Below are 284935 nucleotides of genomic sequence, written 5' to 3'. Positions count from 1 at the left end.
TAAGGGGGAAGAGGACTAGGAATCAGATAATAGGGGATGGGAAATAAAGTTTAAATGATGACAGCTGGGCAATTCAGAATCACTGGAATGAGGAGAGGGCAAAGTATGAGTGATAACACATCTCAGGAGATTTCAATATTTTGTAGCTTTGTGCAAGATCACCTGGAAAGCAGTTTCTAAAGGACCTCATCACTATAAGGAATCTTTTGGTATTATAGTTATCTGAGTCTTCTCTAGCTATGTCTAAGCAAAAAAAAAAAATAAAAATAAAAAACATCTTATTTTATTGTGAGAGGCATCTGGCTCTAACTGAAAAAGCATTGGACTTAGAATTAGGAGACCTACACTTAAAACCTATCTCTGGTGCTTACTGACCGTGTGATTATGGAGTCAAGTAACTAAAGTTCTCTAAGCCTTCATTTCCTCATTTGTAAAATGGGATTAATAAAAAGTTGTAAAAGCTCTTTCAAGGAAACTCTGGCATAGAGAAAGAATGCCAGTGTTGAGAAGTAATGACTTGGGAGTCAGGAAGACCTTGGTTCAGATCCCACCTCTGATGCCAAGTATATTGATCTCAGTCAGGCATTCTCCTAGGCTACCTTATAAAAGGTGTTAACTAAAAAAATGAAGCTGTGTTCTGCCCCTTTTATGCTTGAGTGATGCCAATCAACTCCTGATTGGTTTAAGCTAGTTTTATATTATAGGATCTCAATATCATGGGCCCAAGAAGACTGTTTGAATGTCTTTGGAGCCTAACTCTCCTTTCTCCATTAAATGATGCCATGATTTCCCTCCCCCAAACTCTAAAAGAATCTCTTCTCCTGAACTAAAACAAGGAAGTAAATTTCCACAGAGTGAAGTTTATCAGGATAAAATCTAATTCTGAGCACTTCCTAACTGTGTGATCTTGAGCAAGTCATAAACTTTCTGAGCTTTGGCTGCCTCAAATCTTCATTGTGTGTAATGACCAAGCATGAGGTCAGAAACATCCCTTTCATCTCTCAGAAGAGAGATTGGTGGTTAACAGGTGCAAAATGAGCCATTCATTTTTCAGATATATTTATGTTTTGATATGTTTTGCTTGACTATGGGGAGGGGGAAACGGTCTTTAAATAGCTCTCCTAGGAAACATTATTAATGTAAAAAGTAAAAATAAAGTGATGTAAAAAGAGAAAATCGTATCAATAAAACATTTTAAAAGAGCAGGGGATTGCGAACATAAAATATTATATTACCAAGAATCTTGCCAATTCTACCATACTGTCACATCTGACTGCTTCTCTCTGATGTAGTCATCTCCCAGTTGCAACCCTAATTTGCCCAGACTACTACAATAGTCTCCTAACTGATCTTCCTGTTTCCACTCACTTCCTTCTTTAAGTCATCTTGCACACAGATGCCAAATTAATATTTTCAAAATGTCTCTCAGACCAGGTCACTCCCCTACTCAAACCTTCAATGGTTCCTTGCTGCCTCTACAATTCAATACAAACTCCTTTATCTGGCATTTAAAAACCAGTCTGGCTCCCACCTACTTTTCCAGGCTTCTTTCTTATTATTTCCTTTCACACATATTGTATGTCCCAGTCAAACTGGTCTATTGCCCCCTTCCCAAACTCAGTATGCCTTCTTGTCTATACAGAGGTTGTCTCTCAAGCCAGGCACTTGCTCTCCTCACACTTCCTGCCTCTTGGAATCTCTAGTTTGCCACCTGCTCAGGTAACACCTGAGATCCCTAGTGGTTTGAATTAATTTAACTGTCTATATATCATATCCTACTCACCTCCCTAAAAGGAACTTAGTAAATGTTGAATAGTAGAAATCCCAGTGTGATAGAGGTGAACGTGTGATATAGCACAAAGACTAATGGGCATGATCAATAAACATTCATTAAGTGCCTCCTATAAATACTGAAGTTACAAACTAGAAAAAGTCATTCACCTTATGATCTAATGGGCCAAGGCAATGAACACAAGGAAGCAGAAAGCAGTGTTGTGGGGAGGAGGGGGAAGGTACCCAAAACAGGAAACATGGTACAGAAGGCAGAGTTTTCCCAAGGTAGTTCATCCTGGTGGGAAATGAGGAGATAGGAGGTTTTGCAATTCCTGGCTCAGTCCTTCAATTCACAAGTTCCTTCCCCTCTTGGAGCCTCAGCTTTCCTGTCCAGAAAAGGGATGAGTCAAACTAGAAGATTTTGGGAGGTTCCTCTAACTCAGGGCCGTCCAACCTTATTTAAAAAAGTTTTTATTGAAACATTAGACCATATATTTTGATTTGCCATTTTAGTGAGAGCTCTGTGGTAGCTTGGTTTTGTTTACTAAAGCATTTAGAAACCATAGGCAGTTGAATAAAATCACCTTGCCAGCTGAATTTTGGACAGCCCTGATCTAACTTTGAAAATCCTAGACCCAGGGCTGAAAGTGACCCTAATGGTCATCTAGTCCAACTCCCTTATTTTACAGATTAGAAAATTCTGTCTGGGAGAAGTTAAGATACTTATCTCAGGACACATAGGCAGCAAGTGATAGAAAATAAAACAAGGCTTGCCTCCAATTCCCGGGCTCATTCCACAAATGCTGGCTCATGCAATTCAAGGATAGGGACTGGTTTTGTAGGGTTTGGTGTTATTGGTATAGATTTCCAGGTAAGGAAACTCTCTTCATCAATTCAGGACAGCACTTTTGCTGAATACCAAGAGGTTAAGTGACTTGCCCAGTACCATTCAGGTCTTTTGTGCTGGAGGTTGGGCCTGGACTCAGGGCTTTCCAGGTTTGAGGTCAGCAGCCCCTTCTCTGATCCCAACATTCTCACTTATCTTCAGTCTTTTCTTGACTCCCCTGTTTCACTACTGCCTACAAATATACCATTCCTAACCTAGTCTCAAAAAAACCCCTCTCACTTGATCTATCTATTCCCTTAGCTACCATCCCAAATGTCTCCTGCATTCTGTGGCAAAAGTCCTTGAAGCTATATGAAATAGATATCTTCACTCTGCCACTTCCACTACCACAAGCATTTATATATCTATACCGCATTGTGATAAGCACTTACCAATAGCTCATTTGGTCCTCACCACAACTGTTTGAAAATAGGTGCTGTGGTTGTATAATTTACCAGATTGTTCCCTGTCATAGGGAGAGAGGGAGAGAAACTAAGTGGTACAGTGGAGAGATCACTGGTCTTGGGGTCAGGAGGGCTGGTCTTGGAATCTGGCCTCAGGCTCTTGAAACTTCCTAGCTCTTGAGTGACCCTGGGCAAGTCACTTAAGGATAGCCTCATATCCAGGGGCATCTCCAGTCCTGATTCATATTTGACCAGTGGACCCAGATGGCTCTGGAGGAGAAAGTGAGGTTGGTGAGTTAGCAAAGCCCGCCTCACTCGAATCCAATTCATGTGCTTGTCATGGCATTGCTTCCCTGACCTCATGGCCTTCTTCAAGGACAAACATCATCATGGAGAGGAGGAAAGGGAGGGTCGTAGAAAAATGTGAAACTCAATTACCTTTGCGTGTAATTGGAAAAGTAAAACTAAATTAACAAAAAGAAAGCAGGTACTTTCATTTTCCCCATTTTACATTTAAGGAAACTGAGGCAGAGACGAAATGACCCGTCCAGAGAAAAACGCTCTCTTCTTAACTCTGCAATCTTTTAACCACATCATTCCTTTCAAACCACTCTCTCTCCAAAGTTACCAATTATCTCTTAATTGCCAAATTCAACGTCCTTTTCTCAATTCTCATCCTCCCTTGCAGCCTTTGACATTATTGAGGTTTACAATTTTTGTTCTCTATATACTTTTTTCTCTCTAGATCTTTGGGACACGTTTTCCTTGGATCTATCTACCCAATCCTCACTCTCCTTTACTGCATCTTTCCCCCCCCTTCTAACTACCAGTATCTCCTAGGCCTCTGTCAAGGACCCTGTTCTCTTTATGCTCTGGATGATTGCGCCTGGTGGTCTCACAGATTTTCACGGTTTCCATGATCATCTCTCTCTCTGCGTTGATCTATTTGTCCTGCCCCAATCTCTCTACTGACTGACCTCCAGCTTCTGAATGTCGATTGTCTATCAGACATCCTGAATTGGAAGCCTTGTAGATAATTTAAACTCAATCTCTTCAAAATGAAAGTCATTTCCCTTCCTCCACACGGCCCAACTTCGCCCCATCATCTCCAGGAAAAAATACAGAATCCTTAGTTGTTCAAAGGCCAGCTCCCCTTGTCTTCAGACAGTCGGTAGTTAACGTGTTTTAAATTTTTGTGGTCTTTTTTGATTATTAAGCGTCTGAGGTCCTCCTGACTGCAGGGCCGGTGCTCCGGCCGCCCCTCAGTTAACATGTGTTTTGCCCACGGGGTGGAGACGCGCCCGGGGTCTGCGGCCGCACTTGAACTCCGGACTGCAGGGGCAGCGCCCCCCCATACTGAGGTCTCTCCAGGGCCTCCCGGGGGGCCCGGGGGGCGGGGCGGGGCGGGGCCGGGGTCCTCCCTAAAGGGCGGCTCTGGGAGGAGCCTCCAGTGGGCGCTCCAGCTCCGGGCTCGGAGCGGGAAGATGAGCCTGGAGGTCGCCAGGATGCCCAGGGAGGACGGCCAGGTGGGCCACCTGGGAGGCCGGGGTCGCCCTTGCCCGCTGCTGCCCCGGCGCGCGCTTCGCTGTCGTCCCTCGAGGGCGGGGGCTTGCCTCACTGGAGCGGAGGACTTCGCTTTTGCCGCCCCGTACGGCGGCCCCTTGCCCCGAGGAAAGATGGCGCCGCCGAGGTTGGCTGCCCTCCCCCGCCATGGCGGCCCTCTTCCGGGAGCGGAAGGAGCGGGCCCGGGGGGGCGTGGCCGGGGCTCGGGGAGGCGCGCGCGCCCGCGCCCGTGGCGGAGGCGCGCCGCCCGCGCGGGGGGCGGGGCGCGGGGCGCAGGGCGCAGGCGCGGGGGGGGAAGCGGCGAGTAAGATGGAAGATGAGGAGGTCGCTGAGAGCTGGGAGGAGGCGGCCGACAGCGGGGTAAGGAGGAGCCGCCGGGCCGGGGCCGGGCCGGGCGGGAGCCGGCGCGAGGGGCGGCCCGGGGCCCGGGGCCGGGGCAGCGCCCCCCGGGGAGGGGCCCCCGCACGCCGGGCCGGGGCCGCCCAGGCCGCGGGCCCCGGAGCGCCTCGAAGGCCTCTTAAAGGGGCCGCGCTCCCTTTGCCCCGCCGCCGCTCCGGGGGCGCCCCCGGGCTGCGGGGGGCCGCCCTGGGCGCGGGGCCGCTGCCCTCGCCGCCCCTGCAGGCCCGGCCGCCCGCCCCGCCCCTGGAGGCCCCGTCCTAAACTTGGAGGGCCCGGCCCTGCCCCGCCGCGGGGCAGCGTGGGCGGGCGGGCACGCTCCGTGACCCGGCGTGGGGGCGCGCGTGGAAGCCCGGGCTCGGGGCGCCGCGGACCGGGGTGGGGGGGGGCAGCGCCGCGTGCTCGCGACCCCCGGGGCCGGGGCCGGGCGTGGACGGGAAGTGCCCGCGCTGGGGCGCCGGGGCGCGGGGGGAGGGGCCCGGAAGCCCGGCGGGGGGGGCGGCCACGTGAGGCCCCACGCGGACCCCGGCGCCCCGGGCCCTCGTGGGCCTCCCGGCGGGGCTGCGAGCGTGGCCGGGGCCGCGCGGCTCCGCACCCTCGCCCCTCCGTGTGCGCGGCGGGCCGGGCCGGGCCGGGGCCTCCTCGGCCGCGAGCTTCACCTTGTCCCTCGCGATCCGGGCCGTGGACTCTGCCCCGCCGCCCGCGCGCTGACATCACTTCCTCGGAGTCGGTCCGGAGCCGAAGGAGACCTGACATGTGGCTCAGCCCCCCTTCCTGGTGGGAGGATGGGAGCCCGAGACCGGCCCTCCCGCTCCTCTTCCTTCCCTCCTTTTTTGTTTGGGCCTGAGAGTGACTAAAGGGAGAGAGCTTGGACCGAACCGAGCCCTCTGGTTCCCCGGCTCCTGGACTGCAGACTCAGCCCGGACCGAGCACGTGGAGGCCTAGGGACTCCTCGCTGTCAGTTTGAGAAAGATCATGCGGACTCGAGACGGGGCCCCCAGATCCCTTCTTTCCCCTCTTTCCCCTCTTTCCCTTGGTCTTCCAGGGAGCAAACGGGGATCCACAGAGAAGTGAACTTGCTGGGGACTTGTAACAGTCACTGAGGCAGTACCCACCGGCCAAGCGCCCCCCAAGCGGGGGCAGTCTGAGTTATCTCCTGCCTTCAGGGAGTTCATAATGGCATGCACCGCTCTGTTAGAAAGCCCTGTTTCTATAGACTTCAGACCTGAAAGAGATCTCACAGCCGATTGATGGCCTCAAGTTAGATGAAGAAACTGAGACTTGGAGAGATTACTGCTCCAAGACCACAGAGCCCATTCTCTGACCCTCAATCCAGTTCTCTGTTACACAATTAGGCCTTCTGCCTTTTTTTCCACCCCCCTCAGTTTGTGTCCAGTCCTTTGTGACCCCATTTGGGGAGTTTTCTCAGCCATTTCCTTTTCCAGCTCATTTTACAGATGAGGAAACTGACGGAAACAGGATTAAATAACTTGCTTAGAATCACCCACCTGATATAAGTATCTAACGGGATTTGAACTCCAAGGAGCAGTCCTCCTGACCTCAGGTCTGGCACACTACTCAATGTGCCACCTAGATAAATCCCACAGTGAGACTTCAGGTTAAGCCCATTATACATCTGAAGGTAACAAAACTCAATTTTGCCCTGGCATCTTTGTCACCCATCTATAGACTCCTATTCCAGTGATAGCATGGATGCTTCTTTAGCAGGGCATCCAATTGCACTTGGTTTCCTCCTTATTTGCATTAGTCTATCCACCTTCCCAAACACATTAACTCAAAGTTTCTCAAGCTTCCTTATAATGAAGGGTGATCTAAGTTTAAAGGGTCTTAGATTTCCATCTCAGAGGGGACCTTTGAAAAATGGTCTAGTCTTAATTGCCTCATTTTTCAGATGAAGAATATGGGGCCCAGGAGAATGGTGACTTACCCAAGGTCCCACAGACGGTGAGTGGCAGTAACTAATCCTAGCTTTCTGATTGGAGCCTGACTGACTTCCTCGACAATCTATACAATGTTGCCAGAAAGTCATTTCCTTTCCTTTAATCTTTCTTTTCTCTCTATGGTGATTTATGTGGTAGGAACTCTTGTTAATGGTTATTGCATTGGGTAGTAGCATACCTTTGTTTGGGAGCATATGGAGGTGGGGCCTGGCCTGGTGAGGGAGGTACAGCTTGCCCTGGGGACATTTTGGAATGCTCTATTGCTTTGGTCTTGTGAAACAATTTTGGAGGTTGGCTAATCAGTCTTCCTTCTGTTTTTAACTCTTGACTTTTTGTGCTATAGAATGGGAAGTAGGTAGAGATGACCAGGCTTGCTTTGAAGCTTACAAATTGATTTACATATTTCCATTTGAACCTCTGTGCCATCCTCTAAATTCTGTAGTGTCTTCAGATTATGAACTTCCTGAAAGCTTGTCTTTTGCCTCTTCTTGAAACCCCAGTTCTTGACAGGTGCTTAATAAATGATTATTGAGTGATTATTTTACAGATAAAGAAACTGAGATTCATTGTCTTGCTTGTGCCGTATTGTAGCTTAGGACTGGTAAGAAATGAGATTCCCATGCTCAGGTATTTCTGACTTAATTCAACCATCACTGTCTTCCTTATGATGACTCCTCCAATCATCTTAAATCCTATTTTAACTGTTTTATGTTTTCGAAATTAATGCTTCTACCATCTAGGTGGTAAGTACAGAGCACTGCACCCTGGTCAGAATACCTCTGCCACATCTCATCTGTAAATTGGGGATAATAGACCATCAAATGAGATGATATTTGTAAGAACATTGAAAGCCTTAAAATGTTATAAAAGTGCTGTCTGCTGTTATGTGATTTGAATTTTCCCTTAGAGGCAATCAAATCTGATGGAGTAGATATGGGTTCCTGGAATGAAGAAACCTCAGCTTCAAATCTCACCCACAAACTGACCTGGGGCAGGTCATTTAACTCTTGGAGTCTCAGTTTTTATTTTTGGCCTTGTCTTTTATTATGAAGAAGATAATATACTCTAGCAGCACCTACTCACAGGGTTTGGGGGTCTATCCAATGTCTATAAAACTCTTTGTAAAGAGTAGACATGTCCTTTAGTTAATATTTTTTTTTCCTGGGTCTCTTCAGTCTCAGCCAGCCTTGGTATAAACTTAGATAATGTTTAGAACTGCAAGGGCCTTCCACCCCTCCAAATGGGGTTAAGTGGCTTGCCCAAGGACACACAGCTAGGTAATTAATTATTAAATGTCTGAGGCTGGATTTGAATTTAGGTACTCCTGACTCCTGGGCCAGTGCTCTATCTACTGCACCACCTAGTGGCCCCCCTCCATAGACTTCCAGACCTTCAGAGGTGGCAACCTGCTGAGCACCCCAGGCCATGTGGGTTTGAATCTGTGATTTCATTGATATTGAAACCTTCATCTATGGGGATCAGGAACTTGTCAATAAGCTATTTTACTATTGCCTGGGACACTGTAAGTGACTTACCCAGGGTCCCTCAGCCAATATGATTGAACCTAGATCTTTTTGAACTCCCTCACCACATTGTTCATTCATCCTGTGAACAGGGAGAGCTTCAATCTGCTTCTCAGTTACTGCTTCCCTTTTTCCCTGGTTTGGGGGGGGAGCATCTGAAGGTTATCAAAATAAGTAGAGCCTTCTTTGATGTGCCAGACCTTCAAAGACAAGTTCTTGGGCTGCTTTTCTTCTGTTTAAACAGCCCCTTTTCTTTCATCTCCTTGTTTCTTCCTAAGAACCATGCTTACTAATGTGTCAAGTCTCTGGGTGGATGTGACTGATTTGATTTTTCTAGGATTGAAGGATTTTAGTCTCAGAAGCATAGATCTAGGTCTTGAATAAATGTGAGGTAAAACGGGAAGATCTGAGGCACCCACAGGGTTTAGTTGACTTGCTCAAGTTAGTGGGTCCCCAAGCCAAGCCCTCCTCTACCTGTAAATCAAATCCTTTGCTGTTGGCTCCAAGCAGGCCACTTTGTAAAGGCCCTAGGGAATCAGTCAGAGGATGTAGGGAGGATCTTAGTGGAGAGGAGTGATCAGAATTTCCACATTTGAAACACAGAGGTCCCCTTTAACCTCTTTACCAGTGACCTATCCAGAAAGCAAACTAGGGATGGGAGCCACTGCTAACTTCTACACAGGAGCAGCACCTGGAAATTATAACTTAAACCGGTAAAGTGTAGGGACATAACCTAATCGGAAGCTTGAATTTATGCCATTTCCCTTCGGAAAAGTTAAGGAATCAGTTTGTTTTAATTATTCCTCTTTCAGAGCAATAACCTGAAACGTCCAACTTAGAAATCTCAGTCTATCCATCTGTTTTCTGGGCCTTTGGAATTCTCCTTCACTAATAGTGGCTCACGTTTCTTCTATTGCCTTTGTGTTCACAAAACATTTTTCTACAATGGCCCGAGGTCAGTCCTAGTGCAAATAGTATTTCCATTACACTGATGAGAAACTAAAATTATATTTGGATACTGGAAGCCTGGCTTTGAGAGATTCTTTCTGTTGATGGAATGGTTTTCACGTGGGCCTTGGCTAATTTTATCCCTTATAAATTTTTCCTAAACCATCTTCCCCAAGCTGCCACATCCTTAATCAAAGGGATGTTTAAGGAATATGACCTCTCATTACCAAAGAAACGCTCTTAAAAAAAAGAAACTCTGGTGGGGGTAGGGCAGGGAATGTTGGCAAAGGGTTTGAAAACCTGAGCTGGAACTGTTGCTGTAGACTCTCCAAATGGCCTTTGTTGGCTTAAGCAAATCTCAGTGTTGTGCAAACAAACAGCATTTGAGAGTTGGAAGTAATCTTTGTGACTGGGAAAGCAAGTCTAATCCAGGTTGATTTCTCTTGCTTTAGAAGATAGTTTACAGTTGTAAAAGATCCAGGCTGCAATTCCCATTGGGTCACTTGGTCATGCCAAGCCTACCAGCTCTGGTGAAGGCCGTTCTCGAGAGATAACTGAAGAACTTTTCCTGAGAGGGGCAGTTCACCTTTAGATGGTACTGGAAAGTTCACTATATTGGGGCAGATTTTGTTATTTCCATTTCAGAGATGTAAAACCCAGGCTTATCCAGGGGAAAGGATTTAATCCTGAAGCAGATTCTAAGCAATAGCGAATGGTGGAAAGTAGATCTCCCACCTTCTCCAAGCACATTACTTGCCTATTTTCCAGTTCAGGTGATAACTATGTAGCTAATGGGAAAGAGCTTTTTTTTAAGTGGAAAGAAGTTCAAACAGGTTTTCTGGAATAAGAACCCCAAGTTCATGCCTTCCCAAGTCCTCTCCATGAATGAGTAAGAATGAGGACCTGACTTGGTTGAGTCATTGTTTCAGGGCAATAAACTTTTGTGGCTGTTTTGGGATCCTAAGCTTAAAAGATCCTAGCTATTAAAATTAGAAAAGGACCAAGTGGGCCCTCATTGTCCAGGAGAGTGGCTATATGCACAAGGGCTTCTTGGGCAGAGCAGCTCTCCTGCTGTGGCAGCCAATACCTACTATCTCTGGGCAGAGACTGCAACTGCCTGTCTGACTCCCAACACCAAGCACAGGCCTTCTCCCCCATGTGGGAAGGGGCTATCCAATAAATGGTTGTTGACTCCCAGAGGAGGAAGTCAGCCTTCCAGGGAACTGATCCCACCAGCCACATCCTGGGGAAATCCCAAGCTGGATTTGGAGCCTGAAGTCCACTTCCAGCTGTATCCCTGAGCAAACCAACCACACACACACACACACACACACAGTCCGGATAGCTCTGGCCTTGTCTGTAGAATGGGTAGAATACAACGTGTAGTATTGGCATTTAATGACCCAATGTCAGTTATTGAGAAATTAAAAACAGACTTTATTTGGAACCCATCAGTGGCATGATGCCTCATGATTGTCCAAAGGCTGTGCAGGATTACCTTGCCTTTCTGGGCATGCTGTGTCTACCTCTGTCTGTGCCACTTCAGAGCTGCTTCTGTGAACTGAGTCTCGAGTAGTCATGCCAGTAATGTGACATTACAACTGGGGCATTCTGTACATTGCCTAATTCCTACATCATTATTCTTGGTTGTCTGTTTCGGAGATTGCCTCAACTGTGGTTGTTTCACTGACAACACCCCGCCGCCGCCACAACGGAGGGACCTGTTTGCTTTGTAAGGAAGGCTCTAGGGACCCTGCTTCTTCTCAGCCAGAAAGACTTGGACTTCTTTTTTGCCAACCCCTGTGATATCAGGAAAGGGGAGTCTCCCTGTTGGACAGGACTTCAGCTGCAAACTTCGCCGGAGCTCCTGGGGAAAGGGGGATTTCTTCGATCTGGTATTTTTGGTTCTTAAGAAACTCTGGCCAGGGAGACTGAGCCTGAAGGTCAGCCCCTGCCCTCAGTAAGTCTCTGTTGAGAGTTGGGGGGGGGGTGGCTAAGGGATTTTTCTACTTTGCTCTGCTTCTCTGACCCACACTTGATTCTTGCTAGGACAACTCCTATCTTGTTTAATAGTAAGTAATGTGATTTCGTTCTCCTGTCTTCAGTGTCTACATCAGGTCTACTGCTGCATGTGTTGGGATCTTCCCAGGCTTTTTGGGAGGAAGGCCCTTTTGACATTTTTGAGTTGTCTTCTTCATTCTCTTGGAGCAGAGCTTTGCATAATTGTTCATTGTGAATCTCCCATTCTTGGCCAGGTTGAGGACCCTCCTCTCCATGCCCACTCCCCTAACCTGAGTTCACACAGCCTCCTGACCTGCTTGGTCTACCTCTCCCATCAATGTTGTACTTAGAAACCTGATATGACTTCCTATTGCCAAATTAAGGACAAAATGAAGGGGCATTCAGGGCTTTTTGGGTCTGGCTGAAACTTCACTGTCCCCTCTGCTGTAATGAACTGTGACTTCATCTCTGTTACCTCAACCTATCTCTGGTGTCACTTCCTGTAAACCTTGCTCCACTCAGGTGAAAGGCTCCCCCTCTTTGGGTGTTTTGTGGTTGTAGGGCTGGACTGCTTTTCTGTAAGCATCTTGGGAGGAGGGCCTGTACGGGCCAGGTCTCTCTCCGGTGCCAGACACAGGATGGGCCATAGCCTATGGGGGCACCTGGGACTTGTTAATGTGGGATAGCACCATGCTCTTTGCACTGGTCCTTCTTCCCCCCCCCCCCCCAATAAGCTGCTGTTCCCCAGAATGAGGGTGCCATTTCCTGCATCCTCAAGGCTCAGTAGCACAACACAGGAAATAGCAGGCATTCCCTTGGAGGAAGAATGGTAAATACACACAGCCTGATGCTGCGTTTCTCAGGGCCCTTGGATCGCAGCCTCTTTCTGGGTAAGGACTATACTCTTATGGGACAGCTGCTTTTCTTAGGCCTCCAAAGAACCCTTCTTGTAGCTTGACTTCCCGCTGATTCCAAGATTTGTGTTATCCATCTGCCTCCTGTTCTTTTTCTACAGCCTACTCTAAGAAGGTCTCACTGAGTGGCCACTCACTTCCCAGACCTCTACCACCAACCCTTTGGCGTCTTCACCTTCCTGTTAATAAAATTGAAAACTGACTCTGCTTATATTCCCCCCCCTTTTTTTTGCAAGGCAATGGGGTGAAGTGACTTGCTCAAGGCCACACAGCTATTAAATGTCTGAGGCCAGATTTGAACTCGAGTACTCCTGCTCTAGCCACTGAGCCACCTAGCCGCCTTTATATTTCCCTTTGACCAGAGAATCAACAAGTTAAAAGCATTAGAATCCAAATGTCAACTTTTTGTTCTTTGTTGGAATGACTGACTGTCTTGTTTCCTTAAACTAAAATTGTAACCTGGAGAATAATTTAGTAAGTTATCCTGTAGGCAGACTATCTTGGGCTCACAGCTAATGGATTACAGCAGGGCCATTTGCTAATGAAATGGTGGCTTTCTTTCCTTTTAATAGGAGCTTACCCAGTCTCCTTTCCTATTGTCAATCTGCAGGTGCAACACTGGGATTTACTTCTTTGGGCAGAAAAAGAACCTTTTACTTCTATCAGAGGAGAGCAAAAGCACCCACTTTATACTTCCCCACCTGGGATTCTTCTAAATGTGGAACTTTCTATTTAATCGATTTTAAGTGAGTTGAAAACCTATGAACTGCAGACATTGGGGCAGGTAGTGAATTTCTATTTTTTTCCCTAGTCATTTTTATTTTAAAATATCTTCCCCCAGCTACATGCAAAAGGAAGTATGAATTTCAATTTCACTTGAATAGATCCAACTTTCATTTTGTGTAGTTCTTCCAGGGTGTCTCCCTTAAGAGACACAGCTGCTAATTATATTTTCCCTAGCCAATAAGGCTCTGCCCACTTTTGCCACTCACTGGGGGGAAAGAATCAGAAATGACCCCCTATACCTCCCTTTTTTCCTCTGGGAGCCATATACTGTTCCTTTGCAATCTCTACTATCTTGTTTGGTTCTTCTGGTCTGGAGCCAACCCTAAGCAGTCTGGCCCCAAGTTTTTGCTTGTTTGGAGGACCTTTGGAAATGAGGTCTACCATATTGAAATGAATTGGGCCTATCCTAAAGTGCTTTTCAGTATGATGGTTGCCTAGGCTGCCAGCTATCTGTCCCAGCATCTGTAAGGGAAAGAGAGAAGAGGACTAGGAGAATCAATTTATTTGCTGGATTAAATTTCCCCATTTGTTAATGAGGGGAGAAGGAAAGTTGAATTAAGTATTTCCCAAGGTATTGTATGGTTTGGAATTCATAAAAAATGTCTGAGTCTTATACTTTTCCAGAAATGGAAGGTGAAAGATATAACTACCTGTTTGTGTCTACAAACCATCTACCTTAGAAACTGACTGTAGTATACAAAGTACAGCAAAAGACTCCTAAAAGTTTACAAGACAAAACCTAAGAAAGGAGTCAGCATAAAAATCCATGACCTCATATTTACATTTGAAGGGCACAAATATGGTTGACAAAACGGAACTATATCAAGGAGGCAAATTTGACTTAGGAGGCATCACTGAGACTTGATAAGGGGACCTATGACTGTAGAAATTATTGAGGAATTGGTTGTTAAGGTGACAATTGAGGGTGAGGTGGGGAGGAACCATTCCCATCTTAGTATTGGGATAGAGAGGGAAGCTGTGAAGTCTTTAAATAGGTCTTGTTAGGTGTGTGTGTGTGTATGTGTGTGTCTAGGGGGTGGGAAATCAAACTTTTTTAATACAGCCAGGATCCCATAGCCTGAAGTTTTACAGATAAATGTCAGATCAGGAGGGATGGGAAGCTCTCATGAGTGAAATTTGGAAGTCATAATAAAGAGGGCCTGGTTCAGAGAACAGGAAAAGGTAGTAGAATTGCCTAAAGAGAGGAGTGTGGATGCACAGGAAGCTGTTTGTTTTGATGTTTTTTGTTTTTGACTTTTGCTAGGCAATGGGTCCAAAGTCACACAACTAGGTAATTATTAAGTGTCTGAGGCCAGATTTTGAACTCAGGTCCTCCTGACACCAGGGCCACTGCTCTATCCACTGTACCACCTAGCTGCCCCCTCAGCTGGGACTTTTAAAAAACACATGCAAAAATGGAAGCCAAATTTAGATTGGAATAGTGTTGAAAAGTTCCTGTGTTCAGATGAAATGGATGCTGAGACTTTTGAGGCAAGCTAAGGGTCAGAGCTTCAGGGAGAGGATCACCACTGCAATTGGATTGAGTGCTAGTCATTCATCCATAGGAGCTCTGACTCTTGTTTTCTTCTCTGCTAAGGGAAGAAATAAAAATGGTCAAAAGGAATTGATACTCTGAATAGGAAGTAGGAAGAAAATACTCAAGCTGCCCTTGTTCAGAAAGATGTTGTTTTGTCCTTTTGTTCTTCAGGGAGGTAATGCCTCATGATTAGCCGTGAATTGGATGGGGGGGGGGCAGGGAGGAGCCACTGTGTTAAGTCACCAGCCTCACTTTCTCCTCCAAGGCCATCTGGGTCTAGTGACCAGATATGAATATGGAGGACTGGAAATGGTGCAGATATGCTGCACTCAAGAGTTGAGTGACTTCCCCAAGGTCACACCTAGAAGGTGTTTGAAGGCCAGATTTGAACTTGGATTCTCCTGACTCCAGGACTGATGTGAGATTCACTGTACTTTGAAAGAACTGACTGGTCTTGTGGAGAATCAGAGGCATTGCAGGCTTGGAAAAGGCCGAATGTTGCCTGGATTATCAAAAAAAGGGAAGAGAAAGGGTCAGTAAACTCTAGGCCAGTGACTTTGGCATCTATTTCTGTTTTGCCCTAAAGGACAGAACCAGGCACACAGAAGTGCATTCTGCTGAAGAGCAGGTCACCACTGGTCCACCAGCTCTTTGTTGGATTTGAGGATGGTCTCTGGAGACTCTTCCAGCTCTCACTTCTGATTTTTATCCCCTGTGAAAGACATTCTCTTCAATGGTATCAAGTGGCAGTCATCTAGGAGGGCAGTTCATAAATTTGAATATTGGTGGGCTCAATCATTGTTGTTTTCAAAGAGAGCAAGCAGTTCATTTCCAGACCTTAAACCAGATGTCAATTTTAGCCTTTCAGACACTACTTACCATTGGGCTGAGGGTTTAACTGGGGAACTTTGCTCTCATTCCCTGATTTGGCTCCCAGGGAAAGTTCTGCCTCTCTGGCCAACCAGGCAAAGACATCCCTCTTTGTTTATTTTTTAATTGTGGACTGTGTGTCCCAAATAGTCTTTCCTTTTTGAGCAGATCAGGGAACTCTGGCAGCTCTCTCTCATGAAGAATTGAAGGAAGAGGGGTTCTATTGGTTTTTCATCTTCACAAATTCCTTGTCTGTTTAGATTCTTTGTGGCTGTATGATTTACTCCTTTGCAGTGCTTGCCTCAGGCAGGTGGGCTGGCCCAGCCTAATACTGGAAGACAAACACTAGTTACTTTGTTTTCTCTTCAGCAACCAATGTGGGAGGCCTGATAATACCAAGGAATAAAAGTGACACTGCTTGCTACAGTGATTTCAGGTAGATTTTTAAGCACAGATTCTGAAAGGAATATATGACTGATAGGAGATGAACGAAAAGTGTTCTCAGACTCCCAGGACAGCTTTATAGTAACTATATTTTATGTTACATATTATAATAACTAGAACCCCATTTCTCTTTGTCCAAGCCCACACCTTACTTTAGTAGCATTGAGGAAAATAAATTTTTGGTTTTTTTTTTTAGGATTCTCTAGGTAGACTATCATGTCATCTTCAGAGAATGAGCGTTTTCTCTCTCTTCCTTCCCAACTCTGATGCCTTCAATTTTTTTTTTCTTCTGTAATTGCTGAAGCTAACATTTCTAATACAATATTGAATAGTAGTGGTGAGAGTGAACATCCTTGTTGCACCCCTGATCTTAACTGGGAATGCCTCTAGCTTATCCCTCTTGCATATAATGCTTGTTGATGGTTTCATATAGATATTGCTTATGATCCCAAGGAACAATCCATTTATTCCTAGGCTTTCTAGTGTTTTTAGTAGGAATGGATACTATATTTTGGCAAATACTTTTTCGGCTCCATTGAGATCATCATATAATTTCTGTTAGGTTTATTATTGATATGGTCATAAACCTAACAGTTTTCCTAATATTGAACCAGCCCTGCATTCTAGGGATAAATCCTGCTTGGTCATAGTGTATTACCTTAGTGATAACTTCTGTAATTCACTTTGCTAAGATTTTATTTAATATTTTTGCAACCATATTCATTAGGGAAATAGGTCTGTAATTCTCTTTCCCTGTTTTAACTCTCCCTGGTTTAGGTATCAGTACCATATTGGTGTCATAGAAACAGACGGAGTTCCATCTTCATCTGTTTTTCCCCAAGAGTTCATATAGAATTGGAACCAGTTGTTCCTTAAATTGATAGAATTCACTTGTGAATCCAACTGGCTCTGGAGATTTTTTTCTTAGGGAGTTCAATGATAGTTTATTGAATTTCTTTTTCTGAGTTAGGGTTATTTAGGTATTTAATTTCCTCTTCATTTAACCTGGGCAACTTATATTTTTGTAAATACTCATCCATTTCACTTAGATTATCAAATTTAACGGAAAAAGAAATCTTCAAAACTGGACATCTCAGGAACCTATACTGCCTTAAATTCATAACATAATGCAAAGACCTGAAATGATACCCTATAGATTGAAGTGGGGGATGTTTTCTAGACCCCAGTAAGTCTGAGGCAGTAATGGAAAGTATGGCCATGGCCCTCAGCAAGGGATTAGAGAGAGCAGAATGGTATTAGACCGCTGGGTGTTCCTGTAGGGACAGGAACAGTCTGTGGGATCAGGACTCCACCTGGCAGATGGGAAGGTGGGGATGGCAGTAAACTCAGGAGAAACTATGGATGTGTCACTTGGGGTCTTTGGCTCCCCCTTGATACCTGGTTGGGAATCCCTGCTGACTAGTGTGGTGTTTTGAGGCACCTGGAGAGTGACTCTAGAACCAGACAAAGTAGGGGACCCTGAGCCAATTCCCTTAATGGATCTGAATCTCAGGAGGAGGGCAGACTGACTAATCTTTAAAGTCTCTCTTTAAGCTTTGTCTAAATTCTTTCATTTTAATTTAATGCCTCTGAGAAATTGCTATAGAATGTATTAGGGATGACCAGGCTATGTTTGCATCTCCCACACTCATCTTTCACCAGCCACCCCCTGGGATTGCAGGGTGTGGGAGGATGTGAGTTGTGCCTGGCCTGGTAAGAAAGCTATAAGAAGGGAAATTTTTTTTCCCTAAGAACACTACCAGCCTCCCTAAACCCATGAAAGGCCCATTTATGGAGTCAAGCCTGCCGATAATATAATATTGAGTGAGAAAGGGTATAATATGAATGATAAGGGACCTTAAAGCAGGGCAGGGTGAGGCCTTCCAACTGCTTTACTGATTGGAGATCAAGTCTCTTCAGGTTGCATGCTTGGACATGAAGGCAGCTAATTGATTTACTTTAAAAGGGAAAGAAACACTTAAAAAAAATTTGATCATGAACTCACCTGGGCCTTGCTTTCTTGTTGTCACTGGCAAGGAAGCAGTCTGCTTTGTAACTTAGTAATGAATCTGAGGAGCATCTAAGCAAGCATAGGCCTGTTTTAGACCGAACCAGGTTCCCTTTGAGATTTGTGGAGCAAGAGATGGGAGGGATCTGGCATAAAGCTAATGTTTTTTCTAAGCATCTTTGGGGTTAGCATCTTGATATCCAGGCAAAAAATGCACCAGATCCACTAGAAGAGTGATTGCTTGGCAAACAATCCAAGAATGAAAACTCACTAGCAGAGATTTGGAATGTGGTCCAGGAGATTTCTCTTCCCCCAAGGCTTTCTTTCTAAAAGAATTGCTAATTGTACCTTTACTATTTCTAATAGTCAGATTTGGTATTGAGGGAGGGTGTTAAGGAGGGTGATGGGGAATCTAGTATCTAAAGAGACCATAGATCGAAATATTGGTAGACTCTCACAATTTGGAGAATATTCAGAAGGTATCAACTGCTGAAATACAAGCTGTGAATGAATGACATTAAGCATTTCAGGAAATCGTTCCCCAAAATGAGACCGCTTTTGTGTGTCTGATAAGATAGTTGAAGGTTCCAGAAATGATATTAGATGTTAGAAGCACCTTGAAGTTAACTGTGCAGCTGTTTGTCTCAGTGGGACAATAAGATTAAAAAGAGAGAGAGAGAGCTGTCTCCAGCCTGGTAAAGCTGTTTGGGGACGCAGAAGTCCTGATCTGGGGAAACATAAAGTCTGAAGGATAATTTGTCTAATTATGCTATAAACCATATTTTTCCTATTAGTATAATTTGGGCCTCTCAGTTCCTTAACAAGTGATTCTGCAAGTTTATAAAATGAGAATCAGTTTATTATTCAGCACTAGTACCACTGGTTCTGGATCATAGTGAGCTAACTGTAGCCATAAGTCATCTGGCACAGAACTGTTGCTTGAGACTTGGATTCATCATTTACCAAGCAACTTTCTGATTTCACACGGGGATCCCCTAACTGGAGAATGCCTGTGTGTTAGTCTCTGCAAAGGCACAAATCCTTTTTATGGTTAGGAAAGAGGTATTCTGGCTTTACAGTCAGTCTCTTATGAATCATTTTTCCTAAGTGTGCTAGCTAGATAAATAAAACACATGATTGGACATGCAAAGGCCAGGATCTGTGAGGGCTCACAGCAAAGTTGAGGTACTCTGTAAAGCTATCTCTTCTAAATGAACCCTCCTTGCCTTTCCTCATTCCCCCCCCACACACACACACATGTGCACTCCCCAACTGCACCTGTTCTCTTTGCCATCTAGCTCTCTCTCTCCCCTTTCCCTCCACCTTCCTTTCTCAAGATTCCTTTGTTCCTTCCCCCAAGTTATGATGTGCTAACAGATGCTCAGGGGGCAAATATTGGCCTCTCTGTGACCAGGTCTTGTAAGGTCCTGTTTCCCACTCTTCTAAAGTCCATCTTTTCTCCAACATTGAAATCCAGGGAAATTATAGCTGTAGAGATGTTTAAAGCTGGTGACATTCCGCATGTGGCATGTGCTGGTGATGTTTTTTGTAAAATGGATTAACATTCAGGAGGTTGGTCTCTTGCCCTCTTGAGTGCTCTTAAGAGATCTGACAGCTTCCTGTAACTACCCAGGTTAAGTTAAACTATCCCTGGCATCTCGGAACTGGCATTTGGTTCCTTAGATGGCTTTTCTTTCTTTCAATACTAGGAAGCCATTTAATCCTACATCTCATAGTAACTTGTCTCACCTGAGCAGGGCTTCTATTTTTAGACAAAGTGAAGCTTTGGGGCAAAGGAGGGGAAAGGATATTTGGAGCCCAAATGAAATCTCTTTTCAAAATACTTTTTGTGCAACTTGGCAAAAAAAGGGATTTTGCAGGGAAGGATACCATTGATGATTAAATGGTAAAGACACAGAAAGGTTGTTCCCTGGGGCCTGGACCTCTTCTGCTCATTTGTTGTTGTTTGTCCTTCATTCTCAAAGAGGACCAGGACCTTAGGGAGGTGATGCCTTGATAGACAAGTGAATTGGAGTTAATGGGGGGGGGGGTTCATTTGGATGACAACTTCCATGGCCCTCAGCTTTTATGTAAAGATGACTCAAGACTAAAGCTACAGAATGAATGAGTCAAGATCCCAAGGCATCCTTCCTGGCTCTGTGACTTTAGGCAAGTCACTTAACTTCTCCGAGACTCTGCTTCCTTTGAAAGGAAAGGGGTGAGGTTATATGGTCTCTTGAGTTCTCTTTGAGCCCTGTGATTGTAGGCTTCCCAATAGATATAGACTTGAAAGGTATGGCTGAGTCAAGCTTGTGAAAATGATCTGGGACCCACTTTAGTATACTGCAAGCTCAAGAGGTCAGTGTTACAGTGCCCTGGCAGCCCAGAGAGCTGGTGTGTACTTTTGCATTAGCTGAGATTGGAATGTGAGGTGAGGTGATTTATGTGCCATCTGCCTCAATGAGACTCTTGTCAGACACAGTCTATTCACTCACTCCTGCTTGAGCATCACATTTTTGGGAAAGTTCTTAACAGATGGAATTTGTTCAGAGGAAGAGAACTAGAGATACTGCACCAGGAAAGAAAGAAGAGGTTTAGTGGGGATGGACCATGCTACTGCCTTGGTGAACTTGGCTGCCAATCACACAGAAGCAGGGACTGGACCAAATGGCTCGAGGAACAGTGAGGGATTGGAGAGGAGTTAGAGAGATTTCAAGTTTCTCCAAGGAAAAACTTTAAATGTTCTTTTCCTTCAAAGGGGAACTCTGTGCTGTGCTCCCCCCCCCAAGAATGAAATACATTTCCATCAGTCTACTTTTTATTTCCAAATGGCAAAAAGTATTTTTATTTTGTCATCTGAATAAGTGTTGATTCCTCAGGACTTGGCCTTTGGCATCTTTTGCAACTTAATTCATCAGGTTGTTGCACTGTGCCTTTCTCAGAAACATAGTTACCGCCCAAAAACTTTCTGATGTCCTTGTTTTTGACTGTAATGGCCTGTTGGATCAGGGCAGCTGAGTTTGGTACAAGTTCAATATCATTTCCCTCCAGTTACATGCAAAGATAATTTTTCAACATTCATCTTTTGAAAGATTTTGAGTTCCACAGTTTTCTGCCTCCCTTTCCCTTGTCCCCTGACAGTGAGTAATCTGATACGGGTTATAGATGTACAATCATGTTTAACATATTCAAGGAAAAACTTTTTAACAATTAAGAGATATGGCCCCAGGGATACAATGAAAGTACTGTACACAAAGGGAGGGTCATAGGTACTGAGTGTCAAACTGCTTCGCCCCCCCCCCCCCACCTTTGTTTCAGGGCTGGGAAGAGAGGAGGGATGCCCTCAGAAATGAAAGAAATGTCAGAATCACATTCCTCCAAAATGGAATGGGCTCCCTTGTGGCATGAGCAGGGGGACCTGTTCATTCTATGTGATTCTAATGATTGTACCATTCAGTTCCCTTAAGTTCTGGGCCAGTAACACTCGAAATGACAGCAGGGAGGCAAAGAACTCTGCAAGGCTGGTATACTAGTGTTGGCTGACATGGCTGAGGACTGCCTATATTATACACACCTGAGCTCAGTGTCTCTGGGAAGAGAATTAATCACCTTAAGGAATGAGTAGACTCCCCCCCCCCAAAACCATCAGCTTTTAAATTTGTGGTACCCCTGTAATTTTTCTGGGCCACTTTGTCCAAGACCCTAAGCCGGTTATCAGGAGGGGAGAGAGTTTCTTTGAGAGTCTTGGAGCATCATTATTTGGAAAGTTTTAGCTTCAACCATTCCTTTGAGCAGAGTTGTCAGGAATATCCTGGTTGAAAGGAATTCTTGGGATTGGTCCACTATGAACTGCTGTCCAGATACGTTAAAAGTACTGGGGGGGGGGTCATGGTGTACACACATACATGTGTACATACCTACATACACAGGGGTAATCTAAGCATTCTTACCTTTCCACTTGGCCACTCAGCAATGACTAGAATCAGTTTTCTACTAAATCAACTCAGGTGGTAGATCTCACATTCAAATATGATGGAGCTCTCCTGCTTGCCAGTCAAGCAGGGTCCGACTTGGCGTGGGATTGAATTTAAGAACCCTTTATTTCTTCTGGACCATGTTGTTTAACAAAAACTTGTCAAGGACCACATTTAGAGTTTAATATTTATGACTATAATGTAATCCATATTATCAATGAGTTTAAATAATAAAATTGTAATAATACCACATGAATGGGCTTTGAGGGCTGCATTCTGTCAGCCTCTTTACTACCAAATAGAGAGACAGGACTTGGTTCTGAAAGGAAGCTCTTGAGGGATGGAGGTCACAACTGGGTAAGATTGCTGTAGACAACCTTTTAGGGGACCTAGGGAGAAAGAGCTTCATCATTAGAAGATTCCATAAGCATCTTGGGGGCTATCTTTTGGTTAATGTACTAATAGCCCCTAGTCATCAAGAATTATCTGAAATAGGAAGTTCTCCAGTGGTAGTCTCTTCACTGGCTGCAACCTCTAGCCTCCTAGAGTTTATTGACCACAGAGACTCCTGCCATGTTTAATTTTATGGCTGACACTCGGCCTATATTATGCCAGTTGCCCAATGCTAGAAATTTCACTTCATTGATAATCTCTTTTCTCTTCCTCCCATAACCAGGCATTTGTCAAGTTGTCAACCTTTTCCCTTTCTCTCACATTAGTTTTTTCCTTTTTGTCACTAGTCTCATTAGAGTATAGCTTAGGCTTTCAGGTAACCCAGTTTTAGTTTCTTCCTCTAGTTTGATCAGTCCTTGGACAAAATATAAGGTCTTTGATCTCTCTACCTCACAAACCTCCCAAGGCTCCCCATAACCTAAGGGATAAAGTGTGAGCATCTCAGGTTGGCTCTAATCTCTGTTTTCCTTCTTATGTGGTAGGGACTCTTTCCTTTCACCTCCTCACTCTCCTGCCTGAGTTTGCTTTTCCTGTCATCTTCTTTCCAGCTCCATTGTTCCAATTCTACCTGTTTTCAATCCTATCTTTCCTTTGAGGCTTACCTCAAAAATGTCTTCCCCTTCCATGGAGCTTTCTACCATTCCACACCTGGATATGATTTACCTCCTTGAAGCCACTTAAATCTTTGTGTTGAAAAGAGTTCTTAATGTATTCCTTGATCATTTCAAGAGGAAGAATAGAGTCAAGAGAGACCTGGACTTGCTGGCTTTGATAGCTCTGGACTCTGGTTCAATTATTGAACCTCTCTGAATCTTGCCTTTCCTATCTGTAAGAGGGAAATAGCACTTAGACTGCCCACCTCACTGCTAGTTAGAGAATGAAAAAGATGATCTGCTTCGTTGTCCCTGGCCCCTTTAGCTGTCTTCTTCCACTTAGATGGTTGATGTTATTGTACTGACCTCTCTGCATTGATGGTCTAGTTCCAGGGACAAGTAAATTAATCGTACCACATGGTTCTGAGAGGAGTTAAGTGTCTAGCTCCCTGGGGATTGTTGGGAGTGGCATGAGAGCCAGGATTGTAAAAGGATTGAAAGGCATTGGAAAGAAAGTTGGGAAAAGAGGAGGGAGAGTCTTGGTTCTGGAGGAACTGTAAAGGCCAGTGACGGAGTTTGGGCCTTGAAGGAGCAGGCCAGCAGGGAAGCATTCATTATTGGCTCTTGAGTGGACAGGTGACTGAGTGTGTGAACCTTGTCTTAGCAGATTGCCCTAGTGACTGCAAACTGGACTGGAATGGTGAGAGCTTTACTAAAAGTACCTGGGGGCTAGGTAGGTTCTCTGCTATTTTGACCCCTCCTTCCTCCCTGCTCCCTAGATACTCAATGACCTAAAGGTTCCCCCAGCTCCACCCCTCCTGCAAGAGATCTTCATCCAAATGTCCCCAAATGAGAAGGCTTTTTCTTGCATTTTATGAATTTCAACTTCAAGGATTTTGTGCTCTGGTTCAACCAGTAAACACTGGGGCTTCTCTCTGTGTGAATAATTGATGGTCCCTGGGAGTACTTGCATTTTAAAAGGCAGCTTTTGTTTAACTAAATGAATCTCTGCTGAGAATTTCTGCCAGCTCCTGGGGACTGGATTCAGTTTTGAGCCAGAGGGGCAAGATGGGTGTTTGTTTTTGTTTTGGGGAGGGGGAAGTGCTATTTTCTAAAATAGAATTTCATTCCCCAGTCATGGTTTCCATTTTTAAGCTTTTGTGAAAAATGAGATCATCTTTTTAATCAAGTCTTGCCTCCTGGAACATCCAGATTAGTGGTACTTAAGAATCTTTTTTTATACATCTTTTTTCCTACAAGAGTGGAAAAGAGGGTTAGATTTGGAGTCAGGAGACCCCAGTTCACATTTGATGACCACATGACTCTAGACAAGTAATAGAATCTTTGAGACTCAGTTTCCTCTAGTAAAATGCAAAGCCCACTATTTGCACTACCTGTCACTCAGGGTTGTGAAAAATGCATTTTGTCAACCTTTAAGCATTGTAGAAATATGTAGAAACTAGGTGAGATTCCCTGGGGGTCCAGAGAGAATGGTTTTGTGCAGTTTCTCTTTTCTGGTGGGAGCTCAGGGGTACCTATTGTTCTCCTGCTTGGCCTGCTATCCAGTCTGGGCACCTGGGCCAAGGCCCCTGCCAGGGCTTCAGTGATGTCTCCCTTGGGTGATCCTAATTTAGGTCACCTCAGCAACTAGTGGAGCTTCTAGCCAGATGATAGTGGACCTGACAGTACTTGACAATGTCCTAGATTCTTTTTAAAAATTAAATTTTATTTGAGAGATCTGTTTCTTCCACTTTTTATATACATTTTTTCCCTCTAGGAAATAGACAGACGGTTGGAAAAAAAACTGAAGATCACCCAAAAGGAGAGGTAAGACTACTCTCTGCTCCAGAGGATCCTTGCTCTCTTGTATTTGAGAGTTTGGGCAGTCATTGCTATTTTTTAGTTGACCTTAAGGTTTAGACTCTAAAGAATGAACCCTTCCCTTGAGCTAGAAAATAGGCACTGGGGACATCTAGGCAAGTTACTCCACAGGCTTCCTGGAGGATCTTTAGATGACTTCTAAGAATAAGTGTGTTCCCCATCAGGACAGAGTTCAAAGTTAGAGTGGGAGGACAGTCTTCCAGATAAGGGAAATAAGACGCCAGCCTGTGATTCTGGTTTGCTTCTGTGCCCTAGCTAAGTCAGGAGAATGCAGCCCAGGGCTGGTCTCCAGTTGGGGAGTGGGCCACAGTCATTCTCCAAAGAAGCTCTGTCTGGGATGGTCAGCGCTGCCTCTGCTCTAGCTCTCCTGGCTTCCCACTTCCTTGATCAGACTCCTGGCTCCAGGTCTGTCTGTTTGCTCGTCATGGTGACCGCGCACCACCTCTTCCATTACAGAATGGTTTTCCATGTCATCCCCATGCTTGTTCCAACTCAGCTATGGCAGCAGCTGCCCTCCAGTCCCCACCCCTTCCAGCAGCCAGTGTGCTCTGCTCTAGAAATAGATTACCCCGATGCCAATTTGGTTCTGGTAGAGCCAGCAAACTGTTGTTGGGGGAGTCTTGGTGGGCATTTGGGGTTATCTATGCCTCTGAAGAATTTCATCCTTTTGCCTTGAACCCCTTCCCACTCGCTTGTCTCTTCCCTGCCTGTGGTGTGGCTAGGCCCCTCTCTTTTGGAGAGGAGTGGGGGTGGAGTGGGGCATTTTGTTGATGGTTCCAGATGTGGGCCTTGTTGTAGAGGAGGCTACTTCCCCAGGCCCCGCCGCTGTCCAGCTGGAGTGGGCAGCCGAGAGGTCCTCTTAGCCTCTTTGGGGGTCTGCCAACCAAGGAGCATAAGCCCTGTTCCCCACAAGCCTTTGGGTCTTTTTTCAGTCCCACCAGGAATCTTTTGTAGGTCCCTTGTAGCCTGGGGGCAGTTTCAGCCTTTTCAGATCTCACAAGTGGGGGGGAGGTACTGCCATGCTGAGGTGTTGTGTTCTTGCAGGATGGCCATGGTCCTCTCTGAGCAAGGAAGCTGGGATTCTTGTTGGAACAGACTTGCTCAGAGAGCTGTGTTCAGGATGTGCATTTTGTAGCTTTGGGGAGGGGGGGTGAACTGAGCAATCATGAAATCACAGAATTTTAAAGTTGAGAGGGGTCTCTGTGGCCATCTAGTCCAACTCATACCTCAAAGAATCCCTGCCACCCCATGCTTGCCAAGTGGTCATCCAGCCTTTGCTTGAAGACCCACCCCAGGAGGGGGCACCTCCTGCCTCCCGAGACAGCCCATTGGATACCTTGAATCAGGAGGAAATTTTTTATTTAGATTAAGTCTAAATTTGTCTCTTTACCATTTCTATTTATTGCTCTTAGTACAACTTTGGGGCCAGATGTCCTAGAGGAGGCAGAGGCAATGTGGGGAAGCCTCTTGTTGTCCTATCCTGGGTTGAATTTCCTTGGAAGGGATCGGGGCTTTAGCCTCTAAAAGCAGCTTCATATGTCTTGGCTGAGTGTTGGCTTGCTATTTGGGGCAGGACCATTTGGTGGTTTGCTCCTTCTCTGAAGCCTGGGCATGGATGTTAGTACCTGGGGCACTTTGGGAATGTCGAGTTACACATGGTGCTGAACTCTTTTGTCCTATAAGAATTTTGAGGCCACCTTTGCTTTCTCCATCAGCAGGAAATCTACGTCTCCTCCCAAAGTGCCCATCGTTATTCAGGACGATAGCCTTCCCTCAGGACCCCCTCCTCAAATAAGGATCCTCAAGAGGCCTACGAGCAACGGGGTTGTCAGTAGCCCCAACTCTACCAGCAGGCCAGCCCTCCCTGTGAAGTCCTTGGCCCAGCGCGAGGCTGAATACGCCGAGGCCCGCAAGCGGATCCTCGGTAGTGCCAGCCCTGAGGAAGAACAAGAGAAGCCCATACTTGACAGGTGAGCTTGGTCAGCAGGTCCTAGTGGGGCTGTCTTGGTCCACTGCTCCCTCCAGCTCATCCTTTCTGGGGAGCCTGAGAGTCACCTCTGGATCTGGACAAAGTCCTGCCTGCCCACCCCACCCCTAGCTTCAGTTTCTTTTCTATAAAATGAAGATTGAAATCAGGAATTTCTTGGGCCCTTTCAGCACTAAAAACCTGACATGTTGAAGCTGAAAGAGGAAGGGGTTTGTCTGGAGTTATAGAGCAGCACCGTCAGGATCTCAAGTTTTCTGATGTGAGCCTAAACCTAGACAGCCTGCAAGGTTTAGGGTCATGAAATAAAAATTCCCTTTTACTGAGTGTATTATGGTTTGGTTGGTCACAGACTCATCTTGGGCCTTGCCAGCCCTGATGCGATGGGTACCTCTGGCTTTCAGCAGTGTCATCTCGGAAAGGTCAGGGGCTCCCACCCTTAATTCTCTTACCTCTGTGTCTGTCCCTGACCCATAAACCCTTGAAATCATTGCTGTTTCTTGACTGTTATCTGGAAAGATGCACCTGGGGAGTAAGTCTTCCCCTAAGCTTTGAAAGGGTCTGACTGGGGGGGGCCACTTGGCCCCAGCCAACCAGCTCCAGCACATCCTACTCAAGAATCTTGGGGAAGATGCTTTGTGTTATACTTGCTATGACCTCTTGGTGATTTTATGGGCTTTGCATATCTTCCCCTTGAGTTTCATTTCCTCAGAGGCTTCATCTATCTTTGTGCTGAAGTGGTTCAGGTTTCTACCTTGGGGTAGGCGTTCTGTTACCTCCTGGGGCAGAGCTTGACTGCCTTTGTCATTAAGACCTATCTGGATCTCATTTCAGTCCTTAGGAAAATGTTCTGGGCCCTTGTCAAGACCAGACTGTCTTGGTCAGTGCATGAGGGCAGACAGGATGCCTTTTAGGGGTGTCATGCCTAACCCTGTACACAGTGGTGACTAGAAGTGGAGGCACCAAGCCTGGAAAGCCATGAACTAGGCAGGGAGTAGGAAAGGCAGGGTCAAAGTCAAATGACCTAGAGGACCCCTCCATCTCTTGGCAGTAGTTGAGACCTCCAGATCTTGGGGGTCTCAAGCTGCCAAGGACCAGCATGGCCTAGTAATACTACAAATCTTAGTGGGAGAAAGGGTTTGGATTTGAGGGAAGGAGGGAGGGAGATACGAAGAGATAGAGGAGGAGGAGATAGGAAATGTCGGGGGAGGGGAAGGAGGCAGTTGAGAGAGCCAGGGGCCCTGGAGGACACGGGCACTAGAAATGACCTCTATTTTTATCTGTTGTTTTAGGCCGACCAGGATCTCCCAGCCCGAAGATAACAGACAGCCCAATAATGTGATCAGGCAGCCCCTGGGTCCTGATGGTTCACAAGGCTTCAAGCAGCGCAGATAAATGTGGGTGCGAGAGGATGCTGCCACCGCTGCCCCCGCCACCACCAGGGTCGTCCGCCACGGGTTGCACTGCCGTGGCGGACAGCTGGACTTGAGCAGAGGGAACGACCTGATTTACTTGCACTGTGATCCCCTTTGCTCTGCCCACTGTGACCTTGAACCCCATGCACTGTGACCCCCCCAACCCCCTCCTCCCACTGTGATTGGCACATCGACAAGGGCTGTCCCAAGTCGCTGTAAAAGGAGAAGGTGGGGGCATGAGGTGGGTAGGGGGGCCCACCGAGGACTCATAGCAGAGAGTCAGATGGTGCCACTTGGGGTGAAGCCAGTGCCAGCAATAACAGTTTATCATGCTCATTAATTTGGGATTTCAAAACACAAATGGGAACTCCCCCAAACGTGCATGTCTTCATCATTTAAATAGCAAGTTCCATTTGAAAGGATCGTTTTTCTTTTTTTTTCTCCCCTTTCTTTTCTTTTCCTTTTTTTTTTGTTTCAGAGTCTGATTTGCAAGGAAAAAGTGCATGGGAAGGGTTTTAGCTGTTAAATGAATTTTTGTTTTAATTGAGAAGGGTAGTTAATAGTCTTCTAAAATGTTTCAATGAATTTGCAGAAACATTAACAGATAGGATTTTGGCAAGCTTCGCTTCTTGTTCTCTATTCCTATTGCTGCCACCAGGAGGGATGGGGCCAGTCCCCAGCTGAGCCTTGTCTCGTGGGGGCCCTTTAGTGAGACCAGGCCAGAGCACTGGGGCTGGCAGGAGGCATCACTAGTGTTTATGGAGGTGGTGAAAGCAGACAAACTTTCCTCCCCAGTCTCCTCACCCCAACCTTCAGGTGGACTCTTTACAGCCAAGAGTTCAGGGGGTGGGGAGGGAGACCTGTCACAGTCAGGTTTACAAACAAGGAAAACTAGATTTATTCAGTATTTTGATTTCTTATCCAAGGAAAACATGGGAACGAGTCTGGTTCTAAGGCCTCTGCTGAGAAGCCATCTGTACAGTGTTGTCAGAGGGTAGCTCAATTTCCCAGCGACAAGGTTTGAACTCTGAGGAGCCTGAGGCCCACTATTGCCCAGCTTATGGTTCCAGTCCAGAGCTGAAGCTGGCATGTCTCCTTCTAGGAGTCATTGCCCCTGGGGACTTGCCATACCAAGTAGCATTTGGAAAGAAGCCTCCGATTGTGCATTGGTGGGTGATGACAGACTGGTTCCCCTAGTTCAAAGCTCCAGTGTTCACTCACCTTGACTTAGATGCCCAGCCTTCCAAAGCAGGGATCTGGAGGGGAGGGTATCTTATACCCATCTGGATTCTGGAAATTCAGCTCAGGCCTCTTAACCCCAGGGCCGAGGGAGCCAGTGTTGCCGAAAATGGCTTCCTCTGGGCTCTGCGGGTGTCCGTGCTGCCTGTCCACTGTGGAAATGTCTGCCTTTCTTCTCAGTCCTTGTCTCCTTTTCCTCTACTGCACTGATTCTTCCTATGACTTAGTTAATAGCCAATTCCCGCTTCTGATTTTAACCCACAATTTCCAGGGGATTGGGAGATGGTTGCATTTCACAGGTAGCACCCGTGCACTGCAAAGCCATATTTAAAACCCAGTGCGGCAGGTGGAGTTTGCCCCCAGGGCTGAGCCTTGCCTTGGTTCGGTGATGGCCTGTCTGCCAGCTCTCCTGTTCTGTCTTATCCTGCCCTGCCCTGCTCTGGGGTCAGGCCCAGCAGGGGGAAGGGGCTACAAGTGGGAGACAGCCTGCTGCTCTTGGCGGTTACTGCCCGGCCCAAAGCCCAGGGTCTTGGGGGTTGACTCTGAGGAGGAGTGGTGCCACAGTAAGTGAAAGGGACATGACTGCCATCAGCCCAGAAAATGGTGGCATCAGCTTCCCTCCCTTCCCAGGGAATTACCTTCAGGAGTGACAGGAGGGAAGGGAGGCCTGCTCTCCTTGGCTTTGACCCACTTGCCTGAGTGCACAGTCTACGCAACTCATTGACCCAGAAAGTCAGGGTCAGGGACACCCAAAGGAGGCCCAGGGTCCTGCCCAGGAGGGCAGGGTGGGAGCCCCCAGGCCTGGAGCTTAGCCCTTCCTTGCTGAGGTGAGACCCCATTCTGGGCCCCCAGCAGCTCCTGCTCCAAGGCTTTGCCTTGAATCCCAGAGTGGGAAGTACAAGAGAAGGAAATAGGAAACTCTATTATGTGTGTGAGTTGTGGGCTTGGGTCAGGGAATTGGGAGGAGGAGGAGGGGTTGGGCTCTCTAGTCCTCCACATCTTTCCTAAGTGCATTTCCTTTGGTTCAGTTTTGTTCTGTTTATTTTTTATTTTTAACGTGAACTGTGGGCTTTGGCTTAGGAAATCCGGGATGGGGGTGGGGCAGGGCAGTAACCTGAGGCTGCTGCCCCTTTTAGCTACCTGTCCACGGTAACATCCTCTCCTCCAGTTCCTCTGACCCCATGGGCCAGGCCCCTGACCTCCCGGCTTAACAGCTTCCAATGAGCCACTTCTCCCACATCAGCCTAGCTAACCAAAGGAGCTGGGGGTGCAGGGGCTGGCCATCAGCCCCTCTCAGCCCAGTCAATCAGGGTGCTCCCCACCTGCAGGCAGGAGGCAACACCCCATAAGCCCAGCCCACCCCTCTTTGGGGGAGCCTTCCTGTTGAGACTAGATGGGTGGGGCCACACCTGGCCACTCCTGGCCCAGAGGCTTGAGAGACCTCTTGGAACCTTGTTTCTAGTAGTTGTTTCCCCCAAGGTGAGCCAAGGTACCCTTGGGTGTGTTCAAGGAAGAAAAGTAGGGGAGGGAGGGAGAGATGCCATATATCCTGCAGCTCTGTCCTGCTGGAGTAGCCGGGCAGCTCCCTCAACTCCCACCCCTTTCCTCGGGTCCCCAAGTCAGCAGATTAAGCATTTTATAAATTGTATTTTAAATAAATGTTTTAAACTTGTCAGAACCTTGTCACTAATTTCTTGTATTCTTTATCTCTCTAGAATAAATGACAAAAGTGCTAAGAACCTTTTGGTTCTAATCTCGGAGATTTCACCACTCGATTTGTCACCCTGGATAATTAATTCACTTTCCTTCACGTCAAGACTCAATGTTTTATCCCTCTGAATTTATCCTTCCCACCCCCCGCCCCCCACATCTGTTTATAGGAATTCTTTCCCATTCTCCAGAAAGGTCCCCTTCACTCTCTTATGGCACAGTGATTTATAGCTTGTATGCACAACTTCTTTAGGTACTCCCCCTTCCCCCAGGACACTGCCCCAGTTTCCAATTTGAGGCCACCTTGAAAAGGAACACCAGAAGTCATTTTGTACAGATGATTTTAAGGATAGGATCTTCTTATATACTGTCATTGCATCAGAGGGGACAGCTGGCAATTTGACTACAGGTCTTTATTTTTCTCTTTAATGCTTTGTTATAAGCGAGACCTCCCTGGATCAGGAAGAAGTGAGGAATGTATTGGGGAATAGAGGTAAGATATGCCTAAAAATTCAACCAAAAAAGCTGGAGACTACAGGAGTATATGATAGAGCATCCCTAAAATGCTTGGGTGGTGTTGGAGCTGCTATTAAGACAGACCTAACTGGGGGAGTGGGTTGTTCAGTGGAAAGATCACTTGCCCTGAAGTTGGGAGAACCCAAGTTCAAATCCATATTCAGATGCAGCTATGTGACCCTGGCTAAATCACATAACTCCAACTGCCTTATCAAAGAAAGGGAGGGGGGCAGAGAAAGAAACAACTTTCAGAAATTAAAAAGCTAGCCTACCTCCATTTCTGGAGTGTTTTATGGGTCCTAATAACTTAGGTAAGATTGATAACCTGGAGAACATTCAGAGTACGACCAGCTCAGTCAGCTAGGAGACTTGTGGTCAAATGCCAGGCCTGGAGTTAGTAAAACCTAGATTCAAATTCAGTTTCACCTAGGGGGTGTGTGACCCTGGACAAGTCTTTAACCACCTCAGCTGCAAAAGACAATAATTGAGCACAAGTAATATTGGATTTGTTTGGTTTGGCCTAAGGGGGCAGTGATCAGTGGAAGTTGTAAGAGGCCAGTGAGTGATCAGAGGGACTGCTGGGATGGGCATCTAAGGCCACACGGAGGGCTCCCCAGTTGTATTCCCTGAGCCCCCAGCTCCCCTGCAGAACAAGGTGCTTCCTTTGGCCACCCTACTTAGGTCACATACACAGTCTCTTCTATGTCCTCTCTCGTCTTTCCCTTTCTTTTCTATGTCCTCTCCTGTCTCCCTCTCAACTTCTATGCCCTGTCTTTATTTTTCTTTCCCATTCTTTGGTTCTTTGTCTTTTGTTTCTCTCTATGTCTCTCTCAGTCTCTTTCTCTTATCTCTCTGTCTCTCTTGTAGAGATGGGTGGTGGAGGGTTCAGGAGGGCCAGAGGTGGTCCCCAGTGACAGGGGAAGCTCGTGGGAGAAGACCACCCAGCTAGCTGGTAGGGCTCCAGCTCCCAAGGGACCCTTTCTTCAGACCTTTTTCCCCGGAGTCACCGGGAGCCTAACTGGGGATTAGTGGTGGCTGTGGGTTCTGGGGGGAGGATGCCTTAGAAGCTCCTGGAGGCTGCTCTGGATGCCTCCAGGGCTGACCCAGCCTCCTCTTGGGTCAGTCTTTTGGTGGAACCTCCTCACCTGCAGGAATGTTTCCTTCTGAGGGGGTGAAGTCACTGTGCTTTGGGACTCCCCCGCCCCCTGGGAACGAGGAAATGAGGATCAGCACATTTCTGTTTATTGGCTGGGTGGACTGACCAGGCCCCAGAGGTGGCCTCCTACCCTAAGCCCAACAGCACCTGATATTCGAGTCCCCAGACCTGGTAAGAGCCTCAGTCAGAGGTGTGGAAGAGTGCCAGAGGCTCCCAGCAGTGTGTGCATATTGGGACGAGCCATTTACGAAGAGTGGGGTTGAGCTCCCTGCAAAGAAAAGCCAGTGGGTAGGGTGGGGGGGCCTGGATTCTCCTGGAGGGAGAGTGAACAAAGAACAGGAAGCAGCAGAGCTGGTCACTTGGAGAAGATCTAATTCAGTCTCAGTTGCAGGATTAGGAGGCAAGGGAAGGGACTTGTAGAGAGTGACCTACCCAGGGTGAATCAACCTCCCCCAGCTTTGGGGCCCCTTCCTGAGACTGGGCCCCAGCTCCTAATCTTCCAGGACCAGGGGAAGATGAGGAGTGCCTAACATTTAGGCCCACCTGCCTCCCTTGGATCCCATCTGGAAAAAGGTCCTGAAATCAGTGGTCATGTCAATGGGCTTATACTCTTCCAAAACGATGTGAGACCCCTGTCTCCGGCGGGCCGCCTTCTTGTCTAGGCGGGGGCACAATGAATAGCTGATTCCTTGGGCCGCATAGGGACTCTGTAGGAAAGCTGGTAGAGAAGAGGAAAAAGCTGATGTAGAGGCAGCTGGCAGCCACCCCAGGTCCCCCAGTTCTTGCTTCTCTGGCCCTGAACCCAAGTTGCCCCTGGTGTTCAACAGCCAGGATCACTCCAAGTAGAGTAGAAAATGCAGAGTCCCTGGAAACGCTTCTCAAGTCCAGGGCCACAGAGAACCAGCTGGCCTCAGACCTCTGCCCTTGGCTAAGAGGAAGTCCAAAGCCTCAAGTAAGCTAGATCATAATTTGCCCAAGTTGGAAGGGACCCGAGAAGGTGGAATGGCAAAGTTGAGGTGAGGACCTGAAAATATCGTGTATCCTAGCTGAAGGTGGTGGGGGTCTGAGAGCATGGACTGTGCCACCTGGGAGGGACCCTAGAACATAGCGCAACAGAACTGGAAGAACCCTTAGAACATGGACTGTCACAGCTGGAGGGAACCCTAGAACAAAGAAAGAGCTGGAATGTCCACTTGGCTCACTAGAACCCTCTTTTTTCATGAACAAATCCTTCCTACTACATATCTTCATCTCACCCTCTTTCTATCATCTGGCCCATTAAGAGGCAATAGATTCACTCTGGAGGGCAGGACACCACTAGTCATTTTTTTCCAGAATTTATCACTGTTTAAGAAATTGTTGATTGTGAGCTTAGTCAAAATACATAACTTCCCAGTTTCTTTATCTAGAAAATGAGGTCAAACTAAGTGATCTTTGATGTTCCTTGCAAGTCTGGACCTATGATCTCTCCCATAATCCATTCACACACACACACAGACATAGAATAGACACAGACCACCCCCTCCACATGCTACCTTCACATCTTCCCTACTCCTGACTCTTTTTCTCTGATCTCAGAGGAAGTTAGCTTTTCCTGCCAAGACTCATCCCTCCAATGGAGAGCAGTTTCTACTGAGAGTGAGTTCTGAAGATCACTTTCTTTTCAGTTTTAATCTCCCAATTTATCCTTTTGAGAAAAAAATGTTTTTAAGGTTTTTCTCCTTTTTTCTTTTAAAAATTAGTTGTTATAGGGGCAGCTAGGTGGCGCAGTGGATAGAGCACTGGCCCTGGAGTCAGGAGGACCTGAGTTCAAATTCAGCCTCAGACACTTAACCCCATTGCCTTGCAAAAAAAAAGAACTGAGTGAAAAATTAGTTCTTATAAAAGATGACTAGGAGGTGACAAGGGAGGCACAGAGAGAAATCTAGACATGAAAACAAAAGATGTGAATGCATTATAAAAAACCTTTATTTGATTCCCCATTCCTCTCAAGCCATCAGCTGGTATCTCTTTTGCCTCTTATTGACAAGATTTTAGCCTCGTCTCCATGCACTACTCTCTTTCTCATTGCTTTCTCAGTCCCATTCAATTCTCTGCCTCCTTGCTTCCCAGTTTCTCCTTACCACCTCTCCACTGAAAATGGTCTCTACAAGGTTACTTAAGTACAATCACCTGCCAACTCCAGAATCCTGTTCTCAGCTTCTGAAACTCAACCATCCTTTCCTCCTAGACTGATAGTTTGAGAGGAATGGGGAATCAAAGGAAGAGTTTGTTTGGTGTTTAATGTGTTTGTATCTTGTTTTCATATTGCCTAGATCTCTCTCCTAGTGACTTTTTCTTTGGTTCTATGCCTGCCTCCTAGATGGTCCCCCAAGTGTCTGGCCACTCGTGATCACAGGAACACAGGTTTACAGAATCTAGTCATTTTACAGAAGAGTAAAGAGAGTCTCAGAGATATCCTGTGAGCTTCCCAAGGTCACACGGGAGCAGCAGTCTTAGCGCTTCGATGAGCAGAGAGTTTCAGGTCCTTCAGTTCCTTTGCTGAAGGTGATCATCACCTCTTTCCTGGCTTCCTGGCCGTGGGTGTTCCCTGGGTTCTGTCCTGGTCCTCATCTTTTCTTTCCTGACATGCTGCCATAGGTTTAGGGAAGATCTGATACATATTACTCCTAGCCCCATCTCTTATGAACTTGCTGACTGTTGGACAGCTCCACCAGGATGTTCTAGCAGCCTCTCCAACTCAACAGGTCCAGTTTTTAACTAAATTCTCCCTTCCTCCCAACTGCCCAGTTTCTGCTGAGGGCACCAACATCCTCTCAGTCATCCAGAAGTATAACTTTGGAATCCATCTCGACTTCACTTTTTCCCTTGCTCCTTACCTGAAACCAATTGTATTACCTTGTCAATATTCTGTCCACACCATCTCTTATATTTAGTCATCAATCAGTCAACAAGCATTAGAGAGCACCTTCCTTGTTTTTCTACCTTCATTACCTTTTGTCTGGGTTGCTGCACAAACCCGCTATCTCCCTGTCTCCTGCATTTTTGCCTCTCCAGACTATCCTTCATGTGGCTGCCAATATAATCTTCCTAAGACACATAGCCAGCAATATCTAATGTCTAACTCTCCTCCCCAGAAACCTCCAGGGGTTCCCTATTGTCCCTAAAATACAAACTCTCCAGCCTAGCATTTCAGGTTCCCTATCATCTGACTCATGTCCCTTTCCAGTCTTACCTCTTACTACATCTGTCTCAACATTTTATTCCAGTCAAACTGAATAACTCAAAAGGCCACCTCTGGTGTCTGTCCAAATCTTCCCTGGTGCCTGGAATACACCACCTTCTCGCCCCTGTCTCCCACAATTCTTACCTTCCTTCAGCCTCAGCTCAGCTGCCACTTCCTCTTAGATATTCCAGTACAAGTAAACTTTCTGTCCCCCACTTCTCTTCCACATCTCTTTCTCTCTTCCTCTTTCCCTCTCTCCCCACCTCCCCCTCTCCCCTCCCTCCTTGTCCTTCCTTATACCTCTCCATTTTCTTCCTATTTACTTATCTGTGTACATGGTGTTATACCTCCCCTATTACCTGCCCCAGTATAAGCTCCTTAAGAATAGGAACAATGTCATTTTTATCTTTCCATGCCATTCAATAATTAAATTGAATTGAATTGAAATGGAAAGAAACTTAGATCATAAAAAGAAGAATTAATCTTAGTGGCAAAGATAGAATCAGGGAATGGCAGGTCTGGGAGGGCCATAGGACCCAGGATATCAGAGCTGGGAGGGTCCTTAGAACACAGGATGTCAGAGTTGAGGGTTATCTCATTGATCATCTGATACAAATCTCTCATTTTATAGATGAGGAAACTGAGGCCCATAGAGGGTGGGCCCCAGATAGGATGGACTGAATGAATCTCCTCAATTCATACAGCAGAACCTGGAATAGAACTCATATTTCCTGGCTCCTACTCAGGACAAGGAAGGTTCCCTGGTGAAGGCTTCCCCTGCTTCCCTTAAGCTCCATCCCCCCAGACAGGTAGAGGACTTGGCTCTCCTTAGGGGGAGAATGGAATAGCCTGGGCCCCTGGGCCCAGGTACTGGGTGAGTGCTGCCCCAAGGAAGGAAAGTGGGAGGGAGGGGTCTCACGTTGGTTTTGCCGCTTGATCCGGTCCATGACATTCAAGACCTTTTGCTCTTGTGGACTCATATCTGAGGTTCGGGAGAAGGCTCTCTTGTGGGGATGAGATGGTCGGGTACCATTTACAGCATGTTCTTTATACTTCGACATAAATTTCATCTTCTTTTGATAATAACTGGAGAATCAGAGATCCCTACTTAGCCCTGAGCCCCAAGGCAACTGGTACATTTCTATGTTGTGAATTTTGGCCATTCATGGGGCCTGCTGACTAGGGCAGGAGATGGACTTTAGGAATCAGTGAACCTGGCTCTATTGTCATTTCTACAGAGCTAAATAGAAAAAAAAAATAACAGCACTTTTCTCACAACAGCCCTAGAGGGTAAGTATTGCAAATATTATTATACGCATTCTACAGAAGAAGAAACTGTCTCTGGTCTCATGGACTAGAGTCAATTCCAGGATGAGTGATGAACAGAGTTGTCCAAGTCTTGGACTGAAGACTTAGGAGTCTTAGAAGAGGATTCATTTAGAGCTAGATCAATTTAGAGATGAAAGTGATCTTAGAGACCAAGACTAACTTCTTCATTTTACAAATGAAGGACCTGAGGCAGAGGTGAAGTGACTTGCCTAAAGTCACACAGTTAATATGTGTCACAAGCAAGATCTGAACTCAGATCTTTCTGATGCCAAGCCAGTGTTCTAGTCACACCACTACCTGGCTGCCCCTACACCATTGCTCTGTTCCAAGTTTCACCGATGTAGAGAATTCTTGGTACAAGAGCTCTCTCCTTGAGTAGGTCAGCAAGTTATTTGTAACCTAATATCTTAGATGTGTTGGTAACCTAAAGCCATTCAGAGAGAAAGAGAGAGAGAGAGAGAGAGAGAGAGAGAGAGAGAAAGAGAGAGAGAGAGAAAGAGATATAGAAGGTTAGAGACAGATAGGGATAAACATTTAAACATATATGATATATATTTATATAGTTATATAGATGTAGAGAGAGACAAAGAACTACTAGAGTCAAAAATGTGGAAATAGATATAGAATTAGATATATAAAGATCTACATAGATTTAGAGACAGAAAGAGATAGAGAAATCTAGCAAAAGAAAAAGATAAAGACAGAAATAGGAAAATAGAGATGGAGAGATCTATAAATATACAGATATATAGACAAAAAGATAGATATATAGAGATAGAGAAATATGTAGAGATAGTTTTAGAAATAGATTATATAGAGAAAGCAACATAACTATAGAGATAATAGACAAAGAGCTAGCTAGAGATAGAGAAATATAGATTATATAGAATTATATTAAGTATAAATATCTAAAGATAGAACTGAAGAGATAGAGAAATATAATAAGAGATAGCTATAGAAGGATAAAGATAGAAGTAAAGATAGAAAATTCATCTGACTTACTAGACTGATCCTGGGCAGATGCTTGAAGCACATAAAAGTAGAATGATTGGCTAAGGTCACATGAGTAGTAAATGTTAAGAGATGGATTTGAATTCAGGTTTTCCTAACATAGTAATATATTTTATTGCTAACGATACCTTATAATTGCATCATGCTTTCTATTTATAGAATGCTTTACAAAACCCTTTTACTTTCTTTATTTCATCTGAATCCTTACCACTATTCTGTGAAGGAAGGCAAGGCAAGGATTATTAAATGCCATTTTACAGGGGGGAAAACCTCTGACAGTCACAATTAGTGGATTTTCCAAGATTCAGGAGGTAATGAGAGATAGAACCTGCCCCGAGGCCAGATCTTTTCTCTCCCTGGACAGGGCTCTTTCATCACCCAAATCCCTCCCCTCCCCCACCTTCTCCCCAAACCCCCAAGGCTCACTTGGTGATTTCTTCCATGGAGGCTTCAGGTAAAGCGAGCATCTCTACCAACTGGGACAGGATTTCAAATAGGAGAGTATGGGGATTTCGAACATTTGATAAAGGACTATTGTTCTGTTCTGAGGGAAGAGTGGAAGGCATTATCAGCTTACTAGTGGTAATTTTCTTAGTTTTTATCATGTAATGTATGTTATCTTTAACTACAGGTATGGGATTTTATCCCATCCCCTATACTGAACTAGAGGTCAGGAACTCTATTTTATCTTCATAAGCCTAATGTAGTACTCTATACACAGTAGGAACTTAATAAATATTAGTTACATGAATGAATGAATGAATGAATGAAGTCTCTCCTAGTCCCAATATCATATGCTAGTGACAAGGCTGGTGGGATAGGAACAAGACCCTATCAACTCACCAACCCCCTCAGGTCTTGGCTCTTCTGCACAGTATCCTCCCTTCTGCTCACTCGACTTATCTCTAAGCACTACCTCACCCACAGGGTCCCCTTCTCACCTACGGATCTACAGAACCGGTGAGTATCTGTCAGGACATACAGGAAGTCCTTGAAATCCACATGTCCATCACCTGCAGAAACATCCAAAGCCTTACACAAAGTCTCTTTCCCAGCTCTCACCCCAGGGGACTCTTCCCATTGAACCACATGACTGTCTTCAAAATGGGCTATTTTCAAAGTGGGTTAAGTTCCATCCATTTCTCCTAGTTCCATAAATGAAAAGGTCATATCTTACCTAAACTTTTTTTTTTTGCCTTCTATACTAACATTTCTTTGGTGTCACATAATAAATGCTTGTTAAATGAGTGAACAAATGAGATTTATTGAATTTGTACTTTATAGCTTCCCCTCCTATTTAGAATTTCCTGAGGTTAAAGACTACGCCTCCCTGTCAGCTGTGTGTTTGTGTGTGTGTGTGTGTGTCCCTATCAGAAGACTGGGAGCTAGATTAAGTGAAGAGATTGTGTGTCAACTGTCAGAATGGGGACTCACTCAGGGAACATAGAATCATGGATTTTAAGCTTAGAGTTCATCTTTGACCAACTCTAACATTTAGAGATTTTACTGAGCATAAATGGGGTCCATATATATAAGTTGTTCATTCAAGGTCACTCAAATTGACCTTGTAAATAATTGGAAGGGCTGAAATTTGAATTCAAGCTCCCTTGACTTTAAACCCCAAATTTTTTTTTGTACACTGAACAGGGATTTTTAAAAAAAGCCTCTTGTCACTTGATGTAGTTTGTGCTTCCCAGTATTTTAAAATTGGGTCCTGATGAATGAAGTCTGGGTTTCTTTGCTCCACAAAATGGTGGTTTCCTACCAGCTAAACTGTAGGCCAGTCAATAGGGCACTGTCTGGGAATTTCAGTTTCCTTTTCTCTATAATGAAGAGGTTGGAAGACATCATCTTCCTTCCAGCTACACTTGATATGATTTTATGATACTCAGAGATAGGGTGAATGTCTAAACTGGATTGGGCAGGCATTATAATCCTTATTTGACAAGGGAGAAAACTGGGGTCAGGTGAGGTGAAATGAATTGGCTAAGGTTCCACACTAATTTATCCTAAGCAGGCTAGTACTAGGGTGCAGATCTAAAACTCAGGTCTCATGATCTCTAATGAAGGGCCCTTTTCAGTGTCAACCCCAAGAACATACAGTGGCTTGGACAGGGAGTTGTGGGAATGGAGAGGAAGCTGGGATCCTTGGGAAAGGGTGAGGGGGGGGTCTCTCCAGTGTTTACTTACCATTCACGTCAGCACTAGTCAGGGCATCAGCCATCTCATCTTGGGTCCTGGGTATCCCCACTAGTGATAGAGTGGTCTTCAGGCAGTGGATGTCAATTTCTCCAGGACCACAGAAAAACTTAAAGTATTCTCTAAAAGCTATGAGGAAGATGGAATAAAATGATGAAGGGAGCTGACTAAAGAAATAAGAGCCATTTCCCTTAATGGATATGAACAAAAACCAAAAGGATATGAGAGGGGCAACTAGATGGCACAGTGGATAGAACACCAGTCTTGGAGTCTGGAGGACCTGAGTTCAAATGCCACCTCAGATACTTAATATTTGCCTAGCTGTGTTACCTTGGGCAAGTCACTTAAATAAGTAAAATAAATAAATAATAATAAATTAAATAAATTAAAAAATTAAAGTATATGAGACAGAGAGATTTCAAAGGAAGTAATTCCAGAAATCAACATCAAAAATGAAAAAAATACCCTAAATCACTAATAATTATAGATATGCAAATAAAAGCAAATTGAAAATTCTGCTTCTTTATCATCCATCAATCAGACTGCAAAGATGACAATAGAGGAAAAAGTAAGGGGGGGGTTCAGGAAAACAATATACTTGTATACTATTGGTCCAGCCATTTGGGAAACATTTGAAACTATGCACAGAAAGTTACTAAACTCTGCATATCTTTTGACCCAACTCTCTCTCTCTCTCTCTCTCTCTCTCTCTCTCTCTCTCTCTCTCTCTCTCTCTGTTTTATATATATATATATATATACATATATATATATGTATATATATATATATATATTAGACCTATAGTCCAAAAAAGTCAAAGAAAGAGAAAAAAAGAGTCTATTGGCACAAAAATACTTATAGCAGAGCTTTTTAAAGTAGACCCAAATTGGAAACAAAGGGGATATCCTTCTGGATAATGTCTAAACAAAATATATTTGAGTGAACTGAAATATTGTGCCATAAGAAATGTTGAAATGACAGTTTAAAAATTTTATTTTTATTTTTTTCCAATTACCTGCAAAGATAGTTTTCAACATTCATTCTTTTGCAAGCTTTTGAGTAACCCGCCTCCATCCCATGGTAGTGAACAATCTGATATAATTTAGACTGTACAATCATGTGAAATGACAGTTTTAGAGGACACTAAGAAGACCTGACAAACATAAGAAAAATAGAACAACATATACAATGATAATAAAGACTTGAGAACTCTAATCAATGCAATGATAAACCATGAGTCCAAAAGAAATAAAGATGAAATATACTCCTTCCCTTCTTACAGAGTGGGGAAGGGAAAGAAGTATTTATATAGAACTTACAATGTGTTCCATGCTTTTTACAAATAGTAACTCATTCCATGGCACCAGCTGCCTCAGGGACTTGATGAATGTAAACTAAATTTTCAAATATGGCCAAGATGGGAAGTTGTTTTTCTGTACCATGCAGTTATGGATTAAGAACTTTAGTTTTTAGAGTGTGGTGGTGGTGGTTGTTTCAGTTTGCTCAGTTGGGCAGGATGTGTAGTGTGAGAAAAAGATTAATAATAAATAAAGACTAGTTGAGTGGTCCTCCCAAAGAGAGAACAGTGCCTCCCTCATTCTTTCTCTCCTTCTCCACATTCTCATTCACCCTTTTGGAGAAAAACTGTAAAACTCAACTCACCCTTGTTGCTTAGAATGAAAAAGTTGCACTAAAAGAGTGAAGCAACTGCTGAAGAAAAAGCAAGGCAAATGTATATAATCTCTTAAGAGTTTTCTTGACTCAGACCCTCAATGATATGCATGGACCACAATTGGCATTATGGGAGTCAAAAGAAATTTTCTCCTTCAAATCAAATAAAAGTTTAGACTTAAAACAACCTAAAAGCTGACAGCAGGAGAAGAGGAATTAAAAAGACCTTGCTTAAAAAGAATCACTACTTGTCTACAGCTAGCTGTCTGGTGTCTGCATCACAAAAGAACTAACATGTAAACCAGCAGGGCTGTCCACCAAAGGCTTGGATGCTTTACAGCAAAAGACCAACAGGTGGCATCAGAGACTAACAATAGCTCAAAAGAGATGACAACAGAGTGGAGGTAGCCTAGAGATTAGAACTGACACAGTTCTATCACTAGAGGATCGTTGGCAGCTCCATCACATTAATAGTGTGAATTCCTTTTGCTATTTGTTTCCTTTCACATAGGTTCCCTGGCTAAACATAATCCTTGTGTGTATACATACACACATATACATACATACATATATATACATATATATATGTATATACATATATATGTATATATATATATGTATGTGGTATAGTTCTTTGGCCAAACAAAATCCACATATCCACATGCACACACACATATATGTAAATGTATATATACTCCTCTCTGTCCTTATAAGTTCTCTGTCCTTCCCTTCACTGATGGTCAAGTAATCAAAGGAAGAGTGTTCCTACACGTGGATGATGTGAGGTAATTTTTCTTTATACTTATTTTACTAAACTATAAAATTATACATCTTTCATTTTGAATTAATATGTACTCAGGCTAGGCTACTAAACGAAAATATATCAGTGGGGGTTCCTGAGTTGTGCGTTTGAACGGATGCTGATCCACAAAGTGTCTTAAATAGGAGATTTTTTGGGAGAAAGTCAACACAAGGAGGAATCTGGGTACTGCATATTTATATCATAATATAGCATATTATGATATATGATATGATAGATGTGTCATAGATAAGTTCATGAGAGAAGATGCTGTAAGATATCCTTGATGTCTTTCAGTACCTAGATATATTTTTTTCCTTTTGACAATTTGAGACCATGAGGAAGAGGCAGATAAGGTAAAAGTGGAAACTAAGGATAGTGATAGTATAGAAAGAATTATGAGTTTATACAATTTAGGACTGAAATTACAACAACATATTTCTTTAATACTTCTTAAAGTACTTTCTTCATCACAGTTCTATGAGGTAGGTAATACAAGTTTTATTTTCTTGTAAATGGAAAAACAGAGACTCAGAGAATCAAAGTAACCTAGGATCATGGATCAGATTCAAAACTGGAGGGAATCTTAGAGATCATCTAGGCTAATTGTCTCTTTATAGATGAAGTCGAGGCTTAGAAGGGGAAAATGACTTGCCCATAGTTACAAAGATAGGACCCGGGCAGAGATTCAAAGCCAGGGACTCAAATTCCAAAGTCAGGAAAGTCAGTTGAAATCCTATGTGGTTTATTGTTTTGGGGGGGAGGGTGCAAAATTAGGTTTAGGGAGAAGCAAAGTTTATCAGAAAGCCCAGTTCAACTGAATGCTCTCCAACCCATTTGATGAAAATAAAGAACCTTAAGGAGCAAGTAACAATATTTCCATACTGACCTTGTACACGGTTGTTTGCATGTTACCTTTACCCATTAGATTATAAGCTCTTGCGGACAGGGACTAGAATTTTTTTTTGTTTTTTAGTGCCTGCACATAGTAGATATGCTTAATAAATGTTAATAAATTATAGATTGCAAGGGACAAATGAGAGGGAAAACAAAATGTTCTGCTCTTAAGTGAATGAAAACAAGTATTTAACTTTGTGAGTCTTTTCAGAGGGGTGAAGAAGCTATTTCATTGAACAGAATGGAATCACAGAATGGCCCAAGGATCAGCCACCCCTAGTGTGGCCTTAAAAGCAAGACATCCATAGTCTTTGAAGAGTCAGTCGGGGCAGGAACCAACCCTGAGAAGTGTGAGCTCCGCAGTCAAGGGAAGAGCTGACTATGGAAGAGGAGGTCGAGCTTTTGGGAGGGAATTGTTCCTCCCTGCTGTTGTCCATGACATCTCATAGCAGAGCTCCTCATTCTATTGAAAACCCTGCTCCCCAGTACACTCTATGAAAATACAGAACTTAAGGAACAAGTAACAAACTCTGGAGGGAGCAACTTTAGGATCCCAACTGTTTCCTGTTGTGGGAGAATGGACTCCAGTCATATGGGGGAGGGATAGTGAATTGAAATTACTATTCTTGTAGCTCATCCAGCCTAGAATCTGTGAGTTAGAAGAGACCTTAGCCATCACATCCTGTCCAGAGTGAAAAGATACCAAATTATCCAACTTGGACTTGAACACTACCACTGAGGGGGAGCTCATTCTCTCTCTCTCTCTCTCTCTCTCTCTCTTTTTAGGTTTTTGTGGGGTTAAGTGGCTTGCCCAAGGCCACACGGCTAGGTATTATTAAGTGTCTGAGACCGGATTTGAACCCAGGTACTCCTAACTCCAGGGCCAGTGCTTTATCCACTATGCCACCTAGCCGCCCTGAGTTCATTCTCTTTTGAGGCAACCCACTCTACTTTGGGACATAAAATTACAACAATTAGGAAGTTTTTCCTGATATTGAGCATAAATTTGCCCTTCTGCAACTTTCCACCGACTTATTCTGGGGCTAAGTAGAACAAATCTAATCCTTTATCACAGTGACAGCCTTTTAAGTCCTCTCTTGCCTATCATGTCCTCACTGAAGCTAAGCATTGTTCATTTCTGCAGCTCATCCTTATATAGCACGGCTTCAAAGCCCTTCACCATCCCAATTGCCCTTCACTGGACAAGGTCCAGATTATCAATGTCCTTTCTAAAACTTGGCACCCAGAAATGAATAGAGTATTTCAAGTGTTATCTGACCTGCCATAGGAAATCTGGAGCCAATTTAATCCTGCTGAATATTCCTGGGGCATTGAGACCTGAGCCAAACATTTATACATATGTCACCAGGAGAAGTGCCAGAGGCTTACTCCATATCTAATATTTTGACATAATGGATAAGATACTGGGCTTGTAATTAGAAAGCCCAGCTGTGTGAACCTGGGAAAGTCATGTAAGTTTTCTCATACTGTTTCTTCATTTTTAAAATGAAGGAGATGAAACTCATGGTCTCTAAGGGTCCTTCCAACTTAAAATGAATGATCCTATGATTTAGGGAGCAAGAGTCATTGATTAATTGGTTGTTGTTCTTTTTTTCTTTTTTTTAATTTTTTTAAATTCATTTAAATTTTTTTTTTTTAGGTTTTTGGGGGGTTTTTTTGCAAGGCAAATGGGGTTAAGTGGCTTGCCCAAGGTCACACAGCTAGGTAATTATTAAGTGTCTGAAATCAGATTTGAACTCAGGTACTCCTGACTCCAGGGCTGGTGCTTTATCTACTGCACCACCTAGCTGCTCCCAGTTGTTGTTCTTAAAGAAGATTATGACATCAAGTGAATGCTGACTTGGTTTCCTAAGAGTCTCAGAAGATGGGAAGGTGGTAGAGAAATCAACAATATATCATTTGGCTAAGAGACCTACCGCAGAAAAGCTATATTCTAGCTTTGACCTTGGTTCATCAGAGTTCAGAAAAACAAACAACAGTACATGGTTGAAAACTCCAACTAATTCTGTTAGCAAACCTTGCTGCCCCAGGAAAATGCAAGCCAGTAGACCACACAGCAATTAATAAAAAGTCTTAACAGTTTGCCAGCTCCAGAGGACGGAAAAGGTGATATAGCAAGCCCTCTTATAAGGCATTGGTTCCAAGATGTATGTCTATACAAAGCTCTGAGAGCAGAGGTTGCTTGGAGAAAAAAGGGTGAGAAAGATGGAAGTAGAAACTTCTGAATGGGGGTAATGTAAGACATGAGGAAGCAGCAATGACTGGAGGCAGCCCTGCTGGGAGAGAATTAAGGAATTCTAGGACCTGTGGAACCAGTTGAGAAGTAAGTGTGATTGTGGCCAAAAAGGCAGCAACAGTGATGGCCAAAAGCTAGCATAGAGGCAGCAGCCAACCTTGAATCAAGGGAAGAAATAAATCTTCAGAAAATAGATAATGAAGAGGAAGGCTCAAGGTCAATGACAACACTTATGGAGTTAGGATCTTTCTAGGATTCTGTGAGCTGATGGTACTTGGGATAAACCCTTGGAGGCAGGGAAGAATTGAAACTGTTTCCTTATTCAGGCTAAGGAATAAGTCTCCTTTCCTTCTCTTTTATTCCTCTTAATATATCTATTCTCTAATGCTGCTTTTTTTTAGGTTTTTGCAAGGCAAATGGGGTTAAGTGACTTGTCCAAGGCCATACAGCTAGGTAATTATTAAGTGTCTCACTGTATTTGAACCCAGGTACTCCTGACTCCAGGGCTGGTGTTTTATCCACTGCGCCACCTAGCTGCCCCTTTAATGCTATTTTTAAAGGGAGGCAATTAGATTATGTGACTTGCCCAGGGTCTGAGAGCAGATTTGAACTTCACTGGTTTTTTTTTTCATTTTTGCAATGGGGTTAAGTGGCTTGCCCAAGACCACCTAGGTAATTATTAAGTGTCTGAGGCCACATTTGAACTCAGGTCCTCCTGACTCCAAGGCCATATTCTATCCACTATACCACCTAGCTGCCCCTGAACTTCACTATTTTAATAATCACAGTGTAATAAATTATGTTAGAGAACAACTAGACATACCTAGAGAGATCTCTGGGTGTCCATGAGAGCAAAGATTATTGACTGAAATTTTTATAATATTGATTCTGATTGATAAGCCTTCAAGATTAGAGCTGGTCCATATGATTCCAGAAGTTACTTTTCTTAGGTAACACAGGCAACAGTTTACAAGAAGCAAAACCAGAGCTCAGGTCCAGTTTTAACTCTTTTTTTCTTTCTTCTTTTTTTTTTTTTGGCAAGGCAAATGGGGTTAAGTGGCTTGCCCAAGGCCACACGGCTAGGTAATTATTAAGTGTCTGAGACCGGATTTGAACCCAGGTACTCCTGACTCCAAGGCCAGTGCTTTATCCACTGCACCACCTAGCTGCCCCCAGGTTTAACTCTTTTTTTTTTTTAAATAATTTATGTCCTTGTAATCTTATTTATTTTTACTTATGCATTTAAAAACATTATTCTAAGGAGTCCAGAAGTTTCATCATTCTATTAAAGGGAACCAGGTTTAACTCAATCAAATCCTCTCTCTACTCAACCACACTGCTTCCTCACTACTGAACCCAAACTCTCTCTTGAATCCCTCACCTTCCTCTTGCTTCTGAGAGAGAATATCCCCCTTCCACTCCTTGAAACTGGAGGTAATGGGGGGCGATTTACTGTCCTTTCTGTAGGTGTTGGAGCTGAGGGGCTGGGCTGAAGAATCCAATCTTCTTCCTGATGAGGCAGTCATAGGTCTAGGGATAGTGAAAGGGTTGGGGGGAAGGAAAGGGAGGTCAGGTGGAAAGGAAAAAAGGAAGAAAGAAAAGTCCAGGTTCCTCTCCAGACAGAAACCTTACCCATCCAATCAGACTCACCCAATCATTGCCTTGCAGCAATTGGGAGGGGATCAAGATCCCAGGATTCAGGCTCCTGAGTGATCAGAGAGAGAGACTGGAAGAGATAGAGAAGGGAGACTGAAAAAAAAAGGGATCTAGAAAGAAAATGAAAGAGAAGAGAAGATGGAAAGATAGAGATAGAAGGGAGAGATAAAGAGGAGACATAGAAGAGAGGAAAGGAGAGAAAGCCAGAGACAAAGAAGGGAAGGGAATTATTTTTTTTTTGCAAGGCAATGGAGGGTTAACTGGCTTTCCCAAGGCCACACAGCTAGGCAATTATTAAGTGTCTGAGGTTGGATTTGAACTCAGGTACCCCTGATTCCAGGACCAGTGCTCTATCCACTGTTCCACCTCTCTGTCCCAAGTTATTTTTTTTAAGAAAGAAAGGAGGAGAGAAAAATAGAAGAGAGAAGATAGAAATGACAAATGTGGGGGGGGGAAGATTGAAGGGCAGGAAAGGAGAGAGAGAAAGGGGGGGGAGAAAGGAATAAAAAGAGAAGGAGAAAGAGAGGGAAAACACAAAGAAGGAAAAGATGGAGAGAGCCAAAGAAGAGAGATGGAAAGAAGGGAAAGGGAGAGAGGGGGGGAAAAAAGAAATTTGAGACAAAGCAAGATAGAAACAGATATAAGGAGAAAGAGACAAAAGAAGAGATATGGAGAAAAAAGAGAAAGGAGACTAAGATAGAGGAAGAAAGAGAGATAGATAATGACATGCAAAGACTGAAATACAAGCCTAGGAAATGAACAGAGGCAAGATGAGGGAAAGTAGAAAAGTGGAAAGATAAAAAAAAGGGGGGGGAAGAGGGATAGGGTTAAGGAAAAAGAGAGGAAACAATGTAAGGTCAAAAGGGAGGAAAAAGAGGAGAAACGGAAAATAGATATGCCTATTGTTTAGGGAAATGGAAGATAAAAGGATCTAGATAAGTGAGAGGGGAAAGAGCAAAGGAAAAAAAGGACCAGATAGCTAGAGACATAGAGAGTGAGGCAGGCTTATACCCATTATGCTAAGGATTCTCCAGATCTGTAACACTTTGGCCATCTTGTGCTCTGGCTATGGGCTGACTGAGCAAGAAGAAACCCAACTCCTATCATCATTCCAAAGGCAAAGCCTTCAAGAGAGGTAGGGGCTGAGGGCAGTTCTGTCTGGCAGAGTCAAGTCCGGAGGAGCAGGAAGTGGAGCAGATGTGAGATGCTCTAAGCTAGGGCTTCCTACCGAGGCTTGCTGTTTGGCCTGTCCAAGTTCTGAGGCAGCTCTGTCTTCTTACAGTTTTTTTCTGGGTCGCTTGGAACCAGAGACGAGGAGGAGGCCTGGGTAGAGTTGGACACAATTGCTTTCCAGGATGTGGTACCCCAGGCCTGAAGCTGCCAGGTTGGGAAGGATTCTTCTTCCTCTTCCTAAAAGAAGGTATTTCATGAAAGCTAGCTTTGGTGAGGCCCCTGGGCTTCTCTCTTGGGCTCCCTCTTCTTCAAGGACTCATTTACCTCTAAGATCACAAGAGCATTTTTTTTTTAAGTTTTGCAAGGCAATGGGGTTAAGTGGCTTGCCCAAGGCCACACAGCTGGGTCATTATTAAGTGTCTGAGGTCAAATTTGAACTCAGGTCCTCCTGACTCCAGGGCTGGTGCTCTAACCATTGTACTACCTAGCCCACCCAGAAGAGCATTTTTTGATAGTTGTGGCAATTTCCTTTTGCCTTGAACTCTTTAACCCCTTGCTTCTCCCCAAACCAGTTTCTACTCCTGCCCTTTCCTCTTCTCACCTATCCCCATTCCCCTTGATATTACTCTTCCAGTCTGGGAAGACCAAGGATTAAGCTGGTATATTCAGTAGGACAAATAGATTCTAAGTCAGAAGACCTGGGCTTGAAATTCTGTTCATTAATTGGACAAGTCACACTTCCCCTCTTTGGATCTTGGATAGGAACTAGATTCGTGATTTTGTAAATTTAGGAAACTCTTGGATGAGTATATCAAAGCTGGGAAGGCCTTAGGACAGAGAACATCAGAGCTGGGAGGGGCCTTAGAACAAATTATCAGAGCTGAGAGGACTCTTGGAACAGATTCTAGAAAGGTCCTTAAAACATAGATTGGGGCTAGAAGATACTTTGTTTTTGTTTTTGTTTTTTTGTTTTTTTTGCAAGGCCATGGGGTTAAGTGGCTTGTCCAAGGCCACACAGCTAGGTGTCTGAGACCGGATTTGAACCTAGGTACTCCTGACTCCAGGGCTGGTGCTTTATCCACTATGCCACCTAGCCACCCTTAGAAGATACTTTGGAACACAATGTTCAATACTGAAAAGCACCTTAGAAAAAAGAATGTTAGAGCTGAGAAAGGTCTTAGGATATACAATGTTGGAACCAGAAGGGCCAAGACACCCCCAAAGCAACTATCAGAGCTGGGATTCAAATCCATGCTTCCTAATTCCACATCCAGACCTTTTCCCAATACTAATCTGGGAGGAGAGTTTGAAGAGAAATAAAAGCTCTTTTAAAAAATCTGGAAATTAGTTCTGTCTCCACTAGAATTTCACTTCATTAAGCCTATAACCAAGTGAGATCACTGGCCATTCTTGTTAAGTAAACCCAAGATATCCAAGTGTCAAAAGACCTGCCTTTCCTCCCCATCTCAGCTCTCTTCTATTGCTCTTCCCTAATTGAGCCCTCCAAACATTCCCCCCCCTCCCATCTGCCATCCCCAATGACCCCTCTTTACCTTCCATTCTTCATCAGTCCCTTCTTTCATGTTGTCCTTCTCTGGAAGGTCTAGGTCCCCTGGAAGATGAAGAGGCAGCACTGGTGGACTTTGCATCAACTGGGCCTTAGGAGCGTCTTCCCTAAGCAAGGAAGGGACAATGTCAGCTTGGTGTCCTTCTAAGTTCAAGAGGAGGAGGAGGAAATTCCAAACTCAAATATGCCTTGGTAGTAGGCAAGAAGTTAACCACTTCTGGTAGTTACTATTGGAGGCTTGTCAGGGATATTTTAAGTGGGATTACTTCACAGGATTTAGAGCTGGAAGAACTTTAATGTTTATAATTAATTTTACTTATTTTAAAATTAAATTTTATTGTTATTTTCTTTTTTCTTTTTCTTTCCTCCTTTCTGTTTTGGTAAATAGTTCCCCCCACCCCCCATTACATGTAAAGGTAATTTTCAACATTTTTTTTTGCAAGGCAATGGGGTTAAGTGACTTGCCCAAGGTAACACAGCTAGGCCCTTATTAAGTGTCTGAGGCCAGATTTGAACCCAGGTACTCCTGACTCCAGGGCTGGTGCTTTATCCACTTCGCCACCTAGCCGCCCCTACAACAGTCATTTTTAATAAGAATGAGTTTCAATTTTTTTCTCATTCTCTTTCCAAGATGTCAGACAATCTGATATAGGTCATACATGTGCAATCATATCATTTGTTTTTATATCACACATATTTACTAATGTGTCCCTTCCTTATTTCCTCTTCCAGGGAGCCATCCCTTATAACAAAGACTTAAAAAAGAGTGGGGAAAAAAAATTTCATCACAATTAGTTTAGAAAGTAAAAAAAAAATCCTTATATTATATGCTATGTTCCCCTCCCACAGAGCCTTCTCCTGCAGAGAAGGGGAAGTCCCTTCTCATATTGCTTCATCCCTCTCAATTCATAGAAGGGATCAACAAGATTCTAAAAGAGACCTAGGGATTTAATTAAGGTTACACAGCTAGGAATGAGCAAAATTCGAGTTCAAACTAAGGCCCCTGTTTTCTACACTGCAATTCTAGAGTTCCTTCATCTACCTCCTGTTGAATTTGGATTTCAGACTGTGACTGAGCTAGATCTAATCCTACATCCCTCCAAGCTCTAAAATCCACAATTTTCCCTTTCCCTTATCTTCCCCTGTTTCTTCTTGAAGGCCTTTTATTAGATAGAATGGACTGAAAAATTGTATTTCAGAAATCTCAGGTGTGCATCCTGGTTTTGTCATTTACAAGTTGTGTTACTTGGGGATATTACTTCCTTGCTTTGTCTCGTTTTCCTCTCCTGTTTCAGTAAGGAAAATTGTCTATGAATTGAGAACTTTTAGAAATAGGAACGTATCTCTCCGTCATCTTTGAAGAAGTGGGAGACTTTTGGTGGAGAACAATGCATACATAGTTGTACTTGGTTAATATATTTGTTAGTTTTGCTGAACTGTCTTTTTCCTCTCTCTCTCTCTCTCTCTTTTTTTGCAAGGCAGATGGGGTTAAGTGGCTTGCCCAAGGCCATACAGCTAGGTATTTATTAAGTGTCTGAGTTGGGATTTGAACTCAGTTACTCCTGACTCCAGGGCTGGTGCTCTATCCACTGTGCTTCCTAGCTGCCCCTCTCTTTTGTTTTTATATTTATTTTAAGGGATGGTTTCCTGGGAAGGTGGGTTGGAGAAGGATACTTGGGGAAAGAAGCTGATATAAAAACAAAAAGAAGCAATAGAATGTTTTGAAAAAAATTAATGGGAATTACTATGGTTACTGTAGACCTAGGTCTTTCTGAGTCAGGTTGAGTGGTTTCTTTTCTGAGTAGCCCTAGTCCTCTGCAGACCCATGGCCCCTTGTTATTCTGGTGGCTGTGAACCAGGGCAGAGAACTGGCAGAGAGGATGCTGAAGATTTCCTCACCCCCCCTCAGGCTGCATGGGTGTTGGACTGGATTGTATGTAGGAGCTGTCAGATGAGAGTTTCTCCAAAGGCAGTGGTATCAGAAGCAGAGGTGTTCCCTCCTCATTTTTTGAACTGAGCTGGAAGTTTTGGTCTAGGATATTGTCCTCAAACTGCTCAGAATTCTCCTCTGCTCTCTGGGGGGACATCCAGATGATCTGAGGACCTTGGACTTCCTGGGAGCTTGGTGTTTCTGGCTGCTCCATATTGTCTGGGTCTGTAGATTCCTTCTCTATCAATTCACTTTTTTCTTCAGTTTGTTGATCTGGAAAGGGCTGGTCCTCTGCCTCCTGCTATTAATAAAAATTCAGGGATCCATACCTGAGATCCACTCATTCTCTACTTTCACTACTAAACTTCTGGGGTCTCTGACAGCTAATGTTGACCTTTCCTGGTTTTCTTCAATCTCCTGACATCCCATTAACGCATGGCCATCTCACCATCAGTCTGCTGTCACTGATTTACTACCCCCCATCCCCGCCCTCTAACCCCCCCATCCCAATAAATGGGACTCTCCATATCAGATCTGAAACCTGGATCACACTTAGTTTCCCAGTATACCTGGTCACTGAGGAAGTTTAGATACTCATTTGTGCCCTGGACTCAAATGAATTGTTTGGTGACTAGGTCTGTGTAAACTAGCTTACTAAGGCTACCATTAATTGGTCTTAGACACCAGACCACAACTCCCCCAAATCTCCCATTATGGAGACATCCATTCAGACCATCTCACCATCTACCTGCCATCATTCACCTGCTTCTCTCCACTAGGACTATCACTGATCATACCAGGCTTGACAGCTATACCTCCACCTCTAGTCTTGAACTTATGTCCTGGGATGTTGATCCACACATCTTTTAAGGTCCCATCTTCCGCTGATTAGAGATGGAATGTGAACAACCTAGCTTACTTAGCCCAAGGTAACCATCAGCTGACCCTGTACACCAGGCTTCTACTTCATCTCCCACCTTCCACTGCGCGCAGAGACCATCTTACCATTTCTCTGACATCATTCACCTGCTCCTCCTCATTGGGACCAGGATTCTCCACAGCAGACTTGACAGCAGGACCACCACCTCTGGTCTTCTTGTATCCCAGCCCCAGTCCCTAGGAAAGTTAATTCATACAGCTTTAGAGATTCCATCCTAGAGCCCACTCCATTTGATTGGAGAGTGAATGTGTACCCCTAATGTCCTGAGCCCAGCATGGTCATTGGTTAGCCCAGAACACCAAACCATGCTTTTGCTAAACATCCCACCTTTTTAGACATCCACTCAGATCTTCCTATTATCTACCTGTCACCAACTCACCTGCTCCTCCCCACTGGGACCAGCATTCTCCACGCCAGACTTGGCAGTTGGCCCTCCATTTCTGTTCTTTTTATATCCAGGTCCCAGGCCCTGAGGATGTTAATCCATATATTTTAGGAGGTTCTACCCTAGGGCAAAGCCCAGTTGCTTAGAGACTAAATGTGGACCCCCTAGCCCACTTAGCCCAATGTAACTAGTGACTGACCCTAAACATCAGACCATACTTCAGCTACACTGCTTCCACCAACCACTGAGACCTTCTCACTATCTACCAGTCATCAACTCACCTGCTCTTCCCCGGTAGGACTAGGTCTCTCCCCAGGAGACTTCACACCAGGATTGCCACCTCTGGTTTTCTTGAATTTATGCCCCAGGCCCTGGGGAAGTTAATCCATACATCTTTGGAATTCCCTCCATGTTTAACTTTCCACCAATCACCTAAAACCATCTGAACATCTACCTGTCACCATTCACCTGCTCTTCTCCTCTAGGACCAGTACTCTCCATACCAGACCTGAGACTTGTGCCCCAATACTTGGTCTTTTTATCTCCAGGCCCCAGTCCCTGGGAAAGTTAGTCCATCTTTGAAAACATCACCCTAGGACCCAACCCAGTTGATTGGAAATTAGTAGAGGCAACTTAGACCACTTAACCCATTATGAACATTGGCTGGCCTGGACACAAGACCATACTTCTACCAAACCTCTCACTTCTTACCACCCACCCAGATCATCCCACCATCTACCTGTCACCACTGACCTGCTCTTCCCCAGTACTCTCCACACTAGGCTTGACACCTAAACCTCCACTTCTGGTCTTCTTGTTTCCCAATACTGGGCTCTGGAGAAGTTAAATCAAAAATAAATTATGTTGTGCCCACTTAGCACAATATAATATTTGGCTGGCACTGGACATTGGACCATGCTTCTGCTTCATCTCCCATCTCCCACCATCAACCCAGACCATCTCACCCTCTGCCTGTTGCCACTAACCTGCTCTTCTCCAGCATTCTCCACAGCAGACTTGACACCTGAACCTCCTCCTCTGGTCTTCTTCAATCCATGACCTAGTCCCTGAAGAAATTAATCTGTACATCTTTGGAAGTTCCATTCTGGAGCCCAGCCCAGTGATTGGAAGCTGAGGGTATGCACCCTAGCCCACTTAGCTCAATATAATCATAAGCTAGTCTTGGACACCAGACAAGTTTCTTTTTTTTTAAGGTTTTTGCAAGGCAGTGGGGTTAAGTGACTTGCCCAAGGCCACACAGCTAGGTAATTATTAAGTGTCTGAGGCCAGATTTGAACTCAGGTACTTCTGACTCCAGGGCCAGTTCTCTATCAACTGTGCCACCTAGCCGCCACAGACCAATAAACCACCATCCTCCAGACTTCCAGTGAGATTATCCCATATGTAATCCACTCACCTGTTCCTCACCACTGGTACTAGTGCTCCCTCCACAAGACTTGAGACCTGGACATCCACCTTTGGTCTTCTTGAATCCATGTCCTCCTAGTCCCTGGGAAAATTGAAACACATTTTTGGAGCTTTTGTCGTAAGGTAGTTGATTGGAGACTAAGTGAATGCAAATTTAGGCCATTTAGTCCAATATAACCACTGGTTCTCCTTAGATACCTTATCATGCTTCCACCTAACATCACACCATCTGACCATCCAGGGCCCCTCCCCCCCCAAATCCCTAAGATCCAAGTATCCTCAATCAAAAACTGTCCTCCCCTCCTAGAAGCCCTCCTATTCCCTGCTCCTATCAGCTGAGGGTAGTGAGTATTGGAAGTTCAGGATACTTCATTTGGAAAGAAAAACAAAACAAAAATTTTGTGGATTTCTTTATCACCTGAGGCCTCTATGAACTATCATCACCATCACGCCCTCTCCCCACATAGTATTCAGCCCTGCCTATATAATATCATTTCTAGAAGTTTCTACTTCCCACTTCCAGATCCTGGAAAAACTGGTATTCTGACCTATCTCCTGTAAGGTTAAAAACCCTACTTCTCTGCTCACTCCTCCTACATTCTCATTTCTATCCAGTTTGGCCTTAGCCCTCCCTATTCTTAGTCACAAGATCATAGGATAACAGGCCTAAAATGCGAAGGGTACTGATTTTGACACCCTCATTTTACATCTGATGAAAATGAGGTCCAGGAAGATTAAATAATTACCTCCAGAGTCTCCCAGGTAAAAAAGGTAACTGAGGTGACGTTTGAACTTAGGTTGTCTGACTTTAAAGTCAATGATCTGTGAACTCATCCAACCTTTCTGGAGAGAAATTTGTAACTACACCCAAAGGGCAACAAAAATGTGCATGCCCTTTGACCCAGTAATACCACTACTGGGTCTATACCCTAAAGAGATGAGGAAAAAGAGTAAAAACATTACTTGTACAAGTACATTCATAGCAGCCCTGTTTGTGGTGGCAAAGAATTGGAAATCAAGTAAATGTCCTTCAATTGGGGAATGGCTTAGCAAATTGTGGTATATGTATGTCATGGAACACTATTGTTCTATTAGAAACCAGGAGGGATGGGATTTCAGGGAAGCCTGGAGCGATTTGCATGAACTGATGCTGAGTGAGATGAGCAGCACCAGAAAAACACTTTACACCCTAACAGCAACATGGGGTGATGATCAACCTTGATGGACTTGCTCATTCTATCAGTGCAACAATCAGGGACAATTTGGGGCTCTCTGCAATGGAAAATACCATCTGTATCCAAAGAAAGAACTGTGGAGTTTGAACAAAGACCAAGGACTATTACCTTTGATTTAGGAAAAAAAACTGATATCTTATTGTCTGATCTTGCTATCTCTTATACTTTATGTTTCTTCCTTAAGGATATGATTTCTCTAGGGGCAGCTAGGTGGCGTAGTGGATAGAGCACCAGGCCTGGAGTCAGGAGAACCTGAGTTCAAATTTGACCTCAGACACTTAATAATTACCTGTGTGGCCTTGGGCAAGCCACTTAACCCCATTGCCTTGCAATCCCCCCCCCCCCAAAGATATGATTTCTCTCTCATCACACTCAATTTGGATCAATATATACCATGGAAACAATGTAAAGACTGGCAAATTGCCTTCTGTGGTGGGGGAGGGGGAAGGAAGTAAGATTAGGGGAAAAATTGTAGAACTCAAAAGAAATAAAATCTTTAATTAAAAAAATAAAGTCAATGTTCTTTTCATTCTACTCACTCTTTCATTCTATGTTCTTTGTTCTTTCCTTTTCCCCTTCTTTCCTTCTCTATCCCCTATCTATTGATAGGGAACTCTCCTTCATCCTGAATCTCTTCTTATATTCCTTGTATCTTTGGACACATTTTCAGAAATTTGGCTTTCTTGTGACAATATTGCATCCCTGGCTACCCTCTCTTCTGTGCTAACTGGTTATACTCTCATGCCCTCCATCATCCTTGAGTTAGAAGGCGCAAGCATAGACTGGGTCACTTTCTGACCATCCCTTTATAACGGCCACCTTCTGAATTGCCCTCCATCTATTTATATCCTCTGGTCCAAATTCTAGTTGCTACTTTCTGCCTCCTGTACTTTTGCTTCAACTCTTGCCTCCTCCTTGTCAATTTTAAGGTTCATGTGGATGACCCTTCAAGGACAATGCCTTCCTGGTCATTGGGCTCTTTACCTCCTGTGTTCTTGCAGAATTATAGACACACTGAATTGGAGAGTCAGAAGGCACCTCAGTAGCCATCCTGGTTCAACCCATACCTGAAATAAATCCCCGGTGTCCCATACCCAACAAATGGTCATCTACCCTGTCCTCAAAGGCTGAATTCTACTTTTGGACAGCTCAGCTAAGAAGTTTTTGCTGGCATCAATCTCAAATTTGCTTCTTGGCAAGTGCTACCTACTGCTCCTGATTTTTTCCTTTGGACCAAACAGAACAAATCTAATTATTTCTCCTTGTAACAGCACTTCAAATTTTTGAATACAGCTCCTATGTCCCCGCAAGACTTCTCTTCTTTGGCTAAACATTCCCAGCTCCTTTAGCTAGTTGGCATAGTGGATAGAAAGTTGGATGTGGAGAGTTGGGAAAACATGGATTCAAATTCAAATTCTGGGTGATCCTAGGCAAGTCACTTTTTTTTAGCTTAATTTTTCTCATCTATAGAATGTGGATAATAATAGCACCTGAGTTGTTGGAAACTTTCCAGCTTATGAAAGTCCTCAAAGTATGATGCCCCTCTCCCATCACAGGGCAATTCTGTAAAACTGTATGTTACAGAGGAATTTATTGATTTGCATTGGTAGAGAGAATTTCCATGCACTCCACAAAAAGTAGAGAAGTGAGGAACTAGAGATGTTGGATATCCTTTGATGACTTTTTCAGGGAGGGGAGACATGGGATGAGAGCTAGAGTAAGATATCTTGAGTTTTCTAAGGATGGAGAAGACTTGAGAATGCCTATAGGTAGCAAGGAAGGAACCAGGAGAAACTGATGATTAGAGAGCAGAAGGAATACATGGAAGGAAGAAATCAATAGATTGATAAGGTTTTATTTGTAATTATGTGTTAATGAGTAGTTTAGAATATTCATAGATATATGTATATCTATGTAATGACTATTTATAAAAAATAATCATCATATCATGTTATTTAAAAAAGTTAAATTCCCTATTTTGGCAACTGGAGGATAAATGTATCTTTCCAGCAGCCCCTGAACCTTCAAGTTACTCTTTCCAATAAGCTGCATAGACCTAGAGTAGCAACCTCTTAAGAGACTACTAAGTGATGCTTTCAAAAAAAATTAAGATTGATAGACATGCTCTAAGCCAATAAAATATCATATCCAATACTTATCCCTCCCTAGACAGTCCGATTCAGCTTTCAATATGCTCAGCAGCCTAATATTGCAAATCAACCTACCTTCCTATTTTTGTTATACTTCCCTATTCCAGTAAATTCTTTGGTTAATCAATTATATCATGAATATGTATTAATTTTATGAATATAGTTTTTCTTTTTGACTATCAAATAAACTCTATAAAGCACTCATTTGTAGTTTTAACTAATCACTGAGGGATAAGATGACCTGGTTTACTGGCAAGCTGCCAGTTTTGCTATTAAATTATTGTGCTCAGAAACTTTGTTCCTTGGATTTTTCCTTTTTAGATAATAAAAATCAGTCAAAGGGAATTTGCTGGAGGGGATAGGATCAAGGGTACTTGCATTAGAGAGAAGAAAAGGGCATGGAAAAGGGCAGCATTGGAGTACAGGAGACAGTTGGGAATGATGTCAGAAGGATTATGAAATAGCAAAGAAGTGAAGTAGAAGACCTGAGGAAGGAAGATAAGGTGTAGAGCATCTGTTCCATTATATCAAATGGGAATAGAGATGAATCATCTTGCTGCAGCAAAAGTTTAGTTAAAATTAGGCAATGAATATTTGTAATCTGTCCATTCAGCATTGTTCTGTTACTTCACTCTGAAGCTTGATAGCAGAAATGAGGGAGGAAGGTGAGGGATATAATCTGGGTATAGGTCTGGGCAAAGAATGACTGGCAAGAAGAGAATTGAACAAGGGATTCAAGAATAGATAATAGTATTGAATTGAGCTGATTTCTCAAATGGTCTGGAAGGGAAAGAAAAGAGTATAACCTGAACAAGAATGATCGTCTCTCTTATGTATTATGTATTATTTTCTCTCTCATGTTTTTTCTTCAGTTTGGATTTCATTCTTCTTTCACAACATGATTATTATGGATCTATGTTTAGCATAATTACACATGTGGAACCTATAATAGATTGCTTTCTTTCAGAGGGAGGGGGAGGGAAAGGAGGGAGGGAGAAAATTGTAAAATGCAAAACTTTATAAAAAATTATTGGTGAAAATTACCATTACATGTTATTGGAAAAACAAATTAATAAAAATATTTTTTTAAAAAAGAATGATAGTCTGAGGAAATACTTACAGATAGTGGAAAGAATGGAGATCATGAAGAATATGTTTAGAAGAAATAAGGCAGAAAGAGAGAGAGAAGGGGGTAAGATAGAGAAAGAGAGAGATAGAGACAGAGAGACAGAGAAATGGAGAGACACAGAGACACAGAGAGAGAAATAAAAGGTAAAGGAATTTGGGAGTTCTTGATCATGGAAGTGGAAATCTTGTAAGTGATGTTAAGATAAAGGATATGACCTCTCCTATGTGTACCTAACATAGAGTGAAAGAGTAGACCATGAGAGTTGAGTTAATTGACCGTGTTCCCTATGCAGGTGACTCTGGAAGAATGTCCAGAAGTGCACTACTGGGAGAGTGAGGAATCAGAAAACCAGCTCACCCAAGGAAGGAAGAAAAGGAATAACCAACAATCAAATACCCTCTATGGGGGCAGCTAGGCAGTGCAGTGGATAGAGCACTGGCCTTGAGATCAGGAGGACCTGAGTTCAAATTTGACTTCAGACACTTAATAATTATCTAGCTGTGTGACCTTGGCAAGTAACTTAACTCCATTGCCTTGCAAACAAACAAAAAACCACCTCCTATGACCCAGGCATTGTGCTAAGAACTTTCCTAATATTACTTTACTAACATTATGTCATTTGAGTCTCATACCCTATGAGATAAATCCTTTTGTGATCCCCATTTTTCAGATGAGAAAATTGATGCAGGCAAAGTTAAGGAATTCTTCCCAGGGTCACACAACTACTCAACAGAATTAGTAAGCTTAGAGAAGAGAAGACTCAGAGAAGGGATTGCGTGATTAGCTGTCTTCAAGCACTGGAAGGATTGTCCCAGAGAAGAGGGAGATTTAACTCTAGGTAACCACAGGAGGCAGATCTAAAAGCAAGAGGTGCATGTTACAGTAAGATGATCAACTTTGGCTCAGAATAAAGAGAAACTTCCTAAAATGTGGGTCTCCTGATTCACCCTTGCCCCCACCCTATGCTCTCCACAAAGCTTGGAAGATCTGAGCTAGGCAAACTCACTTGGTTTTCATGAGCTCCTTTTGTTGCCTTCTCCGAGCGAAGCTGAGCTTTCACCTCACACCCCTGAATGCTCGTGGTGGCTGACGATGATGTTGAAATATATTCAGTCCTGTCCTTTTCTGAGCGGAAAGAATCTTTTCTGGAGGAGAGAGTCACCTGTGTGTTGCCATTTGCAATCTCTTCTCCACCCCACAGGCTGCCTCCCAGGGTCTGTCAGTTCTATGATTCCTCTAGCCCCTTCAGAAGATGGAAGCAGAGTGTGAGTGGTCTCCCACAACATGAATATCAAAAGTGGGAGAGACTCCAAAGGTAGTACCCTCCCCTTCCATTTCTTCCAGTTGACTTTCCATCCAACCCTGTTCACATCTTTCTCCTCTGGGAGTTTTCCTACTCTTCTCACCTGAGAAAATTAATCTATCTTCTTCCCTTAGAATATTCTGGTTTGTATTCTATTGTATTCTATCTCCTGTTAGATTCCATCAAATTCCATGAAGGCAGGAATCCTGTCTTATCTTTATGCTTCACTTAACCTCCTTCTAAGCACGGTGTTTTCTGCACATAGAATGTTTGCAACAGATGGGTTCTTTGTAAATGTGAACTGTTATTGGAACGTAGAATGTTAGAGATGGGAGGGACTTCAGAACAGAGATGTTCGAGTTGGGAGGGGCCTTAGAACATAAAATGACAGAGGGGAAAGGACCTAAGAGCATAGGATAACAGAGTTGGGGGGGGGCTTAGAACATGGAATGTCAGAACTGAGAAGGTCCTTAGAATATAGAATGTCAGAGCAGAGAGGTGATTGAGAGATGAGTCTGACCACCTCATTGGCAGATTAATCATTAAATGGGCAAATAGCTTGCCTAAGATCAATAGCCAGCTAGTCTCCATTCCTTAACCAGGAAGAACCTATCCAGAACCTGCTTTTCTTGAAGTACAGTCAGAAAAATCTGAGTAGGGCACATGAAACTACATGGTCCAAGGGCCTTAGTCTTTGGGTTTGTTCTACCTGGCCCACAAAGCAAGAGATTTTAAGGGTCCTTGAGCCTGGGACCAGTGGTCATATTAAAGGGAGTATAGATCACTTCCAATTCAGCCAATGCTGATTTAGTGACTGCCATGCGTTCTCAATGGACTATTTCTGGTAGTCTTCAGAGGCTGATCTGCATATCATTTAACTGGACAGTTTTTCCTTCCTGAGTCTTGAATGCAGTTTTTCCTAGCACTGAGGTCAGTCCTTTTCTATTACATTATTATGCCTTTCATGTCATACATTCATACAATTTCGCCCCAAGAAATTCCACACACAAGACTATACAAAGCACACACAAACAGCACATAGATATAACAGATGCCTACATCATCATACATACAACACACACTGATACATGTATACAGTTACTGCTTCCACATCATGAGGGTGCTGCTATGATCTGGAATAAAATGTTTTGACTCTCCCTTTGTGCCAGAGAAGTCTGAATTATTATGGTATTAAAAGACAAAACAAGTTGATAATATACAATGCCATACATATATTTTATGCATTTCTGAGTTTCTGAACTTTTTCTGTGTCTGCTGACTTTTGGGTGTCACCTGTGGCTTCCACAAAACTTTCCCCAAATTCCCATTTACTTTTTTTTTTTTTTTTAGATTTTTCAAGGCAATGGGGTTAAGTGGCTTGCCCAAGGCCACACAGCTAGGTAATTATTAAGTGTCTGAGGCCAGATTTGAACTCAGGTACTTCTGACTCCAAGGCCAGTGCTCTATTCACTGTGCCACCTAGCTGCCCCCTCCCATTTATTTTCTTTTGCCAACTCATGATATATCAAAACTTTGATACAGAAATTTGTGATGTGGCAGGGCTAAAATGGAAGATGTATCTTCACAAGCCCACTCACATGCTTCATACATACAGACACATAAATACTTTTCTGTCCCTCCTCCCCAGAGGGAGAGGACATTCCAGGCACCCTTGGGAAGAGAAGGTTGGACCCTGGAAGTGAAGTTTCTTTGGAGCCAGTCCTCTCCACTCACCTGGCCCCGGCCCCAGAGCGAGGCCTCCTTCCCTTAGCCCTGTCATTCAAAGGCCCCTTCTCTGCCACTTCTCCCCGTCCTAGGATCTGCTCTGACCACCCAGCAGCCAATGTAGTCAGCCTCCCTTTTGCTCCTCCTGCTCCTGCCTCCTGCTCCCTGGCTTGGCACAGATCCGAGTGTTTTCCAGTCTTAGACTTCACCCCAGCTTGCTCCCTGATGGTACAATTGCCTCCGATGGAACTCAGCCAAGGATATCGCCCCTGGAGGAGAGACCCCACCCCGACGCCCAAAACATATTGGCCTCCATTTTGGCTTTGTTGAGGGGAAACTGATCATCCACCACCCTTCTGGAGCCTCCCCAGGCCAGTGGGGATCCTTTCTGATATTGGGGTGGGGGGAAAGGGGGAAAACAGAGGCAAGGTTTGGGAGGGCAGGGCAGGACAAAGGCAGGATGGCCCAGAATGGAGTTGGGAGAGATAGTGAATAGGTAGAAGAAAATGTTTTTAGGCCTCTGGGCATGCAGAATACCTTCAGATTAGTTCTATCTTGTTCTGAGATGAGGCTGAGAATGTGTAGCACCATCTGAGGAGAAAAGGATCTGCAGTTTAGGAGAAGCCAGAGATAGGAAAAGGGAAGGGAGAAAGGGATGGGAGGTTTTTCCAGGGGCAGTCAGACAGACTAGGGTTGGCTTTGCCCTCACCTGTATACTTTTTTTTTGTTTTTGTTTTTGCAAGGCAATGGGGTTAAGTGACTTGCCCAAGGTTACACAGCTAGGTAGTTATTAAGTGCCTGAGGCCACATTTGAACTCAGGTACTCCTGACTCCAAGGCTGTGTTTTATCCACTGCTTCACCTAGCTGTGTACGGTCAACTTCTGTTACACATCACATAGAAACAGTATGGAGTGGTGAGGACACTGAATGGAGAGTCAGAGGACCTGAGTTCAAATCCCAGCTTTGATATTTACTACCTGTATGAGCCTGGGTAAATCTCTCAATTTTCTTATCTGTAAGGATTCTAGTTCTAAATCCCATGATGTGCAGGGGCATTGAAGACAATGTTTTTATCTTTTGATAATGACCCTGAAACCTCATCTCTCCGGGTCCCCCCGCCAGCAGTGGAAATTTTTACCCATTCAGGCTTGCTCACCCCAGGTGACTCTTGCCCAGCTCCATGGCCTCTCAAACATCCTAAGTCATGTCCTTGGCTGCCACATCTTTTCTTTCTTCTTATCAGATCTGCCCCTGATACCTGAAGTTTCACTACTAAAACCTAATGCACTGGGTCTAAAGCATTATTTCTTGTCCTATAGAGACTGAAAAACTCCTTGAGTCATTGAATGGTAAGATAACGTTAGTCATTAACATTTGAGTGTTAAATTAGACCCTTATCTTTAATGCCAGACTTGATAGGGAGAGTGAAGAGATGGATCGAAAATTGGAGGGGCACCTTGAGTCAATATCGGAATGGAGGATGAAGTGAGGGTAGACTAGGACAAAGGGGGGAAGCCAGACCATCTTCATGGTTTAACCTGATGTGGCCCTGTGTATGATCCTCAAATTCAGAGAAAGCTTAAGGTCACAGTGAGTGAACTTGAGAACTTATAGAGTTAGCAAGCATGGGCAGGGGTATGGACCAATCCCAGATGCTTCCCAACTTAGTTGCCCACTCTACCTTACCTGACCAACTCCTGGTGTGATTTTTGGGACTTTCTCTCTGCTGTAGTTGACATTCTTCCTGCCTGTTGCTACTGGGGGCTCCAGAGCACCATCCAGTTCTGACAGTTGCTGACCCTGAGCTGTGATAGGAGTCTGAGAAGGCACCAGCCTCTGCACCTGGGCTCCCTTGGAAACAGTCCCAAAAAGGTGTTGTTCATTTTATAAGTTCAGTAACCCAAGCCTAGAGCAATCCTTCTGAAAAATTGTCCTGCTTTATGAGAACAGGGATTTCTGGAACTCCAGGCTAGGGTTATTCCTAGAATCAAAGAAGGCGAGATAGAGCTGGAAATGGGTCTTAGAAAATGGAATAAAAGGGCAGCTAGGTGTCACACTGGAAAGATCACTGGTACCTGGAGTCAAGAGAGCCTGAGTTCAAATCTAGCTTCAGAACTTATCAGTTAGGTAAGTTACTTAACTCTGCCTCAAAAAGAAGAGAAAATAGAATAAAGTTATATGGTTACAGTGAGACCTAGATTTAGAGTCTGAAGGCTGTGAATCAAATCCTGGGTACCTATTCTTTTGGACAAGTCACTTCAGCTCTCTGGGCCTCTGTTTCCTCATCTGTAAAATGAGGGGGTTGGACTAGAAGACCTTCCAGATTTAAGTTGATGAGTATGTAGATGAAAGCAGATGTGTTATATGTGGAGATGTGTGCTTATAGGCTCATTCATTTACGAATGAACTTGTTCAGGGATGCACATACAGGTGGCTATTGAGTGTATGTGGATATGTTACAGGTATGTATGTATTTGTATATTTTGGTCTTATGTATCTTAGCACATAGAATATTGGAGCTAGAAGGGAGACAGTCTAATCCAACCCTCTTGTTTAAAAGGGGTGGAAACTGAAACCCAGGGAGGTTAGGTTTCTTGCTTAGATGACCCAGTGAATGAGAGATATTGCCCCACAATACCAGTACTCATATTTATCCCAAAGTGGCCTTAGAGTCCTTATAATTGGGGCAATGGACCTGGGGCCCTCATGTAGTCCTGTTTGTCCCATAACCCTCCAACTCCCCCTTGGATTCATTCATTATCCCCTACCTGCTTCCTTCCTATATCCCTGATAGGCATCCCAAGGCACTCCTGGGATCTTACTTCACACCAGGCCAACCGGGCCTTCAAGTTTTTCCCTCTTCCTCTGGTGGTCCGCCCTTCTCCCATTTGAGTTTGAGAAGGTTCTCCTATTTCCTTTCCACCCATAGGCGTCTCTTGCTTACTCCTTCAATTGTTTCTTCCTCAGAACTCTCAGGCACTCACATTCCAGGGACTGAACTTTAAAGGGACAGACTGTATTAGTTCTCTGGAAGAGATGATGAATAGATGATCTGAGGTAGCAGGATGACAAACTCAGAGTCCATAATTGGGCTGTAATATTGGTTTTTCTAGCCTGGTAGGTTCTGTCAGTCAATTACATATCACAGCAAGTGTTTTAAAGGAAGACTGTTGAGGAAAAAAATAAAGTATTCATTTAAAACCTCTTCTGGGGGTAACTAGGTGGTGTGGTGGATAGAGTACTGGTCCTGGAGTCAGGAGGACTTGAGTTCAAAGCTGACCTTAGACACTTAATAATTGCCTAGCTGTGTGACCTTGGGTAAGTCATTTAATCCCATTACCTCACAAAAACAAAAACATTTTAAAAAAAATTTTTTTTAAATTTTTTAAAATTTATTTTTTATTCTCATTTTGTACAAATGTTTTTTTTACATTAATAAAATATTCTTGTTTACAAGTAAACAAAATACCCCTCCTCCCTCATGAATATAGATAGACTTGCTTGGGCGAAAAAAGTAAAGGGGAGAGAAAAAAATTAAAATAAAAAAATAATAGTAATAATTGTAGGTATAGCCAGGTGGCGCAATGGACGAAGTACCAGCCCTGGAGCCACAAGCACCCGAGTCCAGCCTTGTAAACCCAACAATCACCCAGCCGTGTGACATGCAAGCCACCGAATCCCCACTGCCCTGCAAAAACCAAAAAAAAAGAAAAAGAAAAAAAGACCCAAAATAAAATAAAATAGTAATAATAGTAGGGGTGGCTGGGTGGCAGACAGAGCATTGGCCCTTGAGCCAGGAGCACCTGGGTCCGAATCCAGCCCCAGACACCCAAAGATCACCCCGCTATGTGGCCCCAGGCAGGCCATCCAGCCCCACTTGCCCTGCACCCTCCCCCAAATAATATTAACAAAAAATGTGCTTGAGTCTTTGTTCCAACACCAACAACTCTGTCATGGGTGGATCTCATTCTTTATGATAAGTCCATCACAAAAGTTACTTCCATATTTTTCCACCTTTGCCATTGCTGATTGCAACTCCCTCCTTTCTTATTTCTCCACTACCATGTACTCTATTTTCTCTCTCCTTTCACTCTGACTCTGCTGTAGGGTAGTTGACTGACTCAGCAGACAGATCCCTGGTCCTGGGGCCAAGAAGCCCTGAGCCCCCATACCACCCCTTAAGCCCAGCATCCACCTGGCCCCATGGTCCTGGGCAGGCCTTCCAATCCCAGCCCCTTGCAAGAAGTAAGAAAGAAAATGTGTTATATCTGACCAGTCTCCCCCCATGGTCCATCCTCTCCTCCTTTATTCACATCCCCACCCCTTCCCCCTGCTCCCCCCTCCTTCTTACTTCAGATGTCTATATCCCATTGAGTATATATGCTGTTTCCTCTCCTAGCCATCTCTGATGAGAGCAAAGGTTCCCTCATTCCCCCTTGCCTCCCCCCTTCCATATCATTGCAATAGCTCATTGTAATAAAAAAATCTTATGTGAAACATCTTGGACTATTCCCCCTCTCCTTTTTCTTTCTCCCATTCCATTTCCCTTTTTTTCTATTGACTCCATTTTTACACCATATTTTATCTTTGAATTCAGCTTTCTCCTGTGCTTCAACTATAAAAGCTCTCTCTACCTGCTCTATTAACTGAGAAGGTTCATATGAGTATTATCAGTGTCATTTTTCTATGCAGGAATACATGCAGTTCATCCTCATTAGGTCCCTCATATTTTCCCCCTCTCCTCCAATCTCCATGCTTCACCTGAGTCCTGTATCTGAAGACCAAACCTTCTATTCAGCTCTGGCCATTCCAAAAGGAACCTTTGAAATTCCCCTGGTTCATTGAAAGTCGATCTTTTTTCCCTGGAAGAGGACATTCAGCCTTGCTGGGTAGTTCATTCTTGGCTGCATTCTAAGTTCTTTTGCCTTCTGGTATATTGTATTCCAAGCCCTACGAGCTTCCAATGTAGTTGCTGCTAAGTCCTGTGTGATCCTGACTGCAGCTCCACGATATTTGAACTGTGTCCTTCTGGCTGCTTGTAATATTTTCTCTTTGACTTGGGAGTTCTGGAACTTGGCTATAATATTCCTAGGGGTTGGCTTTTTGGGATCTCTTTCTCTGGGGGATCGGTGGATTCTCTCCATTTCTATTTTTCCCTCTGCTTCTAGAATATCAGGGCAATTTTCCTGTAGTAATTCTTTGAAAATGATGTCAAGGCTCTTTTCCTGATCATGCCTTTCAGGTATTCCAATAATTTTTAAATTATCTTTCCTAAGTCTGTTTTGCATATCAGTTGTTTTTTCAATGAGATATTTCACATTTTCTTCTAATTTTTCATTTTTTTTTTGTTTTGAAGTATTGATTCCTGATTTCTGGTAAATTCATCAATCTCCCTGAATTCTATTCTTTGTCTGAAGGATTTGTTCTCCTCAGAGAGTTTTCTTATCTCTTTTTCCATCTGGCCAATTTTGCTTTTTAAAGCATTCTTCTCCTCAATAACTTTTTGAACTGTTTTATCCATTTGACCTAAGCTGGTTTTTAGCATGCTATTTTCTTCAGCATTTTTTTTGGATTTCCTTGACTAAGCTGCTGACTTCATTTTCATGTTTTTCCTGCATCTCTCTCCTTTCTTTTTCCAGTTTTTCTTCCAACTCCCTCATTTGATTTTCAGTCTTTTTTGAGCTTTGTCATAGCCTGAGCCCAATTTCTGTTTTTCTTGGAGTCTTTAGATGCAGGAGCTTGTGCTTCCTCATCTTCAGACTGAGTATTTTGATCCTTCTTGGGCTCATTTGCAAAACATTTCTCAATAGTCTTCCTTTTGTTTCTCTGCTTACTCATTTTCCCAGCCTGGGCCTGGTTTGGGGGTGCTTCCTGAGCTTTTGGGGCACTCCCACAAGGGTCTCAGTGTGTGAGGCTCTGTCCTCCCTCCTGGTCTGTGAATGACCATAAGCACCTCCCTCTGCCATGGGGCTGAGGTGGGGGGGCCCTGCTGTTCTATTGGGGGGCCTAGACTTTGATCAGGATCTGAATGTGGTCAGAGCCCCAGAGTCCTGTTCCAGGGGCAGAGGACCAAGCGTGCAGTTTCTCTTCAAAAACAATTTTTTTAAAAACCCTCCTGAAATGCCAATTAAAGCATCTCTGGGATACCACCTCACATCTCTCAGATGGTCAATATGACCAGAAAGGACAATGATCAATGTTGGAAGGGATGCAGGAAATCTGGGACACTAATACATTGTTGGTGGAGCTGTGAACTCATCCAACCTTTCTGGAGAGCAATTTGGGATTATGTCCAAAGGGCAACAAAAATGCGCATACCCTTTCACTCTGCAGTACCACTACTGGGTCTATACCCTGAAGAGATGATAAAAAAGGGTAAAAAATATTTATAGCAGCCCTGTTTGTGGTGGCAAAAAATTGGAAATTAAGTGAACGTCCTTCAATTGGGAAATGGCTTAACAAACTGTGGTATATGTATGTTATGGAACACTATTGTTCTATTAGAAACCAGGAGGGATGGGAATTCAGGGAAGCCTGGAAGGATTTGCATGAATTGATGCTGAGTGAGATGAGCAGAACCAGAAAAACATTGTACACCCTAACAGCAATGGGGTGGGGGGGTGATGATCAACCCTGATGGACTTGCTCATTCCATCAGTGCAATAATCAGGGACAATTCTGAGCTATCTGTGATGGAGAATACCATCTGTATCCAGAGAAAAGATTATGGACTTTGAACAAAGACCATTACTGTCAAATTAGAAAAAAAAGCATTATAATGCAATTTTACTGAGTCATACTTTATATTTTTTCCTTCAGATTATGATTTTCTCTGTCATCACATTCAACTGAGATCAATATATAACATGGAACCAATGTAAACACTAACAGAATGCCTTCTCTGGGGGGTGGGGGAGGGAATCAAGAATGGGGGAAAGATTGTAAAATTCAAAATAAATAAAATCTTTCTTTAAAAAAAATAAAAACCCTTCTGAAACTTTGCAATATAATGTATTTAATCAGGTGAGAGTTAAGTGCCAGGTAGAAACCAAAGACTGATGAACAGCCTTGAAAAGCTTTTGTCAAGTCCTCACATCAGAGATTCTAGTCCTCTTTTAAAACCCCATATACCCCAAGAAGCTTCAAGCTGTGTAGCATGTGCATTGTCATACCCCAATAAACTGTTTCAGCAAACAGGCTAAATGAGCTTGAGAGTAACCAACAGGTCTCAAACTTGTCAGTGACTTAGGGGGATACATACCCCAAGCATGTAAAGATATTATTGGTGGAATGGATGGATGAGATCAATTTGTCCAAGTGGCCATGAAGGTGGCTGAAGCAGGAACTTTGGAAGACATAGAGCTTGGTCAGACATTGAAAATGCCAGAGCTGCATTTTTGGTCATCACCAGTTGTCTGCCACTGGACTGCAATGACTGTGGAAAAGAGAGTGAAGCCAATGATTTGTGCAACTCTGCCTCACTTAAATCCAATTCATGTGTGAGTCAAGACCTCATCCTCCAGGATGTCATTGGTCCTCTTTGAAAACAAAAACATACAATAACAATTATACTTAATCAAAATGCTTACTATTAATCCAATATCTTCATTTTTATTTTTCTCAATTACAGTAAAATATTTTTAGTATTCATTTTTTAAAATATTTGATTTCCAATGTTTCCCTTCCCCCCTCCCCCTTCCTTGAGAAGGTAAGCAATTTGATATAAATTAAGTCAAGCAAAACATTTTTCTATATTAGCCATGTTGCAAAAGAAAACACAGACCAAAATCCCCACAAAACAAACCTAGAAAAAGATAATTACAAAAATGTGCTTCAATCTGCATTCAGATTCCATAATTTTTCCCCTTGAGATATATAGTATTATTATAATCATAAGTACTTCAAAACATTTTTTCATATGACTGTAGATAGCTTTGATTTCTTCCGAAAAGTGACTGTTCATATCCTTTAACTATTTATCAACTGGGAAATGATTAGTATGCTTGTAAATTTGACTCAGTTCTCCATATAATTAAGAAATCAGGTCTTTATCAGAGAAACTTGGTAAATTCTATAAATTCTCCATCCCAATTTCTGACTTTCCTTCTAATTTTGCCTGCATTGGTTTAGTTCCTGCAAAATCTTTTTAATTTTAGATGATTAAAATTATCCATTTTATATTTGTAGCAGCTTTGTTTGTGGTGGTAAAGAATAGGAAATTAAGTGAATGTCCATCGATTGGGGAATGACTGAACAAATTATAGTATATGCATTTTATGGAACACTATTGTTCCATTAGAAACCAGGAGGGATGGGAATTCAGGGAAGCCTGGAAAAATTTGCATGAACTCAGTCTGAGTAGGATGAACAGAACCAGAAGAACATTATATACCATAACAGCAACATGGGGTTGATGATCAACCTTGATGGACTTGCTCATTTCATCTGAGCAACAATCAGGGATGATTTTAGGATATCTGCAATGGAGAATCCCATCTGTATTCAGAGAAAGAATTGTGGAATTTGAACAAAGACTAAAGACTATTACCTTTATTTAAAAAAAAACCCATTATCTTATTATGTAATTTTGCGATCTCTTATGTTTTATTTTTTTCTTAAGAATGTGATTTCTCTCTCATCACATTCAATTCAGACCAATGTATAGTATAGAAACAATGTAAAGACTAACAGAATTCCTTTTGTGGGGTGGGGTGGGGGGAGGTAAGTGACATTAGGGGGAAAATTGTAAAATTCAAAAATAAGTTAATTAATTAAAAAATAATTTCCATTTCATATCTTGTAAAGCTTTCCATCTCTTGTTTTGTCTTAAATTTTTCCTTACCTATAGATCTGACAGGTAAAAGTTTCCATGCTCCTTTATTTTGTTTATGATATCAGTTTTTATGTCTAAATCATGTACGCACTTTGACCTTACCTTTGCATAAGTATATGAAGTATACAGTGTGGGATGTTTTCTAGCCAAATTCTGCCAAACTGCTTTCCAGTTTTCACAGCAATTATTGCCAAGTTGTTTTAAATATCCTGCAGGGATTTTTTAAAATTGATGTTTCATTAAATATATGTTAGCTTAGGAGGTTTTGCCATCTTAAGTTATATTTAACCCACTGACAAAGTGGATAGAACACCAGGTCTGGAGTCAGAAAGACCTGAGTTCAAATCCAGCCTCAGAGATTTACTATGTAACCCTGGACAAGTCATTTAACCTTGTTTACCTATTTCTTCATCTGTAAAATGAGATGAAAAAGGAAATGGCAAATCACTCCAGTATTTCTGCCAAGAAAACCCCAAAATGGAGTCTTAAAGAGTCAGACACAGTTGAAAATTTTTTCTTTCTTTTTCTTCTTTCCTTCCTTCCTTCCTTCCTTCTTTCTTTCTTTCTTTCTTTCTTTCTTTCTTTCTTTCTTTCTTTCTTTCTTTCTTTCTTTCTCTCTCTCTCTCTCTCTCTCTCTCTCTCTCTCTCTCTCTCTCTCTTTCTTTCTTTCTTTCTTTCTTTCTTCCTCTGAGAGATAAAGGTACTATAATCTGCATTGCTGGAGAGTACCCATGCTGATGAAATCAGTGGTGTTTAGGATTTTTGTCTCTGTATTTGTGATTTCATCAGCATGGGGAACTCCTGGTCTGAAAACTCCCTCCATTGTTGCAAATCAATAACTCCTCTACAACCTATAGAGCACTATAGCAATTGAGCAGCCCATATGAGTCAAAAGCAAAATTTGAACCCCAGTTTTGAGTACAAGACTTTTTGATTCCAAGACTGTCTCTCCATCCGCTATGCCAGTGGCCTCCAAACTTTGATCAATCAACTCTGCACATGCATACCCAGTATGTGATATTTACTTACTTATAAAAAATTAATAATGAAAATGTGTTACATAAAATACAAATTAGATTAAAACACAAATTAAGCATCAGCACTATGCCAATAATTGAGTATATTATTAATAAAATTAAAAATTTTTAAAGATTGAGATAAAGACGGAATTATATTTGTCCCTAGAATTGGTCGGGAGCCTGAAGAGTTTATTGAATGAACTGCATTTTAGGAAAATAACTTTGGTAATTATGTGGGAAGATGGTTTGGAGAAGGGAGAGGCTGGCAGGGAAAACAACTGGAGACTACTGCAATAGTCCAAAGAAGGAATGAGGGCCTGAACTAGAACAGACAAATGGAAAGGAGTAGACAGATGTGAGAAACACTGTGGAGCTAGAAATTATAAGATTTAGTACCTGATTAAATATGTGAGCTGAGAGTGCGGAAAAGTGGATAGCAAATAGGAAGCTTGAAGAGGGAAGAAAGAGGCAGAATGGGATAAAATCACACAAAGAGGCATGAAAGACCTATTACAGTGAAGAGAAAGAAGAGAGGAGAGTGAGAATTGCTTAAATCTTACCCTCACTGGATTTGTTTCAAAGAGGGAATAACTTACACACTTAATTGAGTAAAGACATCTATCTTACCCTACCGTAGGGAAGTAGGAATGGAAAGGGAAAAGAAAATGGAGGTCAGGGTGCTAGAAGGGAAGGCATACTGAAGGAGGTAATGGTCAGAAGCAGGCAACTAGTGAAAAAGGATAGGGTGAAAGGAGGGAGAGAAAAGTATAAATGGGGGAGGGGACAAATAGGATGGAGGGAAATACACAGTAATTATAACTATAAATGTGAATGGGATGAATTCACCCATAAAACAGAAGGGAATAGCACAGTGGATTAAAAACTAGAATCCTAGAATATTAGAAACACATTGGAAGGAGAGAGACATGGAATAAAAGTAAAAAGTAAAAAAAATAATAAATTATAAAAGTAAAAGGCTGGAACAGAACATATCATGCTTCAACCAGAGTAAAAAAAATAAAAAGGAGGGATGGAAATCATGATGTCAGACAAGGCAAAAGTGAAAATAGATCTAATTAAAACAGACAAGGAAGGAAACTATATCATGCTACTGAATGCAAAGAAGTGAGATGGAGACCAAGCTATGAATTTTGGGAGTACATTTTATTACCAATGACTATATGGGGATACCTCTTCAAAGCACACCACACCAAGTGTCCAGAGAACAAGTATAGTATTTTAATAGTATTTTTTTGGGGGGGTATTGTGAGCAAGCAGGATACAGAAGTAAAGATAGCAGTTAGATATATTTCCTTGTCAGACTATTACAAACATATGCAATCATATGGCCTAGTATAGATCTTGCTTTATGTCTTAACATGTTTCTTGAGATAGAGAGAGTCACAGATTCAGGGGCTTCCCACAGGTTCAAGGAAAGTGGAATTTACCATCTTATGGTTCCAGCTGCATCTGGGGGAAGGGGAGGCAGTCTTGGGAGAAAGCAGGAATTTTACAGATAAAGCAAAAATGATTAGGTTAACAAGAGCATTTTGTGTATCTCAGACAAATTTATGGTATATCTCATGATCCCAGAGTCAAGCATTTGGGTCCTGTCAGATTATTCTCAGACCCAAAGGCACCTAGCCCTTTGGGTGCACTATGCCAATAATTGTGTATATTATTAATATACACAAAATATCTCAGGGTCCAGAAAGGTGTCAAGGACACCTTTTATACAGGGATTACACAAATGTTAATTAACTTCATTCCCCACTTTTTTTTTCAAAATAACTCAAACCCTTGAGTTATCATCTTCATAACTTGGGAAAGCATGAACTACAAGCATCTTTACAAAGGATCCAGGTATCATCATTACACCTCAATCCACCTATCTCTTTAAGTTGAACAGGCCCGCTAAATCAGAGATAAGACTCTCCTTAGCTAGGGTATAAACCACCCAATAGTCTCCCTCCTTTTTTTCCAATGGTGAACATCTGCACCCTACCTCTCCTACTCCTTTTCATAAGGAGAAGGGCATAAGTAGGGGTGTCATACTTACAGAATCAAAGAGAGGTTACAAAAACAGATCCCCTGACTACACAATGTATACATAAGTGAGAAAGGGTAGAGAAGAATTGATCCAGTGTCTCTCCTCTCTTCTCTGCTCTCCTGAAGACATTCATTGTCCTTCTGAATCTTCTGAATCTGTTCCAAAAAGTCCCCTCCAGTTCAAGTGACTAGTTGAGACTTTGTCTTCTGATAAAGAAACTGGTTAACATTTTACTCAGATCAAAACACATATGTTTTCATCACAAGACAATGAGATTTTGGAGCTTATTACAATGTACATTTTGCCTTATTGCCATATTGATGCACATACTTCACTTTAACACAATAAACTTTCATTAGTGTTTTACTATATGAACACTCTCAATGAGAATTATCATACTGACTTAAGCTTGTAACATACATTCAACAATCATCTTAATTCAAAAGCATATGGTCTGAAAATAAAACAATCTTAGCCTTTGCTCTTATTGTAATAATGACTCAAATATCCTTAACCAAAATGAATTTTTTTCCAAAATATTACCAAATATACCATTGATTTTCCTTCTCCTGATATACTTATCTGGCTCACATTCATTTCCTTAAGCCAGGCCTTAAAACTGTAATTATCCTAAGAATTTCCCATTCTTCTTCTTACCTAAATATCCCTTCTAATAATAAAGAAACTTAATTCCTATCTTAACATGTAGCTGTTAGCAGGTGTCAGAGTTACACACCTAACACACCTAACCTGTCTCTAGCTACTAGTTCCAATTCACCTAAAACTTCTTTTTCTGGTTTTCTTAGTAGCCATAAAGATCTAGGACATCAAAGGAAAATTCTCTTATAGATATAAGTATTGAATATCAGTGTCCAGGCAGAGGTCATATGGGGTAGTCAAATGTCTTAGGCCAGATTTATTTTTCCAGGCGAGACATTCTCCAAATGTCATTTTGGGGAAATCAAGTCAAAAAGTTCCAACCTCAGGTCATACTGAGAAGTCACCCCTTTGGCTGCACATCCCTGTCCCCTGACATCTTGGTTTACCTTGGCTTCAGGAACATGACATTTACCCAGAAGTATTTCCTCTTGCTGAACATCCTGGTACCTGATATTAAAGGAAAATTGATTAAAAGTCTCATGATCTAAAACAGTTGTTTTACCTAATTAGATCTCCAAATGAATCCACTTCACAATCGGGATTGGGGGAGTCATAACCAATCAGCTTCCTTCCTTACACATATATCACGTATATCTACTTTGAGTGCCCCTGTCATCAGAATACATTAAGTAGGGTTACTTTCTAATTCAAAAAGCAGTCAAGTTCTCCCAGTATCTCAAGTATTCCTTGAGAGATTTTAGCTGTAAAGGCAGGGCTATTGTCTGACCCGATTCCTAGCAGGAGGCCAAATCAGGTAGGGGCTTATTCAGAATTTTTTAAACTACTTCCAAGGCTGTTTCCTTCACTTCTACCCATCCTAAAAACGTGTCCACAAAAACCAAGAGACATTAAAAACCTGTTGCTGGTGGTTTTGTGCAGGCATTTTTAGTGTCTCTCTTTCCATTGTTTTTGAGATAAGAATTTTTCTGCCAGTGTTCCACCATCCCTCTGCTGCCTTCTTCTCCCCTTTTTATTCAGTGAAGGAATCTTTGGGGGGGGATAGGCTGGTTCAGGGGAAAGGGGAGACAGAACAAGATTTTTCCATCTAGGAATGTTCATTACCCTCCCTGCTCCTCTGTTCCCCCTTTTTGATCTAGCAAAGGAATCTTCCTAGGGGGAACAGACAGGAACTGGTGACAGGAGTGGGGGGATGGGGTTTGGGAATTCAGGAGCTAAGATCTCTTCCATATTTTGTACCTATTCCCTCCCTAGTGCTTCTGGTATAAAATACTTCCATCCCCTAAATCCCACCATCCAGGCTTTGGTATCATGACAGTAAAATAGCTTATATTTCCAAAAGTAGATCACATGTTTGATAACACCCTTCGGGTTGACATAATTTTAATTGAAGGAAGAAATGTGCTATTTTACTTCTTTAAAATTTACACATTAAATTCTTAACCTACATGTAACACAAGGTTTTCATGCTGACAACTCATTCTTTTAAAACAACAGGTTATCTTAAAGTTAACTTTATAATTAAGTATCTTTTACACATAAGCCTCTTCTGAATTTTTGCTTTAGAAGCTTATTTATCTCTTCTTCCAAATACACTTCTATTTTTCAAAACAAAGAAAATAAGATTCTCCATGAATTCAGTCTGATACATATCATAATTTCAAAAGCCCAATGAACACTTTTTACCCATAACAGTGTTACAGTTGGATGTATAATTTCTTCTTTTTTTAACAGATAATGAATAAACTACATTGATCTTACATACCAATATTCCCTTTTATAAGCATGAGGTGAAAAAACAAAGCTTTTCACAAATTCTCTGGGCCAAAAAGACCTTGAGAGATATAACCTTGTTGGCAAGGTGTTCACTAGTTTTTTTATTTTATAACAAATCTTTACAAATGTGATAGATGAAACTTCAATTCATTCACGGTTTGTTATTACAAAATAATTTTAAAACCTCAAAAAATATAGCTTAAATTATTCTTATACAAAGTTTACTAATTGTACACAACTTATTTCATTTACATGCATGTTTTCTTTACTCCCTAAAACTTTAAAACACAAAGAATTCTTAAGACCAATTCTTGGTAAAAAAATAGCTTCTTATATAACTACGAGATTTTCTTTATACTTCTTTTAAATTTCAAAAGTCATATTCAAATTAGCCTTAAATCATTTTCTTTTCAAAGCCTTTATCTTTATCTTTATTACTGCAATTCTAACTTCTCAGTGCTCTAACTTATAAGAGCATTCTATCCTCACTGACCAACATTTCTTAATATTAGAACATTCTATGTTCTAGGGATTGGAGATTCCCCACAATTTGAGATATCAAAGTAATATGTACTAATTTTTTACCTTTACTGTTTATCATCACTCCAGATTTTTTCCCAAAGACATGAACTACGTCCCAATCAGTGTAAAATATTGCCTTCCCCTTGTGAGTCATGGGCTCTTAATCAAACTTTAGAATAACTAAACAAGTATGTCTTGATTCCCATGAATAAAACATCAGAATCAAAACTCAAACATTTTTTTACAAACCCCTTAATTCAATTTACATGTATCTTTAGCTTAGCACATTATAGAATCAATAATAACATAATAAAATTAACATTTACCTAGCAATTGCTTTCATGTCAAACTTTTCACCTTATAGAGTTTATTACTTTTCCAATAAATTCACTGCCAAACGTTGCAAAAAGTAGCAGTTTAATGTGATTTTTAAATCACCCCAACCTCATATAAACACATATCTCCCTATAGACTTATAGTTCTGTATTTTCTTCTTTTCTTACAATGATTTGTAAATCACAAATTTCCAAAGTTCCCAAAATCCATCTTTTGTATACAGAGTCAAACCTGCTCAAATCTTTTCTGTCTACATGCTTTTACCAATTTCCATATTTAACAAATGATTCAAAAAACCCCAATTGTCTCTATGTCTGGATTTTCTTTCCAGTTCTTTCCAAAACTCCGACCCAGACTATACAGCTCACAGTTTCCCTCAATATACTGTTCCACTATTCCTTTTCATTAGCGCTTCTTGACTTTATTTCATACTATTCTGAACTAGAGTCACATGGCTTATCCAGCTATATAAACCACGGATATGATTCCACTTTTCATAATACATTTTACATTCCAAGGTTTTAATATTTAACATTTCTTGATTATAACTGTTAAAACCTTAGAGAAGGCAGTCATTCAAAAATCCCTTAGCTAAATTAGAATATTCCCTGATCCCCTTCTTCAAATAGAGTAAGGTGAATAACTTTTATAGAGGGACAATCCTTTCTGGGGTGGGGTTGATCTTCTATTCTTAAATCCTTACATGTCCCATAATTTTCTGTAATAAATAACATTATCAGAATCTTTATTGATAAACTCCTGAAGCTCTAATTATACCATATCATTCTGGAAAAAGAATAACTATTTAGTTTCCCCTATACTGGCATATCTTGGTAACCACATTATATACTTTAGGAATAATCTGACTCCCTTGTCTTTCTGAAATTTATTTTCCCACAACTATTTCAAATTAAAATAGCATTTCTTTCTATGATTTCTTTGTTTAATATATTTGTAATATTCACTGGCTCTTTACTGTTTCTTTAACTTCAAAATAAGGTTCCCTTTTAACATTTATCTTACTAATTCTTCCTGAAGTAACTCTCTCTCTTAGTCCTTTTTTCTAAAAGGGGGAGGGGGGAACATTCTGACAGCACAGAATCACAGAGAAGAGAAGGGAACATAAACAAGGAATGGGGGGGGCTTCTCATAATGGTAGAATAACAGGGTGAGTAGTTTGGCGTCACTCAATTTAACACCAAAATTCATTCCTTTTTTAAATAAAAATAAAAAATCCCTCTTGGAAGTGCTCAAGAGACAACACAGGGGTGAGGAGGGAGGGATCATATTGCCCATTGTAACACAGTCAGAAAGCAGGCTCATGGGGCAGCTAGGTGGCTCAATGGATAGAGCACCAGCCTGGGAGTCAGGAGGACCTGAGTTTAAATCCAGTCTCAGACACTTAATAATTACCTAGCTGTGTGACCCTGGGCAAGTCACTTAACCACATTGCCTTGTCAAAAAAAAACCTAAAAAAAAAGAAAAAGAAAAAGAAAGTAGGCTCAAGGGGAGAGCCAGTGAGGTCATTAGATGAATACTGCCTAAAATAAAGAGCAGCAATTTAAATGAGGCAACCCAAGGAAAGTTTTAGGGGACCTTTCCCCTCATTTAAAAAAATCAATAGATGAACCGAACACACAAGTAAATAGACAATCTAAACATATAAAGACAGACAAGGCACAAACACAGATCACACAAACTGACGATTTCAACATATATCAACAGACACAAGCCAATGGCAAATTCCTGATATCTCAGGAATGCTGTGAGGGAAGATTTCAGCATAGTGTCCAACAATCTCTCCCTCCCAAAGGCCAACCAAATGTGTTCCTTGCTATTGCAAGGAGCACCCAAAAGAGGGGACCTGGACATCACGTCTGATTTGGCATTCCCCTTCAACTAAATGTCTAGACCCAGAATCAGAACAAGCTTACCCCCAGAGGTGTAACAAGATCTCCACTTAGGTCAAATGGGGGATTGCAGTCAAGGAGAGGTTCATACTAAGACTATGTCTACCTAGTTCTGAGGCCCTGAAACATCATCAGGGGCCGGCTCCCTTAGAAAGGGAGAGACAGTCCATTTGAACATAAACTTGAGGCTCCTATGGTCTCTTGTGGTGACACAAAACACCAAGATCTTGCTGGGGCCTCCAAATGCTGAACCCAAAAAAGAAAGATGGAGACCAAGCTATGAATTTTGAGGAGTACATTTTATTGCTAATGACTATGTGGGGATACCTCCTCAAAGCACACAACACCGAGTGTCCAGAGAACAAGGTTTTTATAGTATTTTTGAGGGAGGGGGGCAGTGTATTGTGAGCAAGCAGGATACAGAAGCAGAGATAGCAGTTAGATATATTTCCTTGTCAGACTATTACAAACATATGCAAACATATGGCCTAGTATAGATCTTGCTTTATGTCTCAATATGTTGCTAGAGACAGAGGGAGTCACGGATTCATGGGCTTCCCACAGGTTCAAGGTGAGTGGAATTTACTATCTTATGGTTCCAGCTGCATCTGGGGGAAGGGGAGGCAGTCTTGGGAGAAAGCAGGAATTTTACAGATACAGCAAAATGATTAAGTTAACAAGGGTGTTTTGTGTAACTCAGACAATTTTATGGTATATCTAATGATACCAGATTCAAGCATTTGGGTCCTGTCAGATTATTCTTAGACCCAAAGGCACCTAGCCAAGTTTATATTTCTGAGGAGTTTCTAAGGGCCCAGAAAGGTGTCAAAGATCCCTTTTACACAGGGATTACACAAATATTAATATTGTACTTCAGTTCCAAGACAATGAAGTAATATCAATGCTAAATCTATATGCACCAAATGTATAGCATCCAGTTGTCTAAAGACGTTAAATGAGTTGCAGGAAGAAATAAATACCAAAAGCAACTTAATGAAGACTCAACATTCCCCTCTCAGAACTATAAGTAAATCTAACCACAAAATGAATAAGAAAGAAGCTAAGTTGGTAAATAAAATTTTAGAAAATTAGATATGATAGACTTTTGGTTAAAACTGAATGGAAATAGAAAGGAATGCATTCTTTTTCTCAGTACATGGCATCTACACAAAAATTGACTATGTGTTAGAGCATTAAAAACCCTACAATCAAATGCAGAAAGATTAAATGCATCCCTTTCAGATTATGTTACAACAAAATTACATTTAATAAAGGGTCATTGAAAGATATATTAAAAATTAAATGGAAACTAAATAATCTAATCCTAAAGAATGAGAGGTTCAAATAACAAATTACAGAAACAATAGTTTGATCAAAGAGAATGAAAACAACATACCACATTTTATGGGATACCCCCAAAGCAGTATTTAGGAGAAAATTTATATCTCTAAACACATGAATAAAATAGAGAAAGTACAGATTAATGAATTGGGCATTCAACTAAAAAAAGTTAGAAAAAGAACAAGTTAAAAAAACTTCCAATTAAATACTAAATTGAAAATCCTGAAACTTAAAGAAGAGAGAAATAAAAGTGAGAGCAAGAAAGCCATTGAACTAGAAAATAAAACTAAGAATTTTTTTATGAAAAAAATCAATAGGAATTCCCTAATTCCTTAAGGTAAGGAAAAATTTACTATCAAATTTAAAACTATTGAAAAGTGAAAGAGAGTGTCACTGGTTAATTTGATTTAAAAAAAAAGAAAGAAGAAAACCAAATTACCAGCATGTGAATTCATTACCAATAAAGAGGAAATTTAACCAATAATTAAAAGCTATTTTGTCCAATTCTATGCCAATAAATCTGACAATTTAAGTGAAATAAGTATTTAAAAAAATAAAAATTGCCCAGATTTATAGAAAGGGAAATAGAATGTTTAAATAAGTCCATTTTAGGAAAGGAAATTGAACAAAAAGTCTGCATGTCATTGCATTAATGATTCAGCAAATGAGCTTAATACCTGAATTTCTCATAAAGTGAGACTTTTAATGAATTTTTGATGAAACTCCAACTCCCCTGCAAAAGTTGAGCTCCCAGCAGGTCTACTATCCCAGGATCAAAGTACTCTATGGGTCTACACACTTATAATTATGATTCATGGGTTTCTGCCACTGTGATTGTCCTTCAATAGACAGCAAAGGGAAAAATTAGCTTAATGCAAAGGCATTCATTGGAGTAGAATAAGCACTTTATTTTTTCTAACCTCAGAGCATCTTTCTCCATCCCTACTCTCTACCCCAATGGAGAAAGAAATAGCAAACCCATACCAATAACTTTGCTAAGAAAACCCCAAATAGGGTCGTAAAGAATTGGCCAGGAATGGAAAAACTACTGAACAACAACTGAATCCCCTCTCCTTCCAAAAAAACCCTTAAGGAATACTGGGAAGAGTATTTTCAAATATTTGGAGGAATATCATGCAGAAGACAAATTAGATTCCATCTGCTTGATTCCCAGAGTGTTAAAGTAGCATCAGGGTACAGAAATTGGTAAATTTGGGCTTAAGGTAAGGAAAAACTTACTATCAAATTTAAAACTATAGAAAAGTGGAAGAGACTGCCTTCAGAAGTAGTGACATTCTGAATGTCTTCAGGCAAAAGCTGGTTGACTACTTATTAACAGTTACAACTAACATAGGACAAACAAGTTGTCATCATCAGAAGAAACAGGGAGCAGGAAGAATTCATCTTTATTGTGGTTGTTGTCCTGTTATCTTGTCTTTAGGTATGTTGGAAGGGCAGGGAGCAACTCAGTACCTGACATGAAGTAAAAATTTGGGGGTAATAAGTCACTCCCATTCTCTACAGCTATAGAGGGCTGGAAGGAAAAATGACAATTCTATGTACTTATTTAGTGACTTAACAATCAAATTACTAAAAATTATTTTATAAAGTTAGAAAAACTAAATCAAAATTCATTTGGAAGATCAAAAAATTAAGAACATCAAGGAAATCAATGAAAACAAAAAGTGAAGGAAACTGGTCTAGCAGTATCAGATAATAAATTCTATTACAAAGTAATAATCAAGAAAAACTGGTATTGACCAAAAAATAATGGGTTGGATCTATAGATTAGCAGTAATAAATGACCATGGTAACCTTTTATTTGATAAACTCAAAAATCTAAGTTTTGGGAATAAGAATTCACTATTTGACAAAAATTGCTGACAAAACTAGAAAGCAGGTTGGCAGAAACTAGACAGACAAAATTTCACACTGTATTACCAATGGGTACATGATTTAGACATAAACGGTGATAGAAATTAGGGGAGCATGGAAAATTTTTTCTATCATATCTATGATAAGGGAATATTTAATGACCAAACAAGAGATGGAGAGCATTACAGGATATAAAACAAATAATTTTGATTACCTGAAATTAAAAAGGTTTTGCACAAACAAAAGCATGGCAGACAATTAGAAGGAAAGCAGGAAACTAGGGTGAGGGAATTTATAGCAAATTTCTTTGATAAAGGTCTCATTTTTCAAATATGAAAGAAACAATCAAATTTATAAAAATAAGTCAGACTCCAATCGACAAATGGTCAATGGTTATGAACAAGCAGTTTTCAGAAGAAATCAAAGCTATCAATAGTCACAAGAAAAAAAGCTCTAAATAAGTATTGATTAGAGAAAAGTAAATTAAAACAACTCTAAGGTATCATCACCTCATACTGATCAGATTGACTAACATGACAGAAAAGGAAAATGACAAATGCAGAATGGGATGTGGAAAAATAGGGACACTAATGCACTGTTGGTAAAGTTGTGAACTAATCCAACCATTCTGGATAGCAATTTGGAACTATTACCAAAGGGCTATAAAAGCGTATGTACCCTTTGACTATGCAATGCCACTACTAGGTCTGTAACCCAGAGATTAAAGATAAAGCAGAGACCTATATGTATACAGCTATTTATATAAAAGTTCTTTTTGCAGTGTCAAAGAATTGGAAATTGAAAGATGCCCATCAATGGGGAGTACCTAAACAAGTTGTGGTACATGTGATGGAATGCTATTGTGCTATAAGAAATGACAAGGGGAGTAGTTTTGGAAAAACCTATATGAAGTGATGCAAAATGAAGCTAGCAGAATCAGAGGGACATTGTACACAGTAACAGTGATACTGTAACAGTGTCCAATTGTGAAAGACTTCTTAGTTGTTCTGATCAACTGTAGTACAAAACAATTTCTAAAGAACCCATGATGAAAATGCTACCCACTACCAGAGAGAGAACTAATTAACTCTGAATGCAGACTGAAAAATATTTTTTTCTCTCTTTATATTCCCTGTTTTTCATATTTAAAAATTTTTTTTTAGCAACATGGCTAATAGGGAGATATGGTTTGACTGACTTCAAATTTATAACTGTTATCATAGTTCTTGCGTTCTCAGTGGGTGCAGGAGAGGAGAAGGAAAGGAGATAATTTAGAACTCAAATTTTTTTCCTCTTCTTAGTTTTTGTATTTTATTTTTTCTAATAATATGAAGAAAAAATTTTCACATTATGTTTAAATTTTGAGTTTCAAATTCTTTCCTTTGCTCTTCCCCCCAACCCCTTGAGAAGGCAAGCAACTTGATATGTTATATGCTTCTTCCATCATGCAAAACATATTTCCATAGTAGTCATGTTATGAAAGAAAACATAAACCAAAAAAATTAGAAAAATAAGGTTTTTAAAACTATGCTTTGATATGCATTCAGATTCTACTGTTTCTTCTTTGGAGATAACATTTTTCAACATAAATCATTTGGAATTATCTTGGATCATTGTATTACTGAGAATAGTTAAATCATTCACAGCTGATGATCCTTACAATATTGCTGTTACTGTACAATCTTTTTTCTGGTTCTGCTGACTTCACTTTGCATCAGTTTGTGTGGGATGAGTCTACTCACTTAAATAACATTCGGAGATTTCTCAAGGTATGAATAGAAAAGTTTTATTTAATTCTTGAGAATCGGACCCTTCACTCTGCCTTAAACAAGGAGAGATAAAAGATAAAGGAGCAAGAAATCCAAAATCTATTTATCCTAAAGTGACCCACTGACCCATCCTCATTAGTGAGGAATGGGGTCTTCACAATCTAGATGCATAAATTACTCTAAAGAAAAAGCATATAATTCAAAGACAAGTTTTTCTTTCTCTCCCTCCATGACAAGGAATGTAGAAACATCTGGACTTCAATCCAGATAAGACAGGGGTCAGTTTACTCTTTTTTTTTTTTGGTCGGATTTGAACCCAGGGACTCCTGACTCCAGGGTTGGTGTTTTATCCACTGCGGCCCCTAGCTGCCCCTACTCTTTACATTTTGATCAGGGTAACCTTAAGTTACTTGTCGGGGAGGAGGGGCAGAAGACACATTACACACAGCTCAACTATTTCTAGTCTATAATATTCTCCTGAAGAAATCTCAGACTTTATCCAAGTTCACATGTTTTCCCAGGTTTTCTGAAACCATCCTGTTTAGCATTGATTTTTTTAGACTTTTTTATTTTTTATTTACTTTGTTATTTTATTATTTTGTCCCTTCCCTCCCCCAATACTGTTTAGCATTTCTTAAAGTACAATAGTATTCTATAATAATCCATAATTCGCCATAGCTTGTTCAGCCATTCCTCAATTTCCAAGATTTTTATACCACAGAAAGAGCTGCTAAAAATATTTTTGCATGAATCCTTTTCCTTTTAAAAATCTCTTTGTGGGGGCTGGCTATGTAGCACAATGGATAGAGCACCAGCCCTGGAGTCAGGAGGAGACCTGAGTTCAAATATGACCTCAGACACCTAATGATTACCTAGCTGTGTGGCCTTGGAAAATCACTTAACCCATTTGCCTTGCAAAAAATCTAAAAAAAAATATCTCTTTGTGATACAGACACGGTAGTGGTATTTCTGGGTCAAAGAGTATACAGTTTTATACCTGTTGGGGCATAAGAACTCAAAATTTTAAAAAATGAATGTTAAAAAATGAAGCAAATGAGTGAGACAAGTAGAACCAGAAAAACACTGTATACCCTAATAGCAACATGGGGGCAATGATCAACCTCGATGGACTTACTCATTCCATCAGTGCAACAACCAGGGACAATTTGGGGGGCTGTCTGCAATGGAGAATACCATCTGTATCCAGAGAAAGAATTATGGAGTTTGAACAAAGACCAAGGACTATTACCTTAAATTTAGAAAAAACAAAACAAAACTGATATCTTATTGTCTGATCTTGTTATCTCTTATACTATATGTTTCTTCCTTAAGGATATGATTTCTCTCTTATCACACCCAATTTGGATCAATGTACAACATGGAAACAATGTAAAGACTGACAAATTGCTTTCTGTGTGGGGTGGGGGGAACTCAAATAAAACCTTTAATTAAAAAAAGAAGCAAAACAAAACCCACAACACCCTACAGAATCTAAACACTACATTCACTTGTTAAAAATTTCTCTAATGTATTTATTTCCTATCTCATGGATTCCTTTCTGTTCCATTAATCCTAATTCCTCATGCCAAAAATGACTAGCTTGTAGATTTGTTAAACACAAATGTGTATGTACAGTATTCACCTGACTGGGGGCTGCTAGGGGCCAAGATGTGTGACCTTGGGAAAAAAAAACTAAAAAAAAATATTCATCCGACTGTTTGATGCTGAGGGGAGGAGGGGGTAGGAAGGAAATCATCTCATTTAAAAATATGCATAACTCATGTGGATGAATGCTGAAAAACTTTTTTTCTTGTACTTAAAATTTTATTTACTTTGAGTTTTACAATTTTTCCCCAATCTTTCTTCCCTCCCCCCACCCCCCACAGAAGGCAATTTGCCAGTCTTTACATTGTTTCCATGATATACACTGATCCCAATTGAATGTTGAAAAACTTTACTAACAACAATTGGAAAAATATCCATCGAAAAAAATGAAAAAATAAAATGAATGTTAAAAATTGACACTCAAATCCGACCTCTGACACTTAAGAATTGCCTAGCTGTGTGACCTTGGGCGAGTCACTTAGCCCCATTGCCTTGCAAAAACCTTAAAAAACAAACATAAAAATTGACAAACTATCAAATCTGACCTCTGACACTCAAGAATTGCCCAGCTATGTGACCTTGGGTAAGTCACTTAACCCCATTGCCTTGAAGAAATTTAAAAAAAGCCAACAAAAAAAAATTGTGAAACAAAAGGGAAAAAAAGCACCCATTTGGAAGGTCCGAATGTCGGGGGGGCTTTGGAGCAGGAAGTGCCAGGGAGGGGCGAGGCTGCTACAGGTGCCCTCATGTTACAGAGGAGGCAACTGAGGCCCAGGGAGGGCGGAGGAGGTCTCGTCCTCCGTCACGTGGCCCAGGCAGGGCCCGCCGGCCGCGCGCACTCAGAGCCGCAGGGGCTTATGGGGCAGGGCGAGAACGAGGCGCCGCTCTGTCTAGCCTCTTCCGCTCCTAGAGCTCGACGTCCCGCCCCTTCCGGGGAGCCGGATGTCCGGGATCGGCTGCCAAGATGGAGGACGGCGAGTACGAGTCGGTTCTCTGCGTCAAGCCGGAGGTGCACGTCTACCGTATCCCGCCGCGGGCCACCAACCGCGGCTACAGGTGAGCGCCGCCTGCCCCGGCCCTCGGGGACCTTCTTCCGCTCTCCCGGGCTTACTTCGCGGCTTGGCTTTTCCGGGATGAGCGCGCTCGCCCGGACGGGGGTCGTTCCCCAGCGCCGGTTTTCCAGCATCCCACCCCATCCGAGCCCCGCGGCGCCGCCGGGGGTGTCACGGGCACTAGGGCCTCCTGGTTGGCGCCGGGAGCCAGCAAGACCCGAGCGCGGATTCGGCCTCAGACCCAGAAGCAACCCTGTAGCAGGACGAGGTGGGGCGGGCTGGACCCGCGCGTCCGCGGGCCGCAGGGCGAGCTGACCGGGGAATCGCCGGAGGCCCCGCCCCCAACGGAATCCCTCGTGGGGGCGGGGGCTCCCCGACCCCCCTCTGTCTCCTGAGGGGCGCCCTGAGAACGCGCGCTCCAGCCCCAGAGCAGGACCGGGCTGGGAAGCCTGGCTGGAGGCCCCCCATGGGCCTTGGAGTTGGCCGTCGCTGGAGAGCTTTGGACCCCGTGCCCCGAGGGGCCTCTTCCAGCGCCCTTGGACTCTGTCCATCCAGATTCCACTGCCCACCTGTTGATATGATCCTAGGGGCGGAATTTGGGGCCCTTCTCACAGTTTCTGCGCCCCTTCCATATGCTAAGACATCCTTTCATCAGGTCATCTCATGGCAAAATAGGCTTTGAAAGCCAGAATAGACTTCAGTGGAAAAGGAGCTTTAGAAATCCTGCTGTGGGTCAAATACTCAGGTCTGGTGGATGAGGATATGGGAAACGACAGAAACTTCTCCCAGTCTCTGGTGCAGACCCAAGCTGGTCCATATCCTAAGTCACCCGGTCTTTCCTCTATATTTTAAAGTGGGAATACTGAGGCCTGGAGAAGGTGAGTTGTGATAGATCTGGGTTCAGGCCCTCCCAGGATCTTCTCTCTCAGCCCAGCCCAGAACTTTTCCATTTCACAACTTAGCTGTCTAGTGTCTTCAATAAAACAATCTCACATGCAATGGGCAGGACTCATGGGCACTCTAAAATCAACCTATAGGAAGGGCAGAGCAGCACTGGGGGGAGAACACTGACTTTGGAGTTGGGGAACTTGCGGAGCAAGTCCAGCTCTGCCTCTTCCAGTGGAATGTAGGGAAATACCCTTCCCCTTTCTGGACCTCATTTTCTTCACTTGTAAAATGAGAAAGTTGGACTGGAGATCATACAAAGTCCCTTTCAGTGGCCCTTCTTATAGTGGAAGATGACTTTGAATGCTCCTCCTTATTTCCTGAGCTTTCCCCCAAAGTGTAACTTCAGCCCCAGCCAACCAGCTGTGTTTGGGAGAGTAAGGCAGTGTGATAAGTTGATTAGGAAGGAAACTCTGCCTCCCTCACACCTCCATCCAGAAAAATCTACACCTGTCACACTACCTGCTCTATTAGTTTTCCTGGGCACTGGTCCAGAGGTTTTGTACTGAGACTTCCACAGTTTGTTTGATTGCTTCATAGGACATGAGAAATAAAAACTCTGGAAATTTTATTTTGCTAGGGGGTTTTCCTGAGATGCCTCCCTGGTTTGCCTTGATGCACAAATAAGTGTGTATGTATTTCTCAGTTCTTGATTCTGTTTCAGATCTCTTGGCAGTTTATGAGCCTTTAGTTGGTTTGGGACATTTTCTTGACATTTCTTCCCACTCCTCCCCAAAGTGTCGTCAGCACATGTTGTTTTTTTTAAAATTCTAGCTCATGAAAGTGATGTTACCAAAAATGGTATGGAGATGCTCTTTAGAGATCGTCTAGTGAAACTGAGATGGGGAGATGTTAAGGGAGGCAGGTGGTTGTTTCAGTGAATAGAGCAATAGATCTGGAGTCAGGAAGTGAATTTCACAACTTCAGTTCAAAGCCAGCCTTAGATATATGCTGACTGATCCTGGACAAGTGATTTAGCAGATATCTGCCTCAGTTTCCTTATCTGTAAAATGAGATAATAGCAACACCCAATTCCCAGAGTTGTTGTGAGGATCAGATAAAATAATATTTGTAAAGTTCTTTGCAAACTTTGAAATGACATGTGAGTGTTAGTTGTTGTATAAGGGCATAAAGGCAGCCTTGGAAATGAGATTCAAACCCAGGTTCTCTGTCTCCAGAGACATTGGATTACACTTTTTACTGTGATAGGCTGTTGATGTCAGAGTTGTGACTAAACCAGGGAGTCTGACTTTGTCTTCTGGTTGTGTTGTCTTTGTATGACTCCAATAGTTCTACTTTTTCCAGAGAACTTTTCTTCCCTGAATTTTGTGAAGTTGGCAGTAACAAACATTATCCTTGTTTTACAAATGAGGACACTGAGGTGCAGAAAGAGGAAGTACTATCTCTGTAAGTTGACTCATTTAGCACTATTTATGTGCAAAGCTCTGCTGATCTTCATTGTAAGATGTGTAGGGTCCTCAGGAAAAGGAACCGAAAATTTACCCTACTAAATTGTAGCTTGAGAGTTCTGCATTTTTGTGGATCTTGAAATAGATTAGGCATCTTGAGACTTGCAAACCTTTGCCTTCCCAAGGCTGTCCTCAGAAGTCAGCACTGAAGTGGACCCAAGCACGTGCTAGAATTTTCCTGGAAAAGCAGGGCTCTTATGAGTTGGGGTATTTCCTGGGCTGCTTCCTCAAAGCAAACCTGAGATTAGTGTCTTAAGAATGGGCTAAAAGAATTCTCACTTTAGGGCTTTAGTTCCAAGTCTTCTTTCTGCCAGTAATATCCTTTGGTGCTAAATTTCTTCATCTTTTTTTTTTTTTTTTTTACTTTTACAGATTTTTGCTCTTGTTCTTCCTCTCCAGAATTCCTTCTTTCTGTTCTTTCCTCTTGGAATTCATAGGTCATAGCAGGGTGTCCAGAGGCCTTAAGAGCAGCCCTCCTGTTAAAGGGAAGGAAACAGACCGGAAAAGAGATGTGCCAATGGTCTCCTCCCATTGACAGCCCTTCCTCCTCTGTCTGCCCAGAAGCATCTCCCTGACTACTCCAATGGGGCATGTCCCATCTCTCCTCAAAGATTCACTTATTTGTTTGTGTCACTTCTGCTTTTCACACAGTGGGGGTCTAATAATATATATGATTGAAATTTTCAGGGAATCTTTGTTGGCTACCAAGTATATTTTATAAACTCTCTAATTTGAAATTTCACAGAATTGGGAAAGCACCTCAACGGCCATCCCTGTCCCATACTCTGACATGTGGTTCCTTGAGTGGACCTGAGACAGCTCTTTTCATTTGACCAAAGCTCCATCAAATCTTGGTTGGCTTCTTGGCTGCTTCCACCTATCATTTCATTTCCCTTGGGGACCAAGCAACATTATTTGATCTCTCCTTTGTAGTCCTTCAGGTACTTAGCAGGAAATTTCAAGTGCCCTTTCTTGAGCTTTTTCATCTCTACCTTCCCTTTTCCTTCAACTCAGAGATTCTTAAAGTATGACCCCCTGTGATCTTTAAAGGAGGGGTCAGTAAGATCAAAACTATTTTCATAATGATGCTAAGTCATTTTAATTTCCAATACAATAAATATCATCAGATAATAGCCAACATAAAAGCTCTTAGAAGGGGAAGATCTTGGTGATCTTTAAGCATATAAAGGGATCCTGAGACCCAAAAGTTTGAGAATCCCTATTTTAATTTCCCCTCATATGGCATGAACTGTAGTCCCTTTATTGTTCTATTCTCTCCATTCCTTCCAAGATGAGGTCTAAATGCAGAGTGCAGGGGAACTACATTTCTTTTTCTTGAAAGTTAGCACTCTGAATGAAGGCCAAAATTGCCCTCTCCTTTTTGGGTGCCACCTTCCAAACACATTTATGGACTGGGAGTTGTCTATTTTCTCCCTCCTACGCTCCCCATTACCATCTGTTAATGTTCTTTCTTTCATGACACAACTCAAGTCAACTCCTTCAATGAAATCCTCTCTGATCCGAGCACTCTTCCTATCCCATATTGTTAGATTCTAAGAGTGACCTCTCCCTCTTTGGTGTTACTAGTGCTTCTAGATGTCTCCTTTACATGTATTGAAGTGGCTTGTACATGTCTTTCTTCTATCCCCTTGATAGAGTGTAAGCTCTCTTGAGAGCAGGAGTTGTCTTAGCCATGCTCTTGTATTCCCAATGTGTGGCACAGACATTTAATAAATGATGATTGACTCCCAGAACAGGACTCTTTAAAGTCTTACTGAAATATTTTATGTTGTATAACAACCATTTTCTGACATGTCCCCCTCTTGTGTTGTATCCTTTTCAGGGTTAGGCAAAACTAACAAAATGATCACATCTGATAGTATATGTAATATTGTGCTCCCATAGTCAGCCACCTTTAAATTGAGAAGGAAATGAGTTTCATCATCTCTTTTCCATGACCACAATTGCTTATTGTCAGTATTCAGAGTTGAATGGCTTCTTAGCCTTCCCATCTTATTTTGCTCTCCCATGATCCTTTCTACTGTTTCATTGTGAAACCAGATCTTCAGTCTGTTAGCATTTTGCTGCATGAGGGATACATCCTAGCAATTTGCTCTTCTTTGGGAAGTGTAGTGAATGAAAAGGACATTCCTGAAAGAATTAGGAAAATAGCTCCATTCTCTGGGGCTTAGGGCACACACTGCCTTCAGCTGATGAATGGATGTGGCCGTGCTCTGGCATCTCAGTGGGTTTTTATCCCTCATAGGGCTGCAGACTGGCAGCTGGACCAGCCATCATGGAGTGGGCGGCTGCGGATAACAGCAAAGGGGCAGGTGGCTTACATCAAACTGGAGGACAAAACTTCAGGTAAAGAAGAGGGGAGGCCTAAGTGTTATTCTTGCTTCCTCCCATAGAAAACTCACTCTTGCTATCAGAGATTGTCCAGCCTTTTATAGCAGTGGTCAAAGAAGCCTCATTAGAAAACAGTATACTTTCATCTCAACATCTAACTTGTAGAAAATATTATATTCAAGAGAGTTCTAAGTATTAAAGGAAAACAATAAAGGAAGAGACCTACCAGTTAGTCTGGAGTGACTTTCTTGTAGCTATCTCCAATGCAAAAGCATCAGTTTAGATGGGAATCGTTTAGATGAGAATTGTGTGCTGGTCTCTACTCCTTGTAACTAGTGTGCTTAGGAATTTCACTTCCTCAGCTGAATGGTTCTTCAAAGTGAAAAATGCCCATTCACTGAAGGGGCATAAATCCTTTTCTATGCCACCTGATCAACTTGAATAATGACAATGATGAGGACTCAAATTTGTACAATGTCCAAAGGTTCTTTAAGAACTCTTTTAACCTTGTATGGTAAGCACTGTTATTGTTCTCATTTTACAAGTGAAAGCAGGACCTAGAAGGGGAAAGTGACTTGCCCAAGGTCACATAGTGAGTAATTCCTTGAACTAGAATTGAACCTTGGTCTTTCTGACTCTTATTTCAGTACTGTTTCCACACTGCATATATACTGTGCTGGCTTATGGTCCTAGAGCTGCATGGGACTGGATAAAGATCACTTAGAGGTGAGGAAACAGATCCAGAGAAGGGAATTGTTCCTAAGTCACCTCATGAGGGTCAGTACTAAGATTCAGACATGAATTTTATGATTTCCCTGCTAGATCCACCTATGAGAAGTAGTATCCTGTGGAGAATGGGTCTTCAAAACATAAATGGTTACAATAGCAAAGCAATCTCTTAAGTAGTAGAGAGGCCCCATTTCACATACAATACAGGCTAACCTTGGAGATTTTTTCCTGGTTCTGTTTCTAGATCACTGCAATAAAGTAAATCATGTGAAAATTTTCATTTCCCAGGGCATATCAAATTATGTTCATATTTTGCTATGGTCTATTAAGTGTACAATAATATTATGACTATAAAGTATATACATACCTAAATAAAAAATATTTTATTACTAAAAAATACTAACCATCATCTGAACCTTCCAAGAGCCATGATTTTTTTTGCTGGTGGAAGGTCTTGCCTCAGTGTTGATGACTGATAAAGGTAAGAGTTGCTGTGTCAATTTCTTAAAATAAATCATCAGTGAAGTTTGCTACATGATTGACTTTTCCTTTCACTTGAACACTTAGAGGCCACTGTATCAACTGTTTTGATATTGAGTCTCAGGGAACAGTGAAGCCTGAGGAGGGGAGAGAGAAGAGAGGAAGGGCCAATAGGTAGAGAAGTCAAAACTCATAGCATTTCTCTATTAGATTTGCCATCTTATATGGGCACAGTTCATGATCCTCCTAAACAATTACAATAGAAACATCAAAGATCACTGATTTCCCCTAACAGATACAATATTTCAAACTTTTTCATTATTATTCTAAGAATTACCAAAATGTGACAAGAGAGACGCAATGTGAGTCTACCCTGTTGGAAATCAATGTGGGGTTACCATGAACCTTCAGTTTGTGAAAATGCAATATCTAAAAGCAGTAAAAACAAAGTGCAATATAACGAGATATACCTGTACTCTTCCTTTCTGCAAAGTATATGCAGATGTTCATTTTAGTTTATGTTAAGTTCAGAATAAAAGAAAATGAAAACAAATTGAAAAGAAATAGCCTTCTAGGGAAATAGTTTACCAAGTCCCAATCCCTTATGTTTTCCTCAGTCTCATATAGCTTTATTTTTTTTTTGTGAATATCCACCCCCTCCAGCAGTCAGTGTAATGGGAGACCCTGGACTAGGAGTGAGCTGCCAGAGTTCAAATCTTGCCTCTTCATGTAGTAGCTGTGCTTTTTTTATGTGGCCCAGTGTATCAAAACTTATGAGCAACTGAAATCAGTAGAAATTGATCAAGCCTGTTAAAAAAACCCCAAAACAGCCCTTCAGCTCATTGAGGCTGGATTTGAATTCAGGTCTTCTTGACTCCAGACCTGTGGCCTAGATAGGTGACACTGCTTACCTCTTGGGTGGGTGCCATAAGGAAAGTGCTTTGTAACATCTTAAAGAATTATAGATGTGAGGGGTGTGAAGGTACAGAGCAAGGCTTAGATCACAGCACTTCCTTGAGGTAAATAGTTGTCATTTTTAAGGTACAGTCCTGGCTGAAAGTGGCCTTGGAGAGAGGTGGGACCAGAATGGATTGGGAACAGTTCCCAAGGGTTCTCACAGGTGGGCTCCATAAGCCCTTCTGCAAGTGTTGGATAATAATAAAGATTATAACAAGTAACTATTCTATCCTCCTTTAAAGTGGAGATTGTCTCGTTTGAATCTCTAGTACCCTAGAACGTCCTAAGACAGTGATGGTTATTGTCTCTGTCTTACGGACAAGGAGATCATAGTTCAGAAAAGATAAATTGCTTGTCACCCTGCTGGTGAGTGTCAGAGACTGAATCTGACTCCAGCGCTTTCTGACATATGAGTCCATATAAACTTCCCAGACAATAGCTGATATTTATTTCTGCTGCTTTGACAGACCTACTCAGTATAGGGAGGTGTTACAGGTAGTGGCCACAGATAGTGGCTGAAACACTGGATTCTGGATCAGAAGACCAGTGCCTAATCCAGATCTATCCCCCTGTTCACTGTGTGACCTTGAGCAAGTCATTTCTCTGGGCCTACGTTTCTTCATCTGTCAAATGAAAAACTTGAATTTGAATACTTTCATTCTATGACCTATACATTCTTTTGTCTTCTTTTTCTTCTGGGGGACTTTGCCTCTGGACCGACCTCCTGAAAGAGACTTTAGGACTCTTCATATTCTGCCATTGGGTTTCTCTACTTTCTGATAAATTTGAAATCATAAATTGTAAGGTCCACAAAATCAACAGTGGAGTCCCCTTCTCCCCACCTCCCCCTTCAAAACTAGAGCCAGAGAGAATGCTGACTTCTGGTGAATACTCTTGGTTTTACATTGTTTACTTTTTGTAACTTCATTATTTATCTGCTGGTGCTTTATGTCTTCCCAATGGTCTTCTGAGAAGGTGCATTGTACCACTCTTCTTGGCTCCATTTTCCTGATGAGTTGACTGGTCCAGGCCTGTACAACTAGTCAGCATTTGAGCTCAGAGCCCTGGATTTGGGGTGCCAATATTGCCTCTCATTGTGATGATGAAATTATCACAGCAAAAAGATTGGAAAACCATAGTATTCTTGAGTTGGGAAGAATCTTAGAGACCTGTTTATTAATTGTCTTCATTTACAGAGAGAAGTGCTGAGACTGAGAAAGGGGGAATGCTCAGGAAGGGAGGGTTCCAACTAAGTTCTTTTTTGAAAATATATAAAGTGGAAGGCCCACAGATTACTGCCCTCATGAGAAAGTCAACTTTATGACAGTTAATGATGACAGTGGTCTGACTGGAGCAAGCAATTCCATTGTGTCCAAAGATGGGCCCCCCTTGTGAAAGGGCCTCATCAGTCCTTTAGTCTCTCATAAGACTGAATGAAATCAGTTGTCTTTCTTCAAATGTACCAGCCCCGCTCTGCCTTCCCAGACTCATCTGCCATTCCTTTTCTTATCAGAAGTGGCTTAGTTCATTATTCCTTCACTTGGTATGGGAACTCCCAACATTGATGAACCTCAGGATTTATTTATTCTTTCTAGTATTCAACTCAATCTGAATTCATACTTACCAGTTATGTGCCCAGGGGCAAGTCACAACTCTCTCTCTGAGCCTCAGTTTCTTCATCTATGAAATGGGGACAGTAGCACTCATAGACTCCACCTCACAAGGTTCTTGAGATCCAAGTGCTTTGTAAATCTTGGAGCCTTTAGGAGACTTGAAGGGCAGGGTGGCGTGGAATCGGGAAGTCTTGGGCTCAGGTCCCCCCCCCCCCCCCAGTTTTTACCTCTAGCTCCTCAGTTCCTCCCACTGTTTCCTCATTGGTGTAAAATGGGAACAGTAATACCTTAGAGGAAGCTCCAGTGAGGGAATGCCTGTGAAGAGCTCTGTAAACCTAAGGAGACATGGGAGCTCTGGAGGGGGGGTTCTCCCTGCCCCCTTATATAGGTGCACACATGGAAGCTCAGAAAGGGGCGGTGCCTCACCTGAGGTCTCTCAGCTTCATTCTTTCTAGGCTTCATCTGTGTTCTTCCTCTACCAGACATTGATTGATCTGGCTTTGGGGGTGGCCCCTTGGGCGCGTGGCTCTTGGGAGGTTGCCTGGTAATCCCGGGGCAAGGATTGCTCATGTGGACTCCCACTTTCAGGAGAGCTCTTCGCCCAAGCACCCGTGGAGCAGTTTCCCAGCATTGCTGTAGAAAGTGTGACAGACTCCAGCAGATATTTTGTCGTCCGGATCGAGGATGGAAGTGGTAAGTGAGCTGCCTCTTTGGGGGAAAGCCTCTTGCCCCTATGACTGTGAAACTCAGGCTGCTGTGTTCTCCACAGGGAGGCGAGCATTTATTGGCGTTGGCTTCACTGACCGAGGGGATGCATTTGATTTCAATGTAGCGCTGCAGGACCATTTCAAGTGAGTGGACAGCCCCCTGGAGAGGTTACTTCTTGGGTGGAAAGATTCCCCTTTGCAGATCATGGAACCGAAGGCTACAGTTCCTGGCTGGCATGGCTGACATCAACCAGCAGAGCAGGCAGAGCTGAAGCCAACTGCCCAACCATGCCCTCCTGAGACCTGGAAAGGCATCCTTGCCTCTTCTTGGGTCAACCGTTTGGTGCCGGGGTAGAATCTGTTATGGGTTCTGGCTGTCCAACGGCTGCTCTGGTCTTTGCCCTTGGTGATGCCCTCTCTCATTTCTCCACTTATGCCAGACATCCCCATCTTCAGAACTCACCTTCTCTGACTGCCTTTAGACCTAAGCAACCAGTTTCTTTTCTGACTGTTCATTGTATTTAAACCCTCCATCATTCATGGAGGATCAGGGGAGAGGCATTTATAATCAGATGACCCAAATTCAAATCCTGATAGTGTATACTGTGTTATCTTAGGCAAGTCTCAGTTTCCTTGTCTGTTGTCTGAGGAGTTTTGATGACATGGTTACTGAGGACTCTTCTGAGTTTTCTGCTTGTGAATTGCTTCATTCCCAAAGGGTAGTCTGAAATTGTTCATTTGGACCTTGGAATCTAGTTTTCCATCAACTACTCTTCCTGAGGGTGGCTAATTGTATCTTTGCACAGCCTTGTACCCTGGAAGGTATAAGCTGCTCCATTCAGCTTTGTTGCCTCCCCTCCCCCCACCCCCTAGCTCTATTTTATCCAAAACTTTCCTTCTAGCTCCTTGAGTAGCTCACAGGCCAATACCTCACAAACTCTCAGGACAACCCTTAAAGGCAAGGCTCAGGGTTTCTACTTGTGTGTCCCTCTCCTCCAGCCTATTGAATGAATGAATGATGAGCAAATTCTCAACCTCAGAAGCTCCTGACTAAGGGTGCTGACCCTGGGTTGTTTGCCTCTTGTAAGATGAAGAATGTGTGCTCCTTGTCATGAGGGTCTTAACTGCCTGATTGTGTCACAAGCCCCACCAAGACAGTCCTCAGCAGCACCTGCCTCCTAGAAGTATGATTACACAGGAGGTACTTCCTCAATGACTTGGGCTGATGTGGCCAGTAGTGGGGCAGGATGCCTTCTTGGCCTTGTCCCCCTCTCTTCCCTCACCTTGTCTTGTTCCTCTCCCTAGGTGGGTGAAGCAGCAATGTGAGTTTGCCAAACAAGCACAGAACCCAACCCCAGGCCCTAAGCTAGACCTGAGCTTCAAGGAGGGCCAGACGATCAAGCTCAACATTGCGGTGAGACCATGTGTTTCCTCTTGAGGCTTAGGCAACTCGGAGTGAAGCCTGTGCTTTTTGGACTCCCTGTGACCTGGGGAGTCTTCTCATCTTTCCTGGAAGCTCAGGCTCAGGGGTAGAGCCTTGGAAAGCTAGACATGGAAATAGTCTAGCATCGTAAAATGACTTGGCTTCTTTGAGCTACTTAGTGACTCTTGAGAATGGGAAATCAATGAGGTCAAGTGAGCAGATGTATTTGAGCAGAGCCAGAGCCTCTCCTCCCTGGAGGCCAGCTTGTTAGGTTCTGATCTAAAGAGATTTGCTCCTGCTTGATGAATTTCTCAGGGAGACTGTGAAAAGGAATTTGTGATCAGGAGGAAAAGCCAACCGAGGTGTGAGATGGTGCTCTCTGATCGCTTTGCTGTGGGCAACAGACTAGCACCTGAGTGATGGTCCAGAGCAACCTCCATGTGGGAAAATATTCTTGTATGTCTGGTCCTTTTTCCATTTCACTTGAGGCTCCCCATGAAAAGTCAGAGTTGGATGAAACCTTAAGTCTGGAGTGTCACAGGCAGAAGTGACTTTAGCATACTAAATGGGACAGCCAAAAGGGTCCTGGGAGATTGGCTGGTTCTGGTTTTTCAAAGGAGAATGCCAGAGCTCCCAAAGAACCCAGTGGCACAGAACACTCTTTTTTTTAAAACTTAGATCTATTTGTTTGTTTTTATGATTTTTAAAAATATTTTGTTTTCCAATAATATACAATAGTAGTTTCTACCTATCATTTTTTGTAATATTTGTTCTTAAGTAATGTTTTATTCCCTCCAATTATATGTTAAAAACAAGTTTTTAACATTCATTGTTTTGATTGGTTATGCATGTGTAGTCATGTAAACTGTTTTCTTATTAGTCACATAATGCCTAAGATCACACAGCTGGGTAATTATGAAGTGTTTGAGATCGGATTTGAACTCAGATCCCCCTGACTCCAGGACCGGCCCTCTATCTACTGCACCATCTAGCTGTCCCTGTGTGATGCTCTTTAAATTGACTTGATCCCTAGTCATCCCACCACAACTCTAGGACTCTTTGTGGTGGACCAGGGTGCTTTCTTACACATTGAATTGGATATAACTCTTTGAAAGTCAGGAGGTGGACAGGCTTGGTGGGACATATGGTGATCTCTGCCACGGTGAGACTGAGGCTCCTGGATTTCTTTTTTTTTTAAGAAAGATTTTATTTATTTTGAGTTTTACAATTTCCCCCCATTCTTGCTTCTTCCCCCCCCCCCACACAGAAGGCAGTTTGTTAGTCTTTACATTGTCTCCATGGTATACATTGATCTATCCTGGATTTCTTAAATACTAGACTTCTGAGATGCCAGAGGGTGAAAGCTGATTGGATGTTACCATTAAACCTGGCACCATGGGGTGAGGGTGGGGGCCAGCAGTGGGGGGCCAGCCAGGCTACCCAGGGAGGGTCCTTAAAGAGATAGACCTAATCTGTTTAAAAAAGAAAAAAGCAGGAAGGAGAAAAGAAAGGAACAGGGAAGGGGTGGGGGGAAGGAGGGAGTAAATTAAGGAGATGGGACATTGCTAACCAGCATCTTGGAGCTAGAAGAGGCTTGAGGATGTTCTTCTCCAACCCATATCTGAATGAGTCTTTTCCACAACCCAGATGGTCTTCCATTCTCTGCTTGAATACCTCCAATGAGATGGACCCTACAACTTCCCCAGGCAGCTCTTTGTGGTTTTGAATTGTTTTTATTGTTTATCATTTTTTCTTGCATGAAGCCTAAATTTTCCTCTCAATTTCTCCTAGTTCTGCCCATTGGAGCTGAGAAGAACAAGGCTAATCCTCTTTCCACAAGCTAGCCCTTTTAGTTCTTAAAGGAAGCTCTCGTGTTTCCTGAGGTTTTTCCTCCTAGCCTTTCCATCCCTCATTCCTCCCTTTCCGGTGCTGGCATACCTTCTTTCCCTGATAGCCTGCCTACTACTGTCCTCCCTATACTTGCCACCCAAACTGAAGGACTCCAGGTTACAATATGGTGGTCCTCCCACCTCTGAATGCAACCAGGATTGCATTCCCTTTCTTGACTACCATGCTCAGTGAATGAACACCATAAGCCTGCTATCCTTTCATGCATATTAACTTGGAATGAATGTTATTGGATGTGTAATGGGTTGGGAGCATAGATTAGAAAAGCCATGATCCAAGGGATTGGTTCTTTGGGATGCTTTCTGGTAACTTCTGCCTTATGTTCCCAAAACCTTCTCTTCCTTCTTACTTGCTCTTTTTTTTCTGGTGATGACTTTGGATCAAAGGACTTGTAGATCAAATGTTTTTCCACATTAAAACAGAATTATAATGAAGTTATTTGTGCTGGAATTGTTTTGGATTAATAATGACTTGAAGTCATTGTGTTGTCTTCCGAAATCTTACCTTCATTTTTTTCTGACATGCAGAGATTTTAGTTGTACGTTTGGCCCAAAGGAAGGAACCCGGGTCGTGAGACCTTGTTCAGAGCCTGAAGTCTTCTTGTGGGACTTGGGGGTGGATCACTCCATCCCCTGGACCTCAGATTTCTTATCTGAAATCCTTCTGGTTCCAGATTTATGAGCATGTTGTCCTCATCAAGATGGAATCTGTTTTGTAACAGACGGTGCCTTGTAGAGCTTTAGGCTCCACAGGATTATATGACCCAAATAAAGTCACCAAGTGTCCTAAGCAAAGGCTATCTGAGCACGTGTTGGAGAGGGGAGTCTTGACTTGTTGGGCAGGCTGACCTCTTGCTCTGGGCCCCTCTCCTTTTGAGGTGCTGGTCAGCCAACCCCACCACCCTCTCAAACTTCTACTTTTCTCAGGGGCCATTTCCAGGCAGCAAAGCAACTGTGGCCTAGTGGAAAGTGCCCTGGTGGTGGAGTGAGTTACTCTTGAGGTCAGTGGCCATTTGAAAGCAACATAGAATGTTGGACCTGGGGGGTACCCTTAGGACCTAGACTATCCCTGCTGCAAAAATTTTTGTGCCTTGCAAAATAGGAGAGGTCAATTCTAGGTTCCTCTCTAATTATTTTCTATAACATCAGCATTCAGTTTTTTAATTTTTCTTCCGACTGTAGCATTTTAACTTGGTAATATAATTCTGTTCTTATTTTTAGAATATGAAGAAGAAGGAAGCATCAACTGGAAATGCCAAGTCCCGAACATCTGGGAATGCAGGAATGAACCTCCTTCCCCCTCCTCCTTCAGGGGGCAAAGTTTCTGCTCAGCCCCCTTCCCCCAGGGAGCACTCTGCCATAGGTGTGACCCAGGCCCAGTCTGCAGTGGCTCCAAGTCCAGGTGAATACCTGCCAGGGAGCTGGCTTTGTCCTTTGGAAACCTTCTAGAGGAGCAGCAGAGTCTTCTTTGTGCATTTGGATCCTAGCAGATCTTTGGGGCTGATCCCTTATGGGAAGGATGAGCAGGAGCCATGCTGGGGCTGGTGAGGGCGTCTACCCCTCCCTGTCCTATCCACCTTGCTTCTAGGTCTCCTACCTTAGGTCATGAGCACTGACTCTGTCCTGGACCCTCTCCTCTGTTCTCTCCATTTAGTGTTCTCCCCCATGTGCTATGGTTCCAGATCTGTACACCCCCATTTCTCTGCTAAACTGTTGTCTCACAAACTGGCTGTCCTGTGGACATCTTACACACCTCAGTCAAAGAGAACTCCATAGCTTTCCTTCCAAGGCCTTCCCACTTTTGTACATCTCTGTTACTGTTGGGGGCACCCAGATCTCCACAACATCTCTCCTGGAGATTCCTCTCCACTCAAACAGCCACAGACTTGTTCAGTTCTCAATAAGAGGCCTTCTGGTCGGCCTCCCCACCTCCAGTCTCTCCTCCATTTAGCTGCCAAGGCCATTACTGTAAAACCCAATTCCGTCCAGGTCACTCCTGTCATTCTTCGATCCTGGAGCCTGGCAAACTCTCCATCCCCAGGCCCCTTCCTGGCTTGGCAACATGCTTCCACGGACTGGCCCCTTGGGGCTCCTCAGACAGGACCCCCGTCTCCATGCTCCACGCTCTACTCTGTGAATGCCCTTGTCCCCTCAGCGCCTCCTCATTTCCCTGGCAGGAGACCCCCCTCCCCTCCTGGACTCATGCCATCCTTTCTGTGCCTCTCCAGACTTCCTTTGGTCCTTAGCACATGGAAGGCTTCTGATGCAAATGCTGGGGGCTGCTCCCCGCCTCCCAAAGCTGTGTTGGAGGTCCCCCCACCTTTGTTATTTCCCAGAGGAGCTCCTGCTGGCCCCCAGTCACAGGTGTGTCCTTCTGGGGCTTTCTCTGCTCCTGTTCTTCTCTGCATGTTGTCTTTGCCACGGTCCTGGTCCTAAAGGCAGAGGCTGTGGCATGGGATTGAGTCAAATCCCCAAATCATCAAGTCAGTAGAGAGGACCAGATAGCCCTCAGCTCTTAGCTGGACTGGCAGCTGGTGTGTCAGACTCCAGTGGTCATCATTAGAAGTGGGCAGAATGGCTGAGGGCTGGTGCACATGGGTGTTGACAATGGATAACCAGGCAGGCCAGTTTAGCTAGAAAAAATGGCTTACTCCCAAAATCTTCCTTTCTTGAGAAAGGAATTTGGGGCCTGTCTCTTTGCTGCTGAAAGTTGGGGGTAAGGAGGGGAAGCATCCAGAGATTAGGTCCTGAACAGAGGGGATCTTGGTCTCTTCTGCTTCCATCTACTTGGCACAGTGTGTGCAAGCAAAAAGTTAATTCAGTTCAGCAAACATCAGCACCTCCTTTGTAAGGTTGCATTCTGGGGGTGATTAGTGTCTGACTGGAGAAATCAGCTACTCCTACCTTGCTATTTTCTTTACCCAGCAGATGCCACTTTACCCTGGCCCCAGCTCAAGTCCACCACTGCTGTAGCAGCTGATGTCTGGGGTGACTTTGCCACAGCCTCAGGGTAAGGATTACATTGGTTTACATTCTGTCCAATGACATTGGGCTGGGTGGCGTCTTGGTTAACCTAGAGCTGGTAATACACTTTGCTTCTGCCAGGAGAAGAACAGAATTACCCAGGTCTTGGGAGGCAGAGAGCTGCAAATGGGCACATGTGCTCTTTATTTCTCCTCTCTTTTTGAGATCCCCTTTCTAGGAAGGAAAGGGCACATGTTGGAAATATTGGCACAACAGTATTTGTGAAGACTCTTAATATCTGTTTCAGAGGGTATTAGAGTTGGCACTGTTCATAAAGATAATGTCAGAGCTAGGAAGGTCTTAGAACACAGTGTCAGAGCCGGGAGGGAACCTTAGAACACAGGATATCAGAGCTGGGAGGGCCCTTAGAACACAGGATGTCAGAGCTGGGGGGCCCTCAGAACATGACATGTCATGGGTGGGAAGTACCTTGTTGTGACTCTGTTGTCATCTGCCTGCTCTGAGTCCCATAAAATTCCTATTATCTCCCTTAAGTTCCTCCTAGAAAACAAGCTGCCAATTTGTTATTGTTGCCTATTGGATGTTGCTCTTTGCAGAGCTAAGAAGCCTTTCATTTTTTGGTGCCTCTTGAGTTTATTTTAAAAGCACTCATAACAGTTTCCCCTTCCCAGGTCAACTTCAGGCCAGACTCAGCAGAGCTCCAACTGGGTCCAGTTCTGACCTGGACCTTCCTTTTGCTTTCCCAACATGTCTCCTGGGAAAGAAGCTTCTTCATTGTGGACCAAAGGGTGGAGGATCCAGATTTCCTCCACCTCTCCATTTGGAATCTGCCTCTTTTTCGTCTTCCTCCTCTGCCTCCCCCAGGTCCTGCTCCTCTGTCTCTGTGGCATTGCTTGGCTGCCTGGGCATTGTAGAAGACTCTGGAATTCAGCACTGAAAATAGGGACCAAGGTGCAGAGAGCCCATGAGCTACGAGGGGGACTCAAGTAACCGAGGCCAAGTCCGGCTCTCTTCCTTCAGGGCTCCAGTGGGGGCTAGGACCCTGGCTTCAGGCCTTTCAGGTGACTATCCATTATCTCCTACACATCCAAGAGCTGGGAGTCAATTTGCTTCCCTGGCTGAAGCCTCCTCACCAGTGTTTACATGTTAGTGAGAGCTCAGTTGGCATGGAGGGGGGTCCCTCCTCCATTCACCCTTTTACTAAAGTCTGGTCCCAGTACATTCCATGGGAACAGAGGTACCCAACTAAGTTTCCCAGTAGCCTAAGAAGTGAGAAGGCCCCCTGGGAGGAAATCAAGAAATACCCATTTGTATTAAGCCATCCTTTTTAATATTTGCTTTGCTGATCTGCTTAATTCACACTAACATGGGGGAACTGCCCGTTCCAGGACCTCAGGAGGGATCCATCTCTGGCAAGCCCAGTGCTCACCTACTCTTTGCCTCCCCTAGTCCTCTTCCCCCAATCTCAGGGGCTCCGGGGGCAGTTGTCATCTCTCTCCATGTTGCAAGGAGCCCGGTGCCCCAAGTGGCACTAGTCACCATGCCAAGCAGAGCCAGAAGTCGTGCCCTGCCAAGGAGAGTGTGCGTGGGCTGGGCCAGCTCTGGGAGTCTCCTAAGGCCTTGTCCAAGGACAGCCACTTTCTTTTCCTTTCTCCTACTGCACTGTGAATGAAGGTTGGGAGCCACTCCAAGGGAAGTGAGGCAGGGGTGCCTACCTGCAGTACTGTTTTTAAAAATTCTATCTCTGCAAGCCTCTGAAATCCCTTTTCACATCTTGTACTCCTCATATGTTATCTTTTGTTGGAAAAGCTTCATTCTTTTGGGGATTGAATATTTTGCTTGGAAGTCCTGGGAGAGGATAGAGATGCTGAAAACCTCTCCTTTTATAGGATCAGAGTGAAAATTTTTTAAGTAAGAAAAATGTTTGCCTTTCCTAGTTTATGTCAAGGATCAAAATGTTTTTGACCATGTCTGTCCTTATGATGTGGCTGATAAGTGCCTTTGCTTATTCTCTGGGCCTGTTCAGTAGAAGTTTGGTTGGTTTCTGAAGCAAAGTGTGAAAGCATGTGTTCACTTGAAACCAGCATTTTTTAAAAGTGCCTAGAATAAGGACGTTTCTGATGGAACAAGCTAGATGAGAATAAATGATATTTGGACACACATTTGACTTGGGTGTGTTCATTAAGCATCTGTTTACTTAAACTTCTGTGAATCAGGGATTGGCTGAACTGTTGTTGAAGGGGTGTGTTCTTCCACTGATGTGATCACACCTAGCCAGATGCTCTTGATGAAAAATTTAGAGCTGGAATGGACTCTGAGGCAATAACTCCTATCTGTTCACTCCTCTAGTAGTGGTGGTGGAGATCCTTCCTTCCTTCTTTGTAACTATTTGTGAGATAGGCCCAGCACCCTTTTTACCCCAGTTTAGTAAGCAAAGAAGCCTGCACCCTAAGCAGTTGAGACTCTGAACACTCCTCATGAGGCGGTTGCTAAGTGTTCAAGGTCAGATTTATTAAGCTCTTACTATGTTGTGCTCAGCACTGGGATGGAGAGGGCAGGCTTAGGGAAAGAGGAATGTGACTTCTTTATAAGAGCAGAGCTGGGATCCCCCCCCTCCCATGCATCTGCTTCTCCTGGAGCCTTCTCTCCTCATGGGCCCTGATAACAAGAATGATTGTCACTTATTTAGCAGGTTTGTGAAAGATTTCACACACACACACTGCCATTTGGACCTCATGAGCCTTCTTTTTTCAAATGAGGAAACAGGTCTGAGAGTGAAGTGATTTGCCCAATCTCTCCTGGCAATTGTGCTTATGGACTTCTCACCCAGAGGGTGGTGCGAGCCTCCTCTGGCCTCTGCCAGACACTGCAGGGTTATAACCAGAGACTGGTTACTGATTACAGAGAGGAGCTTAAGCTTACACTAATTTTTAGATACTGATTGACATGAAAGTCAGAGATCAGAACTGTTTGTTGTAGGAAAATAATTTGGACACTTAAGAATTTGTGCTCAGTCGATGTGCAGTAGTCTGCAAAGTACACTGGATTTTGGAAGCCAAAGGAGTTAGAATCCTTTCTGCTCTCTGCCTTATAACCAGAGTGACCTCGACCAGTTTAGCCTCTGAGGCTGTTTATTTCCCCATCTCTGAATGAAAGTCTTAAAAAAAAAGATGACTAGTGACTTCCAATTCTAGGAAAGGAGGGGAAAAGAAGAGGGTTAGACCCAGTGATCCCAGATAGTTTATATGATTTCATCTAGCTTTAATCTGATCAGGAAGACTTGAATTGCTGTGTGATCCTGGATAGGTCATTTCACCTCTGCCTGCCTCCAGCAATTCCTCCATTTCCCCAAATGTAAAGTGAGGATAATGATAGCTCTTCCCTCTCAGGGTGGTTGTGAGAATTGAATGAGATAATGTGAGTAAAATGCTCTATAAATGCCAGCTATTCAGGTGATTCCAAGATGAAGAGGTTGAATGGGATGATCCCATTGTCTAGTTTTATTCTGGGCTTCTGGCCTATGAACCAACCCTAGTGCTTGTTTGTCCAGTAAATCTTTTGTACATGTTTTCACTTGATTGGCATCCATTCTTGGCTGCCACATCCCCTTAACAGCCAACAGGTTGACTTTCTTGTCCTACGTTGTTCACCAGGCACCTGAGCTGGGGCCGTCCCCATGAGACTCCACAGTCAGGTCATGAAGTTCACAATCCCTCCTGCAAAGTTTCTTTTCAGAGGCCTCATGATACCAGCAGCCTGGACCCCTGGAGTTGATGACCAGGGAGGATGGCCATGCCAGGGATCTCTGTGTGTCCTTGGTGTGGCCCTAGCCAGCCAGGGACTGAGCAGAGCCCACCAAGAGCTGGGAGGGAGCCTAGTCTGAGATACCCACCTGCTGGGGAGAGGAGTCAGAGAGAGAAAGGACCCACTGTGAGTGCGGGAGGGCCCCTTGGTATCCCCAAAGCAGTGGCTCTTTTTAGGGAGTAGCTGCTGGCATTGACCATCTCCTGAGCCCCAAGGTAGTAGCCAGAAAGAAAACAAGCATATATTGTCTGCTCTGACACACAAAGATTTTTTCTCATTTGATGTTCTTGACAACCCTGGGCAGTAGGTACTTTTGTTAGTCCTATTTACAGTTGAGGAAACTGATGCAGGCAGAGGTGAAGTGACTTGCCCAGGGTCACACACAGCTTGTAAGTGTCTGAGGCAGAATTTGAACTCAGACCTTCCTGATTCCAGGCACAGCCTCCATAGCTGCCACCTATCTGGATTGGAGGTTACACAGTTAATCAACATGAAACACAAGCATTGTGCCAAGCCCTGGGAATGCAGAGAAAGAAAAGCTAGCCCAGCTCCCAAGGAGCTCCTAATTCTGGCAGAAGGAGATATCTGGAAAAGAAGTGGGAAGTGAGGTAGAAGGAAGGTACCCATGGAGAGGGGCCCCTTGATGAAGTCCTTATTGAGTCCTGCAGCTGGGGGGTGGAGGGGCTGGGGAGGGGCTCTTCGACCAGAGGGAAGGCTACCTGGGGGCAGAGCCTCATCTTTATCTGCTGCCCAGGGGCTTCCCACCTGTTCAGTTTTATGAGAGGAGACCAAGGTTTGTTTAGATGAGCTCAAGGCTCACACAGAAAGCATCAACTGTGGAAATTTGAACTCAGATCCTCTGAATTCAGTGTCAGTGCTTTTCTCTCACTGTTAACAGGATATTGTTCTGGAATGTCCTTTCTAATCTTACAGTTATGGACACAGATGATTGAGTGGAGAGTCAACAGGCCTATGGATGACCCCAGGGAGAACAAGGCAGACTATCTGCAAAGCCCTGCAGCTCCTTAAGGGTCCTGGCCCTAGGAATAAGGCCCCCAAAGGGCCTTCCTCACAATTCCCTGTGAAGCAGGAAATGCAGGTTCATATCTGTCCATACAGACAAATACATCCCTGTTCCATGAGATGAGGTGGTTTTACACACACTCACTTTAGTGAGTTAGCAAGCCAAGACCCAAGCCCAAGCCTTCTGACTCAGAAGTCCAATCTTCTAGTCCGATGCCCTCACAGTGCTGAGGCCCAGAGAGAGGACACACAGTAGAATGATAGATTTTTATAGAATGCCTTAAGGTTTTTAAAACCTTTCTACACGTCTCATTCTATCTTTTCAGCCACCAAGAGGCAATTAAGACAATTTTATGTTTAGTTTGACCCATTCTAAAGCATGAGAGGCTAAAGGAACTCCAGATGAGAGGGTACCCTGCTCCTCTCCCGTTTTTAAAAATTGATAATTCATTTTTCCAATTGCATGCATCCATTTGCAAATTTAGAAGTTCCACATTTTTCTACTACCCTCTCTTCCCTTTCTTCTCCCTTTGGCAGTTAGCAGTCTGGCAAAAGTTGTACATGCACAATTATGTTCAGCATATTTCCATATTAGTCATTTTTTATAACAGGAAATAAAACTAAGAGTAAAGGGGGCAGCTAGGTGGCACAGTGGATAGAGCACCGGTCCTGGAGTCAGGGGGACCTGAGTTCAAATTCAGCCTCAGACACTTAATAATTGCATAGCTTTGTGACCTTGGGCAAGTCACTTAACCCCACTGCCTTGAATAAAAAAAATTAAAAACTAAGGTAAGAAAATCATGAGAAAGGAAGGAAAAACATAAGAGAAATTTTAAAAAAATAAAGTATACATTCAGATTCTGTTCTTCCTCTGAAGGTGAATGGCATTGTCCATAACCAGTCCCTCAGGATTGTCCTTGATCTCTAAACTGCTGAGGGGAGTTGCATCCCTCATTGATCATCTCACAATGTTGTTGTTAATGTGTACAGTGGTGTCTTGGTTCTGCTTCCATTGCTCAACTTCAGTTCATGTGATTCTTTCTGTGCTCCTCTAAAGTCTGACCACTCATGATTTCTTACAGAATGATAGTAAATAAAACTCAATAATATTCATATAACATAATGAATTCTTTTTTTTTTTGTAAGGCAATGGGGTTAAGTGACTTGCCCAAGGCCACACAGCTAGGTAATTATTAAGTGTCTGAGGCTGGATTTGAACTCAGGTATTCCTGACTCCAGGATCGGTGCTCTTATCCACTGTGCCATCTAGCTGCCCGCATTCATATACCATAACTTGTTCAAATGCTCCCTGATGGATGGGCATCCTCTGATATTCTTTGTTGCTACAAAAAAGAGCTGCTATGGATATTTTTAAACATGTGAGACTTTTCCCATTTTTTATGACTTCTTTTGTCTATTGGCCTAGTGTTGGTATTGCTCCAAGAGTCTTACGATCAGTTTTATTGCCTTTCTTTGGGCTTGGTTCCAGACTGCCCTCCAGAATGGTCGGATCAGTTCACGACTTCACCAGCAGGGCATTACTGTTCCAATTTTCCGAGGTCTTCCTCCACGTTCTCCCTTTTGTCCTCTTGGCCAATCTGATAGGTTTGAGGAAGTACCTCATAATTTAAATGTGCATTTCTCTAACCGAAGATTTGGAGCATTCTTTCATATGACTGGCATTAATGTCTTCATCTGCAAACTGGCCGCTCGCTTGTGTTGATGGACCTGGTGCAGTCGGGCCCCGGTTCATCTTCGCAGCCTCCGAGCTGCGGGCGCTTCCGAACCCGGCCGCCCTCCCTGGGTTAGCCCGGGCACCCCGGGGCACAACTAGAAACGGGCCTCGGGTCTTTGCCCATCCGCCGGGCAGCGCCCAGCGCCCCGGGCTACGGCCCGGACAGGAGCCTGTGCCCGCCAGCCGGGCCGCAATGAGCCCCGGAGGGGCCGCCACCGACCGGCGCATGCTTGCGGCGGGCTCGGGCTCGGCGCCGGGGCGGCTCTGCCGCGGGGCGGGGCCTCCCTAGCCTGTCCCTGGGGAGGAAGCGGGTGTGAAGGCCGGGCCTCGGGGGGCTCTAAGGCCCCCATCCAGCGCTCCCGGCTCCGCGCCCCCGCGCCGCGGGGTCCCCCGCTCCCCCCCCGGGGGCGCGTTACCGGGGCGGCCCGGGGGGAGGGGCCGCGGCCCGGCCCCGCCCCGCCCCTCCCCCTCCCGGAGGCTGCGGCGCGGCGGCCCCGCCCCGGGCCTGGGTCGGGCTGCGCGGGCCGCGGGGCCGGAGGTAGGAGCCGGGCTGGGGGCGGGGGGCGCGGGAGGGGAGGGGCGCACCCCGGGGCGGGGGAGGGGGCGCACCCCGGGGCGGGGGGCCGCGGGGGCGGGGGGGGGCGGGCCGGGCCGGGCCCCGCGGGGCCCCCAGGCTGCCAAAGGCGCCTTTCTCCCGTGGCTTTTCCTCGTCTCCATGCAAAGGTCGTTTTCAACTTTCACCCACCGGCGGATTTTTGAGGTCCACGGTTTTCTTTTTTAATAACATTTTATTTTTCCAAATTCATAAAAAAGGTAGTTTTCAGCATTCATCCATTTGCAAATTTATGAATGCTACATTTTAAAAACATTCTTTTATTTTTCCAATTACATGCAGAGGTAGGTTTCAGCATTCATCCATTTGCAGATTTGAGTTCTGCATTTTTCTTTTTTAAATTGAATCCTATTTTTCCAGTTCCATAGGTAGTTTTCAGCATCCATCCATTGGGCACGTTTATGAGTTTCACAATTTGTCTACAATCCTCCCTTCCCTCCTCCCTCCCCATGACAGCCAAACCTGGCAAAAGTTGTGGGTGGACAAACAGAGCATCCTTCCATGTTAGTCATGTTGTGAAAACAGAATTAGAACTAAGGCAAAAGAAAAAAATGAGAAAGAAAGGAAAAACATAACAGTTTTAAACCAGTGACCATAATCTGCTGTGTTCTGCATTCAGCCTCCTTAGTTTTTCCTCTAGATGTGGATGGCATTGCCCATAGCAGGTCTGTTAGGGCAGTCTGAGCCCCTGAGAGGAGCTGCCTCCATCGTAGTCCATCTCACAGTACTGTTTATGTATACAGCCTTCTCTTGGTTCTTCAGCCAGCATTTCTTAAGCACCTACTGTATACTCTGGGAATGTGAAGGCAGACAAAGGGGAAAGGGAGGCAGCCTAGTATAATAGAAGGGTGATGTGGGAATCAGGAGACCTGAGTTCAAATCTCCATTCCAGCTTGTAACTTTATGATCTAGTTAAACTCCCCCAGTCTTGATTTCCATATATATATATATATATATATATGAATTATAGATACCAGTAACTAATTTCCCCATAACACGGATTTGTAAGAAAAGACATTTGGAAACCTTCAAAAAATTATTGGCATGAGATTATTATTATTATCATTATGAAAGGGAAGAACTGCAGATAACAAAAGGAATTCCACAGATGGAACTTGTTTCCAAAACTGCTCTGCCCTTATTGCCTGGGTAATGCCCTCAACTTCTCTGAATCTCAAATTCTTCATCTATAAAATGGAGTTGAACTAAAGGTTCCAAAACAAAATCCAGTTCTAAATCTGGGAAGTATGTGGCATTTATTAATGAACTCCAATCCATTCCCTTTCTCACCCCACCCCATCCCCACAGGCAGCAAATGTGATTTTCCAAAAGCAGAGGTCTGGCTGACCTGCTCAAGAACTGCAGGGGCTCCCTATTGCCTTTAGATTGAAATGCAAACTTAGCAGTTTTGACTTGAAAGCTCTACACAGTTGAGACTTCAGCCTCTTGTTCTTTTTCTTTTCCTTTTCTTTTTCTTTTTCTTTAAGTTTTTGCAAGGCAATGGGGTTAAGTGGCTTGCTCAAGGCCACACAGCTAGGTAATTATTAAGTGTCTGAGGCTGGATTTAAACTCAGGTCCTCCTGACTCCATGGCCATTGCTCTATGCACTGTGCCACCTAGCTGCCCCACCAGCCTCTTTTTCTGATCTGGATAACCTGCTCTATTTTATCTGCTTTCTTCTCCATGGTCCATCTCCCAAACCTGGAAAGCATTCCGTCCTCACCTCTGAATCCTAGACTTCCTAGTTTTCTCTTTGCCATCACTCTCATCCTCCTCAAATTCTATTGCATTTTTTTCTTTCACTATTGTATCTCTCAGTAGAGGGTAAGTTCCTTGAGGGAGTAACTTAAAAACACACACACACACACACACACACACACACACACACACACACCACTTAACAAATGCCTTAAATTAAATTGTCTTTGAATTATCAAGTATTTTGGAGAATTGTTGGCAATCAGCCTAGAGCAAGATAGCAGTTCATATTTATATTGGACTTTAAAGAGGACTTTCTTCACCACAGTCCTGTGATGACAGTATTATTATCCCCAATTTAGAAATGAGGTTCAGAGTTAAGAATGGCCAGAACCAGGAATCAATAATAATATTTTATATAGCACAGGAAAGTTTGCATATTATCTAATTTGGTGTACACGGCAACCCTGGAAGGTAGGTAGGTTCTGTTATCATTCCCATTTTAAAGATGAGAAAACTGAGGCAGATAAAGTTTAACTGACTTGTCCAGGATCACACAACTAGTATATGTGGTGAAGTCAAATTTGAACTCATGTCTTTCTAACTCCACATCCACTTTGTCTGAGGTTTTGCCTCCACATCTATTCTTCTGTTCTTTTTGCCTTTTGGATTTGGGTTGGGGGCAAGAGTAGAATGCTTTCAAAGCTGATAGTAGAAGTTGCCTCAAATACGTCATCCATGCTTCCTAGAGACCATTTGGCCTCTGACCAAAGAACTCTCCTTTTCTCCCCTATTTTACAGTTTCTATTTATTCAATTGATTAACATCCTCATCACCACCATACACACCTGTATGCTGGGCAGGGGTTAATATTAGCCTTGGCCAAGGCTTGACCAGCAGACACCCAACTCAGAGACCCACTGGGGCTTTATCAGAGGCAATGGCAAAATCCAGCCCTACTGAGTCTTGGCTCTTTCTGGAGCTTGATGCTGAGACTATGGGATCCTAGCCAAATTCCTCTTATTTCTCTGGGGGAACTGGCCCTCACTCTGCCTGTCCTGGCCCTTCTTGTCTTTAATTTAGATATTGTGCCAAATGGAAACAAAGCTCTGATCTGTTGACTGGAAGCAGGTTACTGGACCGAGGCAGTGAATGATTATTTTCTGGGCTGTTTGTGGCAGATTTTTAACTGAACTCTGGATGTCTTATCAAGGAATAGAATAATGATTTGAGTGAAAGCTTGGGATAGTCATCTGTGAATCTCATTTTCCCCATCTGTAAAATGGGGACAGTAGCATCCGCCTCACAGGTTTCTTATAAGGATCCAATAGTGTAAATATATGAAAAGCATTCTCCAAGTCTGAATCATACAAACACAGCTATTTTTGTTCTGAGAAACTTCCAATGGAGTTAGGAAGCCTTGGGTTCAAATTCTTACCCAGATAGATATTAGGGGGGTGACTGTGGTTTTGGTTCATATGACTTAATCTTTTAGCACTCCAGTACTAAAGCTACAAATTACACTTTGGGGAGAGGGAATTTCTGCACTGGTCCTTCCCTATGCCCATGAAATTGTAAGTCTGGACCAAAATTTAAAAAAAGTATTATTATCAAATGAGGAAACTGAGGCAGGGAAATGAACAGCACAAGATCTTACAGCAGGTAATTAGCAGAGAGGGGATTCAAACCCAAATCCAAGATTCTGTCAACTCATCCCTTTCTGGTTTCTGCTCTGATTCTTTCCGAATACGGCTCTGGGGATCCAGCAACCCCTTCCTGCCCAACTTCCTTTTTGGTCTGAGAATTTTTCTGCCTCAGAGTTGACCTCAAACTGATTGTCTAATATTAGTCCTTGGAAGGATCTCAGAAATGATCTAGCTCAACTCTCTATTCCCTTTTTACAGAGGAAAATATTGGGCTCCTTTCTTCCCCATCTTTTTCTTTGTAAAACTTTAAAACTGAAGTAGTTCTTATTATTGGTTGGTTGTTTGGTTCTTGTCCCTATCAAAGAGGATCAAAATGATATCACTAGGTGAGAAACAAGTTTTGTATTAATATTGTTCTTAATATATTGAATGTATATTCAAAAGAAAACAACATTTATTAAGTGCTTACTGTTTGCAGAGTTCTGCTGGTCTGCTGTGTTCTGCCTTGGGAAAAAGCAATGTAAATAAAACTGGGCTTCCCCATTTTAATATTTGAAATATTTGAATTCATTTGAAACTTTTGGAGCTTGCAATCTAGAATGATGAAATCATAGGGTTGGTTTAAAAAAAATATATGATCTTTAGCAGTAGCATCAGCGTTAGTAGGAGAACCAGGAACCAAAATCCCATATTGCTAAGGCTTGGAACTTACAGTCTAGAATGGGGATAAGACCGGCCTTTGATAACACAGTAATACATAGTAGTGAGATTTGCTGGACAAAGTATGTCACTAATAACAGTTAACATTTATATAGTGTTTACTGTGATTGGATCCTCACAGCAGTCCTGAGAAGTAGGTCCTGGCTAATATTATTATTATTATTTTTTTTAGGTTTTTGCAAGGCAGTGGGGGTCAAATGGCCACACAGCTAGGTAATTATTCAGTGTCTGAGGCCGGGTTTGAACTCAGGTCCTCCTGACTCCAGGGCGGGTGCTCTATCCACTGCGCCACCTAGCCATTGTTAACCCTATTTTACAGATGTGGAAACCGAGGCAGAGTTAAGCGACTTGCCCGGGGTCACCCCTTGCCCACCTCAGCGTTTAGTTGACTCTCTTAGCAAGGACAGGGCATGTGCGTGCGGTCACCCCTCATCCTCTCTCTGGCTCCTGGAGCTCAGGCCCCGTTTGGGTTTGGCCTTGCATCACCAGCCTTCCCAAAGTGCTTGCTGTGGTGTTGTGGGTCCTTCCCACCTTTCAGAAGCTTCACGACCTCATTTGGGGTTTTCTTATCAAAGAAACCACTCAAAAGTGGTTTCCTTTCCTTCTCTAGCCCATTTTACAGAAGAGGAAACTGAGTCCAAAAGAGTTAAATGATTTGCCCAGGAGCACACAAATTTAAAATTTTCTTTTCTTCCTCTAATTACACGCAAAGGTAGTTTTCAATTGAGGCAGGATTAGAACTCGTGGAAGAGGCTCTTCGCCGTGGCGCCCCAAGAGACACACCGTTTGACAGAACCAAAAATGGCGGCCGTGGCTACTCCTGCCCGCCCAGAGGTCAGGTCACGCCCCAGCGGGGAGGCTCCTTGGACTTCCGGTGGTCCCCACCCTGAAACTTACAGGGATGAAACTGACATCCTGAGGGGGGGGGGGCGGATGAGCCCACGCGCATGCTCAGTAAGAGGCGGGCAGGTTTGGAAGACGAGGTTGGGGGCAGTAGAGAGGGGGAGGGGGACCTCTGGCCTTTTCCCTAGCATTGGCTCTGAGGTTCCTCTAGTTTTGGGGGGAAATCAAGGGTCCTTTTCCTGAGGATCTATCTCAGGGGATCTGGAAATTTTAATTAGGAAAAAAATTGCCTCCCCCCCCAAATATAATTGAATTCCTTTGTAGAGACATGATTCTGAGGAGGGCCCCAGAGGCCTCACCCACTTGTCAGAAGGGTCTATGATCCAAATAAGGTTAAGAAGCCCAGATACCATTATTTCTAAGATCCTTTTCATCTCTTAAAAGCCCTATGATATCACATGGAGGACTCTAGGACCCAGAAGTGTTGCAGTTGGATGAATGAAGGGACCTAGAAGAAGGTGGGGGGGGGGAGAGAATGAAGGAGAACTTGGCATTCTGGGGTCCCTCCCCTCTCCCGCCTTCCCTGGTCACATGGAGGGGGGAAGAACCATCAGTCAGAGATTTAATTATAATCTGGATTGACCCAGAGTCTCTGCTGAGGCCAGCAGGGGCAAGGGCAGCTGTCACTATCTCCTGAATAAGGAGGGCATCTTTCTGTGCCCACCACTATATATCCAGAGAGACAGAGCCCAGGAAGAGGCGATAGGAAGGATTGGATGCCTGGCCCCCCTGGGCTCCCACTGCCTCTCCCCATGAGCTCCAGGGATGAGGGGCCACCGGTGGCTGCCCCGAAGTTGGAGACAGTTATTCAGGTGGGTCCTGAGGGTTGGAGATAGCCTGGGCAAGGATTAGGGGCTACAGGAGTGCCCATCATGGGTGATGGTGGGTATGAATCGAGAATGGCCCTGGTGGAGGGGGGGGGAAGGAGAGCTAGGGGTAGGAGGGGTCCTTAGCAGGTTATTTTAATAGTCCAGGTGGGAGGTGGTGAGGGCTTGAGCTAGAGCTGTGTCCCTCAGAATGGAGAAATTTGAGGGAAGAAGTCCCTAAGCCTTAGCAATATGGGATTTTGGTTACTGGCTCTCTGACTTACTGCTGCTACTGCTAAAGAGAATTTTTTTTTTTAAACCAGACCTATGATTTCATCAGTATAAGGCACTGTGGGAAGGAAACTCCCCCTACCAATTCAGTAAAGCACCTGCTCTTCATCTTACGATTTTAGACAATCATTGGAGCCCTGAAGGATTGATTTTTCCAGGGTCGAATAGCAAGGCTAGGTGGGAGGTGGGGCTTGAACCCAGATTTTCCTGGCTCTCAAACCATTATAGCCATACCACCTTTCAGTAAGAACATTGGACATCTGTAGTAGAATAATACCTGATTCAATAATCATGACTAATAACTTGAGAATGCTTGGCCTCATTTTAATATTGGAAATAGCTAAATTAATTTGAATATTTGACTTAAATATTTGAAATCTTTAACTCCTAATTTGAGCCTGGGGGGTGGGGCATTATAAATCCTTTTGCCTGTTTTATAAAGCAGGAAGTCTCTGCTCAGAAAGGTTATTTGCTCATAGTTATGAGATGATAAGTGAAACTTGTAAATGGATGAATGTTGAAAACTATCTTTGCATGTAATTAGAAAAAGAAAAGAAAATTTGAAAGAAAAGCAAGAGACAATGCATACTAGAACTAATATAAGAAACCAGGGTTTTTCTGACTGCTAAGGCCAACTCTCCACTTACTTAAGCTACATTGTATTTAGCTAATGAGGACCATAGGTAAGTTACCTCCCAGTTCAGTATTGCCATTTGAAAAATGAAGCGACTTCATTGATTACTTGAATAAATGAATGAATGAATGAGAAAGCATCAAGTACTTACATGTGACTTTTAAGGACTTTTCCATCTCCAAATTCCGTGATCCTAGGGGAATAAATGTCCCCTGTTCATGCTAAATGGTTTTCTGCTGGTAACTTGGGAAGGAAAATATCCTTCCTAAGAGAGGAGTGAACTGTGGAGCACAGGGTCCTGGGCATTCTAGGCTCTCTTGCTCTCTCTCTCTCTCTCTCTTTCTCTCTTTTGCTAGGCTCAAATCTTAGTTTCCTCCTTATTCCTCTCCCCACCAGAACTAATCTAGGTCCCTGTGTTCTTGAGCCTGGCTGATACCTCAAGTGCATAGGTATTTTGCTTTATGGAGTCTGGGGGACAAAAGGTGATTTCTGGGAAGGAAAAGAACGTTTGGGTAGTGAAGCTTCTGCTGAGAGCTGAGCCAGCTGCTGGGGTGGAAGGTCCCTGCTCTTTTCCAATCCCATCTTGTCCAACACAAATGTTTTGTGTTTATATATACATATATGTGTGTCTGTGTATCTACATACTTATCTTGAGTTCAGAAAGTCTTCAAGTTCAGCTTCTGATATTTGTGGTCCTGCAAATCAATTAATTTACAGATGGGAATAATAATAAACCTGTATTATATAGTATTATGGTAAGAATCAAATCACCTTTTCAATTGTGATTAAAATGTTTTTCAACCTTCACAATCTTTTAGAGGCAGTGGGTCTTAGAAGATAGAATATTAGACCTGGAGCTGAATTAAAATCCTTCCTCTCACTTATACAAGCTTTCTGAATCTTAGTTTCCTTATCTGTAAAATGGGTATATTAATACCTATCAGTATACCCATTACCACCTACTTCACAGGAATGTCACGAGAATCAGATGAGATAATAATTGCAAAATACTTTTCTTCTGTTTTTTAAAATTAGATTAGAAAAAGTTTAACAAGATTTATTTTCTTTCCCTCTTTCCCATTCCCCAACTGAAAAAAAAAGAGAGAAAAACAAAATTCTTCGAAAATGTTTGCATAGTCAAACAAAACAAATTTCTATATCGGCCACATCCAAAAATCTATGTCTCATTGTGCATATTGAATCCCTCACTTCTCTGTCAAGGAAATAGATAGCATTCTTTATCATCAGTCTTTTGGAATCCTGGTTGATCAATGAATTGATAGAATTCTTAAGTCTTTCAAAATTGATTATCTTTACCTATTGTTGTCCTTGTGTAAATGATTCTGCTGGTTTTGATCCCTTCACTGTGCATCAATTCATATAGGTCTTCCTATGTTTCTCTGAAGCACCTCCTACATCATTTCTTACATCACCTTCATATCCTATAATTTGTCTAACCATTTCCCAATTAATGAACACTCCCTAAATTTCTAGTTCTTTGTCACCACAAAAAAGGTGCCATGAACATGTTAGTGTATGTGAATCTTTTTCCTTTCTTTGATCTCTAGAAAACTTTAAAACCTTAAAAGAACTATGTCAATGTCGTGGTTTAGCTATTATGATTGTTTTCATGATGTACACCCCAGTAGAACAGTGCCAACCTAGTGCCCAGAGTATTGTAGGTGCTCATAAATGTTGGATAAGTAGAATTTAAACAGCTTGGAAGAGTTTGTTTTCTCTTGGCATCTCCAGTGGCTGGCATAATGCCTATTATAGGTATTTATAAGTTTAAGCAATGCTTGTTGGGTTGGATGGATTTTTCCAGGTCTTAGCCACCTTTCTTATCTCCATCTTATGGGATTCTAGGGAGTCTTTTCAGGACCTTAATTGTTTTATGTGCCCACTACATTGGGAAGCAACATGTTAAAATGAAATCCTAGGAGTTGGATGAGGCTCACTTAGCCCCCTTCTTCCCTGACCCCAACCACTCAAGATAGGTCTGTTTTTCTTCCCTTAGAAACTAGAAAGCAGCCTCCTGACCTCAGAGGAGGAAAAGGGCCTGACAGTGCAGGACCCAGGCCAGGACACTGGACCCTCCCGCCTGCCTGCCTGCATCCGTGAAATTGTTACTCGGAATCTTTCGGAGCCTGAGAACCCAGGTAAGGACCTGGATTGTGGGAGCACTTACATTCCTGGGCATATTAGGGTTACAGATCTTCAAAAGACTGGAATCCAGAGTAGTTGTGGCTGGAAACCCTATATAGTGGGTGGTTTATATGTCTGCCTTGAGGAGGAGGCGGTTTTTCAGGGTTTGAGTTCCTAGAAATCAACTGCAGCCTACCCTCTTCTGGGCATCTCAGTTGTATCTATTTATCTATCTGGTTGCTGTCCCCCCTCACTCCCAATCTGGAGGGACTGCCCTGCCAGGACAGCTTGAGTCTTTGCATCCTCCCTTGGGTTGGATGTTTGAGAGGGAAAGAGGTCGTGGATGATCTGAGTTCTCCAGTTTCTCTGGACAGAGCCAATATGGCAGAGGTTTCTTTTTTCTCACTCCCTCACCCCAGAGGCTGCTCAGTCTCCAGAGATGGCATCCCTGCTAACTCTCCAAGAAGAAAATCGCATCCTGCAGCAGGAACTATCCCGCATTGAGGACCTGTTGTCCCAGAGCCGGGCAGAGCGTGATGAACTAGCCATAAAATACAATGCCATCAGTGAGAGGGTAGGTGCCTGGGGAGCCTGGGGGCTCCAGGGGAGGGGCTACTGCTGCTGCTGCCTCTGGAGAGGGGCAACAAGCCTGCTGGGCTGGTTAGGAGAACAGCTGACCTCATTGGAAGGAAAAGGGATGGACGAGTAATCTGATGATTCCAAGATCTTTTCCTCACTGGTCATTTTTTATTCCTTATTCATGGTCTGGAAATTTAGCTCCAAAATTGATTGAATGTATATTTTGGTTTTTTATGTTTTACATATATATATACATATATATATATATATATATGTATATATATATGTATGTATATGTGTATAGATATACACACAAATACATATTTTAAGAGTGTGTACATGTCCCCATATAAGTGTCTTTGTGTTCATGTGTATGTAATAACAATTATTATTATTCAAGGTAGAACCATAGAATTTTAGTTTTCAAGCTAGAAGAGTGTTCTAGTGGTTTCTTAGTCTTCTACATAAGGAAACAGCATGCTTGGGCATCTTTGTGATCCAGTCAGACTGGTGTTCCTGTTGTTCTGACTCACATGGGCATGGAGGAATGGATCCTAACCTCTTTCTGCCCTCTTATCTCCATGCCAATGTAGTCTTGCCAGTCTCCAGTCTGTCCTCCAAGAATTTGGCAAAGTGATGTTTCTAAAATAGGACACTGCCCTTGCTCAAGACGCTTCACTGGCTCCCTTTTACCTCTAGAATCAAATACTAATTCCTCTTTGGCATTGAAGACCATAGGAACCTGACCCCATCCAAACATTTGGTTCATTCAACAAGCAGTTATTCATTCCATTCCCTACTACATGCCAAAGAGATGAAAGTAGAAATAAAGTTTGATAACTGCTATGGGGAAGTAGGAAGGGCAAGAATCAAAAATAATTATTCCATATTGCAAATGTGGATGGTTAGAAGAAAGTTGTGCCTTTGGTAGTGGAAGGAAATTTTTTTCTTTTATGGAAATGTTGAATTTGAGATTCCTAAAGGGACTTCCAACAAAATGTCCTATGGGCAGTTGGTGATAGAGGACCAGAGCTCAGGAGAGAGACTAAGGCTGTAAATGTCGATTAAGGGAGTCCTTCATAGAAAGGAGAAAGAAACCTCCGGGAGTGACAGTGTCACTAAGAGAGAGGGTAGAGATGGCAGAGGGTCCAGGAGAGAGCCTTGAGCAAGGCCCAGAGAGGTAACACGGAGTATGCTTTGTCAAACAAGATGCAGAAGGAATAGTCAGACCATTAAGTCCAATCAACTCAGCAAGTGTTTATTAAGCATCGTACCAAGGGCTGAGATACAAAGAAAGACAAAAATACTGTCCCTGCTCTCAAAGAGCTCATAAATCAACATGTAAATGACTCTGTACAAACAACACATATGTATGTGTATCTATCTATCCAGTCCATCTATCATCTGTCTATCTATCTATCTATCTATTATCTATTATCTATCTATCTATTCAGTCCATCTATCATCTATCTGTCTATTTATCTATCTATCCATCTATCTTTCCATCTATCTATCTTCTATCCATCCATCCATTTATCCATCTATCTACCTATCTAATCCATCTATCCATCTGTCATCTATCTATCTATCCAGTCCATCTATCTATCTATTTATCATCTAGACACACACACACACACACACACACACACACACACACACACAGGAGCTCATAACAGTCAACATGCAAACGTCTCTGCAAAACAACATATATACAAATATACGCATATATATATGTATATATATATCATATATATATGATTGCGTATAGGATAAATAGAGCCAAGTAGTGCAGTGGGTAGAAAGCTGTGCCTGGAATTACCCATTGACATAACTACTATTCAACATAACTCCTAGAAATACTAATTAGAGCAATAATAAAAGAAAGAGAAATGGATGGAATAGGTATAGCCTCATATAGAAACAAAGTGATCACTTTCTTGCAGGTGATAGGATAATTTCCTTAGAAAATTAGCCTAAAGCTTCAACTGAAATTGTAAATTCAGTGAATTTGTAGAATATCAAAGAAATCTACATAAATCATTAGCAAGAAGAGCTGGAAGAGGAGATTGGAAGACAGAGTATGGACAGTGGTGTTAGAAATGTTGGGCATGTTGGAAATTAATGGGAATTGAGAAAGGGCCATGAACTTTGGCACTGGGAAACTTGATCTTTCCAGAGAACAAATGATTAGATTCTGAGTATAGAATATTTTATTCACTGAGATGAGGTCACTGTTTTAGATGTTTGGGCTTAAATGTTTTTCTTTATCTTTCTCTGTGTGTGTGTGTGTGTGTGTGTGTGTGTGTGTGTGTGTGTTATGATGCAAAATCTAAAAGAAAAAATCAGCTGGGAGGGACCCTACAGCATAGAATGCCAGAGCCTAGAGGAAGTTTAGAACCCAGGATGTCAGAGCTGGGAGTGTCCTTAGAACACAGAATCTCAGAGTAGGAAGGGCCCTTAAAAGACAGAATGCTAGATCTAGAGGGAATATTCAAGATCATCTATTTCAGCCCTATTATCTTATGGACATGGCCACTTGGGGAGAGGAAGGACCAGAGAAGTCCATGGTCAGACACAGTGAGTGTCAGAGCCCAGGTCTCCTGCTTCCTTCAAAGTGACTTGCGTAAGATAACCAGCCCCCTAGTTAGAGACAGAGCCAGGGCTAGAATAGAGGTCTCCTCAATTTTCATCCATTGTATGGATGCCTGGGACTGCCTGTATCTGCAAGTTACAGGGGAATTCACCCCTTTGTATGTCTTTGTCTTCATTCCCCAGGTCCCAGGTCCATGTAGCCTGCACTGGCTTGCTCTCCTAGCCCAGGCCTGCCTGGACAAGCTGGAAAGCCTGGGGTTGGTTTCTGGGCCTGTTGGGACTTGCCATGAGATGAATCAGGGTGGGTGGGCTCCCTACCAATGAATGGATGAATCCTTGGGCATTTGTGGAGCTGGTTTTCTCAGGATTATCCTGCTGAAAGAGAGGGACAAAAGGGGAAAGCCAGACTGAAGGACCTCAAGCTGGTCTTTGATTCTAGCCTGGGTGTTGGGAGGGGGGTTACCTATTGGCAACTGTCCTCTTATCCAAATTCCAGCCTTAGAAATTGTATCCTTTCTTTATGGGCAGCTCTGAACCAATGGAGGCAGTATGGCTTAATGGGAAGGGTGCCATATTTGAAGCAAAGAGGGTAAGAACCCAAGAACTGAAGTAGACTTCTATCCCAGTCATAGCATTCAGAACATTATTAACTCCAGAGGAGGAACTGAGGAACAGATGGGTTCTGTGGGGTCATGGATTACCAGTAGGTAGCAGAGTGAAGATTCAAGTCTTGTTCAGCGACTCCACATCTCCCAGTTCTTTTACTGTCCCAAGGAGTCTTCCCCTTTCTTTGCATCATGGACCTCATGATTGATTAAGGGCTTTACAACCTCTTCTCAGAAGAAACACTTTTAAATGGGTAAAATACATGGAATTACCAAAGAAAACAGTTATATTGAAATTAAAATGTAATTATGTTTATTCTCCAAGTTCATGGACTCCCTGAAATCTCTCCTTGGACACTCTGACATCAACCCTTGAACTACATTAAGACCTTGGACATGTCACTACCCTTCTGAGCCTCAGTTTCCTCAAATGTGAAGTGGGAATAATAATACATACCCTCCCTCCAGGGGAAGTTGGGAAGACAGAGCTTTCTAATCCCTGAAGCTCTATAGGAATGGAATCAGCTATTCATCATCCCTACTGGGATGACATTCAACAAATGAACCAAAACCCAGCAGATGATGTGAATGTTCGTTGGGGGCCTTGCTGGATGCCAGCCTTTTGTTCTGAGCACTGCCCCTCCCTCCCTCCAAAAACTCCTTTGTAGACTGACTGGGGACCCTGAGATTATCTAACCCCTTGATTTTTGTAGATTAGGAAACAAACCTGTAGAGATAATTGACTTTTCCAGAACCAGATCCTTTAAGATTCCAAATTCAGGGGTTTCCCCCCTAAACCACATTGCCTTTGGACACTTAACCAGGGACTTGTGGAGGTTGTGTCTTTGAATTTTCTCTGATCTAGGAGGGTTTAAGTGTGCCTTTTCTTGGGGGAGATGGGAGTGGAATCTCCTAGGTTCTTCCTAGAAGACAGATAGATAAAGAACTGGGTTCTAAAGTCAGAAGATTTGGGTTCAAATCCCACCTCTGATATCTGCCAGGTTATTTCTGTTTGTTAAGCTTCAGTTTCGTCATCTATAAAATAAGTTAAGTAGCACTAGTAGTATCTGCCTCAAATGAGATAATGTATTTTCCAATGAGAGATGACTTCACAACTATATATATATATATATATATATATATATATACACACACATATATGTGTGTGTGTGTGTGTGTATGTGTGTGTGTGTATATATATATATATATATATATATATATATATATATATATATATATATATATATATATATATATACATATCTTTGTTTTGTTCATCCCTGACTCTTTCTGACCCCATCTGGGGTTTTCTTGAAAAAGACATTACTGTCCAGAGAAAGAATTGTGGAGTTTGAACCAAGACCAAAGATTATTACCTTCAATTTAGGGGGGAAAACCCATTATCTTATTATGTCATTTTGCTATCTCTTATACTTTATTTTTCTTCCTTAAGGATATAATTTATCTCTTATAAAATTTAACTGAGGTCAGTGTATACCATGGAAACAACTTAAAAACCAACAGACTGCCTTCTGTGGGGGGTGGGGGAGGGAAGAAAGATTGGAAAAAAATTGTAAAACTCAAAATAAATAAAATCTTTCTTTAAAAAAAGATATTACTGGATTAGTTTGCCTTTTCCTACTCAGCTCATTTTACAGATGAGGAAACTGAGGCAAATGGAAATAAATGACTTGCCCACAATCATGCATCTGAAGCTGGATTTGGATTCAGGTTTCTTTGATTCCTGACCTGGAGCTCTATCCACTGCACTACCTAGCTATCTACAGTAGTATATAAATTTGAATTATTAATATATTATTTTTACTTGGAGCTTAAGAGCTAGGTTAGAAGCTAGTGGATCTGCCTTAACCTTTTCCATTCTACTAGAGTTGGAGACCTCACAGTTCTTCTCCCAACTTGAAGCTTATTGATCAATCAATCCATCCTCAGGCCTGCAGTATGCGAGGCAGAGCATAGTATCCTCAAGGAGTTCACCTTCTGTCATCCAGAGGCAGTGAAGTGATAGTTCTGGACCTGCAATCAGGAAGGCCTGGGTTCAAATCCAGATTCCACATAGCTGTGTAACCTTGGGCAAGTCAGTTATCCCTCTTTGCCTCAGTTTCCTTATCTGTAAAATGAGCTGCAGAAGGAAACAGCAGCGATTCCAGTATCTTTGCCAAGAAATCCCCAAATGAGATCACGAAGAGTCAGACTTAATTGTTGTCTGCTTCAGTATTCTTAATTGTAAAATAAAAATTATATTAATAGCATCTACCTCTTAGGGTTATCGTGAAGATCAAAATAGAATATTTGTAAAGTGCAAAGCACTGCGCCTGAGGTATAGGAGACACTTTGTTTCCTTTCTTCTTATTGGAAACATCATGTATTTAATTATATTGGTATGTATAAAACATTCTAAGTGAATATATGGACATGTATAGACATACCCATATACATAATGTATGTAATACACATGTATTCTCTTGTGCACAGAGATGCACATATAAAGCACATTAGCAGCTGGGGGGGTGTTTGAAGGAGTTCTTGGGGATGAGAAAGGAAGGAAATGGGAGATAAAGTATCTGGTGTTAGCAACAGAGTTAAGGCTGGTTTGATAGTGGTAGAATTGAAAAATGAAGGGGAGTGATGCCTACTAAGACTGGGATCCGATGGTAAAGGCCTGACCCACTGAACACCTTTATGTTTACATAATTAGTTTGTATTTTATCCCAGTGGTCACAGGAAGGCACTGGAGCTTCTTGAGTAAGGGGAGTCCAGCGGGGCCTTGGTCTCAGGAATGTCCCTTTGCTGGCTGTGTGGAGGATGGATGGGATTACTGAGGCTGTGACACATTCGTAAAAGGAAAGAATGAATGAAAGCGAGGTCACACCTCTCCTTTGTCATGTTTGAAGAAAATTTGGTTATGTTCCTCTAGGCTTCACCTAGGTTGGAGAACAGCCACACAATCAGAGGACCCCCCCCCCCCCCAGACACAAGAAGTCACAAATGTATAGACAGACATAGGACATCTCATTGTTATGGACAGAGACCAGCCAGATGTGTACACAGAATCCCGAGGGAGACATGCACACATATACACTTCCCCCTCAAGATGTTTGGGCTCACATATTGTGAGATATTGTCTAGATTCTGGGCACCAAGAAGGTCAGCCCCACAGGAGCTGGGGCTTCCCTAGTCCCTGATCCCTGCCCTGTCTCTGGGCTGGAGAGATTTGACTACCTGTGATTTGAGTTCTTTCTCTTCCCTCATCTCACTGAATGTGGCATTCCCTTTCCCCTCCCCTCCCCTCCCCTACACACATGCACATACACACACACACACACACACACACACACACTTTTCCTCCTTTTGAGGCCCACTTGAAGCTGGCCCTGCTGGGGCTCCCTAGTGTCCATGGCAACAGGGGGCTGGATGAATTGAATGGCAGTTGCCAAGGTAGCAGTTGCTATGGGATACAGTAAACTTCATTTATCCCTGGCTTGGTGAAAGCCCCCATGCCCTCTGGAATTAAATGAAAGATTCAGAAATGGGTTTTGTGAGAAAAGGACTCAGGATGAGGGAGCGTGATTTGGAAGTGGGAAGGAAAATGAACTCCTTAGTCCACAGCTGAGTAGTAGCTGTATCTCTAACCAATCTCTCTCCCTCTTCCTCTCCACCTCCCCTCTCCCTCTCTCTGTCTCCCCCTCCCTCCCTCCCTCTCTCTCTCTGTGACACATACAGCAACACATAACAGCAGTCACCTTCTAAACATGTTCACAGCTACATGAATACATACTCAGGATGTATACTCATGTATGATACTCCACACACTCAGAGAGATGCAGAAATGGAAGCCCTTTACAGATGGACACATTCCTGTGCAGACATAGGTAAATGGTCCTCTTGGGTAGCTGCAAGGCAGACAGCATCCTGCATCACACTCTACAGACTTGCATCCCAAAGCAGACCAACAAGCCTCCCCTCCCCCACTTGCAATCAGATCCAGGGCTGACAGCACTCCAGCCAGTTGTTAAATTTTCATTATGAGCATTTTCACCTCTGAAACCCACAAATGCCACAAATTAGGGTTTGTTTTGTTGGTTTTTTAAAAATTATTTAGACTTAGATAAGGGATGGAAAGTTGTTAACTAAACAGTATGCCTTTTTTCCTGGAGAGTCTATTGTTAAACATGTAGCAGCCCACGTTGGCTGGGTGTTTACAGACATATATGATCTTTGTGTCTTGTTGGAGTGATCCTTTGTGTAGGAGTACAGTGTCCAGTTCCTCACTTCTAGGGTCTTAGGCTGAATTCTCAGAGGAATTCCCCTGGCTGTAGGTTTAGAAGCAAATGACAGGAGTGAAAAACCTGACTTGGAACCAGAACTTCTGGGTTGGGATCCCAGCTCTTGTGACCTAGGGCAAATAATTTGATTTCTCTGGATCTACAAAATGTAGGATGGTGAGATCTGATCTGAATGGTTTAAAAGACCCTCCCAGCTCTGACATCCTGTGTTCTAAGGACCCTCCCAGCTATGACATCCTGGGTTCTAAAAACCCTCCCAGCTCTGACATTCTGTGTTCTAAAACCCCTCCCAGCTCTGACATTCTCTGGTCTAAGACCCCTTTCAGCTCTGATATCCTGTGTTCTAAAGACCCTCCCGGCTCTGACATTCTGTGTTCTAAGACCCCTCCTAGCTCTGACATCCTGGTTCAAAGGTCCCTCCCAGCTCTGACACTCTGTGTTTTAAGTTCCCTCCCAGCTCTAACATTCTGACATCTTGGGTTCGAAGGTAGACAACTAGATTGATATAAAACATTTCTTAAATGTTTATTATATGCCAGTTCCTGTCCTAAGCTCTAGGGATGTCACACAAATGCAAACAGGCCCTGTCCTTCAGCAGTGTGGAAGATCACTTACAAACAACTATGTCCATGTGATCTATATATGCAGAGTAAATTGGAAGTAATCTTAGAGGAAAAACTATCACTGAAGAAGAAAGTACAAAGGGGTTTTATCTAAGACTTGAAGGAAACCAGAGGGTGTGTGTGTGTGGGAGAACATTCCAGGTTTGGGAGACAGTCCACTGTCAGGAGATAGAACATTGGCAACAAACAGCAAGGAGATAAATATTTTAAGGATGTATGGGGATGGGCAGCTAGGTGGTGCAGTGGATAGAGCACTGGCCCTGGAGTCAGGAGGACCTGAGTTCAAATCCAGCCTCAGACAATAATTACCTCGCTGTGTGGCCTTGGATAAGTCACCCATTGCCTTAAATAGATAAATAAAAGTTTTAAAAAAGGATGTATGGGGGTTCAGTACTAGCACCTTTGGTGTGAGAGCTGCCAAGTCAATCTACCTTTGGTGTCTACCTGCCACCCAATTCTCACCTGTGACTCCATGGATCTGTAGTATGAATGGCAAACCCCAGTAAACTGTCTCAATAGATGGACTACCCAAGGGTGTCTCAAAGCCATCTGTGAATTAGGAGACTGCCTACCCCATGCATGTGAAGACTTTCCTTAGTGAAATGGGTAGATGAAAACAGCTTGCTCCAACAGCCACAAAGGCAGCTAAAGCAGGTGCTTGGAATTTGGTTAGACATCAAAGATGCTAAGACTATCCATTGCATTCCAGGTCATCTCGGTTGTCTTCACTTTGTTTTGCCACTAGACTTCAATAACTTTGTGAAACTCTACCTCATTTAAATTCAATTTACACATGAGTCATGGCGTCATCTCTTGATGTCAGTGATGCTCTTCCAAAACTAAGGGCAAATAACACTGTAGAATATTGGAGGGGAATAAAATGTAAGAAGACAGGGAAGGTAGGAAGGGATGAGATTTTATACAGAGCCTTAAAAGTCACATGAAGATTTTACATCTCACTCTGAAGGTAATAGGGAGCCACCTGAGTTTATTGGGGCAAAGGGAGTTGACAGGATCAGAGCTTTGTTTTGGGAAGATCTCCTTGGTGACTGGGTAGATGTTGTCCTGGAGGGAGGAAGAGAGATTTAAGGCAAGGAAATCAACCAGAAGGTTTATTATAGTGGTCCAGGAGCAAGGTGAGGAGAGGAAATGCAGGCACCACTTATAGAGACCTTTCTCTGCCTTTATTCTCCCATCTTGGCTCTACACCCAATAGACGCCTTTCTCAAGAGTTTAGCCACAAAAGGAAGGAGAATGAAAGGAAGAGAATGAAAGCTGCTAGGGATAAATGGATCAAGGGAGGGTTTTTTGAGGTTGGGAGACAAGGGCATGTTTGTAAGTATTAGGGAAGCATCCAGTAGCTAGCAAGAGATTGAAATTGGAAAAAGAGTAGGGCTGATAGATGGTCGAGTCTGCTGGAGAAGATGGAATGGGATCATTTGTCCATGTAGAGAAAGTTAGCCTTGGCAAAGAGAAGCAGCACCTCTTCATGTGAGACAGGGATAAGGAGGAGATAGTGGGGGATACACTGGAGGAAGAAGAGGGATCTCTAAAAAAATGGCCACCAGTTGTTTTAGTGAGGCAAAGTTCTCAGCTAAGAGGGTAGAGAGAGGGAGAGACACGGAAGATTGGAGGAAGAATGGAAAGGTTTGGAAAAGGAGTTGTGGTGATTGGAAAAAGTCATAAATTGCTTTGCTAAAGTGAAAGCCCATTTGGGATTATATGACATAACTTTGTAGTGGACCCCGTCAGCATGGTTTTGTGATTTGTTTCCAGTTTAGTTTTGTAATACAGGAATAGGAGAAAAAGGTTGTGAATGATGAGAATAATGCAAGGTTACTATTTAGGGTCATCAAGATGATCAGGGGGCAAGGTAATCAAGTGTAGAGAATGGTGTAGAAGTGAACTGGTTCACATAGGGGTGAAGATGGAGAAGGGAGAAAAGTACAGCCAGTGCAGATTTGATGGCCTAGGAGAGAAATGAGAGATTGAAGGATTAGGGGTCACATTGATAGGATTGTGAGGAAAGATGGAATGATAAAAGGTAATGATTAAATAAGGAAATTTCAATGTTCATTAACATAGCAGTGACCATGTAGCTTTTGTACATAGTGAATGATTAATAAGTGATTGTTGAACTGAACGGCCAGAACTAGCTCTGCCCAGCAGAATTAGCAACATACCTTCAGTGTGTTGCCGCCATTGACTACGGATTGGTAAAGTACTGACAATTGTTGTGTTTCTGGTGCTTGGAGCTTAAAGAGTGTTTTCAGCAACCGTAGGTAGTAGGGAATGCAATTATTAGTACCCTTATTTTGTAGATTGGGTAACTAAGGTTCAGAGGGGTTTAATGCCTTTCCCAGGTTCCTGTATCTAATAAGTGTCTTATTTTATTTTTGCAAAGTTTAACTTTATGTTCAGTTCCAAATGCCCCCCTTCCCCTCCCCTAGATAGTGAGGTGAGAGGAATACAGTCTATTCCAAAAGTGTAGTCATGGAAAACAATTGAAGGGGGGGGGGGGGGAATGAGAATGTGCTTTTTTTTTTTAAGGTTTTTGCAAGGCAAATGGGGTTAAGTGACTTGCCCAAGGCCACACAGCTAGGTAATTATTAAGTGTCTGAGACTGGATTTGAACCCAGGTGCTCCTGACTCCAAGGCTGGTACTTTATCCACTATGACACCTAGCTGCCCCGAGAATGTTCTTTAATCTGAGTCAATCAGTTCTCATTCTTGAAGTGTTTTCTCGTGAATCCTATGGAATTGTTGATCAGTTTCTAAGTCTTTCAAAATGATTATCTTTACAATATTGTAGCTATCTTTTTTACAAGTGAGTTCATCCCATTTTGAATTTTCCTCCAACTTATTTTTCTTTTCTGGTTTTTGCAAGACAATGGGGTTAAGTGACTTTTCAAAAGGCTATTGAGCTAGTGTTCAAGTGTTTGAGGTTAGACTTGAACTCATATCTTCTTGACTCCAGTATTGGTGCTTTATCCACTGTACCACTTGCTGAATGAACCTCATACTATTGTACTTATCCTTCTCTTTGTTCCCCTTTTCCTTTTTTTTGTTTCTCACTAATACCTCCCTTAGTCTAACTTTTCTCTTATTCCCCCTTTTCACCTTTTCTCCCTATTTTTCTGTTCAGTAAGGTATATCTGTATTTGTATTCTTTTCTTCTTTACAAGTTCAGATAAGAGTGAGGTACAAGTACGTGGTGTTCCTCTTTACTACCCCCTTGTTATATAAACTCCACTTCAAGAACATATTTATGTGAGATAATGTCCCCCATTTTCCTTTGTCTTTCCCTCCCCCAATGCATTCCCCTTCCTCACTCATTCTTTTCTTTTGAGATCATCCAAACATAACAGAATCACATCAGATCATCTGTTTAGGTAGACTCCCTAATCTATGATTCCCGGTGATAATAAAGTTCAGAGGAGCTTACATGTATCATTTATTCATTTAGATATATAAATAGTTAAATCTTATTTAGTCCTTTATGATTTCTCAGTCATATTAACTTTTTTGTTTCTCTTGACTCCTGTATTTGTATGTTAAAATTGCTATTCAGCTCTGGTCTTTTTTCAGGAATACTTGGAAATCTTCACTTCACTAAAGGTCCATTTCCCCTCTATAGGACTATACTCAGTTTTGTTAGATATAGTATTCTTGGTTGTAAACTTAGATCCTTTGCCTTCTAGAATATTCTATTTCAAGCTCTCTGCTTCTTTATAGGGGTGGGTTTTAAATCTTACATATTCCTGAATGTGGCTCCATGGTGTGTGAATTCTTTCTTTCTGGTTGCCTGCAATACTTTTTCCTTGATCTTGGGAGCTCAGGATTTTGATTATAAGATTACTAGTTTTCATTTTGGAATCTCTTTTCTACTTGACCTCTGACTCTAGGATATTTGGACAGTTTTCTTTATGTCTAGGTTTTTATTTTGTTTATGACTTTTAGATAGTTCAATGATTCTTAAATTATCTTTCCTCAATTTGTTTTCCAGGACAGTTGTTTTTTCCTATGAAAAATTCCTATGAGAAAAATTTCTACATTTTCTTATTTTTTTCAGTCTTTAGACTTTAAAAAAAATTATTTCCTGATATCTCATGGAGTCATTAGCCTCCACATGATCAATTCTGACTTTTAAGGAGTTATTTTTCTTTAGTATTTTTGTACTTTTTTTAATCATTTGACCAATTCTGATTTTAAAAGTTATTTTCTTCTGTTAAGTTTTATATCCTTTACCAAACTGTTAATATTTTCATGTTTTTCTTCTCCTTTCTCATTCTTTAATCTATTGTTCTCATTTGCTTTTTAAAATAGTTTTTTTAAACTCCTTCATTAACTCATCTAGGAATTCTTATTGAACTTGTATCTAATATACGTTTTTCTGTGAGATTTGTGTAGGTGCTTTTCAAGTAAATCTTTTCTTCAGGGTTTTTGTCTTGAGAATCTCTGTAAGAGCTCTTTATAATGGGATGGAATTTGCTTTGTTGTTATTATTGTTTGCTCATTCTTCTAGCCTATTTCTTGGCTTTGAATTTTGTTGTTGAACTCTCCACATTTTTGAAGGAATATCTGGCCTGAGCTTTTGTATTCTTATATCCTTCTGCTATTTTTGAAACTCTGGGCCTACAAGCTTTCAATCCTCCCAAACTAGTGTGATTCAGTGTTTATTCACTGGACTCCTGATCTGAGCTCTCAAAGTCCTTGTCTAAGATTTGGGTCTGTCATTTATTTTCTTGCTGGGAGTTTCAGCTGACCACCCTAGGCTTCTGTGGCCTGCTCAGGGGTCCTATGAAGGCAAAGGCACCAAACTGCTGACTCCCCATTGGTCTGGGATGTTGTCCTCTTTTCTGGGGATCAGAGCCCCCCCCCCCCCCCCCCAGTTACTATTGGCTTCATAGGACCTGTCCTGAGCTCATTGTCAGTGTTTGTGATTGACTCCTCTCTGCCTTGGATTTAGGACTCAGAAGTAAGTAGTGGGTGACAGAACCTCCAGATGGCACCCAACTTGTTCATAGATCCCCTGGAATCTCCCACTGCTCGGTGCCCAGGCCTAACCCTCTCCCTGTCCTTAGGTATAGGATGCTTCTCACTGCCCAGGCTCCAGGTTAGACCATGTTCCTGGAGTCTCTAGCTGCCCTAGTCTGGGAAAATGACCTCCTGTAACTTCTGGGCTTTGGCTATCAGAGTTCAGTCTCATGTATTCTCTAGCTCTTGGTGGAGAAGGTAGGGATGGGGGTGTGGGAGATGGACTTACTGTCTTAGTTCTGTCTGACTTGATCTTGGGTCTCTCACTCTTTTCCCTTACATTATAATGTTTCTAACAATAACTCACATTTTTTGCCACCCACACCCAGAGAAAAAACTGGAGGTGGATTGCAGAACAAAGCATATTATTTCCACTTTTAGAAATTTGTTTTATGATTTTTTTATTCTCATTTTTTCCTCTTTTGTTCTGATTCTTCTTTCACAACATGATTAATTTGGAAATGTTTGGCATGATTGTACATGTATGGCCTTTATCAGATTACTCACTGTCATGTGGAAGGGGGAGAGCGGTAGAAAAATACAGAAATCAAAATCTTGCCAGGAATGAATGTTGAAAGCTATTTTCACATGTAATTGGAAAAAATAAAGTCATATTAATAAAAACATTTTTAAATGACACCTTTTTCTAGCACTTGAAGGGATATGAAATACTTGTCTTGCTGTGCAGCAGTGGGATAGGTATTATAAGTCTGTTGTTCCTATTTTGTAGATAAGGAAACACTTTAAAAGGTGAATAAAGTGCCAGACTTGAAGTCAGTAAGACCTGGGTTCATATCCTGCCTTAGATCCTTACTAGCTGGGTTACGTGGGGCAAGTCATATAATGTTTGCCTGCCCCAGTTTCCCCAACTGAAAAATTTGGCTAACAAAAGTACTACTACCCAGGTACTTCAAAAGTACCTACTTTTGATAATATCCATTGTAGCAAATGAGACAGTATTTGTAAAGTGCTTAGTATGTATTAGATAGCAAGGCAGTTTGGGGAGGGAAGGCACAAGTAATTGGGATAGTCAAGATGGTACCTGAACTTCCTCTTAAAGGAAGAAGGGCATTCTATGAGAAGTGAGGAGGGAGTACATTTCAAATATGGAGACCAGTTTATCTGGACCATAGAGTATAGGAAGAAGAGACTGGAAATAAACACATATATGTGTATATATATATATATATATATATATATATATAGAGAGAGAGAGAGAGAGAGAGAGAGAGAGAGAGAGACTGATATATATCAAGAGTGAGATAATATACATATATGTATAAATCTATATCTATATCTATCTCTATCTCTCTATATATCTATATCTCCATCTATATATTTATGTATCTATATCTATGTATCTATATATATATCTCTGTATCTATCTGTCTCTCACTATCTCTATATACATATCTATATCTATCTATCTCTATGTCTATTTCTATCTACATCTATGTCCATATCTATATCTATCTGTCTATATCTATCTATATCTGTATCTATATATCTACCTATATATGTCTCTCTCTATATCTATATCTATTCATCTCTCTCTCTCTCTAGAGACTGGAAAGGTAATTAGGGGCACAGTTGTGAAGGGTTTTAAGAGTCAAACAATTAATCTTTGTTTCTAGAGCAATAGTGAGCCACTGTCTTTGTGGGGGAAAGAAAGAGCGTGATCAGACCTGCATTTGGAAGCTGTATGATAGATGAATTAGCATAGAGGGAGACTTGAGATAGGGAGATCAGAAAGGAGAAGAAGACTGCCCGAGTTACAAGCCTGGGAGAATGGTGGTGTCTTCAACAGAAATGTTAAGTTTGAAAGAGGAGAGGGTTTGGGGAGAAAAATACTGAGTTCTATTTTATACTTGTTGAGTTTGAGTTGTTTTTGGAAAATCCAGTTGAAATGCCCAATAGGCAGCTGGTGATGAGGGACTGGAGCTCAGCTTGATATATGGAAGTGTGACTGATTTTCATAAAGGTGACAAATCTGTAAGTCCTAATGAGGAGGGAGAGAGAAGGGGGGGGAGAGATGAAGGGGGAGAGAAGAGAGAAAAGAAAGAGAGAGGGAAAGAGGAGAGAGAAGGGAGAAAGAGAAATGGATGAAGAGAGAAAAAGAAAAGAAAGAGAAGAGAGAAATAGATAAAGAGAGAAAGGGAAAGAGAAGGGGGAGAGAGAAATGGATAAAGAGAGAAAGGGTAAAAGAAGGGAGAGAAATGGATAAAGAGAGAAAAGAGAGAGAAGATAGAGAAGGATAAGAGAGGAGGGAGGAGAAATGGAGAAAGAAAGAGAAAGGGAAAGAGAGAAGAGAGATGAGGAAGAGGAGAGAGAAGAGAAAGGAGCCAAGGTCAGAGATTGGGAGAGTACCAGTGGTCAGAGGGTGATGAACTTGTAAAAAGGATTGGAAAGGTCAGGTTTCTCTGAAATACTATTTCAGAGGGTAGCTAGGTGGCGCAGTGAATGGAGCACTGGCTCTGGAATCAGGAAGACCTGAGTCCAATTTCGGCCTCAGACACTTAGCTGTGTGGCCTTGGGCAAGCCACTTAACCCCATTGCCTTGCAAAAAACCCTAAAAAGAAAAGAGAAAGAAATACTATTTTGGGGTAGGAGGAGAATCACGAAAGTTCAGTGTCATGAAAATTCCATATTGAAAAAGAATAAGGAGACAGAGGAGAAAGGAGAAGGTAGTCAATAGTGTTAAATGTAGCAGAGGTCATGAAGCATAAGGACTAAAAAAGCACCTCAGATATGATAATTAAGAGTTCTTTGGAGAACTTGTTTTTTTTTTTTTTTGTTTTGTTTTAGATTTGATTTGATTTTCAAGACTGATTTTTTTTTCCTCCTAACTCCCTCACTAAGGAAGTAAGAAAAACAAAACTGATTGCAAACATGTTAGTTGAACAAATGAAATTTCTGCATTGGCCATATCCAATTTCTCCCCTCCCAAGTCATAGTTCTCACCCTGTCCTAATTCCATCACCTCTGTCACTGTGGTGGGTGGCATATTTCATCATAAGTCCCCTGGAATTGTGGTTGATCATTGTGTTGACCAGAGTTCCTCCCTTGGGCTTTCAGAGTTGCTTGTCTTTATAATATTGTATGTTCTGGTTCTTATTTCACTTTGTGTCAGTTCATACAAAGCTTCCCAGGTTTTTTAAACCATTCCCTTCATTGCAACACAACAGTATGCCATCTTTGGTAACTGGAGAAGAGCAGTTTCAGTTGAGTGATGAGGTTAGATAGAAGCCAGATTCCAAAGCATTGAGGAGCCAGAGGAAAGGAAGAGGAGGCAATAAATGGAGAGGACGTTTTTCAGTGAAGTCTTGCTTAGAAAGGAAGGAAAATTTGAGAGCTTGAGGGAATGGTAGAGTCCAGGTAGTTAGATGGTGCAATGGGTGGAGTGCTGGACTTATAGTCAGGAAGACCGGAGTTCAAGTCTGACCTCGAATGCTTGCTAGCTGTGTGACCTGGGCAAGTCACTTCACCTCTACTTCAGTTTTCTCAACTGTAAAATGAGGATAATAATAGCTTTGGCCTCTATCCTCACAATAGAGTAAGATAAATATTTGTAAAGTGTTTGTCAAACCTTAAAATTGCTATATAAATACTAGCTATTATTTATTAGTAGTGAGTTTTGGGGAAATTTTTTGGTGTGTGAGAGGGTGTTTATAGGCTATAGGGAAACATTCAGTAGGCAGGAAGAGATTGAAGATGAGGGAGAGAGAAAGCTAGTGATAGAACACTGACCCTGAGTTCAAATCCAGCCTTAGACACTTAATACTTAACTATGTGACCTTGGGCAAGTCACTTAACCCCATTGCTCTACAAAAACCAAAACAGGCAGGAAAAAAGAAAGATGAGGGAGAGGGGGTTAGTGATTGAGAGGGCAGTCTGCTGGAGGAATGGCAAAGGATGGAGCTCAAAGACTCATGTGGCTGAGTTAGCCTTGACCAGAAGAAAGGCCACCTTGTTATCAAAGCCTGGGGTCAAAGGAGGAGAATGTGGAAATGACAGGAAAGAAAAGAAGGGGAGCCAAAATGCTTTCAGGCAGGGGCTTCAGTTTGCACAGGAAAGTAACAAATGAAGGCCTAGGTTTAGTGAGAGGAAAGGAAAAAGTGCAGTGGGCTTCACATGGGTATCCCTGCCCTCAGGAGCTTACATTTTGTTTGGGGGAGACAACACGATCCAGATACGTATGATACAACGTAGGTGGAAACAACAGTAACAGCAGCAATAGACAAAGTACTCTAGAAAGTCGTAAGGAGACAGAGGACCCTAACGCCTCAGCCCAGGACCCCTGAGCTGGGCTAAGAGAAGAATTCCAAAAGGTCTGGAATTGTGTGAAAGATGGAACTGCAGGGAAACTGTACAGTGGCCTTGGAAGTACCTGACAGGTATTACTGTGGGCAAGGTGAGGCATCAAGACAGTGACATGATCTGACTCACATTGTAGGACAGTTGATTTGATTGTAGTGTGGAAGGCAAATTAAATAATGAAGAGAAGAGAAAGGGAATTTATGGATATGCAGAATTTATTATGTACTTTAAAAGAAAAGGCAGTATAAAAAAAGTAAGCACTGTGACTTGGAGATTCACAGTTTTCTATTTAGGGCTATATTCTAATGGGCTCATTTTTTTGGTTGGGGAGTGGTTAAGTTCAGAATTTAAAAAAAAACACTCTTTAAAGTCACTTTACAGATACTGGAAGCAGACAGATCAATTAGGAAGCTGTTCCTGTGTCCAGGTAAGAAGAGGTCACTAGGGCCTCATCCCAAGAGAAGGGGATGGATGCATTTGTGGAGAGTAGGTCAGGAAGGTTTTTGTTTGTTTGGCTGGTTGGTTGTTTTTTGCCCTGTCCAACTCTTCATGATCCCTTTTGGAATTTTCTTGGCAGAGATACTAGAATGGTTTGCCATTTCCTTCTCAACTCATTTTAGAAATGAGGAAACTGAGGCAAACAGGGTGAAGTGACTTGCCCAAAGTCATACAGCTAGGAAGTATCTGAAGCCGGACTTGACTTCATGAAAATGAGTTTTCTTGATTCCAGACCCAGCTCTTGTTGCACTGGGGTACCACTTAGCTATCTTCGATTCAGACACATAATTAACCGTATGACCCTGGACAAGTCACCTAATCTTTATTTATCTCAATTTCTTCATCTGCAAAATGGGGGTTAATATAGGCTCCTATCTCCTTGGCTTGTTGTGAGGATCAGATGACATAATGTTTGTAATTCAAAAATTTTAAAGCTCCCTACAAATGCTGACTTTTATTTAACACGTGTGAAATTGTCTCTTTGTGAATGTGTGTGAATGGGGCTGGGGAAGCTTGTCCTGGCCCCTCAGCCTGCTCAGCAACCCCAGGTGGGGTCCTGTCTGATTGGACCATCTTCTATCACTTCCCTTGTCCAGGTGAGCACTCTGACCCTGACCCAGTTGTGTGGCAATGACTGCCTCTGGGGGAAGGGCAGAGGAGCTGAAGTCTGTGGGGTCTGATGGAGACAAAAGTGTGCAGTGCAGGCCCCCAGGGGACTGAGGATCCCAGAGTGGGATCTGGTCCATTTTCGGCTGAACCTGGCTGGGGATCTGGTTACCATAGAACTAAACCTAGAATGAGATCCAGTTCGCATGTGACTGAGCCTAGAGGGGGTCTGGTCTCCATTTGGCTAAACACTGGGGGGTGGTTGATTGCCATATGACTGAACCTGAAAGGGGTCTGGTCCCCAGAACTGATCCTAGTGGGTGTCTGATGCCCAAGGATGAGCCTAGTTTTGCACCTCTCACTATACAGGGATGATGTTCTGAAGGTGACCAGTCCCCTGACTGATCTCAGAAGGAGTTGGTCCCTGTGGCTCAGCCTTGAGGGGCTCCTGTCCCTATTGCAGGACCTAGAAGGGATCTGATGCCCATGACTTGACTCAGAGTGCCCAACCAATGAGTGGCATCCAATCATTGTAAATGAATACAAAAGGAGTTCCTTCCTCCTGAGAGAGTGCTGAAGGGGTCAAGTTCCTAGGACTGAGCTCAGAGGGTCTTCTGTCCTCCCCTAGCTGGAGCAGAGCCTTCGGCTGGAGTCCGGGGAGCAGGACCCCTTGGGGTACGGGGTGCTGGGCCAGCAGACCTTGGAGCTGCGACGTCAGCTTGAAGAAGAACAGACCAACTACAAGCGCAAACTCCAAGCCTACCAGGAGGGGCAGCAGCGCCAGGCCCAGCTGGTGCAGAAACTACAGGCCAAGGTGAGGGAGCGCCTGGGAGTGCCCCCACACCCTGGGGCTGCCTTGGTACAGCCAGTCCTTTTCTGGGACAGGGCCAAGCCACCAAACTGTCAGCACCTGCTCAGCCAGCTGGGGTCCATGAACTTGTTTTCTTACGCTTGTGACTACTGCATTTCAATCCAACTGCTGCTTTTGTAATCTACTGTATTTTATTTTATGCTTTTAAAAAACATGATTCTGAAAAGGGGTCCTAGAAATTTTCCCAATCAGACAAAGGGATCCAAAATCAAAGAAATTGACGTTTTAATCAGATTTAATTTAATCTCTTCATTTGACACTTGAAGAAACTGAGGCTTAGCAAAGTGAAGTGATTTGATAAAAGTCACACAGTAGCAAAGGCAAGATTTGAACCTAGGTCTGTTTCCATGGTGCATTGATACCTAGGCTTTGCATTTGTAAAGATGGGTGTAGGTCCTTCTTGACATGCCTACCTCAGTACACCCTGAGACTTCTGTAGAAAAGAGAATGAAGGCCCCTCACTCAGCACTTTCAGAAAGTTACTGGTATTTCTCAAAGTCTCAAGTGAGGAAAACATTTTGGGTGGGAGGAATCAGGCAGCTCTGGTGGAGTAAAAGGAAGCCTAAGGGGGCAGCTAGGTGGCACAGTGGATAGAGCACTGGCCCTGGAGTCAGGAGGACCTGAGTTCAAATCTGGTCTCAGACACTTAATAATTGCCTAGCTGTGTGGCCTTGGGCAAGTCACTTAACCCCACTGCCTTCCAAAAACCTCAAAAAAAAAGTCTAGGACTATGCATCAGCAGAACTAGATGCTGCTTCCTGTGTGATCTAACCTCAAGTAGCCTAACCTCTCTGGGCCTCAGTTCCCTCATCTATAAAGTGGGAATTAGGAGACTCAATTTGTCTACTTTGCAGGATTATTGTGAGCAAAGCACTTTGTAAACTGTGGAGCTGTTTGTAAATGAGAAATATCTTAAGAGAAAGAGTCTGGAATGTGGTAGCAGGGGACCTGAATTCAGATCCCAGATCACTTCCTGCCACGGTGCTCTTGAGCAGGTGACTTGCTCTTTGGATCTGTTTTTCCTCAGTGGTATAATCAAAGGACTGGATTATGTGGGCTTTGAGATCCTTCCCAGCTCTGAGATTCTGTGTTTTAAGTCCCCTCTCAGCTCTGGCATTTCCTGTTCTAAACTTCCTCCTAACTCTGATATTTTCTGTCCTAAGCTCCTTCTCAGTTCTGACACTCTGACTTCTAAGGCCTTCCTTTCCTCTGACATTTTCTGTTCTAAGCTCCCTCCCAGTTTTGACATTCTGTGTTCTAAGACCTCTCTCAGCTTTATGTTCTAAGGTCATTCCCAGCTCTGACATTCTGTGTTCTGAGTCCCTTCCCAGTTCTGGCATTTTATGTTCTAAGAACCATCTTCAGCTCTGACATTTGTGTTCTAAGGTCATACCATCTGTGTTCTAAGGGCCCTTCCAGCTCTGACATCCTGTGATCTAAAGTCCTTCCCAGCTGTGGCATTTTCTGATCTAAAGCCCCTCCCAGTACTGACCCTCTACATTCTAAGGCGTTCCCAGTTCTAACATTCTTAGTTCTAAGGTCATTTGCCAGCTCTGACATTCTATATTCTAAAGTCCTTCCAAGCTCTGACATTTTCTATTCTGAGAGCCCTCCTAACTCTGACATTCTCTATTTGCAGACCCCTTGATGCTCTAAAGTCTACCAACCTATACTAGAATGGGGTGGGGGTTAGATCAGGGTGGGACTACTCTGACTTGCTCCTTCCCCCAATCCTCCCATGCCCTCAGGTTCTCCAGTACAAGAAGAAATGTGGAGAAGTGGAGCAGCAGCTTCTGGAAAAATCTGCAGAGTTGGAACGCCAGAAGTTAGCGGTAGCTGTCTCTCCTCCTGTCCCTGTTCACCCCTCCCGCACCCTTGACCCTGGACCTGTCCTTTCCTCAAGGTTTCCTGTGCTTGCCACATCTAGGTAGGACATAGACAGGCTGACTGGTGAGTGCTAGGAATCCAGGCCAGTGGACTGAGCCAGAAAGCAGATCCTGCTCATGTCCGGTGGCCCCAGACTTGGAGTCAGAACCTCTGGATTCAAATTCTTGTTCTGACATTTACCAGTTGTACAACTTTGGGTAAATCCCTTCCCCTCTCTGGGCCTCTGAAAAAGGAGGGTCCTGGGTGAGATGGTTCCTGTGGTCTGTCTCCTATGATCTTCTGACTCCCTCGTCTCTGCCAACTGCTCCATCTCTCTGGTACTTATCTTTGTGGAGCAAATTGGACATGTCTTTGTGTCTCTAGCAGAATGAAGAACACAGCCAGGACCTGGAGAATGCCCTCATCCGGCTGGAAGAAGAGCAACAGAGGTGTGTGGGCACCTGGGTTGGCAGCAGAGCATCCCTTTCCTAGGGAGGGCACCCCATGCTCCAAACTCCCTGATTTGGTTTGTGCCCTTCTTAGGACTTGTCCTCTGCAGTCGCTTCCCATACCTACCATTTCCTTAATGGGCCAGTGGCTGTCAACCTACTTCTGCAGGCTGCCCTTGTGCCTTTTGCCTGGGCACCATTCAGTATCTCTGGAGCCTAGTCCTTTGGTGAAGCAGGGGGATGGGGCTATATCTGCATCAGAAATCTTAAACCAAACCTATCCCCTCACCCCCCTATAGGAGCGCAAGTCTGGTGCAAGTGAATGCCATGCTTCGGGAACAACTCGACCAGGCCAGCACAACCAACCAAGCCCTGGCTGATGACATCCGCAAAGTGACCAATGACTGGACCCGAAGTCGGGGGGAGCTGGAGCAACGAGAGGCTGAGTGGCGGCGGGAGGAGGAGGTAGGTAGGACCAAGGTCTCCTTATGTACTCTGCCCCTTCTTTGACTGCCTGCTCCTTATCTGGTCTCCCTCTTCCCTGAGGACTGTCTTTTGGCTAGCTCCCTGGAACTTGAGACACTAAGGTGCTCCCCCCTGGGAACTCACCAAAGAATCTACTTCAGTTTCTCCCCTGGAGTCTGAATGGTTATTTTGATGGTCTCCCAGCCTCCTGGTTAAATCTCAGAACTGTGCTTCTCCCCTCTTTCTTGGGGCTCTGCACATAATAATTATCATTATAGAGATAGGGATATGGACCAGATCTGGTAAAGGAAGCTCAAAAATTCCTTCCACCAATGCTGGTCTGGGCCTTCTTTTCAACTGAGAGACTTGGAGTGATCAGGTACCTTATCTTGGGTCCCCCAGCCCCTGGGGGGTCCAAGGCAGCCAGACCCTGGCCTTGTCATTCCCATTAATGACCATTGCATTTCCATTAATGATGATGGACTGGAGCTGTCCTCAAGTGCCTCACTGTATGTGGGCTTGCAGAAGTTATGCCAGCTGGGTAAAAACTGGCATCTCCTGCTAAGTTGGCCCCAGGTAATACCCTGGTCATTAGTTTTCTCTATGCTGGAGAGGAAAGACCATTGGAATATTTTTTGGAGTCACAGGATTTGAATTCAAATCCTTCATCCTGTATAACCTTGGGTAAGGTACCTCCCCTCTTTAGGTCCCAGATTCCTTTTTCTGTAGAAGTCTGGACTTGAGCCAAGTGATTCCTGAAGTCCCTTTCATTTTGAAATCCTGGGATGCTTAGGGATTTTCTGCCCAGAAATTAGATTGAATTCAGAACATTATTTATTAAGTACCAACTGTATGCAAGATTCTGTTAGATTCTGAGGATGTAAAGACACACAGATACACAAATAATCCTGCCTTCAAGGAACTTACATTCTACTTAGGAAGCATTTTTAAAAATATTTTTTATCATATTTTTTAAAATATGATTGAATTCAGAACATATTTATTAAGTACCAACTATATGCAAGATTCTGTTAGATTCTGAGGATGTAAAGACACACAGATACACAAATAATCCTGCCTTCAAGGAACTTACATTCTACTTAGGAAGCATTTTAAAAAATATTTTTTATCATATTTTTAAAAATATGATGGAAACAATTTGTACCAATGGAGAACATCCTGAATTTGAAGTCTAAAGGACCTGATCAGATCCTACCTCTAACATTCGACACTCTGTGATCTTCACCAAGTCACTTCAGTTTCACAGTCCTCAATCTCCTTGTCTGTAAAATGAAGGGGTTGGATCAGATGAGGAGATTATTCATTCATCAAACAATCCATAAGCATTTATTAATAGCCTTTGGTATAGCTGGCCTGCTGTATATCTCTGGGATACAAAGATAAAAATCAAATAAGGTCTGCCCTCAAGGTTCTACTTTCCTTAGGGGAAGACAACACATATACATATAGGTGTGTGGGCAAAAACAATTTGTATAAAAAAAATTAGGTTGATTTTGGTGGTAGGGCTTAGAGGCTGTTTGTTCAGTCATTTCAGTCAAATCCAATCCTTTAGGATCCTATTTGGGGTTTTCTTGGCAGAGATAATGGATTGATATGCCATTTCCTTCTCTAGCTCATTTTAGAGCAGGGTTAAGTGATTTGCCTGAGGTCACATAGCTAGGGTCAGAGAGCAGCAGATTTGAACTCAGCTCTTCCTGACTCCAGAACTTGCACTCTATGTACTGTACCATCCAGCTGCCCCAGTAGCAGTGGGAATGAAGGAGATGGCACCTGAGTTGAACCTAAAAGAAAACAAGGGATTTTAAGAGGCCTCAATGAAGAAAGCTTCTCGGGGTAGGGGTGCAGATAAGAGCCTTGGACCTGGAATCAGGAAGACCCAAGTTTGAATGTAGCCTCTGACAGTTACTAAGCTAGCTGTGTGACCCTGGGCAAGTCCTTTCACCTCTCTTTGCCTCAATTTCCTCCTCTGTAAAATTGGACTAAAAACAGCACCAACCCTCCCCCTGGTATTGTGAAACTCAAATTTGATGAGATTTAAAGACCTTAAAATCCCTTCTCCAAATGCAGGCTTGTGTTATAAAAACATTTGTAAAGTGCTTTGCAGACCTTAAAGCAGCCCCAAAATGCCTATGGTTAATGATTATTGTTTCCAGAATGAGTCCAGCCTGTAAGATACGATGGGGTACATGGGCAGGCTCCACCCAAATCAAATGAAAGTAGCTTATGAGACAGTGGATTCAAGTCTCAAAGTGATGTTATTGTGTGGAGGAGGCAGGAACGCTCCCAATGGCAAAATGATGGATGCCCAAGAGGTCAGAGAAGTGGCTAATGACAAAAATAACCATTTCTTATTAATAATAATTTTCTAGAATTGTGACCATAACTGACATCTACAAAGTATTCTTATAAACAGCCCTGGGGGAAAAAGGCCTGAGTCTGGGAGAAGGGAAATTCCTGCAGTCAAGTTGATAAATATTTATTAGTGCCTGCCTTGTGTTAGACACTCTGCTAAAGTTGAAAAAACAACTAGAAAAAACTCTTGCTCTCAAGGTGCTTACAGTCTAGTGAATTAGATGCACAGATTCCTGCCTCTTTGCTGCTAATAAAGCCTATGGCACAGGGTTACTAGCCAGGTCAACTCGGTCTGTAAGTGATCAGAAAGGGGAAGTGGAGAGAGGGTTATATTTGGGGTCAGAAGACTGTTCTTAGGTTGTGGCTTGGGACTCTGGGGAAGGTCATAACCTCTTGGGGTTTTTTTTTTGGTAAGTTAAGTGACTTGCCCAAGGTCACACAACCAGGTCATTATTAAGTGTCTGAGGACAGATTTGAACTCAGGTTCTCCTGACTCCAGGGTCAGTGCTCTATCCACTGCATGCACAACCTCTTTAGACCTCAGTTTCCTCCTCTAGACTGAGGTGGTTGGACTTGATCTCTCCTAGCTAATTTCAAACCCCTATCCTTCAGAACTCTTGATTCTCACTGATTTTTTTGGGTATAGACACATTGCTTCTCATAAACATGTCCCTACAAACACACTCACATGCATTATACAAATAAAGGCTCATCCCTCATCTCCTGGACATCTAGGGGAGAGGGGCTCACACAGTGAGATCTGGATCCTCGGGGAAATTTCCCTTAAGTCTTCTCAGCTGTCTGTCCAGAGCTGGGGTATACATGTAGGTTCTTTTCCCTCCCCACTCCCTCCTCTAGGAGAGAAGTGTGAGCTGTGCTGACAGGTGGGAGTGATAGCCATCTCCACAACTCATCCTCACTCCTTCAATACTTTCTTCCAGTCTTTCAATGCCTACTTCAGCAATGAGCACAGTCGTCTGCTCCTTCTGTGGAGGCAGGTAGTGGGCTTCCGGAGGCTGGTCAGTGAGATGAAGACTTCCACGGAGAGGTGAGTGTCTGGAGGGAGAGGACTGTGACCCTCAGGGGAACGGCTTGATCTTTGGTCTTGCTTGCACTGAATTTGATTCCCCGCCTTGTGATGTGGAAGCCAAAGGAGCTCATTTGATTTTAGGCTGATTTAGGAGGGAGAGACAGTGTTCAGGACAAAGAAGGCGATAATTCTACTGATCTCTGACCCAGTCAGATCATATCTTGAGTGTTATGGTCAATTTTGGGTATTCTATTTTAGAAAAAACTGAAAGATTGGCACAAGAACAGCCAGGATGGTGAGGGGACCAGAAACCAGGTCCTACAAAGAACTTGGGGTACTTCTTTTGGAGACTTGGAGGTCATGATCTCCACTTTTGAATACTGGAAAGGCTGTCATATAGGAGAATGATCATACTTGGCCTCAGAGGCTAGAATGAAGAAGGGTCTGGAATTCTAGAGAGGAGCCTTTCAATTTGAGGTCAGCAAAATCTTCCCCCCAAGTAACTTGGAGCTAGGTGGCCTCACTTACCAGCAGTATCACCCTGAGCAAGTCACTTAACTCTGCTTGCCTAAAAAAAAATAGAAAAATTAAAAGACAAGCAGTTTATATTTTTCCTGGAATAAAAGGGAGCCACTGATGGTGGCTGAGTTGAGTAGGAGAGGCACAGGGTTGGATCTAAGGTAAAGCATTGTGTAGGCTGGATTGAAGAGGCAGAGACTTGAGACAGGGAGACCAGCTAGGAGGCTTCTGTAATGATGTGGGTGAGAGATGCAGCTAGGTGGCACAGTGGATAGAGCTGGCCTGTAGTCAGGAGGACCTGAGTTCAAATCCAGCCTCAGACACTTAATAATTACCTAGCTGTGTGGCCTCAGTCAAGCCACTTAACCCCATTGCCTTGCAAAAACCTAAAAAAAATATATTGTGGGTGAGAGGTGAGGGCTTGAATTAAGGTGGCAGCTATATGAGGGAGAAGGGGTTGGATTTACATCCATCTGAGCTTCAGTGGCTCCACCCTTCCTCCTGTCCCTCAACAGGGATTTGTCTCAGCTCGGCATAGAACTGGCCCGGACCTCCCGGACCATCCACTCAGCCAGCCTAGGCCTGAGCGGGAGCCTCCGGCTGGCAGAGAGTAGCAGCGAGGCTGCCATGGAGAAGGCGGCTCTGCTCCGGGCACAGCTGGAGGAGCAGCTGCGGGACAAGGTCCGGGATATGATCCAGCTACAAGTGAAGAGCGACCTGGAGAAGGCCGAACTCAGCTCCAGGTCAGTTGGTCAGCCAGCAGACACAGATGAATATCCTGCTGCACCCCAGACTCAAGGCTAAGCCCTGGAGATGCAGCCACCAGCTGGGTCACTGCCCAGCACAGTTGCTCAGGGATCTTGGCTTCTGTCATCCTTCATCCAAGGCTGGCTGCATCTTAGAGACAATTCATGAGTCCCAGGACCCCAGACTCTGAGCATCCAGCCTCTATAGCTTTGGGCTCCCAAGAAGCCATGGGGAATCGGAAAGGTGGCATGGAAGGAGGGTATCCTCTTGCCTCTCCATGCCTAAGACATTCAAATACATATATATGTGTATGTGGGTATTTATTATGTATATGTCTAAAATGTGCAACCTGAATGAGCTATGTAGATGTTAATTATTGTTGTTTTGTTATTATTTCAACAAAGCTCCTATGCCCTTGTGGAAGGGAACATAGAAATTTCAGTAAAGCCACCCCTGCCCTCAGGGGCTTATATTCAGAGAAAAGGGTAAGGGGTCTCCACAGATCATTGTAATACACAGTGTATTACAGAGTCATCCCCTCCCTTTGACCCATCAGAGTGAATGAGCTGACCTTGCTGGTGGAGCAGCTCCAAAGCCAAAACTCAGAGAAGGATCGAGCCAACGAGGCCCTGACCCAGAAGGTGGAAGCACTGGTGAGAAATCTGGGCTGGAGGGAAGAGGGTAGTCTCCCAGCCTGGGCAGCTCCCCCTGGGACAGAGCCATTCCTAAGGTCAGAAGGCAGGGGGGGAATGATATGGGGACTGGAGAATAATGCCCTCCAACTGTCCATATGTTTGATGAGACTCTGTATGGATTCATGGAATAGGACCTAGGTGGTGGGTGGCAGGACTTGACCTACCTCACCTGGCTCCCCTGCTTTCTTTGCTCTTGTTATCACCTAGAAAGTATTTGCAGTAGAGAGAACATTGACTAGAAATCAAGACTCCTGGATTCTAGTCCCCAATTGCTCCTAATTCAGGCATAATTTTTTACTTGAGGTGTAATTTTCCCTTTATGGGCCACAATTTCCTTCATTTGTTCTTTGGGTGTTCCAGCACTGACATTTTATGTTCTAAGGACCCTTCCAGCCCTGACATTCTGTGTTCTAGGTCTCCTCTAGCTCTGTTATTCTCTGTATTTTAAGTTCTCTTCCAGCTCTGACTTTCTGTATTCCAAGAGTCCTCCCAGCTCTGATACTATTCTAAGGACTGTCCCAGCTCTTCCTACATTCTGGGTTCTAGGGCCTCTCCGAGTGCTGGCAGTCATAGCAAAACTTGCCTACCCTTTTGCAAGGACCCTGTGGGAACCCATCACCTTGAATTTGGTTTTGGGGAGGAAGACCTCTTGGAGGGGGAGGAGAAAAGATGGGATGCCCAAGACAGAAAGAAGAATTGGGTGCCCCTCTTGCCCTCTCCCCCATGGGCCCTGTAGGAAGCTGTGCGGCTACAAGAACAGGCAGCCATGGAGGCGGAGGAGGTAGAGGCCCTCAGGAATGAGTCAGAAGTACTTCAACAGACTCTGCGGGACCTGGCCCAGGTGTGAGGGTCATTGGGTCATGGGGAGGGGGGTTGGTGAGAAGCCTCAGCAGTAGTGTACAATGGGAGGAGCCTTATTCTCCAAGTCCTTCAGTCCAGTGAGGACTGCCTCCCTTTCACCCCCTAACTGGAGCAGCAGATTAATCAAAGTATATAGAATAAGGAAAGAAAAATCTGGGGGGGGCTCTTCTTGGAGGAGGCATCAGACTGGTGTCAGGATACCTGGGGGGTTCTAATGTCTGAGGATAGGAGCAACTCTCCCCAGGCAGCCTTGGTCACCCCATACCCCTTCCTCTTTCTGCTTCAGGCTGTCCTATCTGACACAGATAGTGGAATTCAGATGGGTGGGATGGAGCGTACCCCTGAGGCCTCAGATGGCAGTCTGCGTGGCCTTTCAAGTCTGCGAACCCCATCCCCACTGAGGCGCTCATCACCCCGCCCCAGTGGCTCTCCTCGCCCCAGTCTGTCCCCAGCCTTCTCGGATTCTACCCTTGCCTTGGTCCATTCTGCCCTGCATAAGAGACAGATGCAAGTCCAGGTAGGAAGTTGGGGTCTCCTCCTGCTCAGGCTCCAAGGAGAAGGAAGAGATGGATTCCAGGGGGGCCTCCCCTTCCTGGACTTGGTCTAGCCATGTTGGACAGGTCTGGGAGATGAGGATAGACAGGAGTCTACTGGGGAGGGTGGTACAGTCAGGATAGTGATGTGCAGAGAAAAGTGTGGTACAGAGGGACCTCTAAAAAGGAAACCAGGACTGCCTAATGTTTATTCACTTGAAGCCATTTTTCTTGGGAGAGGGAGTTCTAAGCCTTGCAGAAAGGATTAAGCAGAGGAAATCTAGGGAACACTCAGGGACAGGAATGAGGGAGTAGATATCATGAATGAGGATGAGAGTCATGGATGGTGATGAGGGCCAGGGATGGGGATGAGGGTCTGGGATGGGGATGAGGGTCAGGAAATGGGATTCTGGGTCAGATTTGGGGTCAGAGTCATGGATGGGGCCTCAGGGTCAAAGATCGGGTTAAGTATCAAGGCTAGTAAGCAGCACCAGAGCAAGGGTCAGAACTCAGAGTCTGTCATCTCTGGGACAGTGAATGTGAGGTCCAGGGTTCACTTCTAGGGTTCTATTACAAAATCATTGAGAGTGAGGATGTTGGCACTGATGATCTATGGTCTCGGGGTGGTATTCCCTCCAGGACATGCGAGGGCGCTATGAGGCCAGCCAGGACCTCCTGGCCTCCCTGAGGAAGCAGCTGGCAGACAGCGAGGCTGAGCGTCGGAGCCTGGACAAGCAAATGTTGCAGCTCCGAGACGTGACTGATGGTGCTGTCCAGGCTAAGGAAGATGCCCTTCGAGACATCCAGAGGCTGCGCAGCGCCCATGACCTGTTGAGCAGGTACTGGCACATGACCCCACTGGGGCAAGGGAAGGGAGGAGAGCTGGGACCGGGGAGCCTTCACTTACCCTTGGCAGAAGATGCTGGGCATGGGGGGAAGACCAGAGCAGAGGCCAGAGAGCCTGACTGGTCCAAAGCCATATAGAGCAAGGCTCTGGTGGAATCAGGGCAAAAACAGCTCTATTGTCCATCAGAGAGAGGGAAAAATGTGAGGGGAAGGTGGCAATGCTAGCAGGTGTTTCTTAAACTGCAAATGTGTGCCAGGCCTTGGAGGTACATGGAGGGGAGTGTCAAAACAATTCAGACAATTTTTATGCTGTAAACAATATTGGGATATAGAAATGTAGAACAGGGATATGAGAGTTGAAAGGGCCCTTAGAACAGAATGTCAGTACCTTAGAACCCGGGATGTCAGAGCTGGGAGGGTCCTTAGAGCACAGGATGTCAGAGCTGGGAGGGTCCTAGAACACAGGATGTCAGAGCTGGGAGGGTCCTAGAACACAGGATGTCAGAGCTGGGAGGGTCCTTAGAACACAGGATGTCAGAGCTGGGAGGGCCCTTAGAACATAGGATGTCAGAGCTGGGAAGAACATCAGAGGACGTCATCCTCCTCTCCCTCACACATCGTCTTGGTCCTTGAAGACTTTCCAGTCTGTCACAATATCTAATTGGGTGCTGGATTGTGGGTTGGGATGGTCAGTGATGACAAGGCTCCGGAAGAGAACCATCAGTGGACAGGGCTGAGCTGGGCCGACTCCCTGGGAGAAGTTGGGTTTGTGGCCTTGAAGCACAGTTGGAGGTGGATTGGGAGGAGGGGGCTGAGCTGCCTGGTGGGGCCCTGCCTTCTTCCCTTACCTTCCTCCTCTCCCTCTGGCCCCGGCAGCGAGAAGGATGGACTGGTGAGGAGCCTGGCAGCCACGCAGATGCAGGTGGAGATGCTTCAACAGGAGAAGGAGAAGCTGCAGCTGACCCAGGATGAACTACAGCGGCAGAGGGACCAGCTGGAGGAGGAGAAGGAGGATATCACCCAGGACCGGGAGAGATTCCACAAGGAAATAGAGCGGGGGTAAGAGGGGGCTCCCCTGCCCCGTCCAGACCTGGCCCTAGCTGACTATTTGTAGAACAGTGAACCTTCTCCTTTTACAGAGCTGGAAACTGAGGCTCAGGGAAGAGAAGTGACTTGCTTAGAGTCACTGAGTGAGCTCTGAGGAAGGACCAGGGCTGGGAGTCAGATCTGAGTTTAGGGAGTTTTCTGTCTCATCCCATGGCCACTACAGGAGGACCCCCACAGTCATTTTGCCAGGTCCTATCCATTCTCTCATGGTTCTCCATGGTGTCCTTCAAGGTAGTCCGAGTCTAAGTAATGCCTCCGTTTCTGTAGTGGGGCCCTTGATTTATCCCTGTCTGCTTTGTGAGTGGCCATTCCTGCCCACCCGGAGAAGCAACAGTATTGGAGCCCAGGGATCTGACTCGAGGGGTGAAAAACTCCCCAGTTCCCTTCATGACCTTGGCAGGGTAGGTCTCTGGGAGAAGCTGAGAGGAAAGGTCCCCATTTTTTACTCCCTATTCTTATTTTGGGCACCACCCTTCTAGTCACCCCAGTTACCACAATCAAGCTCATCCCAGACTCATCTTACTCCCACCATCTTGAAGCCAATCAGTTGCTGAGTCATGGCATTTGTTTTTTACATCTCCATCAGTTCTTCCAGTATCTCTCCCCTTTCCTTTCCAGAGAGCTACCCTATGTACCAAGTAATATTTTTCAGACCAAAAAAAAAAAAAGGAAAAGAAGAGGAAAAATATGATAATTGGTCAATGCATCATAAATCTGAAAAAATGCAATGGTAACACTATGGCCTTTCTCCCTTTGCAAAGGGGTAGAAGTATTCTTTTATCTCTTCTTTGGAGCCATTATCATTACTAAATGTCTAACCCTGGGCAAATCAAATCACTTAACCTCTGTCTGCCTCAGTTTCCTCCTCTGTTAAATGGATAGAATCATAGCACCTAATCTCCCAATATTGTCATCAGGATCAAATGAGATAATATTTACAAAGGGCTTAGCATAGTTCCCAATTCCTAGTAAGGACCTTATAAATATTAGCTATTACTGGCAATATTATTATTTTGTAACATTCCCTTCTGATATTTGCATATGGCTGATCTTTCCATTTACATTGTTGCAATCATCAAGCATATCGTTTTTTCAGCTTCACTGATTTCAGTCTGCATTAGTCCATATAGATCTTTCCAGACTTCTCTGAATTCAACCCATTCATCATCTCTTCCAGCACAGTCCTATTCCATCCCTCTCATGGACCACAATGCGTTTAGCCATTCTCCAAGATCTTGCCAATGTCACCTCCACTCTGTCTCTCCCGTGTGCCCCCCTTCTCTCTACTCACACGGCCACCAGCCTAGGACCATCACCTCTCGCCTGGGTTATCACAATCGCCTCCTGATGGGTCTCCCCGTCTCATCTCTCCCCTCTCTAATCCATCCTCCATACAGCTGCCAAGGTGACTCTCTTAAAGCTCAGGTCTGACTACATATTACCCCACCCCCTTAATAAACTCCAGTTGCTTCCTATCACCTCCAGGATCAACTAGAAACTTCTTGGTTTGGCATTTAAGGTTTTGCACAACCCAGCCCCAACCTACTTTTCCAGCCTTGTTTTATCCATTACACCCCTTCATGTCCTCTAGATTCTGGCCAAATCAGATTTCTTGCCTTTGCTAACACCATCCTATCTGTAATCTCCATGCCTTTGTAATGATTGTCTCCTCCTTCCCTTGCCCTCCCATACCTAAAATGCAGTCTTCATCACTTCTCCCTCTTAGAATCTCTGACTTCTTTCAGCGTTCAGCCCTAGAATGAAGCCCTTCCTAGGGCCTCTGGACATTTATCTTCTAATTATTAAGTTTATACTTATTTTGCATAGTATCACCTATGTATATGTTGTGTCCCCTAGTAGTAAATAATCTCTCTTTGAAGGCAGAGGCTGCTTCATCTTTGTCTTTGTGTACAGAATAAGTGCTTAATATTTGTTGATTGATTGGTTGATTGATAGTCATAAACAGTTGGAGCAGCTGGAGTTGAAGAAGTCAGGGCTGATGAAGGAGCTGATCTTGGCTAAGGAGACCCTAAGCAAGGCCACTTTGGCAAAGGAAGTGATGGAGGCTGAGAAGATGGAAGTGACGGAGGCACTGACCAAGGTGGGATCTTCCCCAGACTTCTGAATTGACCCAAGACCCCATAGAATATAGGGTTCAAAGGGACCTTGAGGGTCTACAGGGTGACCTCATTTCTTACGACCTTGTTCGTAGAGTTGGAGAGTCCTAGTATATCAGCCATTGATATTGTTCAGTGGTGTTCGAGTCCTCATGACCCTAGTGTACCACCACTGTCCATAGGGTTTTCTTGTCAATGATACTGGAGGGGTTTGCCATTTCTGCTATTTCCTTCTCCTGTGGCCACCTTTGTCAACATGTTTCACCATGACCTGTCTGTCTTGTGTATCCCTATACAACATAGCTCAGAGGGACATTGATCTGTCATGACAAGGCAGTGATCCAGAAAGGATAGAAAGATGGATCAGAACTAGGAGGAACCTTAGAATCTGGAATTTATAAGTTGGAAGGAATCTTAGATGAAGGAATTTTAGATTGAGGAAGGTCCTTAGAACACATAGTGTCAGAGTTGGGAGGGAGGGCCCATAGAACACAAGTCAGCAGAGCTGGGAGAACCCTTAGAACACAGGATGTCAGAACTGGGAGGGTCCTTAGAACACAGGATGGCAGAATTGGAAGGGTCCTTAGAACATAGAATGTCAGGGCTGGGAGGGTCCTTAGAATACAGAATGTCAGAGTTGGGAGGGCCTTCAAAAATATAGTCCAAATCCCAATCCCACAGAGTAGAAGGGAGAAGGCCAGCTTGTTGTGTCCCAGTCTGTAGCAGTAATATAAGTAATGCCTTAGGGTGATCCTGCTTGCAATTCATGGGTCAGAATATAGTTATGAGGGGCAGCTAGGTGGCGCAGTGGATAGAGCACTGGCCCTGGAGTCAGGAGGACCTGAGTTCATATCTAGCCTCAGACACTTAGTAACTTAGCTATGTGACCTTGGGCAAGTCACTTAATTCCATTGCCTTAATAAATTAAATTATTTTTTTAAAAAAAGAATATGGTTATGACCATGCTTCATTGGATCCCACCCAAGGGGTTTCAGTGATTGAGAGAGCCCTGGGCTTAGCTGGGAGGGAGGCCCAGACCAGGTGGTATGATAGAAGTCCTGTGGTCGAGTGTCTTTAGAGAGAACTGTTTGGTTGGAACAAGATGTTCAGGAAGGAACCCTTGCCCCACCCCAGTCCTGGGAGGCTACATCCTGCCTGGGGGTGCAGCCTGAGGCAGGAGTGAGGAGGGCTGGGGCAGTCCCACCAATGGAAGGAATAATTCTCCCAAAAGCAGCAACCAGCTGGTCAGCTGATTCCCCCTCCCCACCAGGCTGTCTTGTCTCTTCCTAGAGCCCCCCAGGGAAGTTTGGCACCCTGACCTAGGTCCCATAGACCAGGAATTCCCTGATGCCACTTGGAACCTTAGGCAGCTGCCAGGCTCATGGGGTGAGACCCTGGGTCATCTGGCAGAGCTGCTCCTCTGGGGCCTCTTCCCTCCAGCAGGCCTTGGCTGCTGCCTTATGTCTAGCTTCAGTGCCTGCATCGTCCCTGGTAGATCTGATCCTTTCTGACCAATTAGATTGGTTGTGTTTCTGTTTGCTTTTTATACTATTTGTTGTATACAGGGATTTTTTCCTTTTCTCTTTTTATCTAACTTTATTCATCTCTGTTTCCCTATGCCTCTCATCTCTTGTTGTCTTTTTATTTTTTTCTTCCATATCTGCTTTATTTTAATTTCTCTGTCTCTCTTTGTCTCTCTCTTCTCTCTGTCTCTCTCTCTCTCTCTCTCTCTCTCTCCCCACATGTACCTCTCTCCCGTCATGTTCCCCTGTGTCTTTGTCTCTCTGGCATCCTTGGAGCAGGTGGAAGCCAACAGGGCTGAGCTGGAGCTGTCCATGAACAAACTGAAGGGAGAAGAAGCATCTCTGCGGGATTCCTTGTCCAAACTGAGTGCTCTCAATGAGGGCTTGGCCCAAGACAAACGGGAACTGAACCAATTGGTCTCTCAGGTACTGTCTGTCTGCCACCTGGGGGAGCAGGGCAAGGCACCCAGTGTCCTCCCTCCAACACCTGCTTGGGCCTTCACCTAAGCACTGCCCTGTCCCCTTGGGTGGCAGCCAGAGGTCCTCCATGATCCTGGACCCAAACAGCTGCCAGGAGGGCAGGCATGGGGGGACCCCAATCCCTTCCTCTGGAGCCCCTAGCTTCTCTTTTTTCCTTTTTCTCCTCTGCCTCTATGTCCTTTTCTCCTTTTTTTCTTTCTTTCCGTCTCTCTCTCCTCCTCCTTCTTCTTTCTTCTTCAACATACAAGATCCAAATTGGGATTCTGGCAAGTCACTATTCCCTTCATTGGGCCTCAGTTTCCTCACCTGTAATATGAAGGGATGTGACCAGCTGGCCACGGAGGCTACAGTTCCATCACCTTCACTCCTCTCTTCCTTCTCTGTCATCCTCATTCCCTTTTCCTTTCTCATTCTCCATTTTCTACCTCCATTCCCCATTGTTCTGTTCTTCCCCCTTTCTGTTCTACTTGTCTCCTCTTCCCCACATCTACGTCCCCAGAGGAGTCCTTGGCTAATACCTCCCCCCCCACCCCCAGCCTCCTGATGGAAGGGACTTCCTGGGAGGTCAGTCTCTGGTCCAAGGGGAATGGGATCCCAGTCCAGGGCTGATAGACCCAGGGCTCCCCCGGGCATGGCTGGGAGCCATCGTCCCCTTTGACTTTTCCTAGCTTGAAGAGGAACGGGGAACCCTCCTTGGGCAGAAGCGGGATGCCGAGCAGGAGAAAGCAGCTGCTCAGGAGCTGGTGGCCCAGTTGGAGCAGGAGAAGCTGGTGCAAGAGACAGACAGACAGAGTCTGGAACGTTCCCTCCAGGCTGCGGAGCTGGCCCGGGAGGCCCTGGAGCAGCAGCTGCCTGCCTTTCAGAAGGAGCGGGGCCAGCTCCAAGATCAGCTGGCACAGGTAGGGAGAAGTGCCCTTAATTCTGTGATGGCAGAGCTCCCTGGGCACCAGGAGGGGCCTTGGCTTTGACAAGGGGACTCAGAATAGGACAGGGTTGCCCTCAATGGAGCCGACTTGGGGCAGGAAGTATTATTTTTTTCTTTAAAATATTTTTTCTTTTTTTTTCCAGAATGAATCTTTAATTGCCTAGCTGTGTGACCTTGGGCAAGTCACTTAACCCCTTAAATAAATAAAAATTAAAAAAAAAAAGAATTCATCTTAATGCTTCTCCAGCCTGGAAACATTGATTAGAGTTAGCCACCACCCATCAGGGAAGACATCCTGGAAGAATTGTTTTTAAATCCTGGGTTTTGAAATTGAGGAGGGACCTGGGTGGGCAGAGGCCATTCAGGTGAGGACCTGTTAGGGAGAGGAAGAGAATCAAGAAAGAGCCCCTCCCCATAGCCCAGGTGGGAGTCTCGGGATAGTTCAGAATGACCCCTCGGGGACTAACCCACCCCACTGCTTCGGCACAGATGTCAAGACAGTTTGGAGCGCAGCAGGAGGAACTTCAGAGAACTCACCGAGATGCAGAGCGGCACGCAGAGGCGCTGGACCGGGCTTTCCGGGAGATGGAATCACTGACCAAAGAGCGGGCCAGCCTGCTAGTGCAGCTGACCGCCTCTGAACGAGAGAATCGCTCCCTGGCTGAGGAGGTCGCTGGCCTCCGGTAAGGAGATGTTGTGGGGAGGGCTCCTTTCAACAGCAACCTAGCCCCTTGAAAAAGAGGGTGAGGGGTGGATGGAGGGGTGGGTAGGCACAGACACAGGAAGGACAACCTGGGGAAGAGGACAGGGCAGCTAAAGAGATTAGGAAGGGCTTCCTGAAGGAGGAGATGCATAAGCTGAGCCTGGAATGATTCAGAGGATTTTAAGAGGGGGCTATGGAAGGGAGTGCCTTCCAGGAATGGGGGGGATACAGCTTATACAGAGGCCTAGCGATGGGAGATGGAGAGCCAAGTTTAAGAAATAGCAGGAAGCCCTGTTGTACTGAGATCTATCACCTCTGAGCCTTTGTTCTGGCCATCCTCCCTCCATTAAATCCTTACTGCCTTTAAGATTCATCTCAGGGGTGGCTAGGTGGCACAGTGGATAGAGCACTGGCCCTGGAGTCAGGAGTACCTGGGTTCAAATCCAGCCTCAGACACTTAATCATTACCTAGCTGTGTGGCCTTGGGCAAGCCACTTAACCCCCATTGCCTTGCAAAAACCTTAAAAAAAAAAAAGATTCATCTCAAAAATCATCCTCTACTCAAAGTCTTTCCTGTTCCTCCTGACAGTGCTCTCCCTCCCTAAACTATCTCATATTAATTTTGAATTCATTTTTTATGTCACGTGTTCATAGTGGAATGTAAGGTTATTGAGAGGAAGGGTTTCATTATGGTTTTTGTATTTCCCTTGCCAGACACTTGGTAGGCACAAGAAGTGGAGTATGTGAAAGGGAGGATATTAATAAGCCTGTGAAAGTAAGGCAGGAACATTTCATGGAGGACTTTAAATGTAGGCTGAAGAGTTTGCCTATCTGAGGCATGAGGGAGCCCTTGAGGATTCTTGAGATCCTCATCCTGGGAAGAGGGAGTAAGAGTGGTTAATAATATTAGTAACAACAGGAGCAGCTAGATGGCACAGTGAATAGAGCACCAGCCCTGGAGTCAGGGCTGAGTTCAAATCCAGCCTCAGACATTTAATAATTACCTAGCTGTGTGGCCTTGGGCAAGTCACTTTACCCCATCGACTTAGAAAAAAAACAATATTAGTAACAGTTCTTGTTTCTGTAGTGTTGAAGATTAGTGGTCTCTCACTATGTTCTTTTTTTTTTTTTAGATAGATATTTGCTAGGCAATGGGGTTAAGAGACTTGCCCAAGGCCACACAGCTGGGTAATTTTTAAGTTTCTGATATCAGATTTGAACTTAGGTCCTCCTGAATCCAGGGTCAGTTCTCTATCCACTGTGCCACCTAGCCGCCCGTCACTATGTTCTTAATAGGAGTATTGGCATCCCCTCTTACAAGGGAAGAAACTGAGATTTAGAGGGGACAAGGATCTGTTTCAAGGCTTAGCTCTTAGAGAACCCCAGCTCTGACTCCAAGATGGGGACACTCCCTCCAAAGGTGCAGTAGGTACAGTAACCCAGGAGCTGTGTTTACCAACACATGCCCTGGGAGCTGCTGCTGACTGTGGAACAGAGTTATAGGTAGGCAAAGCTTTTCATAAAATAGTATCTGTCATGATGAAGCAGGTGTCCCCAGATACTGACTGAGCCCCCTGAGCAGAGGTGACTGTGTCTGCCTTCACCTGGCCACACCCTAATTAATTCCTTTTCCTAGACTCAGTTTCTTCCTTTGTAAAATGAAGAGTTGGAACTAGCTCGAGGGGTCTTTTGTTTATTGTTTTAAAATTTAGTATTTTATTTTTCCTCAATTACATGTAAAGACAATTTACAATTTTTATTTTTAAACTTTGACTTCCACATTCTTTCCCTTCTTCCCCACCTTCCTTATTGAGAAAGCACGTCATCTGATATGTTATACACGAGCAGTGATGCAAAATATATTTCTATATTAGTCATGTTGTCAAAGAAAACAGACCCCCCCCAAAAAAAAACCTCAAGAAAAATAAAGTAAAAAGAGTATGCTTTAGTCTGTATTCAAACACCTAATTCTTTCTCTGGGGGAAGACAGCATTTTTCATCATAAATCTTCAGAATAGGGCAGCTAGGTGATTCAATGGATAGAGCATCAGCTCTGGAGTCAGGAGGACCTGAGTTCAAATCCAGCCTCAGACACTTAATAATTACTTAGCTGTGTGACCCTGGGCAAATCACTTAATCCCATTGCCTTGCAAAAACCAAAAGTAAGTAAATAAATAAATAGAATCTTCAGAGTTGACTTAGATCATTGAATTATTGAGAATAGGTAAGTCATTCACAGCTGATCATTTTGTAATATTGCTGCAACATTGTTCACAGTACACTTCACTTTGTCTCAACTCATGTAAGTCTTCCCAGAGTTTTTGGAGACCCATCTGCTCATCATTTCTTGTAGCAGAACAGAACTCTGTCCCATACCACAACTTGTTCAGCTCAGCTTCAGTTGGTGGACGTCCCCTCAATTCCCAATTTTTTGCTGCCAGAAAAGAGCTGCTATAAATATTTTTATACATATAAGTCATTTTCCTTTTTATATTTTTTCTCTTTTTTGGATGTAAACCTAGAAGTGGTATTGCTAAATTCAACATGATTTTATTAGCTTGGAGTTTCTTAACCGGAGGTCTTTTGATAAATGTCCAGGAGTCTGTAAACTTGGGTGGGGAAAAGAAAACCACATCTTTATTTTTACTAACTTTTCACTTCCTTTGGAAACCTGAATTTTATTTTATACTTTAAAGACAGCCGCATCAGATGCTGGGCTTCTGACTCAAAAGGTTATTCCTGGGCCCAATTATTTCTAAGCTCCCTTCTAGGTCTGACCATCTAAGATGATGATGATGGTGATGAAGAAGAAGAAGAAGAAGAATATGGAGAGGGAGGTGTAAGGTTTGGAAAGGGTCAAATATCCCATTTTATTCTCAAAGCCACCCTGGGAAGGGGGTTCAATTCCTATCTTCATTTAACAGATGAGGAAACTGAGGCATCTAGAAATTAAGTGACTTGCCCAAAGCCACACAGGTAGTACCCTCTAGTGCTGACATTCTAAGCACCCCCCCCCAGCTCTGACTTTCTGTTTTCTAAGGTACACTCAGATGTTCTGTGTTGTAAGGTGCTCTCTGAAACTCCAGAGTCCTTGAAGAGGTGGCTGCCATGGGAGGTCCTTGAACCTACATCTCCCAAGGCCAGAGTACCTCCCTCACTGGACCTGTGTCTCTCCCCAGCTCAGAGAAGGACACCCTAGAGACCAGCCTGTTTGATGCCCACCGACAGCTCAGCCAGATGGAGGCGCGCAGGGAGCAGCTGGAGGCTGATGTGCAGGGCCTACTACTGGCCAAGGAGACCCTGACCGGTGTGTCCCTGTGCTTTGGGGGACCGAGGGTGGGAGGGGGCCACCTGGGACCTGGCACTGTTAGGAGGACTTGGAAAGGTCCAGCCCCACAGTGCGCCTCCAAGGATGTTGTATGCTGGCCCCTGGAGGGGCCAGACCAGGGCAGAGCTTCCTCAGCCATGACTGGGCCAGCCTCTGTGGCCTCTATTTGTATTCATTCAATCAATTCTATTAACTGCCTGCCAAGATACAGATACTGTACTACAACCAGGGGAAATAGAGACAGATACAAAAGTCCCTACCCTCAAGAAGCTTCCCTTCTATGAAAGAAGCCGCATGCATGTGAACCCCACTCTGAATATATAGAAAACAGCATCTGCAGTGGGGCAGTCAGCACCAGGGTGGGCTTCACCCATCACACTCAGGGGAGATGAGATGAGGAGATGGAGTAGAGGTCAGATCAGTAAGAGGGAAGTAAGAACAAGGCTTTAGAGATAAAAGGGACCTTCAGAGTCATCTAGGCTGCTCGGGGGAGCCACAGTACACCAGAGCCTGGGAGATCTGAGTTCAAGTACTACCTCAGGGTCTTACCAGCTGTGTGTGACCCTGGGCAAGTCACCTAGCCTCTGTTTGCCTCAGTTTCCTCATGTGCACAATATGAACAATAATAGCATCTGCCTCCCAGGGTTGTTCAGAGGATCAAATGAGATAAAATACATTAAAAAAAAACCTCTGCAAATCTTAAAGCTCTCTAGAGACTCTGGTTATTACCTACTTTTTTTACAGCTGTGGAAACCGAGGCCCAGAGACATCTAGTGACTTGTCCCTGATCACAGAGAAAACTGGGATGGAGACAGATTGGGAAAACTCAGGAGGAGAAAATGAGGAGGCCAGGGTTGGGGAGAGGGTAGTTTCAAAAGCTGCAGAGTTAGGAGGAAGAGAGAAGAGGTTGTGGGGTTAGCTGCTAAAATAGAGAGGCATGTCAAGGGAGCTGGGATCAGAACCCAGAGTGCTGGGTTCAACAGCTGCGTGTTCTCATTCTTTAACAGGACGGGGTCATTTCTTTCAGTATTGTCTGGGAGATGTCTCCTCCAGGGCTCTCAGGAGACTGTCCTTTGAGAATTGTCCCCCTGCTCTTAGTGTGATCATAAAGTCACATGTCAGAGCTGGGAGGGCCCTTAGAACAGGATGGCAGAACTGGGAGGGTCCTTAGAACCCAGGATGTCAGAACTGGGAGGGTCCTTACAACATAGGATGTCAAAGTTGAGAGGGTCTTTAGAACACAGAATGTCAGAGCCAGGAGGGCCCTTAGAACACATGATGTCAGAGCTTGGAGGGTCCTTAGAACACAGGATGTCAGAGCTGGGGGGGTGGTCCTCAGAGTAACAGATGTATCAATGTCCTTTTCATTATTCTGCCCCACAGGGCAGCTAGTGAGTCTTAGACGGCAGATGGAGACCGAGGTACAGAAACTTGTTCGGGACAAGGAGTTGCTAGCCCAGCAGCTGGTCCAGGTGGAGCAGGAGGCCCAGGCCACCCTTCGAGGAGAACAGGCAGCCCATGATGAAGATGTAGAGCGACTGCGTCAGGAGAAGGTCTGAGGGGATGGGAGGAGAGCTGCTGGGCTAAACATCAATATGGGAGCTTAGGCCAACCAAGTGGAACAGACAAGGTGGAAAGAAAGAGGGTAGCCACCTAGGAACAACAGGCTTTAGAATTGTCAAAGAGCCTTCAACGCCATCTGGTCTTACCTATTCATGTCACAGATGAAGAAATGGAGACCCAGAGGGGAGCAGATTTGGGACTTAGAGTCAGGGTCTTTGACTCCACAATTTGGCAGCTCCATCAGTACTGACATTGATCTTCCTCCTAAATGCTTTACCTCCCATTTCTTCTAGGAAAAAAAATGGATGGATGAATAGATGGTTGGTTGGATGAAGGGTTGAGTATATGGATAGATGGAAAATAGATGGATGAATGGATGGATAAGCAGGTAGATGGAAGGATGAGTAGATAAATGAATGGATAATAGATGAATAAATGAACGAGTAGACAGATGGATAAATAGATGTATGTATGTATGAATGGTTGGATGAATAGATGGATAGATAAATGAATGGATGGATGGATGCGTATATGGATGGATGGATGGATGGATGGATGGATGGATGGATGGATGGATGGATGGATGGATGGATGTATAGATGAGTAGATAAATAGATGGATGAATAGTTGGATGAATAGATGGATGAATAGATGGTTAGATGGATGAGTAGATGGATAAATGAAATGGATGGATGTGAATAGATGGATGAGTATATGGATAAATGGATGGATGGAGAGAGGGAGGAATAGGCAAAAAGATGGATAGATAGATAAATAAATAGATAGGTAGATTTGAACACCTTCATTTTTAGATAAAGAAACTAAGGTCCAGAGAGCAAAATTAACTCAAGATATCACAGGTAGATACTAGGGAGTTTCTTTGTGACCCAGGTTCCCTGATTCCAAATACCTAGATCTCAGATCTAGGCAATCTGTAGGGTTAGCCGCTTCCTCAAGCTTTGTTTATTTATTTATTTATTTATTGTTGTTTGTTTATTCATTCATTTATTTATTTATTTATAAGAGATTTTATTTATTTTGACTTTTACAATTTTCCCCCTAATTTTACTTCCCTCTCCCCACCCTGAGATTGCCAGACTTTACATTGTTTCCATGGTATACATTGATCCAAATTGAATGTGATGAGAGAGAAATCGTATCCTTAAGAAAGAAACATAAAGTATAAGAGATAGCAAGATCAGACAATAAGATATCAGTTTTTTTCTTTATAACTAGTTTTTTAGTTTTTTTGTAAGGCAATGGGGTTAAGTGTCTTGCCCAAGGCCACACAGCTAGGTAATTATTAAGGATCTGAGGCTGGATTTGAACTCAGGTACTCCAAGGCCAGTGCTCTATCCACTGTGCCACCTAGCTGCCCCAGTTTTTTTTTCTAAATTAAAGGTAATAGTCCTTGGTCTTTGTTCAAACTCCACGGTTCTTTCTCTGGATACAGATAAAGGTGGTATTCTCCATTGCAGACAGCCCCAAATTGTCCCTGGTTGTTGCACTGATGGAATGAGTGAGTCCATCAAGGTTGATCATCGCCCCCATGTTGCTGTTAGGGTGTACAGTGTTCTTCTGGTTTTGCTCATCTCACTCAGCATCAGTTCGTGCAAATCCCTTCAGGCTTCCCTGAATTCCCATCCCTCCTGGTTTCTTTTTTTTTTTTGTGAGACCAACAATCTATTTATTAATCATCAGACACTTAATATTAGATGCCCATTATGGGTCAGACACTCAGGTCTGAGTTAGAATCCCATCTTCTGTGCCCTCGAGCTAGTCACTTAGTCATGAGGTGCTTCAATAAACTGAATTTACTCCTAATGGAAGAGGCAATGAATTGGAGTTTCCAGTCCTAGCTCTTCCATTTACTAGTATCATCACCTCTGGGCTTCAGTTTCCATATTTCCAAAATTAAAGAGTGGGAATAGATAATCTCAAAATACCCTCCCAGTCATATATCTATGATCCTGGTACCATTGATTCCCAGAATTCTCATGAGGCTCAAATGAGATAATGGTTATAAATTATTTGGTAGCTCTCAAAACTCTAAATAGCTATTGGTTTTATGACCTAGATACTATTTGCCCTTTTCAAATAACTTCCATCTATCCTTAGCTATCTTGTATCTACCTTGATATTTTCACATTGTTTCTTCAATTGGAATGCATACTTCTTGAAAGTGGGAATGATGGGTTTTCTTTCTGTGGGTATTCCCTCCTGGTTTCTAACAGAACAAAAGTGTTCCATGACATACATATTCCAGTTTGCTAAAGCCATTCCCCAGTTGAAGGACATTTACTTAATTTCCAGTTCTTTGCCACCACAAACAGGGCTGCTATAAATATTTTTGTACAAGTGGTGATTTTACTCTTTTTCATGATCTCTTCAGGGTATAGACCCAGTAGTGGTATTGTTGGATTAAAAGGTATGCACATTTTTGTTGTCCTTTGGGCATAGTTCCAAATTGCTTTCCAGAAAGGCTGGAAGAGTTCACAGCTCCACCAACAATATAATAGTGTCCCAGATTTCCCACAACCCTTCCAACAATGATCCTTTCTGGTCATATTGGCCAGTCTGAGAGGTGTAAGGTGGTACCTCAGAGAAACTTTAATTTTCATTTCCCTAAAGCATAGTGATTTAGAGCAATTTTTCATATGAATATGGATTGTCAAGCTTCATTTATTAATGTCCTATGATAAACACTGAGAACACAAACACAAGCAAAAAGAAAAACAATATTTACTCTCAAGAAACTTACATGCCCATGGGGAAAGACAACACATAAAAGGGAGTGGACGACAGGAGGAAGTGGGCAGGATGAGAGAGGTGTTGAGTCTGGTGTGATAGGAAGAGATAGGTGCTCTTAGACTTTTCCTTAAATGGGGGTTCTGGGATGAGCCCTCCACCTTCCAGTCAGAGGGGGAGGCCCCAGGGCAGAGGGTACTTTGGCACTATAAGTTCAAGAGTCAGAAGGATCTTCTAGAAAGGTTTCTGGGCATGATGGAAAGGTCAACTTGGGTATCTCAGGGACTAGATCCAAGCCAGGCTGGAGACCTTCTGCTGTCCTGTGCTACTTGATCCATTGCCTTTTTTACTCTTACCCCCAGCACTGCCCTTTTGGTAAAAGCATGAGACCTGGTGGTTAGGCTTCCCCCAGGACTCTGTGGAAGGACAGTATCTGTCTCCTGGGGCTCTTCTCAGTCCATCATGCAGAAAAAGTCATAGAATTAATTGGAAGAGATCTGGGAACTGAGATGTGACAAAAGATGTCAGAGTGGGGAGAAATGTCAGGACTGGGAGGGCCTTAGAACCCAGAATGTCAGAGCTGGTTGGGGAGGGACTTTAACGATCCGGTTGAGTCCAACCCCTTCATTTACAGATGAATTTCTTGGCAGCAGAGTTAAGCCAGATCAGTGGTTTAGGCTGTGGTTGGGGCCACTATCCCTATGCATGCTGCTCAAGCTCCCCCTTGCTCCCCTGTATCTACAGGAGGTGGCACGACGAGAATTGGAAGCAGAGAGGACAGAGCTGCTGCACCGTCTGAGCCAGGAGAGAGAAGAGCTGCTGGCCCGGCTGGAGGCCGAAAAGGAGGAGCTAAGCGAGGAGATCACTGCCCTGCAGCAGGACCGTGATGAGAGCCTCTTGCTGGCTGAGAATGAGAAGCAGCAGGTAGGGGTAGGAGGGACCTGCCTTTCTGTTGCTTTTATCAGCAGACCTTCCCCTGGGACTAGGGAGGCTGTCACCCCAGTACAAGTGTCTGGAAAGTTACTGGTGCCCCACAAACACTGTCCCAAGAGGCTCAGACCAGTGGTATCTTGGGATTAGTTGGCATAGCAGCAGCTCCAGCTTGGCTTACCCAAAGTATGACTTTAGTGCCTCAATTTCCTCATTTGTCAAATGGGGATAATGGCATCTTGGCTATTGTCCAGTCATTTCAGTCATGTTCCACCCCATTTGGTGTTTTCTTGGCAAAGATACTGAAATGGTTGGCCATTTACTTTTCCAGCTCATTTTAAGATGAGGAAACTGAGACAAAAGGATGACTTGCCCAGGGTCCCACAGTTAGTGTCCGAAGTCAAATTTGAACTCAGGTCTTCTTGACTCCAAGCTGGCATTCTATCCACTGCACAACTAAACTATCCATCTTAGAAATATTAAAACTGGGAGAGATCATAGAACCAGGATATCAGAGCTGGAAGGGTCCTTAGAACACAGGACGTCAGTGCTGGGAGGACCCTTAGGACACAAGGTATCAGGCCTTTGTGAAAAAAGATCCTAGGTCCCAGCAGGCCCTAACTCCTCCTGATATGAACTGGAGCAGCTGGTGTGATCTTAGCTTGTTGTTGGCTCTAAGTCCATATTGTTCAGGACCAAGGAAGTGAGTCTCACACTGTTTGTTGCTCTACCCTGCTGAGACCACGTCTGGATTGTTTTGGTCAGTCATGGGCACCTGTATTGGGAAGGATAAGCAGAGAAGGGCCACCAGGAAGTGAAAGAGTCAAGATGCCACATGACAGTCATTGAACCAGGGGGCGTTCCTGTGGGGAAGAGAAAATGATTAAGGGCAGAGTCATGATGATATTATGATCACCAAAGATGCTCGTATAGTTTTATAAGGTTGGCCAAGCCCTTCATGGGCATCATCTCTCTCAATCTTGCCAGTAGCCCTGGGAGATAGGTGTGATTGTTTTCCCCATTTGGGAGATGAGGAAACTGAGGTTGAGAAAAGTGGCCTACCAATAATAATAATAATAATAATAATAATGATAATAATAATGAAACAGCCAGCATATACTATGTCTCAGGCACCATGCTGAGACCTTTACAGACATGTTAGCCCTTTACAAGGGCTAAACTTTCTGCCTCAGTTTCTTTATCTTTAAAATGGGGATAATTCTAGCCCCTACCTCTCAGAATTGTTGTGAAGATAAAATGAGAGAATATTTGTAAAGAACTTTGCAAATTTAAAAATGTGATTAAGTGTCATTTGTCATTTGTCATTACTCTCTAAGGGTCCATTGCATCTACTGTGTCTGCAACTTGTTTGTATGTTTTCTTCATTAGACTGGGAGCTCCTTGAGGGCAGGGACTGTCTTTTAACCTTTTTTTTGCCTCCCCATCACTTAGCACATACTTGGCCCACTGTAGGTGCCTAATAAGTGTTGATTGACTGAAGGAGTTCTGTTGGAAGGAAACAATACCCATAGAGATAAGTAAAGTCAAAGACTACCTGCCCTCAAGGAGCCGATCACCCCAGGAGCATGCTCTGAGGGAATTTCCATTTGGCCTATGCATGTCCAAGGCTGTCTTGGAAGAAGCTCTCCCATGACAGGCTCTTTGTTTCAGAGTTCTTCAGCTCCTAGACAGGGTGACCACTGGGCTTCATGACCAGGATCCTCCTCAGAAATGTGTGATTTTGCCAGTGGATGACCCTTTAGGTCATGGTCTACTCTCCCAATGATTTGCTGGGCTGGAAAGGATCTTCTCCTGATGGGTAAAGCATTTGACTGTGAGATTTTGGGCTAGTTCTGGATCCTCAGTCCAGCTCCATCCATATCCAGAATCTGGACTTGCTTTATATTGACCTAGCCTTGGTCCATCCACGTCACTGTGAGGCATAGGGAGGACTTTTTTATTTTAAATTTTTAAAAAATTTTTGCAAAGCAGTGGAGTTACGTGGCTTGCTCAAGGCCACACAGCTAGGTAATTATTAAGTGTCTGAGGTCGGATTTGAACCCAGGTCCTCCTGACTCCAGGGCCAGTGCTCTGTCCATTGCATCACCTAGACTCCCCAAAGAGGAGGACTTTTAATAGACAATCACTAAGAATTTTCTCTTCTGTAAAAAGAAATGGACTAGATTAGGTCCTTTGTGGCACCAGATCAAGGACTCTGCAAACCTCTCACCAGTTCTGATTGGCTTAACCTGGCTAGATCTGCTTAGCAGACTAAGCCTCATCCAGGTTGGTTCTGGTCCCAGGGGCAGGGCAGTCAGTGGAGTGGACCCTGAGGACAGTCAAGAAGAGGCCCAGTTTGCGAACTAGGGCACCCAGGTTCAACATCATAGACTCACTTCCTAGGTGACCCTGGACAAGTCATTTAACCAAACCTCAGTTTTCTCATATACAAAATAAGGGGAGTTTGTTGGATCTTCATTTTAAAATTACTTACAGCCCAACTGGTCCAACCCCTTTATTTTACAGCTGAGTAAACTGAGGCTACCACACCCAGTCAATATCAGAGCTAGGATATGAACTCAGATCTCTCTGACTCTAACCACGCTTAGGGTGGTGCTTCTGTTCCCAAATAGTAATCCTCTGTGTATCTCTGTCTTTCCCTCTCCCTGTCCCTCCTATGAGTCTGCCTGTTCCTGGGGCAGCAGCACCCTCCAGGGGAATGAGGATCCAGAATCCCCCTGCGTCTGTGGCTGTTCTGGGGGTCACTCCCAACAGACCCAGGTCCCCGAACCTTCTCTCCCCATCCTTGCAGGCCCTGTCTCTGAAGGAATCAGAGAAGACGGCTCTGTCCGAGAAGCTTCTGGGCACCCAGCAGAGCCTGGCCACCATGTCCATGGACTTGGAGAGGCAGAAGCGTGATGCCTTGACCCGGCAGGAACAGGACCGGGTAGGTGGGTGGAGCCAGGTCAGCTCAGGGGCTTGGCATCCCAACTCCTAGGGCCTCATTCATCCTCAGTCTCTGGGCTCCAAGAGGGGCCCTGGGGAAGAGCCAGTCTTCTCAGGCAAGGCTCACAGAGGTCTCCCAGGGGTGGGAAAGCTGTATCCTGCCCTTAGGGGACTTTTAGTCCAAGTTGGGATGCCGCCAGGGCATGTGCCATTTGTTTTTTTTTTGCAAGGCAAGGGGGTTAAGTGGCTTGCCCAAGGCCACACGGCTAGGTAATTATTAAGTGTCTGAGGCTGGATTTGAACTCAGGTACTCCTGACTCCAAGGCCAGTGCTCTATCCACTGCGCCACCTAGCTGTCCCCTGCATGTGCCATTTGTTAAGGGAGACACACACACACACACACACACACACACACACACACACACACACACACTATACACACCACATAAAAACATACACCACATACATAAATACACACACCATAAGCACACACCACAATACATACACACACACACACACACACACGCACTCCCCATCCTTAGCCTGGGACCAGGGTGGGGAGAAGTGAGCCGCAGCAGGCCTCCCAGAGAAGGTGGGAGGGTCATGAGTGCCCTTGTCCAGTCTTGGTGTGGGTGGAGGTGGGGGCCAGCCTCACACTCACACCCCACCCCCCAGAGCACTGTGAACGCCCTGACGTCGGAGCTGCGAGACCTCCGCGCCAAGTTTGAGGAGGCCATCAACAACCATGAGCGGGAGGTGAAAACACTGCAGGAGCAGGCGCGGGATCTGGGCAGACAGCGGGAGTCCTGCCTCAGAGAGGTGAGAGACCCTTGAGGTAGAGGGGAGTGGAGGAGAGATCTGGTGCGGTGGAGGGTGCTTGGGACAGGTCTGTGTGTGCAGTGAGTGTGTCCTGGGGGGTGGGGCCTAGACGTGAAATTATCAGTTCCTCCTTCTCACCCCGTCATTCCTGTCCATAGTCCTCCAGTCCTCTCTGAGCTTGCCATTGCCTTAGCACCCTCGCCGAGCCCCCATCCTCCTCGCCGAGTCCCCCATCCTCTTCATTGAGCCCCCATCCTCTTTGCTGAGCCCCCATCTCCCTCACTGCCTCCTTCACAAACCAGTGGGGAAAGAACCCCCTAAGAACCTACCCCCTTTGGGGATCCTGGAGAGCCCCCCCCCAACTTCTCCCTCTCCTGCTCCCGACCCCTCTAGGCTGAAGAGTTGAGGACCCAGCTCCGGCTGCTGGAGGATTCCCGGGATGGGCTCCGGAAGGAGCTGCTAGAGGCCCAGCGGAAGGTCCGAGAGGGGCAAGAAGGACGGGAGGCCCAGCGCCAAGAGACCCTGGAGCTACGCCGCAACCTGAGTGACAGCACCAAAGAGCGTGAGGCACTGAGGCGCTCCAATGAGGAGTTGCGAGCCGCAGTCAAGAAGGCGGAGAGTGAGCGCATCAGGTTTGTTGAGGCCTGATGGATGAGTATGGGCTGCTCCTGAGCCCTCCTGCAGGTCCCTAGACCTCTCCCTGAACCCTCATGCTCCTTTCACTGAACCCCCATGCCCTTGCCCTGCACCCCAGTCCTGCTGACTGACCCCCCTTTCCTCAGCCTTCATTCCCCCCAAGGTCCCAGGAAAGTGCTGGGTGTTATTTGTGACTTAGCTTTATGGGGGGCTGCCGGGGATGCCTGGTGTCTGTGCCAGCAGTTGGGGGCCCCTCACTTTCCACCCCTCCACTCCATCCCCACCAGCTTGAAGCTTGCCAATGAGGACAAAGAACAGAAGCTGGCACTGCTAGAGGAGGCCCGGGCTGCTTCGGGCAGGGAGGCCGGGGAGCTGCGGACGGGGCTTCAGGAGGTGGAGCGGTCTAGACTGGAGGCCCGGCGGGAGCTGCAAGAGCTTAGACGCCAGGTACACCGCCCTGGCTGCTGTGGCCTGGGCCCCACTGCCAGCTTGGGGAGTCACTGTGGCCAGGGTTCCCTCCCCTCACTGAGCCTCAGTTTCCTCATTGGTAAATGTGGGTGCATTCTCTTTGATCCAGTGGGAGTCCCTGTTTGAGGGGGTCAGGACCCCTGCCCTCTCTCCAACAGCTCCCACTAGTGCCTAGTGTTTCTGTGGCTTCTCAAAGTTTGTCTGTTCACATCTGCTCTCCCGTTTAAGGTTCCTAGCAACGCTGGGAGACCAGTGCTGTTCCCCTTCCCCTCTGTAGGTGTGACACCGAGGCATAGAGTGGCCCAAGGGCTCGAGGGTCTCCCAGTTAGTAAGCAGGTTGGTTAACTGTGGAAAACAGTGTGTAAGGCTGTCTGGTGTCAGAAGCAGAGGCTGAAGAGCTGGGCAGGTGTCCAGGCTGTGCCACCCAAAGCTGGGGACTGGCACCAGCCTTGGCTCCCCAAGCTCCTTCCCATCTCCCCAGTGTTTGTAGAACATGCTAGAGTTGGCTAAACACTTTGGAAAGATTATCCGATTTGACCTTCATAGCAACCCTGGAAGGGTAGGTGCCATTATTATGCCCATCTTACAGATGGGGAAGCTGATTCTAAGGGAGCTTAAGTATTGATAGGGGTGGCTAGGTGGCACAGTGGATAGAGCACCAGCCCTGGAGTCAGGAGTACCTGAGTTCAAATCTGGCCTCAGACACTTAATAATTACCTAGTTGTGTGGCCTTGGGCAAGCCACTTAAGCCCATTGCCTTGCAAAAGCCTAAAAAATATATAATAGTATTGATAATAATAGACTGATCGTTAACATTTAAGTAGCACCTACCGTGTGCTCAAAGCTCGACAGTTGTCATCCTCCCTACAACCCTGGGAAGTAGTAGGTGCTGTAATAGGCTCATTTTACAGGTGGGGGAAACTGAGGCAAACGAGAACTTTTTTTAAGTGATTTTCCCAGCCAGTAAGTGTCTAAGGGTGGATTTGAATGCAGGTCTTCTGATTCCAGGCCCAGCATCCTATATTTTTCACCCTCAGAATAAGATCTGAATTGCCCTCATTGCTGTGAAGCCTCAGATAGACACTGTCCAGTGCTTTGTGACCCCGGCCCCACGGCCAGCTGACCTGGGTCAGAGCCAGATTAACCAGGGAGCCCCCCTGCACTGGGGGCAGCTGGCACTGCATGGAGCAGGGCCCCCCCATCCCGCTGAGTGCCCCTCTGTTGTCCCAGATGAAGATGTTGGACGGTGATAATGCCAAGAAGACCCAGGAGCTGGTGGAGCTGCAGGGCCGGGTGGCCTTGAGCCAGCAGCTAGAGAAGGAGGCCCGGAGGGAGGCCTTCAGCCTCAAGCAGAAGGTTCTGAAGGGAGAGGTTGCCCTGGATGGGACCAAGCAAGAGGTGGGTGCCCCTCCCCAGCAGAATGGGCAGGGTGGGAGAGCCTCCCCTGGGGCAGCCATGGGGATCACCCTTTGTGGGGCTCTCATACCACCACCCTAGGGGCCGGAGCCTGTCTTCTGGGGTTCTCCCAGCTCTTCCCCTCACCCTCCGTCCCCTCCCCAGCTCCTGGCTGTTCAGAGGAGACTCCTGGATGTGGAACAGGGGTTCCAGGCCCGGGAGCGAGGCCTCCTGGGTTCCCTGGAGGAATCTCGGGGCTCAGAGAAGAAGCTTCTGGACAACGCTCGCAATCTGGAGCTGAAGCTGGAGCGGACGCAGGCCGAAGCCGGAGAGCTGGGGCTCCGTCTGAGTGCGGCAGAGGGCAGGATCCAGGGCCTGGAGATGGAGCTGGCGCGAGTGGACGGGCAGCGACGGGAGGCTGAGTTCCAACTGAGCAGCCTGCGCTCGGCCCTGAGGCGCACCCTGGGTGTGGGCAGGGTGCCCAGCCCCGCCTTCCGGGCCTACGCCAGCTCCCCCAAGAGGATCCCTTCCCCAGCAAGAGGTGACAAACTGGGCCCCGGGGCATGTTGGGTTAGCCCGAGCCAGGCCAGGCAAAGGGATGATGGAGCACAGAGACGTCGGAGCCAGGGGACCACAGCTTAGCTGTTTCACTTCTTCATGATGTCACTGCTCTCATTTATAGATGAGGTCATCGAGGTCCAGGGAGTGAGTCGACCAGGGTCACACAAGTCATAATGAGGGTTCTACCCCGAGTCCAGAACCCCACCCACCCCACAAGCTGCCTCCCCGTGTGACTTCCTGCCTGCACGGACAGGAGACCAGTTGTCATGGGCCGAGGCGGGCACCTGCGGCCCAGGGCTCTTCTGGTTCTTGGGGAGCCTGGGCCAGGGCCTCTCTTGCAATGCAGCCGTACCCCACAAGGGGCCGCCCTCGCCCCCGCTTCTCCCTCCTTCCTTCTGGCCGGGCCAGTCCTGTGGGGAGCCACCCTGTAGCGCAGCGCAGCTCTAAGAGGGAGGCGACACATGCACAGATTATGACTTCAAAATAACACATAACACATGATCGTTAGCATGCAGGTTTTTAACTATGTTATATTGTTATAGAATATATTAACCACATTCTAATGATACAGTATAACCTGGGAATACTAATATCCGGATTAATACAAGATAAGACAAGTTGACTAGAGAACAGCTCGCATTTATGTAATACCTTCAAGTCTACATGGCATCCCCTTTGCTTCCCACAATGCCCCTGGAGGGAGGGTCTATTGTTAGACCCATTTTCTAGATCACAAACCTAGGCTGAGACCACCGTCTCTTAACTGAGAAGTTTGTCTGATCTCGGCTCCCAAGGCTTAGTATCTGAGGCAGGATTTGAACCCAGATCTTCCTGTTTCTGGAGAGAGAGAGAGAGAGAGAGAGAGAGAGAGCGAGCTCTGGGAGGCCTAAGAGGAAAGAGTGTTACTAGAGCCTCATCGAAGCCTGTGAGGCAGAGGCCGCCAGTGTTGTGATCACAACCCCTGAGCCTCGCCACTGCCCATGAGACGGAGGCCCCGGGTGTCATGATCACAATCCCTTTCACAAATGGAGGAACTTGTCCATGGTCACTAGCAGGTATCAGAGTGGGATCCAACCACAGGTCTTGCTGAGTCCAAGGCCATCCACCTCTGGGGTCTTCTTTTGCCTCTTTCTGCTGAGATGGGGTCAGGGAAGCTTCCTGGAGGAGGGGACTTTGTAGGAGTTTCAGAACAAGGCTTGGAGAAAGGCAGGAAGATGAGGAGTGGGTGAGGCTTGAATGGGGCTGGTCAGGGGAGGTCCAGAGTGTGTGGAGGGAAGCAGTGTGAGATGAATGGAGGCAGGCAGGCTGGCATCATATTGGGTTGGGCAGGATTTCTGAAAAGAGATTGTATGTCATGGTCTGACTGAGAAATGATTCTGGGATGTAAAGGAAGGAGAGAGAATGGAGACAGACTTGCCCAGGGTCACACAGCTAGGAAGTGTTTGAGGCTGAATTTGAACTCAGGTCCTCCTGGTCTCTCTCCACTTACCATCTTACTGTCTCTAGAGTGACCTTCCAAGGTGAGGTTTGACCCTCTGCTTTCTATACTGCATCCAGCCAAGGTTGGGTGGCCTGGGTGACTAGTGGTACACCAGAAGGCCACGGAGATTAAAAGGCATGGGGATGATCAGCTCAGTTTGGGACCCTGGGTCTTTCCTTCTTGTCTCCCCCAGGGAATGGGGAGTCACCCCCAGAGGGGTCCAGTTGCTCCAGCTCCCCTGAACGTACCCGTCACTCCTGTGCCACCTCTCCGGAGCCCATGTCTTCCCCCCCACCTCCTGCCATGGACCTTGAGGCTGAGACAGTGCGGGCTGCACTGAGGCAGTTCCTGAAGGAGCTTCAGGATGCCCAGCGAGAACGGGTACAAGCCCCAGGGTGGCTGGGTGGGTACAGTGATCAGCAGGGGAGATGTAGAATCCTCAGGAGGCCAAACCCAGGCTCCTACTGGCCCCCACTGATGCCAAGACAAGAGCCACCATGCTTAATAGTGACACCTCAAACCCTGGGTAGGCTCCTCCTACTCCTGTTAACCAGTTTGGGTACCCCCACCCCCTTTAGATCCCCATGCCCAGTCTGGGAAGTCTCTGGCCAGCAGGTAGCCTTTCTGGATCTCAAGAGGCTGAGCCTCCCCTCTACCCTGATGTAGGATGAGTTACGGGTTCGAGTGAGCACCCTGAATCGACAGCTAGCCGACTCAGAAAGGGCGCGAGACACAGCCAACACCCATGTGGAGCAGCTGCAGAAGCTGGTGGTGGAGTGTGAGGAAGGTCTGTGAAGACCCCAGGGGTCTCAGGACCCAGGAGAGACCCCCTCTTTATGTTCACTTCTGTACCGGAGGGGCTGGCAGTGTTGGGGGGGGGGGGCTGCAGGGATTCCAGGAATCTGAGAAGAAAGTCCAGGAGATGGGGGCCTGAGCTGGGCTGGGGTCTCACCCTGTAGGGCGACGTGGGGCAGATGGGCGACTGAGTGGGGCCCAGGCAGCCCTGGTGCTTCGGGAGGAGAGCGTCCGGCGGAGTGAACGTGAGCGCCGGGCCGCTCTTGACCAGGTGGCCACCCTGGAGAGGAGCCTGCAGGCCGCGGAGAATGAGCGACGGGCCAGCCAGGTGGGGACCGGTGTTTCTGGACTGGGGTATTCATTTGCCCATGTGTCAATCAATCAGCAATCCTTTATTATAATCATTACTTCAGGTAATGGGGGCTAGGGACATGAATACAAAAAGTAATGGGAGCCTTGTTCTTAAGGTACAGTGGGTAGAGCCTGAGGTCAGGAAGACCTGAGTTCAAATTTGGCCTCAGTGTGACCTTGGGCAAGTCATTTAACCCTGAGTGCCTTACATCCAGGGCCCTCTCCAGTTGTCCTGACTCATGTCTGGTCACTGGACCCAGGTGGCTCTAGAGAAGAAAGTGAGACTGGTGATTTAGCACAGTTCCTCACTCAAATCCAATTCATGTGCTTGTCATGATATCACCTCCCTGATGTTGTGATCTTCTTTGAGAACAAAGGACAAACCTCAGCAGTGGGCAGAGCACTGTGTCTGGAATCCAGACATGAGTTCAAATCCACTTTCAGATAATTCTTAGCTGTTGAATTCTGGACAAGTCCCTTCAACTCTGTCGGGCTCAGTTTCCTTAACTGTAAAGTGGGATTAATAACAGCATCTCCCCCCACACAGTTACAAATATTAGATGAGATAAAATTTGCATTTATGGTTAGCTCCATTTTGTGTGTGTGTGTGTGTGTGTGTGTGTGTGTGTGTGTGCGCACACACACACACACGCTTTGAGACAGGCTTTTCAAATATTTGATTGGTTGTGGTGTGGAAGGAGTTTTGTTAACTGTTAGTTGATGGACCTTGTGGACATAGGTTGGATGTCAGGAGAACTGTCCCCACTGAGTTCAGGATGGGGAAGGGGCTGGGGAGGGCACAGGGAGGCCCCCTCACTGGAGTCTTGAAGCCAAAGCCCTGTGGCCCCTTCTTGGAAGAGGATTCTTGTTCAAATCTTGCTTGGATTCAGGACCTCTCAGTCCCTCCCAAATCTGAAGCTCAGGGTATTTATTGAGCTCCTCGTGGTCTGACGAGGGATTCCACAGACATGATCTCATGTCATCTGGGGATCTGTCTGTGTAACATGAGATGATGGTGTGCTTGTCCCTTAGTGTCTGTGTGTCTGTGTCTTTTCTGAGTTTCTTTCCGAGCTCTTATTTTTTTTATGGGTCCATCAGCATGCACATATGATCAAATTGGGGGGGTCCTGGTGAGGAGGGGGATGTGTGAGATGGCTCAGAGTTCAATAGGAGAGAAAGAACAGGCAGGTTAGGTTGGGAGAGGGAGAGATGCGGTGGGAAGGACATTCATGCCCCATCTTCTCCTGACCCCCTTTTTCTCTGCCCTTGTCTTTCCCCCCAGCTTCTTCCTTTGGTGCTTTCCCCGCACCCTCTCCTGGCCCTGGGCCTGGCCTGACCGGGCAGAGCTGAAAGCCTGGGCTGACTGTTGTGTCTGCCTCTCTGGCCCTGGCTCTGCTCCCAGGTGTGGGAGCTGGGGGTGGGGGGAGGGCCAGGAACAAAGCTGGGAACTGGCCAGGGCAGGGGGTGGCCTCTGGGCCCAGACCCAGACTCAGCAGGGAGAGGGACTCCAGAGATTTGGGGTGGAAGGGGGGCAGGGGGAGGATGTCTGAGAGGAGCCTGCCCAGCTCCCCAGGAGAGCTGCAGTTACTCAACACTCTCCTCCCCCGGCACCTCCGCTATCCCCCCACCCTACCCCCAGCTCCAACTTTCTTGCCTTGGCCTGGCTGCTTGAAGCCAAAGGAGGCAGCTGGTCTCCCCACCCCATCCTCTGACAGCCTCCACCCCCGGGCTCACTTTTTGCTATGATTTCTAAGGCTGCCACGTTCATTGCAGAATCACAGGATGTCAAAACTGGGAGGGTCCTTAGAACATGGAATGTCAGAGCTAGAAGGACCTTAGACCATAGAATGTCAGAGCTGAGAGGGTCCTTAGAACTTGGAATATCAGAGCTGGCTTAGAACACAGGATGCCAGAGCTGGGAAGGTCCTTAGAAGAGGGAATGTCAGAACTGGAAGGGATATCTGAAATCATTTGCTTCCTTTTATAAATGGAAAAATTGAGGCCCACAGAGAGGGGTTCTGTCTGTGTAACATGAGATGATGGTGTGCTTGTCCCCTAGTGTCCATGTGTCTCTTGACAAGCTGTTCTCTTTTTCTGGGTTTATCAGTATGCACATCTAATAACGGGGGGGGGTGAGGATGGGGACAAGTGAGATGACTCAGAGTTCAATAGGAGAGACAGGCAGATTGGGTTGGGAGAGGGAGGGAGGTGGGGGAAGGACATTCACGATACGCTCTGAGATTCTGAAGAGTGATTTCCAGAAGAGAATCCAGCCCTGGTCAGGAGAGGAACCTGGTATGATGAAAGGATCAGAAATTCGTCAGGTACATGCTGTGTACCAGAAATTGGCCAAGCGATTTACAAGATTATTTCATTTCATCCTCAAGACAATCACCATTTTACACACAGTGAAACCAAGGCAAACAGATGGAGTCACTCACACAGGGTCTGCAGGTGTCAGAGTCTGGATCTGAATTCAGTTCTTGACTCCAGTCCCAGCATTCTACCCGCTGCATGTTTAGCTGCTGACTGATCATAGAAGAAGGGGGATGCCTGAGCAGACTGGAGGAGGGATGGGGGGAGGTGACCAGAGTCTGATGCTCACACCATTACAGGAGAAGATCACTAAGATGAAGGCTAATGAGGCCAAGCTGGAGAGTGACAAGAGAAGGCTAAAGGAGATCCTGGATGCCTCTGAGAGCCGGGCCACCAAATTGGAACTGCTTCGGCACTCACTGGAAGGTGAACTACAGCGGAGCCGGCTGGGGATGGGCGACCGGGAGGCCCAAGCCCAGGCTCTCCGAGAGCGGGTTGAGAACTTAGAGAGACAGGTGAGGCTTTCCTAGTTCTTTCCTCTCCTCATCTACTCTCTGCCTGCCTATCCAAGTCTCATTCCTTCTCATCTAGTACCTTTTCTCCTTAGAGAATGTCAGAGGACCCTTAGAACATAGGTTGTCAGAACTGGGAGGACTCTTAGAACATAGGATGTCAGAGCCGGGAGGGGTCTTAGAACACAGGATGTTATAACTTTAGTGGGAGAGGGAGAGGGAAAGAGAGGAATAAATATTTCTATAATACTACTATGTGCTCGGCATTGTGTTAAACAATTTACCAATATGATTTCATTTGATCTTCACATCGGCTAACAGGTAAGTACGCTTATTTTCATTTTACAGTTGAGAAAACTGAGGCAAACAAAAAACTGAGACAAAACAAGGCTAAATGGCCTTTAGAACAGAGAATATTAGAGCTATCGTCTCTCCCTACTCTCATACCTCTCACCTCCCCTACCCTTTCCTATTTGGGCCCATTTAGGACTGACAGATAACTGATATAGATCTGAGATCCCTAGAAGAGGTTCAGAACTGGACAGATTCAGACTGTAGATAGTATGGGAACCCTGTCTTTTCTAGGAATTTGCTCCTCTGGGATTTCCAGAATGAATCCAGCTTCTCAGGATTCTAGATCTGCCCCTTCCTTTCCCTCTTAACTACCCATTCCTCTCCCTCCCTTTCCCCAGTATTGACTTTGGAATCAGGAACCAACTGAGTTAGAATCCCAAATTTCCTTTGGAACTTTGGACAGACTTGTTTGTCCAAGGGCCACAATTTTCTTCTCTGTAAAATAAGGAAGTTGGAACTGATATTCTAAAAGGGCTCTTCTCATTCTAAAATCTCCAAGGGTAATTGCTGTAAGTTCCATGAAGTACAGGCTCCTCCATTCCATATTCATTCCTCTAATCCTCATCCTGCCCCCTTCTCCAGGCCCTGCCACAGCATCTGCCACCCAGTATTTGTTTTGCCTACTGTGTTTTTTCTCTGTAAGGAAAATGAAGAAAGGTATAGTAAGTATACAGAGTACAATTCCTGCCCTCAAAGATGATGGCAGTCTGATTGGGGAAACAGGGAGATGCAAGCATATGCTTTCTCTCTCTCTTTCCCCCCTCACCCCCTCTGTCTCTCTCTGTTTCTTGTCTCTGTCTCTGTGTCTCTGTCTGTCTGTCTTTCTGAGTCTCTCTCTCTCAGTAATACACATACACACAGAGTTAAGGGCTATGTTGTACGGAAATGACCTTAAGGGTTAGAGGGGTCTTCCGAAAGCAGAAATTCAGGAACCCTTTCTGGGGGAGCTGGACCTTGAAATATTAGTAAAGTGTATGTTATCTGAGAATCTTACCCATTTAAAAAAAGTGAATAAACAAAGATTTAAAGGTAGGAATAACACTTATTTCCTTTTTTTTCTCTCTTGTACTTTAAGGCTTGCAGAGTACTTTTCATACAACCTATGATGTTGTTTCTCTTTGGCCATACCTATAGTTTTTCTTGGTACATAGAACTTTCAGTGTAAAAGCTCCAACCAGTGGTGCAAAACAGCAACTCATCTCTTAAGATGTGGTCCTAAAATTACTCCAGAGTCTATCTGTTCCGACCCATTGACTTTACAGATAGGAAACTGAGGCCTAGAGAGTTTGAATGACTTGGATCCTAGAACTAAAAGGGCCTTTAGAAGTCTTCTAGCCTAGTGATGTAAAAAACTCGTATTGAAAGGGATGCCTATGGGCTTCATGTTGACTTAGAAAACCACAAATGAACATTATCTATGTTATATTTTTATTTTGTTATACATTTTCCAATTTTTACCTGTTTCTCAAATAGGAGCATAAATGTGATACCACTTCTTGAGCGCAGTTTCCTTATTTTACAGACGAGGAAACTGAGGCCCAGAGAGGTTATATGATTTGGCCAGGTTTGCACAGGTAGTTTGTGGTAGAGCTAGGTTTCAAACTCAAGGCCAGCTTGGTCCACTGGGCCTGCCTCTGAGGGAGGGGCTGCTAGATTTTTAAACCACTTTTTTACAGAAAAGAATCTGAGACTCTGCCTCATAAGAGTACTTGACCAAGATCACACAGAGTCTGAGGAAGGTCTTGAACACAGGTCTCTTGGACCCAAGCCTAGTGTTATTTGTATAACTAGATTGGTGCTGTGGTCTTCCTCCTTGCAGTTGGCAGACAGTGAGCTGAAGGCCGGGTCCTTACAGTTGACTGTGGATAGGTTGAATATAGCTCTGGCAAAAGCAGAGGAGAGTGAGGTGGCCCTGAAGGAGAAGGTGCAGGGCCTGACAGCATCCCTGGCAGAGAGCAGTCGCACAGTGACGTCGGCCCAGGATAAAAACCTGAATCTCCAGAAGTCCCTGACAGCCAGTGAGCATGACCGCAGAGTCCTCCAGGTGAGCTGAAACCTGCTAGGGTGTTCCAGATTAATGAGCCAGCCAGTGGGAATATACCATGAGGCTTTAGATGAGAGTGCTAGCCAGGGGGAACAGGCTGGGGTATTCCAGATCAGGAATCCATTGAATGACATAGTTCACATTGTAGTTTCTAGGTCAGGGGACCAGCCAGTGTCAATATGTCACAAGATTCTAGGTTAGAGAATTGGGACCAGGCTGGGGTATTCTAGATCAAGAATCCATTGAATGGTTTAGAACACATTGCAGGTTCTAGGTCAGGGGACCAGCCAGTGTCAATATGTCACAAGATTCTAGGTTAGAGAAATAGTCATAGGGAACAGATTGGGGAATTCAAGGTAAGAAAGCCTGCCAGTGACTGACAAAAGAACTTCAAAGTCCTGGTTGAAAGAGGCAACCAATGAGAAAAGATCATAAGGTTCTAAGAAAGGGAGACCAAGAGTGGGAACAGACTATGTGGTTCTAAGTTAGAGACAGACAATGGGAACAAATTGGGGGGTTCTAAGTAAATGAGGTGGTCAGTGAGAATAGACCATGAAATTCTAGGTCAGGCTAGGGGGCTTTATGGGAGAGATGACCAAAGGGGCTAAGATGGGAAGGGGTTCTAGACCACTGGGAACAGGCTGAGGGTTCCAGCTTGAGTTGGAGTGATAGCTTAAGTAAGTGGTGATGCAATGAGGAATACTTGGGGAGGCATCGAGAGGGCCAGGACCTGGTTTGGGGGTGAGAGAGGAACAGGGAGGAGGTCCACTCTATCTTGAATATTGAATGAAGCTGTCTGGGGATCCCTGGTACCAGCTCCTTCGCCTTTCTGCGGCCTGGGCCCCATTGGTCCCTCATTCTCTCTTAGGAACGTTTAGACGTTGCTCGCCAAGCCACAGCAGAGGCCAAGAAGCAGAGCAGCTCCCTGGGGGAGCAGGTGCAGACCCTGCGCAGTGAACGAGCAGAACTGGAGCTCCAAAAGACTGACCTTGAGGCTCAGGTGCAGCAGATGCAGGAGGTAAGACCAAGGACGGGTCTGGATAGCAGGAGGCTCTTCCAGTGAAGGCTTTGCCTTCCTGGCAGCCTGCTTATCCCCGCCCCATCCTGTTCTCCATCACCACACACTAAATTAGCCCTGGCCCCTGAGTTTTCCTGCTTGCCCTTCCCTGGGGCTTTCATCCCTTTCTCAGCCTCTGTTTGTGGGGCTTTTCCATACACTCACCCCCCCAATCAGAGCCCCCTTCTCTCTCATAGCCTCGCCCTACCCTGGTCCTCCCCAGAGGGGGCTGAGGCCCCGAATCTCCCTGTTTTTCTTTCCCTTCATCTGCCTCCTAGCTGCTTGACCAGCGGCAGGAGAGTGAGACCACTGCTCTGCAGGGCCTGCAGAAGGTGAAGGAGGAGAAGCAGCAGCTTCAGGAGGGTCTGGCCGGCCTGCAGAAGTCCCTCACCCAGCTGGAAGGGGAGAAGCGGGAGGCTGAGCGCTCAGCCCTGAGGCTTGAGAAGGACCGGGCTGCCCTCAAGAGGACCCTGGACAAGGTGATCCCTTTCCTCCTCCCATCAGACAAAAGATGCCCGGCCTCTTCTGCCTTGGATGGTAGTAAGGTCCCTGTCCCTGTCATCTGAAAGCAATCAGCAATTAAACCAATAGCCAAAAGTATTGCTGTAGAGGCTCCTGTATCAGACCCTGCTCTAGGCAAAGGGCTGCACATAGAGAAGGAAAAAATCCGTGCTTGCAATGAGATTGTATCCTCAGCCCAAAGACATACAAATAACTGCAGCAGTTCAATATTAGGTAATTTTGGGGGAAGGCACTTGAATTTGTAGGAGTCAGAAATGGTTCATATGGAAAACTTAGGGGCAAAGTTTTGGGCATATTGCCCAACAGACAGGGGGTGATCAAGGGCCTGAAGCCCAGGGAGGCTTGGGCATAGGGCTCTTCTTGGGGGGGGGGGGCTGACCAAGCCAATGGGAGCTGGAGCAGAACCTGCCTGCATCAGCTGGGGCCTGGAGGATGGGTCTTTCCAGCCTGTAGATAGAGATTTCCTGGCAGGTGGAGCGGGAGAAGCTACGCAGCCATGAGGACTCCATTCGGTTGAACCATGAGAAGGGTCTCCTGGACCGCTCGCTCACTGGGGCTGAGCAGGAACTCACCGAGGCCCAGAGGCAGATCCATCAACTGGAGGTAGGCATCCCTCCCTGGCTCCCCACAGCTCTCCTTTCCAATGGTGGCAAGGGGGGGTGTACCCCCCACCTCTTTCTGGTGGACGGCATGGTTTGAGCTCAGGAGACCGAGGTTTTCAGAGGTCACCGAAGAAGGTGGTTTAGGGTAGGCCAGATGTGGGCCTTGTAGGAGTCCTTGGGATTGGCCCATCTAACCCTCGGTTCCACTCAACCTGGCCCTTGCCCTCAGCCAATCAGTAATCACCACTTACTATGTTTCAAGCTCTCCACTAAGCTCTGGGGTTCAAAGAAAGGCAGAAACAGCCCCTGCCCTCAAGGAACTTCCCTTCTAATAGGGGAGCCAATGTAAGTATGTATGTATATACAAACAAAACTATAAATAAAACTATATATAATGGATAGATAGACAGATGGATAGAAAGAGAGAAAGAGAGAGATGGATAGATTGATAGAGATGGATGGAGAAATAGTTGGATAGACAGATGAAAGAATGGATAGACAGATAGATTGATAGATAGGAGTCGATAGGTAGACAGACATACACGTGTATACATATAGGGTAGGGACTGTATAGATGGACAGTTATCTTATTTGGGAAGGTACTGGCCTCTGAGGAAACTACTGAAGTTCTAAAGAAAACCTTAAGAGGTAGCCCTTCAGGAGGCAGAGCCTATCAGACAAGGGGGCCAGCCACAGGAAGAGCAGAAAGCTCCTTTGTGGGTCTAGGATCCCCCAGCATGATCACCTCTCTAGAAGCCTTTCCATCGACAGTTTCTCCTGCCCTGCTTGCCCAGCCTAGAGTCCTTAGCTTGGCTCCCTGTGGGCTGCCTCGATTTCCCTCCCTGTCCTTACCCTAGGCCCAGCTGCTGGAGATGGAGCAGGGTCAATGTCTGATGGAGACAGGAGGGCAGACCCAGCTGGAGCTGCAGCAGGAGCTAGAGAGGCTTCGCGGAGCCCAGGCCCAGGCCGAGAGGACCATGGAGGCCCGGGAGCGTGTCCACCGTCAGCGCATTCGTGGGCTCGAGGAGCATGTGAGTGCAGCAGGGGCAGGGGCCATTGAGATACCACTGAATGGGAAGTTGGGGGACCCGGCTCCTAGTCCTGCCTCCTCTGAGCCTCATCCGCAAGATGGGGCTGTAGGGCCTCGCGCCACCTGCACCTTCAGCTGTTCTGACCAGGGGTCCACCATTGCCAGCAGTGAGGGGGAGCAGAGAGAGGAAGAGAACAGACACCTCAAAACTTAGGCTGCTGTTTGCAGATTAAGAGAAAAATAGCCTGGTCCTTTGTCCTCTGCATCTGGACCCCTGTGTTGGTGCCTGTCCCTCCCAGGGACAAGGTGGCTCCTTCCTTCTTCCTTCCTTGAGGGCTCCCTGCAAGGGAACTGCCCTTCAGGGCTTGGGGCTCAAATCAAACCATCACTTTCTCAGCGCCTCAGTTTCCCCATCTGCAAAATGGGATAATAACCCCTACATTGCTTTCTTTATAAGTAGTTGTAAGGAAATTGGTTTGGGGGGGAGGGGTAAAGCGTGTAAATGGCAACTAAAAGTACTCGGGGACAGTACAGATAGCCAAGCCCATCCTTTGCTAGCTGAGATTCCTTTGAAGAAAACCACATGCAAAATACGGCTGATGGGAGGGGAGGAGAGGGAAGGTCAGGGGGTGTGATGAGGGCAGCGGCCAATCCAGGAGGAGGCCCTGCCCTAGAACAGATGCCTTCTAGGAGAAGGGGACCGAGGGCAGTGGGGTCCTTCCAGGGAAGAACTCCTCCCCTCACACATCCTAGAAATAGGAGCTGTTCTGTGATTTCCCTCATCTCTTTCCAACCCCCTTCCCACAGATCTCCACCCTGAAGGAAAGGCTGCAGCAGGAGCTTCGCAGGACCCCCCAGGGCTTCTCTCCATCTTCTTCATCCTCCGCCCCTTCTGGAAATTGAGCCCCCTTCTGGAAATTGAGCCCCCTTCTGGTCTGACCCCCATCTTCACCCTGGATTCCAGACACTGCCTTGGTGCTAGGCCTGCTCCTAGCCCAACTGCCCCAAACCAGGGGTTCTAGGGGACCATGGGCAGGGCCTGGGCACTGAAGAATGGTGGGTGGGAAAAGAGGGAAGCAATGCCCGGCTTGGCCACAGAGGGCAGAACAGGAGAAGAATCAGAGGCAGATTTGATTTCAATGCATTGAAACAAGCCCCAGTCAGATCGATGGCTTGGGCTGCCTTGGGAGAGGCTCCCTGTGCCTGGTGGGATCCCACCTTGGGGAGGTGCTGCCCAGGTGGCCCCTGGGGTCCTACAGTTCTGTGACTGCTCACCCTCCACAGCTGAGCTCTGGCAGGGCCTGGTCAAGCCCAGTAGTTCCAGAGGCCGGGGCAGTGCTCCTGGTTTGAGTCTAGGGAGACCCTGCGGTTCAGCGCTCCCCTCCCTGCTCCTCGCCCCCTGCCAGGTGAGCAACCTCTCCCAGAATCTCAGACAGACATTTCCATCGACATCATGGCCTGTGGCTCTTGGGCCTTTTAAGGACAGCTCACCTGGGTTTCTTAGAAGGGGAAAAAAAAACACATGAAGAAAACTTTTCTATTGTTTTTCTTTGGGTGGGGAGAAGCCTGTCTGCTATCATGGACTTCCTTAGAGTCCTTGGGGGAAGTAGGTGGAGGGGAGGGGCTGCAGTCCTCCTGGGACTTAGGAATAGGAGGGAGGTTCGAGCCCACTTGGGGTGACTCAGCAGAGGGGGGAATCCCCCTAGTGAAAAGCTTCCGTTGGGGCCGGAGGCCAGCGTTCTGGCCCCGATGAGACCTTGGGATAACATGGGATCAGTGACCCCTGGGCAACCCCCCCCCCCATCCCGATGTTGGGAGAATAGAGGAACTGCTAGAAATGGGCTCCCAAAACAATGGGCCCATTTTCCAGATCCCTGTGGGAAACCCTCTGTGGACAAAGGCCAAGTCAAAGCCAGAGAGTATGTGTGTGTGTCTTTGTGTATCTGTGTGTGTGTCTGTGCATCTTTGTGTGTCTTTGTGTATGTCTGTGTGTGTCTGTGTATGTCTTTTTGTGCGTGTGTCTGTGTGTCTGTCTTTGTGTATGTGTATGTCTTTGTGTGTGTCTTTGCATATCTGTATGTCTGTGTGTATGTGTGTCTGTGTATGTCTTTGTGTGTGTGTGTCTGTGTCTGTATGTATATGTGTGTATGTCTTTGTGTCTTTGCATATCTGTGTGTATGTGTGTGTATGTCTGTGTGTGTCTGTATGTCTTTGTGTGTGTGTCTCTGTGTGTCTCTGTGTGTATGTCTGTGTATGTGTATATCTTTGCGTATCTGTGTGTATGTCTGTGTATGTCTTTGTGTGTGTGTGTGTGTGTGTGTGTGTGTGTGTGTGTGTGTGTGTATGTGCGTGCCCAAATAAGCTGATGTGATTTTAGGTGTCCCAAGACTCAGATTCATTGAGCCATCCCCACTGGAGGGTGGATTTGAACTTGGGTCCCTGCTGACCCTGGGCCAGCCCTTGCCACTGCTTGCAGAATCCTTGTTATTTTTATTCTCTAGCCCTCCCCTCCCTCACCCCTCAGAAGGAGAAAAAGGCAGATTGAGCCCTACTCTCCCCCAACATACTGATCCCAAACTTGGGTAGCTTTTTTTCTTGAAAAACTCTTTATTTTGTACAAAAAAAAATATATATGATCTGACACCCCACTACAGTACATCCAACCTAGAGCAGAAGGCCCTGCCCCAGGGCCTGCTCTGGTGGAAACAGGTGAGGTGCCAGTGAGCACCAGGCTTGGGGAGTGAGCGGGGCGGGGGGAGCAGCAGGCATTGGACCCCAAGCCCCTCCTTTGCTGCAGCTGAAATGCCTGCTGCCAGCTAATGCTGAAGGAGGGCACCCAGAAGACCAGGGGATGGGAACAGGCCATGCCAGGGTCAGGTGAAGGAACTGGGGGATGTTGAGCCAGGAGATAAGAAAGCTTCGGTGGGTGGGTGGGCAATGGACATGAGAACTATGTTCAAGTATCTGGGGGGCAACTAGGTAGTGCTGTGGATAGCGCACCAGCCCTGTAGTTAGGAAGACCTGAGTTCAAATTGGCCTCAAACAATGCCTAACTTTGTGACCTTGGGCAAATGACTTAAACCCATGGCCGTCAATACAAATAATTTTTTTTTAAAGTATCTGAAGGACTACTAGGTGGAAGAGCAATAAGTCTTCTCTGCTTGACCTCAAAAGGCAAAATGATTTTATCCATTTTGGGGAAAATAGAAATTTCCTAACAGTGAGACCATCCACAGGTACAAGGGACTGCCTTGTTCCTCACTGTAGGTCTTTAGGTCGGGGGGGGGGGGGCTTGGAGACCATCAAGGTCAACTCTCATTCCATAGATAAGGAAACTTGCCTAGGGTCACACAGTATCTGGGCAGCATTTGAACCAGGTCTTCATGACTCCATCACTTCATGGTCCCTTCCAACCTTTGGTATTGCTGACATCGGGGACTTTGAGGCAGGGGGCAGGATGGGGCATCATCCCCCTGTGCCCTCCCCTACTTGCCCAGGGGTGACTGTGGGCTCATCTCCCAGTCTACACTGAAGTCTGCTTATTCACAAAAAGGAAAGATAATTAAAAACCAGGTTTTTTTTAACCACAACAGGATCAAACCCAGCCCCTCCCCCTCAAACCTGCCAGCCCAGATTCATGCACTTGGAGGTCCCCTGGCCCTTGGCTAGGCTCAGTGCCCCTCCTGGTGCCCCCTGCCCACTAACAACCCCCACAGCTCCTGGCACAGGAAGCAGCCACAGATTGGCACAGGCCATTCGTCGCCATCACGCCACACTTGGAGAACTTGTCTCGGCACAGGTCAGCTAGAGAGGGTGAGGGGAAGAGGGTCAGGCTGGCAGCCAGGGAGAGACTCCACTGAAATGCCAATCCCTTGACCCGCTACCAGGGATGGGTCAGGCCAGAGGAAACAATGAGCTGAGCTGATCTGGTGCCCGACAGCCACTCCCAGCCCCAGTCCCTGCATTGGCTGGGGGGAGGAAAGGACCGGGGGAAGAAGGCATCCCTGGGTGGGCAGGGGAGGGGAGGGAGTCTTTGTGGACCTTAGGATTAGGCCAGCAGGGCCCCCCTCCTACCTCGGAGCAGCTCCTCATGGGCACAGACGGTTCGGACACAGATTTCTTTGTTGATAATGTACATCCGGCGGAGGCTGGGAATTGAGAAATGGGGGAGGAGTGGAGAGGCTTCTTTCCCATCCTCCCAATGATCCCCACTCCCTTCCCAGGCTGGCATCCAGGACCCATGCCCTCTTGCAGATGGCTGGGGGCACTGGGGCCCAGCTGTCAGAAACCAGCTCTTCCAGTCCTAGATGGCTTGCCAGGGGGTGGCTCTGAAGTCCCATCCTCCCAGCTACCATCTGTGGGCACCTCTGCCCTCCATGCCACTCACCTATAAAAACAGACTTCATTGAGGCATTGTTTGCAGGGTCTATGGACAGAGTACAGGCGGGTGCAGGGGTATTGCTCCTCTCTGCAGTCTGGGGGACAGAGGGAAGCAAGAAGTGTGAGGGAACCGGGGCTCCGAGTCGTCCCACTTTCCTCTCCCCTTTGGGCAAAGGGGATAGGGAGGAGACTGTCCAGCTTCTTACCTAGTGGTCCAGGCTCTGTGGGCTCCGTCTCTGGGTTTTCTGTGAGGGTAGAGACACCAGAAAGGATCAAGAGAGACTCTGCTTAGAGACTTCTGGGACAGGAAGGAGAAACTATCATCTAGCCCCTTCCTGACAGATTGAGAAGCTGAGGTCCGGAGAAGGGAGAGCCAGGACAAGGACAAGGAATGGACAGCCAGGGGATTCATTCATTCATTCATTCATTCATTACTCCATGAATGGCCCCGTATGATCAATCATTACGTCCTTCCTATGTGATGGAAGAGGGGGAGAAGGGAGGGCCAGAACACGCAAGATGAGCCAGAGCACCACCAACAACCTTTCCCACTCTCTGTCCTGCAAGAGGCCAGTGTCCACACGGGGACCTACCTTGGGTAGGGGCCGGAATCACCTCCTGTTGGACCTGCTGCTGAGACTGGTACTGCAGCTGCTCCTCCGGGGGATGGTGGGTGGACTCTGCCAAGGAGGAAGGGGGCAGGTGGTCTTCTGGCTTCCCCTCCCTCACCCCTGCCTCTCAGCCCCCCACCCTCCTCTGGCCAGCCCCATACCTTGGTAATCGTAGTACTCAGGAGTATCTGTATGAGAGAGAAGGGAGGTTAGATAGGCAGCATGGGGGCCCCTCAGGAAGCCTTGGAAACAGACTCCCCCACCCACCTCAAACCCAGAGTGGACAACTTTGCCCACCCTCCAGGACCTCTGATGCCAAAGGCTCCGTCCGGTGTCTGCCTTGTGATGGTGTCAAGACCTAGAGAGGAAGAGGTCTGGAAGGAGGGGCTGGATCTCTTCCAGAATGGGGAAGGGTCTGGACTGCACAGAAGAAAAGCTGGGAGGCTGAACAGGGAAGGAGGAGCCTGGCAGCAAGCTTCACATGACAGGAGCAAAGAACGAGGCAGGATTTACTCAGCTCGGAACCAGAGGGAAGAGTGAGCTTCGTTGCCAAGAGGAGGATGGGGGTTTAGTGTCACACGAAGGGGCTGCCCTGCGAGGTGAGGGATTCACTACCAATGGAGGCAGGATGACTATTCTGGGGATGCTGTAGAGTGACTCTGTTTAGCCTTCTGGGTCCCTCCCAACCTCAAGTTCTCTGAGCCACAGCCAGGGTAGGGGTAGGTTTGGGGTCCCCCAGCCTCCATCCGTGGTTGCCACTCACCAATCTGGTCCCCATAATGTGTGTACTGGATGTGGTCAGGGTCAATGTCATACTGACCCTGGGCCAGCAGCCCAGCTGAAAGGAAGAAGGCAAAGGTCAGAGATGTATTAGGTGGGATTGAGAGGGAAGTCTAGGGGGCCTCAAGACCTGGAAAGGGACAACAGGGAATGATGGGCAAATCACTAGTGCTGGAGCAGAGAGCTGGAATCGGACCCCTGCCTCTCTGATGCTTCCTGCTGTGTCCTTTAATCCCCAGGGGCCTCAGTTTCTCTTTCTGTCAAAGGAGGAAGTTGGATTCTATGACCTTGGAAGTTCCTTCCAAATCTAGAAATGTTGGGTCCCTATTAAGATCCAACCTAAAGACCTACCCCTTCCTTGCCTTTCAGGAAAGGGGCAAAGAGGATGGCCCATAGGATCATCAACTGTAATTAGTTCTCAGAAGTGGGTATGGGCATCATTGGATAGACTCAGAATTGTAGAGATAGGGCAGCTACAGGTGCTGAGTCTAGAGTAGGAAAACCTGAGTTCAAATGCAACCTCAGATAGTCCCTTGCTATGTGACCTTGGGCAAGTCACTTAACTGCTGTCTGCCTCAATTTCCTCAAATGGAGATAATAGGAACCTAACTTCCAGGGATGTTGTGAGGATTAAATAAGATAATCAAATATTACCTGGCACAATTCCTGGTAATAGTAAGAGCTATAGAAATATTGGCTATTATTCTGGTTGAAGGAATCCCAGACAATGACAGTAGGACCCCCACCATTCTGATAGTTTTGATGTCTATAAAGTATTTTACATAGATCCTTTGTCACTCACAGTAGTTCTCTGAAATAATATTACAGATGGGGAAACAGATTCAGAGATGCCAAGTGTCTGGTAAATGCCCAATATAAGGAAAGGGAATAGATGTAATTTCATGACTATAGGGTACCTAGAACAGAGTCAGAAGAAGATTAGATCTGATCCTCCTTCTACGCCCAGCCCCACTTTCATTTTTTTCTTTTTCCCCCTTTCATTTCATCACCATTCTTTCTTACAAAGTGAGGAAACTAGGAGTCCGAGTGGAAGAACTTGCCCAAGGTCCCAGTGAGTTAGTGGACAAGTTAAAACTAGAACCCAGGACCCCAGACTCCTAACCATGTTCTTTCCATTCTCCCACACCACCTCTCTAGAGGGTCTCAGGGTCAAGAGGCAAGTTCCTGGGTGTCAGCATGTCCCCTCCTCATCAGCATCTATGGGTGAATAGGATACTGGAGAGGGTGCAGCTTGGATGTGGGACAGAGCTGACATCTGGCTTTGGAAGGCCCTGGGAAGATGGGTCAAGGAGAATTCCATCCATGCTGGGCAATGGCATCACTGTTAGGAAAGACAAATGTCCTATCGCCTTCAATCCCTGGTTGGGGGGGGGGTTCTTCAAGTTGCAAACCTGATAGAGTTGAGCCTGAGGCCTCAGTGAACCCCACTTGCTACTTACCCGGCAGACATAACAGGAAGAGGTAGGCAGTTTTCATGACAACAAATATGGCAATCAGTGGGGGGGAAAACTGGAGGGATGAGCTGGGGGGGGGAGAGAATATAAATATAGTTTAACTCATTATCTTTCCTCTAAAACCTCCCCATCTTCTTTGATTTCTCTAATATTTCTATTCTCTGCGCCCTAGTTCAGACCCTAATCACCTCCCTCCTGGATTTTCTCAATATCTTCCTAATAGGCTTCAAGTCTCTCCCTACTCCCCAAAGCACACCTACCAAGTGCTGTTCCAATCACATCCTTCTGATCCTGTCCCTGTCTTACTGAAGAAACACCAGTAGCTCCCTTATTGCGCCTAGGATGGAAACAAAGCCCTACCAGTCCTCTCCCTCTTTTCCTTCTCTCCCTATCACCTCTCACTTTTCTCTCACCTTGGACACTTAACCATCCTTGCTAAACCCTGCAAAACAGATCCAATGCCCCCTTACCCAGCTGCCATGGCCATCAAGGGAGCTGAAAGGAATCTTGAATTTCTTCTAATCCAATTCCTTCCTTTTATTTAATTTTATTTTTGAGACAGTGAGGGTTAAGTGTCTTCAGGGTCAGTCCAGGGCTGGTGCTCTATCTACTGAATCACCTAACCAATCCCTACATTTTAGAGGGGATCACTGAGCCCAGAGAGGAAAAGTCATATAAGTGCTAAGGACCAGAACTGGACCCAGATAGCTCTGGAAGAGAAACTGAGGCTGGTGACTTAGCGCAACCCCCCTCACTCAAATCCAATTCATGTGTCATGGTATCACCTCTCTGATGCCATGGTCTTCAAGAACGAAGGACAAGCATCAACCAGAACTGGTTGATAGATTCATGGGTAGTATGCTATGGTCTATTATAGTAAAAAAGGGCTGGTTTTGGAATCAAGTCCTGGACCCAAATTCTGGTTCTGCTGCTTACTACCTAACAATGTTAACTGGCACCTCTCGGGTGCTTTTAAGATTTTCCAAGGATTTTATATACATTAGCTCATTGGAGCCTCACAACAAGCCCTATACGCCCCAAATGGCATTATTCCTATTTTATAGATTAGCCAGTCTCAGAGTGGAAATGACTTGGACAGGATCCCGTGAGCAATCATTGTTTATGGTAGGATTAGAAGATAATGCTTCCTGACTCCAGACTCACTGATCTAGCCATGGCACCATCTTGCTACTCTGCAGAGCCCTATCTAATGCCTATGTTGCAGAAGAGGGAAGAATTGTCTTTCTCTCCCCACACTGAACCCAGGTCATCTCTCAGTGGGAGCCCAGGCCCCCTGGATTCAATGCTTTATTCTCTTTCTTCCAACCTCCATCTAGCCTTGCTCAGACCCAGCGGGTCCACGCGCCAGCTCCATAGCTCTGCCCAGAATGTCACCTGTTCCCAATTAGAATCTGGGCACGGATCATCCATCCTAAGTGACACCACATGCTCCCCACCCTAGGCTGAATGGGGCCCCCTCTGTGCTAGTGGGGGGTCACCCTCAATGAAGTTAGGAGACCTCCCTTCTTGCCAAGGAAGCTGGGCCCCACAGAGATACAGCATGGTTACCTACTCTAGACATATGGGTTCTTATGGTTAAGAAGTGAGAGACTTGGCCTAGAATTCAAGAGGAGATTTTATAGAACCATAGACTGTCAGAATTAAAGGGCCCTTAGTATGTAAAATGTCAGAGCTGGGAGGGACCTCAGATCAGAGTTCAGAGACAGAAAGATCCTTAGAACAGAATGCTGAGACAGAGAGAAACTTTAACACACAGAATGCTGGGGTTGGAGGAACTTTAGACTGAAGAATGGTCCAAAGTAGGAGAGACCTTAGACCAACCCCACCACTTTGCAGAGAAGGAAACTAAGACCCCTCCTGCCTTCCTTATGGGGAGGGAATTATAATGGATCAAGGTCATCCAAGCCAACTAATGGCAAAGGTGGTACCACACCCCAAAATTCTCTTCCTAGGTCTTGGCTTGGCTGATATTGGAAAGAAACTTGATTCCTGTCTCCCCTCTGAACTCCACATCGGGTGCTTTCTATCCCATCTCACAAGTCCAATGAGATAAGACCTTCTTATACAAACATTTGATGGTTTCTGTTCACTTAGAGATTTCATAACTATTTACCTCACAATGGATCCTTGCCCCAACACTATGGGGTTGGCAGGACAGGGGTTATTTTTCCTATTTTATAGACAAGGAAACAGAACTAGAGAGAAAATAGACTCTCTATATGGTCATACCACTAATTCAGTGGCACACTGTGGATTAGACTTCCATTTCCCAGTAGAGGGTTCTTTCCAGAAGGGAGGATTAGTTCATGGAGTTTGGTCATTGAGCTGGAAGGGACGTTATTGATCACTTAGTTCATCCTTCCATTATACCAGGTCTCCTTTATGAGAACTAGCTCATGGAACTAGGTCAGAGAGCTGGAAAGGACTTCATTGATCACTTTTAATTTAATACTTCCACTCTAACAGAAAGTCTGCTTTATGAGGGCTAGCTCATGGAATTGGATCATGGTTTTGGAAGAGACCTTATCAATTATTTTGTCCGATTCTTCCACTCTAACAGAAAGTCTCCTCTATGAGGACTAGCTCTTGGAGCTAGGTCATAAAGGTGGAAGGGATCTTATTGATTACTTTGTCCAATCTTTCCACTATGCCAGAAAGTCTCCTATATGAGACCTGACTCATGAAACTAGGACATTGACTGGAAGGGATTTTATGGATCACTTGGTCCAGTCCCTTCATTTGACAGAAAAGGAAATGGGTTCAGAGAGGATGCACAGACAGTGGTGCCAGTATTCAAAACCAATTCTTCTGACTCTGATGGGACAGCTAGGTGGCTCCATATTGGATAGAGTGATATTGCTTTGCTCCACTATCCAGAGAAAGCTTGAAGAAGCCTCACTGCTTTTTTCTTTTCCAAAAGCGGGGTCCCAAGATCCAGACTGGCATGGGATGGGATATCAATCCATCACACATTTATTTAATACTCAGTGTGTTCACAGTTCTTCAGTATTATGCTAGTCTTAATGTTTGTCCTTCATTCTTTTTTTTAGTTTTTTTTTTTTTTGTAAGGCAAACAGGGTTAAGTGGCTTGCCCAAGGCCACACAACTAGGTAATTATTAAGTGTCTGAGACCGGATTTGAACCCAGGTACTCCTGACTCCACTACGCCACCTAGCCGCTCCCTGTCCTTCATTCTTGAAGAAGACCACAACATCACAACATCAGGGAGGAGATGCCATGACAAGCATGTGAATTGATTTGGGTGGGGGGGCTGTGCTAAGTCACCAGCCTCACTTTCTCCTCCAGAGCTTTCTGGGTCCAGTGACCAGATAGGAATCAGGATGAGTGGAGATGGCCCTGAATGTAAAGCAATCAGGACCAAGTGACTTGAACAGGGTCACACAGCTAGGAAGAGTCAAGTATCTGAAGCTGTGTTTGAACTCCCATCCTCCTGACTCCAAGGGTCAGTGCTCTATCCTCTGCACCACCTAACTGCCCTATGCTAGTCTTAGAAATACAAGGACAGAAATGAAACAATGCCTGCCCTCAAGGAGCTTATGTTCTATCAGCAGACCCAATATGTAAACATAGAAGGGTATTCAGAATAAATACAAAGTTATTTTGGGGGAGGGAATCACTACCAGCTAGGGGGGAAGTTAAAGAGAGGATCAAGAAAGATGGTACCTGAAGGGAGCCTTGAAGCAAAGCAAGGAATTTTAAGCAGTAGAAGGAAGGAAGGAATGTCTTCCAGTCCTGAGGGACAGACTTGCAAAAATAAATGTGAATTTGTGAACACTCCTCATGTGAGGTTAGTGAAAAGGTCAGCCTGGCCAGAACTCAGAGCTCATGACGAAGTTCAACGTACGCTAAAGCTTGGTGACTCACTTGGCTAGGACAGGTAAGGACTGGGTTTGGCTCCAGTGAGGCTCCCAGTGTCCAAGTTCCCTCTCCCTGGGGCCTGCTCCTAGGAGTTCTGTGCCTTCAAGGGATCGGGGAGTAGTGAGAATCTCCCAGCTGGGCCTCCTCCTGGCTCTCTGGGAACCTCCTGAGCTCTCTCAATGGGGATGACTGTGCTTCTAAACGCTCCCTTGGCTCTTCCAGAAGGATGTTCTAAAAACTGGGTCAAGAAGACCTAGCCCCAGGGCAGGCAATCCCAGGATAGGATGGAGGAGGACCAAAGTACTGGGGCCTCCTCTCCCACCCACTTGTTGCAATGCAATTCAATTTAATTTAGCAAACATGTATTAATCACTTCCTGTTGCTGAATGCACTTATTATAGTCCATCTCAGATAGACCCTGCTCTCAATAGATCTCAGCATCCTCCAAATCCCCTCATCTATAGCCACCCATTTAAACCCTACCAGCTTCAGGGACTCTCCACTCCCACCATGGAGGAGAAAGAGAAATCCCAAGTTTTCCCATCCCATCTGGGTGCTGTCCAGCCCAGCACCTAAGGGTCCCTCTGCTTCATTGCCACATTTCTCCCCTCCCTTTTTTCTCAGAGCACCCCCACAGGAGTCTTCCCAACCCCCCAACACTGGCCCCACCTCAACCCACTCCTAAGCGTTCAACTCTCTTCCCCGGCAACCTCAATCCGACCCAGGAGAAAAGGGGGACAGATCCAGACTGTCTGCTCTGCTTCCAGAGCAGGGCAGGGGTCTAGGCTAGAAAAAACCAGATGTTTCATCGGGCACATCTGGGAACAATCAACGAGAGAAAACACACACTCACACACACTCTCTCCTCTCCCCTTCAGCAGACCCCACCTTCTCCTCCTCTCCCCTCCCCTCCCCCCACATTCCAAGTGCCCCAGAGAACAAAAGCTGACCGCCCCCCTTTACACACACACACACACACACACACACACACACACACACACACACAAACACACACACAAAACCATAATGTAAAGCACCCAGACCCTAACCCTGGCCTTCCACCCCCACCCCCACTTCCCCATACCTCTCATTCCCCTCCCCAGACCCCGGCTGCTGGTCTCCCCCTCCCCACCCCAGTCCTCTAGTAACAGTCCTGAACCAGCCCCACTCCCCTTCCGCTACTTCTCACTCCTACCTCCCAAAAAAGAAAAAAAAAAGCTTTCAGGTGCTTTGAGATCTCATTTAGACTTCGCAGGGTAGCTCACCCTCCAGACACTACTTTGCCTTCCCGACCCCCGATCCTATTTGGGACCAGCGACCCCAATCCCAAACTTTCCCAAGTGTGGGGGAGGGGACCCTCAGGGTCTGGGGTCCTTCCCCCAACTTCCCCACCTCCCTTCTCTCCCCCGTCCCCTCCAGCTAGGCTAGGGAGGGGAGAGGTCTTTCCCCTCCTTCCAGCAGGCAGCCCCCCATGCAGCCCGGCCCCAGCCTGCCGGCTCCTCTCCTACCTGCCTGGGTCTCTCTCCTCTGCCCACTCAGCTGCCTGCCAAGAGCCTCCCCCTTCTCCCCAACCCCCTAACGGGACAAGCCGCCACCTCCAGCCTCCCCCTCCGCTGGGTCCTAATGCTAGAGCCAGGAGGACTCTGGCCAGATGTGGGGCCGGGGCGGGGCACGGATGGGCTGGAGTCCGGTCCTGGGGCCAAGGGGGGGGCCCTGAGGAGCTAGAGGCTGGGGAGGGCTGGAGGCTCTCTCGAGCCAGTGGGCCACCGAGGCTTGGTGCCACTCAGGGGCAGGCTGGCTCTGCCCCCTGCCAGTCCTGGCATCTCAGTCAAGTCTCTTCTCCAGATTGCAGTTTCTTCCTCTATAAAAAGAAGTGTTGGGTTCCATTGGCACCTTTTAGTGTCCTAATCATATTTAACACTTAAAATAATGATAAGAATCATTATAGCTAGAATGTATGTAGCAAATTAGGGCTCACAAAATGATCTCCTATTAGCCTTACAACAATCCTGGGAGATAGAGGTGCTAACCCCAAGAAGGAAAAAGAAAACTGAGACCCAGGGAGGATTTTTTCATTTTTTTATTGTTACTATTTTTTGTTTTGAAATAGCATTTTCCCCAGTTCCACAAGGAGACAATTTTTAACATTCATTTAAATTTTTTTTGAGCTCCAATTTTTCTTCCTCCCTCCCTCCCTTACCACCCCTTCCTCAAGCCAGTAAGTTATTTAATATGGGTTATATATGCAATAGGCAATATATGCAATGGTGTAAAACATTTCCATATTCATCACATTGCAAAGGAAGAAACAGACCAAAAAATGAAAAGAAGAAAGTGAAAATAGTAGACTTCTATTTGCAATTCAGACTCCATCTGCTGCTGCTGTTGCGCTCTCTCTCTCTCTCTCTCTCTCTCTGGATGTGGATAACATTTTCCACTATGGGTCCTTGTTGAGGGAGGTTTTTTTTAATAATTGAAAAGATTAGTGAAAATAAAGATGAAAAATTTCCCATCCAAATCTGAGCCCCTGAAACCTGTCTATAGCCATTCCCCCAAAGGGGTATAAGGACCCCAAGGACTAGATGATCTGCAAAGTCTCTTCCAATTTCCAATGAATTGATGGCACATTTTCCAGCTTGTTCCTACCTACACTGGAAGGAAAAAACTCCTTCACAATGTCCAGGAGCTCAGACCAAAATTACAACTTCTCTCCTATAAACCATAGGTCTCCTTTAGGGACTCAAGTCTCCCTGTCCAGTGGGGAATTATAATAAAGAGTAATAAACTCTGATTGGATAAAGTCTTAGGTCAACTCCATCCCCAGTGGCTACTGAATACATCACTGGATTTAGAACTGGGAAGGACCTTAGAAAGTCATATACTCTAATTCTGTCCCACCACCTTTTTTTTCCTGGAAGGGAAGTTGAGACCCTGAAAGTAATTTGCCCAAGGTCACACAGATTTCAAGTATCAGAATCTAGATTTGAACTCAGGTCTAACTGAGTACTCTAACTAAAGATATCATGTTTTCCTTAAACTTGTCTCCTTTTCTTTCAAGCCCTTTGCCCAGCTCTGGAGAAGCCCTGATTGGTCAGGGGGTGACCAGTAGGCTTTCACCTCATCCTGGTGGCCTGGGGAATGGCCACCTTAGCAACAGTCACAGACCGATGATCCAGATGTCCTAACCACAGTCTTCCCTTCCCTCTTGGATAGTTTCAGAGCCAAGGAAAATAACCAGAAGGGATAGCCATGAGCTCTTCTGAGGATGGAAAGAAAAGGGAGCTAGGTTTTGATGGGACTCAAGATGAACCTGAGGTCAAGCCCAAGCCCAAGCCCAGGTCTTAAGGGTTACAGAGGGGCCAGGGGTGGGGGAATCAAGGAGTGTTTGGATTTTGTTCTGAGTCACATTTTATTCTTTTCCTGCTGTTTTATCGGCCTTGATTTGGGTATCTAGCCAAATTCTGGAGGAGAGGAGGGGCCTTCACTCTGATAGCTTGGTTGGCAGTGGTGGGGCCATCTGGTGGTCACTGATGAGACGGCTAGTGGGACTAGGAAAAATCAGCCCCCCCCCCCATTTCCAGGACAAAAACCAAAAGCAATCTTTGGGAGTTAGATTTAACCTAGAACTATTCGATTTGAGAGTCAGAAGAGACCTCATTACAAAGATTTGGAAATTGAGAGGTTGTCCATCAATTGGGGAATGGCTGAACAACTTGTGGTCTATGAATGAAATATTATTGTGCTATAAGAAATAATGAGGGGCGGCTTAGTGGCGCAGTGGATAGAGCACTGGCTCTGGAGTCAGGAGTACCTGAGTTCAAAACCATCCCCAGGCACTTAATAATTACCTAGCTGTGTGGCCTTCAGCAAGCCACTTAACCCCATTGCCTTGAAAAAAAAAATGAGCTAGCATCAGAAAAACCCGGGAAGATTTGTATGAACTGATGTTGAATGAAGTGGACAGAACCAGAACACTATACCCAGAAACTGCAATATTGTTTGATGATCAACTATGATTGACTTGGTTCTTCTCAACTGTACAATGATCACCAAGACAATTCCAAAAGACTAGTCATGGAAAATGCTATCCACATCCAGAGAGAACTATGGGGTCTCAATGTAAAGCAGGCTCATCTCTTCATTCTCTCCTTCCTTTTTTTCTTCCTTCTTTGAGTCTTGTGCAAAATGACTAATATGGGAATGTTTTACACAATTGCTCATGTATAACCTTTATCAGATTTCTTGCTTTCTTGGGGAGGGGGAGGGAAAAAAATTTGGGGCTCAAAATCTTTCAAATAATGACTGTTGAAACCTGTATTTACATAGAATTAGAAAAAATAAAATCCTATTAAATCAAATTTAAAAAGCAAGTTCAATTCATATCCAAAAGAAACCCTTCCACCAACTTTATTCTCTTGCCAAACAACTTCCGCTCATTGTTAGAAAGTTTGTCCTGACCCCAAGATTAAATCGCCTTCTTGGCAACCCACTCATAGCTGGGGTTAAGTAACCCTTCTATATAGCTGAAGGGAACAACCCTCACATAGCTGAAAGCCCTCCAGTCATCATTACCCTCACTCCCATAAATGAGTCCAACCAACCTGTCTTATCTGCCAGAGACCATAGTGAACATCTAAGTAGAAATCCTCTTTCTCAGGGGGTCATCCAGCCTCTGCTCAGACACATCCAGTAATGAGAAACTCATTGTAACTCAAGGAGAACTCTGTATGGGTTGGCTTCCATGACCTTGGTAAGCCCTTCCAACTCTTTCAAGTTCTGTGATTCTGAGATGATTCCTGAGGCAACTCTTTTGAACAACTCCCAAGGTTTACATGGGATGGGTATGTGTTTAAAATGTTCAATCTTAACTCACTTTCTGTTATTTCTGTCGTCAGGGGCTGGGTAATCAATCAACAAGCTAGGTAGGCATTGTCCTAAATAATCCCTCTTGAATGAATAAATGAGAAAATTTATTAAGCACTTACTATGTCAAGTTCTGGGGGTACAATTAGAAAAAAGGAGACAGTCCCTGCTCTCAGAGAGCTCACAACTGAAGACAACATATAAAGAACAGTTTAGCTGCAAGGAAGATGAAGGCTCCAGAAATCCTAAGGACACAGATAGAAGGAAACAGGCAAGACCCAGACATCTATAGGGTATACCAGCAGGCCAGATGGCAGTGTCTGGGGGTGGGGTGTGTATCTGGAGGCAACAGCTATTAGAATAAACACCAAGACCTAAAGGACCTTAGGTTTTATCACTATGTCAAATGGGAAGACTTGGTGATCCTCCATCTTAACCAAAACAATAACTTTCAGGTTATCCAAGTGTTATATGAATAGACATATCTGTTGCTCAAAGTAGGGAGCCAGAAGGGTCCAAGTCTATCATTGCTGGAAAGTAGAGTGGGCTTGAGGTGAATTTCAGTGACCAGCCACAAATGGGGGAGAGGGAAAGGTCACTGGCAGGAAAGCTAAGGGAGAAGGATCTCCATCTGGTCCTTAATTGGAGGGTCATCTCCCTCCACTGTCCACCAATCTTTCAGAAGGGATCATCTCCCTGAGAGACCGTTGAATACTTGAAGATGTCCCTGCCCATTCCACATTTCTTGTTCAAAATCAACATTCTGTTTACAGGATGAAAGAATTTCAGGTCAGCAGTAGAGTCAGACAAAACACCCAACTGGATTTGTCCAAAGTCAGACTGTTTTAATATCTGTAATGGCCAGAATCCTTATCTAATATGGATTCCACATATTGGGTCTGGATAAGTTTTGTTGTTGGGCTGTTTCAGTCGTATTTAATTGTTGTGACTCTATCTGGGGTTTTCTTGGCAGAGACTAAAATGATTTGCCTTTTCCTTCTCCAGCTCATTTTACAGATGAGGCAAACAGGGCCACATAGTTAATGTGTCTGAGGCCAAATATGAACTCATGGTGCCCATTGGACAAGCTAGACATGGTTAATATTCCTCCTAAAGTATAAAGATCAGAACTAAGTGCATTACTCTACAAAGGGGGTCTGGCAGGGAAAGGACACAGTGGGGTTGTGACCTTCCTGATCCTTCTCTTTAAGTAGCCTAGGATCTCTTTAGCTTTCTTGCTGACCATCTCCTATCATTTATTTGTACAGACCTCCATATGCTTTTTCAGATAAACTACTGCTTAACCATATCTCACTTACTTGGTCCTTGTGACATTGATTTTTTGAACCCTTATGTAAGCCTTGACATTTATTGCTATTACACTCTATCTGATTCTATTTGGTCCTATGCTCTACTCTGTTGAATTATTTTTCTGATCCTGCCTGCCCATTCATCAGGTTAGCTCTTACCCTCCCAGTATAGGGTCATCTCTGCCTCCCTTTTGTTTTCACCAGTCCGGCCCCTGTTCTCACTTCTGCTGGTCCCCACCCACAGACAGGTGCTGGAGGGACCCAAAGGCAGCCCGATGTTGGTTCAACATTGACTGGCCCCGATGATGATAGTAAGCGCCATTTCTAAATGTTTCACAAGGCACTTTCCTCACAACAACCCTGTGAGGTAGGTCGTGCTGCAAGTATTATTGTCCAATAGTTTACAGAAAAGGAAACTGAGGCTTGTGGAGGGGAAATGAGCTGTGAGTTTGCAGAGTTGAATATTTTGCAGAACTGACCCTAGAATCCAAGTGTCCTCACTCTCAGTCTAAGGTTCTCTTCGGTGGACCACGTCTGGGGGTCAGTGGACCGGGGGTCACACTTGCTGTTCTGCTGAGGTTCAGGACAAAGGAGAGGTGGAGGCAGAGGCAGAAGAGGAGACATCCTGAGCAAGGGGCTACTGGTTAGGGCCAGGGTCTCACATAAGACCAGATATCCAGGAAAATAAGGCAAATTTATTCAGTCTGTCAATAGTGGCTTTGAAAGTCAGCTGCATCTGACTCTCCATGAACCCTTGTCTGTGGATAAAAAACTAAACTATTTCCAAGGTAAGGTAAGGAAATTAAGCTGGTTTGGGATAGGGCAGGGGGTGATGTCCAGGAAGGAATTCAATGCCTTTGGGGGTGGCTCAAGTTGCCCCAGCCCCCAAATCTCAGTCAAGGATGAAGGGCTCAGGTCCTTGAGAAGTGTTGGCAATCCCATGCCATGTACAGTGTTGCTACCAAGATGCATAAATAGATGAGGTGGGGAGGGGGGGGCTCAGACCTCCACCCCAGGAATGTCCCCAGGATCCAGGGCTACCTCAGGACAGAGGCTGTCTTGGGGGTGGCCAGGATGGGCTGATGAAGTGGGGGCCAGGGTGTTCGTTGTTGGGCCAACTCTTGTTCAAGCCGCTTGAAGAATTTTTTGGATACTTTCTTCCGGCACAGGTATCGGAAACACCTGGGGATCCACTGGTCAAAGATACACTGCAGGAAGAAAAATGAAGATTTCTGAGTTTCCCCACCAAAACCTGTTTCTCCATCAGCCTTGTATACTGGTCCTATCTTCCCTACCCCCTTCAATTTCCTCTACTCTTGTCCCTTCCCGGAGTTTGATCTCAAAAGGGATGGGTTTGAGTTCTAGTCTTGCTACTTAGCAATTATAAGACTCTGGGTCCACTCTGAATCTTAGTATCATCTTCTTTTATCAGTTTTCTGAGTGGTCACCTCCAGATACTCTCCCCCACTTTCACCCAACACACTAAACATGCCCTACAGGTCCTCAGGCACCTCTAGCATGAACGAGGCCACGAAGTTGAGGGCAGCCAAGCCAAGTAGCAGGAGCTTGAACTGGGTATCCTTGATGTCCTTCAGGGTCAGCCAGTTCAGCAGGAAGGCTGGTGGGCCGAAGAGGAGCATGACCAGGATGGTGGCCAGGGCAAACAAGGTCAAGAGGAAAAGCACTGGGTGGATGGGGAAGAAAGGTGAGATTATGATCCCATTAACCTCTTATTGGTACACAGTTGTTTGTATGTCATCTTTCCCTCTCTGAGGGCAAGGACTTTTTTAGTATCCTCAGTGCTTAACACACAGCAGATGTGTTTGTTGACTGACTCTGAGGACCTTGAGGATGACTGGGGGAGGGGGGAGGTAAGGGGAATGGTGAGGTTGGAAAAGGCCCCTGCTCTTCCCTGAAGGTAGGGAAGATCCCTAGAAGACCCAAGATCCCTCTCTTCTACCATCCTTCCTTGCCTGCCCAGGCCTCACCATTTGTGTAGAGTGGGCGACGGAAAGGGGGTCCCTTAGATATTGTCACGGCCAGCGTGAGGTACTGGAAACCTGAGAGGCAGAAAATTACGGTGTTCTCGTAGTTGGGCAGGTTCTGGGCCCCTGACATTGTTCTATTTAACGGCACAAACCTGTAGGGGCAGGGAGGAGGGGAGGAAAGGAAGGATGCTTAAAGGTTAGGAATATGCCAGATTTGGTGTGAAGATCTGCAAAGGGCCAAGCCACCCACCTCCCAGAGCAGCCCCTCTGAGAGATCTCTATTGATGCCAGATCTCAATCTGCTTTTTGGAGGCTTCTGTTTCTTGGGGCCAAACAGAAAAAGTTTAATCTCTCTTTCAAATTCCTGAAGATAGCTGTCATGGCCCACTTCCATGCCTCTCCTCCCTTAGCTTTCTCTTCTCTTGGCTAGATGCCTCCATTCCTTTTAACTGATTTTTGTGTGGCATTAAAATTCAGAAATGAAATCTTATTCTATGCCCTTTGCCTAGGGCATATATTTCTTTCTTCTGGACATTACCCAACTTGTCTGTGCTCTTCCATATGTAGAAGGTACCATATTCCCCCCCTCAGGGATTCAACCATATTTCCCAAAGGAGTGACCACACTGAGAACCTGGAGATGGAAGAAGGACTAGGGCCTCACCAGGGCTGGGAGATGGTGATGAAGTAGCCACTGAGCTGGATGGTCGCAACCAGAGCAGTCTGTAGGAGGAGGCTGCCCAGGACGGCCACACGGAGTAGGGCTCCTGGGGGCCGAGAGACCCCCAACTCTGAGGAAGGTCCTGTGAAACTCATTAGTACTGCGACTGAAGTTGTGATGGCCAAGTCAATGAAGAGAAACTGTAGGTCACCTAGATTAGTACTGATCTGGGGGAGAGGCAATTGGGAAGTTAATGGCATCAATCAGTCAACTGATGAGAATGTATTGAACCTCTTATTATTTGTACCATAAAAAGGAGTCAGTAGTATTTATCTACACAAAAAGTGCAGTCTCTATCCTCAAGTTACATTCCATGTAGATTACTATGTAGGTAAGAGAAGGAATTCTTACCCTGGGAAATGAGTATTCTAGATAGAATGGAAGTTCTCGGAGGCAAGAACTATTTTGTTTCTGCTTTTGTATCCTAGACTTGAGCACAGGGCTTTCATTTGTTATGACCAAATATATCAGAATATAAATACATCAGAACCTTGACAAAGTCTTGTTGATTGACTGATTGATTGATGATGAGTCCAGAAACCTAACCTTGGACCAGTACCATTCATCACTTTTTGTCCCCTCTTCTTGTCATCCTCAGCTGGAAGACCTGGTCATCAATATGGTTTCTTCATTATATAAGAAACTTTACAGATTCTTAATTGCCTCTAGAATAAAATACAATGTCCTTTTTGGGGGGGAGATTTACGAGTCCTTCACAATCTGGCTCTAGACTATCTTCCCAGACCACAATTTCGTATTATTCCCCCTAATATATATATATATATATATAATTTACATTCTAGTCATACCATTATTCATTTGATGTCATGGTCTTCTTCAGTTATGAAGGACAACAACAAAATAGCATGACTTCCACAATATATACCTCCCATCCATCTCCCACCTCCATGCTTTTGGATTTTTCATGCTTGCAAGGTGCTATTTCTTTATCTCTGCCTCCTAGAATCCCTTGTTCATTTAAGGATCACTTGAGGTCACCTCTCCCCCTGGTGTCTTTCCTGACTCCCCTAATCCCACCGCTGCCAAAAATCATCAGCTATCTATTTCATCTATATTTTGTATTTCTTTCACTCCATTAGAATGTAGGCTCCCTGAGGCCAGGAACTGTGCTTATTTTTGTCATTGAACACCTAGAACGCCTGAACAATGCTCAGAACACAGTAGGTAATTAATAAATCTTTGCTGAACTGAATTTAGATTGAATAGCTGAAGAAGCTTCTGATGGGGGGAGTGGAGACACAACAACTGCCCTCAGGGAGCCCCCTGTCTAAAGAGTGGAAGTAAGCCCACAACTACACAGCATAAACTAGCCAAATTCTTATGGAAATAGAAACTTGAAATTCTGGAATGAATGGAGCCATTAAAGCTTGTAGTTTGGGGAAGCTTCCTGGAGGTCAGTTTCAAGCATGTTCTTAGAATTGTCTTGACAGAATACAAGTTGAGAAGAATTAGCTAATGGGGAACTGAAGGGGGAGACCCTGCTCCCCTCTTCCTTCATACTCACAGTGTACAACAGTAGGACAGAGATGAACTGGATGAAGCTATAGAGGGCCATGTACTGGAAAATGCAGAAGGAGGTGACCAGGGAGCAACGCCCTTCCCTGTGATGTAGGGGGGAAAACACAAACAATGAAAGGTTTTAGGGCTCTGAGAGGAGGGGAAGGAAAGACCCCACTAGGGTCAACTGAAAGCCTACCCTGGCTGTCATCTTGGGGTCTGTCTTTGGGGAAGACGCCCTCCCTCTGCAGGGGCTCAACAGGGCTGGTGTTAGATCTTTTTCATTACTATTAACAATAACGCAACACATCCCAATACACTTTTTCTGGTATAAAAAGCTTTGTTTGTATCCACCTACACTGTAGTCTGAAAGGACCTCAATGATAAGAGGTTATCGATTTATTCTTAAACCATTTCTGTGAGTCTCACCCAGACACATGAAATGACATGGGTAAGTCTTATTATCACAGAATGATAATATAATTATATTATTATAGAAGAGTAAAACTCATATAATCGTGAAATAAATAATAGTAATAATAATGATGATAAAAATCAGCACTGGATTTGTTGAATGTGATTAAAAGTGATTTAGATGGCTAAGATCCAAGGATGTTATCAAAAGTCCCTCCATGGGGAACACTTGCCTGAACCATGCTAACAGAATGCTACCAGACATTACATATAAAAGAATATCAGGTTGTCCTTGAACCATTTCTATCTGAACTCCATCAAGAAATAAATGAGATAATAATAAAATACTATCTATAAATCATGAACTTGCCATTTCATTGATGTGAAAACTCCCTCTCTAGAGGCAAGCTGCCACTGGGCAAGAACTAGAGAATCTTAGAGAGTAGTTTCAGACTTTTGAGATATTTAAGTTAAGAAAGTTTTAATTTAGACTTGGCTAAATTAGTTGTCCAGTCATATAGCACTGAGAGTCAGATGTAGAATAACCCAATTCTAGATTCTATATTTGATAGACCAGTTTTTTCCTCCTCTATGGTCCTTGACTTAAAATTCAGTTCTCTTCTATTTCACCATGCTCGCTTCTCTTTTCAACTCCAATTTTTGGTCTACATGGTGTAGAACTGGGGGTAAAAGGACATCCCTTACTGGGCCTGAGGGATCAGAGTCTTATTGGGACCTTAGAATAGCCTCAGCACTAATGACATCACCTGGATTGATGGTTGTCCTCCATTCCCAAAGAGGCCCAAAATGGTATCACTGTATTGGAGTCAAGTTGTTTGGCTGATTGGATCAATGTGAGCTCAGAATGCTCTACCATGGGCACAGATAGGCCATGTGAGCATTTGGGGTAGATTCCTAAATTCCTACATTCCTTGAGTTTCCTTAGATCTCCCAGATCACTTCTGATTTCAGGCTATATCTTCTGTATCCCTAATATTTACATGATGTCTCCCCCATTGGAGTATAAACTCCTTTAGGACAGGGACCTTGTTTCTGTCTTTCTTTGTATTCCCATTGCTTAGGACAGTGTCTGGCTTAATGAAAGCTGACTAAATGATCAGTGATCCCCTTCCAAAGTTTGAGAGAGCCAAGAGTTTTCTGAAAGTAAAAATAGTATGATAGAAAGTCATGTTTATTACTGGGCTCTTGGCCCTTTGAGGGGGATTTCCTTAGAGATAAGGGACTGGCAATAGTGCTTACACCTAATGAACCTCAAATAAATCATCCCTTGCTTTCTCCCCTCACCAAGTATTTTCCTGCCGCTTCCAAAGGTCTCTTTCCCATGGTACCACTCACCTGATCACCTTAGGTACACACTCAATGTTGGTGATCTGGGAGGTGAAAGGTGATGCCACTGAAGCCTCAGCCTCTGACAGGGAGATGCCCACATCAGCTGCCTTCAGGGCCCCACAGTCATTGGCCCCATCACCACACATGCCCACACAGTAGCTGCCAAGGAAAGGATGTGGACTGTCAATATGTCTTGTCCTATCCCAGAAGGTCTGCCCAGCTAGGTGAAGGGAGTAGATCAATCCCAAGGTAGGCTTGGGGCAAGGGTGAGCTGGGTTAGAGAGGTGTGGAGCTTTCTTCAGAGGTCCAGGCCAAAACTCAAGAGGTAGCATGGATTCCCCCAAGCATGGACAATTTTCAAGTCAAGCTCTCCACACCCCCAGTCCCCAAGGTGGGGTTCACAGTAACAGAACCATCAGGGATGGCTGAGACAAGACCTTGAGAGTTGGGAAGGCCTTTGGAGGAAATCTGGCCATAGAACAGAAACCAAGAGAATTGGAAGTGTCCCATGACAGAGAGATCAGATTTGTTTTGTTCCCAGAAGATAGAACTAGGAATAGGAGGGAGATCTAGAGGAGGTAGGTTTTAATCTGAAATAGGGAAGACCTTGCTAGAATGAAGTGAGATGAACCAAAGAAACTATCATAGAACAATTTGGAAGACTTAAGAATAATGCAATAAACAAAGATAACTGGAGGATCCAAGAAGAAGTCTGCTCCCCACCTCCTGCCAGGGAGGTGATGGACTTTAAACAGATGAGAAGGCAACACTTTGGACAAAACCGATGTAGGAATTCATTTTACTTGACTATGAATAGTCATCTCAATTGTTTTTCCCTTTCTTTTTTTTAGTGGAGTAGAGGATTGGAGAGGCTTATAATTGGAAAGCTTAAAATTTAAATTTAAAATTAAATTCAAATTTTTATTATTTTTTTAAAAGAATATCATTTTAATACTGGGAGCTATCTCAAAATAAAATGGGAGACTTCAGAAAGATATAAGATCACTCTTTAAATAGAGATGAGATTGACTACTTGTTGGGGATACTATTGAAAGAATTCTCATTCAGGAAGACAGCAAACTAAACATCCTCTGGGGTCCCTTCTTTTTTTTCTTTAAGATATTTTTTCAAGGCAATGGGGTTAAGTGGCTTGCCCAAGCCCACATGGCTAGGTAATTACTAAGTGTCTCTGGGGTCCCTTCTAAGGCTGAATTTTTGTGATTCCTAGATCATCCATCCACCTTAGACAAGTCACTTAACTTGGTGGGAGGGGGAAAAGGGAGATCAATTTCCTTATTTATAAAATGAATGGGTTGGATTAGATAGTCTCAAGACCCCTAGACTTATACTATAAAATGAGAAGAGATTTGATAGACCAAAAAAAATTTGAGCTAAAAGGCCTCTGGGGAGGTAAGGGTGGGGTCTTCTAATCTAATCTGTTTATTTTACAATGGGAAAAATTGAAGCCCAAGGAGTAAAAATAATCTAAACCCTACCTGAAATATTTAGTCCATTCCCCTTCCTATGAGGGATACCCTGAGAAGAGAAGAAACTTGCCCAGGGGTTGGGAGGAGGAGGGAGGGGTTTGGGGGGGTGGAAATCTATCATTTACTGCCATCCTAGAGGTCACTTACTTCAGGTTTCGAAAGCCGCACACCAGCTGGGTCTTCTGTTCTGGTGTCATCCGAGCAAAGATGGTACCCTGCAGCAGAATCTAGAGGGTGGCAAGAATGGGTATGGCAGCTGCCCGGGAAGGGTAGGGAGGAAGAGGGAGAAGGTGACACACCCCATTCCAGAGGGCTTAGTGGGAAGGGAGTTTAGGAACCACCTGGGATCCAACCCTGAGATTCAGAAAATGTCACATAGCAGGTGGAGTTGAGATATGAACCAAGGAAACACCAGAATGGTTTTCAGAGATTGGGGGGGGGGGGGGAGCAGTACCTTGGGCAAAAGTTCAGGGAAATGATCCAAAACCACAGCAAACACCTTCCCGTTCAGTGCTAGGTGGCAGTGCTTCTCAGTCGGCTCCACAATGAACCCTTTATGCTGAAATGGGTCTCTGTGAGATTCCAGTGAGACTCCAGAGCTCAGGTGTCCCAAGCTTCTGGGTCCTTCTGCCCCAGCCTCTGGGGAGCTACATTTTCATGGGTACCCCATTCATCAGGGAATGGTTGAATAGGGGGTATGGGGTTAAGGAGCCTCAGGAGTCAAAGTCCACCCCCTGCTTCTAGGCCCACTTCCTTCCAGAACATCAGCTCAGGGAAGGGAAGGAAGGCTGGGATGGCCAGAAGACTTACTTCAGTTTGTCCCCCAACAGGGGAGGCCTCAAAGGGCACGAATTTGATTGAAGCTGGTTTGCCATGAGCAGGGGCTGAGGCTTGGACAAACACCACTGGCTCTTGGGGCCTCACCATGCCACAGGCCCGAGACACATTAACTGCAGTCAACATGTTGTCCCCTGGGGGTAGGAAGAGGGTAGGTAGGGTGGACCAGAGTCAGAAGAAGATCCAGGAACTACTACCTGAACTCTAGGTGGCTACGAGGAGGGAAGTGGAGCTACAGATAAGGCAAACTAAGTCCCTAGGGGCTGCTCTTCTCTGGGCTGCTGCCCCTTGGGACCCTCCCTAGGCCCAGCATTCATGCACCTGTGACCATGACCGTGCGGATGTTGGCCCTGCGCAGGGTGTCGATGGTGGGAGCTGTCTCTGGTTTCAGCACATTCTTCATCACCAAGAGGCCCAACAGAGTCATCCCACTCTCCACTTCTGTCCTGGGGAGAAAAGAGGGGATGGTCAGCCCAAGCGCAAAGGTCAGAGGGGGCCCGGAGCCTCCCTGTAGCACAGGGGAAGGAGCACTAGGGTCCTGAAGTCCTGTTAGCTGAGAGATATTAGTCAATCAATAACCAAGCATTGATTAATCACCTACCAGGTTCTGAGTCTCAGTGTCTCCATCTGGGAAAATGGGTAATAGAATTCTTATACTCCCGCCCCTCCTGGGGATTCTGGAGGTCAGGCGAGGGAGAAATTGAAGCTTTGGCTCAAGCTCTACCTTTTTCCTGAAGCCTTTTCTAGCCCCTTCTCCTCCCGTGGGAACCCCTCTCCCAGACAACCTGGTGTTCATATTATATCTTTTCTGTCTCCCCTAAGAGAAGGGAAGCTCCCTGAGGGTGAGGGGCTCTTTCAATTCTGTGGTATATATGATTAATTAACATATGAATTTGTAATATAAACTGTATTAATATAATTAATTTGTTGATTGATTGATTGTAATGACTTGCAAAAGGACAAACAAATAGCAGGGTTCCTCTACTACATTAATGAACATCATGGACAAATGCTGTAGATGGAATCCAGGCACAGGGTCCCAGGCACCATGGATTTAAAGCAGGAATGAACTTCCAAAGTTATCTTGGTTCAACCTCCCTCTGATCTAGGACTGGAAGGAACCCTCCAGGGCATCTAATCTGACTTCCTCATTTAATAGATGAGGAAACCGTCTATTCCGTGCCAAGCAAATATAATTTCCATCAACAATGGGAGCCTGGTGGGCCTAGGTCGACCAAGGCAAATCCAACAATTGCTGGGCTAATAGCAAAAATCATGAAGTGTGGCCATGTGTGAATGGATGCGAAGGAGGCAAACTAATGATGAAATAAGATTGAAGGCCCATGGATGAATTTCCCAAGAGCAGATCCTAGGACTCAGGATTGGAAGAGACCTTGAAGGGTTTTCCTCTTTTGACCTCAATTTCTGTTCTCTATAAAATGAGATGGGATTAGATAGATCCCTTGGATCACAAGGGGCATTTAGAGATCACCTGGTTCAACCCCAGATCACTTAAATGAGTCCTAGAACAAAAGAACCAAGGAAAAGCTTAGAGGGTTGTGGATTGATTTAGACATGGATGACAAGTCACATCTGCAGCAGGAGTTGAGATCTGCAATGAAGGAGAGCTTGCCCACCCTTGGGAGATTAGAAATCAATGGAAGATTTGAAGAAAGTAAGGGTGAGGAATGTTTCTTGGGGGTACCTCACCTGGTTAGCTGCTGAGCCTTCTCCAAGGTAGAAGCAATAAGCAGGGGTTTGAAGGCCAGGGCCAGAACCCGGAATCCATCCGACGTGTAGTGCTGGAGTATTTGGAAGAAATCTGGAGGTACTGGAGAAACAGGGGTGACTGATATCATTAGGGGTGCAGGTCACCCAGCTGGCAGGGTGGGAGGGGATCAAATGCTCTTCTAAGGGGATATTGGGAGGGGTGGGTTAAGAATTAAGAGGAATTAGAATTAGAGTTTGAGGCCCTTTGGTTGGGGACAGGGATTTGGGGAATAGCAGTGGTCTGAGACCCTGAACCCAAAGAATACTTGGGCAAACTTCAAGGCTTGATTTTCCACTGCTCATTATAGGACTAGAGAGCCTGGGAATCCACTGGGAGAAAGTTCTGAACCACCAACCCTCTGGGTTTGGGGAGTGAAACTTGGCAGGCTCAGGAGGCAGTGGGGGTAAGGGTGATAATGTTCTATTTCACCTGTCTCTGGGGTACAGAGACCAGCCACCATCTCAGGGGCCCCCTTCATGTAAGCCTCTGGCGGGGCTCCCCCATGCCTCACGACCACCACACTCATCCGCTGCAAGGCTGATGAGAAGGGGAAGCGGCAAAGGATGCCGATGGGCTCCAGGGGCTCCTGCAGGAACCAAGAAAAGCCAGGTGAGCATTGCCCTCCATCCCTCCCTTGCCCCGTCCCACTCCAGTTAGCCCACCCAGCTTACTGTCCCTTGCAGCTGCTCCTCCAGGGGTGGGGGCTTCATCACAGCCATCACCTTGGTCCCAAATGCTAAGGTCTCTGATCCCTCTTCTTCCAGGAACTGGAAATAGGCAAAAAAAGTCACAGATGAGGTTGTCACTAGGTGGGCATGGCCAAGGTGATAGGCAAACGGGGACAGCAGCTAACCCCTTGGCCAATGGAAACTGAGTAAGGAAGGCTTGGGGTTGAACTTGGAAGTTTCTTTGAAGACAGAGACGAACAGTGGAATGGTGGATGATGCTAAGATACAAACAAATAATAACAGCTCCATCTCTGCAATGTTTGAAGCCCACCAGACCTTCATTAGAACAACCCTTTTGGAGGGGGATGATCACAAAGGCTCTGTGCAGCTAAACTTGGATAACTTTGGGGATGTCTTCAAAAGAGAATTCCCCTGAAAGTGACCTATCAAAGCTGGTTGTTTTAATGTGGCTTCTGAATTAAAAAAAACCCAACAACATTTATGCAGATGGAAGCATACTTATTTTTTGACTTTGTTTTTCTTGAGATTTTTGGGGGGTCTGTGTTGTCTTTCACAGAATGACTCACATGGAAATGTGTTTTGCATGACTACATCATATATATCAAATTGCTTGCCTTCTCAGTGAGGGAAGCAGGGGAGGGAGAGAATTTGAAACTCAAAATTTTAAAAATTAATGTAAAAATTGTTTTTCCAACTATTTGGGGGAAAATAAAATACTAAAAATTTTTTTTAATGTATTTGTGTCAGGGAAGCTAGGTGGCACAGTGGATAGAGCACTGGCCCTGGAGTCAGGAGGACCTGAGTTCAAATCCGGCCTCAGACACTCAAGTGATTACCTAGCTGTGTGACCTTGGGCAAGCCACTTAACCCCATTGCCTTACAAAAATCTTAAAAAAAAAATGTATTTGTGTTGTTAATTTTCAAATTTTTATTTCTTCTTCATACCCTTCAGAGAATTGAAAGTGCCTACAAGTAGAGGTTGGAAAAGCAGTTTGAAAAACATCACCAATGATGGCAAGTTAAATTTTAAAGGTTTAAAAATTAGTTCAATTGAATTTCTATTGGCAGAGTGCTACTGGCCTATCTTGTATAGGTCCCCAAAGTTAGCCAAGCTTGAAGGTACACAAGAACTTTATATTCTACCTAAGTCAGTACCCCCATTTTACAGATGAAGCTCAAGAGGTTAAGGGACTTTCCCAAGACCACATAGTGAGGACGTAGCAGAGTTAAGCATCCTGATCTCACATCAAATGCTTTTTACAACAGGGACCCTTGCTTCCCACCTCAACCCAATCCCTTTTTATTGATCTGACTGGAGATGAGCTCATCAGAGACAGAGCATAGAGGTTGGACAGACTGCTCTTACCCAGCCAGTAGACTCCACCATTTTGAGGTCAATGGGGTCCCCAATGGGCTGGTCATTTAGCAAGGAGATGGAATGACAGGAGGCCAGGGCAGTGAACAGGGGACCTCCGAGGAGCTGCCGTGGGTCTGGGAGCAGGGACAGGAAATCGTGACCTTTCAAGGGGAGCACACCCCAAACATCCAGGCCTTCCTCTGTCAATGTGCCTGTCTGGAGAGGGGTGGGGAAGTAGGGAAGATCAGAATTTTATCTCCATGATTAAATGAGATGAAAAGTGGGAGAATTATGACCCCCATTTTGCAGTAGAGGAAGCTGAGGAGAAGGAACTTGCCCAGCAAGAAGCAGCTGTTAAGTGGACTGGATTCAAATTCAGTCCAGGTCTTCTGACTCCAAAACAGGTTCCCCAATCCTTTGACCTTTCTCAGTCCCCTGAGTCTTTTGAAGTCTTTCTACAAGCCTTCAAGACCCAGCTCTGACCACAGCCTCCCTCATCCCTGTCCTCCTTGTATCCTGGTAAGAAATGAGCCTTCCTTCCTTGGAGTTCATACCGAAAATGTGGACCAGAGACTAACATAATTCGGTTGGGAAGTGAGAACCACAGGATGTCAGAGCTGTGAGGACCCTTAGTACACATATTATGAGAATTGGGAGGGTCCTTAGAACACAGAATGTCAGAGTTGGGAGGGTCCTTAGAACACAGGATATCAGAGTTGAGAGGGAACAAAGGACATAGAATTTTAGGACCAGAATAAAGCTTAGAATGAAAAATAACAGTTGTAAGAGACCTTAGAGCAGAGCTGGAAAGGACTTTAGAATGTCAAAGCTGGTACAATCATAAAAACCTAGGCTGTCAGAGCTCACTGTTTATCACAGGCTATAATGAGACTTTGACAAAGAGGGTAGAGATACTATCCTATCTAAGCCTGTAGTGGTAGTAGTGGTGGTAGTAGTAGTAGTAGTAATAGTAGTAGTAGTAGTAGTAGTAGTAAATATTACAATAATAACACAACAATGGCCACCTCTCTGATCTTTTAAGATGTCCAAAGTCCATTGCTTTCACTATGGCCCTGGGGCCTTTGAGTTAAATACTTCAGGTGCCTCTCCTGCAGAGTGCTGTGTATACAGCAGGTGTCTAATGAATGTCTATTAGATTACATCTGCTTAGCCCTACCTCATCTACACTTCCCTTGCCCCCCCCACTCCCCTTTCCAGACCTGGGCTCCAGGCTCCTTCCTACCTTGTCAAAGCAGACCAACCGCAGCTTGGCCCCCAGATTGATGCGAGGTGGGCTAATACAGAAGATTTTATGTTTCTTGAGGCGATTCTGAGCATAGATGATGCCAACTGTCATGGCAGCTGGGAGTGCTGGAGGTACCACCACTGTCACCAGGTCTAGGGACCGCTTTACAATCTCCTCTACTGTTACCTGAAGGATGGGTAAGTGACTCAGGTGTGAATACCTGGTATGAGGTGATCTCACCCCCCCAGTATCACCTTTGCTCTTGCCTCTCCTTCCTTCTGTTCAGATTTTAAAACCTAAGGTTCTTCATAACTAAGGATCTAGAGGGTACCTGGGATGTCAACTAATCTAATCCTCTCACTTTAAAGATGAGAAAACTGAGACCCAGAGAGGGGAAGTTACTTGCCCAAGGTCACACAGCCAGTAAGCAATAGACCCAAGTTCTGTGATTCCAGATTCAGTATTCTTTTTGTCCCTGGGGTTGTTTGGCTAATAGGGCAGGTAAGAGGATGGGAAGGAGGAGAAGTGTATTCTCAATCCCTATCCCTATTCTTGTAGGGATCCCAAAGTACTTTGCCCATGGGAAAATGACTGGAGCTTCATAAGACCTCTAGAACAATGGAGAAAAGTGGCAGGGTGGGCTGTGGTATGGTAGCAAGGCCCAGGAAGGGGACACATACACAAAAGATAAGAAACAACTTCCATGAACCCAGTTCAGGAAGAGTATGAACTGCTTCATAACAAAAGGCATCTTTGGAGGAACAAGAATATTGAGAAAGAGAAAGGCTCAGGGGAAAAAATGGCAGCCCTGAACTGAACTGGGCCTTCTAAGGGGACTGGAATTCCAACTAGGAAAGGAGCCCAAATACATCCCTCTCCTGCTCCCCTCCCCAGAAATATCTCACCTGGTTGTGGATTAAGATCACGATGCTATAGATGGTGCCTATGGCAGCTAGAAGGAGAGAGATCAAAGAGAGGCCATGAGACAGAGTTGAGGAAGGGGTAGAACAGAGATGTTCAGAGATCAGGACACTTACCCAGAATAAAGAGAAAGAACACAAACTTGAGGGCATCCCTGTAGAATTTGAAGTTGATGGGTTTGGGATGAAGGATGGAGCTAACCAGGTCCCCTTTTGCTGTACAAAATCCTGGACAGGGATAAGAGACGGGGACCTCATCTCTGGTCCTGCCCAATACCACTGTGCTCTCCACATCCCCACCTTGACCATGGGAGGAGAATTGGGTCCCAGCCACAGCTTGGGGAGGCAAGCTCTGCTAGTGGTAGATTGCCCAGACAACTGTCCCTGTGGCAGAGGGAGGCTTCCTCCCTCATTTATCTCCCTTCCTCATACCTGTCCGGGTCACCACTGCCAAGACTTCAGCTCCCATGTAGGCCTTGGCTTGCAAGATGAGTGTCCCACAGAAGATTGTGTGTCGGCGGTGCTCCTCAGAGGAGTAGGGAGTGGGACCACTAGGGAGTGGGGTCTTCATCACCGGCACGCTCTCCCCTGTGGGGGAGACTCATATGATGACTGTGTGTGTAACGGGTAAAGGGGCAGGGGGACAAGGAAGAAGGATAGGAGAAAGAGAAAAGAGAAAGAGAGAGAGAGAGAGAGAGAGAGAGAGAGAGAGAGAGAGAGAGAGAGAGAGAGAGAGAAAAGAGAACACAGAGACAAAGACAGGAGAAGGAGAAAAAGAAATCTTAGCCCACACCCAATCCCTCACTTGGTTCCCCCCAAGATGCACTTGGATGAAAGGTAGGCAATGGATTTGAAATCAGAAGACCTGGGTCCAAACCCCAACTCTGCCACTTATTTAACCTATATGTTGTTATTGTCTTCCCTGTCTTTGTCTCCTCATCCATAAAATGAAGGACTTGGAGAAGATGATCTCTAGTCTCCTTCCCAGCTCTGACATTCTGAGTTCTAAGAGCCCTCCCTGCTCCGATATCCTCTAAATTATTTCCTGATACTCTTCCAGGTCCCCCAGGAGTTGGCTGGGAGTTTAGGGGACAGTGTTGGGGGAAGGTCAAGGCCCTCCTCACCTGTCAGCATACTCTCATTGACCATGCACTCTCCTGAGAGAAGGGCAGCATCGCAGGGTACCAGCATACCATTGGGAGGGAGCACCAAGCAGTCTCCAGGCACCAGCTCCATGGAATTGACCAGCACATTTTCTGCAATGATGGGTACTTTAGCTCTGGTCCCCTCCCACCCCATTTGCTTTTGTCCCACCACAACTCAGGACATCAAATCAACAAATTCACGCTATACTTTCAGAGCACTGTGAGATGAGGCAGGGAAAATGGATGGAGAGATACAAGGTTCCCTAAATCCTTCTTCCCTGAGGCTTCCTTGGCTGGCTCCCTCCCATCCCAGTAGGGTGTAATCACTATGAAGATAGGGGTTTGATTTGTCTTTGTATCTTTAGGACTTTGGACAGTGCTTAGCATGGAGCAGACAGTTATTAAAAGCCTATTGAGTGGACGTGAATCCTGGGGCTCAGGGTTTACAAGGAGGCCCCTCTCTGCCATCTCACCTCCGCTAGCCCGGCGTACTGTCACACTCATGGTCATCTTCACCATGTTTTGCAGAGTCTGGCTTTGCTGAAACCGAAAAGGGAGAGAGGTGATATGAGGAACCCCTTCAATGTCCACCTTCCTCATCCCCATTACCCACCTCTCCAAGCATAGCCTAGTACCCACCTTCCTGGTCTCATAGAGGGCCAGGATGATGGAGATGATGGAGATGAGGAAGATGCAACCAGCATAATAGTAGTAGGCATCCCAGAGCCACAAGGTGATGCTGAAAGCCTGGAATACGTAGAATGGATTCAGCACCTAGTTGGGAAGAGAGACAGAGGAAGGTGGGTCAAGTGGAACAGCTAAGTTGCAAGCTCGACCTTGGACCACCAGGGGACAGCAATGAGTCATTCTTAACTCCATCTAGTCAGGAAAACCAACTTCCTGCCCTCCAAATATCCATTCAAAAGGCATTTATTAAACCCTGTGCAAGGAGGAGGGGAAAATACAAAAACAGAAACAGAAAAGCAAAGGGATAGGATGGAGACAAAGAGAATTCTAGTTGACAATATTATGAGATTGGGAGATTATGAGAACCAAGACCATAGTGAGACAAAAAGGAAACCAGCTACAGCCATCAAGGAGGATTTCCTGAAGGAAAAATGACATCTCAGTCTTCAAAAATAAGCAAGACTTCAACAGGGATAAATATAATGTGAAAAGAACCATAGAAATGGGAGCTACAAAGGGTCTTCCAGATTGGTATCTAGTCTGATACTTATTTTAGAAGAAGAAACTAATGCCAAGAAATGGAAAGGGTCTTCCAAAGTCAAAGTCTAGAATTGAAACTTGACTTCCTAGGCCTTTGTGGGATCATTGCTTTCCCTTATTCATCTGTCTCTGGTTGGAACTCTTCCTTTGATATCACCATATTACCAACCTCACATTACAATACGGTAGCCTGAGGCCAAAACCTGAGGGAGGACAAATCCCTCTCCCAACATTACTCAGCTAGTCAGGGCCAGAGCTGAGATTAGCACTAACCATTGCCCTTCCTATCAGGCTACTGTGTCTCTATGGGTAAGGGCTGACTCCTACCTCATCCACCAGAAGTCGAGCATATGATTTGACTGGCACATCAATCAGATTAAGGCCATATATCGTCTTTCTGTTGGAAAGAAGGGGAAAGTCAAAGAGGAAGTGATCTCCACTCTGCCCTACTCCTTTGATAATGAACATGAATTGATCATGGATTATAGTTCCAGAGCTAAAAGGGCCCTTTGATTTCATCTAATCCAAACCCTTACTTTGCAGATGAGGAAACTGAGGCCCACAAAGGGAAAAGAACTTCTCCAATGTTATAGAGCTAGTAAATTATTTTTTAGTTTGTTCCAATTACATGCAAACCTGGTTTTCAACATTTATCTTTCTGCAAGCTTTAGAGTTTTTCCTAATTTCCTCCCTTTTTTCCTAATGAAGTTTAGAAAGAAAGCCCTTTAACTTGTAAAACATTTTTTCCTAATATCCCCCTTACCCTTCCCTTCCATGGCATCTAAGAATCTGATATAAACTATAACTGTACAATTGATAGATCTAGTAAGTTGTGAAGGTAGGATCTGAATCCAGTATCTTAGATTCCAACATATATCATGCTACGTTCCCAGTGACACAAAGCCCCTATTTTACTAAGATAGAAAGTAAAGCTCAGTGCAGGTGGGAGTGGGGAAGCCTACTTTATGTCCTGGTCCTGGGGGCTGAGTCCAGTGCTGGAACGATGAAGGTCTTCACAGGTCCTGTTCTCATCTAGCACACTGAGGGGAGAGGTATGAGGAAGAGAGTCAAGGCTCAGACCCTGAAGGCCACCACTAAATCCCATTCCCTGTATCTACAGGCACATCACTAAAAATAACAGTTCTTGTTTCTGCAACAATTTAAAATTTTTCAAAAGTCTTTCCTCACCTTTGAGGTAAGTGGTGGCCCAAGTTTATTGTGTCCATTTTTCAGATGAGAAAATTGAGTCCCAGAGGGCTTAAGAGACCCAGTCAAGGTTACATAACTTAGGGAACCTCAGGTCTCCTCACTCCAACATTCTTTCCCACTACACTCCAAACCCCTGCACCAGTTGTTCTCCCTGGCAGCTTGCTTCTTTCCAGGTCATTCCTAGAAGGGGTCCTTAACTCTTTATCTGCTTGGTCCACAACTGTAGGCTCACCTGACACGGCGGAAAGCCTTCTGAGTCTCAATCCATACATATCGAACACCTTCAAATACATAATACCGCACGATGTTTTCCTGGTAGAGAGAGGGACAAAAGCTGTATCAGAGACCCTTAGAAGGAGACTGGAGGGCCTGGGTTCTTGGCAAAGGAGGAGGGAGGTAGAAGTCAAAAGCAGCATGAGGCAAGAGGGGAAGGGGATGTGGATAAGACAGGGGTCAATAGTTACCTCCTCTTTCCTGTAGAGTTGGATGGTGTCTCTCCAGGTTTCCTCCTCTGAAATCCCCACTGCCATGTGGTTCCTTCCATCTTCTTCCAGCCTCCAATCCCATCGGCCTTCCTGGGTTGGATTCAGGCTACAGAAGATGAAATGTCCTGCTACCTCCTTCCCCACTGGGGAGGCTGAGACAGAAGGAGGCTGAGGCTATTGAAAGGTGGGAGAGCCCTAAAGGCTCATTCCAAAATCATCCAAAACAGCCCCATATTTAGGGGGAGAGAAGGAAGGTTCAATGGGGGGGGGGGGATTCAATGAGAGGGATTCCCTGGGGGAAGAGGGAAGGGATATTCATTCTCCTCACCTGCCCTCACTGATAACCTCAGTTTGAACTCGGGTGGTGAAAAGTTGTCCAAACTGATCCTAGAATACAAAATCCATGGTAGAGTGCTGGGATATTCTCTCCCCCAACCCTTTTCCCCATCTATTCCCAGCCCTGCAGGATCTCCCCTCCCCAGTGCCTTCCTGCCTTTGGCTCACACCTTCACCACCACCATGGCCCTGTGCTCAACCATTGGTTGTAGTCATTTGATTTTTCTATGGGGGTATAACTTATGAATAAGAATGGCAATACCAGTCAAAAAACTAGGGCTTTTTTTAGCTTGTTTTACAAAGAAAAGGACTTTCTCTCTAAACTTCAAAATCATAGAAATGTATGATCATTATGATTATGATTAATTTTTAAAAACCTGTATCCCAGATTCAAAGAGCTTTACAGTGTACATAGCATTTTTCTTATAATCTGTGAGGTTATAAGTGGGAAAAATATTGTCCCCATTTTACGGATGAGGAAACCAAGGCTTATTGAGGGACAGCTTGCCCATTGTTGAATAAAATTAGTTCATGAAGCTTGAGGGCTAGAAACGTGGTCTCTCAAGAGATCCATCTAGTTCACTGCTTTCATCTTATAGATGAAGGAATTGAGAACTACATCCTCCTACACCAACTTCCAGCAAAGCAGGAAGAAGCTTACCTTGATGATCAACCAGTCAGCCTGCTGTAAGGGGCAGGGGGTGCACTTGGCCTTGACCTCAAGCTGGGGTTTCCAATGGAAGATCAACAGCAGGATACCAGCAGTCAGCAGGGCACCCACATGGCAAAGGCCAGTCCGCCACAGGCTTTGCTGGTAGCCATTTACCTCCTGGCGAGAGGGAGTTGGGAAATGGAAGCTCCTAAATCACTTCTCTGCCCCTATCCCTTGGGGGTGATCTGGTTATTCTAAGCTAGGATGGAGGGATGTGGAGAAGGCAGGCTTGGGGGTGGAGAGTTTGACTCAGGACCCTTCCTGAGTAGGCCCAGTGAAGGAGATGGGGGCTGAGGGAAGACTTTCCTAGAGTAAGGCCCTTGTCTCCCCCCCCCCCGCTGCCCCCCTCTCCAACACTTACTACACAGGCCTTGGCTGGACTCCGGGGCAAAGTTCCATAGTGAGGCAGAAGACTGTCCAATCGCTGTCTGTGAATTGGGGAGAGAAATCCAGCATCACTCTGATCCTTGGCCCCTCCTTTCTCCAAATTACCAATTCTCCCACCCTTCCTTCCCTTCCTGCTAACTCTCCTTGACTCATACAGAAGGGGATACCCCCTTCACATCATGGGTGTGTAGTTGAGTTGCTGCACTCTTCCCTTATTTCTTTCTTTTTTGAAGTAATCAGGGTTAAGTGACTTGCCCAAGGTCACACAATGAGTAGGTATCAAGTTTCTGAGGTCAAATTTGAACTCAGATCCTCCTGACTCCAGGTCTGGTGTCACTGTACCACCTTGCTACCCTAGGAGCTGAAAACACTTAGGCCAGACCTTTTATTTTACAAGAGAGGCAATGGAGGAATAAGAAATAAACTTGCCTGAAATGAGAGCTGATTCAAAATGCTCTTTTATATCCCACACTTGGAAACACTTTTTGGGGGGTAGGGTGGGTAATGGGAGGGCATTCTAGGTTGTCAACTCATACCCCAAAATGTGGTCCCTGAACTTCTCTGGCATGCCCCACCCCTCAGGTCAGCTCTTCTCAATCTCCATCCACACCCCATGGGTCCAGATTTCCTAAGCGGAGGCCCTTTGAGATTATATATGTATCTTGCCAATTCAGGTGAGGGTGTGGAGAATGGAAAAAAAAGTCACTATTATGTGCTTCCCCTGGCTCTGCCTTTACATTCTTAGAATTTCTTCTCCCCTCCCCTTCCGCAATCAATGAATCCAGGAACCAGAGACTTCCATGACCCCTTCAGAGCAAGCCCAGGGCTTGAGCCACTAGTAGTAGCTCCCTGGACTCTCAAGGCTGTTGACCTCTTAAGGACCTCACTTTCCTCTCCAGAAGGTGAGAAGGTCAGAACTAGGAGGGTCTTTGGATCATAAAATGATGGAGCTAGGAGGGACCTTAAAACACAGAATGTCAAAACTGGGAGACCTCAGAACATAGAATGTTGGTGATAGAAAGACCCTTAGCACCCAGAAGGTCAGAATTTCAAAAAAAAAAAGAGGGATCATCTAACTTCTTCATTTGATAGATGGGGAAACAGACCTAGAGAAAGACAATTTGCTCAAGACTTAGCAAATAACAAAGAGAGTGTTGAAATCCTTTTCTTCTGCCTCTCAGTCCTTGGATAACTCATCTTTTTTTTAAAAAACATTCATATACCACAACTTGTTCAGCCATTCCCCAGTTGATGGGCATCCCATCAATTTTCAATTCTTTGCCACCACAAAAAGATGCTATGAATATCTTTTATACATGTAAATCTTCCTCCCCCCTTTTTAAAATATTTCTTTGGGATACAGACTTAGCCGTGGTATTCCTGGATCAAAGGGTATGCACAGTTTAATTGCCCTTTGGACATTGTTCCAGATTGCTCTCCAGAATGGTTGGATCAATCCACAACTCCAACAATGCATTCGTGTCCTAGGGATATCTCTAATAATAGTCCAAGATCAAGAAGCATCTCTGTTCTGGAGTCAGATACTAACACACAGGATGCAAGCTAGTTAGACTGGATTCCTCCCATCAGGAGAATGCTTAGATGGACAGAAATGGATTCATAAATATAGCCACCATTGCCAAAGGAAAACTACCTTCCCCAGTGTTTAACTTCAAGAGTTTACTAGTAAAAGGTCTGTATATACTGGTTTGGCACATTTCTGAACAGCTGTAGCTTCCCTCTGTCTATCTTGACATGAAAACTCAGAGAAGACCCCTGCCTCTGCCTTGGTGAAGGCCATGACCAATTTCCTCAGGGGCAGCTATGTGCATGTGCTTTTGTTTGTCAGACCATGAACAAGCCCTGGGACCCAGGATGACAGTGATGTGGCAGACACACCTTCCCTTGTATTTTTTTTTTCTTGGTGGGCAAAGTGTCCCCTATGCATTTGTATAATGCTAATAAATCTTGTTCTCAGATTAGAGCCAAGTGTGACTGTCTCAGTTCCTCAAAGTACAGAATGTGGTGACCATACCACAGGCCACAGGAATTATGCTACTAGTCACAGGAAGGCCATGGGAGAGAATGGAGATGTCCTCATATTATCTAACCTTGTTATTTACAAACGAACTCAGACATCTGCTACCCAAGAGGTAAAATACCGCAGAGGTGTCTTCCTTGGCCCCTATCTCTGCCACTTTCTGGCTGTGCCACCTTGGGCAAAAACTAACTTCTCTGGACTGCAGTTTCTTCAATGGAGATGCTGGGGCAGATGACTTCAAAGGCTCTCTAACAATCCAATTTTAATAGGAGGGGAGAGAGGAAACACCAGGACAAAATGTTCACAAGTTTTCCTAACTTTCAGGCCTCAGGTTCTTCTGACTCTGATCTTAATTAGCTCAAGTCTTCCTCCTCTTGGAATCCCACTTTCCTACAAGATTGAGAGTGTTCTCTTGGGACCCAACTCAGAGTATTGTGTAATTGATAAAGTGTCTATTTTGTACCACCCACATATCAGGTAGTTGAGCTCTAGCCCATTGGATCTCATAATTAAATGAAGGACAGGAGAAATTTCAATTAGAGATTAAAGAAGACATTCTTTTTTTCTTATCCAGATTCTCAGACCTACTGAAATCTAGTCCCTTGGGCTCCAGGCTAAGAACACCTGGACCAGGTGATATGGAAAAGTTCTTCCAAATATTAGATAATAGATTGTGGGCTATTATCCTACATCTCATTCACTGCCCAGGATAGTGACAAGAGTCTCCTCTCACTATCACTGGTTGGCAAGGAAAATGAGGAGGAGAAGGAGGTGGAGGAAGAGAGGGATCTGGGTGCTTGGTAGCCCCACCCCTTCTCCAAACAATATCCAAACAAAGCCTGGACTGGTAAGATGGCAATCAAAGCTTGGAGAGAAGGCGTAGGGGAAGGCACGGGGTTCAGAAGACACAAAAGATGCAGGCTTGGATGCTAAGCAAATTGGCTTCTGGAGTCCTCCACCACCCTCCCAGCCCTCCAGCCCAATGACTCTCCCTCTACTCTTCACTCACTGGCCACAGTATAGAGCAATGCTTCAGACTCTCCAAATTTCCCCCAGACCGGGGACAAAGCATAGTGCATAGGGTCATAGATTTGAGGTTGGAAAGGACTTCTGAGATCATCCAGTCTAACTAATTCCTTCATTTTACAGATGAGGAAACTGAGGTCCAGAGGACACAAATCTATATTATTTAAGGATCAATTCAAAGAACTGGAGAAGACCGGGGGTGGGGGTGTGGGGGTGGGGTGTGGGTATGATAGCTGTTTTCAAGTGTCTGCTAGGCTGTTAGGAATGAGATTTATTCTGTTTGACTGCAGAGTGCTGAACAAATAGCCATGGGAGAAAGATGCAGAGAGCAAATTTGGGTTAGATGAGAACAATTACAAAGTTCCCCTTCCGAGGAGGTCTTTGGACACAGGTGGGATGCCAACTTGTTGGGGATTCTTTATGAAACTATTAGTTGGCTTGGAATGTTCCTGGAGTCCCATACAATGTTGAACTTCTTTAAAAAGAGACTTGGAAGGAAAAAACTCCTTAAGGCCATTCTCTTGATTGAGGCTGAGGTGGGATGAGGAGGAGGGTCTCTAAATTCCCAGCTCAGGGTCATTTAGATGACTCCCTCCTGATGTGGCTAAAGCCATATGTTTGTGATGAATGGAGAACTTAGGGCTATTCTAGGTGTCCCAAGAATTATAATTCTTTCTCTAGTCCTTTAAAGGGAATAGCAATAATCTTGGAACAACACATCTTATTATGTTGCAACAACAAAGCCCTAAGACCTGGTCAATCATAAGCTGCCCATTTTACAGATATTAATGATCCTCCAAGAGTCAAAGAGGATTCTCTAGGGTGACACAGCTTGTATCTGAGGCAGGAGGATTCCCAGCCTCATTAGACAAATTCCCAACCACAGTCAAGACCACAGTCAACAATCATCTTCAGGAAGGAATCTCAAAACCAGCTAATATAATTGTTTGGGACTGCCAGGCCAAGGTGATTCATCTTGAAGGACCCAGTGAAAACTTCCTTCCCAGAAGGTGAGGACAAGTGGCCCCAAATTTGTCTTCAAGTACCTACTGAGAGGCCTGTCAAGTGGCTGGGAGGGATAAAGTAATTAAGAACTTTCTGTGAACTATGACAAGAATTTTTTACAAATAGTAGATCTTTTGATCCTCACAATAATCTTGTTTATCATCCTCTTTTTACAGTTGAGGAAATGAAGGTAAATAGAGGTTAATTGAGTTGCCCAGGGTCACACAGCTAGTAATTTATTTAATTAATATATATATGTATGTATGTATATGTATATATGTAAAAAACTAATTTTATTAAATACGTATATAAAATTATCTCTGTCTGTGTCTTGCCACCAGAATGTAATCTCCTGGGGAGTAGAGATTAGTTCTTTCTTTGTTTTTATAAATCTTGCTAACCCAGTCTCTGGTATCCAGTAGGTGCTTAAGATAAATGATCCTTGACTGACTGGCTGAGGTTCTTCCATAACTCAAATCCCCAAAATGTTCCTAAAAACCCTATAAGCAGCTTTATGAATAGTAAAAGATTCAGTTGGGTTTCTTGGGGCTCTAAGGATATATTAGATGGTGTCGTCCAGTCCAGGGGTTCTGGAAATGCCAAGCTGGAGGGACAGTCTTTCACTGAGTTGGGCACAGGGCTCCTTTTCACACAGTGCCAGGGGAACCAGGGAGATGGGCGTGTCACCTAGGAGAGGCAGAGGATGCCAACTTTGACAGCCTAAGAGTCCCTCCCCCTACTCTGGTTCTCTTTAGCATTTGGAAGAGTCAATAGTCTTTCTACCCCCATCACAAAATGAAAGTTGGCAGGGACCTCAGCAGCCATCTAGTCTAACCCATACAGGAAAAAAATACCCAGTCTAACACAGTCAACAAGTGATCATCTTTAAGGTATACAGGAAGGGGGAACCCACCATCTCTTGAGAAATACCATCCTACTTTGGGTCAGCCCTGATAATCAGAAAGATTTTCCTGATGTCCAGCTTCAATCTTTGGACCTTCTACCCATATTACTCCATTCCCTGGAGCCAAACAGAACAAAAGTTTTCCTTTTTCACATGGCAGCCTTCTAAATACTTGAACCCAGTCATTCTGTCTCTCCAAGTTTTCTCATCTCCAGGTTAAATATTCCTAGTTCTTTCCACTGCTTTCCAAAGAACACAGACCCAAGGCCCTTCACCATCCTAGCTTATCAGTGTCCTCCATCAACTGTGGTACCCAGAACCCAACAGAACTCCGGATGAGGTCTGAGGAGAGTAGAATTCAGTGGAACCAACATTCCAGTTTCTGGAAGTCCAAGATTGCATCAACTGTTGTGGCCGTCACATCACATTGAGCAAGTCTACAAAACCCCCCAGAATGATGTCTTACATGTGTTTTCCCAATGGTTGACTTTATTTGTACACAAATAAAGACTTTATATTGAACTCTATTGATTTTTTTCTTGACTAAATTCAGCCAAATACTCTCTAGTCTGTCAAGAGTTTTTTTTAATTCCTCCCTCTGTGTAATCTTTAGATTTGATGAATCTACATCTTTGTCTTTATCCAAGTCACTGATAAGCAGCTCTGGACCAAGTACCATTTCCTGGAGGACTCCACTGGGGATCTCAGGGCACAATGACATTGAACTGATAACCTAACCATTCCCAAACCATCGGAACTTCAATTGCCATCTAAATACTATCTCGCCATTCTCTCCACAAGAACATTATAGGCTACTCTTTTTAAAAATGTATTCATATCTAGGTAAACTATATCTCTATCATTCCCTTCTCAGCTACTAATTTAGCAACTCTGGCAAAAAGTGGAAATGAGATTAGTCTGGCACAACCTGTTCTGGGGAAGCCACGCTGGCTCTTTCTAGTCATTGCTTGCTTCCCCTTTTTAACTGTTTACTATCTATTCCTTTCATGATCCCTTTGAGAATTTTTCTAGGAACCAAAGTAAAAACTCACCAAAGTATAATTTACAGATTCTGATCACTTCCCTTTTTTGAAAATTGGAGGGGCAGCTAGGTGGCGTAGTGGGTAGAGTACTAGAGTACTGGCCCTGGAGTCAGGAGTACCTGAGTTCAAATCCGACCTCAGACACTTAATAATGACCTAGCTGTGTGGCCATGGGCAAGCCACTTAACCCCATTTGCCTTGCAAAAACCTAAAAAAAAAAAAAGAAGACCCCCTTCTCTTCCCCACCTCTTCCTCCCACAAATATATGACTATTAGGTCAGTTCTAAGTACACACCAGCCTAGGATATGGACTCAACCCTGCAGTTAGAACTGAGGCCAGCTACATGCCTTAGGATTCAGAACCAAACTAGTTTTGACTAATTGTGAAAAATAGTGAGGACCCAGATGATGGCAACAATTCCCACTTAGGGAAACTTTTTGCAGTTCATAAAATGTACTTTTTTTTTTTTAGGTTTTTGCAAGGCAAATGGGGTTAAATGGCTTGCCCAAGGCCACACAGCTAGGTCATTATTAAGTGTCTAAGACCGGATTTGAACCCAGGTACTCCTGACTCCAAGGCCGGTGCTTTATCCACTACGCCACCTAGCTGCCCCTAAAATGTACTTTCAATTAGCCTGTGAGGGAGATAAAGAAAGGAGGTATGGCTCATCTCTGAGCTTTCTCTCAGAAAGGAAAAAGTTTCATCCAGCCTTCTTACCAGTCCTGTCTCATTTGCTAGTATTTTTATCCCTAGTCTCTCATGCCAGCTTGGGAGGAGAGAGACCAGTTTGACTGAAATAGAAAGCATATGAAATGTCTTCATTGGCACCCCTTGGGGTGAAGCCCAGGACTTTGGGGCCATGGGGATCCTTCTCTGAAGGCCCACATCTGTGACCCCTGCTAGCTCTACCAGCTCCCTTCTTCCTACCCCAAAAGTGTGTGCCTTTTGAAGTGTGTGTGTGTGTGTGTGTGTGTGTGTGTGTGTGTGTGTGTGTGTGTGTTGGGGTTCTCTAGTTATTCAAGGCATGATAAAACATCTTGAAAAGGTCCTGAAAAGTGAATGGTGGAGCTTTGGAAAACATAAAAAGTGCAAATGAAATGTAAGAGGCAACTGTTACTGATGATTAAATGAAAATTATCTAGTAATGATTAAATAAAGTTATTTCATTATTGATTAGTAGATTATTGGACATATCTAGGATTTATTATTAATTATTGATTGTTACTTGCAAAATGTAAATAAATCCATTTAAATCACCTGTACTTCTATATCACCCACAAAATCTAGTAGGAAGAGAGAAAAAGAAAAATTCCATTGAAAATATAAAATACTTAGTATTTTATAAAAATATATAAAATACTTAGGAATCTATCTGCCAAGATGCACTCAGGAATTTGTTTATGGTGAATCCTTTCAATCTTGTCTGACACTTCATTTGGGATTTTTTTTTTGGTAAAGATATTGGAGATAAAGATATTAGCTCATTTTTGCAGATGAAGAAATGGAAGTAAACAGGGTCACACTTACTAGAAGTGTTTAAGAATAGATTTGAACTCAGATCCTCCTGACTCTAGGGCGGCACCCTATCCATTTCGACACAGAACTGTATTAATCATATTGCACCTAATGTAGAAAAAATGGGGGTGCTAGATGGTACAGTGGGTAAACTCCAGCCTGAAGTCAAGAGGACTGAGTTCAAATTCAGCCTCAGATACTAATTAGCTATGTAACCTTGGGCAAGTCACTTAACCCTGATTGCTTTTGCATCCAGGGCCATCTCCAGTCTTCTCAATTTATATCTCGCTTCAGAGGAGGAAGTGAGGCTGGCAATTTAGCAACCTCCACACTTCCACAATCAAATTCAATTTGCATGCATTCATGGCATCACATCCCTGATGTCATGGTCTTGTTCAATAATGAAGGACAAACATCATCAACCTAAAGAAATATTATAAAACTTGGCTACATTTTTTTAATCTTAAAGAAGAGGCCTATATCTACTTTCAAATTTTTCCTTGATATTTAACCTATAAGGATTTAAAGAATACTTTTAAGTTGAAGTTATAGATACTGTCACATTGGATCACTTAAATGGTGTTGTATATAGATTTCTTTTTCAGGTTTTTGTTTTTAAACAGAAGGCATGGTTTTCTTTGTGAAATTTTTATTTTGACTCTTTTATACTTCTGAAAATTAAAAAAAGACCATATTACCTAAAATAATTTATCTAGTACAAAATAACCAAACTACTAAAGGATTGCTTTTTAGAGTTAGAAAAAAATGATAAGAAAATTCATCTGGAGAAACATAAGATGAAGAATAACAAGGGAATCAATGAAAACAAAAATTGAGAAGGAAGGGAATGTCAGAGAACTCGATCTGAGGCTATACTGCAAAGTCATAATCATCAAACCCATTTGGTATCAAATAAGAAACTGAGATCTATCAGTGGAACAGATGAAGTATACAATATACAAAAGCAAATGAGCAGTTAGCCTAGTATTTGATAAATACAATGATCCCAACTACTAGCGCAAAGACAATTGGTAAAACTGGAAAGCTGTTCACCAGTACACCAAGGTCTCACATTATATATCAAGATAAACTTAAAATGGGTTCACAGTTTAGATACAAAGGGTATCAGAAGCAAAAGAGGAAAGCATGGAAGAAAGTGCCTGTCAGATCTATAGCAGGGGAAAAGTTCATGACCAAAGTAAGGGATGAGAATGTTCACAAGAGGCAACAAGGTCCATTTTGTTTAAATTAAATTGAAAAGTTTTTGTACACACAAAGCTATGCAGCTAATATTGAAAGACAAGGCAACTGGTAGGAAAACACTTTGCAGTACATTTCTTTGATAAAGGCCTCATATCTCAAATATATAGGAAATGGAGTCAAATTCATAAAAATAAGAACCATTCCCCAGTTGATAAACAGTCAAAGGATATGAACAGGCAGTTTTCAGAAGAAGACAAAAAAGTTATATGGAAAAAATTGCTCTAGGGGAGGCTAGGTGGCACAGTGGATAGAGCACCAGCCCTGGAGTCAGGAGTACCTGAATTCAAATGCGGCCTCAGACACTTAGTAATTATCTAGCTGTGTGGCCTTGGGCAAGCCACTTAACCCCATTGCCTTGCAAAAACTAAAAAAAAAAGTTTTAAAAAATTGCTCTAAATCACTAATAATTAGGGAACTGAAAATTGAAATAACTTTGAGTTACTACCTCATACTCATCAGATTGACCAAGGAGACAAAAAAAAAGGCAAATGGTAAATGCTAAGTTTTGGGAAACTGAGGAGTTTTGGGAAAACAGGTACTTGAATGTATACTGTTGGTAGATCTAATCATTTGGAAAAATCAATTTGGAACCATGCCCCAAAGCTATTAAATGGCATATATGCTGACCTAGCATTACTGTTCCCAGGTCTACACTACAAAAAAACTATATGTTCCCAAATATTTTTGTAGTTCTTTTTGTAACAGCAAAGAATTAGAAACTGAGAGGTGCCCATACATTGGGGAATGGCTGGACAAGGGTATATGAATATGATGGAATATTATCGTCCTATAAGAAATGGTGAAAAGACTAGGAAGATTTATATGGACTGAGACAAGGTGAAGTGAGCAAGCCAGAACAATTTACATAGTATTAACAACATTGTAACAATAATCAATGTTGAAAGACTTAGTATCTCTGATCAGCACAATGATTAACCAGCATTCCAAGGGACTCTGAAAACATGTGAGAAAGAGAAGTGATGAATGCAGAGTGGAGATTGAAGCATATTTTCTTCTCTTTTTTTCTCCCCCTTATTTTTGGACATGGCTAACGTGGCAATTTGTTTTGCATGACCACACATATTTGTGACAGATTTTGTTTTTCTTGTGCTCTCAGTGGGTGGACGAGGGAGAGACTTCAAAACTGAAAATAAAACTGAATTTTAAATTTTCACATTAAAAAATGTTCTTTATATCTACTTCTAGATATAATTCTTCCTTAGCTCCTTTCTAGTAGGGATTTTATGGTTCTTTTGTATCTTCATCACCTAGACTGAGTACCTGCCACATTATTATATTATTAAGTGTTTTTTGACTGAATGATAAAAATATTAATATGACTCCAGGTTCCTGATACAAAGTAAGGACCTAGAAAATTATCATTATTATTATTTTGTGGAAGCAATTGGGGTTAGGTGATTTGCCTAGAGTCACATTGCTATCAGGTATCTGAGGTAGGATTTGAATTAGGGTCCTCCTTACTCTGAGGCAGGTGCTTTATCCACTGTACCACCTGGCTGTCCCACATTATTTAGTGCTATCTGGATACTGCTCAGGAAACATTTCCTACTAGACATTAGCACATTTGTATACAAACTCCCATCACCTTGAGGAGTAAAGATCAACTCTTTGGTATTTATAGTCTTTCCCAATCTGATTTCAGCCTCCCTTTCTGAGTCTATTACATGTCATTGCTCTCCACACACTCTGCAGTGCACAACCTGCTCCTCAGATATCACTGCCACCTCCATACCTCTGAACAGGTTGTTTTCACCCTTTTCCACTAGGTCGCTGAGAACCCCTAGTTTCTTTCAGAGGATGTGAGACTCCCTCCCAAAATCCCTTTCGAAAAGTGTATAGACACATGTGCGGTTTGCACAGTGTCTCCTTTTGAGAGAGCACAGAGCTCTGATCTTGAACATAGCAGGCAGAGAATTCCTCCTCACACAAAAATTAGGGAGCTCCAAAGATGAGGATAGAGGCAGTCCCTATTTAAGGAAGCTCTCATTTCTCTTATTCAGGTCTGATAACATAAGGAAATTAGATTATTTAATCTCTCAATAGTGGTCTCTAAGGATTTCAGCTTCCTCCAAGATAAAAAGATTAGTTTAGATGGCCTCAGTTTTCCCTACAATAAAATGGGAGGATTAGATTAAATGTGGTTCTTTTGATTGAGATCTGTGTCTCAGCTACCTACAAGATAAAATAAGATTAGATTAGATTAGATTAACTGCCTTCTTTGGTTGAAGTCTCTTTCCCCATTATAAAAAGAGAAGATTAGCTGAGAAGGGGAAAGTCATTTAGAAAAGGACACAGATTATATAAACAAATGGAGACTGAAATACATTATGGATACAAGGCTAGAAGGGTGGAAATGCTTTTACAGATAGTAATCAGACAACCCTGGGAAGTAGGCTTTAGTGTTATGATGCCCTTTTTGCAGATAAGGACACTGAGGCCTCATTTAGCAGGATCCCACTGCTTATAAGTATCTGAGGTGGAATTTGAACCCAAATCTTTCTGACTCCCCTTCAAACGACATTATAAAACTTTAGCATCTAGTGAATAATCAGCAAGTAATATCTAGTGGCCAGAATTCAACCTCTCATTTTCCTTCAAGGATTCCTTGCGAGGAGCACTGACTTTAATAGATCTCTGAGAGCTCAACCAAATTATCCTGGAAATATACCATCACCACAGATCGAACTGCTGCCCACAACCTCCAGAATGCAACATTGATTCATAAAAATACAGAAGTGGTATTTTTTACTCACTGGTGCTATCTGAGATACAAATCATCTCCAAGCTCCCTTAGAAGAAAAGCTTTCCAAAGAGGGAGCCCCCAGCCCAAATCAGTTACAAGGAATAGGGCTGAGATGGGGGGGGGGGGGGAAGTGGCTCTCTGCTGCTACTGTGGGAGCTGTCCTGAAGATGGTTTCAGTGAGGAGAAACCTCTTCCCCAGGCTTAGGCAACTGGCTTCATCCCTCTAAGATCCAGGCAAGTAGGTAAGGAGGCAAGCTGCAGAGCAAGCTTGGGGAAAGGGTGTCTCCTGATCTGGAATTTCCTGCCCCAATGAAATCACAGGTCCAGTCCAAAAACTAATGACTCACACTTCCCTAGCAGTTCACATGCATTAATCTTATCTTATGTATTTTCATCTCCTTTTACGGATGGGGGCTCTAACAAAGGGCAGAATGTCAGAGTCAAAGCTATTCAGGAACCTCTCCATTTCCTCCTCTCTCCTCCCTACCCCTTTTCTTGATGACCTGGCTCAGGCCCAAACTCTAGATGTCTTCCCTTTCACCTCACAGCCAAGAATCCCGGCCAGGATTCTGAAAACCTTTGTATTGGGCAGGAAGGAGTTACTGGTGAAAGCCAGTGAAGCCCATGTCCAGGGAGAACCTGATGAGGTGGGAGAAAGCGCAACCTCGTCTGGTCTTGGAAGCACAGACCCACTGGGAGCAATGGTCCTGGGGATTCTGAGTCCTCACAGGGTCTCATAGTCCAGCCTCCTAGAGAATCTGCTAATGGGGCAGATGACAGAACCTTCTAGACAAACACTGCTATGGGGGAAAGCCTTTGGGTCCCCTGGCCGCACAGAGAAGCCTAACATCTCAGTCCAGAGGTGGGGAGATGAGCAGATGACAGATTGGGAAATTCTGTATTTACTGCCCTAAATTACTGAACAGAGTCTGGCAAATAAGTGTTCTTTAATGACAAGAACAAGGACTGGCCTCTTTCCCAACAGGTGGGATTTCAGTTAGACCCAAGGAAAGGACAATAGACAGGAAAGGGCTCTTAATTAAGAAACAGGAAGGTGTGGACTCTGTCCCTGGGTCATTTTTTTCTGTGTGTGTCTCAGACTTTACAGAAGAGCCACAATGGTCTCTCAGTAAAAGTGGCCCAATGGACCTTGCATCCGGGGCTGCTTGGCCACCTATCCCCAGTCCACACGGTTTACAAGGGATGAGTGAAAGGCAAAGGCTCTAATCTTCAAAGGAAGTCATGGGGGGCCTTCATTGGGCTCGCAGATCCGGGGCTAGGTGGGACAATCAACTGGGCTCAAGCCCCCCACTTGTCTTTACACCCTTGTGGGAGTTACTGGGGGGAAGGGGAGAGAAGAAAGCTGCTAAGTCTCTGGGGCCGAGGGTACTCGGATTGGAATGGATGAAGCCTCTTCAGGTGCGAGCGGGCATTATACTCTCTGGAAAGGCTCAGGTGGGCATCCACCCTGTGCCCAGCAGAGAGAAGGGGGGGGGAGTCTGGAGGAAGGGACAAGAGAACTCGAGCTTGGGCTGCTGCGGACTAGAACCCGCAGACTGGATTCCTGGAGCCCCGGACTGCCTGGGCTCTCTTTGTACCCCCACTGCCGATAGCGGAGGGGGATCCGCTGCTTGCTGCCCCGCTGCTCTGCCGTGTCAACCTGCTCCCCTTGGGGCCGAGAGGACGGCCCCCCCCACTGCCCTGGGCACAAGCCCCCTCCCCCAAAATGCAGCCCCCGGGGATCCTCAGCTCTCCCGGGACCTCCGCGGGCCCCTCCTTTCAGGCCCCGCCCGGGGGGTCCCCCCGCGCTGTCAGAGGGGATGCCCCAGCCCCGCTCCACTGGGGGGTCGCCCCCAGCTCACCTGCGCGGGTCCCGTCGGCTCCAGCCACTGCCCATGGCCCCCCCGAGCCGCGCGGAGGCCAGGGGCGAGGCTAAGCCGGCCCCTGCTGCCGCCGCCGCCGCCGCCGCATCTGCAGCTCCTGAGCTCGGCCCGCAGAGGTAGAGTCGGCTCCGGTCCCAGGGAGCCTCCACGTCTTCCCCGGCGGCCGGCCGCGAGGGGCTGCTGGGAGTTGTAGTTCCGTGCCCGAGCCGCCGGGCCTGCCTTGGAGGTGCAAGCACAGGACCCAGCCGGGGGTCACTGCAGAAGCAGAGGGCACACTCCGAGCCTGAGCACCCCGAGAAGGGGGCGCCGCCTCGCGCACGCGGCGGAGCAGACGCAGGAGGACACAAAAGAGAACACGCACCAATCCCACACATGACCCCACGGGCGACACACGTGGTGCAGTGGAAGAGGGACAGAGGACCCAGCTTCCGATCCAAATTTGTCCACTAAATTTAGGATTCTAGATTTAGTGCTGGAAGGATGTTGAAAGGTCAACAGACCGTGAGATTTGTACAGGGTCACACAGACAGTAATATCTAGGGTGGGATTTGAACTCAGGTCTTCCTGATTGGCAGGCCAATGATCTATTCATTTTGTCACACTTCTAATAGAATAGATGTGTGTGTGTGTGTGTGTGTGTGTACCTATAGAGACAGACAGAGAGTAAGAAAATTCACTTTTTCTCTCTCATCTCAGTATTCCCTTTGGGAAAATGAAGGGATTGGCTTAGTTAACTTCTAAGGTCCCTTCCAGCTTTAAATCTATGATCCTGAGATATCAGTCAGTTATTCAAGAAGTATTTTAGGCAACCAGGTGGCCCTGTAGTGAAGAGGACCCAAGTTCGAATCCCTCTCCAGCCACTTGACACTTACTAGCTATGCGACCTTAACCTCAATTGCCTCACAACCCTGGGCTATCTACACTTGTCCTGATTCATATCTAGTCACTGAACCCAGATGGTTGTGGAAGAGAAAGTGAGACTGGTGACATTACACAACACCCCCTCATCAAATCCAATTCATGTGCATGTCATGGCATCACTTCCCTGATGTCATGGTCTTCTTTGAGAATGAAGGACAAACAACCATCTATAGTGTGCTGCCATGGTACTGAGCTTTGGGAATATAAAGAAAGGCAAAAGACAGTCTTCAAAGAAGCAAATTCTATTGGGGGAGACAACTTGCAAAATATTGTACATACCAGAGCCACAACAGTTGATATTATGATAATCTTCTCTTTTAGCCTCTGTACTATTTGTCAACTGATCTCATTAGCTCCCATGGATTCAAACATGATTTCTTTGCATTTCTATCTGGTCTTAATCTCACTTCTGATCTGCAACTCTAACTGGATGCTCTATAAACATCTTAAATGTAATGTCTTCCACAGTGAAGGATGGATTTTGCCCTTTTAAAAATATAATTTTTAGGGGTGGCTAGGTCGCACAGTGAATAGAGCACCAGCCCTGGAGTCAGGAGTACCTGAGTTCAAATCTGACCTCAGACACTTAATTACCTAGCTGTGTGACCTTGGGCAAGCCACTTACCCCATTTGCCTTGCAAAAATCCTAAATATATATATAATTTTTAACATATTTTTCTAAAAAACACAAATGTTTGGAAATTTACCTTTCACATAAAGCCTCCTTTTAATAAGATCCAATTAGAAAAGGCTAACTTGGTCTTTAAGGAGCCTTCTCTTTTTTTAAGATTCTGTTTATTTTGAGTTTTACAATTTTTGCCCTGATCTTACTTCCCTCCCCCCACCCCCCACAGGAGGCAATTTGCCAGTCTTTACATTGATTCCATGGTATACATTGATCCAAATTGAATGTGATGAGAATGAAATCATATCCTTAAGGAAGAAACATAAAGTAAAAGAGATAGCAAGATCAGACAACAAGATATCAGTTTTTTTCTAAATTAAAGGTCCTTGGTCTTTGTTCATACTCCACAGTTTTTTTTAAATGAAAGATTTTATTTATTTTGAGTTTTACAATTTTTCCCCATTCTTGCTTCCCTCTCCCCACCACCACTGAAGGCATTCTATTAGTGTTTACATTGGTTCCATGTTATGCATTGATCTCAGTTGAATGACTCCACAGTTCTTTCTCTGGGTACAGATGGTGTTCTCCATCGAAGATACCCCAGAATTGTCCCTAATTGTTGCACTGATGGAATGAGCAAGTCCATCAAGGTTGATCATCACCCCATGTTGCTGTTAGGGTGTACAGTGTTTTTCTGGTTCTGCTCATCTCACTCAGCATCAGTTCATGCAAATCCCTCCAGGTTTCCCTGAAATCCCATCCCTCCTGGTTTCTAATAGAACATTAGTGTCCCGTGACATACATAGACCACAGTTTGCTGAGCCATTCCCCAATTGAAGGACATTTACTTGATTTCCAATTCTTTGCCACCACAAACAGGGTTGCCATGAATATTTTTGTACAAGTGATGTTTTTACCCTTTTTCATCATCTCTTCAGGATATAGGCCTAGTAGTGGTATTGCTGGAATAGGCTCAATAGTGGTATTGTTGGATCAAAGGGTATGCACATTTTTATTACCCTTTCCAAATTGCTCTCCAGAAAGGTTGGATGTGTTCACAATTCCACCAACAATATGTTAGAGTCCCAGATTTCCCACAATGATCATTGTCCTTTCTAATCCTATTGGCCAGTCTGAGAGGTGTGAGGTTATACCTCAGAGATGCTTTAATTTGCATTAGAGAGCCTTCTCTTAACAAATTATCCTTTGTAAAGGTGAACCTTGACTTAAAAAAAAGCTATCCTTTCTACCTCCCTAGATCCCATCAAGACAAGTAAGACCTATCCCCAAGCTTTGTGAAAATCTTTTAGCATCACTGATAAACCTCCAAGTTAAAGAAATTATTGACAGCTATCATCCACCCTTGATGAACTTAACTGGAAACATGTCAGGGAACTCTTTGATGGACAAGAAAATCCCACCTACTGAAGACTCTGCCTTCTGACTATGCCAATGTATAAATATACTTCCCCACAAAAGCCTCACTGAGCTCGGTTTTCTGAGCTCCCTTTCATACAATGAACAAGTAACCTTTTTCACATTTTCCTCTCTCCCTCCCTTCCTTTCATCCTTTCCCTCCCTCTCTCTTCTTCCTTCCTTCCTTCCTTCTCTTCCTCCTCTTTCTCTGTCCTCATAGTGTAGCTGCTGGTTACTTGGGTTTGGTTCTGCCTATGAAGAATCATTATTTAGACTTGGGAAAGCAGGGGTGGAAAAAAACAAAAAAAATATTAAAAAGGTTACAAGACAAGCAGTGTTGGCTGGGTCATCCTCAGAGAAGACTCCCTAAACAGGTTTTTATGTCTTGCCTCTCATCCAGAGGGCAAAAGGTGAGCTTCCTTTCTCTTACTAGATCAGGAATTAAGGAGAGGGTAAAGCCTAAGGAGATCAGGATACTAATTTTACATTAAACAATGAATCAATGGTACATTAAGAATGGGGAGGGTCTCCACTCAAGCAGCTTTTAAGATTACAATTGTTTTATTACAATCATAATTCTCTACTTCAAGTCAACTTACATCTACACCCAAACTCTTTGTTACATTCACAATTCTCTTCATCTTTCCCCTGCATCAGTAGGGAATCATATCCTTTACTTAATTGCTGAAACTTCTTAAGATATCTTGGAGTTTACCAGTTAAATTGCTTTTTTTTTTAAAGGACCATGCCTTAAACCCAAATCACTATGGCACTCAATGATTGATCAACAATATGGCCCAGTCCAGTACTGATTTAGTCATTGTTTGGACTCTGATAGTTCAGAAGGACTGTGAATAACAATTGTTTCTGTTATGGTCAGAAACCTTAGGGTCTTTCCTTGCCAGATTGTATTTTTTTTTAACTAGGTAAAAGATAATATTCTTTGCTTCATTGCTTACCTACATTGATCATTGAATGGGCATTGCCTCAGACTGAGATCTGGAAAAGAATTTAGCTTAAAAAGGCCTAGGTCTCCAGTCATCCTAATCTATATGTTATCTTGGATCCAGAAAACTCCAGAGGAGAAAGTGAGACTGGTGATTTTGCAACAGTTTTGGCTCACTTAAATACAATTCACTTGCAAGCCAGATGTTCACTTTCATGATGTTATGGTCCTCTTTAAGAATGAAGGATAAATAGCAACAATTCCTCTGCCCCCAACATCTCTCTAACTTCCTTATTTTTGTCAAGGACCCAATTACCCAGGCTCAGGACTTGGATGTTATCCTCTACTCTTCATTCTCTTCCCTCCCTCCTTCAACTTATCAGTTCCCAGATTCTGTGGATTCTACTTTCACAATAGCTTTCAAACACTTCCCCTTATCTCCTCTGACACTGTCACCACCCTGGTCAGGCCCTCACCTCCTCACACCTGGACTATTACAACAGCTTGTAAGTGGGTCTGCCTGCCACAAGTCTCTCCCTACTGCAGTCCAAATATCTTTGCTGTTGCCAAAGTGATTTTCCCAAAACCAAAGTCTTGCTCTATTAAATAAAATCTAAACTAGATCACTATCACCTCCAGGATCAAATATAAAATTTGCTGTTTGTCTTTTAAAACCCTTTATAATCCAGGCTCTTCCTGCATTTCCAGTTATCTGACACTTTACTCCTAACAAACTCTGTGATCTAGTAACATCATGGCCCTGGCTTACCCAATGTCCCTCACACAAGACCTTCCATCTCTCAGCTCTAGGCATTTGCTCTGCATGTTCCCTATACCTGCAATGCTGTCCCTCTTCTCAAGTTTTGGCCTGGCTTTCTTCACTTATTTCAAATCAGTCAATAAACGTCTATTAAGCACCTATTGTGTGTCGGGATTTGTGCTGTCTTAGCTCATTAGCAATAAATCTTTTCCTATCCTCCTTCATTCTAGTACTTTCATTCTGCTTTGCTTGTTGGCATGTTGTCTCCCCATTAGCCTATGAGCTCCTTGAAGGCAGGAACTGTCCTTTGCTTCTCTTTCCCTATCACTTAATATAGTCCCTGGCAGAGATACAATACCCCAAAGAGACAGAACAGAGTAACCCTTGGGGAGAAACAAAATGTCAGAGTAGGCAGAAAAAGCTTGCATAACCTAGGTAGGCTACCTCCCAGACACAACCTATTTGTATCACTTGGACTTGTATATGTTGTGTCACTTGGAATTGTATATGTTGTATCACTTGGACTTTATTCGTTACATATAAAGACGAAACAAATGCAACACTCAGATGCTGATCACTGACATATTCAAGACAAGGTCACACTATGGTAGACACAAAACCAGTGTTCACAGTACAAGAGAATCTGGAAAGTTGGGGTGCTCATGCCAAGTTGTCTTCACCAACCCGATCTGTGCCGAGGACAGGTCAATAGCTGTAGGATTTTTTCCCTCTGTCCAATTGCTGCTATTGCCCAAGGGTGAAGGCAACCAGGTTCCCAAAGGTCACATTGGAATTCTTAGTTTCGTCAAGACATTTGAACCTGTGGAAGCTGGTTTGACTTGTATAGCCTCAGTTACCCAGGATGCATGTATGACCTGAAGCCTGGGTATTACCACACTTCCTCTTCTTCCCCTCAAGCCTGTAGCCAGATAGCACAGAGTTAAATTCCCTAAATATTTGGGTCCCTCTCCCCCAATTCTCCACTCCTAATTAGGCAATGATTGTTCCATTGTGTCCAACTCTCCACAATCCCATTTGCAGGTTTTTCTTGGCAAAGACGCTAGAGCTGATTGTCATTTATTTCTCCAGGTCATCCTGTAGATGAGAAACCAAGGGAAACAGGATGAAATGACTTGTCCATGGCCACACAATTTGTCAGAAGTCAAATTTGAACTCAGATCCTCCTGAATCCAGGGCCAGCATTTTTTTGTCATTGGTTATAGAAAATAACTTTACCAGTCCTGGTTGTGCTCCTATGGACAAGAAACTTCCTAGAAGTTTGAGCCCTTGAGTCTAAACCTTCAATCGCCAAACCTGTCCCCACCCTCAACTATTGTATGCAGCCCACCCAATTTGGAGACCACTTCCTGTTGACATCCATTCTCCTCCCCTTGGGAGAAGCTATAAGGTTTTGCTAACTTGTATTCTTGTGTCACTGCTGCTTATTGAGCTCCTTCTGAGGAGCAGCTACCTTCAATATGATACCTTTTCACACACACACACACACACACACACACACACACACACACACACACACACACTAGTGCTTTCTCCCTTCTCAAATTACATTGTATATACTAACTTATGTACATGTGATATCTCAGTTGATACTGAGTTCCTTGAGGGAAGGGTCTCTTTCAATTTTGACTTTGTATTCCCAAAGTCATAGTGCCTTGGATATAACTGGTGCCTAATAAATTCTTATTGAATTGAATTGGTCTAGAAAGTTGACTATATTTACAGACAGAACCTTATTATCTGCATGTGATTTAACTACACCAATGTGCAGCAAATGCTTAAGAAATAGTGAAAATAGTGATTGAATATTGGCTGCATGAGCATATGAATGAACGAATAACACTCATTGTCACTCAGCCCCATTCTAGATACAGTGTGATTTCTTTTCTCCTACTGTCTCAGGAATACACTCTAAATCATTGACAATGTCGATAACAAACCCCCCAAAATAATATTATTTCACTAGATGCCAAAAAGAGTTTTTGACAAAATACAACACACATTCCTATTTTTTTCTAGGTATTTTTGTAAGGCAAATGGGGTTAAGTAGCTTGCCCAAGGCCACACAGCTAGGTATTTATTAAATGTCTGAGACCAGATTTGAACCCAGGTACTCCTGACTCCAGGGCCGGTGCTTTATCCACTGCACCACCTAGCTACCCCCTGACCCATTCCTATTTAAGACACTAGAAAGCATAAAAGTAAATGGAGCCTCTCCTAAAAGGATAAGTAGTTATCTTTCTAAAAATCAAGAGTGACTCTTTGTAGAGACAAAGAATTAGAAATTGAGGGATGTCCATCAATTAGGTAATGGCTGAACCAACTGTGGTACATGCATGTGGTGGAGTACTATTGTTCTGATGGAAATAATGAACAGGTAGACTTCAGAAAAGCCTGGACAGACTTACATGAACTGATGCTGCGTGAAGTGAGTGGAACCAGGAGAACATTATACACATTAACATCACCATTGTATGATAATCAAATAAGATTGATTTAGCTCTCCTCAGCAGTACAATAATCAAAGACAATTCTAAAGAACTCGTGATGTAAAATACATGCACTTCCAGAAAACGAATTTTGGAAGTTGAGTACAGACCAAAGCATATTATTTTCCATTTAAAAACTTTGTTTTGGGGAAGCTAGGTGGTGTAGTGGATAGAACACCGGCCCTGGAGTCAGGAGGACCTGAATTCAGATTTGACCTCACTTTATAACTAACTGCCTAGCTAATGTGACCTTGGACAAGTCACTCTTAACTTCATTGCCTTAAATAAATAAAATTTAAAAAAAAATTGTTTTATGTTTTTTGTACTCTCTCATGGTTTTTTGTTTTCTTTTGCTCTGATTTATCTTTACAACAGGACTAATTTGGAAATACATTTAACTAATTATATATGTATAACCTATATCAGATTTCTTGCTGTCAAAGGGAGAGGGGAGAAAAAATGGGGAAGAAGAAAAATGTGGAAATCAAAATGTTACAAAAATGAATTTATTATTCCAACTACATATAGTTGGAATAATATATAAATAAATAAATTTAAACTAAAAACTAAAATAAAACCAAGAATGAGCATTATTTATAATGTGGATAAACTAGAAACCTGTCCTATAAAATCAGGTGTGAAGCAAGAATGTCCATTATCACCACTATTATTCAATATTGTACTAGAAAATGTTAGCTTTGGCAATAAAAGAAGAAAAGCAATTGAAGGTATATGTACAGGCAACAAAGAAACAAAACTATTAGTTTTTGTAGAGAATGGTTAATTTAAAGAACCCTATAGAGTCAACTAAATAGCTAGTCTAAACAATTGACAACTTCAGCAAAGTTGCAGGACGTAAAATGAATCCCTACAAATCATCAGTATTTCTATATATTACAACCAAACCTAGCAGGCAGAGATAAAGAGGGACAATCCATTTAATGTAGCAGCAGTTAGTATGTTGTTCATCCTTTTTTTTTTTTTGGCAAAGCAGTGGAGTTAAGTGACTTGCCCAAAGTCACACAGCTAGGTAATTATTAAATGTCTGAGGTCGCATTTGAACTCAGATCATCCTGACTCTAGAGCCAGTGTTCTATTCACTTTGCTACCTAGTTGCCCCAGTCCTTTGTTTTCAAAGAGGATCAGTGACCTCACATATCTTGATTCATTGCATGCATGAATTGGATTTAAGTGAGACAAGAGTTGCGCAGATTCATCAACATCACTTTCTCTTCCAGAGTCATAGAAATCTAGTGGCAAGACAAAGATCAGGATGACTTGCAATGACCTCAGGATGCAGTGGATGACCTTGTCTAGCAAGCTCTAAGTTCTCCATAGAACCTGTTCCAATCACCTTCATGATCTATCTCATCAGCTCATTCTGCCAGTTGTCTCATGCTTGGGGTAGATAACCCTGTAACTGACTGATGGGTTTGCTGCTGGTGAATTAGCCTCAACCAGGTTTAATCCATTGGCTGAGATGGTTTACTGGGATGGGACCATTGTACAATGCTCTTACTTTCTTGGAACCACAGGTGAGAGGTGAGCTCCATGGACACCACAGGCAGCCTTGGAAAAGCCTTCATACCAGAGATGCTAGTCTTCCTTGAACACCCTATAAACCCTGAAGACAATATAAGATACCTGGGAATCTACCTGTAGAGACACACACCCAGGAACTGCATGAACACAAAAACTCTACACACAAAAAAAGGCAGATCTACATAACTGGATAAATATTTGCTAATTATTCATAGATAAGCTAAGCCAATGAAATGAAAATGATAATACTACTTAAATTAATTTACTTATTCAGTGCATACCAATCAAACTATCAAAGAATTACTTTATAGAGCTAGAAGACAATAACAAAATTAATCTGGAGGAACAAAAGGCTAAAAGTATTAAGGGAATCAATGAAAAAAATGGTAAGAAAGGAGTACTACCTGATGTCAAATGTACTACAAAGCTATAATCATCAAAACATTTACATTGTATAACAAATAGAGTGGTTGATCAGTGGAATAGATGAAGTACACAATAAATGGAAGGAAAAGAGCAAAATAACTTAGTGTTTGATAAACCCAAAGAACCTAGATAATTGGGTAAAAATTTACTGGGCAAGAATATTTTTTTATAAGGTAATGGGGTAATTATTAAGTGTCTGAGGCTGGATTTGAACTCAGATCCACCTGACATGAGCGTAAGTGGACACCATACAGCCTCTACTGAGGTGAGAACCTAACAAAATTTAACAAAAAATTTAACAAAAAAAATGGAAAAAACAAACAAAGCATAGACTGGCATCTCATAGTATATTACAAGATTGGCTCAAGATGAGTATATGATTTAGTCATAAAGGCTGATATCATAAGCAAATTAGTGGAAATTACCTGTCAAAACTGAAGCATATATGTATTTTTTCTCTTTCTCTCTTTTTTCTTTTTTTCCCTCCTGGAACATGGCTAATGTGGACATTTTTCATATAAATCTTGTTTTCCTTGCCCTCTCAAGGCAAAGGAGGAGGTAGGGATATATAAATATATATAAGGAATATAAAACTAAAACTAAAATTGAATAAGGAATTTTAAAAGATAAGAGTTATAGAAGAAAAAAAATTGAAAAGGGAATTAATTATAAGCTTGACATAATGTTGTAAAACCTTGCTCAGGAAACAAACTCCCTGAAAATTAGAATGGACCAAATAGAAGCCAACAACTCTGTGAGATAATTGGAAATACTCAGAAGTGAAAAGACTGAAAATATAGAAGGAAATGTGAGATATCACATAGCAAAAAATAACTGACCTGAATAATGGATTGAGCAGAGCAAAATTTAGAATCATTGGATTACCTGAATATCTTTACTAGAAAAAAGAGAGCTCTTAGAAACCTCAAACCAAAAATTCTCAGGAACAAAATCCAGAACCTTTAGGTTGAAGAAAAAAAATACTGCAAGTAGTCAGAAAGAAAGGATTCGAGTACAGTGAGGAGGGACACATCCAGTTTAACTAATACCAGTATAAAGGTGGAGAAAGTCTGGAAGATGAGATTCCAGAAGACAAATAATATAGGCTTATAGCCAAGGAAAACATAACTAGCAAAATAAAGCATAATGGACAGGGAGGAAAAGAGACAATAGTGAAATTGATTTTCAAGCATTTCTTATGAAAAGAACAGAGCTTTGTAGAAACTTTAAAGTTCAAACACAGGCATGAAGGGAAACAAAAAGCCAAATGAGAATGAACAGCGAAATGAAAATAAACAAAAATGAATTGCACGTGTCCTCTCTAATGCTATCATCATTATGAAGGGGGTTCAGTTAGAGAGAAGGCCTGCTTCTGTTGTGTCTTTTTTTTAGTTTTTAGTTTTTTTTTTTTTTTTTGCAAGGCAAATGGGGTTAAGTGGCTTGCCCAAGGCCACACAGCTAGGTCTGACTGAGACTGGATTTGAACCCAGGTACTCCTGACTCCAGGGCCGGTGCTTTATCCACAGCGCCACCTAGCCACCCCTGTTTTGTCTTGATGATCTTAAGAGAGCAATGGAAAGGAGGGAAGAGGAATGTACTGGGAAGAGGAAGGAAGGATGTGAAAAATATTTTCATATAATCAGAATAGAGAAGTAACCAGATATTCAAATGAGGAGTGGGGTGGAATTATACTGTTTGACTCTTGAATCTTCACTCTTATCTGAACTGGTCAAAAGAAGAAAGATTAGTAGGTGGCCCAGTGGATAGAGCACCGGCCCTGAAGTCAGGAGGACCTGAATTCAAATGTGACCTCAGACACTTAATAATTAACTGCCTAGCTGTGTGACCTTAGGCAAGTCACTTAACTCCATTGCCTAAAATAAAAAGAAATGAAAAAAAAGAAAGAATAATACATACAGTCAGATGCCAAAATACTTTTTATTTAATAGGAAAAAAGTAAAAGGGAGAATCAGAGGGAACAAAGATAAAGAGAGATTAGTTCTATGTAAAACAAAGTTACATAAACATTTCCAATTCTTTTGACTTGGGAATCTGAGGGTGGTTGTCCTCATAAATTGCAGATGTAATGCAATTCCATTGTCCTATTAGAAATGATGAAATGGATAGTTTCAGTGAAACCTGGGAAGACTTGCATGAACTCATATAGTGAATAAACAATTTATGTAACAACAGCAAAATGGCAAAAGCAAATAACCTGAAAAAATGAATAACTCTTTATCAGCATAATGATTAATTACATCTTCAGAGCACTAATGAAACATATTACCCACTCCTGATAGAGAGATTTGTTCAATACAGAATGAGACATATTTGATTGAACATGGACAATGCAAAAATGTTTTCTTTGACTATACTTGTTTGTAAGAAGGGCTCTGTTTTTCTTTCACTTTCAACTGTGGGGAGAGAAACTAGCATGGGAGGGAGAGAATGAATGTTTGCTGGTTGAAAAAATGAAATAAAAATATATATTTAAAAAGGAAAATAAAAAGACATCCTTACCATGGTTGGTTAGATTGAGGAAGAAAGAGGCTTTTCTTTGGAAAAGGTATCAGGAGTGATAATCAAACTTAGATGGTGTCTGATTAGAGAATTCTTTCCTCTCCCCATGTCCTTCCCTCCCTCCAAAGGATTAGAATGGTGACCACCAAAGGACAGAATTCTATTAAGAAACTGATCTCAGGGAAGGAACAACTTGATCCAGTCCCTAAAGGAATTCCTCAAGGGAGGAATGAAGTAGAGACTATTCTTCAATATTAATACCCAACTGTATTTTAATATTATAATATTTTCCTTATTCTTATGAATTCTAATCATAAAATTCTTATGAATGTTATCTCAAATCATCTTAAGGAAGAGACAAGTGGTTTGGGGCTATGGTGGAACCCTGCCAATTTGAATTTCTTTCTCTCTATACTAGAAATACCTTGGTTATTAGCTCAATATTAAAATAATTGTTTCTGGCAGACTTATGCCTAAACGGAGTATTGCATTAATATTTTTTTTCTTTGAGATAAGCAAAGTGCCTGCCTAGGTGACTTAGTGGATAGATATAAATGCTTGTCCTCTCCCTCCCACCTTCCTTCTTCCCTCCTTCCTTCCTCCTTTCTCTCTTTCTTTTTCTCTTTCTTTCCTTCCTTCTCTCTCTTTCTTTTTCTCTCTTTCATTCCTTCCTTTTCTTCCTTCTCTCTTTCTTTCTTTTTCCCTTCCTTCCTTCTTTCTTTCTTTTCCTCTTTCTTTCTTTCTTTCCTTCCTTCATTCCTTTTTTTTGGAAGACTGTTTAATAAACTTTATTACAGAAAATGAATGTATTCAAAAAGGTCCCTAGATACGCTTTTTGACAAAAACATGGGAAACATTTTTGACAACAGTTGTTACATTAAGACCATTTTTCTTATCTTTTTGAGGGGAAAGTAAAAGGGGAAAGAGTATAGAATAGTGTTTAGGGAAGACAGGTTGGCATTGTAAAAAACAACCTCCCCCCGCCCCCATCAAGACACCCCAGCAAATGGTTCAGTTTTGAAGAAATCTAGCAAACTCCCATCCTAACAGCCCCTGCCTTCTCTTTGAAATTTCTGTTGGTCTTCAAACACAATGATGAGCTTTTATTAAAAAACTTGGGACTGGGATTAAATGCCCTCTATCTTCAGTCATGAAGCTACTTGTCAAGGGCAAGGGAGCTGTCAAGACAGGATCAAGGGTGAAGGGTCAGGTTATCCAGTTCAGCACCTCAGTCCCAACACCCAGTTCCACAGGGAACATACTGGTAAAGAATGCCTTGGCAAAAACTCAACAATCACAGGGCAAGGCCTCCAAACTAGCTACTACTCAGATGTGAAACTAGATATCGAAATGCCCACCTGGGCACACCTGCCCATACCCTACTTTCAAGATGTGGACACCCTGGACTTGCACCTTGGACCAGGGAAAATGAAATGAGGGGGGACATGATTTGTGAGAAGGGGAAAAAAACTGAGGGACAAGAGAGAAAAAGGAGAATATGCCTTTATTAGAAAACAGAACTGTTTTCTAATTGTTATTCAGGTCAAAGTGGCTCATGTCCCCAAAACAACCCTAAATTTTTGCCAGAGAACATACAGAAATACTGCCCCAGCAAGAAGGAAAACAAAATAACCCAACTTTGTGAAAAAGGAAATGATGAGAACAGCCCCCTCCCCTTTGTAAGCTACAAAATTTTGTTTTAAGGAAAGTTTCCCTCTGTACAGATGATTTGATAAACCCTAAACCCCAAGAGTTCCAGTTTATCATGCTCAAAACACCCAATACAGAAAATAACAAGAATTGCTACAGGGTCTCTACAGTGTCTTGAGTAGCCCCAAAGGCCCCACAATTCCTTTTCTTTCTCTGGGCAAAAACTTGAGTGCTTGAACTGAGGGGAGGTGGGAATGAGCCCCAAACAAATTTTTTAAAGAAAGGCACATTTTTATATATAGCAAATGCATACCCAACTTAACCAGATAAAGGGGGGAAGTCAAAGTTCAGTAATTAGTCACCTCACCATCTGCTTTTCTATATTTTTGAAAGGTGTTAACTTAAAGGCAAGAGAGGTTACTTTTTCACCAACCCATCAAGTTAAGTATATGCTAGAGTTCATACCATCCTAATGCTACTCACAGCAACCGTCTAAATGACTGAGTAGCTTAAAAGTATGATGGGTGGGTTTACTCTTAAACAAGATTATTTTGTTAATGTATAAAAAAACATTACTTGTACAAAAAGAGAATAAATAAATATTTAAAAAAAGTAGATGGGTGGGGACAGTGGGGAATCTACCTGATCTATCACTACCAGACTCCTGGGGTACTGGAAGACTTCCAAAGTATAGTTTGCTTAAAACCCAGAAATTTTGAATGATTTTTAAGTGTGATACTGTTGATTTTGCTTCAAAAGACATTTCAACATTCTAAACATACAACCCCCCCCAAACCCCCAAACATTTCAAATTGTGTTTAAAGCAGACTTATTTTTGATTTTCTTTTCCTTCCTCACTGCCCTGGCTTTCTGTTTGACTGATACACACTACACTTCAACTAAAGAGAAAACCAAAAATCCAGGCACTTTTCTCATGCCAGCTCCACCCCACCCCCTTGTGACACTAAGAACAGGAGTTGGGTCCTATTTCGCTATATATATACAGACAGACAACATTTTAAGCTAAATGGACACCCACTGCAATCTACCCTCACAGTGCAGGCTTTGGGTGGCAACCTCCTAGGAAAGGTCTCATGCCCCCTTCAAGCCTGGACTCCAAGAATCTGCCTAGGGGTGTGGGGTTTCTTGCTGTTTTTACAAACTAGAGATATGTGCGGTTTATAACCCAGAATCTTCTAGCCAATAACCCTGTGGTTAAACACCACCTTACAAAAAAAAAAAATGCCTGAAAACATTTGTAAATGTTTTTGTTTTACACCAACAACAAAAGTGCACAGAGTGAGGAGAACAGGAGAAGGCCTCTTCATTTTTAAAAATGTTTGGAAATATGTCCAACTTTGATACAGTTTCTAGGTGCTCCGAGATCCCTGGAGACACTTCATGTAAACCAGTTACACTGTCTATCTGGAAGCATGTTTGAGAAGTTATGTGATCAGAAGCCAGCTAAGCCTCATGTGGGCAATGGGCACCGTCGCCAGGAGAGAGGTTTCATTTAAAGGTGCTTCCTCTACTCTATGGTATTCACATGGAGACAAAATAGGGCACAGTTTCATTGTCATCTTCTTCATCCTCCTCCTCTTCTTCCTCCTCTCCCTTTTTCCAGACAGCTTTAGCTGCTCCCTTGGCCCCATCGAACTTCCCTTTCCCCTTATAATCTGCAAGATCCTTCTATTTCTCCTTCAGTTTGGCTGCCTTATTATTATAAGGTTGCTTCTCATTGTCACTCAGATTGTCCCACATTTCGCTGAGCTTCTTTGCCACGTCCCCAATGGATATACCAGGGGTTGTAGACTTGATCTGGGGACAAAATTCTGAACAGAACAGGAAGAAGCCAGCTGGTGGCTGTTTAGGTGCATTGGGATCCTTTTTGCCACCTTTCGCTGGTCCATAGTCTTTCATTTCTCTATCCTATCGTACCTTATATCAGCTTTTGCCATCTCATCAAACTTGGATTTCTCTTTCCCCGACATAGTCTGCCACCTCTCGGAACCCTTTTTAGAAAACTCTGCAAAGTTAACAGGAACCTCTGGATTCTTCTTATGCTCTTCCAGGCAAGTTTGCATAAAGAAGGCATAAGCAGACATCTTACCCTTTGGTTTCTTGGGGTCACCTTTAGCCATGGTGAACTCTGTATGGTTCGCTAGTCTGGACAGCGCAGGGCATGATGCTTGGCTAAGCCCTCCCCCAACCTGAGCCGCCTCCCTTCATTCCTTTTCTTCCTTCTCTCTCTTTCTTCTCTTTCTTCTCTTTCTCTCTTTCCTTCCTTCCTTCCTTCCTTCCTTCCTTCCTTCCTTCCTTCCTTCCTTCCTTCCTTCCTTCCTATTTTGAGGTAGCACAGTATAGTGGACAGAGTTTTGGCTCAAAAACCAGAAGAGCTGGGTTCAAATTTGTCTTCTAATGCTGACAATTTGTGTGACCTCAAGCAATTCAATTTAATCTTCTTTAATTTAATCCCCTTTCCCCCCCTCTTATCTATAACATGATGACCTTTAAGGTTGCTTTCCTCTCTAATTGATCATCCTGTAACTCTCCTTCTCTAGAATTTCCAGCAAGTCCTTTCACTTTATTTTTTTAATTAAAAATTTTTTTATGGTTTTTTTTTGCAAAGCAAATGGGGTTAAGTGACTTGCCCAAGACCACACAGCCAGAATTATTAAGTGTCTGAGGTCGGATTTGAACTCAGGTACTCCAGGGCTGGTGCTTTATCCACTATGCCACCTAGCTGCCCCAAGTTCTTTCACTTTAAAAGGCTAGAAATAGACCAATGAGTGAATGACTGTCATATCTTGTTAATAATAGCTAACATTTATATAGCATCTACTGTATATCAGGTACTGCACTAAGTAAGCACTTTACAATCATTATTTCATTTATCCTCAGAACCACCTTAGGAGGTAGAGACTATTATGCCCATTTTACAGATAAGGAAACTGAGACAAACAACAGTTAAGTGATCTGCCCAGTGTCACACAACTAGTAAGTATCAGAGAACTGGATTTGAACTCAGGTCTTCTTTCTTCAGGCACTGTGGCCACCTAGCAGCTTTCATGTGGAGGAGATGAATGGACACCTGAGCAGTTTGAAGGGTGAAGACTCCAGGTGAAGTAAATGTCTTTTCAAACAAGAAGAGGTTGTGGGTCTGGTCTGCTCTCTCTGTTTCTTTAAGGAAGTGGTTCCCCAGGTGTGGTCTGGCTACTTCTGTGCCTTCAGGGAAGTTATTGTCTGGTTTTCTTGAAATCCTTGAGAAGAAGGTAGGGGTGGGGATCACTTTTATTTAGAGATCTCTCTGCAAACAAGAGGCAGCAGGTACAGTGACTGGGAGTCAGGAGAACTGGCCTTTGTGTCTTTCTTTGTGACTATGTGACCTTATAACAACCTGAACCTCATTTTTTTTTCTCTGCAAAATGAAAGGTTTAGAAAAGGTGATTTCTAAGAGCCCTCCCAGCTCTGTATTCTAAGGGACCCTCCCAGCTCCCACATCCTGTGTTCTAAGGGACCCTCCCAGCTCCCACATCCTGTGTTCTAAGGGACCCTCTCAGCTCCCACATCTCAGCTCTGACATTGTATATTCTAGGGTCCCTCCAAACTCTGAAGTCTTGCATTCTGAGGACACTCCCAACCCTGATATTGGGTTCAAAAATCTCTCACAAGTGAAATAGTCTGCAAGTCTGTGAGAATAGAAAGTCATCCACTGTGTGTTCTTTTGGGCCCAAATTGTATAAAACATTTGAGAATTTCTGATCTAGGGGAAGCTAGAAATCCCTTGTTTGTGCTGAGATCTGAGTAGCTTCACAGATATCCTTCCCTGGTGCCTCTTCCTGGCAATGCAATCGGTTTGGGGTTCTTGGAAGCTCTGCCAGGAGGGGACAAGCTGGTTCTCTCCCCCTCTCCCTCCTCCTTCCTCATGCCCCCCCCCCCCCAGTCTGGGCCAGCTTTGAGTCCTGGACTAGTCAAGGCTCTCTCTGGCTCTCCATCCAATCCTAGGATCCCAGGCCCAGAGAAGCTCACCCCCATTCCCTCGATGATCAACAGGGCATGACTTTTTTGTTAAGCAATGGCAACTCCAGAAACTGAAAGGCCATGACTGAATTATGGCCTCACCATCACAATTTACAGTGCAATTTCAGGCAAGGTCTTGTGATGCTTCCTCCCCCCCCCCCCTTCCCCACTCCCCCATAGGCCTCTTCCTCCACAGCTTCATCAACAACCTTTTACCCCTAGAGGAGCCTCCACCCTGGGAAACTCCCTTTTGTCTGCCAGTAACAGCCTTTTAGGAGTGGGGGACTTTAAACAAACACCCCAAGACACTTCCCTGCCCTTCTGCCTCGCTGCTCTCTTTTCCTACTTCGCCCCTTCAGTCTTGAACAATGAACCATCACCAAACCAACTCTGCCACTTTGATTACTAGCGGAAGTTACTCCAGACTGGTCAAGGCATTCTGGAAAGTTAACTCAAACAGTATTTTAACAAGCAGGCAGTCTCCTAATTCAAGATTTCTACAAATTTTACTTCTAATCATTTTGGGAAAAGAGATATATCTGAGTACATGGAGAGGTAGAGAAAGGAAGAGGTGGAGGGACACCTTGCCAGTCTAAGCTAGAAAATGTTGGAATTATAAATTATGTTCAATAAAACTGGGGAGTATAGGGAGTGTGACCAGTCACCCTGTCCTTCAGATTATGGACAAGGACTTTCTTTGCTTTTTATTCCCTGAGATAACAGCACCATGACAATCCCTTTATAAATATCTCATTTGATCCAGGGGTGGTTGTGAGGACCCCATTTTACAAGCAAGGAAACTGAGGCAGACAGAAGTAAAAGTGACTTACCCAAGGTCACACGGCTAGTGAAAGTTTGCAGTTAGATTTGAACTCATATTTTTCTAAGTTTAGCATTCTAAAGTTTAGCATTACTCTCCCTCAAGGTGATTGACCCTTACTTAGTAAGTTGTTTTTCAGTCATATCCATCCATGGCCATGGCCATGACCCCATTTGGGGTTTTCTTCCGGGAATGATTTGCCATTTTCTTCTCCAGCTCATTGGACAGATGAGGAAACTACAGCAAACAGGATTGAGTGACTTGTCCAGGGTCACACAGCTAGAAAGTATCTCTGAAGCCCAGCATTAGAATTTAAATGCTTTTTTTGTTCATTCAAGTCAATATTTGGTGAGTGACTCTTTCTTTTTGTTGGTTTTGGTGGGTAATGGGGTTAAGTGACTTGCCCAAGGTCACACACACAGCTAATAAGTAGCAAGTTTCTTAGACCAGAGTGAGTGATTCTTAGAGACAATATTCTTAGAGTGATTTAACAAAGCTCTCTAGGTAATTTAGGAGTAGGATGGCTTGGGCCTCATTAGCAATCTGTTGTAACCAAGGCATCTAAATAGTCACAAAACTCACAGAATTAGAGAATTTTAGGGGGGAAAGGGCCTGAAGTTAAACCTCTTCTCCCTTATGTCTGGCAGGTGGTCTGTTGGGACAGTTCCAATGATAGCTCCCTCCCTTTCAGGGAAGTTAGACCAAGTCAATTAGCCCCTGAACCTGTAATTTTCTCCTGTTGGTTCTAGATCTGCCCTCTGCAAGGTCAAAGAATGTGTTGAAGAAAAAAAAATACACATCTCTTTTGTGTTTTATTGAACATAATTTATAATTCCAACATTTTCTAGCTTAGACTGGCAAGGTGTCCCTCCACCTCTTCCTTTCTCTGCCTCTCCATGTACTCAGATATATCTTTTTTCCCCAAAATGATTAGAAGTAAAATTTGTAGAAATCTTGAATTAGAAGAATGTCTTCATGTTAAAATACTGTTTGAGTTAACTTTCCAGAATGCCTTGACCTGGTCTGGAGTAACTTCCACTAGTAATCAAAGAGCCCTCACCGTTTTTCCTTATTGATATCTTAGAGCCTTTCTGCAAGGAGAAGGTAGTCCTGCCCCTGAGCAGGTCATAGCCTGAGCCAACCAGCAAAGGTGCCTTGATCTAAACAGGGTCAAGTCTAGAATTAGAGTTTTTAAGACAAGAGAGATGTTGGTTTTTTAACATATCTTGATGAGTAGCAGCTGAGTGGGGCAGTGAATAGAGTACCGGCCCTGGAGTCAGGACTGAGTTTAAATCCAGCCTCAGACACTTAATACTCACTTAGCTGTGTGACTTTGGGCAAGTCACTTAACCCCATTGCCTTGCAAAACCCAAGCCTCCCCCTCCAAACCAGAAAACAGATCTAGATGAACTAAAGACTCAATTTCCATTTATTTAAACTCTCTAAAGTCTATAAACTATTGAAAGTAATAGTTAACATTTATATATCATGAGCAAATGGGTTTTAATGCTCTTATAACAACTGTGGGAAGTATTATTATTATTATCTCATGTACAGATGAGAAAAATGAGGCAAATAGAGGGTTAAGTGACTTGTCCAGAGTCACATAGCTAGTAAGTGATTAAGCTGGAAAGAATTAGATTTGGAGTCAGTGGACCAGGGTTGGAATCGTGGATGGTCACTTTTCCTGGCTATGTGCCAGATGCCCGGGTCTCCATGGCCTCATCTGAGGTGAGGGTTGAGGGTGGGTGGGCACTAGAAGACCTCTCAGCTCCCTCTGGGTTCTACATTCATGACCATGACCTATCTGATTACCTTCCCCTCCCTCCATCCCTCCTCCAGGACTCAAATACTGGAGTCACCCATTTGGGAGGTCCCTCCCAAATCAGAGGCAGATTGCATCATTTCTGTCCTCGAGGCTCACTCAATTCTTGCCTACATCAGCCCCAAGGGCTCCATCCAATGTGCTGAGGCTTCCCAGATTTCTCTGGCTGTCCCCAGGTACTGATGATTATCCTCCTTTTCTCCACTGACCTGCTCAGCATCCCTTCCTATCATACAATTCCTGGATCCTATCTTTTACATCCTCTTCTTCATCTTCCTCACTGACCACATGCAGAAATGTGCTCAATCTACCATCAGCTTTTCTGCTGCCTTGTGGGGCATTCTCTTTTGGAATTTTTCGAGATAGTGCTATTCTGGATCCTGCTGCCACACAGAATATAGAATGTTGCAGAACTTGTAGAACATTGGCATTAAAGACAAGGCTCTGCTTTCATGAGAAGGGCCACACCCTTTTTATAGATGATCCCCATTTTATAGACTTTGGGAGGGTAGACTAAGACAGGACTCAGACTCAAGCCTCTGACCTCCAAATTTCCCACTAAGGTTTATCTTAACTCAATCCACCTCCTCAAAATATCACAGATGTTATTACGTAGGAGGGGTACATGCCAAAATCAAGTCTCTGTTTGTTTTGGGATGTGGTCTCTCACGGAGGGATAAGGGCTGAGGCTCCATCTAAAAAGGACGGCATCAGTATCACCTTGGACTAAGGTCAGCAGGACCCAGGAGCCGGATTCTAATTCCAGGAAACCTTAATTTTCATTCTTCCCATGTCTGCCACCCCATTAGTCAAAGGAGTTGTGCCTGCTTACAAGGTCAGTGCTTCCAGTCCAATCAGATGGCAACGAAGTAGGAAAAATTAAACTGTCAGTGGATAAAGCCTTCCAGTTTCGTTTGAGGTGAAATTAGCTTGTGGGGTAGGGAGAGCGACCCCTCAGCAACAGGACTATCTGCTGATGCTAATTTGACATGACAGCCATCAGCCTCTAGCTCATCAGCACCGGTGATCTTCCGGATAAGTCATTAAGTTATTCATGAGAAAAATGATTCTTTCCCCATAGATAGAGGGGGAGATTAGCAGGAAGGCCGACCTCATTCAGAACAGAAGATCCCCCAGGGCTGGCAGAGAAATAATAATAGAGCTGGCTTAGGGGGACAGCGTGTGGCTGTGCCTCTTTTGAAAGCATGGTTACCACAGGCAGGAGGATCCTCATCTAGGATAAAGGACTTGTCTCTAGAGCCTTGTTGTGTTCTAAAGGGATGCACACACTGTGGCTTCAAAAAGATCCTCCTTGAGAAGCCACAAGTGGAGATAGCTTTGAAAAAGTTTTACTAAAATTTTAATGCTGATCATCGACACAAGCAGCTAAGACTTGCCTAGTGATGACCAATATTTAAATTTTGATATGTGAAGTATAAGCTGTCTCAGTCCTCTGAGCTGCCTCCAAATTTCCCCATCTAATTCTGCTTTTTTTCTCCTTTATGAGATGGTCTTTGCATTTCTCATACTGGTCATTCACATTACTTCATGTATTGCAATGTATTTACCTAACCCCATGGAATGTTTGAGGTGATCATTTGGGCACCAAGCTCCTAACTTCCCCATTTGTTTCAGTCCCTCCTGTCTAGTGCCTTTCAGCCAAGAACTGTAGCTGTAGCATGTGAAATAAGTCATTCTTTTTTTTTTTAAGGTTTTTTGCAAGGCAAATGGGGTTAAGTAGCTTGCCCAAGGCCACACAGCTGGGTAATTATTAAGTGTCTGAGACTGGATTTGAACCCAGGTACTCCTGACTCCAAGGCCAGTGCTTTATCCACTACACCACCTAGCCACCCCTGAAATAAGTCATTCTTAGCAATGATGTTGAGCCTCAGATGCTTTCTGAACAATTTTTGGAACTAGAATTGTTAGCGGGATCATAGGTGCCCCACACCATGGTTCTGTGCCGACTTCTAAGACCACCTCTCCAAAGACAGAAAAGAGGCCCTTGTACCTTAACACCATTCTTGCACCTTCTAGCCTTCACACCCCTGTGCTCCAGAGCTTGTGGGAACCATCTGGAAAACAGAACGAAGGACCCCCTCCCCCCACTTGACAAGAGCCAGGCCTCAGGACAGTTTTGTTAATAAAGTAGTATGTTCTTTATTCACTTCTCGTTGTCATTGGACATGCAACATTCATGGAAAAACAGGACCCTGGAGTCCAATCAGATATAAATTAGGTTCAGCTGGGGGCTAAATTCATGATTGCTCTGGAGATGGCTATGCACTGGCCTTCTTCTCCTTGTAGGTTGCCATCATCTTCTTGATTTCAGCTATTGCTTTTCCTGGGTTCAGTCCCTGGTGGGGGGGAAGAGAAACATAACACAAAGTGATCATATCAGCACTGACTGGAGAACTCGGGACCCCTGGCCAGTTTCTTCAGCCACCCTGCTGCAACTGGTATAAAACACACCCATCAACTCTACTAGGCCGGGGGCTAAAGGGCCGTGCTGGCGATAGCCCCAGATGGATGTGACTTGTGCTTCCTGGGAGGGGCAGTGAAGGTCTCATCTGGGGGGCCCTCTCTGAGCCCCTCCCCACTCTGCAGGGCCTCAGGTGCTAGTCTTGGTACAGGCTCTTTGTGCACCCCCCCCCCCCAGGAGACTGAACACCTGGCAAGCAGGGACCATTTTCATTTTGCCTTGGTATCCCGACCACAGAGGCTGGGTCCTGGCACAGAATCGAATCAAAGTGAAATGGTTAAAAATTTAAGTTTGGATCGAAGAGCTGAAGATATGAACACAAAACTGGCTAATGTGAAATCTTGCAAGTGTGTACCCTCACTGGACCAGCACTGGTAGGAGTCAGCTGCTAGTCCCTTCCCAGGGGGAAATCTTCACCAGACAACCCCCAGCCACTGGCACTGCTGGGCCTTTTATTACACATCCACCAAGGTGATGAGGCCCAGAGCCACTTCCTGCCTTACCTGTCCACAGGAGAATGGAAGCTCCTCAAGGGCAGGGGTTGTTTTTTGTCTTTACCCCTGAGACTCCCGTGTCCTCTTTTTTGTCAGTGTGTCTGAGCCTATGATTTCACTGGCACAGGGAAAGCCTGGTGAGCTCTACTCCCAAAGGTAATGGGCACCTTCTCTGTAGTTTAGGACTTAGGGAATTTTCTGTGGACTTTGTTCAGATCACAAAGCCAGTCTGTGGAAGAGGCAGGACTTGAACTCAGGTCTTTCTGGCTAGGGACCAACTCCTCATCCACCTCATTTGCTCTCTCAGATTGTTCTTTAAAAACCCAATGCATGCATCTCTGGTTTTTCAAACTAGAAAGAGGGATCTCTTTTGAAGAGATAGACACAGAATCTCTCAGATCACTAGTCTCCTGTTATATAAGAGGAGCCAGTGAATCACCTTTGAATGAACCAAAAACCATGACCTGTACTCATCTGACAGGGCACACACCAAGCTCCCAGAAGGAATGGTGTGAGTGGAGAGCCGGCTTCTGGTTTTGGCTCAGCCACAAATATGCAAGGTGACCTCAGTTCCCTGTTTTGTAAACTAAAGCAGCTGAACCAGGACCACAGATTGGGGCTGGAAGGGTCTTCTGAAATCCTCTAAACAGCACCTTTTCATACATATAAGTACACCGAGGCCCAGGGAAGTTCTACAATGCCCACAGTGACACAGGACAGGCTCCCAGGCTCTAAGTGTCTACAATTCTCTGGAAGCTGTGTCAGGGGCTCCATGCTTCTCTATGCCCTTGAGTAACTTGGATTTCCTCCCTGAGAACACCCATGTGATGGGAGGAGGTGGTCTGCCTTGTGGTCTGGGAGACCTGGCTCAGGCAGTGTAAGCAGTGTGGCCAGCTGCTGACGGCCTGTGTGGGGAAGGTTCCCTCTCTCATACAGATACACAAGAATTCTGGAGGCTTTTCTAGCCCGGGCATTTCACCCGGAACAGTTAGTGTTAGTCCTCTCTCCTGTCTTGTTTCTCTCCAGAGGATGCCCTGCACCAGCCCACCCCCTTATCACTCTCTCAAGGGCCATCTCCCCCTATTAGAATGTAAGGGCAGGGACTATTGTATCTCCAGCTCTTAAAACAGTAAGCACTCAACACATATTTATTTACTTGACTCTTTTTCTGAGTAAGGCCTGACTAGGGAAGGAAAAAGGGAAAGAGACCACCTTCCAGGATGCTGAGTGATCTCTCCAGGCAGACCCCGTCTCCCCATCACTCACTGCATCACAAGCCCCCAGCTGAGCTAACTGAATGCTTCAATAGCCTGGGCAGCCCCCAGTACCTTAGGGCAGGTCCTGGTGCAGTTCATGATGGTGTGACACCGGTACAAAGAGAAGGGGTCCTGCAGCTGGGCCAGCCGCTCCTCTGTGAAGTCATCCCTGGAGTCAATCATCCAGCGATAGGCCTGGGAAAAGAGAGCCCACTGGTGACAAGGAAGGAAGCTGCCCTTGGGGCTGTCAGACTGGAAGGAAACCTCTTGCCTACTGCTCCATTCACCCACCCCATTCAATCCACATTGATAAACATTATGGGTTGCAAATGAGAAAAAGACAGTTCCTTCCTTCAAGGACTTTGCAGTTTGGGAAAGGTGAGGCACTAAAGGAAGCAGAAAGGTGTGGAGGCCGCCTTCTCTGAGAAGACCTCCTGGGCTCCCTTTTCTGCTCAGCTAGACAGGTGGGCAGAGGGCAGGAACTACTGGTCTTCTCTCCAGTTCCAGCAGGTCTGGCCCAGGTACGGCAAAGTCTGATAGCCATTCCTGAACATTAATCAACTGCTGCGTACGTTGTCCTGGGGCTCATGACTAACAATGAAATCTGGACATGAACAAAGATGTACATTTTGTATAGTATTTTAAGGCTGACCAAGGAGCCATGCTGTATGCTCTCAAAAGGTGACATTCTGAAGATGAAGGATGAGCTCACTAATTATGCTAGTGGGGAGAATTCCTTTTGGTCTAGGGCTGGTGGCGGTCGAGGGGCTTAAGGGGAGAGGGAGGGAAGATGTGAACAAAGAGATCCAAAGAAATGTCTTCTTTCTGAGCCAAGCACGAGTGCATCTGGCCTCTCCCAGGCCTGGTGAGAAGCTGACCCTTGGGACAGCCTCAGCACCATGAGGTCTGCTGGACTGTTCTGAGCATGACAAGAAAGAGAGATTTTCTTCTCATCAGCTGAGACCTTCAGGCCAAAGCCTCGGGTGAAATACATCTTTGGATGTGACCCTCTGGGGGGACACAGTCAGGCTGAAGGCTAGCAGGACCACTAAATTACTTCTGGTTTTGTTAATAAAAAACACCGACTTTTTGAGCATTGTAGGGTCTATGAAAAATCTTGACAGCAAATCTAACTGTGCCAGCTGCTTGTATGGAAACACTAAAGCTCTCCATATGGTAGAAGGTAAAAGGACAATGACAAAACCACAATAAAATCGAAGTCTGCTTCAAGGAACCCCTACCAACTGGCCTGCCTGTATTCCCTGGCCCTGGAGGCTGTCTCTCTCATGGGGGGTGGGGTGCTTCTGGTTTGGCCCAGCCTGGCCCTGAGGGACTCTCCTGTATGAGAGGGAGCAGGAAAAGAGAGGTAGAAAGGGAGAGAAGCCAGAGCCAGACAAATAGGATGGCACCAGCCAACTGCCCCAGGGAACTCACTGAAGAACACCTGTGTGTGCAGATGGAGAGCCCAGTCAGCACCCTGTGACAAAGAGTTCTAAGAGTGTAGGCAGCCACGGCCTTCCTGGAGGAGGACCATAACTACTTCTTCTCAGAGGAGTTTCTCTTCCAAGCTTCATAGGGCCCTGGCCGAGGTTAGCCTTTACTAGTCCCTGCTCCCACCCGTTCTTGCTAGCCTGAGGCCTCAGCTGTAAGCAGGGCCCCAGGGAGTCTTCTGATGAACTGAGATGCCTGGGGTGGGCTCAGCATGACTGTAAAGAAGTCAAATGAATTCATCTGTTCATACTTTGATCCTCCATGAGAGAGGGAGTCAGTGAAAACTCAGGCACCATCTTTAATTAACTCTATGGATGTGAACACAAAGCTCAGCCTCTAGAGGAGGGCAGGGCACAGATAGACAGAAGGATGCACAAGGAAGCAGGGGCACAGATTGGCCCAGGGTTAGCACAGGAGCATCAGGGGGTTGTCACTGGTCTATGCTGACCATGCTGGAGTCTGTTTGGGTCCTGGGTCCTGGGTCCAGGGTCCAGGTGGAAGCACCTTACCTGCATGAGGACAGCGGGTCCCAGATACTTGTCTCCGTTCCACCAGTAACTGGGGCAGCTGGTGCTGCAGCAAGCACAGAGGATGCACTCGTAGAGCCCGTCCTGAGGAGAGGGGGAGGGGGGAAGAGAGAGAGGGCTCTGAAGGGGGTAGGGTCCAGATTTAGGCTGATCCCTTTTCTACTATCAGTCTGAAAGTGCTCTCAAGGCTCTGGGAGCTTGACCCAGCTACAAGCATCTGGGGCAGGATCTGAGTCTGCATTGGCAGCTCCAGGCTGGTTCCAGGCTCTTGGGCGCCCTCTGCTGCTGAATAGTGGCCTGGACTAGAGGGCAGTGTTGACCTCTTGGTCAGGGCAGGCAGCAGTGGTCAGGCCTAAGATCCTGAGCTCCTGGTCTCCAGGAGTATTTGAGGAAGGACCAGCATCTTGACTGGCTCCCTCGCCCAGGGTCAGACTTCCAGGAACTTTGACTGCCTGAAATCCCCTCCAGAACTAGGAAGTGAGAGTGGCCTCTGATCCACTGGCTCAGCTGCCACGGCTGGTGTGCTCCCATGCTCACCCCTTATGTTTTGGGAGACAGCCACAGATCTTCTCTTGGAACCTGAGTCTGTTTAGACTCAATTCTAGCAACCTGGATCATCTGAGTTCTTTTTCAGACCCTCTCACTACACTGGTGATGAGGGAGCAGTCAGAATGATGACTTTTAAATACTGTTAAAGATTTCTGTTGAAAATGATCAAAATACAATAAAACAGGTTTGGTATTTGAGCAGCTGAGCTTCAGTTCTTGGGAAACCCACTGATGTGATGGCAAGGATGCTGGGTGAGGCTGTCCTCACCCAGGGAGCTCTCAGGGTCTTAAATGGGCAGGTGTGGTCAGACAGGGCCTCCTCGTCCAAGTCTGGCTTTATGAAAGGGGTTGTCCCAGGGCATATTTAACTTCAAGAAAAGTCTGACCTAAGGGCACTCTCTAGGTGTCCTGGAGAATGGCCTTTTTCTAGACCAGAAAAGGATGGGGACAAAATTCTGATTCTGAGTCAAAGCTTTTTTTTCTCAAAGATCTCAGGGCAAATATCTCATAATATAAAATGGCAATTCTAAAAGGCACTCACACCTCTCCAGTCCCGTATCAAAACTACAACACTAATAAAATATCCCCATCCCCTCAAACCACAACACTCAGTAGAATAATACCAGTTTCTCTCGATCTTCTATGGATTGAAAATATTGCTCCTTGCCCTCCTGGGATTCATCCTTCTTCTTTAAGTAAGGCTGAATGGATTTATACTGAGCATAGAAATTATTCAAATCCTGGGAAAGAGAACAAGAAATAAATAATTTAAATCCCATTGTCCTTTCTTGGAGGAATAGGGGTAGGGACTGGAAGGGGAGGAAGAAGGGGAAGGGAATGAATAAGCATTTATTAAGCCTTACTTTCTGTGCTAGGAACCACATTAAGTTCTTTATAAATCTTAACTAGTTTGATTGTCACAACCACCCCTTGGGAGACAGGTGCTATTATCCTCATTTTATAGGTAAGGAAAGTGAGAGATAGCAAAGAAGTGACTTGCCCAGGGCCACACAGCTAGAGTCTGAGGTTGGATTTGAATTCAGTTCTGGGCACTGTGATGTCCCCTAACTCAGCACTAAAACTTCACTCAGGTTTCCTGGGCCCTTATCTGACTCAAGTCCAAAGATGTCCAAGTCTCCCTCTCCCCTGCTGACAGATGTCAAATCTGAGTCTGGAAGCATCTCTAGCTTGCCACATCAGTTGTTATTTGTAGGAAAAGTACTAGTTTTCCACTAGGAAGCTCTGTGGTCCCATTACCACCCAACCTGACCAGGAGTGGGGGGAGCTTCTGGCCAACCTTCCCTTAGATCCCAGAATTTCTGGCCCTCAGGTAGGAAGATCCTTTGAGTGGGGGAAGTCTTTGCTAGACATGAAGCACAGATCTAGATGTGGAGGTCACCAACACAGAAAATAAGCACCCCTCTCTGAAGGAGCAGAGAAGGATCACAGGAGGCAGCCCTTGGGTTGGAACTGGAATGGCAGGAGAAGGGACGCATCTGCAAAGCCACAGACCAGAGGACTGTAGACAAGAAGGGGATGGGACGTAGATGTGGGGAGACAGTGGGCTACCTGGGCTGAGTTGCAGTGTGCATGAAAAGGAGGGCAAAAGCCTGGGGAGGGAAGCTGGAGCTATATTATGGAGGGCTCTGAATCAACAAGGTAAGGCGAAGTTTTGTATTTCATCTCTAAGGCAACAGGAAGCTACTGATGAAGCTACTCATCTAGCAGATGAGTGACAGGGTCAGACTCCTGTCTTTGGAAGATGTTCTGGTGGGTATGTGGACGGGAGAGATGCTGCAAGAATGTAGGCACCTTGGAAAGTTCTCTTTCCACAAGGATCTCAAACAAGAAAGAGAGGTAAACTCACAGGGACAAGATCCTTCATCACGTACATATGGGGAAGAGGATAGATTTTAGAAACTTTGCTGAGGTTGGAGTCAATTCTTCTGGTGCAAGCCAGGGTGTTGCCCCCATTAATATTCATTGCACAGGAACCACAGATGCCTAAGAGAGACAGATCACATCAGCTTACTCCCACACTTTTAGACCAGTTTCCTCTTTTCTTGACCTGCCACCCTCATTCCTCAGGCTGCCCTTCTGATGCTACCACAGAGGCCCCCCTGAACGCAGACAGTTTAGCCATCAGATCACTCAATGCAGCATCAACAGCAGCTGTCCTTCCCTTGTTTCTGTGAAACACCACCATGGGCTGCAGGGATTGGGGAAATGCATTTACCAGACAGTTGATATCTTTTGGGCCACTGTCTGGCTTTCAGAGAGAACGATGGACTAAACCCATTAAGAAGAAATTTGTCCAGTGAGTAACTCACTACAACATAATACAATAAAATTATTAAGTGTCAATGGTGAGCACTTATTATATTATATTGTATTGTGTTATATTATATATTATCATTATAAATGTCTATGTTTGGTAGTCTAGATAAGACACCAACAAAAGGAAGATGGAAAACCAGAGCTTATCATCACAGAATTTGAGATGCAGAATGCCATGGCTAGGAAGAGCCTCAGAGCACAGCAAAGCTGAAAGCTGCCCACAAGTCAAAGGCAGCTCAGCAACACCCTACAGATGAAAACCAGAGGCTAGAGCCAAAATTCAATTATCTTTGGCAATCTCAGAACTGGAAGGCATTTCGAAGCCAATGTTAGCCACAGGTGTCAAACCCATGCAACAAGGAAGGAAACAAACTAAATCTAATTAGGAAACGTTTAATAAAATAAAAATTAATTAAATTAATTGAAAAATATAAACAAAATTACAGCAAAGATGTTTTCTAAGTCAATGCTACCCATAGGGATTAGTTTAGTTGATGTAGGTGTACTCAGAGCTCTATAAGTAGGTGTATCTGGGTATTTGTTCTACTGAAAAATACTGACACACATTGACAAAGCATTTTTAAAGAATCTCTGCTACCACCCAGCCTCTGCTTGCAGACCCCCAAGGAGGAGCTCCTTGGAGTTTTGCTGGCATTAAGCCTACATCGACTGTTTTCTAACTCTAACCCTCTTTTATACCTCACACCAGTCGCTAAGGACACCTTCCAAATACTTGTCGATGGTTAGCTCCTGCGTCACTTTCTCCCAGTCAAAACAGATATTTCTCCCTTAGGCTAAGCAGTCCCAGTTTCTTCCCATGATTCCTACGAGATTGGATCTCCCATTGAGGACTATACACAATACTGCTAAGAATTCATCCAGGGTATAGAGCCCAAGGTTCCACAGGTGGTAAGAAACACAACTGCCAACAAACTCGGCCTAAAGCATGGATTTTTCCACTATTCATCATTTTCACTATTCTATTCACTATTTACACACACACACACACACACTTCAGCCTTCCTGCATCACCCCTACTCAGAGGCCTGTGTCTGACCGTGTCCCCTTCTATTTTTGGGGTTTACCCAGATTAGCAGAGAAGGGTACAGCCCCACACCGTCTGTTCTTTGTGATACCTTCATTTACATTGTTTTAGCTGTTTCAAAATTCTCTCCCTTTCACTATGATGTCCATAGAAAGCTTTCCAGTGACTGTGTTCATAAAAATCAACTCATGAGCTTGACATGGATTCAGGCCATGACAAATCTGTTTCTCATTAGGCAAAAGCCTTGATTTTTTTGGTTTTGTTTTCTATCAAATGGGACTGAACTTATTCTCATGTCTCTGAAAGAATCATCCAGGGGAAAAGTTACTTAAAAGTATGTGACTAAATACAGAAAAACAGTTACAGGACATACTTCCTTAACTATTTTGTTCAAGTTATTCTTTTTTTTTTAAATGGTTTTTGCAAGGCAATGGTGTTAAGTGACTTTCTCAAGATTACACAGCTAAGTAAGTAATAAGTGTCTAAGTCCGAATTTGAACTCAGATCCTCCTGACTCCAGGGCCTTACCTTCTCGGCATGATCTTCGGAAAGTCAGTGTGGCATCCATCTCATTTTTAATCTTGATCAAAGCATCCAACACCATTGGGCCACATCTTTGAAGGGAGGGGGGGAAAAAGAATTTATCTTTCATAAAATTTAACCATCCTATTCCACCTTGGTTCCTGCCAATAAGATAAACTTTAAAATATAATGTCTTCTTGGTAAATATTTATTGAATAGAGATTTATTTTTTCTTTTCCTGGAGCTAATGTTAGATGTGGAAAATTATCATAAACATTAAGCACAATATATATTGAATAAGACACAGGATGTAAAAAAAGCAGATTATTTAAATTATCATTATTTTTTGAAAGAATAAAAACCAATTCACTAAAATCACTTTTTATTAAAGATTTCAGTTTAGTAAAGACCATGTTTACTATATTAACACTTTTTTAAAAAAACCTAGAACTTCAAGTTTCTCTAAACAGCCTATTTTTTTTAGTTTTTTGCAAGGCAATGGGGTTAAGTGGCTTGTCCAAGACCACACAAGTAATAAGTGTCTGAGGCTGGATTTGAACTCAGGTCCTTCTGACTTCAGGCCAGTGCTCTATCCACTGCGCCACCTAGCTGCCCCAGACAGCCTACTTTAAATTTCAGATCCTATTTCCAGGATCTGACCACTAAAAATTTAAGAATCATGGAACTTCAAACTAGAAAGGACCTCATTTCACACTGAACTTAAAAACAACTAAAAACTAAGGATTGTGATACCTTTAGTTTTTATATCAGACTTCTGTTTATTGGCCAAATGCCCCCTCAATAAACACTTGTAACAAAGAAAAACAATCAAATACAATCATCCAATACAATGCCTGAATCTGACAAGTTAGAAACACTTGTGGTTCAGTTACTCTTCCTCCTCCTTGTAATGAAAAGAAGGCCTGTGCCCTCCTCTCTTACAAAGGACCTAGAATGGTCACCTCAAACATTCCACATTAAGATTCAATTGAGAGTTCTTTTTCTTTTATGTTCATGTAATAATTCACCATGTATACAGAGCAGCTGGAGTGGAGCAATAGAGTGAGCCCCGGAAGATTTGAACCAGGGTTCTGAATAAGAACCAGAAGACTTGAATTCAAATCTTGCCTCATACACTCATTAGCTGTGTCATTCTGAGAAAGTCACTTCATCTCTCTTTCCTCATCTGTAAAATGAACATAATAGTATCATCCTCCCATTTTGAGGACCAAATGAGATAATTGTACCATGCTTCCTTAATATAGAGTTTGGCCCAGAGTAGGTGTGTATTTAAATGTCAGTTGTTGCTACTTTAATTTTCAAACTCATCCTCATTCTTTTTATCATTATTACACTGCTTTCCTGGATCTGCTTACTTTACCCAGCACCAGTTCATCTTGACCTTTCCATATTTCTTGTTTTCTTCACTGAATCAGACTTTCACAAGTTGGAAAGAATTCTCAAGGTCACAAATGGTCACCTAGCTTCCACCAGAACACATCCAGAGTAGATGGAGATTTTTGTAGGAAGCCCATCACTATAAAGTTTTTCCTTGAACAAGAGCCAAAATTGTCTTCCATTTTCTCAAATGATGTGGTTTCCAGGCTTTTGGCTGCTCTTGTCTAGAGGCAATTTATTAACCTTCCTTTCCCAGGGTGGTTTCCAGCCTGCACATCAAACTGGCTGGAGCAGCACAGATGAGGTGTCTATCATGGAATCATCTAATTCTTAAGTGATTATGAACACAGTGAAATTAGGATGAACTGATTTTTTTTTTGCAAAGAGGTCTCAGATATCAGAATAACTGACTTCTCCTCACAGCATGCTATCATTGTGATAGGCATATGATTTATTTCCTGTATTAATCTATTTTGGATGATAACATTACTTCTTTCTGTCACTGTTGATCTTCCCTCAATGTTTTCAGCCTAAATTGACACCTAGATTTTCTTATGCAAATAGACTTTCTTATGATACAATGCTACCCTATTTCTCTCATCCCTATTCTTCACCTCATGGATAAGGTATTTCTTTCCAGAATTAAAATGGGTCCCAAGCCACTGTGTCTCTTGACATCACATATACACGACTAGGGATGTGAACTGTGACCCATTAGTAGGGACTTGTGTCATGTGTAATTTCATATTAAAGCTGTCTCTCCTTTGGAAATCATTTCTGTAGACTTTTCTCACTTCATATCACTAGAACATTGCCTGTCAAAATCTTCTTTTGGTCACAGATACTCACTTGTTCAGATCGATTTCATAAGTTTGCATTCGAGGCTTGTCTCCAGGCTTGTCTGGGTCCCATCTGTAGATGGCAAATTTTTTGATGCGGGGAGCAGCAGCAGCTGCTGTCTGTGCCCCTCGGCAGGCCTGAAATGAGGGGACAGAAATCACAAAAGCAGGAATAGTTTGTCAAATATTCAACAATAAACAGTTTCAAGAGATATCATTCTTAATTCTCTATTGGGATTAAAAATGAAAAAAAGTCAGTCATCTCTGATGGAAAGGGCAGCAGGCTAAGAGTCAGCAGAAAAGTTCCCCTGTTCCAGGTCCACCATTAACTCACTTAGTGACCTTGGACAAAGTTCCTTTCCCTTTCTGGGCATGTTTCTTCTATCAACTGTGTAGATAGAGGCACAAAGGAAAGCAGAAACAGTCCCAATCCTTGTTTTACTGGGAGAGATAATGCATAAATAAGGAGGCACACCCAAGATCTACAATGTGTAAAGAGAAGGAAATCTCTAAGGAAAAGGTATTATTAGGGTCTGGTAAGAAGCTAGGGAACAAGAAAGGCTAGCTGCAAGTCTTTAAGGAAGCCAGGAAAACTAAAAGGGGAGGGGAAGAGCAGAGAATTCCCTGGCATGGGACAAAGACAAAGGTGGAGAGTGCCAGATGAGGACACAGAGAGCCAATGTCAATCACCCACTGCCATATGGACCCATCTACTACTACTACCCCAGTGCCTCCCCAAGAAATCACTGGTCTGGGCTCCTCAACATTGCCCTTCCAGAAAGACCTGAGCCTGATGAGGCTGTTTGGAGAAGGAGCACCAGGCTGGATTCCAGAGGGTCTCAGCCAAGCTTCCAGCTTGGACCCTCCAATTTGCCTCTCAGTTGGTTCCCTCACTTGTGAAATGGGAACAGTAACATCGGCACTTCCTACACTGTGAGGTTATTGTCCATGTTCTGAAAACATTTAAGCACCAGAACAATATGAGCTACCTAATTTTCACTGGCATCACATCCACAGGGCATTTCAGGTGGATTATTCATTGGTCTAACAAGGAACACTCACAGATGTCCAGGACTTGCAGGGGCCTTGGTTGTTCTGTTTTATGATTATAGGAATTTCTACAATTGACATATCTGGCCTCTGTCTGAACACTGATGAGGCTGGTAGTTCTTATATTTTGGGGAGTTCCAACATCAGCACCTGAGTTTCTTATATTTAAAAAAAATGTCTCTTTGTGACTTCTCAAGTCTGTCCTCTGACATCTGAGCTACTTTCATTTACCAACTAACCTTTTTGAGTAGAAAAACCAAGGTGGTCTCCTCAAAAACTGCAAAAACAATCCAAAAAAAAAGAAGAGTAATGCAGAATGAAAATACTTTTCTCTAGGCCACCTAAAATTTTCTTTGATAACATAAGTAAAAACTAACCAAGTGACTAAAGAACAATCAACCCCAACAATCCACACAAGAGCATTCACCACTCTTGAGCTGGCTTTGTATAAATATTGGTTCTCATGGGGGTGTTTCTCCTATAGAAAATAAGCTTCCTTTGCTGCTTTGTTTGTGTATCCCTAATGTCTGACACATCCTAGGGGCTGGGCTGGACAAGAAGTCATCCTTGAGTGCCAGGAGAAGGTGGTTTCAGGATCATCAATCTGTGTTGGAGGGGGCCCTAGAGACCACAAGGCATAGAATCAGAATTAAAAGAGATCTCAGAAGCCAGGCTCCATTTACAGGAGAAGAAATGAAGTTCTAGGAAGGATCACCAATTTGCCCAAGTTCAATCACGGAGATAAATTTAGGTCTCCCAATTCTAGGACCAGTATTCTTTGCACTGACCAAGGCTATTTGTTCACTTAATGCTCACAAGATACACAGGCATTTGCCAACTGAAAAACAAGAGGAGACTGTCATAAAATAATTCAGATAATGGATCTGGGGAAGTAAGGAGGGCAGTGAGTTTCAACCTGGGTTGGTTTGGATGATGTTCCTTAAGGATGCAGAAAACAGCCTGGAAAAATATCAGGAATTTGGAGAGGAAAGACAAAATATGAATTTATGTGTGGGATTGGAGAGTGGGGGAGGACCCCTGTCAGTGAAATGGTAAGTGACTCAATTTTGAACTCTGCCAACCCTCACCAAGAAAATCTTTCTAGGGGCAGCAAGGTGTTGAAGTGATAGAACACTGATCCTAGAGTCTGAAGGACCTGAGTTCAAATCACCTCAGACCCTTGATACTTACTAGGTATGTGACTTTGGACAACCCTAATGCCCCACAAAAACAAACAAAAGTATCTATGGAGTGCTTACTGAATGCAGAGCAAAGAATACTATGTTCACTTTACATTTTTGCAAGGCAAATGGGGTTAAGCAGCTTGCCCAAGGCCACACAGCTAAGTAATTATTTAGTGTCTGAGGCCGAATTTGAACTCAGGTACTCCTGATTCCAAGGCTGGTGCTATATCCACTGTGGCACCTAGCCGCCCCTATGTTCACTTTTAAAAAAGCTTCTTTTATGTTTTTCTTTCTCTTGTTTTTTTGCCCCTCTTAACTTGAATTCCTCTTTCACAATATGGCTAATATGGAAATGGTATACACAATTATACATATACAACTTTTACCAGACTATTTCCCACCATGGGGAGGGAAGTCAGGAAGTGTGGAACTTGTAAGTTTACAAATGGATGAATGTTGAATACTATCTTTATGTGCAACTGGAAAAATAAAATATAGATAAAGCACCACCTACTTCACAGGACTGTTGCCTACAAAATAAACAAAAAACCATTTTTTTTGGCAAGGCAGTGGGGTTAAGTGACTTGCCCAAGGTCACACTAAGTATTTGAACTGAGGTCCTCCTGACTCCAGGGCTGGTGTGCTATCTACTGTGCCACTTAGCTGCCCCCAAAACTAGTAATTCTTTAAGTGTAATGGAAATGGGAGCTAACTAGAGTTTGAGGCCCCTTTTGAACACCGGTCTCCCTGATTCGAGGACTGGGGCACAATCTACTGTGCTACCATCCATAAGTCCTGAGCAACCAGTATGCCACCAGAACCTCAATCTTAGCACTGACTGGATGCTTCTCTGGGAATGTTTCTGAGCAGGTAACACTCCACCCTATCAAGAGAACAGGTTTTATTTGCTTCTTTCAGGTTCTAGTGTCACAGCTGAACTGAGAACGGCAACGATACTCAAAGTAATTAGTTCTTCCTTAGGGAAAAGGGGCTGGAGCTCACTTTCCTGGGTGCTGTCACCAATTCCATTCGGCCTAAGAATAAGGCGCACTGTGCGCTCGGCAACCCCAAGGAAAACGAGTAAATAAGTTCTTTGAGGGAGCAAGAAGTTAATTATTAATGGTTAATTTAATGCTGGCTCTTTGGTGAGATTATACCCAGGGGCCTGGGCAAATCGACATGTTCCATGAGAGACCGGAATGAGATTGAGGTGACTGACCTTTGAGCTAAGATTCTGAGATACACGGGAAGCTTCATTACCTGCCCGACTTTACAAGAAGGGGGGAGGAAGGTAGGAAGAGGGGGAGACAGAGAAAAAGAGACAGACAGGGAGAGAGACAGAGAGAGAGACAGAGAGGAGGGAGAGAGACGGAGAGACGGAGAGGAGAGAGACAGGGAGAGAGACAGAGACGGGGAGGAGAGAGACAGACTGACAGTTCATCGCCGGCGTGTCCTTGGACAATCACCTCCCCGTCTGGGCTTCACTTATCACTCGCCAAACAACGAGCTTCTCCTGGATGGCCCCCAACACAACCAGCTCGGACGTCTGTGTTCGCGGCCTCCCCCACTCTCGGGAGTCCGCGCTCCGGGCCCTCCCGGCTCCGGCCTCCCCGCCCCGCCGGCCCGCCTTCTCGGGCCTCTCTCCGGGCTCGGCTCCCCGCCCTGCCCCCGCCGCTCCGGCCCGGGCCCCGGGTGACGCCGCAGTCTCCCCGGGCTCTTCCCGGCCCCGTCCTCCGTCTCCGGCCCTCGTGGCCGCGCCGCGCCGCCGCCTCACCTGTCCCCGGACCGCGGGCAGCAGAGAGACGCCCGGGCCCAGGGCGCGCTTCAAGGAGACTCCGACCACCGCAGCCATCTTGGCCCGTGAGGTCAAGCCCGCCCGGGCACGTCCGGGGCGGGGCGCGGCGCCTTCCGGCCCTCCCGCATCCCGTCGGCCCCCGCGGCGACCTTCTAGGCCTGAAACGAGACACCGAGGGGCGGGGACTTCCGGTCTTTAAATACGGAAGGAGGATCCTGGGAGTTGAGGGGGAGGGGCGGCACGGAGGCCCGCAAAGCGCAGGCGCAAACGCCAAAGCCGCAGCCCCGCCTTTCGGGCCTTTCTTGGGGGCGGGGCCAGACGGGGGCGGGCCCAAGCGGCTCCGCCCCGCCCTCCTGCTCCACCCTCTCCTCCACTCTCCAAGTTCTTTTTTTTTTGCTGTAAATCCTTTTATCCTGACCGAGTCTGTCTGTCTGTCTTCCCTTTTTCTATTTCCTTCTCCTTCTTCGCCTCCTCCTTCTCCTTCTCCTTCCCCTCCTCCTCCCCTCCCCCTCCTTTTCCTCCTCCCCCTCCTTCTTTCTCCTCCTTCTCCTTTTTCTTCTTTCTCTTCTTTTTTCTTCATCTCCTCTTTCTTCTTCTCCTTCTCCTTCTCTTTCTCCTTCTTCCTTTCTTTTTCTTCTTTTCTCTTTTTTCTTATTTTTCTTCTCTTTTCTTTTTTCTCCTCTTTCTTCTTCTTTTCTTCTTTTCCTTCTTTTTTCTTTTCTTCTTTTCTTTCTTTTCTTTTTCCTTCTTTTTCTTCTTTTCTTTTTCTTTTCTTCTCTTCTCTTCTTCTTCTCTTTGTCTCTCTCTCTCTCTCTCTCACACACACACGCACACATCAGGATTAAGTGACTTGCCAGGGTCACACAGCTAATAAGTGTCTGAGGCTCCTTTTTTCTCTCTACTGTCTCTTTGCTGGCTCACACCCCCTGACTGTAGTCTTCTCTCTCTTTTCTCTGTCTTCTCTCTCTTAGAGTGGGACTGGTGACTACAAAGCCCTACTTTGCTTAAATCCAATTCATTTGCAAGTAAGACTTCAATCTCTTGATGGAAGGAAGGATGGACAACAACAAACAATACTTTCTTGGTGATACCTATTCCCATGGCTTTAATCTTCATTTCTCTTCAGATGATTCCTAGATTCCTAAATCTATTTATTTTCCCTAATCTCTCTCTGTGGGCAGCTAGGTGGTACAGTGGATAGAGCATCAGACCTGGATTCAGAAAGACTTGAGTTCAAATCCAGACTCAGTCACTTATCAGGTGTTAGACCCTAAGCAAGTTACTCCACCCTATTTGCCTCCCTTTCCTCATCTGTAAAGTGAGTTGGAGAAGGAAGCAGCAACCACTCTAGTAGTATGTCTGCCAGGAAAACCCCAGGTGGAGTTATGAAGTCAGACATAGCTGAGAAATACCAATAGGCAATCACACTGTGAAAACAAAGGACATGACAAGAAAAATGAGCTTGCATGCGGAACCCAAAGAGTTCATGGTCCTTACATGGTCCTTGCAAAAGGAGGAGAAAACAGGAGAAGGCATGGCATAGGGGGAAAGGCGTAGTAAGAGGAGGAGCAAGGCAATGGCAAAAGCCAAGTTCTTTTCACTTGGGAACCTCTAGACCAGCCTTCTGGGTGACCAGCCTTCAACCTCTTCTGGGGCTGCATCATCCAACAAAAACTTAGCAAGGGGTGCATATAGAATTTCATGCTTATTTGTGACTACATATTACCAATGAATATAATAATAATAAAATGTAATAATGTTTCATGAATGGCCTTTGAGGGTTGCGTGTGACCTGTGAGCCAGTGTTGGACACATCTGCTGTAGACTTTGAAGATGAGAGGATCTACTTATCTTCAAAGGACTCCAGCTACACAAACATTTTCCCAGCCTGACCCAGATCTATTTCACCAGGTGCCAAAACTTGTCCTTTCTTCCTCTCTTTCTTTCCACTTACAGACTCTTATTGCTTCTTCCTTGGACTATTACAATGGTTTCCCAACTGGTCTCCTTGACTCATGTCTCTCCCCTCTCCTATCCAACCTGTACTTTACTGCTGAAAGGACTTTCCTAAAGAACTGACCAGGTCACTCACCTCTTCAATAAGTTCCAATGACTCCCCATAACTTCTAAGAGGGATCAGATATAAAAACTCCCCTCTTTCACACAACAAGCCATCAAACCCAACCCCAAGATCCCTTTCTAGTCTTATTACACATGACTGCCCTTCACAGACACAAGTCAGACTGGACTTCTAACTTTTCCCCTCCCTTCTCTCCCACCTCTGAGCTTTTGCACAGCATGTCCCTCATGCCTAGAATACATTCCTTCCTTACCTCCTCCTCATGGAATCCCTTTTTTTCTCTTCCAGGAAGGAGCTCAAGACTTTCTACATGCAATCTTCCCTGCTTTTTCTTTTCTCCTCCTCCTTCCCCCACCCCAGCTGCCTGTGCTTTCTTTTTTCTAAATCACCCAGTATCTATTTTATTTAAACCTAGTGAATGTAGGCTGATAAAGTCCCCCACAAGTAAGAGACCGGAACATCTGCTTCAAGGAAGGCAGGATGGCAATGCATAGAAGCTTCTGGAAGATAGTTGGAACACAAGAAGACATTCTGTCAGTGGTTCTGATCTGCTCATTATACTTTTCATTGACATTATAGCCAGATTAGGGGTACCCTCCATTCAAAAGGCTTGACCTTTCTACCTGCCTGAACTCTGTTGAGAGATAGGGTGATGTTTTAAGGAGAAAAGTCTCATAGTCCCACACATGGCTCATTTCTGTTCTTTGTCTCCACCTTTGTCCTTTCTTGTTTTGGTGAGGGTAGCTAGGGGATGTAATGGTTAGAACACTGAGTTTGGAATCAGGAAGACTCATTTTCATGAGTTCAAATCTGGTCTTAGACCTTTACTAACTGTGTGACCCTGGCAAATCACTTTACCCTGTTTGCCTCAGTTTTTTCATCTGTAAATGAGTTGGAGGAGAAAATGGCAAACCTCTTCAGTATCTCTGCCAAGAAAACCCCAAATGGGATCACAAAGAATCATAGACTGAAACAACTCCACAATAACAACTGCATAATTTGCAGAATAACAAAAATATTCCCCCAAACTCAGGCACATTTGACACACCTACTCAGTGTCTGAGTGAATGGGTTGAAACTTAAATCAGTTTTAACAAAACATTCACCATCCCCTCCCTACTCCTCTCCTAGACGCCCATGTATGAAAAATTCAAGAGACATAATTTCTTGGTAATTAATCATTTTATTAATTATGGCTAGTGAATAATTAATAAAAGGACTGTCATTTAGCCTTCTCTCATAAACCAAAGACCCTCTGCTAGAAGTCTTTTGATGCTTGTATACCCTTGGAAGACTGTCTGAATGTCTCAGACAGGCAGCAATCAACTGTGATTGATTAGCAATTAATGAAAGAATGAATATAATAATGAGAGGGGGGACCTGTTCTTTTCACTCTTTAATCAAAACTGAGATCCCCAGTTGGATGAGATATGAATAAGATTGAGTAGAATGTTAAGTCCAATTACATCATCAGCTCTATTCTTCAGAGGCTGATTTTATCTAGCAGAGAATGAGGAAATAGGAAGGTTAAAAAAAACACCAAACAAACTAAAAAAACATGAATCCCTGATGGCAACTGCTTATTAATATAAGAAAGAAAGAATCATTTCTCTCATTCCCAAATGTCTTGGTGGCCAGATAGATCCTTTTTTGGGTTGGGTCACCAGGCCAGGCTCCTCACTGGTCTTGGTTGCTGTGGCTCCCTGACTCTGCAGTGGACTCCGTTAGTTGGACCTCTGATTACTCTTCTGCCTTGTGAAGCTCACAAGATTATTACTTGGTTTGCTCCAGTACATATTTACCTAGGATCAGGAAAGAATACACCTATAGAGCGATGGAGCTGAAACAATCAGTCAATAAATATTTATTAAGCATCAATTATGTGCCAGACTAGAGGTACAAATAAAGGCAAAAACAGTTCCCACCCTCAAGGAGTTAAAAATCTAATGGGGGAGACAACAGGCTAACAAATATATGCAGAGCAAACCATATATAGGATAAATAGAAATTAGTCAACAGAGGGAAGGCATTAGAATTAAGGAAAGACTTCCTGTGGAAGGTGAGCTTTTAGCTTGGACTTGAAAGAAGCCAGGATATGGAGAGGAGGAGGGAGAATGTTTCAGGCATGATGGACAGTCAGCTAATTATTATTACTATTTTAGTTAATACTAATAATAGCCAACAGTTTATAGAGTGTCTTGAAGCATCCAAAGTATTTTACAAGCATTATTTCATTTTATCTTCAAAATCACTGTGGATGGTAGGTACTATTATTATTTTCATTTTACAGATGAGGAAATTGAGGCAGATGGAAGTTAAGGGATTTGCCCAAGGTTATATGGCAAGTGAGGGCCTGAAGTCAAATCTGAAATCAGGTCTTCTCAATTATTCATAGCAAAAATTAGATCTGCCTCTGAGGTGACATAGACAGCCTCCTGGAGGTCTCAGGAGGTAAATGTTTTATACCCACTAACTCAATTCATACAAATGTACATATATGTCAGCCTGCTTCCCCATCTTCCTTCTTTCCAGGGAAGCATTTCTGTGTTAACTAGTGCATATGCTGAGCCCTCTGTTCAGGCAGGATCTATTACTTCTCTCAAATTATAATTTAACCCATCACCAATTTAGGGAACAAAAAGAAATATGGCAAAGAATTTCTGGTGATCTCTATGACCCTTAGTTTCACTGAAAAACATCTGGACTGTTCAAATGAGCTAATATTTGTAAAAAATATTAGCTCAGTACAGGCTTGGTAAATAGTTGTTCTCCCTCCTCTTCCTTGCTAGCCCAATTCCAATTGGCTAGAAGCTGATCAATAGATTATTATAGATTGTTATTGTTGAGTCACTTCAGTCTTGTTGACTCTTTGTGACCCCATTTGAGGTTTTCTTGGAGAAGATAGTGGAGTGGTTTGCCATTTCCTTCTCTGGTTTATTTTATAAATGACCAAATTGAGGCAAACAGGGTGAAATGATTTGTCCAGGGTCACACAGCTGGTAAGTGTCTGTGGCTGAATCTGAACTCATACCTTCTGACTCAAGACCTGTCACTCATCATTTTGCATCATCTAGCTGCAAAAACTGTCTATGCCACTTACTTATTCAACAAACTCCTGCGATTCTAATCCTTCAAAATAAAATGTAAAATCCTTTGTTGGGCTTTTAAAACTTTTTACAATCTGACTCTACATTTCCAATCTTTTACATATATTTGCTTTGTCTTCATGTACTCTGTGATCCAGTAACCTTCTTGATACATAACTTCCTCCTCCTCCTCCTCCTCCTCCTCCTCCTCTTCCTTTCTTCTTTGGGAAGCAATTGGGGTTCAGTGACTTGCCCAGGATCACAGTTAGTAAGTGTCTGAGACTGGATTTGAACTCAGGTCCTCCTGTCTCCAAGGCTGGTGCTCTACTGCTCCACTTAACTGTGTCTGCTCTCCATCTTCTGATACTAGATATTTTCACTGGATGTCTTCTATGTCTGAAATTCCCTCCCTCCTCATCTTCACTTCCTGTCTTCCCAGGCTTTCTTCATATCTCAACTAAAACCTTAGCTTTTGCCTTTCCTGATCACCTTCATTTTAATACTTTTCCTCTGAGCCCCCTTCCCAATATATTCTGTCTATATGATGTTTTGTAGATAATTCTTTGCCTGATGCTTACCCCCATTAGATTGTGAGCTCCTTGAGGGCAGAGATTATTTTGCTTTGCATTGTCTATCCAATACTTGGAAGAGTCTTTAGCAAGTAGAAAACACTTAATAGATATCTTTTTTCTTTTTCTTTTTTGTGGGGCAATGGTGTCAAGTGACTTGTCCAAGGTCACACAGCTAGTGAGTCCCAAGTGTCTAGATGGTGCAGTGGATAGAGCACTGGCATTGGAGTGAGGAGGACAGGAGTTCAAATCCAGATACTTGCCACTTACTGTGTGATCTTGGGCAACTCAACCCTAATTGCCTTACATCCAGGGCCATCTCCAGTATACCTGATTCCTATCTGGCCACTGGACCCAGATGGCTCTGGAGGAGAAAGTAAGGTTGGTGACGTAACACTCAAATCCAATTCATGTGCTTGTCATGGCATCACCTCCCTGATGTGGTGGTCTTCTTTGAAGATGAAGGACAAACATTATTAAGTATCTGAATTTGTTTTTGAACTCAGGTCCTCCTGACTCCAGGGCTGGAATTCTATCCTAGCTGCCCTCTACTTAATAGATATTTGATGACAAATGCTTGTTGAGAAAGAAGGGAAATAAGACCTAGAGATTAGTATCCAGGGGTGATTTTCTCTTCTTTTTCTTTGAGAAGGGCTTCCCTTCTGCCATATCAGATATAAGGGAATAAGAGGTGGTCTGAGTTTTTATCTGCCAGTCAAAAAAATTGGCAAGACCATTGCTTCAGAGATGGTCTAGACTCATACGAATGCCAGAGATTTAAGAAAGTGATGGACCAGAGTAGGTAAAAACTTATTAGTTTTGACTTCTACAAACGTAGCATCCTGAAGGTGAAGATTCATATTCATGGAGATCTTGGCATAACTGTGTGTCTACTATCCAGTTCCATTCTAAGTTGAAGGCCCATCCCTTGCTTTGATGGACAAGTCAGAAGTAGCTTTTCAGATCCCACCTTCCGACAGTGAAACTGTATTAAATAAACAACAACAAACCTTTCAAAATTTTATCCTTGGAGGTTTGACTCTCTAATCAGACTCCCCTACATGCCTGTGTAATCAGCAATTACATTAGAGAAATATTCATAACTGTGTATGTTATCCTAATTCTGTTTTGCTCTTTGTTAAGGTAAAACCCTGGTGATTAATATTTGTCCCTCATTAGGACAAACTCTGAGGGATAATACATTTAATCTAATTATTATTATTATTATTATTATTTTTAGTTTTTGCAAGGCAAATGGGGTTAAGTGGCTTGCCCAAGGCCACACGACTAAGTAATTATTAAGTGTCTGGGGCTGGATTTGAATTCAGGTACTCCTGACTCCAGGGCCGATGCTCTATCTGCTGCACCACCAAGCCGCCCTAATTATTATTTTTAAGACCAAAATTCACAGGAGACCCCTTCCACATTAGCTAGGGTGACTCCTATTAGATGGAGAAGAGAATGGTGCAAGACAGCTTCACCTTCTGGCCTTTCCTATTGTCCCTTCATTTGGTCCTAATCCTGATTCTGGGTCCCAGAGACACCTGCCCTCCCTTTGATTTTTCTTGCATCCTTGCAAGACTGTCCCTCCCGGATGAATAAAACTGAGAATATACATCAGAAGATGTTTTGGGACACAGTTGGAGGTGGAGTATCCCATGGAGGATAGCTGTTACCTTTTTTATCCTTGATTTTTTGCTTTGTTAAATAAACCATGTGGTCACAATCTTCTGATTGCTTTTGTTCTCTTTAGAATGCCAGGGATCATTCGTCCTGAGAGAAGAAAGGACAGATGTGGGGTGAGGGTGCATCCACAGATTTTTCTTTTTTCTTTATAATTCTAAGCAATATTTCATCATGACCTGGTCAAAATTCAGCATCTGGCCCAGCATGGTTTTTAACTGATTACAGTGACCTTTTGCCTGTAGGTATGATTGAGGGGAATTGCCCTGGCTATTGTAGGTGCCTTGAGTTCTTATGGTGCATTCACAAAGAAGCACATGGGGCCCACCAATGTCTATCGTATCTGACTGCTGGCTGGACAGCTTTGCAGCTCTGGCTCTCTGGTGCTGTTGATCCCTTTAGTCGTTGGCACCAGACCAAGTGTCTGTTTTGTGAAGTGCCCAAAGAAAGAGATGAGCTCATTCCCGAGTTTTTACAAGCCCCGATGCAGTATGGGAGTTTGGATTCTTGCAGATTGGGACAAATGACCTATTTTGCAGCTCAAACCTCCAGAGGCCACAATTTGAATTTCTTCCCACTCTCCCTTCAGCTGAAATGTGTTAAAATATGTTATTATCTTGGGTGAGATTTTTTTCTTTTCTGTTTTATTGATGTCACCATTTTCTCACAATGGAAAAAAATTAAACCACTTCTAGAATATACAACACTTCACTCCCACAGTCCCCACCCCTCTACTGAGAGGGGAGAAAGCAATTTCATGATCTGTCTTCTGGAACCAATCCTGGTGATTGTCTTTAAGCTGAATGTCTTGCCTTCTGCAATAAAGTTGGGAGGAGGGTGATGGGATTCGTACCTATCCCTTAGCTAGGTTATATGCTCTGGAATACACTCCCCTTCACAACTCTGCCTTTGGAATCTTCGCTTCCTTCAAGGATCAGCCTTATCCACAGTGGATATAATTCTGCAGTTAGGAAAATCAGAATTCAAATGTAACCTCAGATACCTACCAGCTCTATGACCCTGGGCAAATCATGCAACCTCTATTTGTCTCATATGTAAAAGAGAGATTATAATAGCCTCTCCTCCTCAAGGCTGTTGAGGAAGACCTTAAATTCAAGTCTGGTTTCAGACACTTTTTAGCTGTGTGAACCTGGGTAAGTCATTTCACCCTGTTTGCCTCAGTTTCCTCATCTATAAAATCAGTTGGAGAAGGAAATGGCAAACTTCTCCAATATCTTTTCTAAGAAAACCATAAATGGGGCCAAGAAGATACAGACATGACTGAAACATCTGAATTGATATGAGGGCAGTAATGACTAGTGAGAAATATAGTGAGGGATCACATGGGAATAAAGATTTGAGCTGAAAGTAGTAGAAAAATCATCTTCATCATCATTATAGCTACATTTATATAGGCACTATGAGGTTTATGTGGTTAGCTGTGCTCTGGAGCCTTGGCCTATTTTTGGAGATTAAGTCCCCATCGTCCAACAAAGTATCTTTCACACAGCGGTAGGTGCTTTGGTGATGAAATGCCCATTGTTTTCTCCATCATCTTTGTCCCCTTTTCTCATTCTTCATCTACTTCATCCCCTAATTGTGCCCCAAATATGTTCATTTATTTTGCCAGTGTCAACTTGAAAATAAAAATTCCATCTTAGTTTTCATGGCAGATGACTTACCGCCAGGGGGAAGGGTTATTGGTATCGATGGACTCTGCCTTGTCATCACATTAGTCCTCCAGCTCAAGGAGATTAAAAGAGCTCACAGTCCAATGAGAATCAGATCATCCATTGCTGTCTCTTCCCTTTATTTCTGCACTCCAGAGAGGGAATGTTGCTATAGTCTGGGGTAGATTTTGACAGTCTAATCTTCTGCCCCACTGACTTAAGGCTTCCTAGGAAAAATGACCAGATTTAACTCTTGCTTTTTTTTTTTTAGGTTTTTCCAAGGCTAATGGGGTTAAGTGGCTTGCCCACACAGCTAGGTAATTATTAAGTGTCTGAGGTTGGATTTGAACTCAAGTCCTCCTGACTCCAGGGCCAGTGCTCTATCCACTGCACCACCTAGCTGCCCCCAGATTTAACTCTTACCTTTCTTTTTTAATTTTTCTTGAATTCAGGAATCATTTATTAAGCACTTAAACATATACAGGTGCTTGGCCAGGCCAGAGAGATGTAAAGGTGAAAACAGTCTTTGTGATCAAAGAGTTTATGGTCTATTGGGAGGGAGGGATGTGTGAATAAATAAACAGAATAAAGGGTAGAGTGTGATGAGGCAAAGGAGAGATGTAGATGAAGGAATCTAGAAAAATTTGAGGAGGGAAAGAATACCTTTACCTTTGAGTTAGGAAGTATTTTAAGGAGGAAGTAGCATCTGAATTGGATTTTGAAAGGAAAGGATTCCCAAAGCTGGAGATGTGGAGGGAGGGTTAAGTGAGGTGATGGTTTGAGCATTTATAAGAATGTGGGTAAGTGAAGGAGATTGGGGAATGACTAGTAACTTAGTTCAGTCAGAGCATAGTTTGTGGAGATAAATAGAATGAAATAAAATTGGAAAAGGTAGATTGGAGATAGTGGCATGCCTGAAGTGTCAGACCACTGGAATCAGATTTTATCCTCTTGGCAATAGGGAATCACTGACTTTTTTTTTTTTTGACAGTGGGGCTTTGTCCATGACTCTTGAAAATCTAAGATACCATACTCTATTTACTTTTATTAATTTTTTTGGGGGGGGGGTTGCAAGAAATGGGGTTAAGTGGCTTTCCCAAGGCCACACAGCTAGGTAATTATTAAGTGACTGAGGCCTGATTTGAGCTCAGGTCCTCCTGACTCCAGGGCCGGTGCTGTATCCACTGCACCACCTAGCTGCCCCCATTGACTTTTTTTGAACAGGGAAGAGATGCTCTGACCTGTGCCTTATGAAGATTTTTTTTTCAACTATGTGAAGGATATATTGGCGAAAAGAGAGATGGGAGTCAGGGAGATCAGTTAGGAAGCTGTTATGATGGAAGTGATGAATATGGTCTTGTATGGATTATGTTTGAGATGCTAGGAGAACATTAGCAGGAAGTCATAGTTGTGGGACAGAATCTTAAGTGATGATTTTGTGTGTGTGTGTGTGTGTGTGTGTGTGTGTGTGTGTGTGTTTGTAGCCTGGTTATCAATTCCATAGAGAGATAATTGAAGTCATGGCAATAGATGAGTTCACTTAGGCAGAGAGTAAAGAGAAAACAAAAGAGATCATAGAACAGAGTCATGGGGAGATGTGCATAATTGGGGGTGGGGAAGAAAATGATGAACAAAGAAAGAATTTATTCAGAAGAAGTGGGGTAGTTAGCAGCATCAAGGGCTGCAGAGAGGTCACACAAGATGAGGATTGAGAAAAGGCCATTCAATGTATCTAGCAATTAAAGAGATTCATATGTATATGAATGTGATGGAACACTATTGTTTTATAAGAAATCATGAGGGATGGGACTTCAGAATATCCTGGAAAGATTTGCATGAGCTGATGCTGAGGGAAGTGACCAGTACTGGAAGAGCATTGGACACACTAACAGCAACATTGAGAATGATGACCAACTGCATTTCAATTGAACAATGACCAAAGACCATTCTAAGACACTTGTGATGGAAAATACCATCCATATCTAGAGAAGGAACTGTGGAGTTTAAATGCAGACTGAAGCTTACTATCTACATTTTTTTTTAAATAAAAGATTTTATTTATTTGAGTTTTACAATTTTCCTCCTAATCTTGCTTCCTTCCCCCCCTCCCACAGAAGGCATTCTGTTAGTCTTTACATTGTTTCCTTGGTATACATTGATCTAAGTTGAATGTAATGAGAGAGAAATCATATCTTTAAGGAAGAAAAATAAAGTATAAGAGATAGCAAAATTACATAACAAGATAACAGTTTCTTTAAAAATTAAAGGTAATTCTTTGGTCTTCGTTCAAACTCCACAATTCTTTTTTTTTCTTTTAAAGATTTTATTTATTTTGAGTAATACAATTTTCCCCTAATTTTGCTTACCTCCCCGACCCCCCACAGAAGGCAATTTGCCAGGCTTTACATTGTTTCCATGGTATACATTGATCCAAATTGAGTGTGATCAGAGAGAAATCATATCATTAAGGAAGAAAAATAAAGTATAAGAAATAGAAAGATTACATTATAAAATATCAAGTTTTTTTTTTCTAAATTAAAGGTAATAGTCCTTGATCTTTGTTCAAACTCAAGAATTCTTTCTCTGGATAAAGATGGCATTCTCCGTCACAGATAACCCCAATTTGTCCCTGATTGTTGCACTGATGGAATGAGCAAGTCCATCAAGGTTGATCATCACCCCCATGTTGCTGTTAGGGTGCACAGTGTTTTTCATCTCAATCAGCATCAGTTCATGCAAATCTCTCCAGGCTTCCCTGAATTCCCATCCCTCCTGGTTTCTAATAGAACACTAGTGTTCCATGACATACATATACCACAGTTTGCTAAGTCATTCCCCAATTGAAGGACATTTACTTGATTTCCAATTCTTTGCCACTACAAATAGGGCTGCTATGAATATTTTGTACAAGTGATGTTTTTACCATTTTTCCTCATCTCTTCAGGGTATAGACCCAGTAGTGGTATTGCTGGATCAAAGGGTATGCACATTTTTGTTGCCCTTTGGGCCCAATTCCAAACTGCTCTCCAGAAAGGTTGCATGAGTTCACAGCTCCACCAACAATGTAGTATGTCCCAGATTTTCCACATCCCTTCCAACATTGATCATTGTCCTTTCTGGTCATATTGACCAGTCTGAGAGGTGTGAGGTGGTACCTCAGAGATACTTAAACTCCACAATTCTTTCTCTGGATACAGATGGTATTCTCCATCACAGACTATCTACAATTTTTAAAAGTTGTCTTATGTATATAATGTTTTTTCCTCTAATGTTTTTCCCCCTGTTTTGATTTGATTCTTCTTTCATAACATGATTAATATGGATCTGAGCATAGTTGTATTGTATATGTATAGACTATATTAGATTGCTTTCTGTCAGGGGGAGGGGGAAGGGAGAAATGTGAATGTGAAATTCAAAACCCTTGCAAAAAATGATTGTTGAAAACTACTGTTGCTTGTAGTTGGAAAAATAAATAAAATATTTTTTTAAAAGAAGCAATGGAAGAGCTATTTTTGCATTTGATTAGAAAAAGTAATTAAATAAAAGAGAAAAAATTAATTGGAAAAAATAAAATAAACAAAAGGGAAAAGCCAAAAAAATGATAACCAGTGACATTGAAATAAAATATTAAAGTCAAAAGTTGTTGAAAATCTTAAGGAGTAAGTGAAGGATGAGGATGTTGAGGCAGCAAGCATAAATTTATCAGACTAAAAGGTCTGTCTCATTGTCTTCTATACAAAGCACATATCCTTATATCCAAAGTATTTCAAGACTCTTCCATGGGGGCAGCTAGGTGGCACAATGGTTACAGAACGGGCCCTGGAGTCAGGAGGACTTGAGTTCAAATACAGGCTTGGACACTTAATAATTGGCTAGCTGTGTGACCTTGTTAACCACAGTGCCTTAAATAAATTAAAAAAAAATTAAAAAATAAATAAGACCCTCTTACCTATTCATCAGCATCCCAGTGTAACTAGCTCAGCCATGCCTCCTTGGGGTGTGTGTGTGTGTGTGTGTGTGTGTGTGTGTGTGTGTGTGTGTGTGTGTCTGTGTGTGTGTGTGTGTGTGTGTGTGTGTGTGTGTGTGTGTGTGTGTGTGTCTGTGTGTCTGTGTGTCTGTGTGTCTGTGTGTCTGTGTGTCTGTGTGTCTGTGTGTCTCCGTAGTATCTGATTTAGCCACAAGGTGGTGCCAAAACTCCAGAAACATCTGGCTGCTCACTCAACACACCAGGGGCTGACTGCTGGCCTCATTATGGCTTAAGAAATAAAGCACAATGTTGATGAATTATGAAAATATGACATCTGCTTTTTATATCTGGATTCCATCCTTTAGGAGTATTATACTGTCTCAGAATTTTCCTTCCTCCCTTCCTTCCTCCCTTCCTTGCTCCCTCCCTCCCTCTTTATCTCTTTCTCTCTTTCTCTCTCTCTTTCTCTCTCTCTCTCTCTCTCTCTCTCTCTCTCTCTCTCTCTCTCTCTCTCTCTCTCTTTCTCTCTCTCTCTCTCTCTTTCTTTCTTTCTTTCTTTCTTTCTTTCTTTCTTTCTTTCTTTCTTTCTTTCTTGCCTCTCTCCCCTCCATCCCTTCCCCCTCTCTGTCACGTTCTCTTTTTTCTATTTTATTTTTCAATCAGCAGAAATCTAATCTACTTTCTCTACTCCTAATGAAAAAAAATCCTCTCTAAAAGTTGGTGAGGAGTATGTTTCGACAAGTCATTATGTTAATCAAGAGTGCCTGTCTGTCAAATTCTCAGTCCACTTTCCACTGCACACAGACACTATGTATTGATCTCATGGTTTTCTTTTGTTTGTTTTTGTTTTTCTCAGGGCAAATGGGGTTAAGTGACTTGCCCAAGGTCACACAACTAAATAAGTATTAAATATCTGAGTCTGGATTTGAACTCAGGGTAGGATCTATCCATTGTGCCACCTAGCTGCCTGATCTCATGGTTTTTGATCACAGAATAAAATACTGCTTTCTCCTGATCTGCTTATTCCCTGTTGGCTGCTACTGATCAGTCAACCGTCCTGTCTCTAGTTACTTTACTAAACTTCAATGATTGTTTATTCCTTTTGCTTTGTTACCCTAACAAAATAAACTTTTTTTTTGTTCCTAAATACTTCAAGAGTCTGTCATTTTAAGTGAAATCATTCACATTCTTGAACCCTGCACCCGACCATGCCAACATTTTTTCCTTCATCATGATGTCCCATGATTCTATGGATCTCTTGATTCTTTCCCACTGTGCTAGGTCATCTTCTTTAAACATTAGCTTTAGTTCACTTGGAAAAGGACTTGGCGGGGCGGCTAGGTGGCATAGTGGATAAAGCACCGGCCCTGGAGTCAGGAGGACCTGGGTTCAAATCTGGTCTCAGAC

At 44.2% G+C, this 284935-nt stretch overlaps 8 protein-coding genes across 39 annotated transcripts; 3 read left to right on the top strand and 5 right to left on the bottom strand.

Annotated features, from left to right (window-relative positions):
• The first annotated feature begins 4514 nt into the window (after positions 1-4514).
• On the top strand, positions 4515-28736 carry SZRD1 (SUZ RNA binding domain containing 1). 16 transcript variants are annotated; one of them, XM_074218325.1, is made up of 6 exons: positions 4951-4986; positions 6935-6987; positions 24812-24861; positions 25171-25320; positions 26631-26885; positions 28192-28736. In XM_074218325.1, the coding sequence occupies exons 4-6, from the start codon at positions 25184-25186 to the stop codon at positions 28292-28294; spliced, it is 495 nt and encodes a 164-aa protein (XP_074074426.1). In that variant the 5' UTR covers positions 4951-4986; positions 6935-6987; positions 24812-24861; positions 25171-25183; the 3' UTR covers positions 28295-28736. The 16 variants fall into 16 exon arrangements, with proteins under 16 accessions (XP_074074434.1, XP_074074432.1, XP_074074433.1 ...); XM_074218324.1 differs by lacking the exon at positions 6935-6987 and adding an exon at positions 12980-13115 and having other exon boundaries at positions 4970-4986; XM_074218323.1 differs by lacking the exon at positions 4951-4986 and adding an exon at positions 12980-13115 and having other exon boundaries at positions 6970-6987.
• A 4269-nt stretch (positions 28737-33005) lies between these two features.
• SPATA21 (spermatogenesis associated 21) lies at positions 33006-65908 on the bottom strand. Of its 8 annotated transcripts, none has more exons than XM_074218310.1 (22): positions 65715-65908; positions 64633-64797; positions 64103-64204; positions 63483-63536; positions 62955-63214; positions 60924-61062; positions 55393-55485; positions 54962-55042; positions 54729-54809; positions 54257-54346; positions 53970-54059; positions 53656-53766; positions 52620-52951; positions 50707-50827; positions 49209-49390; positions 47706-47854; positions 40692-40829; positions 39443-39514; positions 38928-39045; positions 37081-37247; positions 33479-33653; positions 33006-33203 (listed from the first exon to the last, which is right to left on the bottom strand). In XM_074218310.1, exons 1-22 carry the CDS (start codon positions 65871-65873, stop codon positions 33116-33118), a joined length of 2967 nt encoding a protein of 988 aa, XP_074074411.1. In that variant the 5' UTR covers positions 65874-65908; the 3' UTR covers positions 33006-33115. The 8 variants fall into 8 exon arrangements, with proteins under 8 accessions (XP_074074411.1, XP_074074412.1, XP_074074413.1 ...); XM_074218311.1 differs by having other exon boundaries at positions 52620-52948; XM_074218312.1 differs by having other exon boundaries at positions 53677-53766.
• Positions 65909-87543: 21635 nt separating this feature from the next.
• NECAP2 (NECAP endocytosis associated 2) lies at positions 87544-107701 on the top strand. Of its 2 annotated transcripts, none has more exons than XM_074218309.1 (8): positions 87544-87656; positions 92333-92433; positions 96786-96890; positions 96967-97048; positions 98210-98318; positions 101456-101636; positions 103163-103244; positions 103891-107701. In XM_074218309.1, the coding sequence occupies exons 1-8, from the start codon at positions 87565-87567 to the stop codon at positions 103937-103939; spliced, it is 801 nt and encodes a 266-aa protein (XP_074074410.1). In that variant the 5' UTR covers positions 87544-87564; the 3' UTR covers positions 103940-107701. The 2 variants fall into 2 exon arrangements, with proteins under 2 accessions (XP_074074410.1, XP_074074409.1); XM_074218308.1 differs by having other exon boundaries at positions 103160-103244.
• A 2543-nt stretch (positions 107702-110244) lies between these two features.
• On the top strand, positions 110245-184512 carry CROCC (ciliary rootlet coiled-coil, rootletin). 7 transcript variants are annotated; one of them, XM_074218304.1, is made up of 37 exons: positions 110245-110319; positions 119110-119251; positions 119657-119811; positions 139027-139212; positions 141018-141101; positions 141523-141584; positions 141884-142049; positions 145364-145470; positions 146487-146714; positions 147275-147371; positions 148150-148254; positions 148561-148791; positions 149447-149646; positions 150530-150712; positions 152717-152861; positions 154680-154826; positions 155549-155779; positions 156295-156488; positions 159688-159815; positions 161220-161389; positions 164892-165071; positions 167890-168024; positions 168699-168842; positions 169236-169474; positions 169766-169925; positions 171177-171344; positions 171507-171882; positions 173576-173763; positions 174049-174169; positions 174342-174505; positions 177144-177359; positions 179530-179754; positions 180623-180772; positions 181090-181290; positions 181805-181936; positions 182793-182966; positions 183773-184512. In XM_074218304.1, the coding sequence occupies exons 3-37, from the start codon at positions 119677-119679 to the stop codon at positions 183866-183868; spliced, it is 5868 nt and encodes a 1955-aa protein (XP_074074405.1). In that variant the 5' UTR covers positions 110245-110319; positions 119110-119251; positions 119657-119676; the 3' UTR covers positions 183869-184512. The 7 variants fall into 7 exon arrangements, with proteins under 7 accessions (XP_074074405.1, XP_074074404.1, XP_074074402.1 ...); XM_074218303.1 differs by having other exon boundaries at positions 141520-141584; XM_074218301.1 differs by lacking the exons at positions 110245-110319; positions 139027-139212 and having other exon boundaries at positions 119170-119251; positions 141520-141584.
• Positions 184513-185558: 1046 nt separating this feature from the next.
• MFAP2 (microfibril associated protein 2) lies at positions 185559-195646 on the bottom strand. Of its 3 annotated transcripts, none has more exons than XM_074218305.1 (9): positions 190472-194745; positions 190197-190279; positions 188720-188794; positions 188118-188144; positions 187939-188025; positions 187552-187590; positions 187353-187440; positions 187040-187113; positions 185559-186769 (listed from the first exon to the last, which is right to left on the bottom strand). In XM_074218305.1, exons 2-9 carry the CDS (start codon positions 190231-190233, stop codon positions 186666-186668), a joined length of 531 nt encoding a protein of 176 aa, XP_074074406.1. In that variant the 5' UTR covers positions 190234-190279; positions 190472-194745; the 3' UTR covers positions 185559-186665. The 3 variants fall into 3 exon arrangements, with proteins under 3 accessions (XP_074074406.1, XP_074074407.1, XP_074074408.1); XM_074218306.1 differs by lacking the exon at positions 190472-194745 and adding an exon at positions 195620-195646 and having other exon boundaries at positions 185560-186769; XM_074218307.1 differs by having other exon boundaries at positions 185560-186769; positions 194118-194745.
• Positions 195647-199064: 3418 nt separating this feature from the next.
• Positions 199065-233776, bottom strand: ATP13A2 (ATPase cation transporting 13A2). The gene is made up of 29 exons (XM_074218296.1): positions 233507-233776; positions 220057-220123; positions 219645-219812; positions 218976-219034; positions 218627-218753; positions 218395-218474; positions 217916-217993; positions 217281-217350; positions 216366-216500; positions 216200-216266; positions 215706-215837; positions 215014-215169; positions 214699-214809; positions 214567-214613; positions 213659-213847; positions 212425-212631; positions 211041-211136; positions 210799-210955; positions 210309-210429; positions 208920-209044; positions 208572-208732; positions 208216-208320; positions 207909-207988; positions 206281-206433; positions 204518-204614; positions 202936-203159; positions 202273-202424; positions 201796-201968; positions 199065-201492 (listed from the first exon to the last, which is right to left on the bottom strand). Exons 1-29 carry the CDS (start codon positions 233539-233541, stop codon positions 201322-201324), a joined length of 3543 nt encoding a protein of 1180 aa, XP_074074397.1. The 5' UTR covers positions 233542-233776; the 3' UTR covers positions 199065-201321.
• Positions 233777-248529: 14753 nt separating this feature from the next.
• LOC141491237 (high mobility group protein B3-like) lies at positions 248530-248981 on the bottom strand. Its single transcript, XM_074191967.1, is given in 2 exon segments — positions 248530-248781; positions 248784-248981. Coding segments are annotated over 2 exon segments (450 nt in total).
• Positions 248982-255640: 6659 nt separating this feature from the next.
• Positions 255641-270561, bottom strand: SDHB (succinate dehydrogenase complex iron sulfur subunit B). Its single transcript, XM_074218295.1, has 8 exons — positions 270453-270561; positions 266455-266582; positions 264214-264299; positions 262171-262307; positions 260927-261043; positions 259738-259839; positions 257810-257932; positions 255641-255862 (listed from the first exon to the last, which is right to left on the bottom strand). The coding sequence occupies exons 1-8, from the start codon at positions 270528-270530 to the stop codon at positions 255785-255787; spliced, it is 849 nt and encodes a 282-aa protein (XP_074074396.1). The 5' UTR covers positions 270531-270561; the 3' UTR covers positions 255641-255784.
• Positions 270562-284935: the final 14374 nt, after the last annotated feature.

This window comes from Macrotis lagotis, chromosome 1, assembly GCF_037893015.1.
Source record: "Macrotis lagotis isolate mMagLag1 chromosome 1, bilby.v1.9.chrom.fasta, whole genome shotgun sequence".
NCBI lineage: Eukaryota > Metazoa > Chordata > Mammalia > Peramelemorphia > Peramelidae > Macrotis > Macrotis lagotis.
This window is presented reverse-complemented; position numbering and strand designations above follow the sequence as displayed.

What these genes read in the sequence shown, in the direction of transcription:
- SZRD1 (XM_074218325.1), top strand. Translation starts at nt 25,184, where the DNA reads ATGCAGCCCAGGGCTGGTCTCCAGTTGGGGAGTGGGCCACAGTCATTC. An exon ending in GATCAGACTCCTGGCTCCAG is followed by an intron (nt 25,321 to 26,630) that starts GTCTGTCTGTTT and finishes TTTCTCCATCAG; the next exon opens with CAGGAAATCTACGTCTCCTC. An exon ending in GAGAAGCCCATACTTGACAG is followed by an intron (nt 26,886 to 28,191) that starts GTGAGCTTGGTC and finishes CTGTTGTTTTAG; the next exon opens with GCCGACCAGGATCTCCCAGC.
- SPATA21 (XM_074218310.1), bottom strand. Translation starts at nt 65,873, where the DNA reads ATGGGTGGAAAGGAAATAGGAGAACCTTCTCAAACTCAAATGGGAGAA. An exon ending in GGACTGATGAAGAATGGAAG is followed by an intron (nt 49,391 to 50,706) that starts GTAAAGAGGGGT and finishes ACCTTCTTTTAG; the next exon opens with GAAGAGGAAGAAGAATCCTT. An exon ending in AGGCCAAACAGCAAGCCTCG is followed by an intron (nt 47,855 to 49,208) that starts GTAGGAAGCCCT and finishes CACTATCCCTAG; the next exon opens with ACCTATGACTGCCTCATCAG.
- NECAP2 (XM_074218308.1), top strand. Translation starts at nt 87,565, where the DNA reads ATGGAGGACGGCGAGTACGAGTCGGTTCTCTGCGTCAAGCCGGAGGTG. An exon ending in GCGCTGCAGGACCATTTCAA is followed by an intron (nt 97,049 to 98,209) that starts GTGAGTGGACAG and finishes TCCTCTCCCTAG; the next exon opens with GTGGGTGAAGCAGCAATGTG. An exon ending in TGCAGTGGCTCCAAGTCCAG is followed by an intron (nt 101,637 to 103,159) that starts GTGAATACCTGC and finishes TTCTTTACCCAG; the next exon opens with CAGATGCCACTTTACCCTGG.
- CROCC (XM_074218297.1), top strand. Translation starts at nt 137,515, where the DNA reads ATGTACTTTAAAAGAAAAGGCAGTATAAAAAAAGTAAGCACTGTGACT. An exon ending in AGTGGCGGCGGGAGGAGGAG is followed by an intron (nt 142,050 to 145,363) that starts GTAGGTAGGACC and finishes ACTTTCTTCCAG; the next exon opens with TCTTTCAATGCCTACTTCAG. An exon ending in ATGAAGACTTCCACGGAGAG is followed by an intron (nt 145,471 to 146,486) that starts GTGAGTGTCTGG and finishes GTCCCTCAACAG; the next exon opens with GGATTTGTCTCAGCTCGGCA.
- MFAP2 (XM_074218306.1), bottom strand. Translation starts at nt 190,233, where the DNA reads ATGAAAACTGCCTACCTCTTCCTGTTATGTCTGCCGG. An exon ending in CTTCCTGTTATGTCTGCCGG is followed by an intron (nt 188,795 to 190,196) that starts GTAAGTAGCAAG and finishes TCTTCCTTTCAG; the next exon opens with CTGGGCTGCTGGCCCAGGGT. An exon ending in CCATGAGGAGCTGCTCCGAG is followed by an intron (nt 186,770 to 187,039) that starts GTAGGAGGGGGG and finishes CACCCTCTCTAG; the next exon opens with CTGACCTGTGCCGAGACAAG.
- ATP13A2 (XM_074218296.1), bottom strand. Translation starts at nt 233,541, where the DNA reads ATGGGCAGTGGCTGGAGCCGACGGGACCCGCGCAG. An exon ending in GAGGTTATCAGTGAGGGCAG is followed by an intron (nt 218,754 to 218,975) that starts GTGAGGAGAATG and finishes CATCTTCTGTAG; the next exon opens with CCTGAATCCAACCCAGGAAG. An exon ending in CTCGACTTCTGGTGGATGAG is followed by an intron (nt 216,501 to 217,280) that starts GTAGGAGTCAGC and finishes CTTCCCAACTAG; the next exon opens with GTGCTGAATCCATTCTACGT.
- SDHB (XM_074218295.1), bottom strand. Translation starts at nt 270,530, where the DNA reads ATGGCTGCGGTGGTCGGAGTCTCCTTGAAGCGCGCCCTGGGCCCGGGC. An exon ending in TATGAAATCGATCTGAACAA is followed by an intron (nt 264,300 to 266,454) that starts GTGAGTATCTGT and finishes CTCCCTTCAAAG; the next exon opens with ATGTGGCCCAATGGTGTTGG. An exon ending in GCACCAGGACCTGCCCTAAG is followed by an intron (nt 255,863 to 257,809) that starts GTACTGGGGGCT and finishes CCCCCCCACCAG; the next exon opens with GGACTGAACCCAGGAAAAGC.